The sequence below is a fragment of the Pseudophryne corroboree genome, chromosome 5 (assembly GCF_028390025.1).
Source record: "Pseudophryne corroboree isolate aPseCor3 chromosome 5, aPseCor3.hap2, whole genome shotgun sequence".
In the NCBI taxonomy this organism is placed as follows: Eukaryota; Metazoa; Chordata; class Amphibia; order Anura; family Myobatrachidae; genus Pseudophryne; species Pseudophryne corroboree.
Genome location: NC_086448.1, coordinates 676,714,014 through 677,002,371, shown reverse-complemented (window position 1 = coordinate 677,002,371; position 288,358 = coordinate 676,714,014). Strand labels below are relative to the sequence as shown.

Below are 288,358 nucleotides of genomic sequence, written 5' to 3'. Positions count from 1 at the left end.
ATGTACAGTAAGAGATTGTAGAGAAAGGAACACAGTGCTAATGTACTCCATCTATAGCAGATTACTAATGCTTTTCAATGTTCTTTTGGATTCAAATAAACTACAACTGTTACTTTTCCTATTTTAATTTTATTACCAATGTGTCAGCTTAATATTACAGTTACTATAGTCTCTATCTACATCAGTTTTACATTTCTATTATTTCTGGTTGCACTCTGGAGACATCTCTTTGTACCTTTCCCTCCCCTAGCTCCTCTTGCCCCCCAAACTAACTTTGCTTTTTTGTAGATACAAACATTTTCTTACCCATTTGTATTATAGGTTAGAAGTAGAGCAAATATTATGGACACTTTTACCTGCACTAAGTAGATTGTTGTCCTTTAGGACTGACACTCTTCATTTCTCAATGCCATTTTTTTCCCCAATATATATTTTATTGAGGTTTGCAAAGTACAGAAAAGAAAATAGCAAGAAATAGCATGGGGTCCAGTCAATATACCATAGATCAACCATAAGCAAAAATGGTGGAGCCCGAGGTAAAACCTCACATTTTCCATTTTCTAATACAACATACCAAAATTGGGGACAATGAGAACATAAAAATCATATAAGAATTACTGTGCAGCATAAACAGTCGCCCATCAAATATAAGAATAAAACAAAGTTACAAACAGTATAACATTCTAATGTGTCCTCCCCGTCGGGGAACACAAAAAAAACAACCTGAAAACTGTAAACAAACAGAAAAACTAAAATAAAATAAAATAAAATAGTACCTGCCCAGGCTAAGGGACCGCCGACCCATCCATGGAGACATCATCAGAGCCAGAGGAAATATGAGGTTGACGGAGAATCAGATAACAGGAGATGAGAAGAGGGGTACGGTGGGTAGCGGAGACCAGTGCGTGAAGGGGATAAGAAGAAGGGGGAAAGATGGGAGGGCAGAGGGAGCGAGGTGGCTATGGGAGAGAGATCAGGGGGTTATCAGTCAGGAGTTGTAGACCATACCATGCGGTGCAGCTGAAACTCTGCTGAATAGCTAATTTTGTTAGAGTAGGTAGCTTGTGTATGAATCGACCCCAGCATTGAAATAGTGCAGGAGTTAGTATTTCCTTATTGAGAGATGTTTCCAACCAGTCCATTGTGAACAGGAAAAGGAGTCTAGAGGTCACTTAAGGTAATGTGGGACGTGAGTCGTGGATCCATTGTTGAAGGATAGCCTTCCTGCCTACCGCTGAGAGAATCACTACCAGTTTCGCATCCTGGGAAGGGAGATCGGTCTGGTCACGAATGTGTCCAAAGAGAGTCCAAGAGGCAGTGCATTGAAAGCGCAAACCCAACTCGGAGGTACCATAGGCCCTCAGCTCAGCCCAGAAAGCTTGAATGTGAGGGCAGTGCCAAAAGCAATGCATCAGATCAGCTATCGGTGCAGAGCATTTTATGCATTTTGCCGAGTCAGATAAGCCCATCAGATGGCTCCTCTTTGGAGAGATATAGGCTCTGTGGAGGATTTTATAGGACATTTCCTGATACAAACTGGCCGGGATAATTTTTAGAGAGGCTGTGAAACTACCCATGACGTCATCAGGAGACATTGCAGGAATTTAGGAGGACCACTTCTGAACTTGAGTTAAGTCAGAAGTGGGTACATGTTCTGTACGTATGCGGGCGTAAATGGTTGAGATGGAGTACGTCCCGGAGCGTAGAAGCGTGTCTAGGGAGTTAGTAAAGTCTGACGGGTGTAAGTGCGAGAGAACCGATTGTATATAGTGCGAGGCTTGAAAGAAGAAGAATATGTGGTGAGGGTTGATGTTAAATTTAGTCAGTGCATCAGCGAAGGAGAGCAACTTCTTCCCTGAATCCAGTAGGTCGGCGATCCGCGCAATTCCAGCCGTGTGCCACGTGGTGAAGGGAAGAGAGGCTTTACCATTCTGAAACTGCAGATTGCCGACCAAGAATAAAAATAATGAGTAGGTGTATTGTAGCTGCAGAGATTTTCTAGACAGCCGCCATGCAATAATGGTAGAAGTCAAAAGTGGGTTGTCAATGTGCAGGGATAACAGTTCAGATTTAGTCGCATGGAGATGAAAGGGTAAGGATAGAGGGGCACAGAGTTTGGAGTCAATCAGCAAGTCGGTGAAAACTGGAGTACCTCTAAGCCAGTCCATGGCGAAACGTAAAAGGCATGCTCTATTGTACTGCTCTATATCCGGCAGATTCACCCCCCCCTTCTGTACCGTCTGGGACAATTTGAAAAAACTTATTCTGGGACGTTTATTGGCCCAGATAAATTTGGAGATAGATGAGTTAAGTGAAGATAAGTCAGACCTTGAAAGCATAATCGGAACCATCGGGAGGACATAGAGCAGTTTGGGAAAGCTAGCTATTTTAACTAGGTTGCAGCGACCCAGTAAATTGAGGGGTAACGTTTGCCATAGCGCCAGTTCAGTCTGAATTTTGACAAGGACAGGGCGTATATTGTCGGAGTAGAGACGGGTGGGGTCAGAAGAAAGAAGAATCCCTAGATATGTAATATGCGTGGGGGCCCAGCGAAATGGAAAAGGGGTGTCCCAGCCCGTGGTGACTTGGGGGAATATGGCTAAAGCCTCTGATTTGTCGTAATTGATGGAGAATCCTGCAAAGGAAGAGAAACAATCAATAGCATCCCGCAGTGCCGGAATGGAGTGTCTCGGATTGGAGGTGAGAAGGAGGACATCATCCGCAAATGCCATTAGTTTTATCTCTCTGTCGCCTATCTTAATACCCCTGAAGGTAGATAAGTCCTGAAAATATCGTAAAAAGGGTTCTGAAGCCAGGTTGAATAGAAGGGGGGGGGGAGAGAGGGCATCCCTGTCTAGTCCCCCTTTCAAGGATGATGGGAGGCGAAGGAACATTATTGACTACTACTTGCGCAGTGGGGTGACTATAAAGAGAGTCTATAAGGCCACGGAAATTTTCGCCAAATTGTTGATGGAGCAAGACCCTAGCCAAGTGGGACCAGGCAATCTTGTCGAAAGCCTTTTCCGCATCAAGGTTTATCAATATGTTCTCAGTGAGATTGTGAGTGCGTGAGTGGGTGATGGCTGCTAGGGCAGCTCTTATGCCCTGAACAGATTGTCTGTTTTTAATGAAGCCCATCTGTGCAGGTGACACTACACGAGAAAGGCAAGGCTGCAACCGGTTGGCCATAAGCTTTGTGAGAATTTTAAAGTCCTGGTTGAGCAGGGAAATCGGTCTGTATGAGCTGGGTAAGGAAGGATCCTTACCAGGTTTTGCTAGAACTATAATAGTGGGTTCGTTGAATCTAATAGGAGTTTGCCTAGAGGTAAGAATGTGGTTGTAGAGGGATGTAAGGGTGGGAGCCAGTTCATTGTGAAGCATTTTATAAAACTCTGCGCCAAAACCATCTGGGCCAGGGCTTTTGTTGTTTGGTAAGGTTTTAATAACATCAATCACTTCCTCAACCGTGACCGGGGATTCTAGGGAATCTCTCTCCTCCCGGGTCAATACCGGGAGGGAGGCTTTCTCTAGAAAGGAGTGATTCGCTTCTGGATCATCAGGGCCCTTGGCATAAAGAGATTGGTAAAAATTTCTAAATTCGGTGCAAATAGTTTCGGGGTCAGTAGTCAACGTGCCAGAGCTATGGACTGCGTTCACCCATGTGCGGGATTTAGGGCCCTTGATTAGATTGGCTAGCAATTTGCCCGACTTATTGCCCCATCTATGATATCTATTCCATTGATAATCGTAGGATAATTGGGCCCGTTCCGTGAGGAACGTATCGTAGATGATTTTGGCAGAGAGATAGGCCTCTATGTGTGCATGTGTATCATGCTCAGTATACCTCCGATACGCTGAGGTAAGGGTGGCACTCAGAGTCTGCAATTGGGAAGTAAACTTCTTCCGTTTGGAATGGGTATAGGACATTATGTGTCCTCGAAGGACAGCCTTAGCCGCTCCCCAGAATATTGTTGAGTCTGGGCATTGATCTCCATTATCTAGGTTGTAGTTAAGCCATGATTGTTTTAAATGTAAGAGGAAATCAGCGGAGTGGCATAAATAAGCAGGGAAGCGCCACCTAGGAATATTGCGTGGAGGCAGAGTTAATTGGATGTGGAGAGAGATCGGGGCATGGTCAGAAATAATGATATTTTCAATAGAGGTGTGGGTAACCTTGGGGAGAAGGCCAGAGGTGGTAAATAAGTAATCAATTCTAGAGTGGGAGGAGTGAGGATGGGAATAGAAAGTAAAGTCTTTCAGAGTGGGATGGAGGATGCGCCAGGGATCTAACAGGTCCAATTGTGTGCAAAAGGAGGAAAGTAGTAGAGTATGAGGTGAGTTAGAGGAGACACTTACCCCGGATCTATCCATGGATGGGTCGGCTACCAAATTGAAGTCCCCACCGATAATCAGGTTAGTGCCGCCCCAACTGAGGAGGGCCGTTAAGAGATCTGCAAAAAAGGAGTCAGGTGAAACATTGGGTGCATAGAGATTAAGAAGGGTATAAACAGTGTTATTGACAGTGATGTCTAACAGTAAAAATTTACCCCCAGGATCACAAGATTTTCTCAGTATAGAATATTGGAGATTAGTATGTAGTAATATCGCCACCCCCCTAGATTTGGAATGATACGGAGACGATATACAGTCCCCAATCAATGGAGCACGTAGGGTATGTCTAGGGTCATCCAACCAGTGCGTCTCCTGAAGGAAGACGATATGGGGGGACATGGGTTTCAGGTGGGAGACCACCTTCTTTCGTTTAACCGGGTGATTTAGACCCTCTACGTTCCAGGAGACGATTCGAAGTGATGCAGCATCCGAGTTTCCGTCTACATGAGATAGTGGGTGGGCATCAGAGGACATATCAACCCACCCCTACTGGACAAAACATTAACACGAAAAAGTGAGAGGTATAGTACGGTCCCACCCCATCCCAGCGAGCGGGGGAGGGATTCCCCAATGGAGGGTAGGGGCCCCGGCCTAGGCAGAGAAATCTAACAAAACTTAAAAACATAAATAGATATAACAAAGAATAACAAGAATAAAAAAACAAAACAAATCTTGAGTGTGTAATGGTTACACTCAAGGTAGTTCGTAAGTGAGACCCGAGGGCAGGCTCGGGTTGCAAAGGGTCACCAGCAGACACGATCAGGCATCATTCACGAGTTGGGAAGAGAAAAATGCCGCCCGGCCCCTCCAGGATCATCAAAGACCCGCGGCTTGCCATCCTAAAAGACCCTGAGGCGAGCCGGGTAGAGTAGGGAAAATCTGATCTTCGTCTCGAATAGGTGCTTGCAGATAGGAGCGAACTCTTTGCGTCTCGCCGCCACCAGCGCAGAAAAGTCCTGGAAAATGAGGAGGCGATCACCATTAATTGAGAGGCTTCCAGCCTTGCGGTAGTGGTCAAGAAGTCTCGATTTGTCCGCATAATTCAGGATCCTCATTATGACCGGGCGAGGGCGCCCAGAAGAATTCCTACGTTCAGGCCCCAATCTATGGGCTCTTTCAATGGCGAGGGGGAGCCCTTTTAGATCCATAGAGAGCTGCTCTGGAATGCCCGAGAAAAGGAGGTCTAGGAGCTCGTGACCTTTTATCGACTCAGGAATACCTATGACCCTTAAATTATAACGCATACCGCGATTTTCGAGGTCATCTAGCTTTTCTGAGAGGTCAGAGACCTCCAGTTGCTTGGCCTGTAGAGAACGTTGCGCCTCATCCAAGTTGTCTTCCAAGGTTGATATCCTCTGTTCCGCTTCGTCCAGGCGAGTGGAGTGTTGGCTGAGTAGGGTCGAGGAGGATTCTATAGCTTCCTTAATAACCGCCAACTTTCCGTCGAGAAGTGGCCCCAAGACCGCAAGCAGGTCTTTGGGTTTCATCTTAGGCTGTTTCACAAGTGGTCGTGATTTGCGAGAACGCTCAGATAGTGAACGTGTGGCCGAGCGGTCAGAATCAGATGAATCGCCACAGGGAGTATCCTCTCGGGAAAGCTGAGTGGTGCCTGTGGACATTACGGGCAGAGGTATCAGGAACTTTTCCATGCAGGGGTAGGTAATGAGGGCAGGTTTTGCGGTTCCTCAGCAGGTGAGAGAGGCGTGAGGGTCCCCCAGCCGGGAATTGAGGTGGTGCAAGGTATAGCACGGATCCACCTCAAGTCGCACGTTATGCAGGCGTGTGGGGGGAGGGATGGAGAGGGTGACCCCGTACAGTACAGTAGAAGGGCAAGGAGCGTCCACCTCCCGCAGGATTCGGGGGTCGTCTCCGGGCCCAGCGGGTAATGAGCTGATGAAAGGAGTCGTCTGTAATGGCGTAAGTACGGCAGGAGAAGTGGGGTGACAGCCAAGTTATTGCTGTATACGTTGCAGCAGCGTGATGTGGCCAGGCGCTGGGATAAGCACAGCCCCCACGTCCAGGGTCTGACCCGTGGCCCAGCAGGGCGGAGGTAGAGAAAAGATCCCAATCGCAGGGACGTTCCAGGCCTCCTCTATGGCGGTCCCTCGGTGCGCCACCACCGGGAGGTAGGTAGGGGAGAGGGTGCTGTGGATGTCTGTATGAGGGCTTCCAGGAGAGCCGTCAGAGGTGGGGAGCCCAGTGCCGCAAGATGGAGGCCGGCAGCCATTTGTTTGAAGGGCCAGCAGGTTCGCGGGGGTTGAGGGCCGCGGGCGGGAGAGCCTCCTGAGCAGCGGATACAGGGCACCCAACAGGCGGCGGGACTGCTCCCCGTAACAGAGAGGCGCAGCAGGTCCTTCCGCGATACAGCGGGCGAGAGTCAGCGCCACAGCTCCAACGATGAGGCGAGCGCCAGGCCGTCTCCCCGGCGGCTCCCGAGTCGAAGGTCAGGCGGCCACAGGGTGCGATGTGTTGCCCCGTGTGTTCGCCTCAGCTAGGCCGTCCAGCAGCGCCGCGAGGATGCAGGAGGATGCGGGCACAGCACGTCCGGGGCCGGCGGGTCCGCTGCAAAATCGAGGTCCCGGCTTCGGCGTGGAGACCAGGCCGCAATCCGCGGGAGCCTCCACTGCGCTCCCCGATTTCACGGCTCAGGTCAGTAAGGAGCTGGGGGGGTTGAGAAAGGGCATGGGAGAGCAGGACCGTGAAAAGGAGCGGGTCTGGGCGGTAAGGAGGGCTGAAAAGATGTTATAGGAGCAGAAGCCCTAAGAAGCTGCGACTGCTCTCCTCCATTGCCAGGCCACGCCTCCTCAATGCCATATTTAATAGTTTCTCCTGATTTCCCTTTGTCTCTCTACAGAATTTTAGCATTATGGTTCCACAAAGGACATATGATCAATATAGTCATCTGAAATTCAGACCAAATTATGTATAACTCAGAATCAGGCCATTCATTACCTTACCTGTTTTTGTTACCACACATAGAATGTGTGGTAACAAAAACAGCAGAATTCCCACTGTTCTTACAGTTAGTAAAGTACAGTAGATAGTGAATAAATGAAGAAAGTTTCTTAGTAGTTGGCGAGACCGCTCAGCTACTTTTACTTATGTTACGCATACCTCCCATTCCCAACAGTTCCAAATCCCAAACCTCAAAGAAGGCAAAGCTTTAGTGAATCTAATGCAGGGCTTATTTTCTCAGCAGTTCTGTATATTTCAATGTTGGGACTAATGATGCCTGCAGAGGAAGGAGGGAGAGCACACTGCCTCACCCCTTCCTCAGCAATGTGCAATCTCATGAACTACTTGTACCTAAGCAGAAAGTACAGTAAGTGGGGTGCAATAAGCTAGATCCATGGGCATATCTATAATTGGTGCACCAATTCAAAATACTTTCCTGTGTTAGCGCCACAGATATCACAGGAGATCTGCGCATGCACCTTACAGAAATCACCAGGAAAATGGGCTCTGTGCCATTTTCTCTGTGATTGGCACATGTGCTGTAGACTCATGCAGGTATCAGAGTCTAATGCGGGAAAAGCCAGTGAGAGAGAAGGAGGGGCATGCACAGACGCTGCACATGGGCCCTCCCCTGTCCTGATCCTCCCCTGCGTGTGGCCACAGGTAACACCCAGGGCCACCATCACGGGGGTGCTGGGGGCACATCTGTCCTGGGCCTAGCCTCTCTGACAGAGAGAGGAGGGCCTGGGATGCTCATGCAGCCACCTGCCCGCCCGCCGCGCCATTCCGCGGTCGTCCCCGCTGTTCTGCCACTATTTTCTGACCCTCCAGCAGCTGTATTGAAAACTTCCCTCCCAAAATGGCCACCGCCACAGAGGAGACAGTTTTTTAAGATACTAGAGGAACCCCCTAGTTTCTTGAATAACTGTCTCCTCTGAGGCAGTGGCCATTTTGGGAGGGACATTTTCAATACAGCTGCAGGAGAACGGAGGAAAGCAGCAGAACAGCAGAGATGGAGGCTGGCAGGCAGCAGCATCAGCATCCCGGGCCCTCCCGACACACACACACACACACACACACACACACACATTCATTCATTCATTAACTGGTGCAATTCTAAAGCTGACTCCTCCACAGTGGGGGGGCCTGCCTATTTTGTCAGTCCCGGGCCCCGCAAATTCTGATGGCAGCCCTGGTAACACCTACCTGTTTCCCAAAACTGCTCTTCAGGCAAAGTGCCTGCTTGTAGGGAAAGTATGTATGCAGTTTCAGAGGCATGGAGAGAAGAACAGGTATGTCATTCTGGTATATACTGGCGTACTTCAACCACTAGGTGTAAGGGAAAATCATTCTCACTATCACATTCATCTAGAAAGTATCTGATATAATGAATAACTTTACTTTTTATTGCCAATTTAAATTATGTGAAGTCACAGTTAATAATTCACAGTGCATTAAACATTTATTTTCTTAAAAAAACAATAAAATAAACACAATTCTGCAGCACCACGGTTCATTCCAAATGTCATGCCAAGATTATACTTTTGATCTAATTAATTTTAAACTAATATTTCAGACTCTAAATTACACTAGATGGTTGGAACTTTAAAATAATTTATAACAAACTCATTTTTAATGTCTGTTGGAACCGATAACATGCTACAAACCACAATGACTTTAGACAAGACTGTGAGCTACTGTACTAAGTAATACAATTTAAATATCTAAATTCCTTTTCATGTATTTGCTCTAAAAGAGCTTTGTCTGTGATCCATAAATTTACAGGCTGTACAATCTTTACAGATCTTTAGTTTGTAACTCAAAATGTTTATTTAGGCAGCATACGTTTTACAGGCACAAGAAGTTTACAAAACAATAGAAAGTCTGTTAAGGTAAAGTTAGGTCAATGACTCAGGGGCATATTTATTAACAACCTTTTCACATTATTTTAGTATCACTCAAATGTATTAAGGGGCATTTGGAGCAGTTTTCGTGAAAACCTGATCCAAACCGTTTAATTGTAATTTTTTTTAGTAATACACATCGCATTTCCCATACGTATAATGGGAAATGCGATGTGGCCGAATTTGCTAGACAAAAATGTAAAAAAACACTGCAGTGTGCCATGTGCTATTAACGCCAGCTCAGGCTGGCGAAATCACAGGGCAGCATTGCGATATGCAGCCTTTTGCACAGCTTTCTCTGCCCCCCAGCAGAGATAGCTGTGTGGGTCCCGGCCAGTGTGATTAGCTCTGTGTGTGTCCGATGGACAAACAAACTGATCACCTTAAAAAAAAATAAAAAAATCATATTATCAGTCCTAGAAGCCGGGGATCGGTGCTCCGGTGAGTGCTGCCGGCCACTGGGTCCTCCATGTGTAGTAAAGTGATGCTGCAAAGCGGCAGCTCACTTTACAGCACAGAAGCAGGACCAGCCTCCTGGAAGCAGTGGACATCAGCTCCTGGGACCGGTAAGTATAAATCGGGGGGGGGGGGGGGCTTCTTGAGGTGCGGGGATAGTAGTGATGGGGGCTATACCGGTGGCGGCAGCTTGCGCGCAAGCTCTGTCCCTGCATGCGCTAATTGATACATCCATGCAATGTACTTAATTATCGCATTGCGAGTTTGACCAATATTATCACACCACGTCCGCATCATAAGATGCGGATGGTGATAAATCGGCCCCTCGGATTTTTAGTTTAGTAAGCTTTATAAATGATAATACACACGCTGTAAAAATAATCCAATATTTTTCAGAAAATACTGTGAGCTGATAGGCAGATAACTTCTCTCCAGGTATTGCTTGTACTAAACCTTTGTTGTTTCATTTGATAATGTAAATTTACCTGTAATTCTTTTAATGTCCACCAGGAATATTTCATTTTAAAGGTGTTCTAATAGAAATGTTAATTGTTTTGAAATATACATTTGGGGACCATAGAAACTGTGACACGCAAAGTCTTTGCTAGAGAGGAATCATTTTGGATTTTATGGTCTTAAACAGTTTTTCAACAAGAAACATGAATCAATGAAAGGGTTATGAAGATAGGAAAGGAAATTATGAGTTGAAAGATTAATAGAAATAAAATAAAATATATAATACACATCGAGCAGTTTGTTTTTTGTTTTTCACATAATTGATAGGTTGATAACATACGATATTCTAACTCATTTAGTTATTGGAATGATATGATCAGGCAGCAGCAGATTTCCTTACTTCTATTTGCAAGTGAAATTTATCAGTCAGTGGCACACTTGGATTTTTCTGCAGCATTAAGCTGCTAGAAAAATGAAAAATGAGCAGCAGTAGCTCGTTACTTGTCTGGCTGGGGGGTCTGCAGCCCTCTCCTCCCTGATCTCCTGGTAATTGATGACTGATGTCATTGGGAAGCGGGCCTTAGGTCTGGCGGCAGCATAGGGGGGCTTAGGTTCTGGGACGGGGCTTCACTTCGGCTTTGCTAAACTGGCCTGCTTCTAGGGACTGCATCAGCTGCAGTCCATTGAAGCCAGATAGTTCTGACTTTGTGACAGGGGAGTGGCTTTCTTTGGGAAGCACTCACTCTGCTATCATATGTCAGTCTGGCAGTCCCAGGGGAAGAAAACACATCCCCCTTGGGTCTGCCTGACTGGCTTTGATTTGCACGGAGCGCTTCCTATGGGAAGTCACTGCCACTGCTAGACAGTCTGTGCAGGTGGCAGATTTTAATTGTGGGGCTGCAGTCCTACTTAAATGCCATTTTGTGCGTCTTGTTTCCAGAGACTTGCGCATGCACGTTAAACTCTGGCACAGTGTCAGAGTCTACTTACCTGTGCCACTGACCAGAGAGGAGGTGGCTCACACAGAGACGGCACTCAGGTGACCTCCTTGCTTAAAATTACCCTGACTTGCAGTATGGAGTGGTATGAAAAAGTGTATGGAGTGTCATAGTGTTACAACAAAAGAATAGGAGTTGAGTTAGTTTGGCATTCCTCAGTACACCTATCTACTTCTAGCACTGAAATAAGCCCCCTAAAATGCAAGACAGTTTTGTGAATGAATCTTTAACTGTTTTGCACTGTGCATGTTCCAGAGCTGAGCGTATGCAAGTATGGAGTAGAATGTAACGCAGTTACATATCCAAGTGAGGTGGACTGGGCATAACTGGGTGATCACAGGCACATGAACAAAGATCAGAGAGGGCATGTTGAAGGAATTATAGGCAATGCAGAGATGTGTATACATATAAGTACGCCTTTTGTCAGGCATATACTTCAAGTGCTGTTGAGGATAGAAACATAGAATTTGACGGCAGATAAGAACCACTTGACCCATCTAGTCTGCCCCCCTCCCCTTTTTTTTTCCCTCTAACCTTGTTTGATCCTTATTTCTTTGTAAGGATATCCTTATGTCTATCCAATGCATGTTTAAATTGCTCTACTGTCTTAGCCTCTACCACCTCTGATGGGAGGCTTTTCCACTTATCCACTACCCTTTCTGTGAAGTAATTTTTCCTTAAATTTCCCCTGAACCTCCCCCCCTCCAGTCCCAGTGCATGTCCTCGTGTCCTATTGCTTCTCTTCACTTGGAGAATGTTTCACTCCTGCACTTTGTTAAAACCCTTGATATATTTGAAAGTTTCTATCATGTCCCCCCTTTCCCTTCTCTGCTCCAAACTATACATATTGAGATTTCTTAGTCTTTCTGGGTATGTTTTGTGATGTAGGCCATGCACCATTTTAGTTGCCCTTCTTTGTACAGTTTCTAATGTATTAATATCCTTTTGAAGATATGGCCTCCAGAATTGAACACAGTATTCTAGATGAGGCCGTACCAATGACCTATACAGTGGCATTATTACTTCTTTCTTCCTGCTGCTGATTCCTCTCCCAATGCAGCCAAGCATCTGACTAGCCTTCCTCATTGCCTTGTTACATTGCTTACCTGCCTTTAAGTCATCTGAAATAGTGACTCCTAGATCCCTTGCCTCCTCAGTAGTTTCCAGTATAGTGCCATTAATACTATATTTAGCCTTTGGATTTTTGAGACCCAAGTGCATGATTTTGCATTTTTTGGCATTAAACTGTAATTGCCACACTCTCTTGACCATTCCTCTAGTCTACCTAGATCCTCAATCATTTGTTTTACCCCACCTGGCGTGTCTACCCTGTTGCATACCTTTGTGTCATCTGCAAAAAGGCATACTTTCCCTTTAATGCCATTTGCAATGTCACCAATGAAGATATTAAAAAGCACTGGTCCAAGTACAGATCCCTGGGGTACTCCACTGGTAACATTTCCCTCCTGTGAATGCACTCCATTTACCACAACTCTCTGTTTTCTATCCTTCAACCAAGATCTTATCCATTCAATAATCCTAATATCCAATCCCAAACTTTCAAGTTTATTTAGCAGTCTGCGATGTGGAACAGTGTCAAAAGCCTTACTAAAGTCTAGATTAGCTATATCCATGGCTCCACCTTTATCCATCACTTTAGTCACACAGTCAAAAAAGTCAATAAGATTTGTTTGACATGATCTCCCCCCAGTGAATCCATGCTGTTTGGGATCCAGTAAATTGCCGGATTTGAGATAATCTACAACTCTTCCTTTTAAGAGTGTTTCCATCAATTTCCCTACTACTGATGTAAGACTCACTGGTCTGTAGTTGTTTGCCTCTTCCTTGCTTCCACTTTTGTACAGTGGGATTACATTTGCTCTTTTCCAGTCCTCTGGAAATACTCCTGACTGGTTGAATAATTCTGTCAGTGAATAATTCCGTCAGTGGTGCTACCAGCACCTCTTTTAAGTTATTTTAGTATCCTTGGATGTATCCCATCTGGCCCCATAGATTTGTCTACTTTGAGCTTTGAGAGTTCTGTTAGGCCCTTCTCCTCTATAAATGTACTTGTTTCATTTTCCTGAATATCTTTGCAACTTAACTGTGGCCCCTTCCCCTCTCTTTCAGTAGTAAATACTGCACAAAAATAATTATTAAGATGATCTGCTATTACATTGTCTCCCTCAACAAGACTCCCAGTCTCTGTCTTTAGTTTTATTATTCTGCCTTTTGTTTTTCTCCTTTCGCTTATATACCTAAAAAAAAGTTTTGCCTCCTTTACCCACTGACTGGGCCATTTTCTCCTCAGCTTGTGCCTTTGCACATCTGATTACATTCTTAGTCTCCTTCTGTCTAACAAGATATATCTCTTTGTCTTAATTATTTTGTGTCTGCTTATATTTCCTAAAAGCCATCTTTTTTGCTTTCACAATATTTGCTACTTCTTTCGCAAACCACACTGGCTTCCTTTTCCTTGTGTTTTTCCTAACACTTTTGATACAAAGGTCTGTCTTTAATATTGCACATTTTAATGTTTCCCACCTCCTGCACTGCTTCCAAATTCCTCCACTCTGCCAAAGAATCGCTTACACATTTTCCCATCCCTACAAAATCAGCCTTCCTAAAATCCAACACCTTTATTTTTGCATGGGATGAGTCAGTCTCTGTCTTTATGCTGAACCATACTGCTTGATGATCACTGGATCCCAGGTTTTCAAATACTTTTACGGCCGACATTCTGTCTCCATTTGTAAGTATTAAGTCTAATATTGCGTCTTTCCGAGTGGGCTCCCTCACCAATTGATGGAGGGATGCTCCCTGAAGGGAATTTAAAATGTCCCTACTTCTAGTGGAACTAGCAACAGACACCTCCCAGTTTACATCAGGAAGATTAAAGTCTCCCATGATTATTACCTCTCCTTTTAATACCATTTTAGTTATGTCCTGCAATAGGTTCTTGTCGAATTCCTCTTCCTGACCTGGTGGCCTGTTTATCACGCCAATACGAATAATCCACTTCTCCCCTGTTTCTATGGTCACCCAAAGGGCCTCACTTTTTTCTTCAATACTTTGTATTAAGGTAGTATTTATGCTTTTTTTTATATACATTGCTACCCCCTCCTCCAATTTTTCCAATTCTGTCCTTCCTAAATAAAGTATATCCCGGTATAGCTATGTCCCAGTCATGATTTTCATTGCAGCACCACGGTTCATTCCAAATGTCATGCAAAGATTATACTTTTGATCTAATTAATTTTAAACTAATATTTCAGACTCTAAATTACACTAGATGGTTGGAACTTTAAAATAATTTATAACAAACTCATTTTTAATGTCTGTTGGAACCGATAACATGCTACAAACCACAATGACTTTAGACAAGACTGTGAGCTACTGTACTAAGTAATACAATTTAAATATCTAAATTCCTTTTCATGTATTTGCTCTAAAAGAGCTTTGTCTGTGATCCATAAATTTACAGGCTGTACAATCTTTACAGATCTTTAGTTTGTAACTCAAAATGTTTATTTAGGCAGCATACGTTTTACAGGCACAAGAAGTTTACAAAACAATAGAAAGTCTGTTAAGGTAAAGTTAGGTCAATGACTCAGGGGCATATTTATTAACAACCTTTTCACATTATTTTAGTATCACTCAAATGTATTAAGGGGCATTTGGAGCAGTTTTCGTGAAAACCTGATCCAAACCGTTTAATTGTAATTTTTTTTAGTAATACACATCGCATTTCCCATACGTATAATGGGAAATGCGATGTGGCCGAATTTACTAGACAAAAATGTAAAAAAAACACTGCAGTGTGCCATGTGCTATTAACGCCAGCTCAGGCTGGCGAAATCACAGGGCAGCATTGCGATATGCAGCCTTTTGCACAGCTTTCTCTGCCCCCCAGCAGAGATAGCTGTGTGGGACCCGACCAGTGTGATTAGCTCTGTGTGTGTCCGATGGACAAACAAACTGATCACCTTAAAAAAAAAAAAAAAAAAATCATATTATCAGTCCTAGAAGCCGGGGATCGGTGCTCCGGTGAGTGCTGCCGGCCACTGGGTCCTCCATGTGTAGTAAAGTGATGCTGCAAAGCGGCAGCTCACTTTACAGCACAGAAGCAGGACCAGCCTCCTGGAAGCAGTGGACATCAGCTCCTGGGACCGGTAAGTATAAATCGGGGGGGGGGGGGGGGCTTCTTGAGGTGCGGGGATAGTAGTGATGGGGGCTATACCGGTGGCGGCAGCTTGCGCGCAAGCTCTGTCCCTGCATGCGCTAATTGATACATCCATGCAATGTACTTAATTATCGCATTGCGAGTTTGACCAATATTATCACACCACGTCCGCATCATAAGATGCGGATGGTGATAAATCGGCCCCTTGGATTTTTAGTTTAGTAAGCTTTATAAATGATAATACACACGCTGTAAAAATAATCCAATATTTTTCAGAAAATACTGTGAGCTGATAGGCAGATAACTTCTCTCCAGGTATTGCTTGTACTAAACCTTTGTTGTTTCATTTGATAATGTAAATTTACCTGTAATTCTTTTAATGTCCACCAGGAATATTTCATTTTAAAGGTGTTCTAATAGAAATGTTAATTGTTTTGAAATATACATTTGGGGACCATAGAAACTGTGACACGCAAAGTCTTTGCTAGAGAGGAATCATTTTGGATTTTATGGTCTTAAACAGTTTTTCAACAAGAAACATGAATCAACGAAAGGGTTATGAAGATAGGAAAGGAAATTATGAGTTGAAAGATTAATAGAAATAAAATAAAATATATAATACACATCGAGCAGTTTGTTTTTTGTTTTTCACATAATTGATAGGTTGATAACATACGATATTCTAACTCATTTAGTTATTGGAATGATATGATCAGGCAGCAGCAGATTTCCTTACTTCTATTTGCAAGTGAAATTTATCAGTCAGTGGCACACTTGGATTTTTCTGCAGCATTAAGCTGCTAGAAAAATGAGCAGCAGTAGCTCGTTACTTGTCTGGCTGGGGGGTCTGCAGCCCTCTCCTCCCTGATCTCCTGGTAATTGATGACTGATGTCATGGGGAAGCGGGCCTTAGGTCTGGCGGCAGCATAGGGGGGCTTAGGTTCTGGGACGGGGCTTCACTTCGGCTTTGCTAAACTGGCCTGCTTCTAGGGACTGCATCAGCTGCAGTCCATTGAAGCCAGATAGTTCTGACTTTGTGACAGGGGAGTGGCTTTCTTTGGGAAGCACTCACTCTGCTATCATATGTCAGTCTGGCAGTCCCAGGGGAAGAAAACACATCCCCCTTGGGTCTGCCTGACTGGCTTTGATTTGCACGGAGCGCTTCCTATGGGAAGTCACTGCCACTGCTAGACAGTCTGTGCAGGTGGCAGATTTTAATTGTGGGGCTGCAGTCCTACTTAAATGCCATTTTGTGCGTCTTGTTTCCAGAGACTTGCGCATGCACGTTAAACTCTGGCACAGTGTCAGAGTCTACTTACCTGTGCCACTGACCAGAGAGGAGGTGGCTCACACAGAGACGGCACTCAGGTGACCTCCTTGCTTAAAATTACCCTGACTTGCAGTATGGAGTGGTATGAAAAAGTGTATGGAGTGTCATAGTGTTACAACAAAAGAATAGGAGTTGAGTTAGTTTGGCATTCCTCAGTACACCTATCTACTTCTAGCACTGAAATAAGCCCCCTAAAATGCAAGACAGTTTTGTGAATGAATCTTTAACTGTTTTGCACTGTGCATGTTCCAGAGCTGAGCGTATGCAAGTATGGAGTAGAATGTAACGCAGTTACATATCCAAGTGAGGTGGACTGGGCATAACTGGGTGATCACAGGCACATGAACAAAGATCAGAGAGGGCATGTTGAAGGAATTATAGGCAATGCAGAGATGTGTATACATATAAGTACGCCTTTTGTCAGGCATATACTTCAAGTGCTGTTGAGGATAGAAACATAGAATTTGACGGCAGATAAGAACCACTTGGCCCATCTAGTCTGCCCCCCTCCCCTTTTTTTCCCCTCTAACCTTGTTTGATCCTTATTTCTTTGTAAGGATATCCTTATGTCTATCCCATGCATGTTTAAATTGCTCTACTGTCTTAGCCTCTACCACCTCTGATGGGAGGCTTTTCCACTTATCCACTACCCTTTCTGTGAAGTAATTTTTCCTTAAATTTCCCCTGAACCTCCCCCCCTCCAGTCCCAGTGCATGTCCTCGTGTCCTATTGCTTCTCTTCACTTGGAGAATGTTTCACTCCTGTACTTTGTTAAAACCCTTGATATATTTGAAAGTTTCTATCATGTCCCCCCTTTCCCTTCTCTGCTCCAAACTATACATATTGAGATTTCTTAGTCTTTCTGGGTATGTTTTGTGATGTAGGCCATGCACCATTTTAGTTGCCCTTCTTTGTACAGTTTCTAATGTATTAATATCCTTTTGAAGATATGGCCTCCAGAATTGAACACAGTATTCTAGATGAGGCCGTACCAATGACCTATACAGTGGCATTATTACTTCTTTCTTCCTGCTGCTGATTCCTCTCCCAATGCAGCCAAGCATCTGACTAGCCTTCCTCATTGCCTTGTTACATTGCTTACCTGCCTTTAAGTCATCTGAAATAGTGACTCCTAGATCCCTTGCCTCCTCAGTAGTTTCCAGTATAGTGCCATTAATACTATATTTAGCCTTTGGATTTTTGAGACCCAAGTGCATGATTTTGCATTTTTTGGCATTAAACTGTAATTGCCACACTCTTGACCATTCCTCTAGTCTACCTAGATCATCAATCATTTGTTTTACCCCACCTGGCGTGTCTACCCTGTTGCATACCTTTGTGTCATCTGCAAAAAGGCATACTTTCCCTTTAATGCCATTTGCAATGTCACCAATGAAGATATTAAAAAGCACTGGTCCAAGTACAGATCCCTGGGGTACTCCACTGGTAACATTTCCCTCCTGTGAATGCACTCCATTTACCACAACTCTCTGTTTTCTATCCTTCAACCAAGATCTTATCCATTCAATAATCCTAATATCCAATCCCAAACTTTCAAGTTTATTTAGCAGTCTGCGATGTGGAACAGTGTCAAAAGCCTTACTAAAGTCTAGATTAGCTATATCCATGGCTCCACCTTTATCCATCACTTTAGTCACACAGTCAAAAAAGTCAATAAGATTTGTTTGACATGATCTCCCCCCAGTGAATCCATGCTGTTTGGGATCCAGTAAATTGCCAGATTTGAGATAATCTACAACTCTTCCTTTTAAGAGTGTTTCCATCAATTTCCCTACTACTGATGTAAGACTCACTGGTCTGTAGTTGTTTGCCTCTTCCTTGCTTCCACTTTTGTACAGTGGGATTACATTTGCTCTTTTCCAGTCCTCTGGAAATACTCCTGACTGGTTGAATAATTCTGTCAGTGAATAATTCCGTTAGTGGTGCTACCAGCACCTCTTTTAAGTTATTTTAGTATCCTTGGATGTATCCCATCTGGCCCCATAGATTTGTCCACTTTGAGCTTTGAGAGTTCTGTTAGGCCCTTCTCCTCTATAAATGTACTTGTTTCATTTTCCTGAATATCTTTGCAACTTAACTGTGGCCCCTTCCCCTCTCTTTCAGTAGTAAATACTGCACAAAAATAATTATTAAGATGATCTGCTATTACATTGTCTCCCTCAACAAGACTCCCAGTCTCTGTCTTTAGTTTTATTATTCTGCCTTTTGTTTTTCTCCTTTCGCTTATATACCTAAAAAAAAGTTTTGCCTTTTTTACCCACTGACTGGGCCATTTTCTCCTCAGCTTGTGCCTTTGCACATCTGATTACATTCTTAGTCTCCTTCTGTCTAACAAGATATATCTCTTTGTCTTAATTATTTTGTGTCTGCTTATATCTCCTAAAAGCCATCTTTTTTGCTTTCACAATATTTGCTACTTCTTTCGCAAACCACACTGGCTTCCTTTTCCTTGTGTTTTTCCTAACACTTTTGATACAAAGGTCTGTCTTTAATATTGCACATTTTAATGTTTCCCACCTCCTGCACTGCTTCCAAATTCCTCCACTCTGCCAAAGAATCGCTTACACATTTTCCCATCCCTACAAAATCAGCCTTCCTAAAATCCAACACCTTTGTTTTTGCATGGGATGAGTCAGTCTCTGTCTTTATGCTGAACCATACTGCTTGATGATCACTGGATCCCAGGTTTTCAAATACTTTTACGGCCGACATTCTGTCTCCATTTGTAAGTATTAAGTCTAATATTGCGTCTTTCCGAGTGGGCTCCCTCACCAATTGATGGAGGGATGCTCCCTGAAGGGAATTTAAAATGTCCCTACTTCTAGTGGAACTAGCAACAGACACCTCCCAGTTTACATCAGGAAGATTAAAGTCTCCCATGATTATTACCTCTCCTTTTAATACCATTTTAGTTATGTCCTGCAATAGGTTCTTGTCGAATTCCTCTTCCTGACCTGGTGGCCTGTTTATCATGCCAATACGAATAATCCACTTCTCCCCTGTTTCTATGGTCACCCAAAGGGCCTCACTTTTTTCTTCAATACTTTGTATTAAGGTAGTATTTATGCTTTTTTTAATATACATTGCTACCCCCTCCTCCAATTTTTCCAATTCTGTCCTTCCTAAATAAAGTATATCCCGGTATAGCTATGTCCCAGTCATGATTTTCATTGCAGCACCACGGTTCATTCCAAATGTCATGCCAAGATTATACTTTTGATCTAATTAATTTTAAACTAATATTTCAGACTCTAAATTACACTAGATGGTTGGAACTTTAAAATAATTTATAACAAACTCATTTTTAATGTCTGTTGGAACCGATAACATGCTACAAACCACAATGACTTTAGACAAGACTGTGAGCTACTGTACTAAGTAATACAATTTAAATATCTAAATTCCTTTTCATGTATTTGCTCTAAAAGAGCTTTGTCTGTGATCCATAAATTTACAGGCTGTACAATCTTTACAGATCTTTAGTTTGTAACTCAAAATGTTTATTTAGGCAGCATACGTTTTACAGGCACAAGAAGTTTACAAAACAATAGAAAGTCTGTTAAGGTAAAGTTAGGTCAATGACTCAGGGGCATATTTATTAACAACCTTTTCACATTATTTTAGTATCACTCAAATGTATTAAGGGGCATTTGGAGCAGTTTTCGTGAAAACCTGATCCAAACCGTTTAATTGTAATTTTTTTTAGTAATACACATCGCATTTCCCATACGTATAATGGGAAATGCGATGTGGCCGAATTTACTAGACAAAAATGTAAAAAAAACACAGCAGTGTGCCATGTGCTATTAACGCCAGCTCAGGCTGGCGAAATCACAGGGCAGCATTGCGATATGCAGCCTTTTGCACAGCTTTCTCTGCCCCCCAGCAGAGATAGCTGTGTGGGACCCGGCCAGTGTGATTAGCTCTGTGTGTGTCCGATGGACAAACAAACTGATCACCTTAAAAAAAAAAAAAAAAAATCATATTATCAGTCCTAGAAGCCGGGGATCGGTGCTCGGGTGAGTGCTGCCGGCCACTGGGTCCTCCATGTGTAGTAAAGTGATGCTGCAAAGCGGCAGCTCACTTTACAGCACAGAAGCAGGACCAGCCTCCTGGAAGCAGTGGACATCAGCTCCTGGGACCGGTAAGTATAAATCGGGGGGGGGGGGGGGGGGGGGCTTATTGAGGTGCGGGGATAGTAGTGATGGGGGCTATACCGGTGGCGGCAGCTTGCGCGCAAGCTCTGTCCCTGCATGCGCTAATTGATACATCCATGCAATGTACTTAATTATCGCATTGCGAGTTTGACCAATATTATCACATTACGTCCGCATCATAAGATGCGGATGGTGATAAATCGGCCCCTCGGATTTTTAGTTTAGTAAGCTTTATAAATGATAATACACACGCTGTAAAAATAATCCAATATTTTTCAGAAAATACTGTGAGCTGATAGGCAGATAACTTCTCTCCAGGTATTGCTTGTACTAAACCTTTGTTGTTTCATTTGATAATGTAAATTTACCTGTAATTCTTTTAATGTCCACCAGGAATATTTCATTTTAAAGGTGTTCTAATAGAAATGTTAATTGTTTTGAAATATACATTTGGGGACCATAGAAACTGTGACACGCAAAGTCTTTGCTAGAGAGGAATCATTTTGGATTTTATGGTCTTAAACAGTTTTTCAACAAGAAACATGAATCAATGAAAGGGTTATGAAGATAGGAAAGGAAATTATGAGTTGAAAGATTAATAGAAATAAAATAAAATATATAATACACATCGAGCAGTTTGTTTTTTGTTTTTCACATAATTGATAGGTTGATAACATACGATATTCTAACTCATTTAGTTATTGGAATGATATGATCAGGCAGCAGCAGATTTCCTTACTTCTATTTGCAAGTGAAATTTATCAGTCAGTGGCACACTTGGATTTTTCTGCAGCATTAAGCTGCTAGAAAAATGAAAAATGAGCAGCAGTAGCTCGTTACTTGTCTGGCTGGGGGGTCTGCAGCCCTCTCCTCCCTGATCTCCTGGTAATTGATGACTGATGTCATTGGGAAGCGGGCCTTAGGTCTGGCGGCAGCATAGGGGGGCTTAGGTTCTGGGACGGGGCTTCACTTCGGCTTTGCTAAACTGGCCTGCTTCTAGGGACTGCATCAGCTGCAGTCCATTGAAGCCAGATAGTTCTGACTTTGTGGCAGGGGAGTGGCTTTCTTTATGAAGCACTCACTCTGCTATCATATGTCAGTCTGGCAGTCCCAGGGGAAGAAAACACATCCCCCTTGGGTCTGCCTGACTGGCTTTGATTTGCACGGAGCGCTTCCTATGGGAAGTCACTGCCACTGCTAGACAGTCTGTGCAGGTGGCAGATTTTAATTGTGGGGCTGCAGTCCTACTTAAATGCCATTTTGTGCGTCTTGTTTCCAGAGACTTGCGCATGCACGTTAAACTCTGGCACAGTGTCAGAGTCTACTTACCTGTGCCACTGACCAGAGAGGAGGTGGCTCACACAGAGACGGCACTCAGGTGACCTCCTTGCTTAAAATTACCCTGACTTGCAGTATGGAGTGGTATGAAAAAGTGTATGGAGTGTCATAGTGTTACAACAAAAGAATAGGAGTTGAGTTAGTTTGGCATTCCTCAGTACACCTATCTACTTCTAGCACTGAAATAAGCCCCCTAAAATGCAAGACAGTTTTGTGAATGAATCTTTAACTGTTTTGCACTGTGCATGTTCCAGAGCTGAGCGTATGCAAGTATGGAGTAGAATGTAACGCAGTTACATATCCAAGTGAGGTGGACTGGGCATAACTGGGTGATCACAGGCACATGAACAAAGATCAGAGAGGGCATGTTGAAGGAATTATAGGCAATGCAGAGATGTGTATACATATAAGTACGCCTTTTGTCAGGCATATACTTCAAGTGCTGTTGAGGATAGAAACATAGAATTTGACGGCAGATAAGAACCACTTGGCCCATCTAGTCTGCCCCCCTCCCCTTTTTTTTCCCCTCTAACCTTGTTTGATCCTTATTTCTTTGTAAGGATATCCTTATGTCTATCCCATGCATGTTTAAATTGCTCTACTGTCTTAGCCTCTACCATCTCTGATGGGAGGCTTTTCCACTTATCCACTACCCTTTCTGTGAAGTAATTTTTCCTTAAATTTCCCCTGAACCTCCCCCCCTCCAGTCCCAGTGCATGTCCTCGTGTCCTATTGCTTCTCTTCACTTGGAGAATGTTTCACTCCTGTACTTTGTTAAAACCCTTGATATATTTGAAAGTTTCTATCATGTCCCCCCTTTCCCTTCTCTGCTCCAAACTATACATATTGAGATTTCTTAGTCTTTCTGGGTATGTTTTGTGATGTAGGCCATGCACCATTTTAGTTGCCCTTCTTTGTACAGTTTCTAATGTATTAATATCCTTTTGAAGATATGGCCTCCAGAATTGAACACAGTATTCTAGATGAGGCCGTACCAATGACCTATACAGTGGCATTATTACTTCTTTCTTCCTGCTGCTGATTCCTCTTCCAATGCAGCCAAGCATCTGACTAGCCTTCCTCATTGCCTTGTTACATTGCTTACCTGCCTTTAAGTCATCTGAAATAGTGACTCCTAGATCCCTTGCCTCCTCAGTAGTTTCCAGTATAGTGCCATTAATACTATATTTAGCCTTTGGATTTTTGAGACCCAAGTGCATGATTTTGCATTTTTTGGCATTAAACTGTAATTGCCACACTCTTGACCATTCCTCTAGTCTACCTAGATCATCAATCATTTGTTTTACCCCACCTGGCGTGTCTACCCTGTTGCATACCTTTGTGTCATCTGCAAAAAGGCATACTTTCCCTTTAATGCCATTTGCAATGTCACCAATGAAGATATTAAAAAGCACTGGTCCAAGTACAGATCCCTGGGGTACTCCACTGGTAACATTTCCCTCCTGTGAATGCACTCCATTTACCACAACTCTCTGTTTTCTATCCTTCAACCAAGATCTTATCCATTCAATAATCCTAATATCCAATCCCAAACTTTCAAGTTTATTTAGCAGTCTGCGATGTGGAACAGTGTCAAAAGCCTTACTAAAGTCTAGATTAGCTATATCCATGGCTCCACCTTTATCCATCACTTTAGTCACACAGTCAAAAAAGTCAATAAGATTTGTTTGACATGATCTCCCCCCAGTGAATCCATGCTGTTTGGGATCCAGTAAATTGCCGGATTTGAGATAATCTACAACTCTTCCTTTTAAGAGTGTTTCCATCAATTTCCCTACTACTGATGTAAGACTCACTGGTCTGTAGTTGTTTGCCTCTTCCTTGCTTCCACTTTTGTACAGTGGGATTACATTTGCTCTTTTCCAGTCCTCTGGAAATACTCCTGACTGGTTGAATAATTCTGTCAGTGAATAATTCCGTCAGTGGTGCTACCAGCACCTCTTTTAAGTTATTTTAGTATCCTTGGATGTATCCCATCTGGCCCCATAGATTTGTCCACTTTGAGCTTTGAGAGTTCTGTTAGGCCCTTCTCCTCTATAAATGTACTTGTTTCATTTTCCTGAATATCTTTGCAACTTAACTGTGGCCCCTTCCCCTCTCTTTCAGTAGTAAATACTGCACAAAAATAATTATTAAGATGATCTGCTATTACATTGTCTCCCTCAACAAGACTCCCAGTCTCTGTCTTTAGTTTTATTATTCTGCCTTTTGTTTTTCTCCTTTCGCTTATATACCTAAAAAAAAGTTTTGCCTCCTTTACCCACTGACTGGGCCATTTTCTCCTCAGCTTGTGCCTTTGCACATCTGATTACATTCTTAGTCTCCTTCTGTCTAACAAGATATATCTCTTTGTCTTAATTATTTTGTGTCTGCTTATATTTCCTAAAAGCCATCTTTTTTGCTTTCACAATATTTGCTACTTCTTTCGCAAACCACACTGGCTTCCTTTTCCTTGTGTTTTTCCTAACACTTTTGATACAAAGGTCTGTCTTTAATATTGCACATTTTAATGTTTCCCACCTCCTGCACTGCTTCCAAATTCCTCCACTCTGCCAAAGAATCGCTTACACATTTTCCCATCCCTACAAAATCAGCCTTCCTAAAATCCAACACCTTTGTTTTTGCATGGGATGAGTCAGTCTCTGTCTTTATGCTGAACCATACTGCTTGATGATCACTGGATCCCAGGTTTTCAAATACTTTTACGGCCGACATTCTATCTCCATTTGTAAGTATTAAGTCTAATATTGCGTCTTTCCGAGTGGGCTCCCTCACCAATTGATGGAGGGATGCTCCCTGAAGGGAATTTAAAATGTCCCTACTTCTAGTGGAACTAGCAACAGACACCTCCCAGTTTACATCAGGAAGATTAAAGTCTCCCATGATTATTACCTCTCCTTTTAATACCATTTTAGTTATGTCCTGCAATAGGTTCTTGTCGAATTCCTCTTCCTGACCTGGTGGCCTGTTTATCACGCCAATACGAATAATCCACTTCTCCCCTGTTTCTATGGTCACCCAAAGGGCCTCACTTTTTTCTTCAATACTTTGTATTAAGGTAGTATTTATGCTTTTTTTTATATACATTGCTACCCCCTCCTCCAATTTTTCCAATTCTGTCCTTCCTAAATAAAGTATATCCCGGTATAGCTATGTCCCAGTCATGATTTTTATTGTACCATGACTCTGTAATTGCCACAATGTCTAGATCATCCCTTGTCATTATTGCAATTAGTTCTTGGATTTTATTTCCTAAGCTCCTAGCATTTGCACACATAGCTTTTAGAGTTTTGTTTGTGCTTTTTCTGTTCCTAGCTATGTTCTTCTCTCTGTCTATGTTTTTTTGGTTTTGATCTGAATTATCTTCTGTTGCTGTGGCTATGCTTCCTATTCCCTTTGCCTGCAGAAACAATACCTCTGTGTTGGGGGAGCAGATTTCTTTATTCCTGTTTGGTTCCCTGCCCCCCTCTGTTTTATGACACCAATTGTACGAATGGAGGCGGTGTGATCCAGGGACACATTAAGAGAGGAGGAGGCCCATGTGCAGCCTCCATCTGGGCCCCCTCCTTTTTAGCCATCTGTGCTGTAGACTCTTGGCACTAGGGTCACTAGGGGCACTAGGGTCACTAGCTCTTTTTCAGAGTCTAGTGCACATGCGCAAGTCTCCGGGAAAAAGGCACACCAGCCATTTTCCAATGGATTTCCTTACTGCGCATGCGCAAAGCACGGGGAAAATTTTCCTGGTGTTTCTGCAGAACTGCTGCTGCCGACATGGGACTCCGGAGGATAAGTATTGAAGAAAAAAAGTGGGTGCAGTGTGTGCACCCGTTATAAATACGCCAGTGGTGTGAACAAACAGTTGTGTAAATATGGGAATGGTCACCTACCTTGAGAAAGGTGGAAGGTTGTAACATCTTTGTCATAAAGCTGACATCTGTGGGACCCACATTTATACGCCGCATGAAAAAGCATCATCACTTAATTGCACACCTGCTAGACCTAAATGGATTGGATACACTAAATATAGCTTAAAGCTACATGGAGCTATGTTGCAGCACTGAAGCTCTGTACTGTATATTGTAACATAAATATAAGTCATATAACATTATCTTATGGACACATATGTACAGTAGTTATTACATTACGATCTTTCGTAATTCCACTTGTGTTCTCTGTGTTAAATTGTGCCACTTATATCCCTGTGTATGGCTGCCACTTGATATAGCTTCACCTAATGAAAGTCAGTTGGGAAGGTAAATCCAGAACCAGCCAATTAGACGCAGCTGGACAGTGCTACTAGTAATCATCATCACCATTGCTCCATATCGCTGGACCTGCTGTGGCTTACTGACAGATCTGGTAGGCCCTGAGTGTAGCAATGCACCATGTGTTTCTTTTATATAGAGTATGCACCAAAGCTCTGCAGCAGTAAGCGCCATTGGAGATGGGGCCACTACATTTAAGGGGTGTGGTTACTCCTTCCAATCAGGCATGGGTACATTGTACTCTCCCGACCCAGTTCTCCAGCATCTGCAAGAGATTCAGCTCCTGCATCTACATGAGTCATAGTGACGTTAACATAGGTGTACACAGGCTCATGACAACAGGTGTGCAACAACGAACACCCCTAACATAGACTATCCTTCCCCCCAGTCCATAGACTACTCATCCAAGCAGCGGACACTGGTGTTTTCTCCTCCCCATATCTCAGGGAAGATGCAGCTTTGATAGGAGTCCAATAATGAAAAAAATAATAATCTGAACATCACTTCAGCTGCTTGTATCCCACACAAATACAGCTTCACCACAGCTAAAAATGAAAAACACACAGTAACCTTACTTATGAGACACTGGTGTCTCTAAACAGAAAGCTTAATAATATTCAATACTGCACCACTTTCCTTAAGAGTGTATTGTGGATCCTTCCATTTTATGTTGTATTTATCCCAGTTTCAACCTCAAAATAACTAAAAATAATACAATGCGGTGTTAATTATAAATATGTCCACAGTGTCCTTATGCAAATTACAGTGCATCCATATTTAGCTACCCACCCAAATCATAACACTTACCCACTGATCCAGCTGTATAAGTGGTGGTTGTTATGACAAATAACTAAAATTGCATTGGTAATAATATGTAACAATGAGTTAGGATTAGAGATGAGCGGGTTCGGTTCGTTGAGATCCGAACCCCCCCCCCCGAACTTCACCTATTTTATACGGGTCCGAGGCAGCCTCGGATCTTCCCGCCTTGCTCGGTTAACCCGAACGTCATCATCCCGCTGTCGGATTCTCGCGAGATTCGTATTCCATATAAAGAGCCGTGCGTCGCTGCCATTTTCACTTGTGCATTGGAGATTGAACAGAGAGGACGTGGCTGCGTTCTCTCCCTGAAAAGCTCCATATCTGTGCTTAGTGTGCTGAAAATATCTGTGCTCAGTGTGCTGCAAATATCTACGTTCTCTGCCTGAAAACGCTCCATATCTGTGCTCAGTGTGCTGCAAATATCTACGTTCTCTCCCTGAATAGCTCCATATCTGTGCTCAGTGTGCTGCAAATATCTGATCAGTGTGCTGCATTGTGGGGACCACCAGTATATAATTATAGTACAGTACAGTAGGCCATTGCTGTATCTTGCAGCTCCGTGTCAGACTCAGTTCTAGACAGTATCCTGATCATCAGTGCTCAATATATGCTGCATTGTTGTGTGAACAGTATATATATATTTATATATATAGTAGTACAGTGCAGCATTTTGGTGACCGTCAGTATAGTAGTACAGTAGTCCATTGCTGTATCTTGCAGCTCCGTGTCACTGCAAGTATCCATATCTGTGCTGCATTGTTGTGAGCAGTATATATAATAATACATTGCAGTATTTTGGTGACCAACAGTATATAGTTGTACAGTACAGTAGTCCATTGCTGTATCTTGCAGCTCCGTGTCACTGCAAGTATCCATCCATATCTGTGCTGCATTGTTGTGAGCAGTATATATAGTAGTACAGTGCAGCATTTTGGTAACCAACAGTATATAGTGGTACAGTACAGTAGTCCATTGCTGTATCTTGCAGCTCCGTGTCACTGCAAGTATCCATCCATACAGAGGCGGAACTTGCGGCAGTGCAAGCGGTGCAGTGCACTGGGGCCCAGCGCTGTAAAGGGGCCCATAGCCGGCAGCAGTATAATGAGTCAGACTGACTCCTAACTGAGGAAGCCTGTTTGCGGTCCCCGGCACCAGTGATGTGAGAAGGGTGATCACATCACCCTTCATCTCGGCTGCAGCTCTCAGCTTCCTGGACTGAGTCACTGCATACTGGACAGGGGGGGAGAGGGAGGGAGGGGGAGGGAGAGGGGAGTCACGGCAGCAGTGTGTGTATACAGAAGTGTGAGGACTGAGGAGACGTCACGTCAGTGCACTCAGCCCCTGCACAGTGAGGAGCCTTGCCGGAGCCAGAGCTAGCCTAGGAGGTGGAAAGTGTGCAACTTGTGGAAAATGTAAACATATGTAAAGTAAAGAGTTTGTGTTTTGCTGGCAATGTGTGTGTTTAGCTATGGGTGTGTGTGTGTTTCAGTGTATACTCTATATGTATTTTCCTATGTCTGTTTTGCTGTGTGCGTGTGTGTTTCTGTATATACTGTATATGTATTTTGCTATGTCTAGCTGTCTGTGTGTGTGTGTGTGTGTGTCTGTATATACTGTATGTGTATTTTGCTATGTCTGTTTAGCTGTGTGTGTGTGTGTTTAGCTATGGGTGTGTGTGTTTCTGTGTATATACTGTATATGTATTTTGCTATGTGTGTTTAGCTGTATTTATGTGTTGTGTGTGTGTGTGTGTGTGTGTTTAGCTATGGGTGTGTGTTTGTTTCAGTGTATACTCTATATGTATTTTGCTATGTCTGTGTAGCTGTGTGTGTGTGTGTGTTTAGCTATGGGTGTGTGTGTGTGTGTGTGTGTGTGTCTGTACATACTGTATGTGTATTTTGCTATGTCTGTTTAGCTGTGTATGTGTGTGTGTGTGTGTGTTGAGCTATGGGTGTGTGTGTTTCTGTGTATATACTGTATATGTATTTTGCTATGTGTGTTTAGCTGTATTTATGTGTTGTGTGTGTGTTTTCTGTGGATGTGTCTGTGTATATGTGTCTTGCTTTGCGTATGTTTTACTATGTGTGTGTGTGTGTGTGTGTGTGTGTATATCCATATCTATAGATGTAGCCACACTCATCCAACCCGCGATGAGTTCGCATCACGGCATGGATGGCGCGACTAGTGTGCCCATGTCTATGAAGCGCGTGTGTGTGTACGCATGCAAGCCATAGACATCTATGGAGTGAACGGAGGCAGCGACTAGCCACAGTACGGCTTTCACTGCAGCTTGCTGTGATGCGTACGCCAGTTCCAACACATCGCGGCAACGATAAGGCTGTCTTCATCTGTATCTGTCTCACATTCCTGGTTGTAAATGTTGACGTGTGCGTCGCTCTACTGTGTGGCGTACCATGTATAAGGCTCTCTACTGTGTGGCGTACAGTGTATAAGCCTCTCTACTGTGTGGCGTACCATGTATAAGGCTCTCTACTGTGTGGCGTACCGTGTATAAGCCTCTCTACTGTGTGGCGTACCGTGTATAAGCCTCTCTACTGTGTGGCGTACCATGTATAAGCCTCTCTACTGTGTGGCGTACCATGTATAAGCCTCTCTACTGTGTGGCGTACCATGTATAAGCCTCTCTACTGTGTGGCGTACCGTGTATAAGCCTCTCTACTGTGTGGCGTACCGTGTATAAGCCTCTCTACTGTGTGGCGTACCATGTATAAGGCTCTCTACTGTGTGGCGTACCGTGTAAAAGCCTCTCTACTGTGTGGTGTACCATGTATAAGCCTCTCTACTGTGTGGCGCAACGTGTATAAGCCTCTCTGCTGTGTGGTGTACCATGTATAAGCCTCTCTACTGTGTGGCGTACCGTGTATACGGCTCTCTACTGTGTGGTGTACCATGTATAAGGCTCTCTACTGTGTGGCGTACCGTGTATACGGCTCTTTACTGTGTGGCGTACCATATATAAGGCTCTCTACTGTGTGGCGTACCGTGTATAAGGCTCTCTACTGTGTGGCGCACCGTGTATAAGCCTCTCTACTGTGTGGCGCAACGTGTATAAGCCTCTCTACTGTGTAGCGTACCATGTATAAGCCTCTCTACTGTGTGGTGTACCATGTATAAGCCTCTCTACTGTGTGGTGTACCATGTATAAGCCTCTCTACTGTGTAGCGTACCATGTATAAGCCTCTCTACTGTGTGGCGCAACGTGTATAAGCCTCTCTACTGTGTAGCGTACCGTGTATAAGCCTCTCTACTGTGTGGTGTACCATGTATAAGCCTCTCTACTGTGTGGCGTACCATGTATAAGCCTCTCTACTGTGTGGCATAACGTGTATAAGCTTCTCTATTATGTGGGGTATTCAATTTCGGCTAGCCGATAAAACGGTATAATTCGACCATGGGTATTTAATTGCGGGTTTTTCGCCCATTTTTGAATCCCTTTTCGCCCACGACGTTTCACTTTTTTGTCGAATTGGCATGGGAGAAAACAGACCCAAAAAATGGGCGAAAATGCCTGCAAATTCATCAAAACACATGGCTCACCATGAAATTCACAGATCCACGTGTTTTTCGTTAGTGCTGGATTTTTTGACCAGTTGAAAAATCCTGCACATGCATTGAATAGGGGAAATGTCATTCGCCCTAAAAATGACCAATAATTGACGATTTTTAGACTGGATGAAAAATCCGGCAATAACTGAATACCCCCCTATGTGTTGTAACATGTATAAGCTTCTCTACTGTGTGGCGCACCCTGTATAAGGATCTCTACTGTTTGGCGCACCCTGTGTAAGGCTCTCTACTGTGTGGCGAACCCTGTATAAGGCTCTCTACTGTGTGACGTACCGTGTATAAGCTTCTTTACTGTGTGGCGCAATGTGTATAAGGCGCTCTACTGTGTGGCGCAACGTGTATAAGGCGATCTACTGTGTGGCGCAACGTGTATAAGGCTCTCTGCTGTGTGGTGTACTGTGTATAAGCTTCTCTACTGTGTGGCGTACTGTGTTTAAGGCTCTCTACTGTGAATTGGGAGTACTACTGTGTGGCGACACCCCTTGTTAGTGAGATAAAACACCGTATTTTGGGCGACGCCATTTCCCTGTTTTTAATATGGGAGGGGGCCCAATGCATATTGTTGCACCTGGGCCCACCATTCTCTAGTTCCGCCACTGCATCCATATCTGTGCTGCATTGTTGTGAGCAGTATATATAGTATTACAGTGTAGCATTTTGGTGACCAACAGTATATAGTTGTACAGTACAGTAGTCCATTGCTGTATCTTGCAGCTCCGTGTCACTGCAAGTATCCATCCATATCTGTGCTGCATTGTTGTGAGCAGTATAAATAGTAGTACAGTGCAGCATTTTGGTGACCAACAGTATATAGTTGTACAGTACAGTAGTCCATTGCTGTATCTTGCAGCTCCGTGTCACTGCAAGTATCCATCCATATCTGTGCTGCATTGTTGTGAGCAGTATATATAGTAGTACAGTGCAGCATTTTGGTGACCAACAGTATATAGTTGTACAGTACAGTAGGCCATTGCTATTGATATAATAATATTACTGGCATATAATTCCACACATTAAAAAATGGAGGACAAAAATGTGGAGGGTGAAATAGGGAAAGATCAAGATCCACTTCCACCTAGTGCTGAAGCTGCTGCTACTAGTTATGGCAGAGACGATTCAATGCCATCAACGTCGTCTGCCAAGGCCGATGCCCATTGTCATAGTAGAGAGCATGTAAAATCTAAAAAACTAAAGTTCAGTAAAATTACCCAAAAATCTAAATTAAAAGCGTCTGAGGAGAAGCGTAAACTTGCCAATATGCCATTTACGACACGGAGTGGCAAGGAACGGCTGAGGCCCTGGCCTACGTTCATGGCTAGTGGTTCAGCTTCACATGAGGCTGGAAGCACTCATCCTCCCGCTAGAAAACTAAAAAGAGTTACGATGGCAAAAGCACAGCAAAGAACTGTGCGTTCTTCTAAATCACAAATCCCCAAAGAGAGTCTAATTGTGTCGGCGGTTGCGATACCTGACCTTCCCAACACTGGACGGGAAGAGGTGGCTCCTTCCACCATTTGCACGCCCCCTGCAAGTGCTGGAGGGAGCACCCACAGTCCAGTTCCTGATAGTCAAATTGAAGATGTCACTGTTGAAGTACACCAGGATGAGGATATGGGTGTTGCTGGCGCTGAGGAGGAAATTGACAAGGAGGATTCTGATGGTGAGGTGGTTTGTTTAAGTCAGGCACCCGGGGAGACACCTGTTGTCCATGGGATGAATATGGCCATTGACATGCCTAGTCAAATTACAAAAAAAAAAAATCACCTCTTCGGTGTGGAATTATTTTAACAGAAATGCAGACAACTGGTGTCAAGCCGTGTGTTGCCTTTGTCAAGCTGTAATAAGTAGGGGTAAGGACGTTAACCACCTAGGAACATCCTCCCTTATACGTCACCTGGATCACATTCATCAGAAGTCACTTACAAGTACAAAAACTTTGGGTGCCAGCGGAAGCAGTCCACTGACAACTAAATCCCTTCCTCTTGTACCCAAGCGCCTGCAAACCACACCACCAACTCCCTCAGTGTCAATTTCCTCCTTAGACAGGAACGCCAATAGTCCTGCAGGCCATGTCACTGGCAAGTCTGATGAGTCCTCTCCTAACTGGGATTCCTCCGATGGATCCTTGAGTGTAACGCCAACTGCTGCTGGCGCTGCTGTTATTGCTGCTGGGAGTCGATCGTCATCCCAGAGGGGAAGTCGGAAGACCACTTGTACTACTTCCAGTAAGCAATTGACTGTCCAACAGTCCTTTGTGAGGAAGATGAAATATCACAGCAGTCATTCTGTTGCAAAGCGGATAACTCAGGCCTTGGCAGCTGTGTTGGTGTTAGACGTGTGTCCGGTATCCACCGTTAATTCACAGGGACTTAGAGAATTGCTTGAGGTAGTGTGTCCCCGGTACCAAATCCCATCTAGGTTCCACTTCTCTAGGCAGGTGATGCCGAGAATGTACACAGACGTCAGAAAGAGAGTCACCAGTGTCCTAAAAAATGCAGTTGTACCCAATGTCCACTTAACCACGGACATGTGGACAAGTGGAGCAGGGCAGACTCAGGACTTTGTGACTGTGACAGGCCACTGGGTAGATGTATTGCCTCCCGCAGCAAGAACAGCAGCAGCGGCACCAGTAGCAGCATCTCGCAAACGCCAACTCGTTCCTAGGCAGGCTATGCTTTGTATCACCGCTTTCCATTAGAGGCACACAGCTGACAACCTCTTACGGAAACTGAGGAATATCATCGCAGATTGGCTTACCCCAATTGGACTCTCCTGGGGATTTGTGACATCGGACTCACAACGCCACCAATATTGTGCAAGCGTTACATGTGGGCAAATTCCAGCACGTCCCATGTTCTGCACATACATTTAATTTGGTGGTGCAGAATTTTTTTTTAAATGACAGGGGCGTGCAAGAGAATTACGGGCCACTTTCGGCATTCAGCCACTGCGTGCCGAAGACTGGAGCACCAGCAAACACTCCTGAACCTGCCCCTCCATCAGCTGAAGCAAGAGGTGGTAACGAGGTGGAATTCAACCCTCTATATGCTTCAGAGGATGGAGGAGCAGCAAAAGGCCATTCAAGCCTATACATCTGCCTACGATGTAGGCAAAGGAGGGGGAATGCACCTGACTCCAGCACAGTGGAGAATGATTTCAACGTTGTGCAAGGTTCTGCAACCCTTTGAACTTGTCACACGTGAAGTCAGTTCAGACACTGCCAGCCTGAGTCAGGTCATTCCCCTCATCGGGTTTTTGCAGAAGCAGCTGGAGAGATTGAAGGAGGAGCTAAGACGGAGCGATTCCTCTAGGCATGTGGGACTTGTGGATGGAGCCCTTAATTCGCTTAACCAGGATTCACGGGTGGTCAATCTGTTGAAATCAGAGCACTACATTTTGGCCACCGTGCTCGATCCTAGGTTTAAAGCCTACGTTGTATCCCTCTTTCCGGCAGACACAAGTCTGCACATGTTCAAAGACCTGCTGGTGAGACACTTGTCAAGTCAAGCGGAACGTGACCCATCAACAGCTACTCCTTCACATTCTCCCGCAACTGGGGCTGCGAGGAAAAGGTTAAGAATTCCGAGCCCACCTGCTGGCGGTGATGCAGGGCAGTCTGGAGCAAGTGCTGACATCTGGTCCGGACTGAAGGACCTGGCAACGATTACTGACATGTCGTCTACTGTCACTGCATATGATTCTGTCACCATTGAAAGAATGGTGGAGGATTATATGAGTGACAGCATCCAAGTAGGCACGTCAGACAGTCCATACGTATACTGGCAGGAGAAAGAGGCAATTTGGAGGCCCTTGCACAAACTGTCTTTATTTTACCTAAGTTGCCCCCCCTCCAGTGTGTACTCCGAAAGAGTGTTTAGTGCAGCCGGTCACCTTGTCAGCGATCGGCGTACGAGGTTACTTCCACAAAATGTGGAGAAGATTATGTTAATCAAAATGAATTATAATCAATTCCTCGGTGGAGACATTCACCAGCAATTGCCTCCAGAAAGTACACAGGGACCTGAGATGGTGGATTCCAGTGGGGACGAATTAATACTCTGTGAGGAGGGGGATGTACACAGTGAAAGGGGTGAGAAATCGGAGGATGATGATGAGGTCGACATCTTCCCTCTGTAGAGCCAGTTTGAGCAAGGAGAGATTGATTGCTTCTTTTTTTGGTGGGGGCCCAAACCCAGGGCTGCCACCAGAAATTGTGGGGCCCGGGACTGACAAAATAGGCACCACCTTGGGTGAAAAAAAAGTTAAATAAAAATAAAATAAGAATTTACTTACCGATAATTCTATTTCTCATAGTCCGTAGTGGATGCTGGGGACTCCGTAAGGACCATGGGGAATAGCGGCTCCGCAGGAGACTGGGCACATCTAAAGAAAGCTTTAGGACTATCTGGTGTGCACTGGCTCCTCCCTCTATGACCCTCCTCCAAGCCTCAGTTAGGATACTGTGCCCTGATGAGCGTACACAATAAGGAAGGATTTTGAATCCCGGGTAAGACTCATACCAGCCACACCAATCACACCGTATAACCTGTGATCTGAACCCAGTTAACAGCATGATAACAGAGGAGCCTCTGAAAGATGGCTCACAACAATAATAACCCGATTTTTGTAACAATAACTATGTACAAGTATTGCAGACAATCCGCACTTGGGATGGGCGCCCAGCATCCACTACGGACTATGAGAAATAGAATTATCGGTAAGTAAATTCTTATTTTCTCTAACGTCCTAAGTGGATGCTGGGGACTCCGTAAGGACCATGGGGATTATACCAAAGCTCCCAAACGGGCGGGAGAGTGCGGATGACTCTGCAGCACCAAATGAGAGAACTCCAGGTCCTCCTCAGCCAGGATATCAATTTTGTAGAATTTTACAAACGTATTTGCTCCTGACCAAGTAGCTGCTCGGCAAAGTTGTAAAGCCGAGACCCCTCGGGCAGCCGCCCAAGATGAGCCCACCTTCCTTGTGGAGTGGGCATTTACAGATTTTTGGCTGTGGCAGGCCTGCCACAGAATGTGCAAGCTGAATTGTACTACAAATCCAACGAGCAATAGTCTGCTTAGAAGCAGGAGCACCCAGCTTGTTGGGTGCATACAGGATAAACAGTGAGTCAGATTTCCTGACTCCAGCCGTCCTGGAAACATATTTTCAGGGCACTGACAACGTCTAGCAACCTGGAGGCCTCCAAGTCCCTAGTAGCCGCAGGCACCACAAATAGGTTGGTTCAGGTGAAACGTTGAAACCACCTTGGGGAGAAACTGAGGACGAGTCCTCAATTCCGCCCTGTCCGAATGGAAAATCAGAAAAGGGCTTTTTCAGGATAAAGCCGCCAATTCTGACACGCGCCTGGCCCAGGCCAGGGCCAACAGCATGACCACTTTTCATGTGAGATATTTTAACTCCACAGATTTAAGTGGTTCAAACCAATGTGACTTTTGGAACCCAAAACTACATTGAGATCCCAAAGTGCCACTGGAGGCACAATAGGGATGACTTCATCCGGAATGCCTTTTTTCCTTCAGGATCCGGCGTTCAACCGCCATGCCGTCAAACGCAGCCGCGGTAAGTCTTGGAACAGACAGGGTCCTTGCTGGAGCAGGTCCCTTCTTAGAGGTAGAGGCCACGGATCCTCCGTGAGCATCTCTTGAAGTTCCGGTTACCAAGTCCTTCTTGGCCAATCCGGAACCACGAATATAGTGCTTACTCCTCTCCATCTTATCAATCTCAGTACCTTGGGTATGAGAGGCAGAGGAGGGAACACATACCCTGACTGGTACACCCACGGTGTTACCAGAGCGTCTACAGCTTATTGCCTGAGGGTCCCTGGACCTGGCGCAATACCTGTCGAGTTTTTAATCATGTGGAAGACTTCTGGGTGAAGTCCCCACTCTCCCGGGTGGAGGTCGTGCTGAGGAAGTCTGCTTCCCAGTTGTCCACTCCCGGAATGAATACTGCTGACAGTGCTATCACATGATTTTCCGCCCAGCGAAGAATCCTTGCAGCTTCTGCCATTGCCCTCCTGCTTCTTGTGCCACCCTGTCTGTTTACGTGGGTGACTGCCGTGATGTTGTCCGACTGGATCAACACCGGCTGACCTTGATTCAGAGGTCTTGCTAAGCTTAGAGCATTGTAAATGTCCCTTAGCTTCAGGATATTTATGTGAAGTGATGTCTCCAGGCTTGACCATAAGCCCTGGATATTCCTTCCCTGTGTGACTGCTCCCCAGCCTCGCAGGCTGGCATCCGTGGTCACCAGGACCCAGTCCTGAATGCCTAATCTGCGGCCCTCTAGAAGATGAGCACTCTGCAACCACCACAGGAGGGACACCCTTGTCCTTGGTGACAGGGTTATCCGCTGATGCATCTGAAGATGCGACCCGGACCATTTGTCCAGCAGGTCCCACTGGAAAGTTCTTGCGTGGAATCTGCCGAATGGGATTGCTTCGTAGGAAGCCACCATTTTACCCAGAACCCTTGTGCATTGATGCACTGAGACTTGGCTCGGTTTTAGGAGGTTCCTGACTAGCTCGGATAACTCCCTGGCTTTCTCCTCCGGGAGAAACACCTTTTTCTGGACTGTGTCCAGGATCATCCCTAGGAACAGAAGACACGTCGTCGGAACCAGGTGCGATTTTGGAATATTGAGAATCCAATCGTGCTGCCGCAACATTACCTGAGATAGTGCTACACCGACCTCCAACTGTTCCCTGGATCTTACCCTTATCAGGGAATTGTCCAAGTAAGAGATAACTAAAATTCACTTCCTTCGAAGGAATATCATCATTTCGGTCATTACCTTGGTAAAGACCCGGGGTGCCGTGGACCATCCATACGGCAGCGTCTGAACTGATAGTGACAGTTCTGTACCATAAACCTGAGGTACCCTTGGTGAGAAGGGTAAATTTTGACAAGAAGGTAAGCATCCTTGATGTCCCGAGACATCATGTAGTCCCCTTCTTCCAGGTTCGCAATCACTGCTCTGAGTGACTCAATCTTGAATTTGAACCTCTGTATGTAAGTGTTCAAAGATTTTAGATTTAGAATCGGTCTCACCGAGCCGTCCGGCTTCGGTACCACAACAGTGTGGAATAATAGCCCGTTCCCTGTTGCAGGAGGGGTATCTTGATTATCACCTGCTGGGAATACAGCTTGGGAATGGCTTCCAAAACTGTCTCCTTGTCAGAAGGAGACATCGGTAAAGCCGACTTTAGGAAACGGCGAGGGGGAGACGTCTCGAATTCTAATTTGTACCCCTGAGATATCACCTGAAGGATCCAGGGGTCTACTTGCGAGTGAGCCCACTGCGCGCTGAAATTCATTGAGACGGGCCCCCCACCGTGCTTGATTCTGCTTGTAAAGCCCCAGCATATACTGAGGGCTTGGCAGAGGCGGGAGAGGGTTTCTGTTCCTGGGAACTGGCTGATTTCTGCAGCCTTTTTCCTCTCCCTCTGTCACGGGGCAGAAATGAGGAACCTTTTGCCCGCTTGTCCACGAAAAGACTGCGCCTGATAATACGGCGTCTTCTCATGTTGAGAGGCGACCTGGGGTACAAACGTGGAATTCCCAGCTGTTGCCGTGGCCACCAGGTCTGAAAGACCGACCCCAAATAACTCCTCCCCTTAATAAAGCAATACTTCCAAATGCCGTTTGGAATACGCATCACCTGACCACTGACGTGTCCATAACCCTCTACTGGTAGAAATGGACAACGCGCTTAGACTTGATGCCAGTCGGCAAATATTCCGCTGTGCATCACGCATATATAGAAATGCATCTTTTAAATGCTCTATAGGCAAAAATATACTGTCCCTATCTAGGGTATCAATATTTTCAGTCAGGGAATCCGACCACGCCAACCCAGCACTGCACATCCAGGCTGAGGCGATTGCTGGTCGCAGTATAACACCAGTATGTGTGTAAATACCTTTTAGGATACCCTCCTGCTTTCTATCAGCAGGATCCTTAAGGGCGGCCATCTCAGGCGAATGTAGAGCCCTTACAAGCGTGTGAGCGCTTTATCCACCCTAGGGGGTGTTTCCCAACGCACCCTAACCTCTGGCGGGAAAGGATATAATGCCAATAACATTTTAGAAATTATCAGTTGTTATCGGGGGAAACCCACGCATCATCACACACCTCATTTAATTTCTCAGATTCAGGAAAACTACAGGTAGTTTTTCCTCACCGAACATAATACCCCTTTTTTGGTGGTACTCGTATTATCAGAAATGTGTAAAACATTTTTCATTGCCTCAATCATGTAACGTGTGGCCCTACTAGAAGTCACATTCGTCTCTTCACCATCGACACTGGAGTCAGTATCCGTGTCGGCGTCTATATCTGCCATCTGAGGTAACGGGCGCTTTAGAGCCCCTGACGGCCTATGAGACGTCTGGACAGGCACAAGCTGAGTAGCCGGCTGTCTCATGTCAACCACTGTCTTTTATACAGAGCTGACACTGTCACGTAATTCCTTCCAACAGTTCATCCACTCAGGTGTCGACCCCCTAGGGGGTGACATCACTATTACAGGCAATCTGCTCCGTCTCCACATCATTTTTCTCCTCATACATGTCGACACAAAAGTACCGACATACAGCACACACACAGGGAATGCTCTGATAGAGGACAGGACCCCACTAGCCCTTTGGGGAGACAGAGGGAGAGTTTGCCAGCACACACCAGAGCGCTATATATATACAGGGATAACCTTATATAAGTGTTTTTCCCCTTATAGCAGCTGTATAGTTAATACTGCGCCTAATTAGTGCCCCCCTCTCTTTTTTAACCCTTTCTGTAGTGTAGTGACTGCAGGGGAGAGCCAGGGAGCTTCCCTCCAACGGAGCTGTGAGGGAAAATGGCGCCAGTGTGCTGAGGAGATAGGCTCCGCCCCCTTATCGGCGGCCTTATCTCCCGTTTTTCTATGTATTCTGGCAGGGGTTAAATGCATCCATATAGCCCAGGAGCTATATGTGATGCATTTTTTGCCATCCAAGGTGTTTTTATTGCGTCTCAGGGCGCCCCCCCCCAGCGCCCTGCACCCTCAGTGCCCGAAGTGTGAAGTGTGCTGAGAGCAATGGCGCACAGCTGCAGTGCTGTGCGCTACCTTGTTGAAGACAGGACGTCTTCTGCCGCCGATTTTCCGGACCTCTTCTGCCTTCTGGCTCTGTAAGGGGGCCGGCGGCGCGGCTCTGGGACCCATCCAAGCTGGGCCTGTGATCGTCCCTCTGGAGCTAATGTCCAGTAGCCTAAGAAGCCCAATCCACTCTGCACGCAGGTGAGTTCGCTTCTTCTCCCCTTAGTCCCTCGATGCAGTGAGCCTGTTGCCAGCAGGTCTCACTGAAAATAAAAAACCTAAACTAAAACTTTCACTAAGAAGCTCAGGAGAGCCCCTAGTGTGCACCCTTCTCGTTCGGGCACAGAGATCTAACTGAGGCTTGGAGGAGGGTCATAGGGGGAGGAGCCAGTGCACACCAGATAGTCCTAAAGCTTTCTTTAGATGTGCCCAGTCTCCTGCGGAGCCGCTATTCCCCATGGTCCTTACGGAGTCCCCAGCATCCACTTAGGACGTTAGAGAAATATATATTAAAAAAAGAAAAAAAAATTTCTATGCAGACACGAAGCAACACCATTTTATACCTCTTGGACCATATTAAGTCCCCACAGTAATGCCCGTCACCATATTATGCCCCACACAGTAATGCCCCTGACACCATATTATGGTGAGCTGTGCACCTTTGGCTTTCTATAAAGTGAAAGCAATGTTTAGAAAATTGGGATCAGACATCAGTGGATGAGTTTGAGTATAGAGTATGTATGCCGGTGCATAATAGAGGCCCTGTGTATCCTTCTCCAGTCCTTTCCTTTGTATGACAGCCAGCCCCAGGCCCCCTTCTCAGACTCACAACTATCACACAAAGTCACAAACTCATACTGTACATTACATACTTACAAATCCGTCCTTCTGAGAGTCCTATCTCCTACTCTGTCTGTGTCTGCTGCTCCTGTCCTGAGCTGCAGCTCCTCTTCTCTTCACTGACTGGTGCGGCGTGACGGCCGCGCCGCATCCGGCTCCAACAAACTTTATCCAACAGCAAGCTGCAGCTTGCTTATTATAATCAGCGGCAGACGGCGCGGATCTGCGGCGGGCGGAGGGGAGCAGCCCGCCGCCCGCCTATGACAGCTTCAGCAGCTGCGGTCAGTCCCACCGGCGGCATCTGCTGCCGGGAATAGCGACGGCGGGATATTTGAGCAGCCCGAGCCCTCCACTCTGTCAGAGTGGCCGGGCCCGGGACAAGTGTACACAGGGCACCCCCATGATGGTGGCCCTGCCCAAACCAACCAGTCATTCAGTCACAGTCGTGTGGCAGACCCTGTCGCTGAAATTATGGGTTTGTTAAAGTGTGCATGTCCTGTTTATACAACATAAGGGTGGGTGGGAGGGCCCAAGGACAATTCCGTCTTGCACCTCTTTTTTATTTTTATTTATCTTTGCATTATGTGATGTTTGGGGCCAATTTTTATAAGTGCCATCCTGTCTGACACTGCAGTGCCACTCTTAGATGGGCCAGGTGTTTGTGCCGCCCTCTTGGGTCGCTTAGCTTAGTCATCCAGCAACCTCGGTGCAAATTTTAGGACTAAAAATAATATTGTGAGGTGTGAGGTGTTCAGAATAGACTGGAAATGAGTGGAAATTATGGTTATTGAGGTTAATAATGCTATAGGATCAAAATTACCCCCAAATTCTATGATTTAAGCTGTTTTTGAGGGTTTTTTTTAAGAAAAACACCCGAATCCAAAACACACCCGAATCTGACAAAAAAATTTCAGGGAGGTTTTGCCAAAACGCGTCCGAATCCAAAACACGCCTGCGGAACCGAATCCAAAACCAAAACCCGAAAAATTTCCGGTGCACATCTCTAGTTAGGAGGCCAGTGAGGGCAACTGAATACCATACGTTCCTGAAGCTTCTAATGGAGTCCATAAATAGGAATCATATGGGTCTATAAGCCACAGGTTCTCAAACTCGGTCCTCAGAACCCCACACAGTTCATGTTTTCCAGGTCACCTGTGGATTTTTTAAATGTGACAGTTAGGAGCTGGTTGGTTGGTACTTTATATCCATCCACTGTATCTCTCTCCAAGGCTTAGTACAGTGGGGGTCATTCTGAGTTGATTGTAGCTGTATTAAATTTAGTACAGCTACGATCAGGCACTCAGACAAGTGGGGGACACCCAGCACAGGGCTAGTCCGCCCCGCATGTCAATGCCCCCCCCCCCACAGAAGTGCAAAAGCATCGTACAGTGGCAATGCTTTTTCTTTTAAGGAGTACCTCCCGGCCAGCGCAGCTCCTGCGGCTGGCCGGGAGAACCTGTTCGCTGCCCGGGTCGCAGAGGCTGCGTGTGACGTCACACAGCCACCTCGGCCCGCCCCCCCCAGCGGGCCAGACACGCCTACGTTGTCCGGACCGCACCCCCTTAGCGGCGGCTTAACGTCGCCATCCAGCCCCCTCCCGCCCATCGACCATCTCTGCCGCGCCGGCTCAGTACTGACTGATCGCACTGCTGCCATAAACTGCAGCGTGCGATCGGGTCAGAATGACCCCCATAGATCCCAGTCTCCTTAAGGGTATCACCTGTCCAGCTATGAAGTATTCCCTACCTGGGGTTTTTACATACATGTGCAGTGCAGAAATTACTGGAAATAAGCTGTACAATTTTCCCCACACCTGGTCATTGCTTTTACACGAACCTTTCCTAGTTTAACTAGAGCGGCTGGGTAGCATAAAATGTTACTTGTTTACTTTGGCCATAGAATACACATACTGTAGTTTAATTTCAGTTTTTTGTTTTCCTTAAAATGTTAGTTCTGGCATCATAAAGTTGTGAAACAAAGCGAAAATTCTTTTGTTTAAAACTATCAGAAAATATCTGTCATTTTAGAACATAGTGCCAAGAATCATATTGGCTGTTTCCTTTGGAATTCTTTTGTCTCAGAAAGTTAGACGAAAAAAAGACATTAAGTATTAAGATAAAAATCAATTATTCTCATTAGACATACAGTGCACTTGCATCACTTCCAGTAATGGGAAGTATTTACATAGTCAATGTTGTATTGGAATGTTTATTACTATAACCATAGATAGCTTTGATGATTTGCAATACGTTTTATTACCAAGCTCTCTACATAATGTGCTATTTTAAGGTTACTTCCTGTTACTAGCTAAAGTTACTTGAAATGAATTTAAAATATACTGTAAGGAATTGGTTGTGTCTACCACAATAGACAAAGCAAATTCATGTGTATTATGGTTTACCTATTTTGACATATGTGTTATTGTCATGTACAGTCCACTTTTTCTTGAAAAACTGACATAATTATTAATACTGAATTTTTGGGACCTAGGGCACACAATAACCCTCTCATGGTTTCACAATGTAGAAAAATCTGGCACCTAATATACAGGTTGTAATGTATTATAGCCATAGGCATGCGCAGAACATTTTATTAGGGGGTGCACCATCGGAAGACTGTTTAGCACCACCTACTGGGCCTGTCCAAGACCAACTATTGGGCGTGTCTAGCACCGCCTATTGGGCGTGTCTAGCACTGCCTATTGGCACTCAATGCAATAAAAATCATATACCACAAGGGGTGTGGCCACTGAAAATGGCCAACTGTTTCTAATCACTCTGGAAGCATTCCTTTCCATTCTATATACACCTTACCTATATGGTGGTTTCTCACAACGGGGAACCTCTGAAGAAATGTCCTCCCTGGGGAGACAGCATCTTCAGTCGGTAATCACTATTCATGTAGGAAATTACATGGTCCAGAAGATGCCTGTTTGTGTAGGAATATAACCAAGATCATCATCATGCAACAGAGGTTTAATTTCCTGCCCCCTGTGTCGCTCAGCCACACCATCATCTCCCGCCTGCATCTCTCAACAACACCATCTCCCCTTCCTGCGCCATCTCTCACCCCCACCATCATCCCCTCCCTGTGACATCTCTCATCCACATCATCATCTCCCTGCCACGCATCTCTCACAATCCTCCTCACTTTTGGCCTAATTCAGATTTGATCGCAGCAGCAAATTTGTTAGCAGTTGGGCAAAACCTTGTGCACTGCAGGGGGGACAGATATAACATGTGCAGAGAGAGTTAGATTTGGGTGGGGTGTGTACAAACTAAAATCTAAATTGCAGTGTAAAAATAAAATAGCCAGTACAGAAACAATCTAGCTAACAAATTTGCTGCTGCGATCAAGTCTGAATTATCCCCTTTGTGACTCCGAGTCTCCCCGCTTCACTCTGTGTCTTTCACCATCCACCTCCCTTTTTTCTGTGTATAGTCCCACCTACAGTCAGTGCCCACAGTAGTAGTGCCCCTTACACAATGCTCACAGTGGTTTTGCCCCTTACACAATGTCCACACAGAGGTTTTGCCCCTAACACAATGCCCATAGTAGTTGTGCCCATTACACAATGCCCATAGTAGTAGTGTCACTTACACAATGCCTATAGTTGTGCCCCTTACACAATGCCCATTTGTAGTAGTGCCCCTAACACAATGCCCATCTGTAGTAGTGCCCTTTACACAATGCCCAGAGTTGTGCCCATTACACAATGTCCATAGTAGTAGTGTCACTTTCACAATGCCCATAGTTGTCTCCCTTGCACAATGCCCATAGTAGTGCACATTACACAATGCCCATTGGTAGTAGTGCCCCTTACACATGCCCATTTGTAGTAGTGCCCCCTTACAAATGCTAATTTGTAGTAGTGCCCCCATACAAATGCCTACTGGTAGTAGTGCCCCTTACACATGCCCATTGGTAGTGCCCCTTACACATGCCCATTGGTAGTAGTGCCCCTTACACATGCCCATTTGTAGTAGTGCCCCTTACATAATGGCCATTTGTAGTAGTGCCCGTTACATATGCTCATTTGTAGTAGTGCCCCTTACACATGCCCATTTGTAGTAGTGCCCCCTTACAAATGCCCACTGGTAGTAGTGCCCCTTACACTTGCCCATTGGTAGTAGTGTCCCTTACACATGCCCATTGGTAGTAGTGTCCCTTACACATGCCCATTTGTAGTAGTGCCCCCTTGCACAATGCCCATTTGTAGTAGTGCCCTCTTACCCATGCCCATTTCTAGTAGTGCCCCCTTACCCATCCCCATTTGTAGTAGTGCCCCTTACACAATGCCCATTGGTAGTAGTGCCATCTTACCCATCCCCATTTGTAGTAGTCCCCCTTACACAATGCCCATTTGTAGTAGTGTCCCTTTACACAATGCCCATTTGTAGTAGTGCCCCTTACACAATGCCCATTTGTAGTTGTGCCCCTTACACATGCCCATATGTAGTAGTGCCCCTTACACATGCCCATTGGTAGTAGTTCCCCTTGCACAATGCCCATTTGTAGTAGTGCCCCCTTACACAATACCCATTGGTAGTAGTACCCCTTGCACAATGCCCATTTGTAGTAGTGCCCCCTTACACAATGCCCATTTGTAGTAGTGCCCCCTTACACAATGCCCATTTGTAGTAGTGCTGCTTACACAATGCCCATTTGTAGTAGTGCCCCTAACACAATGCCCATTTGTAGTAGTGCCCTTTACACAATGCCCAGAGTTGTGCCCATTACTCAATGTCCATAGTAGTAGTGCCCATTACACAATGCCCATTGGTAGTAGTGCCCCCTTACCCATGCCCATTAGTAGTAGTGCCGCTTACACAATGCCCATTTGTAGTAGTGCCCCCTTACACAATGCCCATTTGTAGTAGTGCCCTTTATACAATGCCCATTTGTAGTAGTATCCCTTCACATAATGCCCATTTGTAGTAGTGCCCCTTACACAATGCCCATTTGTAGTAGTGCCCCTTACACATGTACTTATGTAGTAGTGCCCCTTACACATGTCCATTGGTAGTAGTTCCCCTTGCACAATGCCCATTTGTAGTAGTGCCCCCTTACACAATACCCATTGGTAGTAGTACCCCTTGCACAATGCTCATTTGTAGTAGTGCCCCTTACACAAAGCCCATATGTAGTAGTGCCCCTTACCCAATGCCCATTTGTAGTAGGGCCCCTTTACACAATTCCTAATTGTAGAAGTGCGCCTTAGACATGTCCATTGGTAGTAGTACCCATTGCACAATGCCAATTTGTAGTAGTTCCCCCTTACACAATACCCACTGGTGGTAGTACCCCTTGCTCAATGCCCTCTGGTAGTAGTGCCCCCATACACATGCTCACAGTCCCAAGTGTAGACAGAACAATACTTACTTATTCCCCACTCCAGCGCCGTCCGCCTTCCGAACTCTGAAGCTCCTCACGCTTGGTACGATGGGAGAGACGTCATGACGTCTCTCCATTCACACACTGTGGGAACCGGAAATCAGAAGGTGGAGCTGAGCTTCAGCCTCCTGCAACGGCTGCAGTGCACGGGGTGGCAGGGAGGAGCCGGAGGCAGGGAATCGATCGACACACTGCTGATCACTGCGTGTGTGACGGGGGTGCCGGACATTAGAGGGTGCCTGTTCACACCAGGCACCCCCCGTGCGCACGCTAATGATTATAGCAAAGCACAGTATACAGCACAAGGGCACTATTTGTTAGAATTCACGGAAAACTTTGACATCTGGATGATTTTAAAATGGTTGCAGAATTAATTATTGGAATTAATTTCTACTAATTCTAATCTTCTTGGTATATTGGTATAGATGTCAGGGTGCCATGGATCAATATTTTGCCAATGCACACATCCAGCAATTGATTAGTGATAGCGCACATACAGTACACAGAAGATTTATTCGGAAAGTGAGTGACAGGTAGTCAGTGCTTGGCGGAGGTAATTGGGGTTGTCAGGAAAAATGCAGGCATATTGGGTCCATTTTCTGGACATGCCCTAATTAGCCACTGCAAATTCATACACAGCAGTAGAGGCTGCGGTGCCTTTGGTGAGACGCTCATTCCGAGAGAGCACAGGGTCTCTCAGTGGTCCGATTGTGTGATCGATATGCGTACGATGTTACCGCATTTGTACGTAAGTGGCGGATGTGAGCTGTCAGCAGTGGGCGTCTCTTTTTACAAGGTGGCAGCAGTCACTAGCAGATTTTTGCCAGTCCGCTGCAAACGAAATCACAGCTGCTTATTATTTTTACTGGTATGGACCACTAGAAAAAGCAGATCAACCTTTACATATGTTCTTAGCTGTTCCTTGAAAATAGAGATCTTTGTTATTTTAATAAGAGTTCTTTTTGGGTGGCTTGCAGATAGTTCAGTTCCGAGAAACAGAAATAATAGTAATGGTACTCACTGTCACTCCAAGTGAACAAGCAATCTATGTATTAAGACAAGGGGGTAAATTTACTAAAACTTCTAAAACAGAAACTTGGTGATGTTGCCCATAGCAACCAATCAAATACTGTCTATCATTTCTCTAATGCCTTTTAGAAAATAATAGACCGCATTTGATTGGTTGCTATTGGCAACATCACCAATTCTCTGTTTTAGAAGTTTTTGTAAATTTCCCCTATGGAGAGAAATAGAGTGGACGAAGATAAACTACCAACCAACCAGCTCCTAATTGTCATTTTTCAAACACAACCTGTAACATGGCAGTTAGTAGCTGATTGGCTGGTACCAGGCCCGACGCTACCCACTCAGCAAAGGGATGCAGTGCAGGTAGGCGCCAGGGTGGAGAGGCGCTCTCCCTGCCCTGCATCCCTGTGCTGCACCACCTGTCCCCCCTGCTGCTGCTGCTGTGCCTGTCACACTGTGACAAGAAGCAGCATCGGCAGCTTTAAGTGTCCTCTGTGCAGAAACTCAAGACCCCAAAAAGGGGTGGAGCTACATGGAATGGAGGGGCGGCGCTACACAGGACCAGGCTGATCATGATGAGAAGGAACAGGAGGATGGACAGCTCTGGCTAGCCACACTTCCTTTGGTAAAGAGAGTGAGTGAGCTTGAGAAAGTGTGTGTGTGTGTGTGTGTGTGTGTATCCGTATGTGTGTGTGTGTACCTGTATGTATGTGTGTGTATCTGTGTATATATGTGTGTGTATCTGTTTGTGTATGTGTGTGTGTATATCTATTATCTATGTGTGTGTGTGTGTGTGTGTGTGTGAGACTGGGTGGGCAAAATGTAAGCGGCACTACCACAGTTGGAATTTAGTGTCAACGGCACTACTACGGGGGGATTTTGTGTAAGCGGCACTACTACTGGGGGATTTTGTGTAAGCGACACTACTACGGGGGGGATTTTGTGTAAGCGGCACTACTACGGGGGGATTTTGTGTAAGCGGCACTACTACAGGGGGGATTTCGTGTAAGCGGCACTACTACGGGGGGATTTTGTGTAAGCGGCACTACGGGGGGGATTTTGTGTATGCGGCACTACTACAGGGGGGATTTTGTGTAAGCGGAACTACTACTGGGGGATTTTGTGTAAGCGACACTACTACAGGGGGATTTTGTGTAAGCAGCACTACTACGGAGGGGATTTTGTGTAAGCAGCTCTACTACGGGGGGATTTTGTGTAAGCGGCACTACTACAGGGGGGATTTTGTGTAAGCGGCACTTTTACAGAGGGCATTTTGTGTAAGCGGCACTACTACTGGGGGATTTATGAGTATAAGCACACTACTACAGGGGGGATTTTGTGTATAAGAAGCACTACTAGGTGCGGTGTTATGTGAATAAGATTGTGCTACTGGCGCAATTTGAAATGGGGGTACTATTGTGTGGCCATGCCCCTTTTGTGTAAGACCACACCCATTTTTCCGGTGTGCACTGTTCCTTTGTAAAGTATGGGAGGGCGCAAATTTTTAGTTTGCAGGGGGGTGCCGAACACCCTAGCACCAGCCATGGCTGGTACTTTATCTCCATCCACTTTATGTCTCTCCAAGACTTAGTAAATAGCCCCTAAATCTGTGCCGACTCTGACTGAGATCTGCTTGGAATTTCATGAGATTATAATTTTTGCTTCAGCTGTTTGGTACAAGAAAATGCACTTATTGCACACTGTGCTACACCAGTTCTTCATTCTTGGCCATTAAACACATTATCATGAGCGGCGTAGAAATCATTCCACTCCTATATTTGAAGAGAACTTTTTTATAATGTATCATCTGAGACAGTGGTACACAGCCAGGGGTATAACTAATGGTCAGATAGTGGGAGGAGCTTTTCAATACTCAAGGCCCCGGTTCTACTCTGCTGAGAATGCATGAAGGCAGCTCAGGGCCGGATTAACAATGGGGCTGATGGAGCTGCAGCTCCAGGCCCACTATCAAAACAGGCCCAATCCTGTAGACAGGAAAAAATGATTTTCTGCTCACTACAGCATTCTTGCCAGCGGCGACCCGAGGCCCTGCCTACTTAAACCCCCGCAGCTGTTTAACTTCAAAGTTCAAACACCACCAGATACATGGCCTCAGAGCCGGCCCTAGCCATAGGCACTAGACGCTGAGAGGCCCTTCTTGTATCTATTACCGTGACGTCGAGCGCTGCTATCAGTTACTGCAGGAGGAGAAGGGCAGCTCCGGGCGAGCGAGGGGGTAGCGGCCTCTCGCTCCTCGGCTCTCAGGAGAGCAGGGAGCCGGCGGTGGCCTTGATCCCGGTGACGGACTGCACAGGAGGCACTGCTGGCAGGAGCCGGGACAGAGGAGAGCACACGGGGAAAGTACAGGCCGTGAGCAGAGCAAGGAGATTACGATGAGGAGTGTGAGGAGCTCACAGTCTCCCTTCCTGCCTGACACGGAGCATGTTCTGCCAGGCTGCTGCGGGCTCCATCTGTGTTAATTCCTTACAGGGGCGGATCCAGAAAAAAATTACAGGGGGGGGGGGGGGGCACCATAAGGGGCGTGGCTTCGTTGGAATGGGCGTGGCTTTGTTGGAATGGGCGTGGCATTGCAGGAAAAGACTACCTTATACCCCAGTTTTGCAACCTGCACGCCCAGACGTTGGCCACCACAGGAAAGAAAAATAATCCTGATTCATGCCCCTTACATTATTTGTCATTTTTCCTCCTTATAGTAATGCCCAGTATACATTATGCCACATACTGCAATGGCCCTTAGACATTATGCCACGCACAATAATGCACATGACACAGTATGCACACACCGTAATGCCCCCGACACATTATGCCACACACCGTAATGCCCCCGACACATTATGCCACACACTATAATGCCTGTGACACATTATGACAGGAATTGCAATGCCCGTTATACATTATGCTACACACTGCACTGCCCCTGATACATTATAGCACATACAATGTCTGTGACACATTATGACACACACTGCAATGTCCGTGATACATTATACCACACACTGCAATGCCCGATACATTATAGCACATACAATGCCTGTGACACATTATGCCACACACTGCAATAACCTTGAGACATTATACCACAATGCCCGTGATATAGTATACCATACACCGTAATGCCTGTGACACATACCGCAATGCCCGTTATACCCTATGCCACACACCGCAATGCCCGTTATATATTATGCCACACTGCAATGACCCTGAGACATTATACCACATACCACAATGCCCGTGATATAGTATACCACACACCGTAATGCCTGACACATTATGACACACACCGCAATGTCCGTGATACATTATGCCACACACTGCAATGACCCTGAGACATTATACCACATATCACAATGCCAGCGATATAGTATACCATACACCGTAATGCCTGTGACACATTATGACACACACCGCAATGTCCGTGATACATTATGCCACACACCGTAATGCCCATTACACATTAAGTCCTACAGTAAGGCTTCTAATTACTTTTCTCTGACGTCCTAGTGGATGCTGGGAACTCCGTAAGGACCATGGGGAATAGCGGCTCCGCAGGAGACTGGGCACAAAAGTAAAGCTTTAGGACTACCTGGTGTGCACTGGCTCCTCCCTCTATGACCCTCCTCCAAGCCTCAGTTAGATTTTTGTGCCCGGCCGAGAAGGGTGCACACTAGGGGCTCTCCTGAGCTTCTTAGTGAAAGTTTAGTTTTAGGTTTTTTATTTTCAGTGAGACCTGCTGGCAACAGGCTCACTGCATCGAGGGACTAAGGGGAGAAGAAGCGAACTCACCTGCGTGCAGAGTGGATTGGGCTTCTTAGGCTACTGGACACCATTAGCTCCAGAGGGACCGAACACAGGCCCAGCCTCGGAGTCCGGTCCCAGAGCCGCGCCGCCAGTCCCCTTACAGAGCCAGAAGCAAGAAGAGGTCCGGAAAATCGGCGGCAGAAGACATCCTGTCTTCACCAAGGTAGCGCACAGCACTGCAGCTGTGCGCCATTGCTCCTCAGCACACTTCACACTTCGGTCACTGAGGGTGCAGGGCGCTAGGGGGGGGCGCCCTGAGCAGCAATAAAAACACCTTGGCTGGCGAAAATACATCACATATAGCCCCCAGGGCTATATGGATGAATTTTAACCCCTGCCAGATTCCACAGAAAAACGGGAGAAAAGGCCGCCGAGAAGGGGGCAGAGCCTATCTCCTCAGCACACTGGCGCCATTTTCTCTCACAGCTCCGTTGGAGGGAAGCTCCCTGGCTCTCCCCTGCAGTTACTACACTACAGAAAGGGGTTAAAAAAGAGAGGGGGGCACTAATTAGGCGCAGTATAACAATACAGCAGCTATAAGGGGAAAAACACTTATATAAGGTTATCCCTGTATATATATATAGCGCTCTGGTGTGTGCTGGCATACTCTCCCTCTGTCTCCCCAAAGGGCTAGTGGGGTCCTGTCCTCTATCAGAGCATTCCCTGTGTGTGTGCTGTGTGTCGGTACGTTGTGTCGACATGTATGAGGAGGAAAATGATGTGGAGGCGGAGAAATTGCCTGTAACAGAGATGTCACCCCCTAGGGAGTCGACACCTGAGTGGATGAGCTTATGGAAGGAATATGTGACAGTGTCAGCTCTTTACAAAAGATTGATGACATGAGACAGCCGGCGACTCAGCCTGTGCCTGTCCAGGGGTCTCAAAAGCCATCAGGGGCTCTAAAACGCCCGTTACCGCAGATGGCAGATACAGACGCCGACACGGATACTGACTCCAGTGTCGACGATTAAGAGACGAATGTGACTTCCAGTAGGGCCACACGTTACATGATTGAGGCTATGGAAAATGTTTTTACACATTTCTGATAATACCAGTACCACTAAAAAGGGTATTATGTTGGGTGAAAAAAAACTACCTGTAGTTTTTCCTGCATCTGAGGAATTAAATGAAGTGTGTGATGATGCGTGGGTTTCCCCCGATAAAAACTGTTAATTCCTAAAAAGTTATTAGCATCATACCCCTTCCCGCCAGAGGATAGGGCACGTTGGGAAACACCCCCTAGGGTGAATAAAGCGCTCACACGCTTGTCTAAACAGGTGGCACTACCGTCCCCGGATACGGCCGCCCTTAAGGAACCTGCTGACAGAAAGCAGTAAAATGTATATACACTCACACGGGTGTGATACTGCGACCAGCAATCGCCTCAGCCTGGATGTGCAGAGCTGGGGTGGCTTGGTCGGATTCCCTGACTGACAATATTGATACCCTAGATAGGGACAGTATATTACTGACTATAGAGCATTTAAAAGATGCATTTCTATATATGCGTGATGCACAGAGGGATATTTGCCGACTGGCATCAAGAGTAAGTGCGCTGTCCATTTCTGCCAGAAGAGGGTTATGGACAAGACAGTGGTCAGGTGATGCTGATTCCAAAAGGCATATGGAAGTATCGCCTTATAAAAGGGGTAGGTCTAACAGACCTGGTGGCCACGGCAACGGCTGGGAAATACACATTTTTACCCCAGGTAGCCTCTCAACATAAGAAGACGCCGTATTATCAGGCGCAGTCCTTTGGGCCCCATAAGGGCAAGCGGGCAAAAGGCTCCTCATTTCTGCCCCGTGGCAGAGGGAGAGGAAAAAGGCTGCAGCAAACAGCCAGTTCCCAGGAACAGAAGCCCTCTCCCGTTTTCTGCCAAGTCCTCAGCATGACGCTGGGGCTTTACAAGCGGACTCAGGCACGGTGGGGGCCCGTCTCAAAAATTTCAGCGTGCAGTGGGCTCACTCACAGGTGGACCCCTGGATCCTTCAGGTGGTATCTCAGGGGTACAAATTGGAATTCGAGACGTCTCCCCTTCGCCGTTTCCTAAAGTCTGCTTTACCGACGTCTCCCTCCGACAGGGAGGCGGTATGGGAAGCCATTCACAAGCTGTATTCCTAGCAGGTGATAATCAAGGTACCCCGCCTACAACAGGGAAAGGGGTATTATTCCACGCTGTTTGTGGTACCGAAGCCGGACGGCTCGGTGAGACCTAATTTAAATCTGAAATCCTTGAACACTTACATACAAAGGTTCAAATTCAAGATGGAGTCACTCAGAGCGGTGATTGCAAACCTGGAAGAAGGGGATTATATGGTGTCTCTGGACATCAAGGATGCTTATCTCCATGTCCCAATTTACCCTTCTCACCAAGGGTACCTCAGGTTTGTGGTACAGAACTGTCACTATCAGTTTCAGACGCTGCCGTTTGGTTTGTCCACGGCACCCCGGGTATTTACCAAAGTAATGGCCGAAATGATGATACTCCTTCGAAGGAAGAGAGTTTTAGTTATCCCTTACTTGGACGATCTCCGGATAAGGGCAAAATCCAGGGAACAGTTGGTAGTCGGTGTAGCACTATCTCAAGTAGTGTTGCGGCAGCACGGTTGGATTCTTAATATTCCAAAATCGCAGCTGATCCCGACGACACGTCTTCTATTCCTAAGGATGATCCTGGACACAGTCCAGAAAAAGGTGTTTCTCCAGGAGGAGAAAGCCAGGGAGTTATCCGAACTAGTCAGAAACCTCCTAAAACCAGGCCAAGTGTCAGTGCATCAGTGCACAAGGGTCCTGGGAAAAATGGTGGCTTCCTACGAAGCAATTCCATTCGGCAGATTCCACGCAAGAACTTTCCAGTGGGACCTGCTGGAAAAATGGTCCGGATCGCATCTTCAGATGCATCAGCGGATAACCCTGTCACCAAAGACAGGGGTGTCTCTTCTGTGGTGGTTGCAGAGTGCTCATCTTCTAGAGGGCCGCAGATTCGGCATTCAGGACTGGGTCCTGGTGACCACGGATGCCAGCCTGCGAGGCTGGGGAGCAGTCACACAGGGAAGAAATTTCCAGGGCTTGTGGTCAAGCCTGGAGACATCACTTCACATAAATATCTTGGAGCTAAGGGCCATTTACAATGCCCTAAGCCAAGCAAGACCTCTGCTTTAAGGTCAGCCGGTGCTGATCCAGTCGGACAACATCACGGCAGTCGCCCACGTAGACAGACAGGGTGGCACAAGAAGCAGGAGGGCAATGGCAGAAGCTGCAAGGATTTTTCGCTGGGCGGAAAATCATGTGATAGCATTGTCAGCAGTGTTCATTCCGGGAGTGAACAACTGGGAAACAGACTTCCTCAGCAGAAGTCTTCCACATGATTGTAAACCGTTGGGAAAAACCAAAGGTGGACATGATGGCGTCCCGCCTAAACAAAAAATTGGACAGGTATTGCGCCAGGTCAAGGGACCCTCAGGCAATAGCTGTGGACGCTCTGGTAACACCGTGGGTGTACCAGTCAGTGTATGTGTTCCCTCCTCTTCCTCTCTTACCAAAAGTACTGAGAATTATCAGACGGAGGGGAGTAAGAACTATACTCGTGGCTCTGGATTGGCCAAGAAGGACTTGGTACCCGGAACTTCAAGAGATGCTCACGGAGGACCCGTGGCCTCTACCTCTAAGAAGGGACCTGCTCCAGCAAGGACCCTGTCTATTCCAAGACTTACCGCGGCTGCGTTTGACGGCAGGGCGGTTGAACGCCGGATCCTGAAGGAAAAAGGCATTCCGGATGAAGTCATCCCTACCCTGATCAAAGCCAGGAAGGATGTAACCGCAAAGCATTATCACCGCATTTGGCGAAAATATGTTGCGTGGTGCGAGGCCAGTGAGGCCCCGATGGAGGAATTTCAACTAGGTCGATTCCTGCATTTCCTGCAAACAGGAGTGTCTATGGGCCTAAAATTGGGGTCCATTAAGGTTCAAATTTCGGCCCTGTCGATTTTCTTCCAGAAAGAACTAGCTTCAGTTCCTGAAGTTCAGACGTTTGTAAAAGGGGTACTGCATATACAGCCTCCTTTTTGTGCCTCCAGTGGCACCTTGGGATCTCAATGTAGTTTTGGGGTTCCTAAAGTCACAATGGTTTGAACCACTTGAATCTGTGGAGTTAAAATATCTCACATGGAAAGTGGTCATGCTGTTGGCCCTGGCCTCGGCCAGGCGCGTGTCAGAATTGGCGGCTTTATCCTATAAAAGCCCTTATCTGATCTTCCATTCAGACAGGGCGGAATTGAGGACTTGTCCTCATTTTCTCCCTAAGGTGGTTTCAGCGTTTCATCTGAACCAACCTATTGTGGTACCTGCGGCTACTAGGGACTTGGAGGACTCCAAGTTGTTGGACATAGTCAGGGCCCTGAAAATATATGTTTCCAGGACGGCTGGAGTCAGAAAATCTGACTCGCTGTTTATCCTGTATGCACCCAACAAGTCGGGTGCTCCTGCTTCTAAGCAGACTATTGCTCGTTGGATTTGTAATACAATTCAGCTTGCACATTCTGTGGCAGGCCTGCCACAGCCAAAATCTGTAAAAGCCCATTCCACAAGGAAGGTGGGCTCATCTTGGGCGGCTGCCCGAGGGGTCTCGGCTTTACAACTTTGCCGAGCAGCTACTTGGTCAGGGGCAAACACGTTTGCAAAATTCTACAAATTTGATACCCTGGCTGAGGAGGACCTGGAGTTCTCTCATTCAGTGCTGCAGAGTCATCCGCACTCTCCCGCCCGTTTGGGAGCTTTGGTATAATCCCCATGGTCCTTACGGAGTTCCCAGCATCCACTAGGACGTCAGAGAAAATAAGAATTTACTTACCGATAATTCTATTTCTCGTAGTCCGTAGTGGATGCTGGGCGCCCATCCCAAGTGCGGATTGTCTGCAATACTTGTACATAGTTATTGTTAACTAAATCGGGTTATTGTTGTTGTGAGTCATCTATCCAGAGACTCCTCTGTTATCATGCTGTTAACTGGGTTCAGATCACAGGTTGTACGGTGTGATTGGTGTGGCTGGTATGAGTCTTACCCGGGATTCATAAATCCTTCCTTATTGTGTACGCTCGTCCGGGCACAGTATCCTAACTGAGGCTTGGAGGAGGGTCATAGGGGGAGGAGCCAGTGCACACCAGGTAGTCCTAAAGCTTTTTACCTTTGTGCCCAGTCTCCTGCGGAGCCGCTATTCCCCATGGTCCTTACGGAGTTCCCAGCATCCACTACGGACTACGAGAAATAGAATTATCGGTGTCACGATCCGGGTATCTGGACGCCATTTCTTACCCATCAGATGCCTCCTAAGGCTGGCTCAGCGCTCCAGGACCGGATCCCATCTGTTATCCTGATGTGTACATTCCTGTATCCTCTCCTGTCACTCTGGGACGCTGTCACAGTAAACGCCATATTACACCTGGCATGGCGTCTCCCGCGGCCTCCGCCGCCGTCCCTGAACTTCTGCATGCAGAGTGTCTGAGTGGCGATTATGTCAGCCGCGGCCTCCGCTGTGTCCGCGTGGTTGGATGTGCATCTGTCAGCCTGGCGCCTCCTGTCTCCGGTGGCCGGCGCCGCCATTACTGTTTTCATTACCACATGGATTACAAACCAAACTTCCCTCCAAGTGTCTGCATGGGCGGAGCCATCTTGGATTCGGTCAGCTGATCATTTTCCACCAATCTGTTGTCTGTATTAATTATTTGCATAATTGCCTAGCCAATCCCTTCCTTGCTGCAGGTATAAATACACTGTGCCTGAGCAAGGAAGGCGTCAGTGCTTTGGTTGTCAAACCTAGTTCCTGTTTGTCTCTCTCCTGTGATTGTCTTCCAGGTTCCAGCTCCTGTCTCAAGACTTCCACCATAGAGACCCGCACCAGCATTCCACCTGCGGTGTAGCCTGACTCTCCAATCCATTGTGGATTCATCTGTTTCCAGCTACAACATTACCTGCTTCCAGCCCAGCTTCCAGCAGAGTACAGCTTCTCTTAAAGGGCCGGTGTCCTTTCTACACTTTACCACTCTCCACCGGTATTATTATTTCTCCGCTCTCAAGTTCTACATTTCAGTTCATATTTCATCGCTCCCAAGTTCATTTATTATTTAACTGGTTCCAGCCAGTATCCACTCCGTGCTAACAACAGTCTGGTTCCAGCCAGTATCCACAGCAGCCGTTTTATCTTCAGCAACCCAGCTTTTCCTGGAACACCAGCTGGTACAATCCTGGGTTATCTCCATTGCTACAGTCGGGCCTGGTAAGGACTTTCCATCTAGAAGATTATAAGAACTATCTCACACTACCAGTGCCCTGTGGCTCCTGCCATCCTGTAGTACCCAGGAACTGTATTTATTCTTTGCTGACTTTTACGTTTTCTTTTACTGCTGCTGTGTTGTGGAGTTGTCATAATAAACATCATTGACTTTTATCTAAGTTGTCGTGGTCACGCCTTCGGGCAGTTATTATTCATGTTACTTACATGTCCAGGGGTCTGATACAACCTCCCAGGTTCCGGTACATCTCAGCCCCTACAACTGAGGCTGCCTCCCGTCAGCTCAGGCCCTCAGTTGTGACAGTAAGCACTGACCTAATGAATCCAGCCGGAGACCAGGATCAAGCGGCCAGGCCGATGCAAGAACTGGCAGCCCGACTAGAACATCAGGAGGCTGCACAGGGCCACATCATCCGCTGTCTCCAGGATCTCTCTACTCGGCTGGATGGGATTCAGACAACTCTCCGTGGATCAGGCGCGTCTGGTGCGTCAACCACAGTGACTCCAGCTATAACCCCACCCACCTTACCCATTTCTGCTCCACGTCTTCATCTTCCAACACCAGCAAAATTTGACGGATCTCCAAGATTCTGCAGGGGATTTCTCAACCAGTGTGAGATTCAGTTTGAGCTACAACCTGGCAATTTTCCCAGTGACCGTACAAAAATTGCCTACATTATTTCTCTTCTCAGTGGCTCAGCCCTTGATTGGGCATCACCGTTATGGGAAAGGTCAGATACCCTGCTATCTTCTTACACTGCATTCGTCTCAACATTCAGGTGCATCTTCGACGAGCCAGGCCGGGTAACCTCAGCTTCAACCGAGATTCTCCGTTTACGCCAGGGGTCATGTACTGTAGGACAATATCTGATACAGTTCCAGATCCTGGCATCCGAACTGGCATGGAACGACGAGGCCCTGTATGCTGCATTCTGGCATGGCTTATCTGAGCGTATTAAAGATGAGTTAGCTACCAGAGACTTACCCTCTAAGTTAGATGAGCTAATCTCACTCTGCACGAAAGTTGATTTACGTTTCAGAGAGAGAGCAACTGAGCGTGGAAGATCATCTGCTCCAAAATCTTCTGCTCCTCCTCCTCGCCAACTGTCACCAACTAAAGATGAGCCCATGCAAATTGGCCGTTCCCGTTTAACTCCTGCTGAGCGCCGAAGACGTCTCTCCGAGTCTCTCTGTCTTTATTGTGCAGCTCCGTCTCACACCATTAATGCCTGTCCCAAACGTCCGGGAAACTCCAAATCCTAGCTCGCCAAGGAGAGGGCCGGCTAGGAGTAATGATCTCCTCTCCATCTCCTCAAGATTGTAATCTCCCAGTCTCGCTTCAAGTTGCTCAACGTTATCGGAACGTCATTGCCCTCCTTGATTCCGGAGCAGCTGGGAACTTTATTACCGAAGCCTATGTTAAACGGTGGTCCCTACCCACCGAGAGACTTCCTTCGTCCATTTCTTTAACTGCCGTGGATGGCAGCAAAATTTTTGATGCAGTTATTTCTTTAAGGACTCTACCAGTTCGTCTGAGAGTGGGAGTTCTTCATTCCGAACTTATTTCTTTTTTAGTGATTCCAAGAGCCACACATCCTGTGGTCCTGGGCCTTCCATGGCTCCGTCTTCACAATCCTACAATTGATTGGACGACTACGCAAATCCTGGCATGGGGTTCCTCCTGTGCTGAGACATGTTTGTTTAAAGTATTGCCTGTCTGTTCTTCCTCCCCCAGGTCGTCTGATGTTCCACCTCCTCCATATCAAGATTTCACGGATGTGTTCAGTAAAGCTTCTGCTGATATCCTTCCTCCTCATAGAGAATGGGACTGCCCGATTGATCTCGTTCCAGGGAAGGTTCCACCTCGAGGCCGAACTTATCCGTTGTCTCTGCCTGAGACGCATTCTATGGAGGAATACATTAAAGAGAACCTAGCAAAGGGGTTCATTCGACCTTCTTCTTCTCCAGCCGGCGCAGGCTTCTTTTTTGTAAAAAAGAAAGATGGTGGTCTGCGGCCGTGCATCGACTACAGAGGTTTGAACGACATTACCATCAAGAACCGTTATCCTTTACCCCTGATTACTGAGCTCTTTGACAGAGTTAGCGGAGCTACCATCTTTACAAAGCTGGACTTGAGAGGTGCATACAATCTCATCCGGATCCGTGAGGGTGACGAGTGGAAGACCGCCTTTAACACCCGTGACGGACATTATGAGTACCTCGTCATGCCCTTCGGATTGAGCAATGCTCCAGCTGTCTTCCAGCATTTTGTCAATGAGATCTTCAGAGACATTCTATACCGTCATGTCGTGGTCTATCTAGACGATATCCTCATTTTTGCCAACGATTTAGAGGAACATCGTTTTTGGGTTAAAGAGGTTCTGTCCCGTCTCCGTGTCAATCATCTCTATTGCAAATTAGAGAAATGCGTCTTTGAAGTCAAGTCCATTCCGTTTCTAGGGTACATTGTGTCCGGTTCCGGACTAGAGATGGATCCTGAGAAACTACAAGCAATCCAAAATTGGCCGGTACCCTTAACCCTCAAAGGGGTCCAGAGGTTCTTAGGGTTCGCCAACTATTACCGAAAGTTTATACGAGACTTTTCCACCATTGTGGCGCCTATTACTGCTTTCACTAAGAAGGGTGCTAACCCGTCCAAGTGGTCTGAAGAAGCCATGCAAGCATTTCATCTTTTAAAACAAAGGTTCATCTCTGCGCCTGTTCTGAAACAGCCTGACATCGACTCTCCTTTCATCTTAGAGGTGGATGCCTCCTCCGTTGGAGTAGGAGCGGTGTTATCTCAGAGGGCTAAAGATGGCCATTTACACCCTTGCAGTTTCTTCTCCCGGAAGTTCTCCCCAGCTGAGCGCAACTATGCCATTGGCGACCAGGAGTTGCTAGCCATCAAGCTCGCTCTAGAAGAGTGGAGGTATCTGTTGGAGGGAGCTTCTCATTCAATCACCATACTTACAGACCACAAGAACCTTTTATATCTGAAAGGCGCACAATGTCTCAACCCTCGTCAGGCCAGATGGGCACTTTTCTTTTCCAGGTTCGACTTTAAACTCCAGTTCTGTCCGGGCTCTCAGAATCGCAAGGCCGATGCCCTTTCCCGCTCATGGGAGCAAGAAAATGAGTCAGAGTCTTCAGACAAGCATCCTATTATTAATCCGTTGGCATTCTCCACGGTAGGGATGGACTCTACGCCCCCATCAGGGAAAAGTTTTGTGAAACCGATGCTAAGGAAGAAGCTCATGCATTGGGCCCATGCTTCCCGTTTTGCCGGACATACAGGTATCCAAAAAACCCTGGAGTTTATCTCTAGGTCCTATTGGTGGCCAACTCTGAAAAAGGACGTCTTGGAGTTTATTGCATCTTGCCCAAAGTGTGCTCAACATAAGGTATCCCGCCAGTCGCCTGCGGGGCAACTGGTTCCACTATCTGTTCCCCGTCGACCTTGGACCCATTTGTCGATGGATTTTATTACAGATTTACCCATGTGCAACAAGTTCAATACCATCTGGGTGGTAGTTGACCGGTTCACCAAGATGGCACACTTCATTCCTCTCACCGGTCTTCCGTCAGCTTCCAAGTTGGCTCAAGTATTCATACAAGAGATCTTCCGACTCCACGGTCTTCCTGAAGAAATTATCTCAGATCGAGGAGTTCAATTCACAGCCAAATTCTAGCGAAGTTTATGTCAAGTCCTCCAAGTCAAGCTAAAGTTTTCCACGGCTTACCATCCTCAGACCAATGGTCAAACCGAGAGGGTGAATCAGGACTTGGAGGCCTTCCTCCGCATCTATGTGTCCTCCTCTCAAGATGATTGGGTTCAATTACTTCCCTGGGCCGAGTTCTGTCATAACAACCAGTATCATTCTTCATCTGCTTCAACACCATTCTTCACTAACTTTGGATTCCACCCTAAAGTCCCTGAGTTCCAACCGCTTCCAGCAACTTCTGTTCCCGCAGTGGATATCACCTTGCATCAGTTTGCCAATATCTGGAAGAGCGTACGATCAGCTCTGCTCAAGGCATCGTTCAGGTACAAGAAGTTTGCGGATAAGAAGCGTCGAGCAGTTCCTGCGGGTATGGTTATCCACGAAGAATTTGAGGTTAAGAGTTCCCAGTATGAAGTTTGCACCTCGCTATATCGGTCCTTTCAAGTCATCAATCCTGTTGCTTACAGACTCCAGTTGCCTCCCTTCTTAAAAATACCCAGGACATTCCATGTTTCCCTGTTGAAACCGCTGATCTTGAATCGGTTTCATTCCTCACTTCCTCCAACTCCGAAAGTCCAAACTCAACGAGGCGTTGAGTATGAAGTGGCCAAGATCCTGGACTCACGTCACCGTTACGGTCAACTACAATATCTTATTGACTGGAAGGGTTATGGTCCTGAGGAACGTTCATGGACCAATGCTTCTGATGTCCATGCTCCTGCCTTGGTTCGGAGATTCCATTCCAAGTTTCCTCAAAAGCCAAAGAAGTGTCCTGGGGCCACTCTTAAAGGGGGGGGTGCTGTCACGATCCGGGTATCTGGACGCCATTTCTTACCCATCAGATGCCTCCTAAGGCTGGCTCAGCGCTCCAGGACCGGATCCCATCTGTTATCCTGATGTGTACATTCCTGTATCCTCTCCTGTCACTCTGGGACGCTGTCACAGTAAACGCCATATTACACCTGGCATGGCGTCTCCCGCGGCCTCCGCCGCCGTCCCTGAACTTCTGCATGCAGAGTGTCTGAGTGGCGATTTCGTCAGCCGCGGCCTCCGCTGTGTCCGCGTGGTTGGATGTGCATCTGTCAGCCTGGCGCCTCCTGTCTCCGGTGGCCGGCGCCGCCATTACTGTTTTCATTACCACATGGATTACAAACCAAACTTCCCTCCAAGTGTCTGCATGGGCGCAGCCATCTTGGATTCGGTCAGCTGATCATTTTCCACCAATCTGTTGTCTGTATTAATTATTTGCATAATTGCCTAGCCAATCCCTTCCTTGCTGCAGGTATAAATACACTGTGCCTGAGCAAGGAAGGCATCAGTGCTTTGGTTGTCAAACCTAGTTCCTGTTTGTCTCTCTCCTGTGATTGTCTTCCAGGTTCCAGCTCCTGTCTCAAGACTTCCACCATAGAGACCCGCACCAGCATTCCACCTGCGGTGTAGCCTGACTCTCCAATCCATTGTGGATTCATCTGTTTCCAGCTACAACATTACCTGCTTCCAGCCCAGCTTCCAGCAGAGTACAGCTTCTCTTAAAGGGCCGGTGTCCTTTCTACACTTTACCACTCTCCACCGGTATTATTATTTCTCCGCTCTCAAGTTCTACATTTCAGTTCATATTTCATCGCTCCCAAGTTCATTTATTATTTAACTGGTTCCAGCCAGTATCCACTCTGTGCTAACAACAGTCTGGTTCCAGCCAGTATCCACAGCAGCCGTTTTATCTTCAGCAACCCAGCTTTTCCTGGAACACCAGCTGGTACAATCCTGGGTTATCTCCATTGCTACAGTCGGGCCTGGTAAGGACTTTCCATCTAGAAGATTATAAGAACTATCTCACACTACCAGTGCCCTGTGGCTCCTGCCATCCTGTAGTACCCAGGAACTGTATTTATTCTTTGCTGACTTTTACGTTTTCTTTTACTGCTGCTGTGTTGCGGAGTTGTCATAATAAACATCATTGACTTTTATCTAAGTTGTCGTGGTCACGCCTTCGGGCAGTTATTATTCATGTTACTTACATGTCCAGGGGTCTGATACAACCTCCCAGGTTCCGGTACATCTCAGCCCCTACAACTGAGGCTGCCTCCCGTCAGCTCAGGCCCTCAGTTGTGACAATCGGTAAGTAAATTCTTATTTTCAAATACCTGCTCGTTGTCAGGGGTTTCATGCACTGGGTGTCATGCTCGTTGCCAGGGGTTTCATGCTCTTGGTTCCATGCACGGTGCCAGGGGTTTTCATGCTCAGGGTGTCATGCTCGTTGCCAGGGGTTTCATGCACTGGGTGTCATGCTCGTTGCCAGGGGTTTCATGCACTGGGTGTCATGCTCGTTGCCAGGGGTTTCATGCACTGGGTGTCATGCTCGTTGCCAGGGGTTTGATGCACTGGGTGTCATGCTCGTTGCTAGGAGGTAGTCCTTGTTGCTAGGGCTGTGCTCCCAGTGCCACAAATGTCCCCAGTGCCAGATATTCCCCCACGGTGCCAGGTACTCACATGCCCCCAGTGCCAAATATAGCCCCCCCCCATGTGCCAGGTACACATATACCCCCCCAGTGCCACATATGCCCCCAGTGCCAGATATTCCCCGACAGTGCCACATATGCCCCCAGTGCCAGATATCCCCCCCAGTGCTATATATGCCCCCAGTGCCACATATGCCCCAGTGCCAGATATTCCCCCCCAGTGCCACATATGCCCCCAGTACCAGATATTCCCCCCCAGTGCCACATATGCCCCCAGTGCCAGATATTCCCCCCCCCCAGTGCCATATATGCCCCCAGTACCAGATATTCCCCCCAGTGCCATATATGTCCCCAGTGCCAGATATTCTCCCCCCGCCCTCCCTGCCAAATATGCCCCCAGTGCCAGATATTCCCCCCCAGTGCCAGATATGCCCCCTCAGTGCGCCCCCCCCCCCCCCGCTTCCTCCGCCGCCGCTCCCCCCGCTCCCCTGCTGTTAGGAGGGACACGGAGGACACAGCGCACGCCTCCCTGTGTCCCTCCTGGGTCTCCGGCGGCCGCGGGTCACTCTAATAAAGGAAGTGCTCACGAACGGCACTTCCTTTATGAGACCCGCGGCCGCCGGAGACCCAGGAGGGACACAGGGAGGCGTGCGCTGTGCCCTCCGTGTCCCTCCTAACAGCAGCGGAGGAAACGAGACCGCAGACTGACATGCGGACGCTCGTCCGCATGTCAGTCTACACTAAATCAGTGGCGCCCCCGCAGCCCCTCGCCCCCAAGCCACCGCGAGGGCTGCGGGGGCAGGAGTTACGCCACTGTAACATCCTTCAGGACCAGCAGCAGCAGCCTCATGTCGGGTGGGTGCGCCGCGGCGTCAGCAGCAGCCTCATGTCGGGTGGGTGCGCCGCGGCGTGCGCACAAAAGAAAAAAAAAAATACAAAAATCAACTAAAAATGACAGGGGGGGCACGTGCCTTGGTGCCCCCCCCCTAAATCCGCCACTGATTCCTTATGCCGGCGGTTGGTCTCCCGATGACCCCTGCAGACCAGTATCACCACCAGCCAGGAATCTGAGGACACCAGGGGCTGTCCGGTCATCTGTTGCTGCATCTAACTCGATGGTAAAGCGACGAAGGCTGATCACCGGAGGAAGGGGCTGGCGTTCCTGGATGAGCAGTTCCATGAGAGCAGAGGGTCCCGTTTCAGGTAGACCCCCAAAGTGGAGATTTACATTCTATAGCAGTCATATAGGATATATATATATATATATATATATATATATATTTATACACACACACACACATGCACACACACTCAAATAGAGTATATATATATATATATATATATATATATGTGTGTATATAGATATATAGATATATATATATACACACACACACACACACACACACACACACACACACACACACACACACAGGGCCTCTCAGGGACTAGTGGGGTACAACACAAGCCTAGGGCCGGCTGTATACAGGGCCCTTGTCAGCCTCACATACCCACTCCCCTGTACCTCATATACCCGACACCCCTCTGGGCCCTGTCCCTCCACTGTATATCCCAGAGGAGGTCCCACCCCTCTGCGCCCCGTCCCTCCACTGTATATCCCAGAGGAGGTACCTTCCCAGGTGCGGGGGTTAGGAGGGAGTTTATGAGGTGTGAATGTGGGAGGCAGTGGGAGTAGGATGTGTGGTGGGGTTAGAGAATTTGGGTGTATGTGGTGTGAACACGGGGACTAGGCTGTGTATGGGGTGTAGAAGATTATGGGGTGTATGTGGGGGAATAGGGTGTGTGGCAGAGGTAGAGGGTTCTGGGGTGTATTGCATGGAGGGACTGGAGTAGGGTATGTTGGGGGGTAGAACGCTATGGGATGTATGTGTGAAGAAATGGGTAGTAAGTTATCTAAGGGTAGAGGTATATGGGGTGTATGCGGGGGGACGGGGAGTAGGGTGTATGGGGGTGATTAGGGGTATGGAAATAGGGGTTGGGTAAGGGGAGATAGGGGGTGTTATGTGGGCTGTGGGGGATTACAGGGAGTAAGGTGTGTATGTGTAGGATAAGGGGTGTGTGGGGGGGCAGTTGTATGGTGTTATGGCGTAGTGTACTGGGTCAGAGGCAGAACTACCAGCGATGCATTGCACCAGGGCTCCTGCAATGAAGGTGATGGGATTATGTGCTAGGGGGCACATCCCCGCCTCACTGACAGCGGCACATCCCACCTCACTGACAGTGGCACATCCAAGCCTCACTGACAGCAGCACATCACTGCCTCACTGACAGCGGCACATCCCCTCCTCACTGACAGCAGCACATCCCCTCCTCACTGACAGCAGCACATCACTGCCTCACTGACAGCGGCACATCCCTGCCTCACTGACAGCAGCACATCTCCTCACTGACAGCAGCACATCTCCTCACTGACAGCAGCACATCCCCTCCTCACTTACAGCAGCACATCCCCTCCTCACTGACAGCGGCACATACCCACCTCAGTGACAGCGGCACATCCCAACCTCACTGACAGCGGCACATCCCTGCCTCACTGACAGCGACACATCCCCTCCTCACTGACAGCAGCACATCACTGCCTCATGGACAGCAGCACATCCACGCCTCACTAACAGCGGCACATCCCCTACTCACTGATAGCAGCCCATCCACGCCTCATGGACAGCAGCCCATCCCTGCCTCACTGATAGCGGCACATCCCCATCTCACTGACTGCGGCACATATCCGCCTCAGTGACAGCGGCACATCCCCGCCTCACTGACAGCAGCACATCCCCGCCTCACTGACAGCAGCACCCCCCCGCCTCACTGACAGCAGCATATCACTGCCTCACGGACAGCAGCACATCCCTGACTCACTGACAGCGGCACATCCCCTCCTCACTGACAGCGGCAAATCCCTACCTCACTGTCTAACTAATGAATAAAACATTTTCAGCACATCCCATACACAGACCAGACCCCCAATGCAGGCCAAACCCCCAAAATAGTAGTGCCCCCTGCCATGCTGGCCACACCCCCTGTGGCAGCACACAATAGGCCCTTCATAAGTTTCAGCTCCAGGCCCATGTGGACCTTAATCTGGCACTGCATATGAATGCTTCTGAAGGTCATGTGGGCGGTTCAGGAATTTGATAGGCTCGCCTGAAGAGGTGAGTTTTCAGGGAATGCTTGAAAGTTTGGTGGCTAGAGGAGAGTCTTATCGTGCATGGGAGACCATTCCATAGGTTAGGTTCTGCCCGAAGAAAGTCCTGCAATTGTGAATGGGAGCAAGTGATCTATGCAGATGAGAGATGCAAATCTTGTGCAGAGTGGACAGGTCAAGTTGGAAGATATTTTGAGATAAACGAAGAGATATATGTTGGTGTAGTTTGGTTAATAGTTTTATATGTGAGTAGAATTACTTTAAATTGAATACAGTAGAATATTGGCAACCAATAGAGGAGCCAGTGGCGGAAGTACCGGAGACAATGGAGTCGGTCGCCGCCGGGCGCCTGCTCTGAAGGGGCACGCTGACCTCTCCATTGCCTCCAGTGCACTGCCCAGCCACTCCATTCCATTGAGGACCAGCGCCCATTAGCTTAGTGAAAGGGTAGGAAGTGGGGCTTGCAGACAGTGACAGATAATGCACCCACCTCCTTACTGCCCTGCTGCCTGTCTCCCACGCAGACCCCCCTTCCCTCCCCCCTCACTGCCGCTCAAGTTATTTAGCAGTGCAGACTGCGGAGAGCCGGAGACTCGGGAGGAACAGGTACGATTGGGAGAGGGGACGGAGAAGAGCGCGGGGTTAGTGACAGAGTGCGTACAGGTGGGCACACACCGGGCTCAGGAATGGCACTTAGTTTAGTGTTTGGGGTAAAGGCTGTGCGTATATATGTTTCTGTGTGTGTATACTGTATGTGACAGTGTGTGCGTGTGTATGTGGCTGTGTGTGCGGCTGTGTGTTTATACTGTATGTCGCAATGTGTGTGTATATATGGCTGTATGTGTATATGTGGCTGTGTGTGTATGTGCATATGTGTGTGTATAAGGCAATGTGTGTGGCTGTGTGTGTTTACTGTATGTGGTAATGTGTGTGTGTATATATGTGGCTGTGTGTGTATGTGCATATGTGTGTGTCTATATATCGCAATGTGTGTGTGGCAGTGTATGTGTGTATATATGTGGCTGTGTCCGGCTGTGTGTTTATACTGTATGTGGCAATGTGTGTGTATATGTGGCTGTGTGTGTATAAGTGCCTGTATATGCATATGTGTGTGTGTGTGTGTGTGTGTGTGTGTGTGTGTGTGTGTCTATATATTGCAGTGTGTGTGTGGCTGTGTGTGTATGTGTGGCAGTGTATGTGTGTATATATGTGGCTGTGTGTATTGATATATCAACTCCTGGATCTTCAAGAAAATCTATGCACCCACAGCGGTGTGGTTATTGTCACCAATAAACATTTTCATATTGTACATATGGGGATATTTACCTTCGTTCTATAGGCCTATACCTATTAGTTGTATTTTTATTTTCATTTGCATTATGCTATTTTCTATGCATAGGGCAGAAGCTATAACCAGTGTTCATGAAGAGGCTGAGGGTAGGGGGGACATGCCTCAATAATTAGTACACACATACACGGTACTGGCCACACCTTTCCAAATTTTCACAATAGGCCCTTTATCCTCTTTAGCCCCAGATCCATGTGACCCTTAAATCGGCCCTGCCTGTTGGGGTGTTGCTGGTAAAGCAAGGAGCATACCCTTCAACTGTACCTTTTTGGCAGGTATAGTACCATTTTTTTATGGTCGGTACCGATTTTTGGCTCTCCAAACTTCCATTAAAAGGAAAAGGGAAATGGCCACGGCCCTTTACCAGCGGCCACACCCCCTTTTCAAATTTGTACCGCTTTCTATGTGTAAAATGTTGGAGGGTATGAAGGAGTGGGGGGGGAGGGGGCACTATTGTTATTATGCCTCCGGGCGCCTGGTATTAACTTATGCCCCTGGGAGGAGCTTATGGAGCTTCAAGCCAGCACAAAGAATCACTGTATTAATTGGAGTTGTAGTATACAAGGAGGTTATAAGCACATGATATCATTACTCTGTATGTATCCATAAATGCCATCTTTTTCCTGCTGCACAGTGTATCTAGCCTTTCTATTTCACACTAGATTATTGATTATTGTACGTCAAAAATACTACACTGCTTTTATTTGACTTAAGTATTCTTTTATATAATTTTTTTTTAGCAGCAAATTGTATGCTGATGTAGGGGTTTGCAGTCAACATGTCAACATTTTGATGTTGACCCCAGAATGTCGACATGCCAAATGTCAAAATTCAAAATATTTATAGTGACAAAATGTCGACTGAATGGCTACATTAACAATGTTGACAGCCAGAATGATGATAGAACATTTAAACATTAGGATTAGATTAGGTTTAGGCTGCTGTTAGGGTTAGACTTAGGTTTACATTCAAAGGGAATTTAAAATCATACTGTCGACATTCACAAAGTGGAAAATTTGTCATCAAAATGATGTCAACATTTGACAAGTCAACATTCTGTCCATGTGAACATTCATGTGTTGACCCAGTATAGGATGTAAGTAACTATTTCCAAATCAACTGTTTCCAGGGCGGAGAAGGAGCATTGCGGGGGTGGAGGCGGCCAAAAGGGGGGAGGTACGGCGCAAATGGGGGGTGGGGGCAGGGGCGTGATTGCGGTGGCTGCTTGACATCACACGCAGCCACCATGATAGGGAACATGGCAGCGGGCCTCCTGCTGGCGCAGCAATGTGCTCACAATTTCTGCTTGTTGAAGGGGAGGGGGGAGGGGGAGGCGGCGGTTATGATGCTGGATGGCCTTGCCCTGCGATGGGCGGCCCCCAGCATGCTAACAAAAGGATTGCAAATTCTGCTAATTAGCAGAATTTGCAATCCTTACTGAATCGGGCCCCAAAACCACAATATATAATTTCCAAACTATGATAGGACATGACATGCAATATAATTAGCTGGACAGGGGTAATCCATTATCTTATGAAGTTTAGTGATGTGCACCAGAAATTTTTCGCGTTTTGTGTTTTGGTTTTGGGTTCGGTTCCGCGGCCGTGTTTCGGATTCGGACGCATTTTGGCAAAACCTCACCGAAAAATTTTTGTCGGATTCGGGTGTGTTTTGGATTCGGGTGTTTTTTAAAAAAAACCCTAAAAAACAGCTTAAATCATAGAATTTGGGGGTCATTTTGATCCCATAGTATTATTAACCTCAATAACCATAATTTCCACTCATTTCTAGTCTATTCTGAACACCTCACAATATTATTTTTAGTCCTAAAATTTGCACCGAGGTCGCTGGATGGCTAAGCTAAGCGACACAAGTGGCCGACACAAACACCTGGCCCATCTAGGAGTGGCACTGCAGTGTCAGGCAGGATGGCCCTTCAAAAAAATAGTCCCCAAACAGCACATGATGCAAAGAAAAAAAGAGGCGCACCAAGGTGGCTGTGTGACTAAGCTAAGCGACACAAGTGGCCGACACAAACACCTGGCCCATCTAGGAGTGGCACTGCAGTGTCAGGCAGGATGGCCCTTCCAAAAAATTGTCCCCAAACAGCACATGATGCAAAGAAAAAAAGAGGCGCACCAAGGTGGCTGTGTGACTAAGCTAGGTGACACAAGTGGCCGACACAAACACCTGGCCCATCTAGGAGTGGCACTGCAGTGTCAGGCAGGATGGCCCTTCAAAAAATTACTCCCCAAACAGCACATGATGCAAAGAAAAAAAGAGGCGCACCAAGGTGCCTGTGTGACTAAGCTAAGCGACACAAGTGGCCGACACAAACACCTGGCCCATCTAGGAGTGGCATTGCAGTGTCAGGCAGGATGGCCCTTCCAAAAAATTGTCCCCAAACAGCACATGATGCAAAGAAAAAAAGAGGCGCACCAAGGTGGCTGTGTGACTAAGCTAAGCGACACAAGTGGCCGACACAAACACCTGGCCCATCTAGGAGTGGCATTGCAGTGTCAGGCAGGATGGCCCTTCCAAAAAATTGTCCCCAAACAGCACATGATGCAAAGAAAAAAAGAGGCGCACCAAGGTGGCTGTGTGACTAAGCTAAGCGACACAAGTGGCCGACACAAACACCTGGCCCATCTAGGAGTGGCACTGCAGTGTCAATCAAGACAGGATGGCCCTTCCAAAAAATTGTCCCCAAACAGCACATGATGCAAAGAAAAATGAAAGAAAAAAGAGGTGCAAGATGGAATTGTCCTTGGGCCCTCCCACCCACCCTTATGTGGTATAAACAGGACATGCACACTTTAACGAACCCATCATTTCAGTGACAGGGTCTGCCACACGACTGTGACTGAAATGACTGGTTGGTTTGTGCCCCCACCGAAAAAGAAGCAATCAATCTCTCCTTGCACAAACTGGCTCTACAGAGGCAAGATGTCCACCTCATCATCATCCTCCGATTCCTCACCCCTTTCACTGTGTACATCCCCTTCCTCACAGATTATTAATTCGTCCCCACTGGAATCCACCATCTCAGGTCCCCGTGTACTTTCTGGAGGCAATTGCTGCTGGTGAATGTCTCCACGGAGGAATTGATTATAATTCATTTTAACGAACATCATCTTCTCCACATTTTCTGGAAGTAACCTCGTACGCCGATTGCTGACAAGGTGAGCGGCTGCACTAAACACTCTTTCGGAGTACACACTGGAGGGAGGACAACTTAGGTAGAATAAAGCCAGTTTCTGCAAGGGCCTCCAAATTGCCTCTTTTTCCTGCCAGTATACGTACACGTCTGACGTGCCTACTTGGATGCGGTCACTCATATAATCCTCCACCATTCTTTCAATGGTGAGAGAATCATATGCAGTGACAGTAGACAACATGTCAGTAATCGTTGCCAGGTCCTTCAGTCTGGACCAGATGTCAGCACTCGCTCCAGACTGCCCTGCATCACCGCCAGAGGGTGGGCTCGGAATTCTTAGCCTTTTCATCACACCCCCAGTTGCGGGAGAATGTGAAGGAGGAGATGGTGACGGGTCACGTTCCGCTTGACTTGACAATTTTCTCACCAGCAGGTCTTTGAACCTCTGCAGACTTGTGTCTGCCGGAAAGAGAGATACAACGTAGGTTTTAAATCTAGGATCGAGCACGGTGGCCAAAATGTAGTGCTCTGATTTCAACAGATTGACCACCCGTGAATCCTGGTTAAGCGAATTAAGGGCTCCATCCACAAGTCCCACATGCCTAGCGGAATCGCTCTGTTTTAGCTCCTCCTTCAATGTCTCCAGCTTCTTCTGCAAAAGCCTGATGAGGGGAATGACCTGACTCAGGCTGGCAGTGTCTGAACTGACTTCACGTGTGGCAAGTTCAAAGGGTTGCAGAACCTTGCACAACGTTGAAATCATTCTCCACTGCGCTTGAGTCAGGTGCATTCCACCTCCTTTGCCTATATCGTGGCCAGATGTATAGGCTTGAATGGCCTTTTGCTGCTCCTCCATCCTCTGAAGCATATAGAGGGTTGAATTCCACCTCGTTACCACCTCTTGCTTCAGATGATGGCAGGGCAGGTTCAGGAATGTTTGGTGGTGCTCCAGTCTTCTGTACGCGGTGCCTGAATGCCGAAAGTGGCCCGCAATTCTTCGGGCCACCGACAGCATCTCTTGCACGCCCCTGTCGTTTTTTAAATAATTCTGCACCACCAAATTCAAGGTATGTGCAAAACATGGGACGTGATGGAATTTGCCCAGATGTAATGCACGCACAATGGGGGTCATTCCGAGTTGTTCGCTTGGTAAAAATCTTCGCATCGCAGCGATTTTCCACTTAATGCGCATGCGCAATGTCCGCACTGCGACTGCGCCAAGTAAATTTGCTATGCACTTAGGAATTTTACTCACGGCATTTTCATCGTTCTGGCGATCGTAATGTGATTGACAGGAAGTGGGTGTTTCTGGGCGGAAACAGGCCGTTTTATGGGCGTGTGGGAAAAAACGCTACCGTTTCCGGAAAAAACGCAGGAGTGTCTGGGCGAACGCTGGGTGTGTTTGTGACGTCAAACCAGGAACTACAAGCAGTGAAATGATCGCAGATGCCGAGTAAGTCTGAAGCTACTCAGAAACTGCTACGAGGTGTGTAATCGCAATATTGCGAATACATCGTTCGCAATTTTAAGATGCTAAGATTCACTCCCAGTAGGCGGCGGCTTAGCATGAGCAAATCTGCTAAAATTCACTTGCGAACGAACAACTCGGAATGACCCCCAATATTGCTGGCATTGTCCGATGTCACAAATCCCCAGGAGAGTCCAATTGGGGTAAACCATTCTGCGATGATCTTCCTCAGTTGCCGTAAGAGGTTTTCAGCTGTGTGCCTATTCTGGAAAGCGGTGATACAAAGCGTAGCCTGCCTAGGAACGAGTTGGCGTTTGCGAGATGCTGCTACTGGTGCCGCCGCTGCTGTTCTTGCTGCGGGAGGCAATACATCTACCCAGTGGGCTGTCACAGTCATATAGTCCTGAGTCTGCCCTGCTCCACTTGTCCACATGTCCGTGGTTAAGTGGACATTGGGTACAACTGCATTTTTTAGGACACTGGTGAGTCTTTTTCTGAGGTCTGTGTACATTTTCGGTATCGCCTGCCTAGAGAAATGGAACCTAGATGGTATTTGGTACCGGGGACACAGTACCTCAATCAAGTCTCTAGTTGGCTCTGAATTAACGATGGATACCGGAACCACGTTTCTCACCGCCCAGGCTGCCATGGCCTGAGTTATCCGCTTTGCAGCAGGATGACTGCTGTGATATTTCATCTTCCTCGCAAAGGACTGTTGGACAGTCAATTGCTTACTGGAAGTAGTACAAGTGGTCTTCCGACTTCCCCTCTGGGATGACGATCGACTCCCAGCAGCAACAACAGCAGCGCCAGCAGCAGTAGGCGTTACACTCAAGGATGCATCGGAGGAATCCCAGGCAGGAGAGGACTCGTCAGACTTGACAGCGACATGGCCTGCAGGACTATTGGCTTTCCTGGGTAAGGAGGAAATTGACACTGAGGGAGTTGGTGGTGTGGTTTGCAGGAGCTTGGTTACAAGAGGAATGGATTTAGTGGTCAGTGGACTGCTTCTGCTGTCACCCAAAGTTTTTGAACTTGTCACTGACTTATGATGAATGCGCTGCAGGTGACGTATAAGGGAGGATGTTCCGAGGTGGTTAACGTCCTTACCCCTACTTATTACAGCTTGACAAAGGCAACACACGGCTTGACACCTGTTGTCCGCATTTGTGTTGAAATAATTCCACACCGAAGAGCTGATTTTTTTTGTATTTTGACCAGGCATGTCAAGGGCCATATTCCTCCCACGGACAACAGGTGTCTCCCCGGGTGCCTGACTTAAACAAACCACCTCACCATCAGAATCCTCCTTGTCAATTTCCTCCCCAGCGCCAGCAACACCCATATCCTCATCCTGGTGTACTTCAACAGTGACATCTTCAATTTGACTATCAGGAACTGGACTGCGGGTGCTCCTTCCAGCACTTGCAGGGGGCGTGCAAATGGTGGAAGGCGCAAGCTCTTCCCGTCCAGTGTTGGGAAGGTCAGGCATCGCAACCGACACAATTGGACTCTCCTTGGGGATTTGTGATTTTGAAGAACACACAGTTCTTTGCTGTGCTTTTGCCAGCTTAAGTCTTTTCTTTTTTCTAGCGAGAGGATGAGTGCTTCCATCCTCATTTGAAGCTGAACCACTAGCCATGAACATAGGCCAGGGCCTCAGCCATTCCTTACCACTCCGTGTCGTAAATGGCATATTGGCAAGTTTACGCTTCTCCTCAGACGCTTTTAATTTTGATTTTTGGGTCATTTTACTGAACTTTTGTGTTTTGGATTTTACATGCTCTCTACTATGACATTGGGCATCGGCCTTGGCAGACGACGTTGATGGCATTTCATCGTCTCGGCCATGACTAGTGGCAGCAGCTTCAGCACGAGGTGGAAGTGGATCTTGATCTTTCCCTTTAACCTCCACATTTTTGTTCTCCATTTTTTAATGTGTGGAATTATATAGAATATATATATAGAATGTAGATGGATAGTATACTTAATGGATGACGAGTGACGACACAGAGGTAGGTACACAGCAGTGGCCTACCGTACTGCTATATATATAGTATACTGGTGGATACTGTCAGCAAACTGCAAAACTGTCTAAAATGCACCACAGGTATAGAATGTAGATGTATAGTATACTTAATGGATGACGAGTGACGACACAGAGGTAGTTACACAGCAGTGGCCTACCGTACTGCTATATATAGTATACTGGTGGACACTGTCAGCAAACTGCAAAACTGTCTAAAATGCACCACAGGTATAGAATGTATATGGATAGTATACTTAATGGATGACGAGTGACGACACAGAGGTAGGTACACAGCAGTGGCCTACCGTACTGCTATATATAGTATACTGGTGGACACTGTCAGCAAACTGCAAAACTGTCTAAAATGCACCACAGGTATAGAATGCAGATGGATAGTATACTTAATGGATGACGAGTGACGACACAGAGGTAGGTACACAGCAGTGGCCTACCGTACTGCTATATATAGTATACTGGTGGACACTGTCAGCAAACTGCAAAACTGTCTAAAATGCACCACAGGTATAGAATGTAGATGGATAGTATACTTAATGGATGACGAGTGACGACACAGAGGTAGGTACACAGCAGTGGCCTACCGTACTGCTATATATAGTATACTGGTGGACACTGTCAGCAAACTGCAAAACTGTCTAAAATGCACCACAGGTATACAATGCAGATGGATAGTATACTTAATGGATGACGAGTGACGACACAGAGGTAGGTACACAGCAGTGGCCTACCGTACTGCTATATATAGTATACTGGTGGACACTGTCAGCAAACTGCAAAACTGTCTAAAATGCACCACAGGTATAGAATGTAGATGGATAGTATACTTATTGGATGAATAGTGACGACACAGAGGTAGGTACACAGCAGTGGCCTACCGTACTGCTATATATAGTATACTGGTGGACACTGTCAGCAAACTGCAAAACTGTCTAAAATGCACCACAGGTATAGAATGTAGATAGATAGAGTACTTAATGGATGACGAGTGACGACACAGAGGTAGGTACACAGCAGTGGCCTACCGTACTGCTATATATAGTATACTGGTGGACACTGTCAGCAAACTGCAAAACTGTCTAAAATGCACCACAGGTATAGAATGTAGATGGATAGTATACTTAATGGATGACGAGTGACGCCACAGAGGTAGTTACACAGCAGTGGCCTACCGTACTGCTATATATAGTATACTGGTGGACACTGTCCGCAAACTGCAAAACTGTCTAAAATGCACCACAGGTATAGAATGTATATGGATAGTATACTTAATGGATGACGAGTGACGACACAGAGGTAGGTACACAGCAGTGGCCTACCGTACTGCTATATATAGTATACTGGTGGACACTGTCAGCAAACTGCAAAACTGTCTAAAATGCACCACAGGTATAGAATGTAGATGGATAGTATACTTAATGGATGACGAGTGACGACACAGAGGTAGGTACACAGCAGTGGCCTACCGTACTGCTATATATAGTATACTGGTGGACACTGTCAGCAAACTGCAAAACTGTCTAAAATGCACCACAGGTATAGAATGTAGATGGATAGTATACTTAATGGATGACGAGTGACGACACAGAGGTAGGTACACAGCAGTGGCCTACCGTACTGCTATATATAGTATACTGGTGGACACTGTCTGCAAACTGCAAAACTGTCTAAAATGCACCACAGGTATACAATGCAGATGGATAGTATACTTAATGGATGACGAGTGACAACACAGAGGTAGGTACAGCAGTGCACACTGCACTGTACTACTCCTATATAATATTAATTATACTGGTGGTCCCCAGTCCCCACAATAAAGCAGCACACTGTGAGCACAGATATGGAGTGTTTTTCAGGCAGACAACGTATACTGGTGGTCACTGTCAGCAAAACTCTGCACTGTACTCCTGCTATAGCTGCTCCCCAGTCCCCACAATTAAGCAGTGTGAGCACTCAGCACAGATATACCATGCAGCACACTGAGCACAGATATGGTATGGAGCATTTTTTTCAGGCAGAGAACGGATAAAAACTGGTGGTCACTTATCAGCAAAACTCTGCACTGTACTCCTCCTAACAGCTGCTCCCAGAGCCGGATTAACGGGGGGCTCCGGGGTTAAGTACCCCGGGCCCCCCTGTCAGAAAAGGGCCCCCCTCCACTCGCCGGAGATCAGAACTCTAATCCGATCTGATCAGCGGCACTGCACTGCGGGGCATTGCGCTCCCCTCCCCACTGCAGAGCTTACTGAGCGATGGCTCAGTGCAGCGCACGCAGGGGCCTGCCCGCCGATCCATCCTCACTGATGATTCTTTTGGGGAAGGAGAGGGACGAGACAGTGTGGAGCGCAGGCAGCTGTGTCAGTAACGTGCAGCTGCCTGCTCATCACACTGACAAAGAGGCTGGCTGTCTGACTGTAGGGGGAGCTGCAGCGTCAGCCCCTCCTAGGCAGTTCCGTGTGAGACCTGCTGACCCGGGGTTGCTGAGTTGTGTCTTCCGGAGCCACTCTGCCTTGGGGTTAATGTGTATGTGGTGTACTGTACTATGTATGCGTGTGTGCAATGCGTATGGTGAGAATATGTGTGTGGGGTGTGCTATGTATTTGTGTGCACTGTATGTGTGGTGTGCTGTGTGTGCAATGTGTATGGTGTACTATGTACGTGTATAGTGTGATATGTGTATGTGCATTGTGTAGGAGTATGGTGTGCTATGTTTGTTTGTGGTATGCAGTGGGCGGGATGTACAAAGGGAAAAATGCGGTAAAACCCCCTAGACCCAGCCGCCCACATATCGGTGCGGAGGGTATCGCCATCTTTTTATGGCGATACCCTATAGAAGCCTATGAGCTTCTTTCCGCAATCCACCGCCCTCGCCGCCAAACGCTGACCCCTCTCTCACCAGTGTCCTGCAGCCTGCTCCAGGATCCTCACCCGCCTCCAAGCTCCTGCAGCAGCTGGTGGGGGTCCTCCTATTCCTCCTCCCCGTCCTCCGGAAGCCGGTGCACTCCGTGCTTCCTGCAGCTGCCTGACACCCTGCCCCAGCCACACAGCTGCTTGTAGTGCCGAGGTTCCGGGTGCTGATGGTGGTAGCGACCGGACGCAGGAGCATATGACGGGAGATGGGCGGGTGCCGGCAGGGGGTATCAGACCGTACTCCATGCTGCAGGAGGTCAGGGTGCAGTGGGCGCTGAGCTGCAGGGCTTCCCCTCGGGACCAGTGCCGTAACTAGCCATTCCAGCGCTGTGTGCAAGAATCAGCATCAGCGCCCCCCATACACAAAACAAGGCAAGCGCGTAGTCGTACGCCAAAAATATAGTGGTGTGGCTTTATGGGGAAGGGGCGTGGCCACATAGCTCCTTATTACGGCAGGTAGAGTCCCCTTTTACACATTACGGCAGGTAGAGTCCCCTTTTTACACAGTACTGCGGCAGAGCTCCCTTTTACACATTAGGCGGCATAGTCCCCCTTTTTTACACAGTAGGCAGACAGTGAGCAGTGCACTCACCCGTCTGCGTCCTCTTCCTGGGAGTGCGGGCAATCATGGTAGGGGATGTCCCTGTGCGGGTGACGGCATACAGACCCGGCCCAGTTGCTGCTGCCAGTCTGTTCAGCTTCGTCCAACTGGCTCCCGGCCTCCCAGGTGCGGCTTCCTGCCGCTGACTTGTACTGCTGCTGGAGTCGAGGAGAGGAGGGAGCACACAAGTAACACAGACAGAGCTGCCGGCTATAATGTATTAGCAGCGATGCGTCTGGCATAGAAGGAGCTGGGCGCAATGCTGGTATTATATATTATAGCAGGGAGCGAGGCATTTGATGGCGGCCAGTGGTGGTGGATGTGGATGATGCGCCCACGGCACCATCTGCCCATACCTAGTTACGGCCCTGGGGTGTCAGGGAGAAATGGATGAGAGGGGAGAGAGAAGTGAGAGAGAGAGAGAGAGAGTGTCAGGAGAGAGAGAGAGAGTGTCAGGAGAGAGAGAGAGGGAGGAAGAGAGGGAGGAGCAAGATATAGAGAGAGTATTATGAAGAGAAAGAGAAAGGAAAGGTCAGTCAGAGAGAGAAGGAAAGGAAGGATGCCAGCATTAGATAGTTACGCTACTCACTACAACACAGCCAGAAGTCTCTCATGGGGTGGGCTCTTCACGGCATTAAGCCCCGCCCCCTTAATAACCGCGAATCGCGCCACTCCCCTTCTTCATACTCAGTGTCTGCCTGCAGCTGCAACAGGATAGTAGTTGGACCCCCCTCCCCTTACCCCGGCTTGTGTGTATAGAAAGAGGAGGGACAGGTCAGCCTCCAGCTGCACAGCGCTGCACATTTGGTAGGTTGGCAACTTTACAGGCAGCACAAAGTGTCCTATTGTACCCAGGGGTAGATGGGAAAGGGGATAGAAAAGTCCTCTCCTCCGGCGGACCGGACAGCTACTTCACCTCCTCCCTGATTGTGACGGCTAGTACGTCGCCTGCCAGTGTACTAAATGAGTCAGGCTGACTCATTAGTACTTGGCTGTCTTGTATAATGCAGCGGGCACTTAATTGTAGCTTGTTCTGCCCCTGCTGTCTCTGTTGCAGCACGATCGGAGCTGAGCTGAGAGCTCCAATCACAGCTAGCAGCCAGGGCAGAGCCGCCGTGCACCCGTCAGCCACACCACAAACCCACCATCTGCCCGCATCATCAATGAAAGAGGGATGGAGCCGGGACTCCGGCGCTCCTCTCCTCGGACAGCACTGTAGCTACAGTAAATGGCGGTGCTGGCTGGTGGGTGGTAGTTTAGCGTGGCCCGGCGGGTGCCTGCTGAGATTTTTCCGCCCCACAGCGCATTGCGCTGTGTGCAAAGCCCCTCTCGCCCATAGGTAGTTACAGCTCTGCTCGGGACTACCACTGACCGCAGGGCACCCCTGGCATCGCATTGCGATACTAATCGCATATGTTAGTACATATGCGATTAGCATCATTGCGATGACCGTCAATGACCCGCCATCAGTGATAGTACATCCCGCCCTGTGTGTGCAATATGTGTGTGTGTGTTTGTGTGTGGTGTGCTATGTATGTGTGTGCAGTGTTTATTTGTGTGGTGTGCTGTGTGTACAATGTGTATATATGTGGCGTACTACAAGTCAGTAAGTATGGTGTGCTTTGTATGCGTGTACAATGTGTGTGTGTGTGCAATATATGTGTCTGCAATGTGCATATGTGTGCAACATGGAAACCCCCCCAGTAAATCCTGCGTTTGCCCTTGCAGCCGCCCAATAGGAGGAAGTCAAGCTGCAGACTCAGGCTGAAAGGAGGAAGTTCCCTGGCAGCGTGTGGGGATTAGTGCTGGCGGGGTGCACTACAGAGAAGGAGAGGAACATTCAAGCTCCCACTCTCCTGTTATGTTTGTAAGTCAGGATTTTTTTTTTTTTAAGTTAGGCTTTATATTTAAAGTTAGGCTCTGAGTTCTATCTATCTATCTATCTATCTATCTATCTATCTATCTATCTATCTATCTATCTATCTATCTATCTATCTATCTAAAACTTCTAAATGACAGAGAACGGCACTCACAGGTCTCGCAGGACCTGTGAGTGGCATTACCTGTCCTTTAGAAGATATATGTTAGTATGTATATATATGTGTGTGTGTGTGTATATATATGTATGGGATCAGGTCAGGATCCTGGCAGTGCTAGGAACCCCGACCACTGGAAACCCGAACGAGTGTTTGCTGGGCCACCGGAGAAGTAATCCATGGTGGTGGGGGGAGGAGTTAGGGTCAGGCTTTGGAGAGGTGGCTAGGTTTAGGCTACAGGGAGAACGAGGCTGAAGTTAGCTTCTTATTCGGCCAGCTTCTTATTCACTTCTTATTCAAGCTCCAGCTTCTTATTCAGATCATTCAGTTTTGCAAGGGTTAATGAGTCTTGGGCAACACATTTGATGCCTGAAATTCACAGAGTAGGGTCCCTTTCATATGACCCACCTGTATTTTGGCTTGCCCAACGCTGGTTTGGGCATGAAATACGCTGGCAAAGTGGGCACATACACTATAATTCACCATTTTGAATAAGTAGCTGTAGTTTTGCAAGGGTTAACGAGTCTCGGGCAACAATTTTTACACCTGAAATCAACTGAGTCGGGTCACTTGCATATGACCCACATGGATTTTGCCTTGCCCAACACTGGTTTGGCCATGAAATACGCTGCCCAAGTGGGCACATACACAGTATTATGAATTACTAATTTGAATAAGTAGCTGTAGTTTTGCAAGGGTTAACGAGTCTCGGGCAACAATTTTGACACCTGAAATCAATAGAGTCGGGTCACTTGCATATGACCCACATGTATTTTGCCTTGCCCAACACTGGTTTGGGCATGAAATACGCTGCCCAAGTGGGCACCTTAACACTCTCAATTTCAATTATGAATAAGTAGCTGTAATTTTGCAATGGTTAACGAGTCTCGGGCAACAATTTTGACACCTGAAATCAACTGAGTCGGGTCACTTGCATATGACCCACATGTATTTTGCCTTGCCCAACACTGGTTTGGGCATGAAACACGTTGCCCAAGTGGGCACCTTAACACTCTCATTTTCTATTATGAATAAGTAGCTGTAGTTTTGCAAGGGTTAACGAGTCTCGGGCAACAATTTTGACACCTGAAATCAATAGCGTCGGGTCACTTGCATATGACCCACATGGATATTGCCTTGCCCAACACTGGTTTGGCCATGAAATACGCTGCCCAAGTGGGCACATTCACAGTATTATGAATTACTAATTTGAATAAGTAGCTGTAGTTTTGCAAGGGTTAACGAGTCTCGGGCAAGAATTTTGACACCTGAAATCAACTGAGTCAGGTCACTTGCATATAACCCACATGTATTTTGCCTTGCCCAACACTGGTTTGGGCATGAAATACATTGCCCAAGTGGGCACCTTAACACTATCATTTTCTATTATGAATAAGTAGCTGTAGTTTTGCAAGGGTTAACGAGTCTCGGGCAACAATTTTGACACCAGAAATCAATAAAGTCGGGTTACTTGCATATGATCCATATGGATTTTGCCTTGCCCAACACTGGTTTGGGCATGAAATACGTTGCCCAAGTGGGCACCTTAACACTATAATTTTCTATTATGAATAAGTAGCTGCAGTTTTGCAAGGGTTAACGAGTCTCGGGCAAGAATTTTGACACCTGAAATCAACTGAGTCGGGTCACTTGCATATGACCCACATGTATTTTGCCTTGCCCAACACTGGTTTGGGCATGAAATAAGTTGCCCAAGTGGGCACCTTAACACTCATTTTCTATTATGAATAAGTAGCTGTAGTTTTGCAAGGGTTAATGAGTCTCGGGCAAGAATTTTGACACCTGAAATCAACTGAATCAGGTCACTTGCATATGACCCACATGGATTTTGCCTTGCCCAACGCTGGTTTTGCCATGAAATACGCTGCCCAAGTGGGCACATTCACAGTATTATGAATTACTAATTTGAATAAGTAGCTGTAGTTTTGCAAGGGTTAACGAGTCTCGGGCAAGAATTTTGACACCTGAAATCAACTGAGTCGGGTCACTTGCATATGACCCACATGTATTTTGCCTTGCCCAACACTGGTTTGGGCATGAAATACGCTGCCCAAGTGGGCACCTTAACACTCTCAATTTCAATTATGAATAAGTAGCTGTAATTTTGCAATGGTTAACGAGTCTCGGGCAACAATTTTGACACCTGAAATCAATAGAGTCGGGTCACTTGCATATGACCCACATGTATTTTGCCTTGCCCAACACTGGTTTGGGCATGAAATACGCTGCCCAAGTGGGCACCTTAACATTCTCAATTTCAATTATGAATAAGTAGCTGTAATTTTGCAATGGTTAACGAGTCTCGGGCAACAATTTTGACACCTGAAATCAACTGAGTCGGGTCACTTGCATATGACCCACATGGATATTGCCTTGCCCAACACTGGTTTGGCCATGAAATACGCTGCCCAAGTGGGCACATTCACAGTATTATGAATTACTAATTTGAATAAGTAGCTGTAGTTTTGCAAGGGTTAACGAGTCTCGGGCAAGAATTTTGACACCTGAAATCAACTGAGTCAGGTCACTTGCATATAACCCACATGTATTTTGCCTTGCCCAACACTGGTTTGGGCATGAAATACATTGCCCAAGTGGGCACCTTAACACTATAATTTTCTATTATGAATAAGTAGCTGTAGTTTTGCAAGGGTTAACGAGTCTCGGGCAACAATTTTGACACCAGAAATCAATAAAGTCGGGTTACTTGCATATGATCCATATGGATTTTGCCTTGCCCAACACTGGTTTGGGCATGAAATACGTTGCCCAAGTTGGCACCTTAACACTATAATTTTCTATTATGAATAAGTAGCTGTAGTTTTGCAAGGGTTAACGAGTCTCGGGCAAGAATTTTGACACCTGAAATCAACTGAATCAGGTCACTTGCATATGACCCACATGGATTTTGCCTTGCCCAACGCTGGTTTTGCCATGAAATACGCTGCCCAAGTGGGCACATTCACAGTATTATGAATTACTAATTTGAATAAGTAGCTGTAGTTTTGCAAGGGTTAACGAGTCTCGGGCAAGAATTTTGACACCTGAAATCAACTGAGTCGGGTCACTTGCATATGACCCACATGTATTTTGCCTTGCCCAACACTGGTTTGGGCATGAAATAAGTTGCCCAAGTGGGCACCTTAACACTATCATTTTCTATTATGAATAAGTAGCTGTAGTTTTGCAAGGGTTAACGAGTCTCGGGCAAGAATTTTGACACCTGAAATCAACTGAATCAGGTCACTTGCATATAACCCACATGGATTTTGCCTTGCCCAACGCTGGTTTTGCCATGAAATACGCTGCCCAAGTGGGCACATTCACAGTATTATGAATTACTAATTTGAATAAGTAGCTGTAGTTTTGCAAGGGTTAACGAGTCTCGGGCAAGAATTTTTACACCTGAAATCAACTGAGTCATGTCACTTGCATATGACCCACATGTATTTTGCCTTGCCCAACACTGGTTTGGGCATGAAAAACGTTGCCCAAGTGGGCACCTTAACACTCTCATTTTCTATTATGAATAAGTAGCTGTAGTTTTGCAAGGGTTAACGAGTCTCGGGCAACAATTTTGACACCAGAAATCAATAGAGTCGGGTCACTTGCATATGACCCACATGGATTTTGCCTTGCCCAACACTGGTTTGGGCATGAAATACGCTGCCCTAGTGGGCACCTTAACACTATCATTTTCTATTATGAAAAAGTAGCTGTAGTTTTGCCAGGGTTAACTAGTCTCGGGCAAGAATTTTGACACCTGAAATCAACTGAATAGGGTCACTTGCATATGACCCACATGGATTTTGCCTTGCCCAACGCTGGTTTTGCCATGAAATATGCTGCCCAAGTGGGCACATTCACAGTATTATGAATTACTAATTTGAATAAGTAGCTGTAGTTTTGCAAGGGTTAACGAGTCTCGGGCAAGAATTTTGACACCTGAAATCAACTGAGTCGGGTCACTTGCATATGACCCACATGTATTTTGCCTTGCCCAACACTGGTTTGGGCATGAAATAAGTTGCCCAAGTGGGCACCTTAACACTATCATTTTCTATTATGAATAAGTAGCTGTAGTTTTGCAAGGGTTAACGAGTCTCGGGCAAGAATTTTGACACCTGAAATCAACTGAATCAGGTCACTTGCATATAACCCACATGGATTTTGCCTTGCCCAACGCTGGTTTTGCCATGAAATACGCTGCCCAAGTGGGCACATTCACAGTATTATGAATTACTAATTTGAATAAGTAGCTGTAGTTTTGCAAGGGTTAACGAGTCTCGGGCAACAATTTTGACACCTGAAATCAATAGAGTCGGGTCACTTGCATATGACCCACATGTATTTTGCCTTGCCCAACACTGGTTTGGGCATGAAATACGCTGCCCAAGTGGGCACCTTAACACTATCATTTTCTATTATGAATAAGTAGCTGTAGTTTTGCAAGGGTTAACTAGTCTCGGGCAAGAATTTTGAAACCTGAAATCAACTGAATCGGGTCACTTGCATATGACCCACATGGATTTTGCCTTGCCCAACGCTGGTTTTGCCATGAAATACGCTGCCCAAGTGGGCACATTCAAATTAGTAATTCATAATACTGTGAATGTGCCCACTTGGGCAGCGTATTTCATGGCCAAACCAGTGTTGGGCAAGGCAAAATCCATGTGGGTCATATGCAAGTGACCCGACTCTATTGATTTCTGGTGTCAAAATTGTTGCCCGAGACTCGTTAACCCTTGCAAAACTACAGCTACTTATTCATAATAGAAAATGATAGTGTTAAGGTGCCCACTTGGGCAACTTATTTCATGCCCAAACCAGTGTTGGGCAAGGCAAAATACATGTGGGTCATATGCAAGTGACCCGACTCAGTTGATTTCAGGTGTCAAAATTCTTGCCCGAGACTCGTTAACCCTTGCACAACTACAGCTACTTATTCAAATTAGTAATTCATAATACTGTGTATGTGCCCACTTGGGCAGCGTATTTCATGGCCAAACCAGTGTTGGGCAAGGCAAAATCCATGTGGGTCATATGCAAGTGACCCGACTCTATTGATTTCTGGTGTCAAAATTGTTGCCCGAGACTCGTTAACCCTTGCAAAACTACAGCTACTTATTCATAATAGAAAATGATAGTGTTAAGGTGCCCATCTGGGCAACTTATTTCATGCCCAAACCAGTGTTGGGCAAGGCAAAATACATGTGGGTCATATGCAAGTGACCCGACTCAGTTGATTTCAGGTGTCAAAATTCTTGCCCGAGACTCGTTAACCCTTGCACAACTACAGCTACTTATTCATAATAGAAAATGATAGTGTTGAGGTGCCCAATTGGGCAACGTATTTCATGCCCAAACCAGTGTTGGGCAAGGCAAAATCCATGTGGGTCATATGCAAGTGACCCGACTCTATTAATTTCAGGTGTCAAAATTGTTGCCCGAGACTCGTTAACTCTTGCAAAACTACAGCTACTTATTCATAATAGAAAATGATAGTGTTAAGGTGCCCACTTGGGCAGCGTATTTCATGCCCAAACCAGTGTTGGGCAAGACAAAATCCATGTTGGTCATATGCAAGTGACCCGACTCAGTTGATTTCAGGTGTCAAAATTCTTGCCCGAGACTCGTTAACCCTTGCACAACTACAGCTACTTATTCATAATAGAAAATGAGAGTGTTAAGGTGCCCACTTGGGCAGCGTATTTCATGCCCAAACCAGTGTTGGGCAAGGCAAAATCCACGTGGGTCATATGCAAGTGACACGACTCTATTGATTTCAGGTGTCAAAATTCTTGCCCGAGACTCGTTAACCCTTGCAAAACTACAGCTACTTATTCAATTTAGTAATTCATAATACTGTGAATGTGCCCACTTGGGCAGCGTTTTTCATGGCAAAACCAGCGTTGGGCAAGGCAAAATCCATGTGGGTCATATGCAAGTGACCGGACTCTATTGATTTCTGGTGTCAAAATTGTTGCCCGAGACTCGTTAACCCTTGCAAAACTACAGCTACTTATTCATAATAGAAAATGATAGTGTTAAGGTGCCCACTTGGGCAACGTATTTCATGCCCAAACCAGTGTTGGGCAAGGCAAAATACATGTGGGTCATATGCAAGTGACCAGATTCAGTTGATTTCAGGTGTCAAAATTCTTGCCCGAAAATCGTTAACCCTTGCACAACTACAGCTACTTATTCAAATTAGTAATTCATAATACTGTGTATGTGCCCACTTGGGCAACTTATTTCATGGCCAAACCAGTGTTGGGCAAGGCAAAATACATGTGGGTCATATGCAAGTGACCCGACTCAGTTGATTTCAGGTGTCAAAATTCTTGCCCGAGACTCGTTAACCCTTGCACAACTACAGCTACTTATTCAAATTAGTAATTCATAATACTGTGTATGTGCCCACTTGGGCAGCGTATTTCATGCCCAAACCAGTGTTGGGCAAGGCAAAATCCATGTGGGTCATATGCAAGTGACCCGACTCTATTGATTTCTGTTGTCAAAATTGTTGCCCGAGACTCGTTAACCCTTGCAAAACTACAGCTACTTATTCATAATAGAAAATGATAGTGTTAAGGTGCCCACTTGGGCAACTTATTTCATGCCCAAACCAGTGTTGGGCAAGGCAAAATACATGTGGGTCTTATGCAAGTGACCCGACTCTATTGATTTCTGGTGTCAAAATTGTTGCCCGAGACTCGTTAACCCTTGCAAAACTACAGCTACTTATTCATAATAGAAAATGATAGTGTTGAGGTGCCCACTTGGGCAACGTATTTCATGCCCAAACCAGTGTTGGGCAAGGCAAAATACATGTGGGTCATATGCAAGTGACCCGACTCAGTTGATTTCAGGTGTCAAAATTCTTGCCCGAGACTCGTTAACCCTTGCACAACTACAGCTACTTATTCAAATTAGTAATTCATAATACTGTGTATGTGCCCACTTGGGCAGCGTATTTCATGGCCAAACCAGTGTTGGGCAAGGCAAAATCCATGTGAGTCATATGCAAGTGACCCGACTCTATTGATTTCTGGTGTCAAAATTGTTGCCCGAGACTCGTTAACCCTTGCAAAACTACAGCTACTTATTCATAATAGAAAATGATAGTGTTAAGGTGCCCACTTGGGCAACTTATTTCATGGCCAAACCAGTGTTGGGCAAGGCAAAATACATGTGGGTCATATGCAAGTGACCCGACTCTATTGATTTCAGGTGTCAAAATTGTTGCCCGAGACTCGTTAACCCTTGCACAACTACAGCTACTTATTCAAATTAGTAATTCATAATACTGTGAATGTGCCCACTTGGGCAGCGTATTTCATGGCAAAACCAGCGTTGGGCAAGGCAAAATCCATGTGGGTCATATGCAAGTGACCCGACTCTATTGATTTCTGGTGTCAAAATTCTTGCCCGAGACTCGTTAACCCTTGCAAAACTACAGCTACTTATTCATAATAGAAAATGATAGTGTTAAGGTGCCCACTTGGGCAGCGTATTTCATGGCCAAACCAGTGTTGGGCAAGGCAATATCCATGTGGGTCATATGCAAGTGACCCGACTCTATTGATTTCAGGTGTCAAAATTGTTGCCCGAGACTCGTTAACCCCTGCAAAACTACAGCTACTTATTCAAAATGGTGAATTATAGTGTATGTGCCCACTTTGCCAGCGTATTTCATGCCCAAACCAGCGTTTGGCAAGCCAAAATACAGGTGGGTCATATGAAAGGGACCCTACTCTGTGAATTTCAGGCGTCAAATGTGTTGCCCAAGACACATTAACCCTTGCAAAACTGAATGATCTGAATAAGAAGCTGGAGCGTGAATAAGAAGCTGGAGCTTGAATAAGAAGTGAATAAGAAGCTGGCCGAATAAGAAGCTAACTTCAGCCTCGTACAGGGAGATTAGGTTTAGTTTAGGCATCCCCGGGGAGGGTTATGGTTAGGCTGCGGGTGGGGTGTGTGTGTGTGGGGGGGGGGTGTTTAGGTTCAGGCTGCGTGAAGGGAAGGTTAGGTTTAGGCACACCCGGGAAGGGTTATGGTTAGGCTGCAGAGGTGGGGGAGGGTTAGCGGGGCATTGTGGAAAGGTAAGTATACTTACCTTGCCCCTGTCAGGATTTTCATCATTGGGATACCGCCGGCATATCAGACCAACCCATATGTATGTATGCGTGTGTGTGTGTGTATGGGTATATATGTGTGTATGTATATATGAAATAGGTAATTAACCCAAACTACCCGATACTCCCCTTAGTTCAAATGATACAGAGTGTGTATATATATATATATATATATATATATATATATATATATATATATATATCTCTATCGTCCTAGTGGATGCTGGGGTTCCTGAAAGGACCATGGGGAATAGCGGCTCCGCAGGAGACAGGGCACAAAAAGTAAAGCTTTACGATCAGGTGGTGTGTACTGGCTCCTCCCCCTATGACCCTCCTCCAAGCCTCAGTTAGATTTTTGTGCCCGGCCGAGAAGGGTGCAATCTAGGTGGCTCTCCTAAAGAGCTGCTTAGAAAAGTTTAGCTTAGGTTTTTTATTTTACAGTGAGTCCTGCTGGCAACAGGATCACTGCAACGAGGGACTTAGGGGAGAAGAAGTGAACTCACCTGCGTGCAGGATGGATTGGCTTCTTGGCTACTGGACATCAGCTCCAGAGGGACGATCACAGGTACAGCCTGGATGGTCACCGGAGCCTTGCCGCCGGCCCCCTTGCAGATGCTGAAGTAAGAAGAGGTCCAGAATCGGCGGCAGAAGACTCCTCAGTCTTCTAAAGGTAGCGCACAGCACTGCAGCTGTGCGCCATTTTCCTCTCAGCACACTTCACACGGCAGTCACTGAGGGTGCAGGGCGCTGGGAGGGGGGCGCCCTGGGAGGCAAATGAAAACCTATTTTGGCTAAAAATACCTCACATATAGCCTCCGGAGGCTATATGGAGATATTTAACCCCTGCCAGAATCCGTTAAGAGCGGGAGACGAGGCCGCCGAAAAAGGGGCGGGGCCTATCTCCTCAGCACACAGCGCCATTTTCCCTCACAGAAAGGCTGGAGGGAAGGCTCCCAGGCTCTCCCCTGCACTGCACTACAGAAACAGGGTTAAAACAGAGAGGGGGGGCACTAATTTGGCGTTAGAAATATATAATAAAGATGCTATAAGGGAAAACACTTATATAAGGTTGTCCCTATATAATTATAGCGTTTTTGGTGTGTGCTGGCAAACTCTCCCTCTGTCTCTCCAAAGGGCTAGTGGGTCCTGTCCTCTATCAGAGCATTCCCTGTGTGTGTGCTGTGTGTCGGTACGTGTGTGTCGACATGTATGAGGACGATGTTGGTGAGGAGGCGGAGCAATTGCCTGTAATGGTGATGTCACTCTCTAGGGAGTCGACACCGGAATGGATGGCTTATTTAGGGAATTACGTGATAATGTCAACACGCTGCAAGGTCGGTTGACGACATGAGACGGCCGACAAACAATTAGTACCGGTCCAGACGTCTCAAAAACACCGTCAGGGGTTTTAAAACGCCCGTTTACTTTAGTCGGTCGACACAGACACAGACAGGGACACTGAATCCAGTGTCGACGGTGAATAAACAAACGTATTCCTTATTAGGGCCACACGTTAAAGGCAATGAAGGAGGTGTTACATATTTCTGATACTACAAGTACCACAAAGGAGGGTATTATGTGGGATGTGAAAAAACTACCGTAGTTTTTCCTGAATCAGATAAATTAAATAAAGTGTGTGATGATGCGTGGGTTCCCCCCGATAGAAAATTAGGGGCGGTATACCCTTTCCCGCCAGAAGTTAGGGCGCGTTGGGAAACACCCCTTAGGGTGGCTAAGGCGCTCACACGCTTATCAAAACAAGTGGCGGTACCGTCTATAGATAGGGCCGTCCTCAAGGACCAGCTGACAGGAGGCTGGAAAATATCATAAAAAGTATATACACACATACTGGTGTTATACTGCGACCAGCGATCGCCTCAGCCTGGATGTGCAGAGCTGGGGTGGCTTGGTCGGATTCCCTGACTAAAAATATTGATACCCTTGACAGGGACAGTATTTTATTGACTATAGAGCATTTAAAGGATGCATTTCTATATATGCGAGATGCACAGAGGGATATTTGCACTCTGGCATCAAGAGTAAATGCGATGTCCATATCTGCCAGAAGATGTTATGGACACGACAGTGGTCAGGTGATGCAGATTCCAAACGGCACAAAGGTGTATTGCCGTATAAAGGAAGAGGAGTTATTTGGGGTCGGTCCATCGGACCTGGTGGCCACGGCAACTGCTGGAAAATCCACCGTTTTTACCCTAAGTCACATCTCTGCAGAAAAAGACACCGTCTTTTGAGCCTCAGTCCTTTCGTCCCTATAAGATCATATCTGCCCAGGGATAGAGGAAAGGGAAGAAGACTGCAGCAGGCAGCCCATTCCCAGGAACAGAAGCGTTCCACCGCTTCTGACAAGTTCTCAGCATGGCGCTGAGACCGTACAGGACCCCTGGATCCTACAAGTAGTATCCCAGGGGTACAGATTGGAATGTCGAGACGTTTCCCCTTCGCAGGCTCCTGAAGTCTGCTTTACCAAGGTCTCCCTCCGACAAGGAGGCAGTATGGGAAAAAATTCACAAGCTGTATTCCCAGCAGGTGATAATTAAATTACCTCTCCTACTACAAGAAAAGGGGTATTATTCCACACTATATTGTGGTACTGAAGCCAGAAGGCTAGGTGAGACTTATTCTAAAAATTTTTTGAACACTTACAAAGGTTCAAATCAAGATGGAGTCACTCAGAGCAGTGATAACGAACCAGGAAGAAGGGGACTATATAGTGTCCCGGGACATCAGGGATGCTTACCTCTATGTCCCAAATTTGCCCTTCTCACTAAGGGTACCTCAGGTTCGTGGTGCAGAACTGTCACTATCAGTTTCAGACGCTGCCGTTTGGATTGTCCACGGCACCCCGGGTCTTTACCAAGGTAATGGCCGAAATGATGATTCTTCTTCGAAGAAAAGGCGTCTTAATTATCCCTTACTTGGACGATCTCCTGATAAGGGCATAGTCCAGGGAACAGTTGGAGGTCGGAGTAGCACTATCTCGGATACTGCTACAACAGCACGGGTGGATTCTAAATATTCCAAAATCGCAGCTGATCCCGACGACACGTCTGCTGTGCCTAGGGATGATTCTGGACACAGTCCAGAAAAAGGTGTTTCTCCCGGAAGAGAAAGCCAGGGAGTTATCCGAGCTAGTCAGGAACCTCCTAAAAACAGTGCATCATTGCACAAGGGTCCTGGTAAAACTGGTGGCTCCCTACGAAGCAATTCCATTCGGCAGATTTCACGCAAGAACTTTTCAGTGGGATCTGCTGGACAAATGGTCCGGATCGCATCTTCAGATGCATCAGCGGATAACCCTATATCCAAGGACAAGGGTGTCTCTCCTGTGGTGGTTATAGAGTGCTCATCTTCTAGAGGGCCGCAGATTCGGCATTCAGGATTGGATGCTGGTGACCACGGAGCCCAGCCCGAGAGGCTGGGGAGCAGTCACACAAGGAAAAAATTTCCAGGGAGTGTGATCAAGTCTGGAGACTTTTCTCCACATAAATATACTGGAGCTAAGGGTAAATTTATAATGCTCTAAGCTTAGCAAGACCTCTGCTTCAAGGTCAGCCGGTATTGATCCAGTGGGAAAAACATCACGGCAGTCGCCCACGTAAACAGACAGGGCGACACAAGAAGCAGGAGGGCAATGGCAAAAACTGCAAGGACTTTTCGCTGGGCGGAAAATCATGTGATAGCACTGTCAGCAGTGTTTCATCCCGGGAATGGAAACTGGGAAGCAGACTTCCTCAGCAGGCACGACCTCCACCCGGGAGAGTGGAAACTTCATCGGGAAGTTTTTTCCACATGATTGTAAACCGTTGGGAAATACCAAAGGTGGACATGATGGCGTCCCGTCTGAACAAAAAACGGGACAGGTATTGCGCCAGGTCAAGAGACCCTCAGGCAATAGCTGTGGACGTTCTGGTAACACCGTGGGTGTACCAGTCGGTGTATGTGTTCCCTCCTCTGCTTCTCATACCTAAGGTGCTGAGAATTATAAGACGTAGAGGAGTAAGAACTATACTCATGGCTCCGGATTGGCCAAGAAGGACTTGGTACCCGGAACTTCAAGAGATGCTTACAGAGGTCTTATGGCCTCTGCTGCTAAGAAGGGATTTGCTTCAGCAAGTACCATGTCTGTTCCAAGACTTACCGCAGCTGCGTTTGTCGGCATGGCGGTGGAACGCCGGATCCTAAGGGAAAAAGGCATTCCGGAAGAGGTCATTCCTACCCTGGTCAAAGCCAGAAAGGAGGTGACCGCACAACATTATCACCACATGTGGCGAAAATATGTTGCGTGGTGTGAGGCCAGGATGGCCCCACAAAGAAATTTCAACTCGGTCGTTTCCTGCATTTCCTGCAAACAGGAGTGTCTATGGGCCGCAAATTGGGGTCCATTAAGGTTCAAATTTCGGCCCTGTCGATTTTCTTCCAGAAAGAATTGGCTTCAGTTCCTGAAGTCCAGAAGTTTGTCAAGGGAGTATTGCATATACAACCCCCTTTTGTGCCTCCAGTGGCACTGTGGGATCTCAACGTAGTTCTGGGATTCCTCAAATCACATTGGTTTAAAACCAGTCAAATCTGTGGATTTGAAGCATCTCACATGAAAAGTGACCATGCTCTTGGCCCTGGCCTGGACCAGGCGAGTGTCAAATTGGTGGTTTTTTCTCAAAAAAGCCCATATCTGTTTGTCCATTCGGACAGGGCAGAGCTGCGGACTCGTCCCCAGTTCTCTCCCTAAGGTGGTGTCAGTGTTTCACCTGAACCAGCTTATTGTGGTGCCTTGCACCTACTAGGGACTTGGAGGACTCCAAGTTGCTAGATGTTGTCAGGGCCCTGAAAATATGTTCCAGGACGGCTGGAGTCAGGAAAACTGACTTGCTGTTATCCTGTATGCACCCAACAAACTGGGTGCTCTTGCTTCAAAGCAGACTATTGCTAGTTGGATGTGTAATACAATTCAGCTTGCACATTCTGTGGCAGGCCTGCCACAGCCAAAATATGTAAATGCCCATTCCACAAGGAAGGTGGGCTCATCTTGGGCGGCTGCCCGAGGGGTCTCGGCTTTACAACTTTGCCGAGCGGTTATTTAGTCAGGGGCAAACACGTTTGTAAAATCCTACAAATTTGATACCCTGGCTAAGGAGGACCTGGAGTTCTCTCATTCGGTGCTGCAGAGTCATCCGCACTCTCCCGCCCGTTTGGGAGCTTTGGTATTATCCCCATGGTCCTTTCAGGAACCCCAGCATCCACTAGGACGATAGAGAAAATAAGAATTTACTTACCGATAATTCTATTTCTCGGAGTCCGTAGTGGATGCTGGGCGCCCATCCCAAGTGCGGATTGTCTGCAATACTTGTACATAGTTACAAAAATCGGGTTATTATTGTTGTGAGCCATCTTTTCAGAGGCTCCGCTGTTATCATACTGTTAACTGGGTTCAGATCACAGGTTGTACAGTGTGATTGGTGTGGCTGGTATGAGTCTTACCCGGGATTCAAAATCCTTCCTTATTGTGTACGCTCGTCCGGGCACAGTACCTAACTGAGGCTTGGAGGAGGGTCATAGGGGGAGGAGCCAGTACACACCACCTGATCGTAAAGCTTTACTTTTTGTGCCCTGTCTCCTGCGGAGCCGCTATTCCCCATGGTCCTTTCAGGAACCCCAGCATCCACTACGGACTCCGAGAAATAGAATTATCGGTAAGTAAATTCTTATTATATATATATATATATTATAATTTTACATTTACACCTTAGGGCCCCCCTGTCTTTAGTACCCCGGGCCCCCTGATGCCTTAATCCAGCTCTGGCTGCTCCCCAATCCTCCCCACAAATAAGAAATAAAGTAAACCAATCAACTTCTACAATAAACGGAGAGGACGCCAGCCACGTCCTCTCCCTATCATCTCCAATGCACGAGTGAAAATGGCGGCGACGCGCGGCTGCTTATATAGAATCCAAATCTCGTGAGAATCCGACAGCGGGATGATGACGTTCGGGCACGCTCGGGTTAGCCGAGCAAGGCGGGCAGGTTCGAACCTGCCTCGGACCCGTGTGAAAAAGGTGAAGTTCGGGGGGTTCGGTTTCGGAGAAACCGAACCCGCTCATCACTAATGAAGTTCTGAATCAATCTTAACAGTTTTCTTCCCTAGCCCACACACAGGAAAAGTATACATATAAACTGTATTCTAAACTCTATACAAGTGTTGTGTTAAACATTATATGTACTAGTTCTATTTTAGTTTAGTATACAGTACCTGCAGTTGCATGCCAGAAGACTTTTAAAATAATTTCTACTGCTCATTTTTTATGATGTTGTGTGTGGTGGACTGTTTGGTTTTCCAATACGCTTCCCCATTACTAAACAGTAACACTAAAGACGTATTTTTACTTTTCTGCAATTTTCCACATCAAAAGCTCCTCTGATATATTGCTGTTATTAGTGGAATAAGTCATAGGAGCTTTCTCCTGTACTTGCAAATCATTTGTCAGTGATGGTGGTCTCCCGTTGTGCCAATGAAAATCTCAAATACATAAGTATGTGCCACATTTTTTCCCTTTTGGAACTCTCTGGACCCTAACACTGTATATCTGTGCCATGTATCTCCAGTAGATTGTTGAAGAGAGACAGTCACTTCAGGACATACTGTACAATAATGAAAACAAAGAAAACAGCAACACATAATGCATAAATAAAAAGTAAAAGCCACTTAAATAACATACTGTATATTATTATAAAGTAAGGAGATAATTACTTATGTCATTACAATGTGGTCTACATATATACTTACTAATTGACTCACTCTAATTGTCTAAAAGTATCTCCTATATACATGGTGGACTGAAATATGTATTATTTATATTTCAGTCATATATTCTCATAATCACTTACAATTCCACCGTGTGAGTAATTAGTGAGTTCTTGGTCCTGTAAGTGTGGACCGCCAAGTTAATCTAGTGATCATTAATATTGATGTACATAAGTGTCATAAAAATAATAAATATGATTTTAATGTGAATGTTATAATTTAAAATAAGGAGTAAAATCACATTTCCCTGAGGTCAGTCATGCAAAAGACAACAGCTGTGATGTCATAATGAGCCTCAAACCACAAACAACCAGTCCTGGCCTGTCTGGTGGGGTCTGTGAGGTCATGTTGTGATGTCATAATGGTGACTGCCTAGATCAGAGCTGTGCTGTTTTTGCTCACTCATTCACATCCAGGGCCCTAGCAATGCACAGCTCATCGGTAGAAGGAGATATGGGGGGTAATTGCAAGTTGATCCCAGCAGGATTTTTGTTAGCAGTTGGGCAAAACCATGTGCACTGCAGGGGAGGCAGATATAACATGTGCAGAGAGAGATAGATTTGGGTGTGGTGAGTTAAATCTGCAATCTAAATTGCAGTGTAAAAATAAAGCAGCCAGTATTTACCCTGCACAGAAACAAAATAACCCACCCAAATCTAACTCTATCTGCACATGTTATATTTGCCCCCCCTGCAGTGCACATGGTTTTGCCCAACTACTAAAAAATTTCCTGCTGCGATCAACTTGGAATTACCCCCATGGTACTCACATAAGGTTAGTGACAGGATATTGATAAGGGCAGATTTGCCCGATACAGCGGCAGACTTGGATCAAGTAATTGTGTCACAGCAACCTATTAACATAGGTATCCCTCACAGTGAGTAATACCATTCATTTTTTATTTATTAGTCACTCAAGTATGTCATGAAGATATAAGGAGTGAAATCTACACAGTGTGACAATAAGTATTAGATATTCCTTTATGTGGTTAAAACCACCACATAATCATAGATGGGTTCAATAGTTTAGCGAGTATATTGAGAAACAGCCGACCCTGACCAATTTGGTGCCCTAAGCAAGATTTTTTCTGGTGCCCCTTAGCAGATTATACCACCACCAATCTTAGGGGTCAATCCAATAACGTGCAAAGACATTGTTAGTGCGAGAAAATGCTGCTGTATGCCTCACATTGAAAAAAAACATTGGCTCACAGATTTTTGTTCACAGCCCAATAGGTACAGATAAAGCTATCAATATTGAAGGCGCTCCCCTGAGAGTAATTAAGAGTATAAAGTATAGATTTAGAGAAAAGTACTCTCTTTGTTGGGGCACTGTAGAGTACTTTTCTCTAAAGCTGACAAGAAGGGGTTGTAGCACACACACAGAGATGATCAGTCTTGTGGACATGATAAGGGAGTATCAGTGACAGTGGATGTGTACACAGACGCCTGACTGCTCACATAGGAGGCCGTACTCAGACGGAGACACTGCACCTGCCATAGGGCTCACATAGGAGCCTGTACTCAGACGGAGACACTGCACCTGTCATAGGGTCACATAGGGGCCATACTCAGACGGAGACACTGCACCTGCCATAGGGTCACACAGGAGGCCGTACTCGGACAGAGACACTGCACCTGCCATATGGATCACATAGAAGGCCGTACTCAAACGAAGACACTGCACCTACCATAGGGATCACACAGGAGGCCGTACTCAGAAGAAGACACTGCACCTGCCATAGGGTCACATAGGAGGCCGTACTCAGATGGTTCAACTGAAGGTGACATCTAAGGAAGCATTATTCAGTATCTCAGCTCCTACGGACGATGCAAGCGGGCGTCTCAGTCCTTGCAGATTCAAAAGCAGGGATATGCTCATGCCTCCCCCCTCCCAGATCTCTGTTGAGCTACAGGCTCACATGATCTCCCAGCGCCGCCCTCCCATACACTGTGAACGGGAGCTGTGTCGCCTCGACACGGCTCCCGTTCACACTACATAGCTAACCGGGTTGAACACGTGTTCAACCCGGCAAGCTACCCGAGTAGGATTCCCGGATCACTTGCCGGGGGACCCTTTTCCACTAGGAAAAAACACGGGTAATTGCGCGCCCCCGCACATTTAGCCGCGTTTTAAAAAGTTAGTGGAAAAGGGGTATAAATTAAACAACAAGAGGGACTAAGTATATGAGTTAAACCTCAGTCTCATACAAACATATCAAATATTCAAGTCAAATTGTATATTACTGTACAATGAACCAGACTTGTGCTACAACAATATAACATCAAATCACAATTGAAATGATCCCGACCATCAAGATTGTGACGGTGCAGGATGTAGGGGGAGGTAATGTGACCGGCGGTCTCCTGGTCGCCTGTCACATAACTACATCCCACATGGTGGACTGAAATATGTATTATTTATATTTTAGTCATATATTCTCATATTCACTTTTAATTCCACTGTGCGAATAATTAGTGAGTTCTTATCTTGGACCGCCAAGATAATCTAGTGATCATTAATAGTACATAAATGGCCACAGTGAACCAATGTCTAATTATTTAGCAACATATACATCCAAAGCTTTAGGTAATTATTAAGCTGTAATTACTCAAGTACAATGTAGTGTTAGCAATGTAGCTGTGTAGTATCATTAATGTCGAACAATGTTTATTATACATCTGAGACATGTCTAGAAAAACACCACAGCGCTCATAATCATGACGCCGCATAATGTCTATGCACATTTTGCTCAAAGCTTCATCAGGGCAATTCAATTTCAGGGTACAAAAGGATTAAATCGTAACAACTGACTAATCAGCAACAAAAGCGCTGTATGACAGCACTTACCACCAATGGGAGCTGCTTATCAGTATGGCCGGAAATAAATAACCCTTGAGCATAATTAGGCTGGCTAGTGTGGGAAGCTGTCAGGTGGAGGCAATTGTCCTGCCGTCCGAACGGAAGGCAGGGCAATCCTAATTGATTTTTATGTAGGCACATGACTGGACCGGTTAGTGAGGGGAGGCAGGAGGCTAGTGGCTATATACCTGCCATCCAAATGGAAGGCAGGGCAACCCTGCCTGCTTTTTTTTGTATGCATGGGACAAGGCCGGCTAGTGAGGGGAGGCTGGAGGAAAGAGGCGATTGCCCTGCTGTCCCACCTGGACAATAGGGCAATCCTGTTTGTTTTTTTGTAGGTGCGTAACTTGGCCAGCTAGTGAGAGGAGGCTGGAGGCAGGGTAATACTACGTGTTTTTTTTTCTGTAGGCACGTTGCTGTGCCGGCTAGTGAGGGGAGGCCAGAGGCGTTTGCCCTGCTGTACACATGGACGTCATGGAAATCCTGCCTGTTTTTTTTCTGTAGGTGTGTGACTGGGCCTGGCAGTGAGGGGAGGCCGGAGGCAATTGCCCTGCCATTTGCTTGGACAGCAGGGCAATCCTGCCTGTTTTTTTCTGTAGGTATGTGACTGGGCCTGCCAGTGAGGGGAGGCTGGAGGCCAGAAGCGATTGCCCTGCCATTCGCTTGGACAGCAGGGCAATCCTGCTGTTTTTATTCTCAAGGTCTGTGACTGGGCTGGCTAGGGAGGGATGGCTGGGGTCCTGATGCAATTGCTCTACTGTCCACCCAGATGGCAGGTCAATCCTGCCTCTTTTTACTGTAGGCGTGTGTCTAGGCCGGCTAGTGAGGGAAGGCTGCCTTGGTGCGCCTGTACGGCTGGGCATTCCAGTTTTTATTCTGTCAATGCATGACTGGGCTGGCTAATGAGGGGAGGCTGGAGCCAGTAGGCGATTGCCCTGCCTTCCACCTGGATGGCAGGGCAATCCTGTCTGTATTTTTGTAGGTGTGTGACTGGGCTGGCTAGTGATGGGAGGATGGAGGCCGGAGGCGATCGCCCTGCTGTCTGCTCTGACTTCAGGGTAATCCTGACAGATTTTTTTTCTGTATGTGTGTGACTGGGACGGCTAGTGAGGGGAGGATGGAATCTGGAGGCAATTGCCCTACCGTCTGCCCAGATGTCATGGCTATCCTGCCTGTTTTTTATGCAGACGCGTGTCTAGTCTGGCTAGTGAGGGCAGGCTGGATTCCGCAGGTGATTACACTGCTGTCTGCATTGATGGCAGGCCAATCTTACCTGTTTTTATTTTGAAGGCCTGTGACTGGGTTGGCTAGGGAGGGGAGGCCAAAGGCAATTGACTTGGTGTTCACCAGAATGGCCGGGCAATCCTGCCTGGTTTTGTTTTTTTCTCTCTTGGCGCGTAACTGGACCTGCTAGTGTTGTGGAGGCTATAGCCTGGAGGCGATTGCCCTGCCATGTGCCATGGACGGTAGGGCAATCCTGCCTGGTTTATTTGTAGGTGCGTGACTGGGCTGGCTAGCGAGGGGAGGCTGTAGGCTGGAGGCGATTGCCCTGCCATTCGCTGAGACAGCACGGGTAATCCTGCCTGTTTTTTTTCCGTAGGCAAGCGACCGGGTAGGCTAGTGAGGGGAGGCTGGAGGCCAGAGACGATTGTGTACAGTAGGGCAATGCTGTCTGGATTAAGTAATTGTGTCACAGCAACCTATTAACATAGGTATCCCTCACAGTGAGTAGTACCATTCATTTTGTATTTATTAGTCACTCAAGTCTGTCATGAAGATACAAGGTGTGAAATCTACATAGTGTGACAATATGTCTTAGATATTCCTTTATGTGGTTAAAACCACTATATGATCATAGACGGGATCAATAGTACAACAAGTATATTGACAGTATAGCAATGTAGTTAATAGTTTTACCACATCTTAACAATTTGTTATAGACAGTTGTCTGAATTCTTATTAACTATCAAGAATTACAGTGTTGTCAATTTACAATCTCAATTACTAAATAACCAGAGGGACTAAGTATATGAGTTAAACCACAGTCTCATACAAAAATATCAAATATTCAAGTCAAATTGTATATTACTGTAGAATGAACCAGACTTGTGCTGCCATCAATATAACATGAAATCACAATTGAAATGATCCTGACCTTCGGGATTGTGAGGGTGCAGGATGTAGGGGGAGGTAATGTGACTGGCACTCTCTTGGCTGTTGGTCACATAACTACATCCCAGATGGCGGACCTAAATATGTATTATTTATATTTCAGTCATATATTCTCATAATCACTTTTAATTCCACCATGCGAGTAATTAGTGAGTTCTTATCTTGGACCGCCAAGATAATCTAGTGATTATTAATATTTATGTACATAAATGGCCACAGTGAACCAATGTCTTATTAATCAGCAGCATATACATCAAAAGCTTTAGGTATATATTAATTACTCAAGTACAATGTAGTGTTAGCAATGTAGCTGTGTAGTAACATTAAGGTTGAATAGTGTTTATTATAGATCTGAGTCATGTCTAGAAAAACACCACATCGCTCATAATCATGGCGCCACACAATGTCTATGCACATTTTACTCATAGCTTCATCAGGGCAACCCAATTTCAGAGTACAAAAGGATTAAATCATAACAGCTAACTAATCAGCAACAAAAGTGCTGTATGACAGCACTCACCACCAGTGGGAGCTGCTTATTAGTATTGCCGAAAATAAATAATCCTTGAGTATAACTGGGCCGGCTATTGTGGGAAGGCTGGAGGCGGTTGTCCTGCAGTCCGAATGGAAGGCAGGTCAATCCTGCCTGTTTGTTTTTGTAGGCTTGGGACTAGGTCAGCTAGTGAGAGGAAGCTGGAGGCCAGAGGCGATTGCCCTGCTGTCCACCTGGATGGTATGGCAATCCTGCCTGTTTTGTAAGTGCGTGACTGGGCCGGCTAGTTAGAGGAGACTGGAGGCAAATGCCCTGCCTTCCACCGAGATGGTAGGTCAATCCTGCCTGTTTTTTGTAGGTATGTGTCTGGGCTGGCTAGTGAGGGGAGGCTGGAGGCCGTAGGCGATTACCCTACCATCCACCCAGACTTAATGGCAATCCTGCCTGTATTTTTTGTAGGTGCGTAACTGTGCCATCTAGTTAGTGGAGGCTGGAAGCCGGAGGCGATTGTACTGCCATCCGCAATGGACGGTAGGGCAATCCTGCCTGTTTTTTTGTAGGTGCGTAACTGACTGGCTAGTTAGGAGAGGCTGGAGGCCGGAGGTGATTGCTCTGCCATTCGCTCAGACATCAGGGCAATCCTGGCTGTTTTTATTCTGTAGGTCTGTGACTGGTCTGGCTAGTGAGTGGAGGCTGGAGGCCAGAGGCGATTGTCCTGCTGTCTGTTTTTTTCTGTAGGCCTGTGACTGGGCTGGCTAGGGAGAGGAGGCTTGGAGCTGGATGCAATTGCTCTACCGGCCACCTGGACAGCAGATAAATCCTGCCTTTTTTTTCTGTAGGCATGTGACTGGGATGGCTAGTGAGGGGAGGCTAGAGACCGGAGGCGATTGCCCTGCTGTCCTCCCGGATTGCAGGGCAATCCTGCATCTTTTTACTGTAGGTATGTGACTGGACCGACTAGTGAGGGGAGGCTGGAGACCAGAGGCAATTGCTCTGCTGTCTGCCCAGACAGGAGGGCAATCCTTCCTGTTTATTTATCTGTAGGTGTGTGACTGGGCAAGATAGTGAGGGGAGGCTGGAGGCCGGAGTTCATTGCCCTTCCATCTGCCTGGATGGTAGGGCTATCCTGCCTGTTTTATGCTTTTAGGCCTGTGACTGGGCTGGCTAGGGAGGGAAGGCTATTGCCCTGCCGTCCACCTCGATGGCAGAGTAATCCTGCCTATTTTTTTGTTGGTGTGTGACTGGGCCAGCTAGTGAGGGGATGCTGGAGGCGGGAAGCGATTGCCCTGTTGTCTGTTCGGAAATCATGGTAATCCTGCCTGTTTTTTTTCTGTAGGTATGTGACTGGACCTGCCAGTGAGGGGAGGCTGAATGCCGGAGGGAATTGCCCTGCCATTCGCTCGGACAGCAGGACAATCCTGCCTGTTTTTATTCTCTAGGCCTGTGACTGGGCTGGCTAGGGAGCTGAGGTTGTGGTCCGGATGCGATTGATGTGTCGTTCGCTCGGACAGCAGGGAAATCCTGCCTGTTTTTATTCTGTAGGCGCAAGACTGGTCCGGCTAGTGAGGTGAGACTGGGGGCCGGATGCAATTGCTCTACTGTCCGAACAGATGGCAGGGCAATCCTGCCTCTTTTTACTGTAGGCGCGTGTCTAGGTCAGCTAGTGAGGGAAGGCTGGAGATGATTGCCCTACCATGTGCCCGTATGGCTGGGCAATCCTGCCTGTTTTTTTTTTCCTGTTAATGCATTACTGGGCTGGCTAATGAGGGAAGGCTGGAGCCTGGAGGCGATTGCCCTGCCTTCCACCTGGAAGGCAGGGCAATCCTGTCTGATTTTTTTTGTAGGCATGTGACTGGGCTGGCTAGTGAGGGGAGGCTGGAGGCTAGAGGCAATTGCCCTGCTGTCTGATTGGACATCAGGGTAATCCTGCCAGCTTTTTTTCTGTAAGTTTGTGACTGGGATGGCTAGTGAGGGGAGGCTGGAGTCCAGAGGCGATTGCCCTACCATCCACCCAGATGGCATGGCAATTCTGCCTGTTTTCTCTATCGTCCTAGTGGATGCTGGGGTTCCTGAAAGGACCATGGCGATGCGGATTCAAAACGGCATATGGAAGTTTTGCCGTATAAAGGGGAGGAGTTATTTGGAGTCGGTCTATCAGATTTGGTGGCCACGGCTACAGCCGGGAAATCCACCTTTCTACCTCAAGTCACTCCCCAACAGAAAAAGGCACCGACTTTTCAACCGCAGCCCTTTCGTTCCTTTAAAAATAAGAGAGCAAAGGGCTATTCATATCTGCCACGAGGCAGAGGTCGAGGGAAGAGACAGCAACACGCAGCTCCTTCCCAGGAACAGAAGCCCTCCCCGGCTTCTACAAAAGCCTCAGCATGACGCTGGGGCTTCTCAAGCGGACTCGGGGACGGTGGGCGGTCGTCTCAAAAATTACAGCGCGCAGTGGGCTCACTCGCAGGTAGATCCCTGGATCCTGCAGATAATATCTCAAGGGTACAGGTTGGAATTAGAGACAGATCCACCTCGCCGTTTCCTGAAGTCTGCTTTACCAACGTCCCCCTCCGAAAGGGAGACGGTTTTGGAAGCCATTCACAAGCTGTACTCTCAGCAGGTGATAGTCAAGGTACCTCTTCTACAACAAGGGAAGGGGTATTATTCCACTCTTTTTGTGGTACCGAAGCCGGATGGCTCGGTAAGGCCTATTCTAAATCTGAAGTCCTTGAACCTGTACATAAAGAAGTTCAAGTTCAAGATGGAGTCACTCAGAGCAGTGATAGCGAACCTGGAAGAGGGGGACTTTATGGTATCCTTGGACATCAAGGATGCGTATCTCCACGTTCCAATTTACCCCTCACACCAGGTTCGTTGTACAAAACTGTCACTATCAGTTTCAGACGCTGCCGTTCGGATTGTCCACGGCACCTCGGATCTTTACAAAGGTAATGGCCGAGATGATGATTCTTCTTCGAAGAAAAGGCATATTAATTATCCCATACTTGGACGATCTCCTAATAAGGGCGAGGTCCAGAGAACAGCTAGAGATGGGATTAGCACTGTCTCAAGAAGTGCTAAAACAGCACGGGTGGATTCTGAATATTCCAAAATCCCAGTTAATGCCGACAACTCGTCTGCTGTTCCTAGGGATGATTCTGGACACGGTTCAGAAAAAGGTTTTTCTCCCGGAGGAAAAAGCCAAGGAGTTATCCGACCTTGTCAGGAACCTCCTAAAACCAGGAAAGGTGTCTGTACATCAATGCACAAGAGTCCTGGGAAAAATGGTGGCTTCTTACGAAGCAATTCCATTCGGCAGATTCCACGCAAGAATTTTCCAAAGGGATCTGTTGGACAAATGGTCAGGGTCGCATCTTCAGATGCACCTACGGATAACCCTGTCTCCAAGGACAAGGGTGTCTCTTCTGTGGTGGTTGCAGAGTCCTCATCTATTGGAGGGCCGCAGATTCGGCATACAGGATTGGATCCTGGTGACCACGGACGCCAGCCTGAGAGGCTGGGGAGCAGTCACACAAGGAAGAAACTTCCAGGGAGTATGGACGAGCCTGGAAACGTCTCTTCACATAAACATTCTGGAACTAAGAGCAATATACAATGCTCTAAGCCAGGCAGAACCTCTGCTTCAGGGAAAACCGGTATTGATCCAGTCGGACAACATCACGGCAGTCGCCCATGTGAACAGACAGGGCGGCACAAGAAGCAGGAGTGCAATGGCAGAAGCTGCAAGGATTCTTCGCTGGGCAGAGAATCATGTGATAGCACTGTCAGCAGTGTTCATCCCGGGAGTGGACAACTGGGAAGCAGACTTCCTCAGCAGACACGATCTTCACCCGGGAGAGTGGGGACTTCATCCAGAAGTCTTCCACATGCTGGTAACCCGTTGGGAAAGACCAATGGTGGACATGATGGCGTCTCGCCTCAACAAAAAACTGGACCGGTATTGCGCCAGGTCAAGAGATCCGCAGGCAATAGCTGTGGACGCGCTGGTAACGCCTTGGGTGTACCAGTCGGTGTATGTGTTTCCTCCTCTGCCTCTCATACCAAAAGTATTGAGAATTATACGGCAAAGAGGCGTAAGAACGATACTAGTGGTTCCGGATTGGCCAAGAAGGACTTGGTACCCGGAACTTCAAGAGATGATCACGGAAGATCCGTGGCCTCTACCTCTAAGGAGGGACTTGCTTCAGCAGGGTCCCTGTCTGTTTCAAGACTTACCGCGGCTGCGTTTGACGGCATGGCGGTTGAAAGGAAGGAAGTAACCGTGCAACATTATCACCGAATTTGGCGAAAATATGTTGCGTGGTGCGAAGATCGGAGTGCTCCGACGGAGGAATTTCAACTGGGTCGATTCCTACATTTCCTGCAATCAGGATTGTCTATGGGTCTCAAATTGGGATCTATTAAGGTTCAAATTTCGGCCCTGTCGATTTTCTTTCAAAAAGAATTGGCTTCAGTCCCTGAAGTCCAGACCTTTGTTAAGGGAGTGCTGCATATACAGCCTCCTGTGGTGCCTCCAGTGGCACCGTGGGATCTCAATGTGGTTTTGGACTTTCTAAAATCTCATTGGTTTGAACCACTAAATAAGGTGGATTTGAAATATCTCACTTGGAAAGTGACCATGCTTCTAGCCCTGGCTTCTGCCAGGAGAGTATCAGAATTGGCAGCTTTATCTTACAAAAGCCCATATCTGATTTTCCATTCGGACAGGGCAGAACTGCGGACTCGTCCGCATTTTCTCCCTAAGGTGGTGTCAGCATTTCATCTGAACCAGCCTATTGTAGTGCCTGCGGCTACAAGTGACTTGGAGGACTCCAAGTTACTGGACGTTGTCAGAGCATTAAAAATATATATTGCAAGGACAGCTGGAGTCAGAAAATCTGACTCGTTGTTTATATTGTATGCACCCAACAAGATGGGTGCTCCTGCGTCTAAGCAGACGATTGCTCGTTGGATCTGTAGCACAATCCAACTTGCACATTCTGTGGCAGGCCTGCCACAGCCTAAATCTGTAAAGGCCCACTCCACAAGGAAGGTGGACTCATCTTGGGCGGCTGCCCGAGGGGTCTCGGCATTACAACTTTGCCGAGCAGCTACGTGGTCAGGGGAGAACACGTTTGTAAAATTTTACAAATTTGATACTCTGGCTAAGGAGGACCTGGAGTTCTCTCATTCGGTGCTGCAGAGTCATCCGCACTCTCCCGCCCGTTTGGGAGCTTTGGTATAATCCCCATGGTCCTTTCAGGAACCCCAGCATCCACTAGGACGATAGAGAAAATAAGATTTTACTTACCGATAAATCTATTTCTCGGAGTCCGTAGTGGATGCTGGGCGCCCATCCCAAGTGCGGATTATCTGCATAAATTGTACATAGTTATTGTTAACTAATTCGGGTTATTGTTGAAGGAAGCCATCTTTCAGAGGCTCCGCTGTTATCATACTGTTAACTGGGTTTAGATCACAAGTTGTACGGTGTGATTGGTGTGGCTGGTATGAGTCTTACCCGGGATTCAAAATCCTCCCTTATTGTGTACGCTCGTCCCCCAGCATCCACTACGGACTCCGAGAAATAGATTTATCGGTAAGTAAAATCTTATTTTTTCTGTTGGCACATAACTGGGCCAGCTAGTGGTGGGGAGGCTGTAGCCTGGAGGCGATTGCCCTGCCATCTGCCATGGACGGTAGGGCAATCCTGTTTGTTTTTTTCGTAGGCATGTGACTGGGCTGGCTAGTGACGGATGGCTGGGGGCCGGATGCAATTGCTCTACCATCTGCACAGATCGCAGGGCAATCCTGCCTCTTTTTACTGTAGGTGTGTGTCTAGGCCAAGCAGTGAGGGAAGGCTGGAGGCTGGAAGCGATTGCATTTGTGCGCCCATACGGCTGGGCAATCCTGCCTGTTTATTTTTTTCTGTCAATGCATGACTGGGCCGGCTAGGGAGGGGAGGCTGGAGCCTGGAGGCGATTGCCCTGCCTTCCACCTGGATAGCAGCGCAATCCTGCCTGTTTTTTTTTTTTTGGCGTCTGACTGGGCTAACTAGTGAGGGGAGGCTGGAGGCCAGAGGTTATCTCTGTGCTGTCTGCTCAGATGTCAGGGTAATCCTGCTTGTTTTTCTCTGTAGGTGTGTGAATGGGACGGCTAGTGAGGGGAGACTGGAGTCCGGAGGCAATTGCCCTCCTGTCCTCCCAGATGGCATGGCAATCCTGCCTGTTTTTTTTCTGTTGGTGCATAACTGGGCTGGCTAGTGTTGGGAAGGCTGTAGGCCAGAGGTGACTGCCATGCCATTCGCTCGTATGGTAGGGCAATCCTGTCTGTTTTTTTCTGTAGGTACATGACTGGGTAGGCTAATGAGGGGAGGCTGGAGGCCGTAGACGATTGTGTATAGCAGGGCAATCCTGCCTGTATCAAGTAATTGTGTCACAGCAACCTATTCACATAGGTATCCCTCACAGTGAGTAGTACCACTAATTTAGTATTTATTAGTCACTCAAGTCTGTCATGAAGAAATAAGGTGTGAAATCTACATAGGGCAATATGTATTAGATATTCCTTTATGTGGTTAAAACCACTATATAATCATAGACGGGTTCAATAGTACAGCAAGTATATTGAGAAATACCATTTATCACTGAGAGCATAGCAATGTAGCTACTAGTGTTACAACATCTTAACAATTTGTTATAGACAGTTGTCTGAATTCTTATTGACTATCAAGAATTACAGTGTTGTCAATTTACAATCTCAATTACTAAATAACCAGAGGGACTAAGTGTATGAGTTAAACCACAGTCTCATACAAAAATATCAAATATTCAAGTCAAATTGTATATTACTGTAGAATGAACCAGACTTGTGCTGTCAACAATATAACATGAAATCACAATTGAAATGATCCTGACCTTCGGGATTGTGAGGGTGCAGGATGTAGGGGGAGGTAATGTGACTGGCACTCTCTTGGCTGTTGGTCACATAACTACATCCCAGATGGTGGACCTAAATATGTATTATTTATATTTCAGTCATATATTCTCATAATCACTTTTAATTCCACCATGCGAGTAATTAGTGAGTTCTTATCTTGGACCGCCAAGATAATGTAGTGATCATTAATATTTATGTACATAAATGGCCACAGTGAACCAATGTCTTATTAATCAGCAGCATATACATCAAAAGCTTTAGGTATATATTAATTACTCAAGTACAATGTAGTGTTAGCAATGAAGCTGTGTAGTAACATTAAGATCAAATAGTGTTTTTTATAGATGTGGGACGTGTCTAGAAAAACACCACATCGCTCATAATCATGGTGCCGTATAATGTCTATGCACATTTTGCTCATAGCTTCATCAGGGCAACCCAATTTCAGGGTACACAAGGATTAAATCATTACAGCTAACAAATCAGCAACAAAAGTGCTGTATGACAGCACTCACCACCAATGGGAGCTGCTTATCAGTATGGCCAAAAATAAATAATCCTTGACCATAACTCTGCCGGCTAATGTGGGGAGGCTGGCAGCTGGAGGCGATTGCCCTGCTCTCCGCTCAGACGTCAGGACATTCCTGCCTGGTTTTTTTTCTGTAGGTGTGTGACTGGGCTGCCTAGTGATGGTTGACTGCAGGCCGGATGTGATTGCTCTGCCATTTGCTTGGACGTCAGAGCAATCCTGCCTGATTTTATTCTGTAGGCGCGTGACTGGTCAGACTAGTGAGGGGAGGCTGGGGGCCAGATGCAATTGCTCTACCGTGCGCCCAGATGGCAAGGCAATTGCCTCTTTTTACTGTAGGCACGGGTCTAGGCCGGGTATTGAGGGAAGGCTGGAGGCGATTGCCTTGGTGCACCCATACGGCTGGGCAATCATGCCTGTTTTTTTTTCTGTCAATGCATGACTGGGTCGGTTAATGAGGGGAGGCTGGAGCCTGGAGGTGATTGCCCTTCTTTCCACCTGGACGGCAGGGCAATACTGCCTGTGTTTTTTGTAAGCGTGTGACTGGGCTGGCTAGTGAGGGGAGGCTGGAGGCCAGAGGCAATTGCCCTGCTGTCCGCTCGGATGTCAGGGCAATCCTGCCTGTTTTTTTCTGTAGTTGTGTGACTGGGATGGCTAGATAGGGGAGGCTGGAGTCCGGAGGCAATTGCCCTACCATCCACACAGATGGCATGGCAATCCTGCCTGTTTCTTCTGTAGGCACATGACTGGTCCGGCTAGTGAGGGGAGGCTGGAGTCCGGAGGTGATTGCCCTGCTGTCTGCCTTGATGGCATGGCAATCCTACCTGTTTTATTTTGTAGGCCTGTTACTGGGCTGGCTAGGGAGGTTAGGCCGGGAAGTGATTGCCCTGCTGTTCGCTCGAACGGCAGGGCAGTCCTGCCTGTTTTTTTTCTATAGGCACGTGACTGAGAAGGCTAGTGAGGGGAGGCTGGAGGCCAGAGACATTTGTGTACAGCAGGGCATTCCTGCCCAGATCAAGTAATTAGCATAGGTATCCCTCACAGTGAGTAGTACCATTAATTTTGTATTTATTAGTCACTCAAGTCTGTCATGAAGAAATAAGGAGTGAAATCTACATAGTGTGACAATATGTATTAGATATTCCTTTATGTGGTTAAAACCACTATATAATCATAGACGGGTTCAATAGTACAGCAAGTATATTGAGAAATAACATATACCACTGAGAGTATAGCAATGTAGCTACTAGTGTTACAACATCTTAACAATTTGTTATAGACAGTTGTCTGAATTCTTATTGACTGCCAAGAATTCCAGTGTTGTCAATTTACAATCTCAATTACTAAAATAAACAACCAGAGGGACTAAGTATATGAGTTAAACCACAGTCTCATACAAAAATATCAAATATTCAAGTCAAATTGTATATTACTGTAGAATGAACCAGACTTGTGCTGTCAACAATATAACATGAAATCACAATTGAAATGATCCTGACCTTCGGGATTGTGAGGGTGCAGGATGTAGGGGGAGGTAATGTGACTGGCGGGCTCCGGGTCACCTGTCACATAACTACATCCCACATGGTGGACTGAAATATGTATTATTTATATTTCAGTCATATATTCTCATCGCTATTAATTCCACCATGCGAGTAATTAGTGAGTTCTTATCTTGGACCGCCAAGATAATTTAGTGATCATTAATATTTATGTACATAAATGGCCACAGTGAACCAATGTTTAATTGATCAGCAGTATATATATCAAAAACTTTAGGTATATATTAATTACTCAAGTACAATGTAGTGTTAGCAATGAAGCTGTGTAGTAACATTAAGGTCGAACAGTGTTTATTATAGATCTGAGACGTGTCTAGAAAAACACCACAGCACTCATAATCATGGCGCCGCATAATGTCTATGCACATTTTGCTCAAAGCTTCAACAGGGCAATTCAATTTCAGGGTGCAAAAGGATTAAATCGTAACAACTGACTAATCAGCAACAAAAGCGCTGTATGACAGCACTTACCACCAATGGAAGCTGCTTATCAGTATGGCCGAAAATAAATAATCCTTGAGCATAACATGTCCAGCTAGTGTGGGGAGGCTGGAGGCCAGGGGCGATTGTCCTGCCATCCGAGTGGAAGGCAATCCTGCCTGTTTGTTTTTGTAGGCGTGGGACTAGGCTGACTAGTGAAGGGAGGCTGGAGGCCAGAGGCGATTGCCCTGCTGTCCACCCGGACGGTATTGCAATCCTGCCAGTTTTTTTGTAATTGCGTAACTTGGCCGGCTAGTGAGTGGAGGCTGGAGGCCAGAGGCGATTGCACTGCCTTCCTCCATGGATGATATGGCAATCCTGCCTGTTTTTTTTTGTAAGTGCGTGACTGGCTGGCTAGTAAGGGGAGGCTGGAGGCCGGAGACAGTTGCCAGTTTGCACGGACATCAGGACAATCCTGCCTGTTTTTATTCTCTAGGCCTGTGACTGGGCTGGCTAGGAGAGGAGGCTGGAGGCCAGATGTGATTGCTCTGCCATTCGCTCGGATGGCAGGGCAATCCTGCCTATATTTATTCTGTAGGTGCGAAACTGGTCCGGCTAGTGAGGGGAGGCTAGAGGTTGGAGGCGATTGCCTTCGTGTGCACCCTTACGGTCGGGCAATCCTGTCTGGGTTTTTTTCTGTTGGCACGTGACTGTGCTTGCTAATGATGGGAGGCGGGATCTTGGAGGCGTTTGCCTGCCGTCCTTCTGGAAGGCAGAGCAATCCTGCCTGGGTTTTTTTGTAGGCGTGTGACTGGGCCGGCTAGTGAGGGGAGGCTGGAGGCCGGAGGCAATCGCACTGCCATCCACCCAGATGGCAGTGAAATCCTACCTGTTTTTTTCTGTAGGTGTGTGACTAGGCCGGCTACTGAGGGGAGGCTAGAGGCCGGAGGCAATTGCCCTGCTGTTCGCTCGGACATCATGGCAATCCTGCTTGGTTTTTTTCTGCAGGTGTGTGTCTGGGATGGCTAGTGAGGGGAGGCTTGAGTTCGGTTGCGATTGCCCTACCACCTGCCCAGAAGGCATGGCAATCCTGCCTTGGAGGTCAGTGGTGACTCCACTGTTGTCCTGCTGACCACCCATATGGTAGGGCAGCCCTGCTTGTTTCATTTTGTAGGTGTGTGATTGTGCCGGCTAGTGAGGGGAGGCTGGAGGCGATTGACCTGCCTTCCACCTGGACGGCAGGGCAATCCTGCCTGTTTTGTTTGCAGGTGCGTGACTGGACCGGCTAGTAAGGGATGGCTTGAGGCCGGAGACGATTGCCCTGTCATCAGTATGTTTTTTTGTAGGCTCATGACTGGGTCGGCTAGTGAGGAGAGGCTGGAGGTGGTTGTCCTGCCTATTTTTTTTGTAGGTGCATGACTGTGCCGGCTAACGAGTGGAGGCTGGAGGCCAGAGGCGATTGCCCTGCCTATTAACATAAGGCAGGACAATCCTGCCTATTTTGTTTGTAGGTGCATAACTCAGCTGGCTAGTGAGGGGAGGCTGGAGATGATTGCCCAGCCTCCCTGCCCACCAACTCAATGCCAGGGAAATCATGCCTTTTTTTCGTAGGTGCGTGACTGGGCCGGCTAGTGTGGGGAGGCTGGAGGCCAGAGGAGATTGCCCTGCCTTCCGCCCAGACGGGACGGCAATCCTGCCTGTTTTTTGTAGGCGCGTGACTCAGCCGGCTATTGAGGGGAGGCTAGAGGCTGGAGGCGATTTCCCTGCCTGTTTTTTTTAGTAGGTGCATGACTGGGCCGGCTAGCGAGGGGAGGCTGGAGGCCGGAGGCGATTGCCCTGCCTACTAAACAGAAGGCAGTACAATCATGCCTATTTTTTGTGTAGGCGCGTGACTGGGCCTGCTAGTGAGGTGAGGCCGGAGGATATTGCCCTGCCATCTGAATGGAAGGTAGGGCAATCCTGCCTATTAATTTTGTAGGCAAATGACCAGGCTGGCTTGTGAGGGGAGGCTGGAGACCAGAGGTGATTGCCCTGGATGGCAGGGCAATTCTGCCTGGGTTTTTTTTGTATGTGTATGACTGGTCTGGGTATTGAGGGGAGGCTGTGGGCCAGAAGTGATTGCCCTGCAATTCACCCGGATGTCAGGACAATCCTGCCTAGATTTTATTTGTAGGTGCTTGACTACCATGGCTAGTGAGGGGAGGCTAGAGGCCGTAGTAGGCGATTGTTCTGTTGTCCACCCAGATGGCAGGGCAATCCTGACGTTTTTTTTTCTGTAGGTGTGTGACTGGGATGGCTAATGAGGGGAGGCTGGAGGCGATTGCCCTGTCATCTGAACGTAAGGTAGGGCAATCCTGCCCTTTTTTTGTTGTTGTAGGAGCGTGACTGGGCCGGCTAGTGAAGGGAGGCTAGAGGCCGGAGGTGATTGTCCTGCTGTCCACCCGGACGGCAGGGCAATCCTACAGTTTTTTTTTCTGTAGGTGCGTGACTGGGACGACTAATGAGGGGAGGCTGGAGGCAATTGCCCTGCTGTCCGAATGGAAGGCAGGGAAATCCTGCCTGGTTTTTTTTGGAGGGTGTGACTGAGCCTGCTAGTGAGAGGATGCTCGAAGCCGGAGGCACCTGACTGGGCCGACTAGTGAGGGGAGGCTGGAGGCCGGAGGCTATTGGCCTGCCGGCCAAATGGAATGTACAGATGGAGCCTTGCTCATCTGTACCATCTATGGTGCTTGTCCTGATTAAGATGTCGCCGTGTGCCTGGTCGCAAAGCAGCTAATTTTTTTACAGGGTGGAGCATAGAGCTTAGCGTTGCGTATGGCGTTAATAGTTAGTGTAATACCAGCGATCATCCATCAGATGTCACTTCTGAAAATCACCATTGCGCATGCATGAGGTGTCCAATAAAATACTATAGTGCAAGAATTACCATTGCGCATGCGTGAGGTCTCCATTGAAATACACTATAGCGCAAAAACTACTACTGTACAGTACAGTAAAGTACTGTGTGTTAAATAGACATGTTTCTTAGAATGTCATAAGTGATATAACGTCATGATAATGTATTACACTCTACGATATGTGCACTTCAATATATGCGTAATAATACGCAGTGATACTCTGCGGTTTTGTTATAAATTTTATGCTGGATAGAAAACTCTTACAGTATATTATGCTTCAATTGCCAGTCTCATGTTATTATACAATGTGACTTATGCGTTATAATATGCAGTGATCTCACACAATACTTAACATCCCTTAAAGATAAAAGCCGGGCCCCTCGGCCGTTTTGTAAAGTCATTAGCACCTCAACTAAGAATACCAACCCAAAAAAAGTACTGATTCTAATAAGCTATCTCTGCGTCAAAGACACATGCAAGAATTGACTCTGGAAAGCACGGTGCATAACCACTGGTAAAATGTGCATCAGTTCTGCCTTGAGATTGTTTTTTTTTCTTCCATATACTGTATACTGTTCTACATTACATACACTGACATAAATTGATCAGCAAACATTACACATTGGGGGTCATTCCGAGTTGATCGCTAGCTTAAAATGTTCGCTGCGCAGCGATGATTAAAAAAAAACAGCACTTCTGCGCATGCGTATGCGGCGCAATGCGCACGCGCGACGTACTATTGCAACGGCCGATGTAGTTTCACACAAGGTCTAGCGAAGCTTTTCAGTTGCACTGCTGGCCGCAGAGTGATTGACAGGAAGAGGGCGTTTCTGGGTGTCAACTGACTGTTTTCAGGGAGTGTTTGGAAAAGCACAGGCGTGCCAGGAAAAATGCAGGCGTGGCTGGGCGAACGCAGGGCGTGTTCGTGACGTCAAAACAGGAACTGAACAGTCTGAAGTCATCGCAAGCGCTGAGTAGGTCTGAAGCTACTCTGAAACTGCACAAAATTATTTTGTAGCCGCTCTGAGATCCTTTCGTTCGCACTTCTGCTAAGCTAAAATACACTCCCAGTGGGAGGCGGCATAGCGTTTGCACGGCTGCTAAAAACTGCTAGCGAGCGATCAACTCGGAATGACCCCCTTTGTCTGTGGCTATGTATGCCTAGTTGTATCGCCGATGGTTACCAGGCACTTCACCCTGGATTAGGCCCCCACAAGGGACGCAATGTGTTTTCACTTTTTCAAAACAGTTTTAATGGTCGTAATTGGACGCACGAGCAGCATTGCCTTTATACATGCAAAACCGATGCCGTCGCTCACTCCATAGATGTGAGCTACCATGATGCCCTAGTTCACGGTCAATGCCCATTTTGTTAACCCACATGGTGCTCAAATCTGGTCTTTTTTGCCCAGAGTTCACTTGGCCCCATAGCCCCTGTGTGTTTTACATACTTTTACATCCTTGTTTTAGTAACGCTAAACAGCCCTTGAAGTCGCACCGTGCCGCGGAGGGCTCGGTAGTGCTGATCATCTTATTTTACGTTTTTACGGGTTTGTTTGCATACATACAGTAGTCTACCGGCCGTGTAGTGCCGAATAAATGGCTCATGCGGTAATTTATTAAGCAGTATACTAAATCCGTGAAATCACAAGTCTCACAGAAGGAGGAATTAGGGGTGGGGAAAGCTGCTTATTTAAGCAATAGGGAGGCCCAGGAAGAAGTACAGTAAACTCTGTCTCATAAAGATAACACTCTCGTATTTTGAAAAGCCAAACTTTTATTGGATATTTGTGTAAAAAGTAGCATTATGGGGGTCATTCCGAGTTGATCGCTAGCTGCCGTTGTTCACAGCGTAGCGATCAGTGAAAAAAATGGCTAATCTGCGCATGCGTATGCACCGCAATGCGCACGCGCGTCGTACGGGTACAAGTCCTTTGTGGTTTTGCACTGGTTCTAGCGATTCCAATCGCACAGCCGAACGCAAGGAGATTGACAGGAAGTGGCAGTTTCTGGGTGGCAACTGACCGTTTTCTGGGAGTGTTTGGAAAAATGCAGGCGTGGCTTGGCGTTTGCTGGGCAGGTATTTGATGTCATTACTGTGTCACTCGTCGCAGCAATCATCGCACAGAATAAGTAACTACAGGGCTGGTCTTGTTCTGCACAAAATGTGTTTGGTGCTGCGCAGCTGCACAGGCGTTTGCACTTCTGCAAAATGAAAATACACTCCCCCGTGGGCGGTGACTATAAGTTTGCACGGCTGCTAAAAGTAGCTAGCGAGCGATCAACTTGGAATGACCCCCTATATCTGTGTAAAGTTTTTTTTTCTAATTTCCTCAAAACAAGTTCTATCATACTTTGTATGCAGACTCAGACATGTACACAAATATATAGTCAAAATTAGAAAAAATCTGTATGTGCTATTTATTACACAAATATATTTATTGTATACACAACATGGCCGGTAGACTACTGTATGTAATGAATGGCTCATGCTGGCTTTGGTTGGGAGAAGGGAACCCAGAAGCCACAGAAGGCACATTAATTTTTAAGGCATGTTAGCATTGTGCATACACCTAGAGATCCAGAGATGCCTGGCGTGAGTGAGCCGTCATTTGCCTGGCAGCTCTGCTAATGTCTGGTATCTTTTTTTTGCCCTAAATGCATCTTATATGCATCACTATGCAAATAAGAAGCACATGCAGCTTCTGCTCATTAAAATGATATGCCTATATTCAGTGTGAGACTGCAGATGTATCTGCTAACGAAATTTCATGTTACAGTGTTTTCCTGGAGATCACTGTAATGTAGCATTTTATATGCAGATACAAATGGACTCCCACACAGAATATAGGCATGTTGCATATCATTTTAATCAGCAAAAGCTGCTTGTGCATCCTATTACATTACATCTAAGACGCATTTTCGCAGAAACAAATTGAATAAAAAGATGATCGGCGCTACTACGTCCCGCCGCGGCATGGAGCGACTTCAAGGGCTGTTTAGCATGACTGCAGCAAGGATGTGAGAGGACACATCTGTAGATTGGCTCAGCGTCTCTAATGCACACAAAGAAAAGTATTGTTCAGAGTTCTACACAGCTCTTTACAAGAAGAAAATCATTACAATCAGCGATAGAGTTGGGACACACAGCATTATAAAAGAAAATTACAAAGAGCAACAGCACTATGTCACTGCAGGTATCAGTCACCTATCTCCATAGCTCTCTTGGTATAGTGGTATCTCTGATGTTTACCATGCCCGTGAACTAGGGTTTGATCCCCGCAAAGGACATGCTTGTATTGTATATCTGTGTGAAGATTAGCATCCACAGTTTTTTTCTAATTTTGCCAAAACATGGGGGTATATTTACTAAGGTCCCGATTTTGACCGATTTGGTGTTTTTTCTTCAAAGTGTCATCTCGGGAATTTACTAAGCATAAAACTCGGCAGTGATGAGGGCATTCGTATTTTTATTACGGCTGTGTAGTAAAAATACGAATGAATACACCATCGTTCAAACGCGGCTGTTTAGGTATAGAACTCGGTCATTTACTAAGCATTCGTATTTGAAATCTCTTCCGTGAAAATGCATGTGCGGCCGTGAAAAAATTAGAGATGAGCGCCGGAAATTTTTCGGGTTTTGTGTTTTGGTTTTGGGTTCGGTTCCGCGGCCGTGTTTTGGGTTCGACCGCGTTTTGGCAAAACCTCACCGAATTTTTTTTGTCGGATTCGGGTGTGTTTTGGATTCGGGTGTTTTTTTTAAAAAACACTAAAAAACAGCTTAAATCATAGAATTTGGGGGTCATTTTGATCCCAAAGTATTATTAACCTCAAAAACCATAATTTACACTCATTTTCAGTCTATTCTGAATACCTCACACCTCACAATATTATTTTTAGTCCTAAAATTTGCACCTAGGTCGCTGGATGACTAAGCTAAGCGACCCTAGTGGCCGACACAAACACCGGGCCCATCTAGGAGTGGCACTGCAGTGTCACGCAGGATGTCCCTTCCAAAAAACCCTCCCCAAACAGCACATGACGCAAAGAAAAAAAGAGGCGCAATGAGGTAGCTGTGTGAGTAAGATAAGCGACCCTAGTGACCGACACAAACACCGGGCCCATCTAGGAGTGGCACTGCAGTGTCACGCAGGATGTCCCTTCCAAAAAACCCTCCCCAAACAGCACATGACGCAAAGAAAAAAAGAGGCGCAATGAGGTAGCTGTGTGAGTAAGATAAGCGACCCTAGTGGCCGACACAAACACCGGGCCCATCTAGGAGTGGCACTGCAGTGTCACGCAGGATGTCCCTTCCAAAAAACCCTCCCCAAACAGCACATGACGCAAAGAAAAAAAGAGGCGCAATGAGGTAGCTGTGTGAGTAAGATAAGCGACCCTAGTGGCCGACACAAACACCGGGCCCATCTAGGAGTGGCACTGCAGTGTCACGCAGGATGGCCCTTCCAAAAAACATTCCACAAACAGCACATGACGCAAAGAAAAATTAAAGAAAAAAGAGGTGCAAGATGGAATTGTCCTTGGGCCCTCCCACCCACCCTTATGTTGTATAAACAGGACATGCACACTTTAACCAACCCGTCATTTCAGTGACAGGGTCTGCCACACGACTGTGACTGAAATGACGGGTTGGTTTGGACCCCCACCAAAAAAGAAGCAATTAATCTCTCCTTGCACAAACTGGCTCTACAGAGGCAAGATGTCCACCTCATCATCATCCTCCGATATATCACCGTGTACATCCCCCTCCTCACAGATTATCAATTCGTCCCCACTGGAATCCACCATCTCAGCTCCCTGTGTACTTTGTGGAGGCAATTGCTGCTGGTCAATGTCTCCACGGAGGAATTGATTATAATTCATTTTAATGAACATCATCTTCTCCACATTTTCTGGATGTAACCTCGTACGCCGATTGCTGACAAGGTGAGCGGCGGCACTAAACACTCTTTCGGAGTACACACTTGTGGGAGGACAACTTAGGTAGAATAAAGCCAGTTTGTGCAAGGGCCTCCAAATTGCCTCTTTTTCCTGCCAGTATAAGTACGGACTGTGTGACGTGCCTACTTGGATGCGGTCACTCATATAATCCTCCACCATTCTTTCAATGTTGAGAGAATCATATGCAGTGACAGTAGACGACATGTCCGTAATCGTTGTCAGGTCCTTCAGTCCGGACCAGATGTCAGCATCAGCAGTCGCTCCAGACTGCCCTGCATCACCGCCAGCGGGTGGGCTCGGAATTCTGAGCCTTTTCCTCGCACCCCCAGTTGCGGGAGAATGTGAAGGAGGAGATGTTGACAGGTCGCGTTCCGCTTGACTTGACAATTTTCTCACCAGCAGGTCTTTCAACCCCAGCAGACTTGTGTCTGCCGGAAAGAGAGATCCAAGGTAGGCTTTAAATCTAGGATCGAGCACGGTGGCCAAAATGTAGTGCTCTGATTTCAACAGATTGACCACCCGTGAATCCTTGTTAAGCGAATTAAGGGCTCCATCCACAAGTCCCACATGCCTAGCGGAATCGCTCCATGTTAGCTCCTCCTTTAATGTCTCCAGCTTCTTCTGCAAAAGCCTGATGAGGGGAATGACCTGACTCAGGCTGGCAGTGTCTGAACTGACTTCACGTGTGGCAAGTTCAAAGGGCATCAGAACCTTGCACAACGTTGAAATCATTCTCCACTGCGCTTGAGACAGGTGCATTCCACCTCCTATATCGTGCTCAATTGTATAGGCTTGAATGGCCTTTTGCTGCTCCTCCAACCTCTGAAGCATATAGAGGGTTGAATTCCACCTCGTTACCACTTCTTGCTTCAGATGATGGCAGGGCAGGTTCAGTAGTTTTTGGTGGTGCTCCAGTCTTCTGTACGTGGTGCCTGTACGCCGAAAGTGTCCCGCAATTCTTCTGGCCACCGACAGCATCTCTTGCACGCCCCTGTCGTTTTTTAAATAATTCTGCACCACCAAATTCAAGGTATGTGCAAAACATGGGACGTGCTGGAATTTGCCCATATTTAATGCACACACAATATTGCTGGCGTTGTCCGATGCCACAAATCCACAGGAGAGTCCAATTGGGGTAAGCCATTCCGCGATGATCTTACTCAGTTGCCGTAAGAGGTTTTCAGCTGTGTGCGTATTCTGGAAACCGGTGATACAAAGCGTAGCCTGCCTAGGAAAGAGTTGGCGTTTGCGAGATGCTGCTACTGGTGCCGCCGCTGCTGTTCTTGCGGCGGGAGTCCATACATCTACCCAGTGGGCTGTCACAGTCATATAGTCCTGACCCTGCCCTGCTCCACTTGTCCACATGTCCGTGGTTAAGTGGACATTGGGTACAGCTGCATTTTTTAGGACACTGGTGACTCTTTTTCTGAGGTCTGTGTACATTTTCGGTATCGCCTGCCTAGAGAAATGGAACCTAGATGGTATTTGGTACCGGGGACACAGTACCTCCAACAAGTCTGTAGTTGGCTCTGCAGTAATGATGGATACCGGAACCACGTTTCTCACCACCCAGGATGCCAAGGCCTCAGTTATCCGCTTTGCAGTAGGATGACTGCTGTGATATTTCATCTTCCTCGCAAAGGACTGTTGGACAGTCAATTGCTTGGTGGAAGTAGTAAAAGTGGTCTTACGACTTCCCCTCTGGGATGACCATCGACTCCCAGCAGCAACAACAGCAGCGCCAGCAGCAGTAGGCGTTACACGCAAGGACGCATCAGAGGAATCCCAGGCAGGAGAGGAATCGTCAGAATTGCCAGTGACATGGCCTGCAGGACTATATGCATTCCTGGGGAAGGAGGAAATTGACACTGAGGGAGTTGGTGGGGTGGTTTGCGTGAGCTTGGTTACAAGAGGAAGGGATTTACTGGTCAGTGGACTGCTTCCGCTGTCACCCAAAGTTTTTGAACTTGTCACTGACTTATTATGAATGCGCTGCAGGTGACGTATAAGGGAGGATATTCCGAGGTGGTTAACGTCCTTACCTCTACTTATTACAGCTTGACAAAGGCAACACACGGCTTGACACCTGTTGTCCGCATTTCTGTTGAAATACTTCCACACCGAAGAGCTGATTTTTTTGGTATTTTCACCAGGCATGTCAGTGGCCATATTCCTCCCACGGACAACAGGTGTCTCCCCGGGTGCCTGACTTAAACAAACCACCTCACCATCAGAATCCTCCTGGTCAATTTCCTCCCCAGCGCCAGCAACACCCATATCCTCCTCATCCTGGTGTACTTCAACACTGACATCTTCAATCTGACTATCAGGAACTGGACTGCGGGTGCTCCTTCCAGCACTTGCAGGGGGCGTGCAAATGGTGGAAGGCGCATGCTCTTCACGTCCAGTGTTGGGAAGGTCAGGCATCGCAACCGACACAATTGGAGTCGGACTCTCCTTGTGGATTTGGGATTTCGAAGAACGCACAGTTCTTTGCGGTGCTACTGCTTTTGCCAGCTTGAGTCTTTTCATTTTTCTAGCGAGAGGCTGAGTGCTTCCATCCTCATGTGAAGCTGAACCACTAGCCATGAACATAGGCCAGGGCCTCAGCCGTTCCTTGCCACTCCGTGTGGTAAATGGCATATTGGCAAGTTTACGCTTCTCCTCCGACAATTTTATTTTAGGTTTTGGAGTCCTTTTTTTACTGATATTTGGTGTTTTGGATTTGACATGCTCTGTACTATGACATTGGGCATCGGCCTTGGCAGACGACGTTGCTGGCATTTCATCGTCTCGGCCATGACTAGTGGCAGCAGCTTCAGCACGAGGTGGAAGTGGATCTTGATCTTTCCATAATTTTGGAACCTCAACAATTTTGTTCTCCATATTTTAATAGGCACAACTAAAAGGCACCTCAGGTAAACAATGGAGATGGATGGATACTAGTATACTTATGGATGGACTGCCGAGTGCCGACACAGAGGTAGCTACAGCCGTGGACTAACGTACTGTGTCTGCTGCTAATATAGACTGGATGATAATGATATGAAATCAATATATATATGTATGTATATATAATATCACTAGTACTGCAGCCGGACAGGTAGATAATATATTTATTAGGTAATGATGACTGATGACGGACCTGCTGGACACTGTCAGCTCAGCAGCACCGCAGACTGCTACAGTAAGCTACTATACTATAGTAGTATGTACAAAGAAGAAAGAAAAAAAAACCACGGGTAGGTGGTATACAATTATGGATGGACTGCCGAGTGCCGACACAGAGGTAGCTACAGCCGTGGACTAACGTACTGTGTCTGCTGCTAATATAGACTGGATGATAATGATATGAAATCAATATATATATGTATGTATATATAATATCACTAGTACTGCAGCCGGACAGGTAGATAATATATTTATTAGGTAATGATGACTGATGACGGACCTGCTGGACACTGTCAGCTCAGCAGCACCGCATACTGCTACAGTAAGCTACTATACTATAGTAGTATGTACAAAGAAGAAAGAAAAAAAAAAACCACGGGTAGGTGGTATACAATTATGGATGGACTGCCGAGTGCCGACACAGAGGTAGCTACAGCCGTGGACTAACGTACTGTGTCTGCTGCTAATATAGACTGGATGATTGATAATGAGATGAAATCAATATATATATGTATGTATATATAATATCACTAGTACTGCAGCCGGACAGGTAGATAATATATTTATTAGGTAATGATGCCTGATGACGGACCTGCTGGACACTGTCAGCTCAGCAGCACCGCAGACTGCTACAGTAAGCTACTATACTATAGTAGTATGTATAAAGAAGAAAGAAAAAAAAACCACGGGTAGGTGGTATACAATTATGGATGGACTGCCGAGTGCCGACACAGAGGTAGCTACAGCCGTGGACTAACGTACTGTGTCTGCTGCTAATATAGACTGGATGATAATGATATGAAATCAATATATATATGTATGTATATATAATATCACTAGTACTGCAGCCGGACAGGTAGATAATATATTTATTAGGTAATGATGACTGATGACGGACCTGCTGGACACTGTCAGCTCAGCAGCACCGCATACTGCTACAGTAAGCTACTATACTATAGTAGTATGTACAAAGAAGAAAGAAAAAAAAAAACCACGGGTAGGTGGTATACAATTATGGATGGACTGCCGAGTGCCGACACAGAGGTAGCTACAGCCGTGGACTAACGTACTGTGTCTGCTGCTAATATAGACTGGATGATTGATAATGAGATGAAATCAATATATATATGTATGTATATATAATATCACTAGTACTGCAGCCGGACAGGTAGATAATATATTTATTAGGTAATGATGACTGATGACGGACCTGCTGGACACTGTCAGCTCAGCAGCACCGCAGACTGCTACAGTAAGCTACTATACTCTATAGTAGTATGTACAAAGAAGAAAGAAAAGAAAAAAACCACGGGTAGGTGGTATACAATTATGGATGGACTGCCGAGTGCCGACACAGAGGTAGCTACAGCCGTGGACTACCGTACTGTGTCTGCTGCTAATATAGACTGGATGATAATGAGATGAAATCAATATATATATATGTATGTATATATAATATCACTAGTACTGCAGCCGGACAGGTAGATAATATATTTATTAGGTAATGATGACTGATGACGGACCTGCTGGACACTGTCAGCTCAGCAGCACCGCAGACTGCTACAGTAAGCTACTATACTATAGTAGTATGTACAAAGAAGAAAGAAAAAAAAAAAAACACGGGTAGGTGGTATACAATTATGGATGGACTGCCGAGTGCCGACACAGAGGTAGCTACAGCCGTGGACTAACGTACTGTGTCTGCTGCTAATATAGACTGGATGATTGATAATGAGATGAAATCAATATATATATATGTATGTATATATAATATCACTAGTACTGCAGCCGGACAGGTAGATAATATATTTATTAGGTAATGATGACTGATGACGGACCTGCTGGACACTGTCAGCTCAGCAGCACCGCAGACTGCTACAGTAAGCTACTATACTCTATAGTAGTATGTACAAAGAAGAAAGAAAAAAAAAAAACACGGGTAGGTGGTATACAATTATGGATGGACTGCCGAGTGCCGACACAGAGGTAGCTACAGCCGTGGACTAACGTACTGTGTCTGCTGCTAATATAGACTGGATGATTGATAATGAGATGAAATCAATATATATATGTATGTATATATAATATCACTAGTACTGCAGCCGGACAGGTAGATAATATATTTATTAGGTAATGATGACTGATGACGGACCTGCTGGACACTGTCAGCTCAGCAGCACCGCAGACTGCTACAGTAAGCTACTATACTCTATAGTAGTATGTACAAAGAAGAAAGAAAAAAAAAAAAACACGGGTAGGTGGTATACAATTATGGATGGACTGCCGAGTGCCGACACAGAGGTAGCTACAGCCGTGGACTAACGTACTGTGTCTGCTGCTAATATAGAGTCTAGACTGGATGATAAATTATTGATAATGAGATGAAATCAATATAATATCACTAGTACTGCAGCCGGACAGGTACTATATATATTTATTATGTAATGACTGATGACGGACCTGCTGGACACTGTCAGGTCAGCACAGCACCGCAGACTGCTACAGTAAGCTACTATAGTAGTATGTATAAAGAAGAATGAAAAAAAAAAAAACACGGGTAGGTGGTATACAATATTATATATATATATATATATATATATATATATATATTATATACAATTATATATATATATATATATATATATATATATATTAAACTGGTGGTGATTGATTATTAAACTGGTGGTCACTTCAGGTCACGTTGCAACTTGCAACTAGTACTCCGAGGCCTAAGCAGACAATCACAAAATATATTATTATACTGGTGGTCAGTGTGGTCACAACAATGGCAGTGTGGCACTGACTCTGGCAGCAAAAGTGTGCACTGTACGTTATATGTACTCCTGAGTCCTGCTCTCAGACTCTAACTGCTCCCCACTGTCAGTGTCTCCCCCACAAGTCAGATAATACACTTTCAGTCACACTATCTATTATCTAATCTAGTATAAATATCACTTCAGCAAGTAGTATAGTAGTATACAGTATAGTAGTACTCCTCCTAATAATGCTCCCCGAAAATACTGTGTCTCTCTCTTCTCTAAACGGAGAGGACGCCAGCCACGTCCTCTCCCTATGACTCTCAATGCACGTGTGAAAATGGCGGCGACGCGCGGCTCCTTATATAGAATCCGAGTCTCGCGATAGAATCCGAGCCTCGCGAGAATCCGACAGCGTGATGATGACGTTCGGGCGCGCTCGGGTTAGCCGAGCAAGGCGGGAAGATCCGAGCCTGCTCGGACCCGTGTAAAAAACCTGAAGTTCGGGCGGGTTCGGATTCAGAGGAACCGAACCCGCTCATCTCTAGAAAAAATACTAATCGTACAAAAAGCCTAAAAAAAATAGACCTGCTTTTGAGAAGCGTGTTTACATGTGTTGCCAATTCTACATTACTCACACCTGACTTTTTGGGCCTTTAAAAGGGGCCCAAACACATTTTTCTCCTCTCTCACTCTGAAATGGCTGCTACCGTGTGTAGTACTGCTGTCTTGTTTGCTGGGGGATATCTGACAGTGCTCCATGAGGCTACAATAAACCAAGTCCAGGAAAATGAACATGGTCAGCAAGTTGTACAGGTTCCGCGTAGGCTGGGCATGCCTGTTTTTTTTAGTGGTCGTTTAAACTTTAACAAATTGTCTGATGACCAGAAAAAGGAAAAAGAGAGCGCAAGCAGACTGGACAAATATTAAACAAATTTATTCATAAAATATGCTAGGTCACAATCAAGTTAAAAAGTTAAATTAATCATAACTAATTATATATTCAATAAACTCAATTCAACAAAGAATCCACACTTGGCATGGAATTTGATAGTCCCACAGTACTAGTGCACTAGTAGATGACACAGTGACCGGTATATGATCTTTAATAGAACCAGTGATCCTTCAGTCCTTTTATAAATGTTAACGGCTGATGATTTAATATAACACTTTAGTAATAGTTCCAAAGTGAATGATTTCCTTTGATCTATATAACAATTGTATTCTTACTGATAAATAAACTGTCTCAACGAAGGTATCATGCTGGAATTAAGGTGAAGTAAAGTGCATAAGCTCCATCTGTCACTCTCTCACTGTGACCGTAAGCCGGAGCGGAGTTGCTTACCGCTTCCACAGATGTCCCAGCGGCACTGACCATGAACCGGGCGCCGCTCGTTCTAGCGGCTCAACCTCCCGTTCTCCTGCCGGACCAGTGTGGCAGGATGACTCATTCACTGCCGCCTCCAAATAGATCGGTGGTGCTATTGATGGTTAAGCACTGTGGATTCCAGATAAATCGACTGAAAGCCACGGTCCCCATATGGCAAGCGGGACCAATGCAGGTGGCTTCAGATCTGGTAGGTCGATTACGGCAGAGATTGGAGGTGCAAATAAATGAAATCGTAGGACTGACGAGTGCCTGGATCCTTTGAGCCCTGACGCGTTTCTCGACCGACAAACACTGGTCGTTTCCTCAGAGGGTTGAAGTGATTATGCTCTTCCAGGTCTCCATATTTAAAGGGAAACCAAGTTCATCATTAGTATATACACCTGTAGAACACCTGTTGCGTTCATTCTCAGGAGTATGTGTGTATAAAATCACCAAAATTCCCTCTAATCAAGTGTAATAGCACATGCAATTATAAAACAAATATAAAACAAATATAAAAACACTAGTTCTCTGCAAATCTGTTTTTTTTTTTTTTTTTTTTAACATCTCTTTTAACCATAACCACATGTATTCATTATACTTTGTGGCTACACCAGATTTAACTTAAAACAAATTAATTAGTTTCATATCTATATATGTTCACAATGAAAAGGGACAGCAGTATAAAATAGTACATAGGTGTGTGGGCCATATACATATATATATACATGTGTATATTTTCTAGCGCACCACATGTGCACCCACAGAGGTCAAACTCCAAATTCATATATAGAATCAAATTAGATCAACCGGGGGATAACATAGAGATCTGCATTGTATTCACTTAAATCCCATTATAAATAGTACTCCACAGCAGGGACACATGAAGAAATTCAATCTCCACAAACGAAATAATAAGTATAGGTATCTTATTGAGCAAACAGAAGCATGGATCTTTTACTGAGGTCTTCATTATAATACTTAACAAAACATATAAAAATAAAATAAAAAAATAAATAAATTCTGAAGTAAATAAATAATTAATAATAACAATAAACCAAAATAATAAGTAATTGGCATTGATTGATCCGGTGGGCAGATGAGCATGTGTCCCAAAGGGCAGAGAGATATATTTAAACTCGATCTGCCCTGTTTTAAGTTAAATCTGGTGTAGCCACAAAGTATAATGAATATATGTGGTTATGGTTAAAAGAGATGTTAAAAACAAAAAAACAGATTTGCATCGAACAAGTGTTTTTATATTTGTTTTATAATTGCATGTGCTATTACACTTGATTAGAGAGAATTTTGGTGATTTTATACACACATACTCCTGAGAATGAACGCGACAGGTGTTCTACAGGTGTATATACTAATGATGAACTTGGTTTCCCTTTAAATATGGAGACTTGGAAGAGCATAATCACTTCAACCCTCTGAGGAAACGACCAGTGTTTGTCGGTCGAGAAACGCGTCAGGGCTCAAAAAATCCAGGCACTCGTCAGTCCTACGATTTCATTTATTTGCACCTCCAATCTCTGCCGTAATCGACCTACCAGATCTGAAGCCACCTGCATTGGTCCCGCTTGCCATACGGGGACCGTGGCTTTCAGTCGATTTATCTGGAATCCACAGTGCTTAACCATCAATAGCACCACCGATCTATTTGGAGGCGGCAGTGAATGAGTCATCCTGCCACGCTGGTCCGGCAGGAGAACGGGAGGTTGAGCCGCTAGAACGAGCGGCGCCCGGTTCATGGTCAGTGCCGCTGGGACATCTGTGGAAGCGGTAAGCAACTCCGCTCCGGCTTACGGTCACAGTGAGAGAGTGACAGATGGAGCTTATGCACTTTACTTCACCTTAATTGCAGCATGATACCTTCGTTGAGACGGTTTATTTATCAGTAAGAATACAATTGTTATATAGATCAAAGGAAATCATTCACTTTGGAACTATTACTAAAGTGTTATATTAAATCATCAGCCGTTAACATTTATAAAAGGACTGAAGGATCACTGGTTCTATTAAAGATCATATACCGGTCACTGTGTCATCTACTAGTGCACTAGTACTGTGGGACTATCAAATTCCATGCCGAGTGTGGATTCTTTGTTGAATTGAGTTTATTGAATATATCATTAGTTATGATTAATTTAACTTTTCTCTGACGTCCTAGTGGATGCTGGGTACTCCGTAAGGACCATGGGGAATAGACGGGCTCCGCAGGAGACTGGGCACTCTTTAAAGAAAGATTAGGTACTATATCTGGTGTGCACTGGCTCCTCCCTCTATGCCCCTCCTCCAGACCTCAGTTAGAATCTGTGCCTGGCCAGAGCTGGATGCACTTAGTGGGCTCTCCTGAGCTCACTAAAAAAGAAAGTATTTGTTAGGTTTTTTATTTTCAGTGAGATCTGCTGGCAACAGACTCACTGCTACGTGGGACTTAGGGGAGAGAAGCAAACCTACCTGCTTGCAGCTAGCTTGTGCTTCTAAGGCTACTGGACACCATTAGCTCCAGAGGGATCGAACACAGGGCCCGACCTCGATCGTCCGTTCCCGGAGCCGCGCCGCCGTCCCCCTTGCAGAGCCAGAAGACGGAAGATTCCAGAGAAAATCGGCGGCTGAAGACTCCGGTCTTCAATAAGGTAGCGCACAGCACTGCAGCTGTGCGCCATTGCTCCCACAGCACACCACACGCTCCGGTCACTGGTGGGTGCAGGGCGCTGGGGGGGGGGGCGCCCTGGGCTGCAATTTGTATACCTTACTTGGCAAAATGCACATAATACAGTTCTAAACTGTATATGTGCCTAATCCCCCGCCATAAATATTATAAAAAAAGCGGGAGAAGCCCGCCGCTGAAGGGGCGGGGCTATCTTCCTCAGCACAGCCAGCGCCATTTTTTCTTCACAGCTCCGCTGGAAGGACGCTCCCCAGGCTCTCCCCTGCAGTATACACTACGGAAAGGGTAAAAAAGAGAGGGGGGCACATTTAGGTGCAATTGTGATAATAAGCAGCTATTGGGGGGAAAATTCACTTTGTATTCGTGTAAATCCCTCTGTTATATAGCGCTCTGGTGTGTGCTGGCATACTCTCTCTCTGTCTCCCCAAAGGACTTTGTGGGGTCCTGTCCTCAGTCAGAGCATTCCCTGTGTGTGTGTGCGGTGTGTCGGTACGGCTGTGTCGACATGTTTGATGAGGACGCTTACATGGAGGCGGAGCAGGAGCCGATAAGTGTGATGTCGCCCCCTGCGGGGCTGACACCAGAGTGGATGGATATGTGGAAAGTATTAACCGACAGTGTCAACTCCTTGCATAAAAGGTTCGATGACGTAACAGCTTTGGGACAGCCGGCATCTCAGCCCGCGCCTGCCCAAGCATCTCAGAGGCCATCAGGGGCTCAAAAACGCCCGCTACCTCAGATGGCAGACACAGATGTCGACGCGGAGTCTGACTCCAGTGTCGACGAGGATGAGACAAATGTACAATCCACAAGGGCCATCCGATGCATGATTACGGCAATGAAAAATGTGTTGCACATTTCTGACATTAACCCGGTTACCACAAAAAAGGGTATTATGTTTGGGGAGAAAAAGCAGCCAGTGACTTTTCCCCCATCTGATGAGTTAAATGAATTGTGTGAAGAAGCGTGGGGTTCCCCAGATAAGATACTAGTGATTTCTATGCGGTTACTAATGACGTACCCTTTCCCGCCAATGGATAGGTTACGCTGGGAGACATCCCCTAGGGTGGACAAGGCGCTCACACGCTTATCAAAAAAGGTGGCACTGCCGTCTCAGGATACGGCCGCCTTAAAGGAGCCTGCAGATAGAAAGCAGGAGGCTATCCTGAAGTCTGTGTATACACACTCAGGTACTATACTGAGACCAGCAATTGCTTCAGCATGGATGTGTAGTGCTGCAGCTGCTTGGTCTGATACCCTGTCAGATAACATTGATTCCCTTGACAGGGATACTATTTTGCTAACCATAGAGCATATTAAAGACGTAGTATTATGGACTCGGCAGTGGACAGGTGATGCTGATTCTAAAAGGCACATGGAAGTTTTGCCTTATAAGGGTGAGGAATTGTTTGGGGACGGTCTGTCGGACCTCGTGTCCACAGCAACAGCTGGGAAGTCGACTTTTTTACCTCAGGTTCCCTCACAGCCTAAGAAAGCACCGTATTATCAAGTACAGTCCTTTCGGCCCCAGAAAGGCAAGCGGGTCAGAGGCGCGTCCTTTCTGCCCAGAGGCAGGGGTAGAGGGAAAAAGCTGCACCAGACAGCCAGTTCCCAGGAACAAAAATCCTCCCCTGCTTCCACTAAGTCCACCGCATGACGCTGGGGCTCCACGGGTGGAGCCAGGTGCGGTGGGGGCCCGTCTCCGGAACTTCAGCGACCAGTGGGTTCGCTCACAGGTGGATCTCTGGGTTCTACAAGTGGTATTTCAGGGATACAAGCTGGAGTTCGAGATGTCTCCCCCTCGCCGTTACCTCAAATCAGCCTTGCCAGCTACTCCCAAGGAAAGGGAGGTAGTACTGGCGGCAATTCACAAGCTGTACCTCCAGCAGGTGATAATAAAAGTCCCCCTCCTTCAACAGGGACGGGGTTACTATTCCACAATGTTTGTGGTACCGAAACCAGACGGTTCGGTGAGACCCATTCTAAATTTGAAATCCTTGAACACTTATATAAGGAAGTTCAAGTTCAAAATGGAATCGCTCAGGGCGGTTATTGCAAGCCTGGAAGAGGGGGATTTTATGGTATCACTGGACATTAAGGATGCTTAACTACATGTCCCCATTTACCCACCTCACCAGGAGTACCTCCGATTTGTGGTACAGGACTGCCATTACCAATTCCAGACATTGCCGTTTGGTCTGTCCACGGCACCGAGGGTATTTACCAAGGTAATGGCCGAAATGATGATACTCCTTCGAAAGAAGGGAGTTATAATTATCCCGTACTTGGACGATCTCCTTATAAAGGCGAGGTCCATGGAGCAGTTGTTGGTCGGAGTAGCACTAACTCAGGAAGTGCTACAACATCACGGCTGGATTCTGAATATCCCAAAGTCGCAGCTGGTTCCTACGACGCGAGTGCTGTTCTTGGGTATGATTCTGGACACAGAACCGAAGAAGGTGTTTCTCCCGGAGGAGAAGGCCAAGGAGTTGTCTTCTCTGGTCAGAGACCTCCTGAAACCAAAACAGATGTCGGTGCATCACTGCACGCGAGTCCTGGGAAAGATGGTAGCTTCTTACGAAGCAATTCCCTTCGGCAGGTTCCATGCAAGGATCTTTCAGTGGGATCTGTTAGAAAAGTGGTCCGGATCGCATCTTCAGATGCATCGGTTGATCACCCTGTCCCCGAGGGCCAGGGTGTCTCTGCTGTGGTGGCTGCAGAGTGCTCATCTTCTTGAGGGCCGCAGATTCGGCATTCAGGACTGGTTCCTGGTGACCACGGATGCAAGCCTCCGAGGTTGGGGGGCAGTCACTCAGGGAAGAAACTTCCAAGGACAATGGTCGAGTCAGGAGACTTCCCTACACATAAATATTCTGGAACTAAGGGCCATTTACAATGCCCTAAGTCAAGCAAAACCCCTGCTTCAAAACCAGCCGGTGCTGATTCAGTCAGACAACATCACGGCAGTCGCCCATGTAAACCGGCAGGGCGGCACAAGAAGCAGGATGGCAATAGCAGAAGCCACAAGGATTCTCCGATGGGCGGAGAATCACGTGATAGCACTGTCAGCAGTGTTCATTCCGGGAGTGGACAACTGGGAAGCAGACTTCCTCAGCAGGCACGACCTCCGCCCGGGAGAGTGGGGACTTCATCCAGAAGTCTTCCAGCTGATTGTAAATCGTTGGGAAAGGCCACAGGTGGACATGATGGCGTCCCGCCTCAACAAAAAGCTAAAAAGATATTGCGCCAGGTCAAGGGACCCTCAGGCGATAGCTGTGGACGCTCTAGTGACACCGTGGGTGTACCAGTCGGTATATGTGTTCCCTCCTCTTCCTCTCATACCAAAGGTACTGAGGATAATAAGAAAGAGAGGAGTAAGAACTATACTCATCGTTCCGGATTGGCCAAGAAGAACTTGGTACCCGGAACTACAAGAAATGATCTCAGAGGACCTTTGGCCTCTGCTGCTCCTACAGGACCTGCTACAGAAGGGGCCCTGTCTGTTCCAAGACTTACCGCGGCTGCGTTTGACGGCATGGCGGTTGAACGCCGGATCCTGATGGAAAAGGGCATTCCGGTTGAAGTCATTCCTACGCTGATAAAAGCTAGGAAGGATGTGACAGCAAAACATCACCGCATATGGCGAAAATATGTTGCTTGGTGTGAGGCTATGAAGGCCCCAACAGAGGAATTTCAGCTGGGTCGATTTCTGCACTTCCTACAGTCAGGAGTGACTATGGGCCTAAAATTGGGATCCATAAAAGTCCAGATTTCGGCCCTGTCTATTTTCTTTCAAAAAGAACTGGCTTCACTGCCTGAAGTTCAGACGTTTGTTAAGGGAGTGCTGCATATTCAGCCCCCTTTTGTGCCTCCAGTGGCACCTTGGGATCTCAACATAGTGTTGGATTTCCTAAAATCACATTGGTTTGAGCCACGTCAGACCGTGGAGTTGAAGTATCTCACGTGGAAAGTGGTCATGCTTTTGGCCTTGGCTTCGGCTAGGCGTGTGTCAGAATTGGCGGCTTTGTCATGTAAAAGTCCTTATCTGATCTTCCATATGGACAGGGCAGAATTGAGGACTCGTCCCCAATTTCTCCTTAAGGTGGTATCAGCGTTTCATTTGAACCAACCTATTGTGGTGCCTGCGGCTACTCGGGACTTGGAGGATTCCAAGTTGCTGGACGTAGTCCGGGCCCTGAAAATCTATGTTTCCAGGACGGATAGAGTCAGAAAAACTGACTCGCTGTTTATCCTGCATGCACCCAACAAGCTGGATGCTCCTGCTTCTAAGCAGACTATTGCTCGCTGGATCTGTAGCATGATTCAACTTGCACATTCTGCGGCTGGACTTCCGCATCCTAAATCAGTCAAAGCCCATTCCACGAGGAAGGTGGGCTCTTCTTGGGCGGCTGCCCGAGGGGTCTCGGCTTTACAACTTTGCCGAGCTGCTACCTGGTCGGGATCAAACACATTTGCAAAATTCTACAAGTTTGATACCCTGGCTGAGGAGGACCTTGAGTTTGCTCATTCAGTGCTGCAGAGTCATCCGCACTCTCCCGCCCGTTTGGGAGCTTTGGTATAATCCCCATGGTCCTTACGGAGTACCCAGCATCCACTAGGACGTCAGAGAAAATAAGAATTTACTCACCGGTAATTCTATTTCTCGTAGTCCGTAGTGGACGCTGGGAGCCCGTCCCAAGTGCGGACTTCTGCAATACTTGTATATAGTTATTGCTTAACTATAGGGTTTTTGTTCTGAGCCATCTGTTATATGAGGCTCAGCTGTTGTTCATACTGTTAACTGGGTATAGTTATCACAAGTTGTACGGTGTGATTGGTGTGGCTGGTATGAGTCTTACCCTGGATTCCAAATTCTTTCCTAGTAATGTCAGCTCTTCCGGGCACAGTTTCCCTAACTGAGGTCTGGAGGAGGGGCATAGAGGGAGGAGCCAGTACACACCAGATGTAGTACCTAATCTTTCTTTAAAGAGTGCCCAGTCTCCTGCGGAGCCCGTCTATTCCCCATGGTTCTTACGGAGTACCCAGCATCCACTACGGACTACGAGAAATAGAATTACCGGTGAGTAAATTCTTATTTTTAACTTGATTGTGACCTAGCATATTTTATGAATAAATTTGTTTAATATTTGTCCAGTCTGCTTGCGCTCTCTTTTTCCTTTTTCTTTCAATTGATCAGGGTGTGCTAATACCCTCTTCCCTTGAGAGCAGCAGGCAGCATTTCAACATAGGCTCAGTAGGGCGCTTTTTCTTTGGTCATTTTTATTATTGTCTGATGACCAGGTTATACAGATGGTCCGACTAAATGTAAATAACCTTTTCCGTCTGTATGACCTTGTCAAACTGAACCTAGACCCTGAGACAGCACGCTCTCGCTCTGGCTCAGGCCTGCACAAACTCCTGGCTGTGTTTCACTTTATGGCTACTGGCAGCTTCCAGTCTGTGACTGGCGATGTCATTATTATCTCACAGGCCACCTTTTATAAATATTTAATTCAGGTGATTTAAAATATACATACACGTCTATGTCTATGTTGTTTTTCTGTAATGTAATATAACACAGTATTGTATTTATTACAGGTCATGACACTCACCTTAAATTTAGGAATGTCCACTCAGGTTTTGGATGTCTTGGATGGCCACATAGATGCCTCTCTCTGCTTCCCTACCCAGAAGTCGCAGTGGCATGCAGTCAGGGTAGCTTTCTGTGAGCTTGCGGCCATGCCCAATGTGCTGGGTGCCATAGATTACACACACGTTGAGCTGAGGCCACCTAGGGGCAGGCAATATATTTATACCAATACACATCTGGGCCTAGACACTAATGTACAGGTGGTTTCTGTAGCTAATTAAACAAGACACATATTCCGTGTGAGCAATTTATTACCTACAACAAAGGCATTTTTGCCACAACAAATCAACATAATATAATTTTGGAAAAAATATTAGCTGCAGGCCAGATTCGTTTTTTTTTTGTGTGTGCTGGGTGCCGAGGATTGTGCTGGCTCGTTGCTCCTGGTTCTACTGGAGCGTCTAACTGGGGATTGAACTGGGGTCTGGTTTGGTGTAGTTGTGCCCGAGCTAGAGCTGACTTGGTGTGATGCCAAAACATTAAGGCTTTGGCTGAGTATATTGAGGCTGGCAGTGAGTTGCGTATTAGCTGCAGTGTGGCTTGCTATTATTCGGGACATGTCATTGATAAATGGTTGTGTTGGATGATCTGAATTAGGGATTGTTGTTGGCGCTGTTGTTCATCCATGATGCGTACGAGATTGGCTTGCATTTGGCAGTTGTCTGCCCTCATCTGTTCCATTGGCTATTCTTCCCACTTAAACGATAAGTCTACCTGAGTTTCGAACCAGTCTAGGCAGATGATGGGGCAGACTTGCCAGGTATTGGCTGTGGGTGTTAAGGCACGCATAGTTTTGTGCCTGTTGTTTGGCCCAACCGCTCCAAAACTCAGGGCTCATTGGTGTCTGGGCTGGTGTTGTGCTCAATTGGGGGCTGTGGGATGTTTGGGGTGGTTGGGGTATGTCCTGCGGCGTGGTTGTCTGGGTATCATCTATGGGTTGCAGGTGAAGAGTGTATGTATCCTGCTGGTCACTTTCCTGCTGGGCATCCTCGGGCATGATGGCTGGTTCTGTATGGGGTTGAAGACAGCCAGTATTTAGTAACTTTTTAGCATTGGTCTTACTATAGCTTTACGTCAACATGCATTACTTCTTAATATTCATGTTTGAATTGATAAATAGATTGTGGCATAAACTTAACTATGTTGTTCACCTTTTTGTATAAATATGTTGCTTGTAACCTTCACTACTCAGTTGTAAAAAGTTTGTTGGAATTGTTGGACTCTGAGCCATAATTAATGTGCGACCACGAAGAACTCGAACAAATACAAATTACTACATTTACATATTGGGTATGAAGCTTCATTTGGAACAACACACACAATACAATAAATGTGTTTACCAATACACTCATACATTGTTCAAGGCAGTCAGTGGTCTGCCCAAAACGTTATAAATTTTTTTTCTAGAAAATGTATACATTAACAATGGGTGAAAAAGTCTTAAGGTGGCCTAAGTTTGGACCTGGTGATGTTGGCCCTGCAAAAATATTGGATGAGACTTAACATTTATGTTGGTGTTTTTCCAAAATATTCAAAATATACATATTTGTTGCTATGGCCAACATGACATCTGACAATTAACCATGACAAGTGAACAGTCATCCTTGCAATAATCACCAACAGCAAGCACATGGTGGTAAGGTTTTTTTTTAAACCTTACCACCATGTGCTTGCTGTTGGTGATTATTACAAGGATGACTGTTCACTTGTTTTTTATTTTTGCTGTGCACAAACAGTGGTGCAGATGTATAAACCTGGAGAAGGCATAAGGAAGTGATAAACCAGTGATATGTGCAAGGTGATAAAGGCACAAGGCAAACAGCTCCAATATGTAAATTAACAGTTATGATGTTTTTGTGCTGCTGCCTTTATCACCTTGAACATCTCACTGGTTTTTCACTACCTTATGCCTTCTCCAGGTTAATACATCTACCTCACTGTTTTTATCCTTCCTTACAGGAAATTGTTATGTTTACTCACCAGACAACTGAGGGGATTGTGGATCCTCACTTTGTGGTCTGGCCAAAATAGCTAGTGGTGGCAGGGCCGACACTGCGGAGATGCGCCGTTGGGGTGGTGATGCTGGTACTGGGGATTCAGCCTGAAGACGGCGTCTTTTGCTTGGCCTCCTAGCCGCAGTAACTGAGCCCTGTGATGGGCGCCTTAGTGGAGGGGGGTTTGCAGAAGAAGAACCTATGTGATAAGATAAACATTAACATTTTGTTTTTCTATGTGTTTGCAGAATATGTGTTTACAGTAAAATCTTACCTGCATTGCCACCATCTGTATCTCTTGGCAGCGTGGGATGTGGCCTGGCTGTGCTGCTTCTCTTGCGTACTGTAGAAATATGAAGATTGTCCTTATGAACATACTTTGTTTAAGAATATGTTTATGCAAATTCATTATTGTGATGTAAACATATGTAGAACCTGATGAGAAGTAAACTAAACGATGCTTATGCATTTCTGCGTGACTTAATTGGGTGTGTATACTTTAAATAATAAACAATTTTACCAAACAATACATACACAAAGGGACATAATGCACAATATTATAATACTTAAAACCCAAACGTCGTAGCTTGACACAACCACAATATTGCACGCTAAGTGACCAATTTTTAATGCTAACAAGAAAACACTACCCACAAATATGTGGCCAAAATTGAAATCATCAAATCCAAATATGCATGCTAAATCACATCAACAACACAAATTTCAACCCAGAACAACACACAATAAACATAAGTCCATTGAAATAAAAAAAACAAAAAAACATTAATCACACTTCTTTAAAATACACCAACAAACATTTACTTTTGAAATAAGACACCAGAAAAAGGCCAAGGCAACCAGAAAATTTAACAATACAAAGGATTAAAACATACATAATTGAGATTAACACTACATCAGGCCTGGACAACCTGTGGCTCTCCAGATGTAGCGAAACTACACATCCCAGCATGCCCTGCCACAGTTTTAGCATTCTGTAATAGCAAAACTGTGGCAAGTCATGACGGGACTTGTAGTTTCACAACAGGTGGTGAGCCACAGGTTGGCCAGGCCTGCAATACATTACCAACACATTAGAAGAATGAACCAACTTACAATCACAATTAGCTAGAAGACATTTCAGACAACTAAGGACAAAGCACAGATGTTTAAATTAAAAAAAAAACAAACCTCACCATCCTGCCTTGGCCGATCCGAATCCCGGACATGAGTCGCACCAACCACTTCTGGCGGAATGAGAGTACGCACAGGCTCCTCCCAATCCCGATAAGACGCTCGGAAGGGTTGTCCACCCCCGGTTTGGCGGGGCTGATTTAGCCTCCTTGGCCATCTTCGCCTTGACACGGCGCTTTATGTCGTAGAAACGCTTACGACACATGTCCTCGGTCCGCCTCACCACACCCTCACTATTCACAGCCGCAACGACCTTCCCCCACAGAGCAGTCTTCCTGCGTGACGACACCTTTGCAGCATCATGGCCAAACAACTGTCGATGATGCCTCATCAGCTCCCGCACCAAAGCCATATTCTCAGCGTAGCTGAATTTAACATTGCGGCCCGTCTTTGTAGTGGTGCGTGGCTGCGGAGCCACAGCACCATCACTGTCACTATTACTGGAGGCCGCAGCAGCAACCTCCCCCTCCTCCTCACTAACCTCCTCCACCTCACTCACCTCCTCCACCTCACTCACCTCCTCCCTCTCACTCACCTCCTCCACCACACTCACCTCTGACTGGGACATAATCAGGATAAACAACAAATAACACTGAGAAAAAAAAAACAGTAAACACACTCCTCCACTACCACTACACACCACACACCAACACACACACACACACACACACACACACACACACACACACACACACACACACTCACTCACAAACAATGACAATAGACTTTAAAAAAAAACAATGACAAAAAACTAGACAGACTTTTAAATAACTACACAACAAGTATGACAAGACTACTTACACACACAGTACAGCACTCAACAATCAAAAATAACCTCCTCAAATCCTCCACAAACTCCAAACTACTCACCAACTCCTAACACACCTTCCTCTCACCTCTCCACTAGCTAAACCCACGAGGTGCGGACGGTTTGGGGCGTTTTTATAGTAATGAGCACAGACACTCCTCCATCACGAATCAAACCAATCACGGACGAGTGACAAAAACGAAACTTAGAAAAAAAACGCGTCCGGGAACGGATAAACACTGCCGTACCCGAAATGTGACGCAGTCGTAAAAAAAACCATAACACGGCCGCAAATCTGCAAAATCGTCCGCATTCTACCTTACAAAACCACGAATGACATCGACATCGGAAAACACGAAAAATACAAATACGACAGTTTAGTAAATTAGGCGTAACAAATTCAAAAAGTTGCAAATTCACACATTCGATGTCATTCGTGATGAATCTCCCTCCAAATCGGTACAAATACGAATTTTAGTAAATATACCCCATGTTCTGTGATACTTTGTATACAGTCTCAGACATGCACACAGATATACAGTCAAAGTTAGAATAAAAACTGTAGGTGCCACTTATTACGCAAATATGACTTTTCAGATTACGAGAGTCTTATCTTTATGAGATTGAGTTTCTGTACTTCTTCCTGGGCCTCCCTATTGCCTTAACAGGCAACCTCCCCCACCTCCTATCCCACCATCATGAGACTTGTGATTTCACGGTTTCACTATACTGCTTAGTAAATGACCGCATGAGCCATTTATTTATGGGGGTCATTCCGAGTTGATCGCTCGCTAGCTAGTTTTAGCAGCCGTGCAAACGCTATGCTGCCGCCCACTGGGTAGTGTATTTTATCTTAGCAGAAGTGCGAATGTATGTGCAGCCGAGCTCTGCTAAAACAGTTTGTGCAGTTTCAGAGTAGCTCTGAACCTACTCAGCGCTTGCGATCACTTCAGCCTATTCGTGTCCGGATTTGATGTCATACACTCGCCCAGCGAACGCACAGCCACGCCTGCGTTTTTGCAAACCCTCCCTGAAAATGGTCAGTTGACACCCAGAAAGGCCCCCTTCCTGTCAATCTTCTTGCGGCCGTCAGTGCGACTGAAAACTTTGCTAGAACCTGTGCACAACCACAATAGGCTTTGTACCCGTACGTCGCGCGTGCGCATTGCGGGGCATACGCATGCGCAGAAATGCAGTTTTTTAGATTGATCGCCGCGCTGCGAACAACGGCAGCAAGCGATCAACTTGGAATGACCCCCTATATACAGTAGTGTACCGGCTGTGTTGTGTTTGTCATTTACTAAGCAGTGCCCTTAGTCCATGAAATCATGAGTCCCACAGGAGGTGGGATTAGTGGTGGGGGAGGCTGCCTATTAAAGCAATGAGGAGGCCTGGGAAGAAGCACAGTAAACTCAGTGTCATAAAGACAACACTCATAATTTGGAAAGCCAAATTTGTATTGTATATTTGTGTAAAAGTAGCATTATATCTGTGTAAAGATTAACATCCACAGTTTTTTGTCTTACGTACTAGAGGATGTTGGGGATGCATCATAGACCATGGGGTATAGACGGGTCCTGTGGAGCCATGGGCACTATAAAATTTAAATAGTGTTGGTTGGCTCCTCCCTCTATGCCCCTCCTCCAGACTTCAGTTTAGAAAATGTGCCAGAGAGAGCCGGCAGCACTTCCTGTGAGCTCCTGAGAGGAGTGAAGGAAAGAAGATTTTTTTCTAATTTATTTTTCAGGGAAGCTGCTGGCAACAGCTTCCCTGCTTCGTGGGACTCAGAGGGGGGAGCAGAAACAGTAGCGGATCTTGCCACGGGCAAGCAGAACTTTTGCCCGGGGCGCCGCCTTCCGGAGGGCGCAGGGCGCCATCCGGAGGGCTCCGCACCAGGGCAAGACCCGCTGCTGCTGTGCCCCCCGCTGCCCGTTGCCCCCCGCTGCCGCTGTGAAGGGAAACTAGACGCGTACGCGTCTAGTTTCCCTTTGTGGAGAGGTACTTTACTGTGCGGTGCGCGATTACGTCATCGCGCACCACACATCATTTCAGTCTGTACAGAAGGCGTAAATGACCACGCACCCTGTATGAAGCCACGCCCCTATTGCTGCCCGGGGCGCACAGAGTGCCAGAACCGGCCCTGAGCAGAAACCAAGTACCTAAAGACTTCATGGCTTCTGCTCCCGCTGACAGGACACCATTAGCTCCTGTGGGTGTTGATCGCATAGCCCTTGATGGCGAACGCTCACTCCCGCAGCACCAGCCACCACTCCCTGAAACTGCCAGAAGTTGTCGAGTGGTGAGTACAAACCCCAGGTATCCATAAGGGATAACTGGGGTTCAATGGCGGCTGTAATGGTCGGTAGTAAACCTGCAACAACAGGTCCTCAGGATCAGAAATCTGCTTCTATTCCGGCCTCCACCCCACAATGATGCTGGGACTCCCCTGTGGGTGTCCGGTCAGGAGGGGTTTCCACATCGACTGCGACATTACCTCCTGTTTACAGGTGAAAGCCCCCTCCTGGCGTAATTGTCATAGACAATTACAGAAGATACAAATGGCAGTCGATAGACTTAGCAGGATTCTGCATCCAAAAAAGATTATTCCACAATCTACTTCTACAGTACCTTGTCCTGAAGGACCGGTCACTGACTTACTGTCAGCACATCCTGTGATGGTGCCTTGTATTGAAGTTACCTCAATTACTACAGGGACACAGGTACAAGAATCCGACCTGGATCCGTTTCCATTTCCTGATGGGCTTCCCAAGAAATAGTTTTTTCTCCTGCGATGGCAGACGCAATCCAGCCTGTGACTACATCTCCACTGGAGGTGTCCGGTGTCCACATTGGGTGTTTCACAGAATGGTAAGCGTCCTTTAACTAAATCTTCAAAACATCGTAAAACTCATTTGCCTAAGGACGATGGTTGGAATACTTTATTCCAATTGGATATTCCCACTCCTGGGGGGAGGGATATTGCGGCTAATTCTAGCATTGGGATCTCTGGAATGAAACCATCCAGATCCAGTGTCTGCGGTTCTCACAAACCTCATGGCCCTCATGGGCCTGCAAAGTCTTCTGAGTCTCATGCTAAGAAGAAGGTCACTTCTTTGTCTTCAAAGTCAAAGACCAGGGCCTCAAAGGCTCTAACTGCATCTAAGTTTGACGGTATGAAGGTCGAGCGAAAGCTCTTGGCCCAGAAAGGTATTCCGACTGAGGTCATTCCTACACTGATTCAGGCTAGAAAAGCCGTCACATCAAAACATTACCATAGAATATGGCGAAAGTATGTCTCTTGGTGTGAGTCCAAGAAGTTCCCTACAGAAGAATTCCAGTTGGGTAGATTTCTCCTTTTCCTGCAGTCAGGAGTGGCTGTAGGCCTCAAGTTAAGCTCTATCAAGGTTCAAATTTTGGCCTTGTCCATATTTCTCCAGAAACAATTGGCCACCCTTCCAGAGGTTCAGACTTTTATAAAAGGGGTTCTGCACATCCAACCTCCCTTTGTGCCTCCTACGGAGCCATGGGACCTTAATGTGGTGTTGCAGTTCCTGCAATCAGAGTGGTTTGAACCGCTATGGAAGGCTTTGGCATCCACAAGGCGGGTGTCTGAATTAGGGGCCTTGTCTCACAAGAGCCCTTACCTGATTTTTCATGAGTATCGGGCTGAGTTAAGAACACGTCAGCAGTTCCTTCCGAAAGTTGTATCATCTTTTCATATCAACCAACCTATTGTGGTGCCCGTAGCCACTGAGGCTTCTATTACGGGAAAGTCCTTGGACGTTGTCAGGGCTTTAAAGATATATGTCAAGAGGACTGCTCTTCTTCGTAAGTCAGATGCATTGTTCGTGCTTTATGATCCCAATAAAATTGGGTGTCCTGCTTCTAAGCAGACTATCAGTCGCTAGATCTGTTGTACTGTCCGGCACGCTTATTCTTCTGCAGGACTGCTGAAACCAACTTCGGTCAAGGCTCACTCTACTCGTAAAGTGGGCTCTTCCTGGGCGGCTGCCCGGGGTGTCTCGGCAGAGCTGCTACGTGGTCAGGATTGAACACATTTGCAAAGTTCTACAAGTTTGATACTTTGGCCTCTGATGACCTCCAGTTTGGTCAATCAGTGTTGCAGGGAACTTCAGCACGTTCCCTCCCCTAGTGGGAGCTTTGGTATTGACCCCATGGTCTATGATGCATCCCCAACATCCTCTAGGACTTAAGAGAAAATAGGATTTTAATATACCTACCGGTAAATCCTTTTCTCGTAGTCCATAGAGGATGTTGGTCGCCCGCCCAGTGCTTATGTTCCCTGCACGGTTATTACTCGTTAAGTAATGGCAGCTGTTGCTGCCACCTTTTTAGTTCATGTATATTGACATGTTTTCATTGAGTTACATGTGGTTACATGTTATAAGTTCAGTGTGAGTTGGTGTGATACATTTTAGTATCCTCTCTCGAGGTTGTCCGTCTCCTCGGGCACAGTTCCTAAGCTGAAGTCTGGAGGAGGGGCATACAGGGAGGAGCCATCCCACACTATTTAAATTTTATAGTGCCCAGGGCTCCACAGGACCCGTCTATACCCCATGGTCTATGATGCATCCCCAACATCATCTACGGACTACGAGAAAAGGATTTACCGTTAGGTATATTAAAATCCTATTTTTTCTAATTTTGCCAAAACAAGTTCTGTCATACTTTGTATACAGTCTCATACATGAACACAGATATACAGTCAAAATTAGAAAAAAAAACCTGTAGATGTTACTGTATTTCACAAATATACAATTGTGACTTTTCAAAATATGAGAGTCTTGTTTTTATGAGACTGAGTTTACTGTACTTCTTCCTGGGCCTCCCCAAATCATGGTATCCAGGTGTCTGTGACGCTCGCACATCACTGCTGAAATGACAGTAAAGATAAGTTCTGTGAATCTTATTGTAACTTCTCCCTTCAATTCATACTGTAGGCGGGCTAACCACTCCGCTGGTTAACCCCCGCTTCCCACTTCCCCCTCCCTTGGGAGACTGCTCATTTCACAGACAGGGCAGCCAACTTATAGTCAATAAATTGTCAAAACAGTATGTAAATGAAGGGCTCAAACTACAGTAGCTTTGACTGGGGGAAGGAACTAGAGAAGTCCCGAGCAACGTGTTTATTTTTTTATTTGTAACTTGCTTGCAAGACCCAGCCCAATGTACTGCAGATTTTGCGTTGCAAATACTCAGCCAGTTCGTAATGATAACTGATCTTTTCATGTGTTTATAATTCTATTGAATGTAAGGTTCTTAAATGTGTGAATGTTACAAATAATAATGAATAAAGTGTAAAGAAAAAAAAATTAGCATTCGCTCTTTCCTAGAAATCAAACTCAGGACCATGAGCATGGGGCCCGGTACACCTTATCGCTAGGCCACGACACCTGGTGATATAGACAAAACTTATGTGTAAAGATAAGCAGTCATCCCTTTCAATTGGTTTTGCTTATGCTTGTCTACGGGACTTGGACGCTCACATAACCCTCATGCCAATTAACCATTCCTTTAACAAGTAAGTTTGCATCTGTATACACCATATTTATTTATTTATTTTTTGGTCCTGGCAGAGAATTCATATTTTCGACAGCGCCCCTGAAGCCCAGCGTTCATTAATCATATTATCAAGGCGTCTGTGACACCCGCACATCACTGCCGAAATGACAGTCAAGGCATTGTGAGCCCACTACGTAAAAATATGCCTCCTTTATTTACAGTATGCTATACACTTCAAGTTCCTGATTGACTCTCTCCATCTGACCGTTGGTCTGTGTGTATAACATTACAGTTGTCACTGGCCATTTGCCAGAGCTTGATAAGAGTACAATATTACAGTACGATTACTGTACTGTACTGTATATCCATCTGCCGCTATTCGCTCTACAGTACTGGATTATTGCAGCATTAGCCACCCAGTGGTGAAGATGTGTATTGCATGCTGTGTATGTTGTTGCACCTTAACACGCCATTCCGTGCAACACCTCAACAACCTGAGCTATAGCTAAGGTGCGACAAATACTCCGTTTAGGCAGAAAAATATTATTTATTCTAAAATGGAGGTATTATGTGCATATAACATCTCATAGGCTTATGTAAATTTCAGTTTTCAAAGTATGATACATTTCACAGATCACTGGCCTCTTCTACAGATAAGGAAACGTGCTGCTGATGAGAGTGACAGAGCTTGTTGTGTGTCAAAATTAGGTAGTCAGCAGTTTTCTGTGCCAACACTAGTATTGGGATCTGTGCTAATAACAAAAGTATTTTCTGCAGTGAAACAGCATGTATCCTCTCTCATGATACTGTGACGACATTGGGTAATTAGCTCAGTAGAGGGATGAATTTGTGCAGTGTCTAGGTGCTTAAACAGGATTCAACACAGCTTTTTAGGTAAATGAATGGAATGGTGCTTTACTTTCAGCATAAATGGTACAAGTGAACAGAAAATAACAATTGCCTAGCCCCCATTCAGTGCACTGACTCACTTCTTCACCCCTGATTATCATTGGACAGCTAATCTGCAAGCATAAAGTCTCTTAAATGAAAAGTCTCAGTCCTGTCTTTAACAAGTACCATGCACAGTCTCAGTCCTGCTTCCTGCAGGCATAACATAGGCTCTGGTCTACTCACACTCAAGGTTCCTGGGTTCTTCCCAATAAGTGTACCTCAGTCCCAGAGTTTCATGGTCTTCTCTGTCTCCTACAGGTTTAGGCTGGGGCCTCCTGGCCCCCAATGGCTCAACAGCACAAAGAGCTCTGTCTGGCTTTGTCTCAACAGGGCAGCTTACCAAGACCATAGCCTGGCCTGACTGCAGAGTCTTCCAGTCTGACTCTCCACTGCAGCAATAAGGTGTGCTCACACCTGCCTTATCTTCCCTGTGTGCACAGATCCCTCCTGCTCCACATAGTATACGTGTCTGTATTGTAATTTACCCTCATACTGCCACAATACCCACATTGTAAGGGATGCGGTTATGTGACTGGCGGTCAGGAACTACTCCCACTAGTAGAGTGGAAATTGACTCTGCGGTGAGCGCTCGTTCCCCCCCTCCCCTCTCTTGGCCAGCCATCTAACAGCCGGGATCCCAGCATCAGTGTTGTGACTGGCAGTCTCTTGACTGACAGTCACAAATACCCAACAGTATTGTACCCAATAGTATTGTAAGTACTGTAGATTGAAAGCCCATCTGGGCAGTGCCAGTGGGCATGAGCCAATCTACCTATTACTCTATGTTAATTTTGACCCTATAATCACTGCAAGCCCTTTGGGGACCCCTAGGTGAGACAAATTGCACCCCTCTAATAGGTAGCGGCACCCCCACTCCCATTGCTTCATACATTCGGAGGTGAGGTGATGGAAGCATGTGGAGTGTGGAGCCGTAAAGCAGAATTATTGTATTGTCTATAACCAGCATGTGCTGTTTTTGTTTACCTTTCAGTTGGTCTCCATACCCTCTTCCTAGCAGATAGTAATAAAGGGCCTCTGTTGCTCAATTTAGTATATTTTTGCTCTATGTGAAGTAATTTACGGCTCAGGAACAATACTGAAATTTGACCCCATATCTAATTTATGACAACACAACCCCAATTTAATAATTTAGTGCTGTAGACAAGAAGAGTGCAGGCTGAAGATCTGAAAATGCAGCTCCCATGGTATCAGATCAAAATAACCAATATTTTTTTAACATCTCAGTTAATGGCACCTCCCTATTGTTCAACTAACACTATTACTGGGTTTTCTTTATGCCAAGGTTTAAGGAGATTAACATGATAGACATGGTCATCTTTCCTTATCCCCAGTCTTATAAAGGTTTAAGGAGATTAACATGATAGACATGCTCATCTTTCCTTCTCCCTTATAATTTACTGGACCTATGGTATTATTATAATAAAACGTACTTGCAAAAAAACAAACAAAAAGCATGCTCTTTCTGTGTGAGCTATAACAATCACTTGTCTTCTGGTTGAAATGACCGAACTAATGCTGTCCTATCATAGTTTTGACGTTGCCTTTCTTGGGCTTCCCCTAGGTGTTGCTATGCTAAAGGTGCTATCTTTTCTAACCTCTCTTGCATTCCAGATTTGGTCACCTTGAAGGTTGTTTCTATCACCCATCTGGCAACATGTTTATTGCTCTCAATGCTCTCTCCTACAGAGTTATTCAAAAGGGTTAAATAGAGCAGATGCTTGAGGTACAGCTCAGACTGTAAACATTAAATAGATGATAAATATTCCTCTGCATATGTTTCAAAGTTCTGTTAAAGTGTTCTACTGGGCCATCAGTTTGGGGATGATAGACCAAAAACATAAAGGACACAGTGCTTGTATTTCTAAGCATTCCTTCTCAGCTAGTTACTGTAGTCACTTTATTTCTCTTAACCTGGTCATGTGTCCTAGACCTTACTGTGTCTTGCTGTATATAGTAGGGCCTTACACTTGACCCTCTGCTCAGCTTCTCATTAACTCTCGAATAACTTGGAAAAAGCCTCTGGTTCTATTTAGTTTTCTCTAGATTTAAGGTAGATGTATGGTCATTGAAATCTTTTTCTATTGTCTTGACTTTAAACATAAAAATAGACTAATGTATTTTTGGAATGGAGGAAAAATCTATGGATTTGGCATAGTACACGGAACGCATGAAGGAGCACATATTGAGGAAGTACAGACGGAGGTGTAACTTTCTAAAATGACAGAACTTGACCGGAAGTCCCAGTAACTTGACCCGCCAGGTGGAACGCGCGATGGAGCGCATACCGCAGAAGTGGAAGTGCACACTGCGGCGCAACTTTCAAATGTGGACGATTATCCTCAGCTAAAAAAACAACAACAATAAGGCTGCGCTTACAGAGATGAATTGTCTGAATATCAAATAAGATTTATTATACTTAAAACTATCAATAAAACAATTAAAATTGAATTTACACTGTAATGGATAGCCTCTAATCACCATTTATACAGCACATATGCTTGTTCCAAATTTACCATGGGACCCTGAGTACTCAGAACCAAATGAATCCTGGGGCTATAGCATAGTCCCTTGGCCGGAGAAGTGTGTTCCAATGCTGGAGGATTAGCAGTTCCAATATTAAATCATAAATTAGGAAAGTCCTCACCAGTTGTGCATGTTGAGAACAAAAGTCCAGTCCTTGGTTACGGATATGGTTCAGTGTTGGCAGTTTTGTGGGGTCCACGGTGGTCCAAGCAGAGGTGATTAGATTGTGGTTGGATGATAAAAAGGCTCACACCTGACGCGTTTCACAGCTACTGCTGCTTTATCAAAGGTGACTTCAACTCATAACTAACAGTGAATTTATACCATAGTTAATTACCTCATTCATAACACCTGCATAGACAATTCATCTCTTTATAAGTACACAAACTTTAAAAATAAACCTTTTTCCTTAAATATGATTAGACTCAGAGGCATATACAATTGAAAATTAATTATATTTACTTTTTACATGATTTAAAATTGTAATGTGTTACAGCCGCGGGTGTTAGAACGCACGCGGACCCTCATACTTCCGGCCTGTGGACCGCATCTGTTGCTATGGTGACGGAGCCTACCTTCTCACCAATCTCACAGCGCCAGTGTGATCACATGACTGGTCTTTTTTGACGTGCATGGCGTAATGTCCGTGTGTTGAGCCGCATACGGACTCCCACACTTCCGGTCTATGAGCCACATCTGTTCCTATGGTGATGAAGTGTCATTTCAATCCACTCCCACAGCTCAGCGCGGTCACATGATCGGTCTTCCAAGACATATACAATATGCTTTGGACATAAATTTAACTTTAACTAATTTAGCAGGTCACTCTCTATCAATTGATGGCTTATAGGACAAAACCTGACTTTTAAAATTAGATTTAAACTAAATCGCATAGGTCAATGAAAGTCGTACATTGTTTTTTAGCTCTGCTTAATTGTAATCTCTTACTATCCAGTAGTTGATCCCTTCTATATGCGGGCATAGTAACAACAATTATATTTATATTGATAATCATATATAGAAGACATTACAACCTTTAGATCGATTTTGCACCCGAACTTATTTTGAACATCTTAATGTATAGGTTCTTATACAGATGATCTCTGTGTTGCTTAAAAAGTAACAAAGTAAGGTGACTTTCTCGTAAATGGTTTAACTTAGAAACATTTTCTTCAGCAGTAGTATAAAGATACAGTATTTTCTAGAAATGAAACAAAGTAGCTACACATAGAACTGTCTGTTTTCTACTTCTTAAATTCCTGTATAATAATGGTTTAGACAACTCTCCTCTTTATAGCTACCTTGAAGGAAGATATATTTATACCAGGCTTGATGTCTATATATTCTTATTCTGGAGGAAGGGTTTTAGAATATCCTTAAAACTTTCTGATTAAGTAGGGTGCTTAGATTAAATAACACAATTGAGTTCTACTGCTTCATTAAGACCTGCAGGGAATATACTATTCATTTTCAACATCCAATAAACTTCCTGTCTACATAGAGTTTTATAACGGTCTCCACCACGTAAAGTTTATGTATGAATTCTAGGCCTAATACCTTAAGGCATTTAGGGTTGCCATGATGGCTGTCGGCATAGTGTTTTGACACACTATGTGTGGAAATCTTCTTAATAATATTCCTGCGATGCTCAAGGAACCTCGTTTTTAATGGGCAGGTGGTTCTGCCAATGTACTTCAGACCACAACCACATGTTAACATGTAAATTATAAGAAGTATTACAGTTCATATATGTTTTTAGCTCATAAGGGTTCTCCCCCCCATCTGTATTGATCCTCAGCGTATGATCAGCTGTATATTTGCAAGTCAGACATCTATTACCTCCACATTTAAAAAATCCCTTTATTTTCATATTATGTTGTGATAACCAATTGATGTTTACAGATCTGTCGTTTTCCTTAATTTCTTTCAGGTAACTTGGTGCTAATATATTCTTAAGAGACCTATTTTTACGAAAAATAAAGTTGGGTTCTTTGGGGAGGAGATTTATTAATGTATTGTTTTGTTTTAGAATATCATAATTCTTAGTTATAATTTTCTTAATATCTATGTGACAGCTATTATAGGTGGAGATAAATGACATATCAGTCTTCATATCTCCACCCCTCTTGATTTGTTAATCAGAAAGTTTTAAGGATATTCTAAAACCCTTCCTCCAGAATAAGAATATATAGACATCAAGCCTGGTATAAATATATCTTCCTTCATGGTAGCTATAAAGAGGAGAGTTGTCTAAACCATTATTATACAGGAATTTAAGAAGTAGAAAACAGACAGTTCTATGTGTAGCTACTTTGTTTCATTTCTAGAAAATACTGTATCTTTATACTTCTGCTGAAGAAAATGTTTCTAAGTTGAACCATTTACGAGAAAGTCACCTTACTTTGTTACTTTTTAAGCAACACAGAGATCATCTGTATAAGAACCTATACATTAAGATGTTAAAAATAAGTTCGGGTGCAAAATCGATCTAAAGGTTGTAATGTCTTCTATATATGATTATCAATCTAAATATAATTGTTGTTACTATGCCCGCATATAGAAGGGATCAACTATTGGATAGTAAGAGATTACAATTAAGCAGAGCTAAAAAAACGATGTACGACTTTCACTGACCTATGCGATTTAGTTTAAATCTAATTTTAAAAGTCAGGTTTTGTCCTATAAGCCATCAATTGATAGAGAGTGACCTGCTAAATTAGTTAAAGTTAAATTTATGTCCAAAGCATATTGTATATGTCTTGGAAGACCGATCATGTGACCGCACTGAGCTGTGGGAGTGGATTGAAATGACACTTCATCACCATAGGAACAGATGCGGCTCATAGACCGGAAGTGTGGGAGTCCGTATGCGGCTCAACACACGGACATTACGCCATGCACGTCAAAAAAGACCAGTCATGTGATCACACTGGCGCTGTGAGATTGGAGAGAAGGTAGGCTCCGTCACCATAGCAACAGATGCGGTCCACAGGCCGGAAGTATGAGGGTCTGTGTGCGTTCCAACACCCGCGGCTGTAACACATTACAATTTTAAATCATGTAAAAAGTAAATATAATTAATTTTCAATTGTCTATGCCTCTGAGTCTAATCATATTTAAGGAAAAAGGTTTATTTTTAAAGTTTGTGTACTTGTAAAGAGATGAATTGTCTATGCAGGTGTTATGAATGAGGTAATTAACTATGGTATAAATTCACTGTTAGTTATGAGTTGAAGTCACCTTTGATAAAGCAGCAGTAGCTGTGAAACGCGTCAGGTGTGAGCCTTTTTATCATCCAACCACAATCTAATCACCTCTGCTTGGACCACCGTGGACCCCACAAAACTGCCAACACTGAACCATATCCGTAACCAAGGACTGGACTTTTGTTCTAAACATGCACAACTGGTGAGGATTTTCCTAATTTATGATTCAATATTGGAACTGCTAATCCTCCAGCGTTGGAACACACTTCTCCGGCACAGGGACTATGCTATAGCCCCAGGATTCATTTGGTTCTGAGTACTCAGGGTCCCATGGTAAATTTGGAACAAGCATATGTGCTGTATAAATGGTGATTAGAGGCTATCCATTACAGTGTAAATTCAATTTTAATTGTTTTATTGATAGTTTTAAGTATAATAAATCTTATTTGATATTCAGACAATTCATCTCTGTAAGCGCAGCCTTATTGTTGTTGTTTTTTTAGTTTGTATCCATTATATAGGTGTAACTGACCTATCCAGGCAGCCGCTGTACACTCTAAATTGGAACAAAACCTATAGCGCCCTTTCCAACCTAGGTTGGTTTGTCCGATTATCCTCAGCTGTTTGTATTTGTGACTAATAGGAGGGGGTATAAGTATCTGGAGTTTTCTGTTTGCCACAATACACTTCTGAAGAAGAATCGTGAGTGATTCGAAATGTGTTAAGCATTGTGGTATTGGTACTAAAGGGCCATATACATGGGAGAGATGTGTGCTGAACGAACCGCTCAGCACACATCTCTCCTGTCGCTCAGCACAGCGCAATGTGTGCTGAGCGATGCGGGGAGGACAGGGGGCCGCTCATTTCACCCAGCGGGTGAAATGAGCGACGTGCTAGATTAAGCCTGCATTCAGGCCAATTGAGACTTTCCTTACTGGTATTGCGCATGACTACATTAGTCTATATTTATGTTTAATTTGCCTGCAGAGAGTTTTGTGAACCTCTTATTTAATGCATTGTGCTGCATGACAGTTACTAGTTGATAGTGCAAAACTACAAAATATTTTTTGCATATTTTCTTGACTTTGTCCTAGATATCATGTGTCCTTATTTAATGCGGAAATTCCACTTTCCACTTTGCAGTGTCCCCACAAATATTGTCTAAAGGGGCTTGGTATGAAGCCCAGCAGTCTGGACAGTCAGAAGACCGTCAGTGGAGTCCTGATGGACAGAATCATGACAGATCTCATTAAGTATTTTAGCCCTACCCTTATCCCTAACCCTAGCGCACCCCTCCCACAGACTAACCCTAACCTCTACTATCCCTGCAGCCTATCTCTAAGCCTCCCCCTAGTGCCAAACCCTAACCCCACTATTTACCGGCAGGATCTGTGAGGATTCTGTCCATCAGGATTCTGCTGTCTCGATTCTGTTGTCAGTTTTCTGAATGTCAGGATTCCAACTGCCAGGATGCTGAACACATTCCATCTAATGTACATAACACAACTTAAGTAGACAAGTTGAATTCAGTTTTGAAAGCTGTTTTTTCCTTTATTGGGACCTAAATGGAAATATGGGGTGGATTTTATTGCATTAGCAAACATTAGGTCACATAGGTGATAATGTTTTCAATTTAAATATTATGAGAGTGCAAAATAAAGGCCATTTCTAAATGACAAAACAGATAGATCAGTGACTTCTTTTGTGCAAATCCACTAGGTGCATACCTACTTCATCATCTTTATAACACACCTCAACCAACCATTCCCTTTATTAATTTAAACTTTTCAATTTCTAATCTAAAATACTGATAAATGTTATCTTCAGCTATGTCTTAAATACTGTAAGTCATGAGAGTGAAGAGATATTAAAATTGCTCTTACCTTATGTATGAACCCCAGGTGGAGTTACACAAGCGGTCACAAAGTAGTAATATTCTCACAATGGTATTTATTTTGGGAAAGGGTATACAAACTGAACTGATGCAGGATACACTTATACCCCTTTCACACCGCACATATAACCCGGTATTAACCCGTCATATTGCCGGGTCGACACAGGTCAGTGTGCGGTGTGAAAGCGCCGCCTCCACCTCTGCCCCCGCCACTATGGCAACTGACCCGGCATGTTACCGGGTCTGGAAGCCAGCGAAAGGGGTAGGAGAGTCTCCAATGCCGGATCCCACCCAGTCAGGATCCGTTTCCAATTCCCAGGTGGGATCCAGCATTGGAGATGTGAAAGGGGTATTAGTAATGCAGACACAAGGAAAATACTATGAGACCTGAAAATACACTGGTATGCTGATACAAGGGAAACACTAGGGGGTATATATACCAAAGGTTGATTTAGAGCGATTTCTAATCAATAAAAATCAATCAAAATATTGACCTTTAGTAAATATACCCATAGGTGTACAAAATATGCACAACAGAGGTAACTGCAGCAAATACTGTAACTCTGTGTTCAGAATGGTAGCAAATGGCAGAAACAAATAAAGTCCTGGATTAATACATAATAAAGCAGGCAGTAACTCAGAGTTCAGAGTGGTAATAATGACAGACACAAGTAAAGTTCTGGATCAATAAATAAAATGAAGGATGGTAAACCGGTGAGTAGCAGAAGTTTATCTGTTTGCATGCAAAAATATACATGAAATCATAGTATACACAGGGACAAGTTTCCAGAAATTTTGGCAAGCCAGAACACACAAGCTCACTAGAACACAGGTCCAGCACATGAAACTTTTATGACCCAGCAAATAATGCTGGGACCAGCAGACTAAAATAGACAGGTGTCAGATGAAAACCATACTGGTGATTAGTAGCAAACTACCTGACTCCTGGCTGCAGAACAGACGTGGAAGAGCAGCACCTGCAGCTCACATAACCAGGGGTCTGGCAACCACTGGTGGCAGGGAACAGTTCTAACACCTTATTGCATACAGTATATCATTATTGTGCTTTTACTGCAAGTCCAAAGTGTGCCTGAAAATAATGAGAGGAGGTATGGGTTTAATTTTTCTTTTAGATATTTTTATAACTGAAAAGGAAAATCTGTTCTGTAAAACAAAATCATTTAAATTCATATTTACTGTATTACATAGGAATTAAAACAAAAGAAATTCTTAATCACTAGTAATATGCATTATACTAGATATGTTCTAAAAGTCTTGATAGCCTCACTAAAGCAAATTAAATGTGTTCCAACCTAATTGAGATTATGTTTATAATATTTTCTTCCTATGTTTTTAGTTTGCATAAACAGACTGTAGTGTAAACTGTAAAAAGGAAACATACCAACCATAACACATTAATTGTTTCAGGCAGCCTTTTTTCTCTTTTGCTTTAACAAGGTCTATTATAACAGTTAGTCATCAATAAGAAATATATACATTTCAGCCACAACCATGTGGAAACTGTTTCACCAGCCACAGGCCCATGTATTTATTGCAATGTTGAACTTTACTTCTAAGGGTCTCTGGATTGTTAAAGATTGTTAAAGAGATGCAAATACCTTTCATGAAAGAAAATAAACCTCTGCGCTGTGACGTATTGTTTCATTGGAGATGTACTGATGTCAGTTTTACATTCTATTGTCCGGCAGGATTAGTTAAAGAAGCAGCAACAAGTGATGAAGAATCCATATTATTTGAAGCATACAGAACCTTAACTTAGCAGTGATGTTTATTTTATATACAGTAATTTGCTAGTATAATACTACTGTATGCTCTGTCTTTTTTTAAAATAGGACTCTTGGGGCCTGATTCAGAATTGCATACTATGCCGATATTAACGCAAACAGGTAATGGCTTCTGTGCATACGTCTGAGTCGCACCCATATTTTTTGTACAGTCACAGGTCAAAGTAAGATGCACTGTAACATGGTCAGTGAATGGGAGGTAACGGGGTGGCTAAAAAGATTGCTTCTTATGGGAGAGTTAAAGGAGGGTCACTGGAAGCGGTTATATAAAAAAGGCGCTGAACTGCGCACATAGGAGGCCATAGTTAGATGGAGAAACTGCACCTGCAATAGGTCCACTGCAAGTTTCCATGGTGCAACCAATGTGGTATGTCAACATCTATGGATGCTGACAGTGGGAGTATCTGCCCTTACACATTCATTTGTGCTACTGCTGCAAAAGATGTGGTCGTCAGCATGCTGATTTGTGGATGGCTAGCAGGCATTGTCTGTATGTAATGGAGGCATGCTGTATGGAATACAGCATGCAGGCATACTGTATGGAATGGAGGCATGTCTAGAGACAGTGCGGAACCACAGGAGTGGCATGTTATGATTTTTTTTACATTTTTTTCCCATGAATGGGTGGTTAGGGGCCCCTGTGCATTGTTTTGACCAGGGCCTACAATGCTGTTAAGACAGCCCTGAGCCATCCCCAAATATAAAATAATGGAGTCAGGAAGCAATGTATAGTACAGTGCATACAGCAGGGATGTGCAGTGAGCTAAAAGGCTAAGGTGTACCAGCTAGCACCAGAGCCAGATTTACACACAAAATATGAGCCAAAGGGTACATCTGGGCATTATACACAGGTGCAGCAGTATAAACTCCTGGAAATTTGGTGAGGTTTGATCAGAGATGTGCAGAAAAGATAAGCGCCTCACCTGCCATAGACTTTTTACTCCAGAGTTTTGGCTATAAAAATGATTAGAATAATGCAAAGAAGATATTTCAAACATATTCTTTGTATTTATCATATACTTTATACAGTCAAAACTCTGGTACAAATGTAAGTATGACAGGAAAGGCTCAGCCTCACCTGCCTCACCCCACCGCACGTCACTGGCAGGGCCGGTTCTCTGCCTTTTTGCGACCCGGGCGGGTAGTATGGGCGTGGCTTCATACAGGGGGCGTGGTCAGTTACGCCCCCTGTACAGTAGTAGCGCCGCTGAAATGCTGTGCGGTGCGCGATGACGTCATCGCGCACCGCACAGCAAAGGTCCTCTCCACGAAGGGAAACTAGACGCTATGCGGGACACAGCGGGGGGCACAGCACTGCAGCAGCGGATCTTGCCATGGTGCGGAGCCCTTCGGATGGCGCCGGCGCCCTCCGGAAGGCGTCGCCCCGAGCAAAAGTCCTGTTTGCCTGTGGCAAGATCCGCTACTGGTCACTGGCATACAGAGGTAAAAGTAATGCTGTACATTGGGTCTCATTCAGACCTGGACGCAGACACACGGTCAGTCGCGGTGGGCGCATCCAGGTGTTCTGCACACGCGCTTCAGCCGTTGTGCGCATGCACGACATTATACATTGCAACTGCATCCATGAAGGATGCAGCAGCAATGTGATTGACAGGTGGGGCAGAGTTATGGCATTGCAGGGGCGTTGCCGGGAAAATAGGGGCAGGCCGGCACCATTATTGGGGTGGCTGCGTGACGTCATACGCAGCCGCAATGAAACAAAAATGCCCGCTGACCACCTGACAGTGCAGCGTATGTTGCAATCTGTGTTCATCTCTGAATAACCCCCATAGTGCACAGATTCTACAGAACAATGACGCTGGGTCATGTGAGCAGGCCCGGCGACAGGGGGGGACAAAGGGGACATCCATACCGGACCCCAAGGGTCAGATGGGCCCCCAAGATTTGTGTCACCAAAAATGCTGCAGAGCACTAATAATACTTTTTAAACTGCTCGGCCGCCTGACAATTAACTAAAAAAGCACATTAACAGGCGGGCTGCACCAACTTCCTCCCCCATTAGGAGAAGGAAAGATTAGCATGTCTATCATGTTAATCTCCTTGAACCTTGGCATAAAGAAGACCCAGTAACAGTGATAGTTGAACTGCGGAAGATGACATTGCTTAGTAGGTTGCTGCAAAAGATTTATAAACCATTTTGCCAATAGGGAGGTGCCATTAACTGAGATATTAAAAAATATTGATTAGTTTGATCTGATACCATGAAAGCTGCATTTTCAGATCTTCAGCCTGCACTCTTCTTGTCTCCAGCCCTACAAGCACCAAATTGGGGCTGTGTTGTCAAAACTTAGATATGGGGTCGAAATTCCAGTGTTGTACATTGTACTTGAGCCGTAAATTACTTCCCATAGAGCAAAAGTATACTAAATTGAGCCACAAAGGCCCTTTATTACTATCTGCTAGGAAGAGGGTATGGTGACCAACTGAAAGGTAAACAAAAACGGCACATGCTGGTTATAGATAATACAATAATTCTGCTTTACGGCTCCACACTCCGCATGTTGCCATCACCTCACCTCTGAAGGCATGAAGCAATGGGAGTGAGGGTGCCGCTACCTATTAGAGGGGTGCAATTTGTCCCACCTAGGGGTCCCCCAAGTGCTTGCAATGACTATATTATCATAATTAACATACAGTAATAGGTAGATTGGCTCATGCCCACTGACATTGCCCAGATGAGCTTGAAATCTACAGTACTTACAATGGGGTTGGGTATTTGTGACCAGCGGTCAGGAGACTGCCGGTCACAATACTGATGCTGGGATACCGACTGTTAGATGGCCGGGGGGGGGGGGGGCGAACACAACAAAGCCCCTTGCTGGCTCGCTGCGCTCACCATGCAGCCGGCTCAGTGGCTCGCTGCACTCGCCACAGATTAATTTCCACTCTATGGGTGTCGTGTACACCCACGAGTGGCAATAGTCCCTGCTGGTCGGCATGCCGACGCGGTTTGGGATCTTGTCGTCGGTATTGTGACTGGTGGTCTCCTGACTGCCAGTCACATAACCACATCCCCTGTGGGTATTGTGGCAGTATGAGGGTAAATTACAATACAGACACAGGTATTCTATGTGTAGCAGGAGGGATCTGTTAGGTGCCGCGGTCCGCATCGCCGCTCGGTCTGCTTCCGAGCGACGCTCACGGCCGCTGCACCTCCCTCCCTGCCCGCCCGGCGCCTAGCAACGCCAGGACGCCGTGCGTACTGTAGCCGCCGGGTCCCTGGCAACGCTAGGACGCCGGGCGTTCACAGCCGCTGGGTCCATGGCAACGGGGACGCCATTGGCGGACCGCGTTCCCCGTTGCCAGATAAAATTGATTAGTTGTTCGTGCAGCAGGGTAGCTGCACGGCAACTAGTAATTAGGGTCTGGGGGCTGGTCTTGCTGGCCCTCCTGTCATTGGCCAGCAGGGCCTTTTTATGCTCCCTGTGCTCCTGAGTCCTGGAGTTCAGAAGCCGGTCCTGGGAATCCTTCCAGTCCAAGTGAACCTGTTGCAGTCATCTGGGGGTTCTCGCTTATTGGGGTTCTCTCCCGGTTTCATGAGTAGCGGCTTCTGCCGAGTTTTGCGGCCTAGGCCGCTTAGTCCTTACGTTTATTTTGTACTGGTGGTTTTGCGGAGGTTTCCGCTTTTCACTGTCCTCCCCGGTACACGACGGTGCCGTGTGGGGGTGTGGACAGTGGTATCTTTTGTTGTTCTTTTCCTTTGGCGGCGTGCCACGCATATATTTAGTTTTAGGGTTGTTAGTAGCCCCTAGTCTTCTGTTTGCTTTAGTTAGAGGTCCCCTTGTTATTATCCTGTCTCGGTTCACGCCTTGTCTCACTCTAAGACCTGGGGGCATCAGAGTTGGGCAGACCTAATTCGCCCTTCAAACGCAGCTGCCGTGGGCCCAAGAAACCATAGTCACTCAGGCATGAACTGACCACACGGGTGAGACAATGGAGGTAGGGTGCTAGGGGCTATTTCCGTTCCACACCTTATTTCAGCGTCACGTCCTGGTGCTCTGGACTCACTACGCAACATCTCTCTAGTTCTGAGCACCAGGAACGTAACATTATCACCGGCCACAAAAAAAGAAAAAAATATAAAGAGTTATTTGTATTTGGTGGGCCTTGAAATTCGGCCTCATGAATCCGGCAGTATTAGGACCGAATCCCAGCCAGCTTTTGGCCAACCAGATTCAGGAACTAACTCAGATGGTTCAGGATCTTACTCTTCGGGTGAGATCGCAGGAAGATATTTTGCGAGCCTCCCCGAGTATGATTCCAGAACCAAAGATGCATCTTCCTGACCGTTTTTCGGGTAACCGAAAGGATTTTTTTAATTTCAAGGAAGCTTGTAAGCTTTATTTTCATTTAAGGCCCCAATCCTCTGGTACTGAGTCTCAACAGGTCGGCATTGTGATGTCATTACTACAAGGCGATCCGCAAACCTGGGCTTTTGGGCTAAAAGCCGATGATGTTGCCTTGCTATCAGTAGATGTCTTTTTTAAGTCCTTAGGCCTTTTGTATGATGACCCTGATAGAGAAGCGTCGGCTGAGAGCCACCTGCGTGCACTTAAGCAAGGGAAAAATCCAGCAGAGGCGTATTGTACCAAGTTTCGCCGTTGGTCGAACGACTGTGGCTGGAATGACCCGGCCCTGCGCAGTCAGTTTCGCCTCGGTTTGTATGAAGTTATTAAAGACAGTCTCCTTCAGTACCCCGCTCCAGAGACTTTAGACAAACTCATGGAGCTTGCTATTAAAATTGATCGTCGTCTCTGGGAGCGGAGGGCTGAAAGAGGAGCTAGTTTCGGGCATAGTCCATGTGTGTATACTTTCCCTGAGGACGTCGAGGAGCCCATGCGAATGGGTCTCTCCCGGCTGTCCCCAGAGGAAAGAACCAGAAGGCTAAATTCAGGTCTCTGCTTGTATTGTGGTGGCAAGGGACATATTGCGCGTAATTGCCCGAATAAGCAGGGAAACGCTCTGACCAAGTGAATTGTGAGGGGGTTCACTTGGGTCTGCAATTGATCTCCTCTAATGATTCCTTATTAGTGCCTGTAAAAATTTTCTTTGGTAGTCTCAGTTCGTTGGTATCGGCCTTTGTCAACAGTGGAGCTGCGGGAAATTTCATGGATCTTGGTTGGGCTCAGGCTTTGGGCGTTCCACAGATACCTTTGGATAAACGTATCACCATGCACGGCTTGTAAGGTGGTCCGCTTTCTAATGGGGTAATCACTCACCGCACACCTCCAGTACAACTGACAGTGGGGGCCCTACATTCGGAGAAAATCGAGTTTTACCTTACCCATTGTCCGGTAGTCCCTGTAGTTTTGGGTCACCCCTGGCTTGCCTTTCATAATCCCACCATAGATTGGCGGTCTGGGGAGATTTCCCGATGGGGTCCCTTTTGTGTTAAGGAATGTATTTCCCGTCCAGTCCGGGTTGCGGCTGTCACCCCAGAACTTATTCCTTTGAAATATCAGGACTTTGCCGATGTTTTCTCCAAGGGTAATGCAGATATTCTGCCCCCTCATCGGTCCTATGACTGCGCCATTGACTTAGTTCCCGGTGCCTCTTTGCCTAAAGGGAGACTATATGCCCTGTCTGGGCCGGAAACTACGGCAATGCATGAGTATGTACAGGAGAGCCTGAAGAAGGGCTTCATTAGGCCCTCAAAATCTCCATTGAGTGCAGGGTTCTTTTTTGTTGAGAAAAAAGATGGGTCGCTCAGACCATGTATTGATTATCGGGCTCTGAATAAGATTTCTGTTAAAAACACCTACCCCTTGCCACTGATTTCGGTACTATTTGATCAGCTCCGTACTGCCGTTATCTTTTCCAAAATCGATCTTAGAGGGGCTTACAATCTCATCCGAATAAAATCTGGGGATGAGTGGAAGACGGCTTTCAGCACACAGTCGGGACATTATGAATACCTGGTGATGCCGTTTGGGCTGTCTAATGCTCCTGCTGTATTTCAAGATCTCATTAACGACGTCCTTCGCGACTTTCTAGGAAAGTTCGTTGTTGTTTATTTAGACGACATTTTGATTTACTCTGAGTCCTTTGAACAACATATTACCCATGTGCGACTGGTCCTTCAGAGGTTACGGGAAAATCATTTGTACGCCAAACTGGAGAAATGTGATTTCCACATCACAGAAGTGTCCTTCCTGGGGTATATAATTTCTCCAAAGGGGTTTTTCATGGAACCAAAAAAACTCCAGGCAATCCTAAATTGGGCACAACCCACGAACTTAAAAGCAATCCAGCGCTTTTTAGGGTTTGCAAATTATTATAGGCGTTTTATTCATACCTTCTCAGATTTGGTTGCTCCTATTGTGGCATTGACTAAAAAAGGAGCGGACCCTTCCAATTGGTCGCCTAAAGCCTAGTCTGCCTTCCTGGCCTTGAAACAGGCCTTTATCTCAGCTCCAGTACTCAGACACCCTAACCCGGATCTCCCCTTTATTGTCGAGGTAGATACCTCTGAGGTTGGAGTGGGGGCTATCCTTTCTCAGGAAGACCCAGAGTCTCGGGAATTACACCCATGTGCCTTCATGTCCAGAAAATTCTCCTCCGCAGAATCCAACTATGATGTTGGTAATCGAGAATTGTTGGCAGTTAAATAGGCTTTCGAGGAGTGGAGGCACTGGCTGGAAGGAGCAAAGGCATACCATTACTGTGTTTACTGACCACAAGAACCTGCAGTATATTGAGTCAGCTAAACGGCTTAATGTTCGACAGGCACGTTGGGCGCTGTTTTTTACTCGTTTCAGGTTTCTCATCACCTTCAGGCCCGGTTCCAAGAATACGAAAGCCGATGCCCTGTCACGTTGTTTTCTTCCGGTTCACAATAACCACCCGGCTACTACCCCCATAGTCCCATCGTCTGTCATCCGGGCTGGCCTCACACAGGATTTATTTACACAGCTAGTCCAGCTTCAGCAGCAGGCTCCCAATGTCACTCCTGCAGATCGTCTCTTCGTCCCTGAATTTCTGAGAGGCACTGTTCTAGCTGAGTTTCATGATAATAAGGTTTCTGGTCATCCAGTTATCACTAAGACCTTGGAGTTAATCTCTCGCTCAGTGTGGTGGCCTAATCTTTCTAAAGATGTAAGGGAATTTGTCCGTTCCTGTCAGGATTGTGCTCAGTACAAGGTATCTCGATCGTTGCCGGTCGGGCAACTCATGCCTCTAGCCGTTCCTCTCAGGCCATGGTCACATATATCCATGGATTTCGTGGTGGACCTTCCTCTTTCAGCTGGGTTCCGAGTCATTTGGGTGGTAGTAGACCGTTTTAGTAAGATGGGCCACTTCATTGCTCTTCCCCGATTTACCCTCCGCTCAAGGGTTGGCAGTTTTGTTTCTCCGCCATGTTTTCAGGCTCCATGGTTTACCCATGGATATTGTCTCTGATCGGGGACCACAATTCATTGCCCATTTCTGGAAACGTTTTTGTGCCTCATTAAATATGAAACTCTCTTTAACATCTGGGTACCATCCACAGTCTAACGAACAAACTGAACGTGTTAATCAGTCGTTAAAACAGTATTTACGGCTATATTCGGCCAAACTTCAGAATGATTGGTCTGAATTTCTTCCTTTGGCCGAGTTTGCCTATAATAACTCTTGTCATTCTTCCACCAAGGAGTCCCCATTCTTTTCGGTCTTGGGCTTTCATCCAAGAGCCAATTCTTTTTACCCTCATTTTCCAGTCTCTTCGTTGACCTTAACTTCCTGTCTCAGAATGATTAAAAAAAGGTGCACCTTGCCCTTATGAAGGCTGCCTTCAGAGAAAAACATTTTTCTGATAGGTTCCGACACCCATGCACTTTTAAGGTGGGAGATAAGGTGTGGTTGTCAACCCGCAACATCAAGCTCCGACAACCCTCGGCTAGATTGGGACCCAAATTTATTGGACCGTTCCTTATCATTAAGAAGGTCAATCCAGTTGCTTTTCGGCTACGCTTGCCTAAATCACTCAAAATTGGCAATACTTTTCACTGTTCCCTTCTGAAGCAATATATTTCTTCCAGGAGATTCCCTCGGAAGACTTCCCAGGGTAGACCTCCGGAGGATGTTCAGGGGCAACAAGAGTTCCTGGTGGAGAAGGTTTTAGATTTCAAAGTTTCTCGGGGCCGGCTTTATTTTTTGGTTCACTGGAAAGGCTATGGCCCGGAAGAAAGGTCTTGGGTCCTGGATAACAATTTACATGCCCCTAAACTTAAGAGAGTATTCTTTCAGGAATTTCCTCAGAAACCCGGCTTTAGGGGTTCTTTAACCCCTCCTCAAGGGGGGTACTGTTAGGTGCCACGGTCCGCGGCGCCGCTCGGTCTGCTTCCGAGCGACGCTCACGGCCGCCGCACTTCCCTCCCTGCCCGCCCGGCGCCTAGCAATGCCAGGACGCCGTGCGTACTGTAGCCGCCGGGTCCCTGGCAACGCTAGGACGCCGGGCGTTCACAGCCGCTGGGTCCATGGCAACGGGGACGCCATTGGCGGACCGCGTTCCCCGTTGCCAGATAAAATTGATTAGTTGTTCGTGCAGCAGGGCAGCTGCATGGCAACTAGTAATTAGGGTCTGGGGGCTGGTCTTGCTGGCCCTCCTGTCAATGGCCAGCAGGGCCTTTTTATGGGAGCCAGCACACTGCAGCCTCGCCGGTGATAGCTTCCTGTATGCTGTTCCTGCCTTGCTACGTTTGTTTCTGGTCAGCTGTATCTGGTCGATCCTGCTCCCTGTGCTCCTGAGTCCTGGAGTTCAGAAGCCGGTCCTGGGAATCCTTCCAGTCCAAGTGAACCTGTTGCAGTCATCTGGGGGTTCTCGCTTATTAGGGTTCTCTCCCGGTTTCGTGAGTAGCGGCTTCTGCCGCGTGTTGCGGCCTAGGCCGCTTAGTCCTTGCGTTTATTTTGTACTGGTGGTTTTGCGGAGGTTTCCGCTTTCCACTGTCCTCCCCTGTACACAACGGTGCCGTGTGGGGGTGTGGACAGTGGTATCTTTTGTTGTTTTTTATTTTCCTTTGGCGGCGTGCCACGCATATATTTAGTTTTAGGGTTGTTAGTAGCCCCTAGCCTTCTGTTTGCTTTAGTTAGAGGTTCCCTTGTTATTATCCTGTCTCGGTTCACGCCTTGTCTCACTCTAAGACCTGGGGGCATCGGAGTTGGGCAGACCTAATCCGCCCTTCAAACGCGGCTGCCGTGGGCTCAAGAAACCATAGTCACTCAGGCGTGAACTGACCACACGGGTGAGACAATGCTGGGGGCTATTTCCGTACCACACCTTATTTCGGCGTCACGTCCTGGTGCTCTGGACTCCCTACGCAACATCTCTCTAGTTCTGAGCACCAGGAACGTAACAGGATCTGCGCACACAGAGTAGATAAGGCAGCAGTGGAGAGTCAGACTGGAAGACTCTGCAGTCAGGCCAGGCTATGGTCTGAGTAAGCTGCCCTGTTGAGACAAAGTCAGACAGAGCTCTTTGTGCTGTTGAGCCATTGGGGGCCAGGAGGCCTCAGCCTAAACCTGTAGGAGACAGAGAAGACCATGAAACTCTGGGACTGAGGTACACTTACTGGGAAGAAGCCAGATGGGGAACCTTGAGTGTGAGTTAGGATTATAGTGAGTGTGGACACTCTCGTATGTATGTATATTAAGGGGGGCCCCAGAGATATCAGTGTAACGGGCCCCAAGATTTCTGTTTCTGGCCCAACATGTAAGTTGCTATCTTTGTTTTTCATCATACTATTACCAGCCTGCTAACAGTACAACTCTTATTTGGCTTTACTAAACAGAGTTTTTTTTTGTTTTTGTTTTAAACACCATATCTTTTGAGCATGGATGTCAACTTTTACAGGAAAAAAACTATTTATTTTATTGTAAAATCAGTGTTTGTTTTAAAAGTTACATATCTCACACAACACTGATTTAATTTGAATGATTTACACCTAAAGTGGAGAAATGCTGTGCAATAACAGGCATGCACCCCAGGAATTAATGCAAATGCTGGGGAAAGATTAAAGGAGCAACATTACACAACATTTTTCTATTACCTCCTTGCATCTGTATATGTGCGAACTGGAATCCAGTGAAAAAAGAAAAACAAGAAAAATAAGAAAACAAATGTAAAAAAGGTTAAAACAAAATAAACAAAAATGGTTTCAATAAACCTTTAACTTTGTTTTTTATGTTCACTTGTTGCAAGGAACGCAACATTGACAAATTGTTTTACAATACTACCAAATAAAATAATATGTGTGGCCAAATCTACCATCTTATTTTTGATATACTTTTATTAATACATTCTAGTCTTGTGTAGATTACATACTGTACATATGTAAAAATAGAGGCATGTCACCGCCGTTTAAAGGGAGGATAGAAGTCAGGGATCTCCCTCGTTGGACGGAGATTTTGTGGCCTCTGTGATAGGCGACTTGGATGCCGTAAGCCGATGGTGACTGAGGAACTCAACGCTGCATCCTAGGACGCAGGTCGGATCACTACTGCAGCAGAAGGCATCTGCTTGTAGTAGGTGCCTCGTGCTGCATCACCATACAGTCAAGGGCGTTTTAACAGAGGAGGGGGGCTCCTGTGCAGACTCCGGGTGGGACCCGTCCTCTGCATGGTGCAGTAGTCTCTGGCATTGTGCTGGAGTCTACTGCGCATGCGCAGGTCTCCGGAAACATGGTGTCCGCCATACTCCAAATTTCCTACTGTGCATCCGTGGTGGCCATTTTGAAGGAGATTTTTACCACTGCTACCGTGCCCAGTGCTAAACTCCGGAGAGGTAACTATTAAAATATGGGTGCAATGTGTGCGGTGTGGGGCCTTTCTGGACCCTGGGGCCCATGTGCACCATACACGTTGCACCCATTATAGAAACGCCAATGCATACAGTGCTATCACTGCTGCTTACAAGGAAGCACCAGCGACAGCAACGCCAACCACATCTGAATTAGGCCCAGGGTGCAGTGCTTTTAGCTCACTAGTGATTCAGCAACAAAATCTTAGAACGGTTTCCATCTTTAAAATGACAGGCTGCTGAACTGAGTGAACTGTCTGTAAATGTAAGCTCTGAGATAGCGGCATCACCGGGTGTGGTGACACCCGGTGCGCACCCCTCATTTCCCGGCGCGCTCGCAGCAAAAAGGGTGTGTGGCCTTCTATGCAGGGGGCGTGGCCTCGCAGGGATCCAGAAATCGTCACTCTGGGGGGTGTGCCCAGCATCTCCAGAGATGCTGGGCTGCGCCTGGAGACAGTCTCCGTACGCTGTTGGCCCCTCTTCTATGACAGGAACCAGGTGCTGTAAGAGACTTTCACACTGCAGCACCTGGCTCCTGTCACTTTGCAGAAGCTGACATTTGGTGTCACGCCCTTCCAGGTGTCACACCCAGGTGTGGGCTGCAGCCCCCGCACCCGCCTTGTGACGCCACTGCTCTGAGACCCCCATTGATTGGCCATTAGGAGTTCAGAACTCTGTGGGTTCACAGGTGTAAAGAGATGCTTAAGAGAAATCGTCTGTTGCCAGTGGGACTTAACTCTTTTATTAGAGACTCAGGCTACCATTCCCTATAGGTACACCTAATATAAGGGGCAAAATGTAAAAGCATGCAAGATGCAGGCTATTCTGGAATTCCTGCGAGCCTGCCCATATTTTTTAAGTGGCAATCATTTACAAGGCAAAACTGACCTGGCTTTGCCTTGTAAATGATTGCCACTTTAAAAATACGGTCAGACTTGCAGGAATTTCTAAACAACCTGCATCTTGCAGGCTATTAAATTTTCCCCAGGCATCACATCCCTAAATTCTTAACATAGTCATTCATACTTGGTGTGCTTGTCAGCTGTATTTGCTTTGATATGTATTCCTCTATTTGCCTTACTAAACATATTTGATGACCTTTCCTGATCCAATCCATGTTCTTCTCTTTTCATGCAGTAGTTTGCATTTACAGTATATTCCATTCAGTGTTCTTTCCCATCCTCTATTCTCTTTCCCTATTTCATTTATCTGTTGGTATTCCATTCTCATGAAGCTGAATACTCCGTTCTCTCCAGTGTTATCAGAAAATCTGCATTTTCAACATGCCTTTAGCGCTATCTATTATTTAACATTTGTGCATAAGTAGCCATATCAGCATCACATGACCTGTGTCAGCTATTAGGTGGTATATCCTGATTCCAGTAATGAAAAAAAACAAAAATCCAAAAGTACAGCGTACCTTCTATAAAAATAATAATCTGAGATTCAAACATAATCATGTAAGCATTTCATCTGCTTATTAGAAATTTATTTAGGGTTGTGTCAATCAGGGATGAAAATATTTTCCATTAATAATAATAATTAAACTATTGCTTGAATGATAACTGTATATATGAATGGGTTTTTGTAAATGTAAGGTCATTGAGGGAATGTAATCTGAATGCCTTTTGTTAGGTTTTCTTATATTCTTTTGATGTACTGTTAAAATTTCTGCCCATACAGATCAGTAAGAGTTTTAGTTACACTCAGGAAGCCTAAGGTGGGCTTGTAAAATTTAATATAAATGTACATCCCTTTTGATAGCCTGTGAGTAGGATAAAGTTATTACCTGAACAGGACATTGGTAAGTAAAGCCTTTCATCTATATCTGCATACAAATGACCTGAGAATGCATACATACATACATACATACATACATACATGGCTACTAACACAGCAGGAGGTAAACAACCGCCTGACTAAAAGGGTATTCAGACTATAAGCACAGATCAAAAGCCTTACCATATTTTATTAGATTTTTTACTAGAAATTGATATTTCGACCACAGCTACTGGTTCTCAAAATCATATAAATATACTTGTAGTCAATTAGCTTGTCTGATGCAATTTGAGAGTCACTAGGATATATGGTTTGAGAGAAATAAGGTATCTAACCAATCACACATCTCAGAGCAGTCTTGTTTACACTCATTGTATAGTCTACATCATAGAGATTAATGTGAACACACAATATTTAATGTAGGTGGAAATTATATACAGTTATTTGTACTTATGCTAAAACGTATGTAGGCAGTCTTGGTATGGATCCTGGGTTAATTAACAAGGCAGACAGTCACCAGGGACTTGGTAGTGACCTCACAAAGGAGTAGGAGAACTTTGATAAAAGGTATGGGAGCTTCTTGTTTTATGTCAAGCTTGGGGGATCAATTCTAAGCCTGGAATGGAACTTGTATCAAGCCAGAAAGGGAGCCTGAAAGTATGGCAGGAGCCACAGCAGCTGCATGACTAGTACCCCCTTTGGTGTTTATCTCTCAGTATCATGAGCTACAGGCTGCAGAAATTGCTGTAAAAAGCAGCCAGATAAAAGAGAGAGCAGCCAGCGTGATTGCCTGGGCAGCATTAGCAGCATAACTCACCTCTGTCTTACAAGCCCTTCACTGGCTCTCCTTCCCCTTCAGAATCCATATCAAGCTTCTCACACTCAGTTACAAAGCACTCACCCACTCCTCTCCCAGTTACATCTATGACCTTATCTCCCTTTACACTCCCATCTGTCCTCTTTACTGTGCTAATGCACGCCGCCTCTCCTGCCTACTGATTACCTCCTCCCACTCGTACCGCCAAGATTTTGCACGTGCTGCTCCCTTTCTCTAGAATTGTCTATCTCTCCCCCTCAGACTCTCCACCTATCTACAAAACTTCAAATGGGCTCTCAAGACACACTTCATCACCAAACCCAGCTGTCTCTCATCCTAACCCTCTGTGGCCCATGCTCACTTTCTACCAAATCTGTGCCACCCCTGTCTGTGTGCCCCTCCACTTTGGAATGTAAGCTTTCACGAGCAGGGCACTCTTCCCTCATGTGCTTTTAAGTCTCTTACTTAACCTATCTTCTTTTCAATACTCCCTTTGATGGCACCAAATCCCCTCGATTTTCTGCTGCCCTGATACTGATGCAGCTATGTTACCCTGTACTTATCCTATATTGTATTGAATTGTAAGTCACCGTCTTCTAGTTTTGCTTATTTGCTCTGTAATTGGGCGCTGCGGATCCCATGAGGTGCCATATAAAGGATGATGATAATAATAATAACAACAACCCTGCACTGAAAACCAGCATTGGCCAGAGGAGGAGTGCTTACCCATGCATATTAGCTAGCTGCTGAAAGAGTCACTCTGTTCCAGTGTGGAGTCACCTGGCAGCTGCAGCAGAGGGGGCTCTGGCTCCATGGTGCAGCATATCAGTCAAGAGGCTGTCATCCAATCATAAGAGCTGGGGAGTGGCAGTCATTTATAGCGTGACAGCTGATAGTGGAGTTGCAGGAGCTCATGTATCTTATGTGTAGCCGGGAGATGAGCAGCTTTACTAAGGGGTGTGAACTGTATTCATAGCACAGCATCACACACATATAACACATTTGTAAAGACACTTGATGCTGTCGCGACGTTAGCTGGAACCCTGGAGGTACTTTCACATTAATTCATGTTTAAAGACTGGTAATCCCCAATTTCATTATAACCCGAGTGATAGTTTATAGACACAGCTTAACCACTTGTCTGGCATGGTCACATCAGATGTGACCACACCAGGCTGTGCTTTCCCTGACATGTTTGCATCTGATGCAACCAGTCATAAGCTCACTTTGCAGCTCTCCCAGCAGTTGCCGCTTTCAGAGGGACCTCCAGTTCTCTGCTTCCTGCTCTCCCTTCCCCCCTCCCCAGTGCCTGCCATGCTGCTGATCACTGCTGATCCGTCAGCCCGGCAGCACCTGCAACCAGTGGTTGCAAACATTAGCAGCCATTGGAAAAATGTAAAAAAAACAGCCTTCACCTTCCCTGAGGAGCCTCCAGAGGCTGCAGAGAGGATCACATGCCGGCAGACTGAAGTCAGGGTGGTCAACATGTTTTGATTATCAATGATCGCAATGTTTCAACCATCAATGTTTGTACCGATTGTTTTTATTTATTTTTATTTTTTTACATTTTTTATAAATTGTATTGGATATACATTAAATAAATGTTTTTAACCTAATTCAATCATAAAAAAAGGACAATTTCTGCCACTTTTTTTGAGAAAATATTAGTCAAATAAATGGTTAAGGACAGTGGCAAAGCAACCCTCACTAGGGAAGAGTTAGGGAAACACCAACCAGCAGCAACTTGTAACGGGGAGTCTTGAAAATCCTCAAATAGGCAGAGCATGAAGTTGAGGGAGTGGTCATATGCCTATTGACTGAATGCTGCAGGATGGTCTGTAAAGCTGCCCATCACAGCACAGGCAGACACCCTCCCCTTTGTTGCTAATGGGTCTATTTACTAAGCCTTGGATGGAGATAATGTAGACGGATATAAAGTCCCAGCTAACCAGCTCCTAACTGTCGTTTTTCAAACCCAGCCTGTGACATGGCAGTTAGGAGCTGATTGGCTGGTACTTTATCTCCATCCAAGTATTAGTATAAAGACCCCTAAGTGTGATAGGCAGGAGATATATAGACTGCAGCTGGAGCACTATCAGGCATATTCACTGAGACTGTTAAGAGAGGTACACTGTAGCTCAGGGATATGCGGTGAAGCAAATGGCTAAGGAGGCACTTGCTAATACCAAAGTCAGATTTACACACTTATTGAGCCAAGTACTCCAACATAAATGTAATCTACCAGGAGCACTACTCAGTGAGATATTGAAATTTGTAGACCTGGCTTAGGACACTAAGATAGATTTGAGAAGTAAAGGGTCCATATCGATTCACCGCCTTCAGGATAAAGGAGAGGATGTTAACTCAATGTTAAATACCACACAACCTCTTCCAATGGTTTTAAATGACTAATGTCAATTTAAAGGTTATAATACGGTGTCTAGCTACATGATATATATGCATATATTTAAAAGGACTAAAGTGCTGATAAGAAACAATCTGTGCACAGAGATATTTTTAAATGTATTGTTTTAATTACAGTTATTATACAGTATAGTACACTCATAAATATACAAAGTGAGGTAGTATATTACCGTCTGGCTGTGTGATGACCTTAGGGTGAAGTTATAATTAACCTTAGGGCGCTTAAGTAAAAAGTTCCTTAGTTTTCCTTTAGATCCTAGGACCTTGGATATGCCGGAACCTCTTAAAATAGGATTCTGCAATCTTGCTGATATATTTATGATAAATTATAAATGTAAGCCAACTGTTCATTTTATTCCAAATCGTAAACAAATGACATTTATTTACAAGTGTTTTAATGTAACAGTAGGGATTGTTTACATTTAAAGAGCTGTAATAAAACCAATTATAATTTTTGAAGAACAGAATCTTGGACTAGTATAAGATGTTGACTGTGTCATCCAAGGCACATATGGTATAGGGTTAATATATTATTACATAAGGGTGTTGGGGTTTTCCCAAGTAGGCCCGTTCTGTTGTATATTCATACAGTTAAACATGGGTGGAGGCACTGATAGGTGAAAGTACCCCTTAACGGGAGGTTAAGGGTGGGTACCTTTGAGACAACATGGTAATTGGTAACCTAGAGCCCCTTTAAATGGTAAAGGGGGTAGGGGTGGGGGATTACATATAGAGAAGGAAAAACACTCAGTAGAGGAGAAAAGGTGACTATGTCTCAAAAACTACAATAGTAATGAATAAAAGAAAAATGGTATTCCCAGTCTATATAATATAATAAAGAGATAAGAGAAATAGATGAGGGGGAGAGTGCAATGGAGAAAGAAAGGGATAACGAGGAAGATAAAGAGTGGGGATGCAATGAAGAGAGAGAGAGAGAGACAGAAAAAAAATCCTAGACAGTGGTGGCGACAACATCTAATGTCAATGCAAATAATATATCAAGATCTGATAAAGTATTAAAACATACTGCATATATTTATGTGTAGATATTATTATTAGGTTTTTCTAAATAAGCTTTAGCAGTCCTTTACTTAGTATACTGTAGGTCATCCCAATATCATAAATTATGCAGATATCAGAGCATCTTATGCAGAAATATATACTGCAGGGTGCAGGACCAACACCTCAACATCCTCATTTGTTTCACAGGGAAATAGAATTTATGACATTCATTTTATTTTAATTAAATATCTAGGTGACACTGAAACAAACTTTAAGCTTCACCTGTTAAATTCTTTCTACATAGTCACATATTGTCAGTGACATTTTTATTAACAGGAGTCGAATAATACTCTTGACACACTAACTGCAAATTCCCACTTGAGGAAATGACCTGCCACACTGCATAAAATATGATAAGTAAATTAAACTCACAGCAGAAAAAGCAAAGACTTTGTCTAATACAAGATATATTAGAAATGTGTCACCGTGCCTTATGGGCAGTTTAACTTTGATCTGCTGTAAAGATATGTAGTGAATTTATTGACTTCAAAAGCCATTTTCTTGTGTAAGTTTATATCAGGTGATAAAATAACATGATTTTAAAAATAAAAATCTTATTTTCTTTCATCATTTTACTTTAGCAAAAAAGAAAAATGAAAATGAAAATTATGCTAGAAATGCTCAAACTCGAGGGCGGCATCATACTGGCACTGGCTGCAGGAGTTGTTTCCAGTGGCGGCTCCATAGTTAAACCTGCAGCGCAGTTCAAAATTCAAATAGGGGAGCCACACCAACTGCCAGTGAGTCCCGGCCAGCGATGTTTGGCAGTGTTTGGGATGACAGTTGGTGTGACTCTCCTATTTAAATTTTGGAATGTGCTGTAGCCCCACCTCTGGAGCCATCACTGGTTGTTTATTATTGTTGTCCTTGTACAATGTATGAAGCACATTAGCTCAGTTCTGTGCATTAAAGGGCACAACTGTATCCACAGAACTACAAGCCTCCCAACATTGAGATCCCCAAAAGTGGTACAACAGGGGCATGACACATTGTTTTTTTTATTTTGTAAAACTTTTTATTGAAGTATCACAACATATACAAAAATTCTATTTCAATTCTGAACAATAAATAAGGAAACAACATCGCTTTTACAACAGCAATATCACATGTCACAATTACTCATGGTGGAATCAACTCAGTATTTAAACCAAATATCCTTTTCAACAAGGATACAAGGAGGCCAGAGTTCAAAGAGGCTGCCATATCCCAGAAAATATTAAGTGTCAGGCACTATAGGAGGATCTCCCAATAACAAGCTATTCTCATACTATTTTGTATTTTTAAGGAGTTTCTGATCCTTATCTGGAAAACTGTTGGCAGAGCAACAAAATAATTTTCCCACGAATCAAAAATGTTTTTCACCAGTTTCATGGTGGTCTCTAGACAATCCATTTGAAATATACGATGCAATTTCCCTTTGAAAAGAGTGAGGGAGCTGCTGCGCTAATAGCCCAAACCAGCTTCTTACATCCCTTAGTGAACCTATGGATACTTGGAGTTATCCCTAAAATTGCCACTCCGTGGTGAAGGGCAAGTAATTTACTAAATATTCCATTGCATAATTCCTAACCTGTAACCAAAAACCTTGGATCAATGAGCATGACCAGAAGCAAGGAAACAGGCCTGCATCTGGCGTACAATAATGACGACACTTACCAAATATGGACATACGTACCCGCCAAGTATTGTCTGTAAGGTGAATAATGTGCTCTGTGGGTTACATTTAAAAACATTTCCTGATATTGTGCTGATGGTAATAGACGCCATGAATTTACAGTATCAGGTTTCTAAGTAAACACTGACATGTAAGTATCGGGAAGTCATATATCCAATGTTTCATGCCCTTCTGAGCAGTGGAATGATTCATAGGGGATCTTAGCAGATTATATTGTAAAGATATGCTTTCCTAGTGACCGGCGAAGATCTCAGCACACCATACAAATCATTATACCAATCTATTTCTGAATACGCATCTAGCACAGAGCTAACATAATGCTGCATTTGAAAATATGCTAATGGGTATCACTGAAGTATTGGGAAGCTTTGCTTAGCTTGCACAAATGTCAGAGGTTTTTTTGCTGTAATATCTACAACACAACCAATATCCGTAAGTCCTTCCCTCAAAACATGCCGTAAAAGGAAAAACTGCCTCCCCATGCTGGAAATTACTCTTACCTAAGAATGGGGGTAATTCAGAGTTGATCGCAGCAGCAAATTTGTTAGCAGTTGGGCAAAACCATGTGCACTGCAGGTGGGGCAGATATAACATGTGAAGAGAGAGTTAGATTTGGGAGGGTTATATTGTTTCTGTGCAAGGTAAATATTGGCTACTTTATTTTTACACTGCAATTTAGATTTTAGTTTGAACACACCACACCCAAATCTAACTCTCTCTGCACATGTTATATCTGCCATCCCTGCAGTGCACATGGGGGGTCATTCCGAGTTGATCGTAGCTGTGCTAAATTTAGCACAGCTACTATCATGAACTAAGACATGCGGGGATATGCCCCCAGAACAGGGCTAGTCCGCCCCGCATGTTAGTGCCACCCCCTTCCCCCGCGGCGATGCCTTTGCACTTCAAGAGTAGCTTCCGACCAGTGCAGCTTTAGCGTGCTGGCCGGGAGCTACTCTTCGCTCCCCGGCCCGCAGTGGCTGCAGCTGCTGCGGGCCACTCCCCGCACGGTCCGGCCACGCCTGCGTTGGCCGGACCGTGCCCACGAAACGGCGGCCAAACGCCACCGTTTCGCCCCCTCCTGCCCATCTACCGCCTCTGCCTGTCAATCAGGCAGAGGCGATCGTAGCACAGCGACAGGCGGCCATGCGCTGGTGCACTGCGGCGCCGGCGCATGCGCAGTTCTGACCCGATCGCTACGCTGCGAAAAACTGCAGCGTGCGATCGGGTCAGAATGACCCCCATGGTTTTGCCCAACTGCTAACACATTTGCTGCTGCGATCAACTCTGAATTAGGCCCAATGTTAAAAACAAAGATTTACAGTACAATGTGGAGTAATATGAGCTGGAGGTTGCAGTGTAGAGAGCAATGCTGGGCCCATATACTGCAAGGGGCATGGCCTATCAGAGGAATGTGGCCACACCCCAACAAAAATATATATAATGAAAAAGTAATTGTGGGGCCTCTTGCACTATGCAGATCTGGGTGGATGGTGCGCATCACCATCTTATCTTGCTTGCACCGCAAAGAGAGTTCCTCCTCCTCATATCAGTGATATTTGGGAAGATGGCACATGCGCACTAGAGAGCGAACCCGGGTCTTGGCAATTAGTACTTTCTTTCCCCCCTCTCAGCACCAGTGACTAGAGGCACTGTTACATGTAGGAAATGATGCATGCAAGAAAGCATATTTACTTAACATATGTTCATTTGTATATTCAGTTGTGTTTCGTTGACAATTCATGTATGTGGACTTGTTAATGGCAATAAAGTTGATTTTTGAACTCAAGGTGCCTCCAGCTGTGTAACACTAATATTAGTGCCAGGTGTACATCAGGAGAAACATGTGTATACTTACACCCCACAAGATCATAGAGAAATTATAGAAATGTGGCTTTGACAGTGTTAATACTAAATGAAAAGGTCACATTACCCTATTGGTACACAGTTAATGTTTGAAGTGCAGTGCACGTAAGAGTGAATATTGTCTATGCATCATTATTAATAATTGCTATAGTATGATCCCCGATAGATATGGCAGCTTTTAGATATGGCAGCTTTTAGTCCTGCTGTGTCCCTGTGGGGGTGGAGGTCTCCGTCTCTACTCCATATTTTTCTTCCCTGCTTTCCTCATGCAAAAGATAAGGTGGAAAATTTCTCTTCCTGTATCATATTAGCCACCATCTGATTGGCATCCCTTTATCGTTTTGGGATCCAGTTAGGATCCCGGCGGTCGGGATCCAAGGCAGGTCAGAATATCTACGCCAGAATCCCAATACTATTCGGAATGCCGACAATGGCATCCCGATTAGGGTCTCCAGCCCCAGGAACCCCAACAGCCAGGAACCACGAGGAGTGGGGGGTGTAGGTTTAGCCTGTGGGGGGAGCAGGATGGTTAGGCTTAGGCTGCAGGAGGGGAGAGTGTTAGGATCCGGCTGCGGGAAGGGGGAGTTAGGTTTAGGCGCCACCAGGGAAGGTTAGGAATAGGCTGCTGGGGTGTAACACTAATATTAGTGCCAGGTGTACATCAAGAGAAACATGTGTATACTTACACCCCACAAGATCACAGAGAAATTATAGAAATGTGGCTTTGACAGTGTTAATACTAAATGAAAAGGTCACATTACCCTATTGGTACACAGTTAATGTTTGAAGTGCAGTGCACGTAAGAGTGAATATTGTCTATGCATCATTATTAATAATTGCTATAGTATGATCTCCGATAGATATGGCAGCTTTTAGATATGGCAGCTTTTAGTCCTGCTGTGTCCCTGTGGGGGTGGAGGTCTCCGTCTCTACTCCATATTTTTCTTCCCTGCTTTCCTCATGCAAAAGATAAGGTGGAAAATTTCTCTTCCTGTATCATATTAGCCACCATCTGATTGGCATCCCTTTATCGTTTTGGGATCCAGTTAGGATCCCGGCGGTCGGGATCCAAGGCAGGTCAGAATATCTACGCCAGAATCCCAATACTATTCGGAATGCCGACAATGGCATCCCGATTAGGGTCTCCAGCCCCAGGAACCCCAACAGCCAGGAACCACCAGGAGTGGGGGGTGTAGGTTTAGCCTGTGGGGGGGAGCAGGATGGTTAGACTTAGGCTGCAGGAGGGGAGAGTGTTAGGATCCGGCTGCGGGAAGGGGGAGTTAGGTTTAGGCGCCACCAGGGAAGGTTAGGAATAGGCTGCTGGGGGGGGGGGTTAGAGGTTTAGGTTTAGGCTACAGAAAGGGAACATTAGGGTTAGGGGGCCAGGGGAGGGTGGTAGGGGATTATAATCATCGGGATGCCTCACTTGGCATTCTGACCGTTGGCAAATCATAGCTGTCAAGGCCTCAGTTATCCGCTTTGCAACAGGATGACTGCTGTCAAATTTAATCTTCCTCCCAAAGGACTGTTGGACAGTCAATTGCTTACTGGAAGTAGTACAAGTGGTCTTCCGACTTCCCCTCTGGGATGACGATCGACTCCCAGCAGCAACAACAGCAGCGGCAGCAACAGCAGGCGTACCACTCAAAGATCCTACGGAGGAATCCCGGTTAGGAGAGGACTCCTCAGTCTTGACAGTGACATGGACTGCAGGACTATGGACGTTCCTGACTGAGGAGGAAGTTGATGTTGAGGGAGTTGGTGGTGTGGCTTGCAGGAGCTTGGGTACAGGAGGAAGAATGGATTTAGGTGTCAGTGGGCTGCTTACGTTCTTACCCAAAGTTTCACAACTTGACACTGACTTCTGATGAATGCGCAGCAGGTGACTTATAAGGAAGGATGTTCCTAGGTGGTTAACATCCTTACCCCTACTTATTACAGATTGACAGAGGCAACAGATGGCTCGACACCTGCTGTCCGGATTTGTGGAGAAATAATTCCACACCGAAGAGGTGGCTTTTTTGGTAGTTTGCCCATGCATCTGTTAGGTTCCTGGTGCTCAGAACAAGGGAGATGTTATAAAGAGAGTCCAGAGCACCAGGATGTAATGCTGGGAAAGGGAAACGGAATGGGAATAGCCCCTGGCACCCTACCTCCGTTGTTTTACCCGTGCTGTCAATTCACTCCTGCGAGACTATGGTTTCTTGGGCCCATGGCAGCCGCGTTTGAAGGGCGGATTAAGTCTGCCCAACTCCGATGCCCCCTCAGGTCTTAAGGAGAGACAAAGAGTGAACTGAGACAGGGTAATAACAAGGGGTCCTCTAACTGAAGCAACCAAAGCCAGGGGCTACTGACTAGCCTAAAACTAAATGTATGTGCGGCTTGCCGCCAAAGGAAAAGAACAACAAAGGAAATGCTGTCCACATGCCGACACAATACTTTTGTGTATCGGCGGTGACAGCATAAGCAGAACCCTCTGCAAAACACCAGTGACAGATATAACCAAGGAATACAGCGGCCTAGGCCGACGGACGCGGCAGAGCCGCTACTCACGGAGTCGGTACAAATACTGGCAAACGGACAGGAACCCCCAACGCTGCCGACACAGACTCTCAGAACTGGAGGACAGGCAGAATCCCAAACGACAGACCGGTGGACACCAAGAAGCCAGAAACACGACCAGGCATAGGCAAAGCCACAGGACTTCTGGACAGGAACGCTTCACGGCAGGACACGGGATCAGACACAGGAATCGACACAGGGACTGACACAGGAATTGACACAGGTAGCAGCTAGACAGACACTGCTAGACAGGAGCTCAGGAACTGGCAGGACCAAGCTCAGAACTCAAGCAGACTGGAAACCTAGAAATATCACCAGCGTCTGTGAATTGCACTCAGCCAGCATTTAACAGAGAGGCCTAATTAATTATGTCATACAGCTGCCCTGTTGCATGACTCCAAACTGACAAGATGCAATTAGCAGCCAGGTGAGGCTGAACACATGGGAACAAGCTGCAATTACACAGACTCACCACCGGCAGCAAACAAGAGTATTCTAAAACAGAGCAACGGGAAATCCTGGCCTGCAAGACAACTTATAAACATAAAATAGGAATGAACCACTACCTGTGGTTCATAACAGTATCCTCTCCTTAAGGGTGAGATCCGAGCACCCCATGACACCCACGGGGAACATAAACAGAAGTATAACATAAAATACATAACCAAAATGCAAAATGGAAATGAGCCACAGCACCTCTCCAGGACCCTGGGCAACGGGCACCACTCTAGGACCCTGGGCAACGGGCACCACTCTAGGACACTGGGCAATGGGCACCACTCCAGGACCCTGGGCAACGGGCACCACTCCAGGACCCTGGGCAACAGGCACCACTCCAGGAACCTGGGCATCGAGCACCACTCCAGGAACCTGGGCATCGGGCACCACTCCAGGGGCTTGCAACTCTGCTTCAACAGGAACCTCAAGAGAGGAGAGAAACATTCTCTTTTGATTCCTGAATCTATAATGGGGCTCCCTTGCCCAAGGACCCCAATTATAGGACAGAGAGCTTTTTAGTGTGGGTTGTGTGACATGTACCTCTGCCACAGTAGAGACAGGAGTAGGTCTTGTATCCTGACTCAACTTGGCCAGAGGGCAAGACTTGTCACCACACTTTGGCTTGAGCAACTCACAGGTCTGGCCTAAACCCCCACAATATAGGCATAAGTTTAAGTTTCTGCGACGCAGACGCTCCACTTCTGAGAGCCTGGGCCGCAGAAAACTTTTAAACCTTTTCTCTTCAATTAAACCAGAGGATTCTCTTGTCACCATACTGTGAACAAGAGTCTCTTTAGAGATAGATGTACTCTCAACGACTTCTGGCAAGATGAGCAAGATTTTAGTCAGAAGGTTTTGCATTTGCTTTAAGGATTGCTGCAAAACTTCTAGTCGCTCAGGTTTCAAAGCACTGAAAGCAGAGTTCAGGGCTGAGAGAGATGCCTGCAGGGCTTGCATAGTAGACATAGGAGGATTTAAAACTAGACAAGACTAGACAAGGCAAGACTAGACAAGGCAAGACTAGACAAGGCAAGACTGAATTTTTAAACTAGACAAAACAAGACTGGATTTTTTTTTTTTAAATACCGGACTGGATTTTTAAACACCGGACTGGATTCTAAACACCGGACTGGATTCTAAACACCGGACTGGATTCTGCACACTGAATTCTAGACAGGACTGGATTCTAAACACCGGACTGGATTCTAGACTAGACACTGGACTGGGCCTAAAAAGAAAAAAGTTTTATTTCTTTTTTTGTGGTATGGCTGGTGATAATGTTAGGTTCCTGGTGCTCAGAACAAGGGAGATGTTATAAAGAGAGTCCAGAGCACCAGGACGTAATGCTGGGAAAGGGAAACGGAATGGGAATAGCCCCTGGCACCCTACCTCCGTTGTTTTACCCGTGCTGTCAATTCACTCCTGCGAGACTATGGTTTCTTGGGCCCATGGCAGCCGCGTTTGAAGGGCGGATTAAGTTTGCCCAACTCCGATGCCCCCTCAGGTCTTAAGGAGAGACAAAGAGTGAACTGAGACAGGGTAATAACAAGGGGCCCTCTAACTGAAGCAACCAAAGCCAGGGGCTACTGACTAGCCTAAAACTAAATGTATGTGCGGCTTGCCGCCAAAGGAAAAGAACAACAAAGGAAATGCTGTCCACACGCCGACACAATACTTTTGTGTATCGGCGGTGACAGCATAAGCAGAACCCTCTGCAAAACACCAGTGACAGATATAACCAAGGAATACAGCGGCCTAGGCCGACGGACGCGGCAGAGCCGCTACTCACGGTACCGGTACAAATACTGGCAAATGGACAGGAACCCCCAACGCTGCCGACACAGACTCTCAGAACTGGAGGACAGGCAGAATCCCAAACGACAGACCGGTGGACACCAAGAAGCCAGAAACACGACCAGGCATAGGCAAAGCCACAGGACTTCTGGACAGGAACGCTTCACGGCAGGACACGGGATCAGACACAGGAATCGACACAGGGACTGACACAGGAATCGACATAGGAAGCAGCTAGACAGACACTGCTAGACAGGAGCTCAGGAACTGGCAGGAACAAGCTCAGAACTCAAGCAGACTGGAAACCTAGAAATATCACCAGCGTCTGTGAATGAATTGCACTCAGCCAGCATTTAACAGAGAGGCCTAATTAAGGGTGGTCTTCTGTATGCCGGCGGTCGGGCTCCCGGCGCTCAGTATACCGGCGCCGGGAGCCTGACAGCCGGCATACCGACACTTATTTTCCCTCGTGGGGGTCCATGACCCCAATAGAGGGAGAATAAAATAGTGTGGCGCGCCACCGTGCGCGTAGCGTGGCGAGCGCAGCGAGCCCGCAAGGGGCTCATTTGCGCTCGCCACGCTGTCGGTAAGCCGGCGGTCGGGCTCCCGGCGCCGGGATGCTGGTCGCCGGGAGCCCGACCGCCGGCCAGCCGTAGTGAACCCCTAATTAATTATGTCATACAGCTGCCCTGTTGCATGACTCCAAACTGACAAGATGCAATTAGCAGCCAGGTGAGGCTGAACACATGGGAACAAGCTGCAATTACACAGACTCACCACCAGCAGCAAACAAGAGTATTCTAAAACAGAGCAACGGGAAATCCTGGCCTGCAAGACAACTTATAAACATAAAATAGGAATGAACCACTACCTGTGGTTCATAACAGTATCCTCTCCTTAAGGGTGAGATCCGAGCACCCCATGACACCCACGGGGAACATAAACAGAAGTATAACATAAAATACATAACCAAAATGCAAAATGGAAATGAGCCACAGCCGTGGCTCATAACAGCATCACAATGGGTGTCTCCCCCGGTGCCTGACTTAAACAAACCACATCAGAATCCTCATCGTCAACTTCCTCCTCAGCGTCAGCAACACCCATATCCTCATCCTGGTGTACTTCAGCAGTGACATCTTCAATTTGACCCACCAACAGCTCCTCCTTCATTTTCTACCGCCACTGGAGCTGCCAGGAAAAGAATAACATTTCCAAAATCACCCGCTGGCGGTGATGCAGGGCAGTCTGGAGCGATAGCTGATATCTGGTCCGGACTGGAGGACCTGCCAATGATTACTGACATGTCGTCTACTGTCACTGCATTTGATTCTGTCACCATTGAAAGAATGGTGGAGGATTATATGAGTGACAGCATCCAAGTAGGCATGTCAGACAGTCCGTACGTATACTGGCAGGAAAAAGAGGCAAATTGGAGGCCCTTGCACAAACTGGCTTTATTTTACCTAAGTTGCCCCCCCTCCAGTGTGTACTCCGAAAGAGTGTTTAGTGCAGCCGGTAACCTTGTCAGCAATCGGCGTACGAGGTTACTTCCAGAAAATGTGGAGAAGATGATGTTCATCAAAATGAATTATAATAAATTCCTCCATGGAGACATTTACCAGCAATTGCCTCCAGAAAGTACACAGGGACCTGTGATGGTGGATTCCAGTGGGGACAAATTAATACTCTGTGGGGGGATGTACACAGTGAAAGGGGTGAGGAATCGGAGGATGATGATGAGGTGGACATCTTGCCTCTGTAGACACAGTTTGTGCAAGGAGAGATTGATTGCTTCTTTTTTGGTGATGGCCCAAACCAACCAGTCCTTTCAGCCACAATCGTGTGGCAGACCCTGTCGCTGAAATGATGGGTTTGTTAAAGTGTGCATGTCCTGTTTATACAACATAAGGGTGGGTGGGAGGGCCCAAGGACAATTCCATCTTGCACCTCTTTTTTATTTTATTTATCTTTGCATCATGTGCCGTTTGGGGACTATTTTTTAAGTGCCATCCTGTCTGACACTGCAGTGCCACTCCTAGATGGGCCAGGTGTTTGTGCCACCCACTTGGGTCGCTTAGCTTAGTCATCCAGCGACCTCGGTGCAAATTTTAGGACTAAAAATAATATTGTGAGGTGTTCAGAATAGATTGGAAATGAGTGGAAATTATGGTCATTGAGGTTAATAAAACTATAGGATCAAAATTACCCCCAAATGTGATGATTTAAGCTGTTTTTGAGTGATTTTTGGAAAAAAAACACCCGATACCAAATCACACCCGAATCCGACAAAAATTCTTAAAGGAGGTTTTGCCAAAACACGACAGTGGAACCGAATCCAAAACCAAAACACAAAACCCGAAAAATGTCTGGTGCACATCCCTAAACAGAAGTATTGCTGCTCCTCCGTTGTGGCCACTCAGCGTTGTGTATACTGCGCTTGGCTCTCCATAGATACCCTCCTGCGCATGCGCACCGCTGAGGACACTCAGAGATTAGTGTGTACATCACGGGATCCTAAGATATGCGCATGCACAGGACAGTATCTATGTAGAGCCGAGCTTAGCATACACAACGCTGAGTGGCCGCAACGGAGGAGCAGCGATACTTCTGTTAGTTCATATTGGCGATTGCCGGTAGAGAAAACAACGGGACAGAATGGCAGCACTGGGAGGGGAGGAGAAATGTTAAAATGGAGATGTCAACAGAGCGGCGAGTAGGCAATTAGCGCAGTGGTAGAGCTTAGTACATCCAACCCAAAGAGTGAGAGTGTTAGGGAGAGAAGGAGAGAGAAGCTAGAGTGTTAGAGAAGAGCGAGAGTGTTAGGGAGAGAGGAGCGAGAGTGTTAGGGAGAGAGAGGAGCGAGAGTGTTAGGGAGAGAGAGAGAGGAGAGAGTGTTAGGGTGACAGAGAGAGGAGAGAAAGTATTAGGGAGAGAGAGGAGAGAGAGTGTTAGATGGAGAGAGAGAAAAGAGTGTTAGGGAGAGAGGGGGGAGAGAGAGAGAGGAGAGAGAATGTTAGGGAGAGAGAGGAGCGAGAGTGTTAGGGAGAGAGGAGAGAGTGTTAGGGAGAGAGAGAGGAGAGAGTGTTAGGAAGAGAGAGTGGAACAGGGAGAGAGATGGAGTGAGACAGACAGGAACAGGAAGAATCTCCATGTGACTGCGATGTGAGCCCACCAAGAAGATCTGAAAGGAACCCAGATGAGGAGAAGAGATATAATTGGATGTCAGACAGAAAAAGAAAGAACCTACGTGACCCAGAAAATGGTAACAAGTATATAAGAGAACAACCATATAAGATGTACCAAAATGGAATTTGGAAAATGTATGAAGAAAATTGTGAGAGGCCCGAGAGGCCATGAAAAAGAACAGATTTCTATGTTAAGGATGAATGGTGTAGTAGTCAAGAAGAAAGGGGGCATCCATATAGAAGAAGTAAAAACAGATTCGGGGCGTTTAATGACAAGGATTTTTTAGGTTCGAGCAGGAGGAGATTCAAAAGATTTTAGTCTTCAGATGCTCAATGAAAAAAGGGGGAAAAGAGGTAAAGGGTTAAAAGAAAAAGCTATTCAAAATATTGAGAAACCAAATTCCCCATTAGGAAATACAATTTTTTTTAAATTTGAGTAAGCACATCCTGACAAAAGATGAAACAAAGGTTCTCGAGAAAGGCCTAAAATTCGCGTCAGACAATAAACTTAACAAATTTGAAACCTATTAAGATGTCCAAAAGTTTGTACGGAAAGTGTCTCTAAAGAAATATTTTTTTAAATCAGAAAGGTGAGACTACCATGGAGAGGGAACCATTTAAAATGAAATCTTCATTCAACCCCACCTTTGCTCGAGGATGTTATTCAACAAAACGGTAACATCGGATCTGGAAAAAATTCAACCAGGTTGGAAGAAAGAGCAGAATATCACAAAGAAAGAAAGAGAGGCTATCCAAATGTTGAGTGACAATAAGGAAATAATTATAAAACCTGCGGACAAAGGAGGAGGAATAGTGGTTCTAGATGCACAGAAATATGAAGAGGAAGTCAAGAGACAACTAGAGGATAAAGTTTTTAAGAGGAAATCCGAGTGAAAGAATTGAAAAGAAATTAAGAAGTCTAGTAGCCAAATATACGAATAAAGGCATTTTAAAAGAAACTGAGGAAAAGTACATTAATATAAAGGATCCTAGCCTCCCGGTGTGCTATATTCTACCAAAAATACACAAGAATATTGACAACCCACCGGGAAGACCGATAGTGGCGGGTACAGACTTGACCACATCTAAACTCTCGCACTTCGTAGACCACCATATTCAACCCGAAGTCCTAACAATTAGTTCTTATATAAGAGATACGTCAGATATTTTACAGAAATTAGGTGAGTTCCAATGACAGCAAAATTGTATTTATTTATATGTGGGTCTATATACTGTTATAGAACATACAAAAGGAAAACAGGCAGTAGAATATCATCTTCAGAAGGGAAATTTTGAGACAGAAAAAATACAGTTTATTTTAGATAGTATTAAATTTATTCTAAATAATAACTTTCTGGCACAATGGCAAATTTTATCAACAAAAAGTGGGCACAGCAATGGGAACACGATTTGCCCCGGCATATGCCAATTTGTTTTTGAGCCTGTGGAAGGGTCACTATGTGTGGAGAGAAGCAAACCCTTTTTTAATTATGGTACCGCTTTATTGACGACATTATTTTGAAATGGGAAGAAATGGATGAAGATTTGGATTTGTTTTACAATTTTTTAAATACTAATGATTTTAACATATTGCTGTTTAATTCAAGTAAAACAGAAATATTTTTTTTAAACCTACTGATAGCAACTCGTACATCCCTGTCAACAGTAATCACCATCCAAATTGGATAAATAATGTACCAAAGGCACAAATAAGAAGAATGCAGTGGAATTGCACAGATGTGGAGGTCTTTAAAACGCAATCCGAGGACCTGAAAAGCAAGTTCGTTTCAAGAGGCTATGATCAGATAAACCACTATATTGAGGAAATTCAGCAATTGAATAGGGTTGATCTTTTCAAATCAAAAGCAAGAGAAGAAAATAAAGATATAGTCTTACCTTTAATTACGACATATAATGGTCAACATAAAGAGGTGTAGAAAATTATAAGAAAACATTAGCACTTATTAAGAGATCTTGTTTTAGAAACCTGTATATCACAGAATCCTAAATTTATCTATAGAAAAGCCCCTAACCTAAGGCAGAATTTAGTAAAAAGTGCTACTTCTCCCCAAAAAATCAGGACAAATAAAAACTAAAGGATTTCATAGGTGCGGTCTATGTCAGATGTGCAGAACACACACCAATCAATCCAGTAAAACTGTAGATTTTAATCAATGACAATAGGGACAGTCTATAGTATTAATGATTTTATAACCTGCAACACCAAAAACTGTGTTTATTTAATGGAATGTAGTTGCGGTTTACAGTACATTGGGCGTACGTCAAGACCCTTGAAAGAACGTTGGTCATAACATATTCATAATATTAAAAAGGTATACGAAAATCATTCAGTCTCCAAGCACTTTAGTGAAGAACACAAAAATAATCCCCTTGATTTAAACAAAGTAATTGGTATAAAATTGGGTCAAAGCCATTGGCGTAAACGTAACATAGAGGAAAATTTGGTGCAAACAGAAATGAAATGGATCTTTGATATGGGAACCTTGGCACCTAAAGGACTTATTCTAGATTTTGAATTTAAATGGTTTCTTTACAGAACGAAGTGATGCATATATAAAGTGCATTAGGGTGCATATATTAGTGAGCTCGAGTGGCAGTTTTGAAAAATATAAGACAAAAAGGATTAATTAGGGTCCGAACAGTCTGGACCAATGATATCACACCTTAGGGTTTAAATACCCAGGGATTATTCAGTCCACCATACACCTTGAAAAAGGCTCTCAAGAGCAGAAATGCGTTGGTGGTATCTGGGACAGACTGTAGCAGACCAACTATGGATTGGAAAAGAAGGTGCCTGGTCAGAGGTGAAAGGGTGCAGATATCCCGGAAGGTACCTGAGTAACGTTACACAAACGCAATTGGGTGGGCATCTTATGACACACTTGACCTAGAATTTTGGTGGATTTGTATTTGGAGCTGTTTTTATTGAAGCTGTTTTTTACTACTACAATAAACTGTACTTCACTATTATCCCCCTACTTCTGTTTTGTTTGAGGAATATGGACATGGGGAGATAAGATCCTAGAGAAGAGCTCTATTGGGTCTGAAATTGTATGACTTTTGAAGATTCCCAGTGGTTATACACCCTGAGTTATTACAGAAGGAGCGCGCATCTGCAAACTGTGAACTTGCCCTGCATATATGTGTCTGGGAAAAGTTTCTTACTAAGTTAATCTGACCCCAAAGTCTTAGTGGCCAGTTAGCACCTGTTCCTCCCTACTTCTACGGAATTTATTTAAGAGCTTTATATATTATTATTGATTTATATAGCTCATGCGTATTTTGCAGCACTTATGCAAGGGACTAGCTGAGACCTGGGAGCTTTAGAGAAGTTCTGCCTCAAACAAGCATAAACAGTCATGCCTCCCATTGTTTTTTATAATAAGTAGTAAAACAGCATGTATTTAGAATAGCACTGCAGATTGCTTGAAGTCGATGAAGAAATTCCAGGCATCACTGCGGATAAATACCATTAGAGTTGAAATCATCTTTCCTTACCAGTAATGGAACATCCCCACCCCCTGCCTTCAGAAAGTATGCTCTATAATGTCTGTTTCGCACATGCCATAAGGAAATAGATGTGCACTTTAGGAAGCTCAAGTGAACTAAGATAAATATTGACTAAACATTATAAAGTGGATATTAAAGTCAGGCATCTCAATAGGAATTGATGTTCAGCAGCTCATTAACAATGTGATTTTGCAGCAATGTAAATGAGTAAGAATAAACTTTTTTAATCACCTACTTAGAGAACTGAAAAATCAATCCACATTAATTACAAACTTCTAACTGCATCATACAAATAAAGGAACATTATTCTTTATTGTGGATTACAGAGCAGCAGCTTACTGCACCTTATGAAAAACAATTCCTGAAAGGCTATAACACTCTGCAGATGAGGGGGGTAACATCATTTTAAGGCTTGCTTTAGTAAATTTGCTTATTAAAACCAGCTTGGATAATGTGTCATTAAGTTAATATATTTAAATATTAATTAAAGCATGTGGACCAGAGGTCCTCTGTAAATAACGAGTTTTACTGTAGCTATTTAAATATTGTTGCGTATGATAAATGGTGCTCCAGCTAATCAGCTCCCAACTGTATTTTTCCAAAAACATGACAGTTACTGCATCTGCTACGTCCCCAGTATATCTGGATATCCTGCATCTGCCAGCTTTCAGTGAACTTCATTATCTCTGTGTAACATCCAGGATCAGATTTACCACAAGGCTACCAAAGCAGCTGCTTAGGGCCCTGTGGGTCCCAGGGGGCCTGCTGACAAGGCTGTATAAAAGGCATTTCCGACAGATTGTGAGCTCCGCCAAAATTGTCAGAGAGCTGGGTTGGCTAAATACTCTTGGCAGGCTGTCAGTGATTAGACAGCTGTTGAGTGCCAGCTCCAGTGAACACCTATGTCTCCAGTCCTGCAGTATTGTACATGTGACCCGTCATGATACACGTGTGTATAACATCAGACACAGAGAGAAGGGAGCCAGGACGCACACAGAGAAAAACATGAGGTCTTCCAGTGTGCTTTATTATAGTATTTCTTCAATTTTGTATAACAGTCACCTACTGTATTTTAAATTCCAATCAGGTGGGGGGAGGGGGGTTGAACAATATTATTTTAAGTGCAGTGTATAATATCTGCTTGCTACAATCATGGCTGAGTGGGAGGCACACACTGGTTATATATCAATATGCTATTATACTCTATTTTTAGTACTACTGTGTATAAGAGATGCCTGCTACAATCAGTGGGGCACTGATATATAATCAGTACAGTCATACTAACTGAATGGCGTAATAATGGGTATTACATGCTATATACAATGCAGTCAACCCTAATGTGATTGGGTGTAATAATAAGTATTATAAGGTATGGGTGACTGTATTATTACAGTATGTCAGTCCCCCCCCCCCCCCCGATTGTTTCACGTCCACAATCCCTTATAATACTCATTGCACCCCTCAGTCAGTGACTATTAATTATATATCAGTGCCTTTAGTGTGAATCCATTGAGTGAGGGGGCTTGCTACAATCAGTAAGCCCGGGTCACTCATATATAATGCAGTCAGTGAGTGAGGGTGTAATAATGGGGCATGGGGACCTGCTACACTCACTGTGGGGAACACTGATCTAAAATGCAGTAATTGAGTGGTGTAATGATGGAAATTAGAGGTGAGGGGACCTGGTGCAATCAGTGAAGAGGAAAGTAATATACTGTAATAGAATATAATGAGGAAAAACAACAAATAATATAAGGGGCATACATTAGGAATTAAAATATATTCCTACGGATTGTTTAAGGTAGAGGGGCCCTAAATCAGCAACTTGCTTAGGGCCCCATGAGGTCTAAATCCACCTCTGGTAACATCTATCAGTGCCCTTACATGCTGCACACAGACTTGCTTCCAACACTACATCTCCAGTCCGGCTGGTGCACTCTGCATTCATGTACCAGATACTTTCAATGACTGTGTTTGCAAGTATTACCTACAGTATACTCTGTGGTTCACTCGGGTTATGGCATTTTCTAACTGACTATTATTGGTTTCCCAGTACTGTGTGCTGGTGTCTTGGGCTGGCAGGTTAGTGTACAGGTTCCAGGGATGGAGTACATGGGTTAGGTTACAGTCTATGCTTTCCGGTGTCTAGTATGGTTTTATCTGGATTGTTCCTCTGTTTTGAGTTCCTCATCCAGATTCCGGGGTCAGGTCTTGCATCAAAGCAGTACCAGGAATATAGCTTTCTCAAGCTCTTTCCTGGTTACATAAGACTCTGGTTCCTGATTTGGATTCCTGTTTTATGCCGTCAGCACTATGCTGTTTTGAGTTCAAGGGTTCGCCTTGTTTCTGGAGTGGATCTCTGACCTGACTGATCACTGTGATCATTAGGTGAGAGGTCGCCCGGTGACCTGGTGGCTTCTGGTTCCATTTCAGTATCCTTGCATATCACCAGTCCATGGTTCCTATGTGCCATTAGTGTGTCTAAACTCCTGTAAAACCTATTAGTCAAGTAACATCAAGCCTCATTCTATCACTCCATGAGTATGCCCATATTACATCCTCATGTCACTCATACACCTATATCATACTGAACCAGTCAGCAGAGCCCAAGGGTCCTGATATGGATCACAGACTTGCTCATTCCGTGACAGAGCAATGGTTCTGCCTACTTTTAACTTTTTACTAAATACTCACTTGTTCTTGACTGATTTGCATTAACTCGGCCTGTGTTGTCCATGTATCATTGTCATCCAATGATGCCATTTCTTTAGCTATTTCTGACTTCCATTCCTTCCTGTCGTTAATTGACTTGGATATTTTTTGGTTCACAGAAAACAATATTTAAAACTATTCATAATATCTTCTAGCATAGTTTCCTATATTGCTTTTCACAGAATTCCTGCTCTGTGATTGGATGTCCACACTGGCAGTCTCTAATTAAGACACACTTCCAGCTGTCATTATACCCAGTGTAGCAAACTTGTTCCAGCTTCCCACTAGAGGGCACTGTTTTATGGAACACCACATCTCGGGATTTTATTTTATTTCTTTTATTTTTTTTATTTTTTTATGTGATGTACTACAGTCTGTATCCTTTGGCAGGATTAAGAATGAGTTGGACTCCGCACTAGATTTTTCTTCCAAAGCCAGTCAATCAAAAGGAGATTGAAGGTAATGGGAGGTGTTACAAAACTGTCAAACAACTATCTGAAATATAATCACTACCAACCAATAGAAAGATAATTACTGAGTTGGTGATGCTCCATCGAGTCAGATATAACTATCTCTAAGGGAGGAAAAAAGAAAACTCTTGGTTAGGAGCCCTCTTGTGTACTTTGGGCCTAATTCAGCAAGGATCGCAAATCAGCAAAAAAAAAAAAAGCGTAAAAATGCTAATTCTGCAACTTAAATAGCAAAAACTGAGAAAAAATTTTTTCTGAGACTTAGCAAAAACTGCGTATGCACTACGAAAAATAGACGTGTAGGGGGCGTACTAAGGGGCTGGACTCGCAAAAACTACGATCAGTGGCGTTTTGCGGAGCGTGTTGTGGGCGTATGCTGATGGTCGGTGGGCGGTGCATTCGCAATTTTTACAACAGATCGCACATTTCTGATGTGCAGTTTCTGAGTGATTACAGGTCTACCTTAAAAATTGCACAAGCTGACCTCAGTCAATCATTGCTTCATTACACCCAGCTGAAGAAGCCCACACCTCAGACCACAAATCACTTCATTCAGCTGTATTGGAACTTAGAAACATGTAAGGTCTTGTTTAACTCTGTAACACATGTTGATTGTGAAAATATATGTTACTAACCGATTTGCGTTTACACTTACTAACAATCGAGGTTTGACAACCACACTATTTGATAGAAGCAAATGTAAAATAACCTTTACAAGCATTTCGCTTAGTAGTATCTGCTGAATGACATTTAGCTTCCTAACATTTTTTTTAAACAACAAACATTTTTTTGTTAAACAAAACATACCCACATACATTTTTTTTTTTTTTAATTTTATTTGTGCGCTACACACATAAACATATGTTGAAGAACAGCAATACCATCTTTTTACTTTCAAGTTTTGCAAATTCTGCTCCATTTGTATACTTATTGAAACAAATATTTACACATAATTCCTTAAAGTAAGGTATGTAAATAAAAGCAAAGAAACAATAATATGTAATGTTTGACCACTTCACAATCAAAAAAACACTATTTTTCTTTTTTATAAAAATGTTACTATTTCCGAATTAAAATATTTTGACTCCAAAAAAAGTGTGTTTGTTAAAACATAGACCAATAATTGTTGTTGTGTAGGGTTTAGAGGCTAGAATTCACACACTCTCTAGTTGAATATATTTGAACACAGTTATGGGCATTAGTCAATGTTTGAAGAAAAACACTATGGTGTCTTTAAGATAATAATTGCTAAATTACCACAAGATCATTTGACCAATTAAGTGATGATTGAATTGATTTAAAATTGTTCAGTAGTTTCTTTAATTTGGGTGCAGGAAAGTAGGTTGTGCAATTTTTAAGGGAAAAACACTGTTGTTAGCAAACAGTCCAACATCAGAAACATGTACGTAAAAATTGCGTACATTTGTAATATGTATGCAAAAATTGCGATTATTAGGATGGTTTTCGCAATATTTGCACATTTCACAAGGCCACCTTCTTTTTGTTGAATTAAATTAGTGTTGCAGTTTTTCCATTTGGGCGTGCTTTTGCAATTTTGCTAACTTGTAATTTTTGCAATCCTTACTGAATTTGCCCCTATATGTGTATTTGAAAATAATATAAAACTTAACTCTTATTATGTATTATTAAAATATTGTGAAAAACAACCAGATTATTACAATTATTTTTATTTATAGATAATTATGATTCACACATCTAAAAATAAAAAGTATTTGAATCAATGTTCCTTGTTCTGAAGTAATCTTTTGCGTGTCTGGTGAGTTCTTGGTATTCAAAAGTTCTGAAGGTAAATAACCTACTTGAAACTCATAAAGATATTATGGGGTCTATCCAATTCGTGCTGGTATTTCCAACAGTTGTAAATACCGGCACTTTCCAACAGGAATAGGTCGAATTTGCATTCGACCTATTCAATGCAAGTGCCGTTTTTCCAACTGTCAGAAAAACCGTCACTTATCGAAAACCACGTGGATCGGCGAGTTACTCGCTGATCCACGTGTTTCTGTCGGAAGCATGGTGCTTCTGACAGTTTAAGGGTAATGCAGAGTCCACTTGTTAACAAGTCGAATCTGCATTGTCGGAATGCTGGCCGTTTGCATCCAGCATTAAATACTGAACTGTCGGATCCTCTCTGTCTGAGAGGATCCGACATGAATTGAGTATACCCCTATATTGGTAACAGATCAAATATTCCAATTCAGAAGTGAACCTCCACACACTATGTCCAGTTACTGTAGAGATACTCTTGGTCTATTTAAATTAATATTTTCCCTTTAGGTTCCTCTCATAGATTAATCGAGGAACATTTCCTTGAAAGATAACTACACGGTTCAATTTAGTCTGCTGTCCTCTATTTTGTGCAATACAGTATATCAGCAATATATTATTCTCTGCCTGTAACCAGGACGTGCGGTGAGGTGAATGGCTCAGGAGGCACTGGCTTGTATCAGAGCCAGATTTACACACAATATTTGAGTCAAAGGGTTCATGTGGGCATCATACACAGGTGTAGCAGTATAAACTCCTGCATATTTGGTGAGTGTTGATCAGAGATATGCAGGAAAGATAGGCAGGGAAGGCACTGCCTCACCTGTTATAGACTTTTTACTCCAGAGTTTTGACTATAAAAATGAATATAATAAAACAAAGAAGTTGCTTCTAACATATTATTTGTATTTTTCATATACTTTATACAGTCAAAACCTGCCTCACCCCACCGCACTTCACTGCCTGTAACCCATATACCAAACTCACTTCTAGGTGGAAGTGTATCACCCAACCATGGGTGGCTAAATTTGTTATTTGTCTAATTTAGACAAGGCGTACAGTAGGTCTGATCCAACAAACTCAGAGATGTGCCTTTCACCCATAAGCCATAGTTCATTCTAGTTGCAGGTATACCAACCCACCAGGTGGCCAAACTTGGTTGTCTGTGTAATTCAGACAAGACGTAAAGGTCCATACACACTTAACGATATAATGAGCGACGTCGCTCATTTTCCCCCTCCTTGAGCGACGTCGCTCATTTTATCGTTGTGTGTATGCCGCCAGCGACGACCGATGCGCGGCCCCGCGGGTCGGCAACGATCGTCGCTGTCGGTAGGGCATGCATGAAGGATGTGGACTGTCGTCCACGACCTTCATGCAGGGCTGGCGGGGGCGTGACGTCACTGAGCGATATGAGCCGTCATATCGCTCAGTGCATACAGGCGGCCGCCGACCGGCCGGCCCGGGAGGGGGAAACGTTAGACGATGTCGCTCACAGAGCGACATCGTCTAATGTGTATGGGCCTTTACTCACATACAGTAAGCACAGAGATGTATGCAGGTACTGCAGAGTTATTAGACCTTTTGCTTTTCATAACCCAGTGCTGAGTCAATTTTTGCATTTTGCACTGGTCACATTCCAACATCCTTATCAGTCATTTTCGATGCAGTACCCACAAAAATGTAACCTTTGTTTTTTTTATTTTTCAGAATACATTGAAATTTCAGAAAATACCCTTTATGTTTTATAGCTCCTTATGCGGTAAATAATATCTAACCAAAATGGCCACAAATGTTTGAGGTTTTTAATTGAAATTAAATGAAAATATATTTTGTAGTTCTTGCTTTGGCATTAATGTTTCTTTGTAGGTTTTCATAATGAAATTGGTGCTTGAAAATTAGAATGTATTTAATTTTTTTAATATTTTTGCTAGATTTCGCCATCTTAAATTAAACACAAATAATGTGTAGAAAAAAACATTTTGAAATTGAGAAATATTAAATAGTTCTGGACCAGGGAACAGACATCTGCAACAAACACTCCCCCTGGTAAGTGTGACCAGACTCTCCCAGTCACAATTATGTGAACATGACCGTACTGTACTAGGCCTGTGCTTGCTCATCCTTTTACACCCCAATCTGCCTGAGGGGCTGGGGTTCCTTGAAATCTTGCGGTCTGGTACCAGTATCACCTTGTACCCTCTTATCACTGGGATTGTTCATAAAGTTAACACCAGAATGTTTAATTTTTATGATATCAATATGGTTAAAATGTCAACACTCTGATATCTATATATACACCAAACTTGGAACACATATGACTTACAATCTGGAAAAAACATACTGTGGGGGTAAGGCACCCCTAGAACCCCCAGGGGTGGGGGTGGGAAGGGGGTGACATGTAAAAATCCATAGTTTTCAGGGTCGCGAAGATGAATAGTGACACTCCCGATGCCTTTTAAGTCCAAGTTCAGCCACCATCAGCATGGGGGGTTAGAAGGGGTGAAAAATAAAATGTCCAAAATGACCGACATTAGTGTCAAATCCATAGGCGGCCTGACAAAGATTGGCAGCGGTGGGTGGAGCATGTCTTGTTGTAAGTCTAATTACTTTACCAGGGAGTCCTTCAAAATAAAAATTATATGCACGGAAATACTTGAAATTCCGTAGCGGATCACGGGTATTCAGCTAGCATGTAATTAGAATAACAATTCTGATATGCTTCTGACCAGATCAGGAAGCGTGCTTTATCTGTGTCTGTGTGAACCACGTATTATGTAAAAACTGAAATATATTTTTTCGGAAGTTTTGTGTAAACAAGTGAAGTGTGTCCTCACCAGAACCATATGCCACATACACAGTGTGTTCTCCATGTTCCACAACATTAAAGCCTGCTACACAAGGTTAACCTTCTCTAAATAAGGTGACTCATTTCGCTTCATCACAAAGGACAGACTAGTTTATTTTTTGTTGTTTTTTTAACTCCAGGTTATATCCGTGAAGCCAGAGCCAAGAACTATTTTCTGAAATAAAACACAGGAGAGGTTCAAAACGTCTTTTAATGCCTACAGGAAGCCCATAAAACGTTCACAAAGGAATGGAAATAACACTGTTTGTTTTGAAATTTTATTATTTTCTTTAAAAAAAAGAGAATGCTTTGAGTGCTATACTGTATATTAGTTGAACACACAATTGTACTGAATAAACAGTATTTAGATTGCTTACTAACTGAATAAATAACTAACTAACTAACTAACTAACTAATAGAATGCATCCATAAATATGATGATAAACTTAATATTTGGCAATGTTGTTTTAATGCATTAATAAGTAAGGCACCCACGAGTTCAGGATTTTCCCTATTGTCATCCTGGTATTTACTTACTCAGGCTCATTTTCTAAATAAAGAATATGCTGACACAAATTCAGAAGGGTATTTGACAAGACTATGTATAATTATTATTATTATCCTTTATTTATATGGCACCACAAGGGTTCCGCAGCGTCCAATTACAGAGTACATATGCACATAATCAAAACAGGAAAATGGTGACTTAGGGTGTGTACACACGGTGAGATCCTTGCTATGTCCTATTTTTACTTGCGATTTCCCTTGAACTGCCCGGAGGCCAGATAGGACAGATTTTGACTAACTTTTCTTGAGATATGGACTATGTGTGCTTACGATTTTGGCTTATGTGAGATGTCATTGACATGTGAGATGAACTAGAGAGTACACCGATCTAGCAAGGATTGACTTGCCTGCACAGTCTATCTTTTCTTGCGATGCCGACCTGGCGGGACCGCGCATCGGGATCGCAAGGTGACTTTTACCTTGCGATCTGCACTAACTTTTCTTACGATTTTGACTATATAGTCAAAATCTTAAGAAAAAATCTCACCGTGTGTACACACCCTTACAGTTGAAGACAATATAGGACAAGTACAGGGTAACTAAGCATAACTACACCAGTAAACGACATAGAGATACAGTAGGTAACAAGGTGGGCAAAAAACTGCTGGATTTGGGTAGTTGAGGATTATTAAAGTAAGAAAAGGATAAGCACATTAGGGAAGGGAGCCCTGCTTGTGAGAGCTTACATTCTAAGAGGAGGGGTAGACAGACAGGGGTGACACCTTGAACTGCAGATACTAATAAAGGTCTATTGGTGTTAAAATGGACCACGTGCATGCAGAATTCTTTTGCTTACTAGTTTCAGAAATGTTGCAAGAAGCCATGCCTTCAATATTACGCTCCAACAAGTTGTGCAGCACTTCTACAGAGGATGTCTAATGATTCACACTAGTCCCTGCATGAGCAGAGATTACAGTCTACTCTAAGGGGTATTCTATTGCTGGCAGTAATTTACCACATGGCAAATATGGACTAATATCGCAATGGTATTAATGGGCTACCCGATTATAGCCTGTTTTTACTGTGCAGTAAATTACCCATTCTCAGGTGGGGTGGCACTTGATATGCCGGTTTTCGGTATCCCGGCGCTCAGCATACCGGCGCTGAAATCCCGACAGTCAGCATACCGACAGCTATTTTCCCTCTTGGGGTATCCCTGGAGGGAGAATAACATGGCGAGCGCAGCGAGCCCGCAAGGGGTCGGGATCCCAGCGGTCGGGATCCCAGCACCAGTATGCTGGGCGCCGGGATCCTGAGCGCCGGAATACCGTAGTACACCCCTCAGGTGATAGCACATGAGATCCGCGATAAGATCCCGGACCCATGTGTTATCGCAGAAAAACTGCGCTGATAGGGCTAGTTGCCAGGGATTCTGCCCAGAGGCGTCGGAACTGGGGGGGGGGGCAAGGGGGCAACTCGCCCCCCCCCCAAACATAGAGAGGCGCCGATCATTTACAGGAGGAGCGGAGGAGTGATGTACGGTCAGGTGGAAGACCGCACCTTACATCCTCCGCTCCGTGCAGTGAACGTTCTATCAGGCCAAGCGCTACCCGCCCCACAAGGTCTGCAAAGCAGGGAGGCGCTGTCCCTGCTCTGCTACCTTGCTGATATGCAGTGTTGCTGCTGGAGCTGCACCTGTCACACTGACAGGCAGCGCGCCAGCAGCATGAGCAGAAGCTCTTCACACTCTGGTCTCCCACCCCTGCACGCTCCTCCCCGCTGCACTAGTCAAAACAGGCAGCAGTGTCGACCTCCTGTCCTCCCTCCCCTCCCCACTGAAGACACAGCAGTCTTCAGCATCACTCACCCCTCCCCTGCTATCAGCGGTGGATTCACGTACGGGACACCAATGCACAGACAGGAAGTCATGTGATGTACACCTGACTGTGCACTGACTAGAGGAGCCAGCAGCCACAGGAAGAGGAGCAGCCCTGTTAGTGCAGCAGGGTAGCGTCTAGATTCTCTTCGTGCAGAGGACCTTTCCCATAACCCCCTGGGTCCATGTCACAATGTATTTGGAATAGAAAAGTGTGGCGAGCGAAGCGGAGCGGAGTGAGACACCGTGCCCGATGCGTGGCGAGCGAAGCGAGCCCGCAAGGGTCCAATGCTGCATAGAAGAAAAAAAAATACCCCAAACGGATGGAGAACGAAGAAAACATTTAGGAGCTGTAAGGGCGGAAGTTCTCTCCTGCCCACTCGTTTTGTCACGTCCAGGTCCTTTGCACGAAGGCAACATAGACATAACCAGTGCAGCAGTAGCAGCCAGCCACACAGAGGGACGAAGACTCTGCTGCAGAGGCTCAGGTACTGTAGTGCTGCCTCATATAATTAAAGGGAGATGGGGGAGGAGAGAAACTATCACATTAATGTGTGCTGGGGGAGGGGGTGTCATAATAATGTGTGCTGGGGGGAGGGGTGTCATAATGTGTGCTGGGGGGGAGGGGGTGTCATAATAATGTGTGCTGGGGGGATGTCATAATAATGTGTGCTGGGGGGGTCATAATAATGTGTGCTGGGGAGGGGGGGTTATAATAATGTGTGCTGATCTTAGGGTCTCCTGCTCTGTGCTGCCACGTCGTCATGGCAACCGGGAGACAAGTGCTAGCGGAGTAACCTGAGCGTAGCTGATACTCCGGTTCGGGTCTTTTGCTGTGCAGTGGTTACAGGCTCTGTGCACGGCAGGGGATCCGGTGCTGGTTTTTGTGCTCACAGTCTGTGAGGTCTGAGTGGGGCGTGGACAGCACCTGCTATATAAACCCTCTTCTCAGGTTAGGCAGATGCTGCTGAATCTTTGTTGGTTAGTCAGTTCCTGAAAGCTAGCTAGTACTGTGTAAACTTTGTATTTGTTTGTTGCTTACTGCAAATAGGCCTTGGGATTTGGTATTACACTCTGCCAATCCAGACCTAGCAGTAAGACTGGAGTCAGTCGTTTAACCTGCTGGGGTTCTTTTGCTACTCTGTGAACCTAGCAAGTTTGCGGCTGTATTCTCAGACTTGCCTGCCAAAATCCTTTCTCACTGTGCAAGGTGTTCAGGTGTCAGTTTAGTGGCAGTAAGCTGAACCAGTGCACTGCAAGTGAGGACTAGGATTGTGGAGACTCTCCTTGTGTCTATTATTCCATCTCTGACCAAGGAGTTTACTGCCACACCCGTTGGTAACCCTTTAGGGTTTTGCTGTTGCCCTTAGCAACAGCATTTCGGGTTCTCTACGTATTAAATCACAACATCTCGCTTCTTTTCATCTGAGCATTCCTAATACTAGGGAGACACCCAGTTTCTTAGCCTTTGGGCTTCTCTGTTCACTTTGTGTTTATTTTGTTACCCTATCACCTTCTATGTATGCAATGTCATATTCCCCAGTCTGTCTGTGAGTTCATTTGTTTTGCATCCCTCTCCGTTCAGACACCAGTACATCCCTGCTGGCACTGGTGTGCATAACATATTCAGCAGCCTAATACTCCTGTTGAAATTTTGTGGGAATATGGAGCATACCCCTCAAAATACTTGCAGGTCCTGACTCGACAATTTAATGATTTGTCCATTAAAATGCACACCTCGCAGGCCGCTGGCGGAGCTCCCGCAGTAGCAGTGCCTTCAGGGGTTAAGGAGCCGAAAGTAAATCTCCCGGATCGTTTTTCTGGAGATCGCTCGCAGTTCTTTTGTTTCAAGGAGAGCTGCAAGCTATATTTCCAGCTTAGGCCTCAGTCTTCTGGGTCGGAGATTCAGCGGGTGGGCATAGTGATTTCCTTGCTACAAGGAGACCCACAGGTCTGGGCATATGGGTTGCAGCCTGACTGTCCGTCGCTTAAAAGTGTTGATGCTTTTTTTTACGGCACTGGGCATGTTGTATGATGACCCTGACAAGACGGCCTCAGCCGAGGCTCAGATTTCGATCCTTAAGCAAGGGCGAAGGCCAGTTGAGGTTTATTGTACGGAGTTTCGGAGGTTGGCCCATGATACCCAGTGGAATGGCCCAGCCCTGAGACACCAGTACCGAAGAGGTCTTTCTAACCAGTTAAAAGACCAACTGGTACAATATCCCTTGCCTGATAGCTTGGATCAGCTCATGCAGTTATCCATTCGGGTGGATAGACGGCTGAGAGAGCGCAGGCTTGAAAGGGAGACCGAGGTTTCCTTCTTTCCCAAGGGAACCTCAGACTCTGAGGAATTTTCCGAGGAGCCTGTGCAGATTGGGGCTACCCGCCTCTCCTCGCGTGAGAAGACGCGGAGGAGACAGCAGGGGTTATGTTTGTACTGTGGGAATAAAGGTCGGAAAACTTCAGGGCCTGAGGGTGATGGGAAATATCCTGTCAGGTCAGAATTTCCCAAGAAGACTTTTATCATTCCGGTGACCTTGAAGATCCTCGGTCAAACTGTCAAGACTGAGGCCTTTGTGGACAGTGGGGCCGACGGGGTTTTTATGGACTGCCAATTCGCCCTGAAACACTCTGTTCCCTTAGTACCCTTGGCATCGGAAATTGAGATTTGTGGGTTAAACGGGGAACCATTATCCCAGGGTAAAATTACCTCTTGCACTAGCCAGATTTCTTTGTTTATTGGAGCCACACACTCTGAAAAATTGTCCTTTTATGTGACTGTCTGTACTTTTGTCCCATTGGTGTTGGGGTTACCCTGGTTAAGGGCCCACAATCCTCAATTTGACTGGGTCTCTGTGGAGATTCTTAGTTGGGGTACTGATTGTTTCAGGAGTTGCTTGAGCCTTCCAGTCAGGCTTTCGCAGCTAAGTTTGCCAGGATTGCCAGGATGTTATGCAGATTTTGCGGACGTGTTCTCCAAAAGAGTTGCAGAGGTACTACCTCCCCATCGCCCCTAGACTGTGCCATTGATTTGTTGCCGAATGCTAAGCTTCCCAAGAGCAGGTTGTACTCCCTGTCACGTCCTGAGACTCAGGCTATGGCAGAGTACATTCAGGAGCACTTGGCTAAGGGATTTATCAGACCTTCACAGTCTCCAGTTGGGTCGGGGTTCTTCTTCGTGGGTAAAAAGGACGGTTCGTTGCGACCCTGCATCGACTTCAGGGAATTGAACCGTATCACGATTAAAAACTCATACCCACTGCCTCTCATTTCGGTCTTGTTTGACCAGCTTCGTACTGCCACCATTTTTTCTAAGATTGACCTACGCGGTGCGTACAATCTAATCCGAATAAGAGAGGGGGATGAATGGAAGACTGCCTTTAATACCCACTCAGGGCATTATGAATATTTGGTGATGCCTTTTGGGCTCTGTAATGCCCCGGCAGTCTTCCAGGACTTCATGAACGATGTGCTCAGGGAATATTTGGATAGATTCTTAGTTGTATACTTAGATGACATCCTAATCTTCTCCCATTCCCTGGAGGAACATTGGAAGCATGTACGCTTAGTCCTCCAGAAACTCAGAGACCACCGGCTTGGGGCGAAGCTGGAGAAGTGCGAATTTGAAGTTCAGCAAATCGCATTTCTAGGATATATTATCTCCCCAGAAGGTTTCCAAATGGAGGGTTCCAAGGTACAGGCAGTCCTGGATTGGGTGCAGCCCACTAGTTTGAAGGCGCTTCAGCGTTTTCTGGGCTTTGCAAATTTTTATAGACGATTTATCGCTGGATTTTCGTCTATAGTGGCGCCCTTGGTGGCACTCACTAAGAAAGGGGCGGATGTTGCTCACTGGTCTTGTGAGGCCAAAGCGGCTTTTGCCCGTCTCAAAAGGGCATTTGTCTCGGCCAAGGTGCTGCGACACCCAGATCCAGAGCGTCCTTATGTGGTGGAGGTGGATGCCTCTGAGATGGGTATTGGGGCAGTGCTCTCTCAGATGGGGGTGTCTGATAATCGCCTTCATCCCTGTGCTTACTTTTCCCGTAAATTTTCACCTGCCGAGATGAATTATGATGTGGGTAACCGGGAATTGTTGGCTATTAAGGATGCACTCGAGGAGTGGAGACACTGGTTTGAGGGGGCTAAGTTTGTGGTCTCAATTCTCACCGACCATAAGAATTTGGCATATTTAGAGTCAGCGAAGCGCCTCAATGCCAGGCAGGCATGATGGGCTTTGTTTTTTGCTCGCTTTAATTTTTTGATAACATATCGCCCTGGGTCAAAAAACATCAAGGCTGATGCGCTCTCGCAGAGTTTTGCTCCAATCCAGGAGACCACCGAGGAGCCATTGCCCATTGTGTCCCCATCATGTATTAAAGTGGGCATTACCCAGGACCTCTTGTCATTAGTCCTTAGAGCACAGGAGCAGGCTCCTCCAGACCTTCCGGTAGGTCTTTTGTTTGTGCCTCCTAGGTTAAGACAGCGAGTGTTCCTAGAATTCCATGCCAAGAAGTCGGCAGGTCACCCGGGTATTGCCAGAACTCGGGAGTTGCTATCTAGGGCGGTGTGGTGGCCCTCGGTGGCTAGGGATGTGGATCAGTGGGTTCGGGCATGTGACATCTGTGCCCGAAATAAGACTCCTAGAGGGGTTCCTGTTGGCCCATTACATCCACTCTCTATTCCATATAAGCCATGGACCCACATTTCAATGGATTTTGTGGTGGACTTGCCCAAATCCTCGGGGATGACAGCCATCTGGGTTGTCGTTGACAGGTTTTCGAAGATGGCGCACTTCGTTCCATTGGTTGGGCTGCCATCGGCCAGACGCCTGTCTGAATTATTTATGCTGCATGTTATGCGCCTCCACGGGTTGCACTTGATGTGGTCTCTGACCGTGGATCCCAGTTTGTGGCCAAATTCTGGAGGGCATTTTGTTCCGATCTCCAGATTTCTGACAGCTTGTCGTCAGGCTACCATCCGCAGTCTAATGGGCAGACTGAAAGGGTGAACCAGTCCTTGGAGCAGTTCCTCAGGTGTTATGTCTCCAAGTGTCAGACTGACTGGGTTGCTCATCTGTCCATGGCGGAGTTTGCCTATAACAACGCGGCTCACTCTGCTACAGGGATCTCTCCCTTCCTTTGTGTGTATGGGCATCATCCTAAGGCCAATTCTTTTGACCCCCAGGACTCCACGCCTGGTGGTTCCTCTGTGGTTTCGGTCCTTAGAGGTATTTGGAGGAAAGTGAAGAAAGCCCTTGTGTCTGTGTCATTAGTGACCAAAAGGGTTTTTCATAAGCGGAAAAGACCCTGCAGCTTCAAATTAGGAGACTTCGTCTGGTTGTCTACCAAGAATTTGAAGTTGAGACAGCCATCTCATAAGTTAGGCCCCCGGTTCATCGGTCCTTATAAGATCACTAGGGTTATCAATCCGGTGGCATTTCAGTTAGATCTACCCCGTTCTTTGGGTATCAATAAAACATTTCATTGTTCCCTTTTAAAACGGGCGTTTAGTAATCCTTCTTCCAGTGGAAGACCTTCCCCTCTTCTGATACGTGGCCAGAGGGAGTTTGTTGTTGAAAGGATTCTTGACTCCAAGATGGTTCGGGGTCGGCTGTCATTTTTGGTGCACTGGACGGGGTATGGCCCGGAGGAGCGGTCGTGGGTGCGCAGTTGTGATCTTCATGCCCCCAGACTGTTACGCTCTTTCTTCTCGCAGTTCCCCGATAAACCCGGTGGTAGGGGTTCTTTGACCCCTCGTCAGAGGGGGGGTACTGTTAGGGTCTCCTGCTCTGTGCTGCCACGTCGTCATGGCAACCGGGAGACAAGTGCTAGCGGAGTAACCTGAGCGTAGCTGATACTCCGGTTCGGGTCTTTTGCTGTGCAGTGGTTACAGGCTCTGTGCACGGCAGGGGATCCGGTGCTGGTTTTTGTGCTCACAGTCTGTGAGGTCTGAGTGGGGCGTGGACAGCACCTGCTATATAAACCCTCTTCTCAGGTTAGGCAGATGCTGCTGAATCTTTGTTGGTTAGTCAGTTCCTGAAAGCTAGCTAGTACTGTGTAAACTTTGTATTTGTTTGTTGCTTACTGCAAATAGGCCTTGGGATTTGGTATTACACTCTGCCAATCCAGACCTAGCAGTAAGACTGGAGTCAGTCGTTTAACCTGCTGGGGTTCTTTTGCTACTCTGTGAACCTAGCAAGTTTGCAGCTGTATTCTCAGACTTGCCTGCCAAAATCCTCTCACTGTGCAAGGTGTTCAGGTGTCAGTTTAGTGGCAGTAAGCTGAACCAGTGCACTGCAAGTGAGGACTAGGATTGTGGAGACTCTCCTTGTGTCTATTATTCCATCTCTGACCAAGGAGTTTACTGCCACACCCGTTGGTAACCCTTTAGGGTTTTGCTGTTGCCCTTAGCAACAGCATTTCGGGTTCTCTACGTATTAAATCACAACATCTCGCTTCTTTCCATCTGAGCATTCCTAATACTAGGGAGACACCCAGTTTCTTAACCTTTGGGCTTCTCTGTTCACTTTGTGTTTATTTTGTTACCCTATCACCTTCTATGTATGTAATGTCATATTCCCCAGTCTGTCTGTGAGTTCATTTGTTTTGCATCCCTCTCCGTTCAGACACCAGTACATCCCTGCTGGCACTGGTGTGCATAACAGCTGAGGAGGGGGGTGTCATAATGTGTACTGGGGAGGGGGGGGGGGTCATAATGATGTGTGCTGGGGAGGGGGGGTGTCATAATAATGTGTGCTGGGGAGGGCGATTCATAATGATGTGTGCTGGGGAGGGGGGGTCATAATAATGTATGCTGGGGAAAAGGGGTGTCATAATAATGTGTGCTGGGGAGGGGGATGTTTTAATAATGCGTGCTGGGGAGGGGGGGGTCATAATGATGTGTGCTGAGGAGGGGGGTCATAATGTGTGCTGGGGAGGGGGGGTCATAATGATGTGTGCTGGGGAGGGGGGTCATAATGTGTGCTGGGGAGGGGCGTCATAATGTGTGCTGGGGAGGGGGGGTCATAATGATGTGTGCTGGGGAGGGGGGTAGTGTCATATTAATGCACCAAAGAAAAGGTGCCTAAATAGAACCTATGTTGAGATGCTACTTGCTGCTCTCAAAATAGGGTATTAGCGACCCTATAAAATAGTGAACAAACAAAAAAAGAAGAGAGCGCAAATAGACTTAAATTCAAATTAATCCATATTTAATGTAGCTAAAATATGCAAATAAACCATACCTTAATCTATACCAATTGGCCAATGGATTTAAAACAAAATTAAAACATTAAAAATATATTTCATAGGATCCTTAACACTCAAGTCCACATGTAATTCCAATTGAATGGTACACTGGTAAATACGAGAATAGATGTTACAAGTATCCTTGGTAAAGTCAGTATTTTTATAGAAAGTGTCTAGGAATAGCAAAAGACACGTACTTATATCCACCAGATGCATTCTGTGTGATACTTCATGTATCTATACCATGATTATAGTTACTGTTTCTTTTAAGAATGAAGTTGAAACTGTTATATTATGTAGCAAGTGCACTGTTACTTCAAGTGGTTGTGATTCAATTTAATAGACAACAGGCTTTAGCTTGTATCACAGCACACCAGGAGCGTCTCCGTCTGCCACTCTCTACCTTAATCACTTAGTAGTGTTCAGGGCGGTGATAGCTTACTGCTTCCTCGGGTATTTTGATCTGCGGCGCTGAGGTTAGACTCGCCGCCTGGCGTGTCCCAAAGTAGTTGAAGCCGCGGCGCCTGTGTTCACCGCTCAATACCCGACTGGACCACTTGCTCCAGGCTCGTAGTCGGCGGCCACGGTCCCCGCATTGCAAAGGGGACCAATGCAAGTGGCTCCAGACCCACGGACCAAACTGTTCAGTGAAGCAACCCTCCACCCTTCTAGGATCCAAGCACTCTCCACAGATTCGTCAGCCACCGATTCTCATTACCATCTACTTCACTGAACAGTTTGATCCGTGGGTCTGGAGCCACTTGCATTGGTCCCCTTTGCAAAGCGGGGACCGTGGCCGCCGACTACGTGCCTGGAGCAAGTAGTCCAGTCGGGTATTGAGCGGTGAACACAGGCGCCGCGGCTTCAACTACTTTGGGACACGCCAGGCGGCGAGTCTAACCTCAGCGCCGCAGTTCAAAATACCCGAGGAAGCTCTAAGCTATCACCGCCCTGAACACTACTAAGTGATTAAGGTAGAGAGTGGCAGACGGAGACGCTCCTGGTGTTCTGTGATACGAGCTAAAGCCTGTTGTCTATTAAATTGAATCACAGCCACTTGAAGTAACAGTGCACTTGCTACATAATATAACAGTTTCAACTTCATTCTTAAAAGAAACAGTAACTATAATCATATTAATGCATGCTGGGAAAGGAGGTGTCATATTGATGTGTGCTGGGAAGGGGGGGGGGGGTATCATAATAATGTGTGCTGGGGAGGGGAGAGGGTGTCATAATAATGTGCCGGGAAGGGGGGTAGTGTGATATTAATGCGTGCTGAGGAGGGGGGTAGTGTCATATTAATGCGTGCTGGGAAGGGAGGGGGTAGTGTCATATTAATTCGTGCTGGGGAGGGAGGGAGGGGGTAGTGTCATATTAATGCGTGCTGGGGAGGGAGGGGTAGTGGGATATTAATGCGTGCTGGGGAGGGGGGTAGTGTCATATTAATGTGTGCTAGGGAGGGGGGATTGTGTCATATTAATGTGTGCTAGGGAGGGGGGTTGTGTCATATTAATGCATGTTGGGGAGGGGGGGGGGTCATAGTAAGGATTGCTAATGATCAAAAGAAACTGGGTCACTGCACATATGTAACAGAAACCTAATGCAGCATCTTTCTATTCCACGGAACCTTCACCTTGGTTCCAACAACAATAAACCAATAGAAAAAAAGGAGTAATAGAAAACTGCGCACTGATCTCTTACCACACGTTCTCACTTATTAAAATGCATAGAAAAAACATGTAATCACCCTTGTAAATATGTTGTAATTTCCTCATATTGTCTGTAAGTTCATATGATATTGTTACTATAGGGGGTCATTCCGACCTGATCGCACACTGCAGTTTTTCGCAGCGCAGCGTTCAGGTCACTACTGCACATGCGTATGCACCGCAATGCGCAGGTGCTTTGTACGGGTACAAAGCGGATCGTTGCCGTGCGATCGAGTCGGAACTGCGCAGCGACTCCTCCAACGAAGAAAGCTGTCGCATCGGTGATCGCAAGAAGATTGACAGGAGGAAGGCGGATCCTTCAACTCACCGTTTTCGGGGTGTGGAGATCCGAACGCAGGTGTGTTGAGGTATTTGGAGGGCGGATGTCTGACGTCAATTACGGGACTTGCAACGCTGAAGTGATCGCACAGGGTAAGTAAGTCTTACCCTAGTCTAGTTCTGCACAAAACTTTTTTTGCATAGCAGGGCTGCTCAAGCAGGCGGTGTCTACCTGATTGCACGGGCAGCAAAAAGTTGCAGCGTGCGATCAGGTCAGACGTTCCGCTAGACATTCACGGTGCGCTGTGAGGAAGTCTACCGGCAGACATCACCATCTTCCCAAGAGAAGGATGATCACCATCAAGGGACATCCGGGCATTCGGAACGCACCACGGAGGAGGTAAGGAATCCTCACCTCACGCTATATGGACCAGCTATACTGGTAATATACCCACACATCATACCAATTGCCACACGGGACTTTTGCCTAATTAAGGACGCGGTTTATACATGGGCTAATCCCACACATTGGGTAATCTAGGGACATCACCTAAACGGTTCAGTAAAGCTTTACCTATTACAACGGCAGATGAGAGTAAGACGCAGCATAGCGCTTCACACTGCCATTCACATAGGTTGTTTGTATATGTTTGTGTTCTGTCTTTGTCTCTGACAATATATGTTTGTTTGTCAAGTGTACCGGTACTAGGATTGTACACTATAATTCTTATTCCCTATATACTTATATAGGAACCACCCATTCATATATCACTTCCATAGCCCCCCATGGCCATTCCAGTAGAACGGGCACATGCTATAGCTGTTTTTAAGTAATATTTGTCAAGTAATAAACCTCTTTGAATTTACCAAAACTGAGTACTTTATATTTTATTCCTGTTGGGTAGTGCGCAGGGAGCAACCACCAATTTTTTCCTCCCTCTAACTCCCCTGTCAGCGTTCCTGGCCTCACCCAACCTGTAGCTCCCCTGCCAGCATCCCTGCCCTCACCGTCCCTCTATCTCCACCCTCAGTGCCCCTACCCTCACCCTACCTGTAACTCCCCCCCAGTGCCCCTTCCCTCACCCTCCCTGTAACTCCCCCCTCAGTGCTCCTCACACTCCTTCTAGCTCCCTTTCAGCATCCCTGCCCTCATCCTCCCTGTAACTCCCCCTCAGCATCCCTGCCCTCACCCTCCCTGTAACTCCCCCTCAACATCCCTGCCCTGCCCTCCCTGTAACTCCCCCTCAGCATCCATGCCCTCACTCTCCCTGTAACTCCCCCTCAGCATCCCTGCCCTCACCCTCCTTGTAACTCCCCCCTCAGTGCTCCTCACACTCCATCTAGCTCCCTGTTAGCATCCATGCCCTCACCCTCCCTGTAACTCCCCCTCAGCATCCATGCTCTCACTCTCCCTGTAACTCCCCCTCAACATCCCTGCCCTCGCCCTCCCTGTAACTCCCCCCTCAGTGCTCCTCACACTCCATCTAGCTCCCTGTTAGCATCCATGCCCTCACCCTCCCTGTAACTCCCCCTCAGCATCCATGCTCTCACTCTCCCTGTAACTCCCCCTCAACATCCCTGCCCTCGCCCTCCCTGTAACTCCCCCCTCAGTGCTCCTCACACTCCATCTAGCTCCCTGTTAGCATCCATGCCCTCACCCTCCCTGTAACTCCCCCTCAGCATCCCTGCCCTCGCCCTCCCTGTACCTCCCCCTCAGCATCCCTGCCCTCACTTTCCCTGTAACTCCCCCTCAGCATCCCTGCCCTCACCCTCCCTGTAACTCCCCCTCAGCATCCATGCCCTCACTCTCCCTGTAACTCCCCCTCAGCATCCATGCCCTCACTTTCCCTGTAACTCCCCCTCAGCATCCCTGCCCTCACCCTCCCTGTAACTCCCCCTCAGCATCCATGCCCTCACCCTCCCTGTAACTCCCCCTCAGCATCCATGCCCTCACTCTCCCTGTAACTCCCCCTCAGCATCCATGCCCTCACTCTCCCTGTAACTCCCCCTCAGCATCCCTGCCCTCGCCCTCCCTGTAACTCCCACGGCCACTACAATCAGTCACCTCGGCGCCAGCACTGCACTGGTCACTGCTAGTACTTGATCTACTCTCCCTGCTACATGGGGCACATGGTGGAAAACTAGAGGGACATGGGAGAGCTGAAGTGACATCATACAATCAGACATTCTGGTCTCTAATTACAGATGTTGCCAAGATGCATATGCATGGGCATATGCATCGCGGCAAGCAGCAGCGTACGCCGTGCTGCAACTAGTCACAGCTGGTGATTGCACCATTGAAGTCTATGGCGTGCATGCCATAGATGCGGTAGCACTAGCCACGCCATCCATGTCGTGATGATAAGCATGGTTACATCTGTACATGAGGCAGCCAAAAAAATTGTATGCTTTTCTGGGTGTGGGAATTTAGTGTGGATCTGGCCTTCTCAATGTCTTTTTATGTGTATCTGGCCTTTAGCGATTCAGCAATTTAGGGGCGCCAAAATTAGATTATATCTTGCCCCCCCCCAACCTAAAAACGTTCTGACGCCCCTGATTCTGTCCGATAATTGCCGGTGGTCAGGGCTACTTGGATAGCCCCCGGCGTGATCCATTAGCCGTGGGAATTTATCTTGGCTAATAGGATAAACCCTAAGGGACCTATTGTCAAGCCCTTTTTAACTGAACACAAGGCAGGTTTCGGCATGATTTAAGTAACAGCTATTTAAGAATAGTCTACCGCAAGTGACAACTTTTACATAGATGCAAAAAAACGTGTTTTCACACTTATATATCTACAGTAGCATATAGATGTGTCCTATTGGAATAAATACATCCATCATCATCAACATGTAAACTTGCACCAAACTTTTGGTTTGTATAAATATGCCTTCTCAAAAGCTTAAATCTGAGTGTAAGTAAAATGTACACGTTTTGTATGAAGACCCCCTGAATACCTGCAAGTGCAAGAAACATGTGGTTCAAAATACGAGCTCAAGTTTGTGCAGGTGTGATACAACAAATGTCCTGCAAGCCCCATTTTGACATGGAGCAAACGGACTTGCTGCAAACTGTAAATGAGGCCCAGATGTTTTACCATACAATCTAGAGATGTAACCTATGTGTTATTCTCACTGGGTGCTAGACTTTAACATTTTAACACTATTCAGCCAAAATAGGGCTCTCATCAGCATTAACATGTGTCTTTTGTGCCTGGTTCAATACAGTATTTAGCTGAGTCATTTTATGTTTAATGTCTTTCATTAATTATTTTAACAGTGCTGTTTGTTCTCTTAATAGGTGTTTAACATTCCCCTTACCGCCTTTAAAATGCTGCCTAGTCTGCTGTCCTTGATGACATTCCATATTCACAAGTATTAAGGTATCTTTTCAGTCTTCTCTGCACAGCTGCAGTATTAATGGGTTCTGTCTTGCATATTCAGTATATTAGTTATTCCCAGTTTTCCAAGAGTATTAGCAAATTACAGACAAGCAGGCATATGTCAAGGAAAATATAGGTGCTAAATAGTACCTATAGGCAATAAACAAAAGGAAATCATCAGCTCCCACATGCAAGTCCTTGTAAGTGGCTCAGTGGTAGGAATCTAGTGGGTTCTGGATCTTCTAGAGGAGCATTAGTTTGGACATCAGTACTCGTTCATTCAGTTTTAAAGTATCTAGAAATGAGAACAGTCAACTGGATAGCAAGATTATGCATCTTGGTGGCTTTTATGGTGCTACATGAGTGTCCCAGTATTGCATTACAAAATTGTGAATGCTACATTAATACCAATTAAACATGCTTAGTAAGTTCTGCATGGATTCAGTATGATTTCCTGACGGTCGGGATCCCGGAAGTCAGGAGACCGACGCCGGAATCTCGACAGTCAGAATTCTGACAGTGGCGCATTGAGTCCCCTTGCAGACTCGCTGTGTTTGCCATGATTCAAGCCCGGTGGTTAGTTTCGCTCGGCACATTACTATATATTCCCCCTCGGTTGGTGGCATGGACCCACCAACTGAGAGGGAATACCAAGCGTTTGTCAGAATTCCGACCGTCGTATTTCCTTGGTTGTCAGGAATCTGGCATCAGTCTGCTGACCGCCAAGATCCTGACCACCAGGAAATTAACTGTATCCCCTTTGTATATCAATTTAACATATTTATTATACATGAATTAAAAGGGTTTCAAAAAGAACAATAATTATTTTGCAGATACTGTGCAGCAATCAAACGTTAACAATGTATATAAATAGGAAGTCATATACTGCTCTAATTACAAAAGATACATTCCGGCATGTGTTTTCCAGATATTACGGATATACAATAAAGAAATGACTTCCTTATATAACCTGGGATTAATCTCTGTGTTGAACAAACAGCTTCCTTCACTGAATTAGTGCACAGCCTATTTTTTGAAAGCAAAGAGGAATTACAGTACCATTGACTACTGCAGGAATCTGTCTTACCATCATACAATGCAAACCACTGCCTTCAATGTACTATAGGCAGATAAATACAGTAGGTGTGCTATTTATTTATTAAAAAATTACCTGAAGGGCATATTTCCACTACTATACTATGTACATACAGTACTGTATATTGTAATATTCAATTTTTATTTTACGCTAAGCAGCTTTCTCTGTGGGAATAAACATTGACAACTGCAGTGATCAAGTCAGATTAAACCAGTACAGATGACCGTACTGTAATCTAGAAACACCAATAATTCTGTATTAATACACAAAAATCAGTTCAGTAACAAAAATGAAAGTAAGTTCTAAATAACAACACGTGCAACCTCATATAAACTATTAAAAACACATATGAAAAACATTTTGGTATATATTATAAATAATATATAAGGCTTAAGGGACTCAGAAGGAGCTGGTCTTTATGCACTATAAAGCGCTACAGCAGTCCCATCTGAGGACAGATGGCACTGGGCACCTGCTCTCGATAACTGGTGGACAGATGGACCAACCCTTTGTTGGGGCCCTTGTGTTTGGGGCCCTCAGGGCAACTGCCCCTGTCGTGTCTCCATTAATTCGGCCCTGTACATGGGGTGAAGTATGGGAGAAATGTGCACAGTACAGCTGGGTACACAATGGCCAAATTATCTGGCGTTTAAGCGACTGGCCAATATATCTCGAGCCCATCTGCGGGTATGTTCTCCTGATATGTCTGTGAACAACGTTGTTCACAGACATATCGCATTGGCTGTGCAGCACCACAGATGGCAGATATATGATAGATATATCTGCAGGTATATAAGGCCATCTGGCTGTGTGTATGGGAGGTGTGCTGACCTCCTATGCACTTGCTGTGGAGGGCTGACACCACAGTTGGGCGGGAAAATTCATATGCCCGCCCAGTTGGGAATCCTGACCGAAATGTGGAGCATCTGCTCGGTAAGTGTGTACACTTACCTTGATCGGCCAGTCACTCGTCGCGACGGCGAGTCCGCCGATATATCAGTGAGGTGTCTACCCACCTTAAGAGACACAATGGGTTAACAGTGAAAAAGTGTTATAACATGGTAGCATAAAGTAATAGCACACTTCTGAAATATGCATTGATGCAAAACAAGTGAATTAGATAAATCCGTGCACTGAAATAAGTAAAAATTAGAGATGTGCAATGGAAATTTTTCGGGTTTTGTGTTTTGGTTTTGCATTCGGTTCTGCGGCCATGTTTTGGATTCGGACGCGTTTTGGCAAAACCTCCCTGAAAATTTTTTGTCGGATTCGGGTGTGTTTTGGATTCGGGTGTTTTTTTTCAAAAACCCCTCAAAAACAGCTTAAATCATAGAATTTGGGGGTAATTTTGATCCTATAGTATTATTAATGTCAATAACCACAATTTCCACTAATTTCCAGTCTATTCTGAACACCTCACACCTCACAATACTATTTTCACTCCTAAAATTTGCACTGAGGTCGCTGGATAACTAAGCAAAGCGACCCAAGAGGGCGGCACAAACACCTGGCCCATCTAGGAGTGGCACTGCAGTGTCAAACAGGATGGCACTTCAAAAAATTGGCCCCAAACAGCACATGATGCAAAGAAAAGAGAAAAAGAGGTGCACTGTGGTCGCCGGACGGCTAAGCTAAGCCACACAAACACCTCAATATCACAGGAATTATTCGTTCTAATCAATGGTATTATTGGTCCAAATCACTGGAAGAAAATGACAAAATAACTGGAATTATTAGTTCTAATCAATGGTATTATTGGTCCAAATCACTGGAAGAAAATGACAAAATCACTGGAATTATTTGTTTTAATCAATGGTATTATTGGTCCAAATCACTGGAAGAAAATGGAATGGATGGATACTTGCAGTGACACAGAGCTGCAAGATACAGCAATGGCCTACTGTACAACTATATATACTGTTAGTCACCAAAATGCTGCACTGTAATACTAGAAGCTATAGAATAGTATATATATATATTATTGTATATATCAGTACAGAGCAGTGTAACTGTGACACATGTGTCCTAACAAGCAGTATAGAAGCTATAGAAAAGTATATATATTATTGTATATATCAGTACAGAGCAGTGTAACTGTGACCCATGTGTCCTGACAAGCAGTATACAAGCTATAGAAAAGTATATATATTATTGTAAATATCAGTACAGAGCGGTGTAAGTGTGACACATGTGTCCTGACAAGCATTATAGAAGCTATAGAAAAGTATATATAATATTACTGTATATCAGTACAGAGCGGTGTAACTGTGATACATGTTTCCTGACAAGCAGTATAGAAGCTATAGAAAAGTATATATATTACTATATATATCAGTACAGAGCGGTGTAACTGTGACACATGTGTCCTGACAAGCAGTATAGAAGCTGTAGAACACTATATATATTACTGTATATCAGTAGTAGTACAGAGCGGTGTAACTGTGACACATGTGTGTCCTGACAAGCAGTATAGAAGCTATAGAAAAGTATATATAATATTACTGTATATCAGTACAGAGCGGTGTAACTGTGACACATGTGTGTCCTGACAAGCAGTATAGAAGCTATAGAAAAGTATATATAATATTACTGTATATCAGTACAGAGCGGTGTAACTGTGACACATGTGTGTCCTGACAAGCAGTATAGAAGCTATAGAAAAGTATATATAATATTACTGTATATCAGTACAGAGCAGTGTAACTGTGACCATGTCCTGACAAGCAGTATAGAGGCTATAGAAAAGTATATATATTGTTGTATATCAGTACAGAGCAGTGTAACTGTGACCCATGTGTCCTGACAAGCAGTATAGAAGCTATAGAAAAGTATATATAATATTACTGTATATCAGTACAGAGCGGTGTAACTGTGACACATGTGTCCTGACAAGCAGTATAGAAGCTATAGAAAAGTATATATAATATTACTGTATATCAGTACAGAGCAGTGTAACTGTGACACATGTGTCCTGACAAGCAGTATAGAAGCTATAGAAAAGTATATATATTACTGTATATCAGTACAGAGCGGTGTAACTGTGACACATGTGTCCTGACAAGCAGTATAGAAGCTATAGAAAAGTATATATAATATTACTGTATATCAGTACAGAGCGGTGTAACTGTGACACATGTGTCCTGACAAGCAGTATAGAAGCTATAGAAAAGTATATATATTACTAGAGATGAGCGGGTTCGGTTTCTCTGAATCCAAACCCGCCAGAACTTCATGTTTTTTTTCACGGGTCCGAGCGACTCGGATCTTCCCGCCTTGCTCGGTTAACCCGAGCGCGCCCGAACGTCATCATGACGCTGTCGGATTCTCGCGAGGCTCGGATTCTATCGCGAGACTCGGATTCTATATAAGGAGCCGCGCGTCGCCGCCATTTTCACACGTGCATTGAGATTGATAGGGAGAGGACGTGGCTGGCGTCCTCTCCGTTTAGAATAGATTAGAGAGACACTTGATTTACTAATTTTGGGGAGCATTAGGAGTACTCAGTACAGTGCAGAGTTTTGCTGATAGTGACCACCAGTTTTATTTATAATCCGTTCTCTGCCTGAAAAAAGCGATACACAGCACACAGTGACTCAGTCACATACCATATCTGTGTGCACTGCTCAGGCTCAGGCCAGTGTGCTGCATCATCTATTATCTATATATAATATTATATATATCTGTCTGACTGCTCAGCTCACACAGTTTATAATTGTGGGGGAGACTGGGGAGCACTACTGCAGTGCCAGTTATAGGTTATAGCAGGAGCCAGGAGTACATAATATATTATATAGTGAGTGACCACCAGACACACAGTGCAGTTTATTTAATATATCCGTTCTCTGCCTGAAAAAAGCGATACACACAGTGACTCAGTCAGTCACATACCATATCTGTGTGCACTGCTCAGGCTCAGGCCAGTGTGCTGCATCATCTATATATATTATATATCTGTCTGACTGCTCAGCTCACACAGCTTATAATTGTGGGGGAGACTGGGGAGCACTACTGCAGTGCCAGTTATAGGTTATAGCAGGAGCCAGGAGTACATAATATTATATTAAAATTAAACAGTGCACACTTTTGCTGCAGGAGTGCCACTGCCAGTGTGACTAGTGACCAGTGACCTGACCACCAGTATATATAATATTAGTAGTATACTATCTCTTTATCAACCAGTCTATATTAGCAGCAGACACAGTACAGTGCGGTAGTTCACGGCTGTGGCTACCTCTGTGTCGGCACTCGGCAGCCCGTCCATAATTGTATATACCACCTAACCGTGGTTTTTTTTTCTTTCTTTATACATACATACTAGTTACGAGTATACTATCTCTTTATCAACCAGTCTATATATTAGCAGCAGACACAGTACAGTGCGGTAGTTCACGGCTGTGGCTACCTCTGTGTCGGCACTCGGCAGCCCATCCATAATTGTATATACCACCTAACCGTGGTTTTTTTTTCTTTCTTTATACATACATACTAGTTACGAGTATACTATCTCTTTATCAACCAGTCTATATATTAGCAGCAGACACAGTACAGTGCGGTAGTTCACGGCTGTGGCTACCTCTGTGTCGGCACTCGGCAGCCCGTCCATAATTGTATATACCACCTAACCGTGGTTTTTTTTTCTTTCTTTATACATACATACTAGTTACGAGTATACTATCTCTTTATCAACCAGTCTATATTAGCAGCAGACACAGTACAGTGCGGTAGTTCACGGCTGTGGCTACCTCTGTGTCGGCACTCGGCAGCCCGTCCATAATTGTATATACCACCTAACCGTGGTTTTTTTTTCTTTCTTTATACATACATACTAGTTACGAGTATACTATCTCTTTATCAACCAGTCTATATATTAGCAGCAGACACAGTACAGTGCGGTAGTTCACGGCTGTGGCTACCTCTGTGTCGGCACTCGGCAGCCCGTCCATAATTGTATATACCACCTAACCGTGGTTTTTTTTTCTTTCTTTATACATACATACTAGTTACGAGTATACTATCTCTTTATCAACCAGTCTATATATTAGCAGCAGACACAGTACAGTGCGGTAGTTCACGGCTGTGGCTACCTCTGTGTCGGCACTCGGCAGCCCGTCCATAATTGTATACTAGTATCCAATCCATCCATCTCCATTGTTTACCTGAGGTGCCTTTTAGTTGTGCCTATTAAAATATGGAGAACAAAAATGTTGAGGTTCCAAAATTAGGGAAAGATCAAGATCCACTTCCACCTCGTGCTGAAGCTGCTGCCACTAGTCATGGCCGAGACGATGAAATGCCAGCAACGTCGTCTGCCAAGGCCGATGCCCAATGTCATAGTACAGAGCATGTCAAATCCAAAACACCAAATATCAGTAAAAAAAGGACTCCAAAACCTAAAATAAAATTGTCGGAGGAGAAGCGTAAACTTGCCAATATGCCATTTACCACACGGAGTGGCAAGGAACGGCTGAGGCCCTGGCCTATGTTCATGGCTAGTGGTTCAGCTTCACATGAGGATGGAAGCACTCAGCCTCTCGCTAGAAAAATGAAAAGACTCAAGCTGGCAAAAGCAGCACAGCAAAGAACTGTGCATTCTTCGAAATCCCAAATTCACAAGGAGAGTCCAATTGTGTCGGTTGCGATGCCTGACCTTCCCAACACTGGACGTGAAGAGCATGCGCCTTCCACCATTTGCACGCCCCCTGCAAGTGCTGGAAGGAGCACCCGCAGTCCAGTTCCTGATAGTCAGATTGAAGATGTCAGTGTTGAAGTACACCAGGATGAGGAGGATATGGGTGTTGCTGGCGCTGGGGAGGAAATTGACCAGGAGGATTCTGATGGTGAGGTGGTTTGTTTAAGTCAGGCACCCGGGGAGACACCTGTTGTCCGTGGGAGGAATATGGCCGTTGACATGCCAGGTGAAAATACCAAAAAAATCAGCTCTTCGGTGTGGAGGTATTTCACCAGAAATGCGGACAACAGGTGTCAAGCCGTGTGTTCCCTTTGTCAAGCTGTAATAAGTAGGGGTAAGGACGTTAACCAACTCGGAACATCCTCCCTTATACGTCACCTGCAGCGCATTCATAATAAGTCAGTGACAAGTTCAAAAACTTTGGGTGACAGCGGAAGCAGTCCACTGACCAGTAAATCCCTTCCTCTTGTAACCAAGCTCACGCAAACCACCCCACCAACTCCCTCAGTGTCAATTTCCTCCTTCCCCAGGAATGCCAATAGTCCTGCAGGCCATGTCACTGGCAATTCTGACGAGTCCTCTCCTGCCTGGGATTCCTCCGATGCATCCTTGCGTGTAACGCCTACTGCTGCTGGCGCTGCTGTTGTTGCCGCTGGGAGTCGATGGTCATCCCAGAGGGGAAGTCGTAAGCCCACTTGTACTACTTCCAGTAAGCAATTGACTGTTCAACAGTCCTTTGCGAGGAAGATGAAATATCACAGCAGTCATCCTACTGCAAAGCGGATAACTGAGTCCTTGACAACTATGTTGGTGTTAGACGTGCGTCCGGTATCCGCCGTTAGTTCACAGGGAACTAGACAATTTATTGAGGCAGTGTGCCCCCGTTACCAAATACCATCTAGGTTCCACTTCTCTAGGCAGGCGATACCGAGAATGTACACGGACGTCAGAAAAAGACTCACCAGTGTCCTAAAAAATGCAGTTGTACCCAATGTCCACTTAACCACGGACATGTGGACAAGTGGAGCAGGGCAGGGTCAGGACTATATGACTGTGACAGCCCACTGGGTAGATGTATGGACTCCCGCCGCAAGAACAGCAGCGGCGGCACCAGTAGCAGCATCTCGCAAACGCCAACTCTTTCCTAGGCAGGCTACGCTTTGTATCACCGCTTTCCAGAATACGCACACAGCTGAAAACCTCTTACGGCAACTGAGGAAGATCATCGCGGAATGGCTTACCCCAATTGGACTCTCCTGTGGATTTGTGGCATCGGACAACGCCAGCAATATTGTGTGTGCATTAAATATGGGCAAATTCCAGCACGTCCCATGTTTTGCACATACCTTGAATTTGGTGGTGCAGAATTTTTTAAAAAACGACAGGGGCGTGCAAGAGATGCTGTCGGTGGCCAGAAAAATTGCGGGACACTTTCGGCGTACAGGCACCACGTACAGAAGACTGGAGCACCACCAAAAACTACTGAACCTGCCCTGCCATCATCTGAAGCAAGAAGTGGTAACGAGGTGGAATTCAACCCTCTATATGCTTCAGAGGTTGGAGGAGCAGCAAAAGGCCATTCAAGCCTATACAATTGAGCACGATATAGTAGGTGGAATGCACCTGTCTCAAGTGCAGTGGAGAATGATTTCAACATTGTGCAAGGTTCTGATGCCCTTTGAACTTGCCACACGTGAAGTCAGTTCAGACACTGCCAGCCTGAGTCAGGTCATTCCCCTCATCAGGCTTTTGCAGAAGAAGCTGGAGGCATTGAAGAAGGAGCTAACACGGAGCGATTCCGCTAGGCATGTGGGACTTGTGGATGCAGCCCTTAATTCGCTTAACAAGGATTCACGGGTGGTCAATCTGTTGAAATCAGAGCACTACATTTTGGCCACCGTGCTCGATCCTAGATTTAAAGCCTACCTTGGATCTCTCTTTCCGGCAGACACAGGTCTGCTGGGGTTGAAAGACCTGCTGGTGACAAAATTGTCAAGTCAAGCGGAACGCGACCTGTCAACATCTCCTCCTTCACATTCTCCCGCAACTGGGGGTGCGAGGAAAAGGCTCAGAATTCCGAGCCCACCCGCTGGCGGTGATGCAGGGCAGTCTGGAGCGACTGCTGATGCTGACATCTGGTCCGGACTGAAGGACCTGACAACGATTACGGACATGTCGTCTACTGTCACTGCATATGATTCTCTCAACATTGATAGAATGGTGGAGGATTATATGAGTGACCGCATCCAAGTAGGCACGTCACACAGTCCGTACTTATACTGGCAGGAAAAAGAGGCAATTTGGAGGCCCTTGCACAAACTGGCTTTATTCTACCTAAGTTGCCCTCCCACAAGTGTGTACTCCGAAAGAGTGTTTAGTGCCGCCGCTCACCTTGTCAGCAATCGGCGTACGAGGTTACATCCAGAAAATGTGGAGAAGATGATGTTCATTAAAATGAATTATAATCAATTCCTCCGCGGAGACATTGACCAGCAGCAATTGCCTCCACAAAGTACACAGGGAGCTGAGATGGTGGATTCCAGTGGGGACGAATTGATAATCTGTGAGGAGGGGGATGTACACGGTGATATATCGGAGGGTGAAGATGAGGTGGACATCTTGCCTCTGTAGAGCCAGTTTGTGCAAGGAGAGATTAATTGCTTCTTTTTTGGGGGGGGTCCAAACCAACCCGTCATATCAGTCACAGTCGTGTGGCAGACCCTGTCACTGAAATGATGGGTTGGTTAAAGTGTGCATGTCCTGTTTTGTTTATACAACATAAGGGTGGGTGGGAGGGCCCAAGGACAATTCCATCTTGCACCTCTTTTTTCTTTTCTTTTTCTTTGCATCATGTGCTGATTGGGGAGGGTTTTTTGGAAGGGACATCCTGCGTGACACTGCAGTGCCACTCCTAGATGGGCCCGGTGTTTGTGTCGGCCACTAGGGTCGCTAATCTTACTCACACAGTCAGCTACCTCATTGCGCCTCTTTTTTTCTTTGCGTCATGTGCTGTTTGGGGAGGGTTTTTTGGAAGGGACATCCTGCGTGACACTGCAGTGCCACTCCAAGATGGGCCCGGTGTTTGTGTCGGCCACTAGGGTCGCTAATCTTACTCACACAGCTACCTCATTGCGCCTCTTTTTTTCTTTGCGTCATGTGCTGTTTGGGGAGGGTTTTTTGGAAGGGACATCCTGCGTGACACTGCAGTGCCACTCCTAGATGGGCCCGGTGTTTGTGTCGGCCACTAGGGTCGCTTATCTTACTCACACAGCGACCTCGGTGCAAATTTTAGGACTAAAAATAGTATTGTGAGGTGTGAGGTATTCAGAATAGACTGAAAATGAGTGTAAATTATGGTTTTTGAGGTTAATAATACTTTGGGATCAAAATGACCCCCAAATTCTATGATTTAAGCTGTTTTTTAGTGTTTTTTGAAAAAAACACCCGAATCCAAAACACACCCGAATCCGACAAAAAAAATTCGGTGAGGTTTTGCCAAAACGCGTTCGAACCCAAAACACGGCCGCGGAACCGAACCCAAAACCAAAACACAAAACCCGAAAAATTTCAGGCGCTCATCTCTATATATTACTGTATATCAGTACAGAGCGGTGTAACTGTGACACATGTGTCCTGACAAGCAGTATAGAAGCTATAGAAAAGTATATATATTACTGTATATATCAGTACATAGCAGTGTAACTGTGACCCATGTGTCCTGACAAGCAATATAGAGGCTATAGAAAAGTATATATATTATTGTATATATCAGTACAGAGCGGTGTAACTGTGACCATGTGTCCTGACAAGCAGTATAGAAGCTATAGAAAAGTATATATTATATACTGGTGGTCCCCATTCCCCACAATGCAGCACACTGATCAGATATTTGCAGCACCTTGAGCACAGATATGGAGTGTTTTCAGGCAGAGAACGTAGATAATTTCAGCACACTGAGCACAGATTATTTGCAGCACACTGAGCACAGATATTTTCAGCACATTGAGCACAGATTACGGATCTTTTCAGGGAGAGAACGCAGCCACATCCTCTCCATTCAATCTCCAAAGCACGAGTGAAAATGGCAGCGACGCACGGCTCCTTATACAGAATATGAATCTCGCGAGAATCCGACAGCGGGGTAATGACGTTCGGGCCAGGGCCGGATTAACAATGGGGCGGATGGAGCTGCAGCTCCAGGCCCCCCATTGAAAATAGGCCCACAGATCCCCTGCAGTGGAGACAGGAAAAAAAAATCCTGTCGTCACTAGCAGCTCAGTCACCACACGGCTGCTGAGTTACCTTGAGCCCGAACTGGCTGGCCGAAGTCCCGAGACTCCCGACCACTCCAGGGCCTGACCAAAACTGGCTGCCCCGGCATGATGAATCTGCTCGAGGCTCTGCCCCCAGACCCGCTCGAGGCTCCGCCCCCATACAGCCAAAGCTCCACCCCTATCATCCAAGGAGTCACACTGGCAGCACGATAAGCCTTGCTTGCACCATTTACCCTGGCTGTTGTGGGGCTGCACATGAGAAATCTAACAGGACAGCAAAAGAGCAAGGTGGGTGGTGGGGTGGTGTAATAACTTCACTACATATACAGTATATTATGCAAGAGAACAGGAGGCAAAAGTCAATTCATTAATTATATTATAAAAGGGAATACATGATGCTCAAGTTGTTTAAATAGATAAAGGGGATATAGTGGGGGATAAGTTAAATAAACATGTAAGGAGAAACAAGGCCACAAGTTTAATATAAAGAATGTCAGGAGGCACAACTTAAATATAAAAGGAGGGGATCTTGGTACAATGCAAATAAATATATATAATGGGGCAAGTGACAATATAATTAAATATGTAATGGAGCATGTAGAATAAATTAATAAAAGTAATGTATACATTAATATATTATTTAAGATTATATAGCGGCATGAGTTATATATATATAAGGGCAGGCGGGCGGGCACAAGTTAAATTAATATGTAAGGGGGACAGGAGGCACAACTTAAATATAAATGAGTGGGGGTGCAGGTGGCAGAGCAATATATTCTAAGGTAGGGACAGGGGCATAAGTTAACTATATAAGGGAGAATTGGAAGCACAAGATAATAAATAAAGGGTGGACACAGGGGACACATTTGAAATATAAGGGGAGACCGGGGGTACAGCTTAAATATACAGTATATAAATATGTAATCGGAGGGCAGGTGACATAAATAAAGTACACATTAATTACACATAAAAGGGGACAGGTTGCACAAATTAATTAGATATTATATAAGGAGCGAAGGCAGGAGGCATATAAGAATTCAATACTGTATAAATATTTATTTACAGGGAAATTACACAAAAATTAAATTGGTTCAGTTGTTTAACCCCAGGTATTGGCACAGTTTTAGTATGCCCTGGCGGTCTATGGGGCTAACTGCATGGTCAGACATTATAGGCCGGATTTAAATGTTCCCCCCTGCGATTCTGCTTAGTTATTCTAATGTTGCTACGGACGGGCGCGTCAAGTTTATTTCAGCTTGCTACCCCCAGCAGTAGCGATCTGAAATGCGCATAAAGAGACCCGTTTGGGTGCCCAAATGGGTCTTTTCACGATCGCGCCCATTAGTTTAGTCGGGTTTAGGTGCTTTGCGCGCCTAAGCCCAACTGCTCTGGGCGCGATAGGGGCGATAATGGGGGCCATTTGAATATCGCCCTTTAGACGGGAGATAGGGGGTGCGTTAATATTTTAATTCTTCACTACGTGTTTCTTACTCAAGTTTTATGGTGATTTTCTTTAAACCAGGCTGTTGTTGCTGTTGGTTAATGTACAGTAGGGTGTGCTTGATATTGCTTTCATATCATAGAAAGAAACTCATGTGGCTAATCTGTGTATTACAGAGAGATGAAGTTTTCTCCAATTAAAGGTAATTTTTGTGTCATAAAGTTATAGATGTGTCCATTTATTCACACCACTGAGGTTGTGGGTTTGATTTCCACCCTGGGCCTAATTGTGTGGAGTTTGTATATTCTCCCCGTACTTGTGTGGGTTCCCTCCAGATGCTCCACTTTCCTCCCACAGGTCAACTGGCTCCCAACATAAATTAACTCTATTGTGTAAGCGTGTGCGTGTACATGTGGTAGGAAACGGGCCTAATTCAGTAAAGGTTGCATTTGCAAAGCTGCTCGGAGCAGCTTTGCAAATGCAAGCCTTAGCAATGCAATGCAGGAGGAGGTGCATAGCACCTCCTGCCTCCATACCACCTCCTCCCTGCACAGCACTTCCTTCCTGCATTTGCGATCTCTAAACTGCGATGCAATCGCAGTTCTGTGACTGCAGACTGAGTAAGCCTCAGCTTACTCAGACTAGCAGTCGCTGTGCGGCTTGCGAGGCCAAGGAAACTGAGTCTGGGACGCAGTCCTTGGCCTCGCCACTTTCCATGAATGCCGGGTGTCCACTCCCCTCCCTCCAAATGCCTCTGTTTGCTCTTAGCAATAACAGTAAGGTGAGTGTGACATATCTTAATAATGCAATGTAGAACCATTGTTATTGTTGAAGGTCAGTGATAGGTAGCAATAGCCCCACTTTAACTAACGCTGCTGCTTGTCACATTTTCTTCACCATATGGTATTGGCCTCCTCCCTGCCAGGCCTAAAGCACCATAGTATGGAGGGCACAGCCCTGTGCCCCCAGCCGTGGGCTGAACATCTGTTCTGGGCTGTGCTGGACTCATCTTCTAGCTGGGGGGGCAGCCTGGGATTCCCCCAGACACTCCTCCCACTCTCCCATCTCCTCCTTCTCTGCATTGAGCAGGAAACTACACCACAGTGCGATGAGTGTGTGCTGTGTATGATGGCGGGGAGCACAGGATATGGATTGATAGCTACCCCCCCACAAACACTCTTGTAGCTTAAATAGTCATAAACTGCTCACCTGTACGGTGCCTGGGCGTAGACAAAAGTGAATTACCAGAGAGAGGCCAATGTTAATGTATTTACAGTACTTAATTTGTGTTTCCAGAGTGGGCTTATTTAATAACCAGTATTAGCATTCCGGCAGACTTTGAAAGAATAGTTTTCAAGGAGCATCATTTTCTTATTTCCCTTATGTCTCACACTGGCTGCGCAGCCTGCAGGGGTAGAGGGGGCAGGCATGGAAACATGCAAGGAGCGGCTGCAATACTGCAGACCTGCTCTCTCTGACATTTACTGAGCACTGCAGCTGTAAAGTAAGGCGGGTAATGGAAGAGAGGATGGGCCAGAATGTGAGGGATGGAGCAGAGTGATAGTGGAGAGGAGGGGATCAGAGTGGGGGGGAAGGTGCTTGTGATGGAGGAGAGATGGGGCCAGAGTGTGAGGGATGGAGCAGAGTGATGGAGGAGAGGAGGCGCTGGAGTGTGAGGGATGGAGCAGAGTGATGGAGGAGAGGAGGCGCTGGAGTGTGAGGGATGGAGCAGAGTGATGGAGGACAGGAGGGGCCAGAGTGTGAGGGATGGAGAAGAGTGATGGAGGAGAGGAGGCGCCGGAGTGTGAGGGATGGAGCAGAGTGATGAAGGAGAGGAGGCGCCGGAGTGTGAGGGATGGAGGAGAGGAGGCGCCGGAGTGTGAGGGATGGAGGAGAGGAGGCGCCGGAGTGTGAGGGATGGAGCAGAGTGATGGAGGAGAGGAGGCGCCGGAGTGTGAGGGATGGAGCAGAGTGATGGAGGAGAGGAGGCGCCAGAGTGTGAGGGATGGAGCAGAGTGATGGAGGAGAGGAGGGGCCAGAGTGTGAGGGATGGAGCAGAGTGATGGAGGAGAGGAGGCGCCGGAGTGTGAGGGATGGAGCAGAGTGATGGAGGAGAAGAGGCGCCGGAGTGTGAGGGATGGAGCAGAGTGATGGAGGAGAGGAGGGGCCAAAGTGTGAGGGATGGAGCAGAGTGATGGAGGAGAGGAGGCGCCGCAGTGTGAGGGATGGAGCAGAGTGATGGAGGAGAGGAGGGGCCAGAGTGTGAGGGATGGAGCAGAGTGATGGAGGAGAGGAGGCGCCGGAGTGTGAGGGATGGAGCAGAGTGATGAAGGAGAGGAGGCGCCGGAGTTTGAGGGATGGAGGAGAGGAGGCGCCGGAGTGTGAGGGATGGAGCAGAGTGATGGAGGAGAGGAGGCGCCGGAGTGTGAGGGATGGAGGAGAGGAGGCGCCGGAGTGTGAGGGATGGAGCAGAGTGATGGAGGAGAGGAGGCGCCGGAGTGTGAGGGATGGAGGAGAGGAGGCGCCGGAGTGTGAGGGATGGAGCAGAGTGATGGAGGAGAGGAGGCGCCAGAGTGTGAGGGATGGAGCAGAGTGATGGAGGAGAGGAGGGGCCAGAGTGTGAGGGATGGAGCATAGTGATGGAGGAGAGGAGGCGCCGGAGTGTGAGGGATGGAGCAGAGTGATGGAGGAGAAGAGGCGCCGGAGTGTGAGGGATGGAGCAGAGTGATGGAGGAGAGGAGGGGCCAGAGTGTGAGGGATGGAGCAGAGTGATGAAGGAGAGGAGGGGCTGGAGCATGAGGGATGGAGGAGAGGGGGGCAGAATATGAGGGATGGAGCAGAGTGATGAAAGAGAGGACAGGCCGGAGTGTGAGGGATGGAGCAGAGTGGGGTGGTATGTGGGTAACAAGTCTCCTCTCCAATATTTATTCATTAAGTGGTGTCTGTCTCAGTAACTGGTATCTGTATTAGTAAGTGGTGTCTGTTGTGTGTGTCAGTAAGGGGTATCTCTGACAGTAAGGGGTATCTGTGTCAATAAGTGTGACTGTCAGTATGATTGTCAGTAAGTGGAATCTGTGTCAAGTAATGGGTGTCTGTGTTAGTAAGCGGTATCTGTAAGGGTTGTCTGTGTCAATAAATGTGTCTGTCAGTAAGTGGTATCTGTCATTAAGGGCTGTTTGTGTCAGTAAATGTGGTTGTGTCAGTAAGTGTGTTTGTGTCAGTAAGGAGTGTCAGTAAGTGTGTATGTGCTAGTAAGTGTGTCTGTATCAGTGCTTTTGTGTCAGTAAGTGGAATTTTTTTTAGTAAGGAGTGTCTGAGTCAGTAAGGGGTATCTGTCAGTAAGGTGTGTTTGTGTCAGTAAGTTGTATCTGTGTCAGTAAGGGGTGTCTGTCATTAAGTATGTATGTGCCAATAAGTGATGTCTGTGTCTGTAATGGGTATCTGTCAGTAAGTGGTGTCTGTGTCAATAAATGTGTTTATCAGTAAGGTGTGTCTGTATGTGTCAGTGGTGTGTGTCAGTAAGTGGAATCTGTGTCAGTAGGGGGGGTATGTATCGTAAGTGGTGCCTGTGTCAGTAAGTGTGTCCCAGGAGCCTTCAGTGCCCTGTCTGCTCTATATTGCCCCCATATTTTCTAATCTCTCCACATCTGCTCTGTTTTGCCTCATCATTGCTCATCATCTCTGTATTATATGGTGGTCAATGCGATGCTCCCTGCATGATATGGCTGTTACTGATGCTCTATATTATATGGTGGTCACAAACTTTTTCTTGTTATAGTTAACTATTAATTGGTTGAAGGTAGGCCCTAGCTATGATCTTCATGGAGATAGCCACACTCATAGCACAGGCCACACCCCCTATTTAGACCATACCACACATATCACATGTAGTCATACCACCGCAGCGCTTCTCACACCTCTTTCCGGGGCACACAATAGGCCCTTTATAAATTTCAGCTCCAGGCCCATGTGAACCTTAATCTGGCACTGGTTCGGGCGCGTTCTGGTTAACCGAGCAAGGCGGGAAGATCCGAGGCTGCCTCGGAACCGTGTAAAATAGGTGAAGTTCGGGGGGGTTCGGATCCTGAGGAACCGAACCCGCTCATCTCTAGTAAAAATGCATACCTCCCAACCATACCGGTTTCAGCATGACAGTCCCATTTTTCAGGCGCTGTCCTGCTGTTCCAGCCACAGGCCGCAGTGTCCCACAGGCGGGTGGTAGACCGGGAGACACTTTGTCACACCACTGCTCTAGCTGTAGCCAGTGCAGAGCAGCGGTGAATTATTTTAGCTAAGACAACTCATACCTTTGACTGGTTCCAGGCAAGAACATTACCTTAAATCTTCATTATACTATTTTAAATGGCCCCAATCAGCAGGATCCATATGAGGTATGTAATATAAACAGAGCCAGATTAAGGTCCACATGGGCCTGGAGCTGAAATGTAGGAAGGGCCTATTGTGTACTACCGTAGGGGGTGTGACCAGCACTGTGGGGGGTATACACAGGGGGTGTGGTTAGTACTGCACGATGGAGGACATAGCTACCGCCTACCGTCAACCACCTCCCAAAAATAATAATAATAATAATAATATATATATATATATATATATATATATATATATAGCAATGAACCAGTCAGCGGCACTCACTCAGGACTTGTGAGTAATAAACAATAGAGAGAAACGCTACTGTTAACGTTTCAGGTTAAATAACAATGTTATTCTGACGAAAGTTATTTAAACTGAAACGTTAACAGCAGCGTGTGTCTCTACTGCTTATTACTCACAAGTCCCGAGTGAGTGCCGCCGACTGGTTCATTGCTACTTATACCGTGAGGCATCACATCAAGAGGTATTGAGTGCTGGGATACAAAATTAAATAAATAAATATATATATATATATATATATACATATGCATACGTACATAACGAACACACTCACACGTCTGTCTATCTATCTATCTATCTATCTATCTATCTATCTATCTATCTATCTATCTATCTATCTATCTATCTATCTATCTTTTTTTCTATCTTCATGGTTTCAGTGTCCCATCATAATGTAAAACAGTTGGAGACAAATAATGAGACACTAGTGTAATCCAGTGTTTCCCAAACTTTCTTGGGTCATGGCACCCTTAGGGTCTCAAACTTTTTTGTGGCACCCCTAGGTGCCAGCAGTACTACACTCTGAAAAGCTATGCATTTCGGGGTTTGATATATAATGGTCAGACCGCAGTCCTCATCTCCTGCAGCTAATTTGCCTTCTGCAGGAGAATTTTGTGAAAGTTTCTGCTTTAGGGTATTAGCACATAGCAACAATTCATAACATATGCGGTAATTCCAACTCTCTCTGCAAATGTTATATCTGCCTCCCCTGCAGTGCACATGGTTTTGCCCAACTGCTAAAAAAAATTCTGCTGCGATCAACTTTGAATTACCCCCATAATGCATACTTGTACTTACCTGCAATCCTCCGGTTTCTCCGTATCACTTCTGACCGCTTGCCAGTAGGACTTCATTGCCTTCAGCAAAAGATAAAGAGGAAGGTACAGATGGAGCCGCACTAATTGTGGTTCTGTCTTCGACCCAGTGTGCCCGGCGAGACGCGCTTCCGGGAATGAATGAGACGCACATGCGACGTAGACACGTATGCGCCCCAGTCAAAGTAAATGGGAACATCTCTATACGCTCACTGGTGAGGACAGGCGCACGCACACTTAGGCACGCCGCGCGCCCCCTGTCTGCGATGCAGCCACGCTTTAATGGGGATAATTCAGACGTGATTGCTAGGCTGCGTTTACGTACAGCGGGCGACCAGGTCTAAACTGCACATGCGTATGCACCGCAATGCGCAGTCGCTTCGCACTGGTACAAAGCAGATCGCCGCTCAGCGATGGGTTTGTGCGAAGGATCCGTTCGCATGGGCGTTCGAAAGGAGATTGACAGGAAGAAGGCGTTTGTGGGTGTCAACTGACCGTTTTCTGGGAGTTTTTGGAAAAATACAGGCGTGTCCATGCGTTTGCAGGGAGGGTTCCTGGCGTTAATTCCGGTCCCGGACAGGCTGAAGTGTTCGCAGAGGCTGAGTAAATCCTGGGCTACTCAGAGACTGCACAGAATCTGTTTGTACAGCTCTGCTACACATGCGATCGCACATTTGCAAAGCGAAAATACACTCTCCTATGGGCGGCGACTATGCGAACGCAGGACTGCAAAAAAACACCTAGCGAGCGATCAGGTCTGAATTAGCCCCAATGAGCGTGGCTCCATCTGTAAGTGGTATACAAGGCAGAAGCGGAAGAAAAGGCGTGGCAGGAATAATGTATGGCAGGAGAAATAGTGGTTTGTGAAGGGCACAGGGGAAAGGTGAGTAGTGAGAAAAAATGGTAAAAGGTGAGGGGTCAGATATAAAAGGAGTAATGGGCAGAAAAAGAAGGATGATGAGAGACACACATGGGCCTGGGTGACATGGATACATATATCGGGACTGGATGGGTCTGGTGATATACATACTAATGGGGGGGACAGGACACATAAACACTGGGGTTAGAGGAGGGGGACATGGTGACACACATACACGGGCATGGGAGGGACATGGTGGCACAGGGGCCTGGGGGGTAGGACATTGTCACACACACTGGTTCTGGGGGAGGGGGGGGGACACACAGAGGGAATAGGGATATCCTTACACTGGGTTACTAGGGTTGTGGGGGACATGATGGCATACACACATGGAGATAACACATACTTTAGCCGTATTAGGAAAGGAAGACAGCTGTACAGTGACAGACCCTCCAACATGACCCGCCCCACTAGGTACAAAATGCTCTGTTTCTGGACTTCCCTCTTAATTTATGATTTCCATCACCTGTGTTGAACTAGTTAAATAATAAGAAAGCTGTTTCTTCACAGGTGATGGCAATAATAAATTAAGAGGGAAGTACAGAAACAGAGCATTTTGTACCTAGTGGGGCGGGTCATGTTGGAGGGTATGCAGTGATATAGGAAGCTGGGGCAAAGCAGCACTGCAGAGCCTGTAACAGGCACTGTAGAAGGAGATCATGACAGGGAGGGCAGCATGTGTAGGGAGGAGCTGCACCCTCTATGGAAATGAAGGCTAAGAAGATGCAGCTCGAACACTCAAGCTGTTGTATGCAGCCATGACCAGCTTGGTGATTGGTGGAGGCGTGCTCTGGCAGTGCTGGATTGCCCTGCCCCCTCCCCCCCACCATTTTACCCAGCAGTGGAACAACTAAAAAAAAATGTAGGAGGAGGAGGGGCGACAATGGAGCGCGCTCGTAGGGCTGTAGTGCGATCCTGGTGCCGAGCCCGGCATTACACATCGTGGATTTATTATAAAATGTATGCTGTGTCATTGTTTCTTTTATCCTGATGACAATATGTTTAAATGTTGAAACGTTGAAAGCATATCTGCTGCCGTGAATTCTTGTTATTTGTTCCTGGAGTGCCGCACCTACTGTACACTGTCTCCCGTGGCCAGACACAGACGGACGGTCTCCCCATTCTTTCTGCAGCCAGACACAGACGGATGGTCTCCCCAGTGTTACTTAAGGTAAGCCTCTTCTCACACATGTTTTAGCTTCTGACCAGGGCCTGTTCTTGCCCTTTTGGCGCCCCAGGTGGGAAATATGGGCATGGCTTCATACAGGGGGCGTGGTCAGTTACGACCCCTGTACAGTAGAGTAGCGCCGCTGTAAAAGAATAAAAAATGAATACTTACTATCCCCGCTCCCGACCGCTGCAGACCTCCGCCGGCGCCGCTCCTCTCCTCAGATCTGGCATAGACAGACACTAGAGGTCAATTATGACCCCTAGCGTCTGTGTCAGTCCCACAATGCTGTGCGGTGCGCGATGACATCATCGCGCACCGTACAGCAAAGGTCCTCTCCACGAAGGGAAACTAGATGCGTAGCGTCTAGTTCCCTTCACAGCGGGGGACCAGCGGGGCGGCGGGGGACACAGCGGGGGGCACAGCAGTAGCGGATCTTGCCATGGTGCGGCGCCCTCCAGACGGCGGCGCCCCGGGCAAAAATCCTGCTTGCCCGTGGCAAGATCTGCTACTGCTTCTGGCTCAGAGCACCTTGATAAAAAGACCAGCCGAAGTCTTGAAAAGTTTGAACTATGGGCCTAATTCAGACCTGATCATAGTCCTGCAAAATTTTGCAGGGCTACGATCAGGCACACTGAGATGCGGGGGGGACTCCCAGCACAGGTCTAGTCCGCCCCGCTCCCCCCCCCCCACAGAAGTACGAAAGCATTGCACAGCGGCGATGCTTTTGCACTTCAGGAGTGGCTCCTGGCCCTGCGCAGCTTTTGCGTGCTGGCCGGGAGCTACTCGTCACTGCCCACCCCTGCACGGTCCGGCCACGACTGCATTGGCCGGACCGTGCCCACAAAACAGCGGCCAAATGCCGCCGTGCTGCCCCCTCCCACCCAGTGACCGCTTCTGCCTGTCAATCAGGCAGAGGTGATCGCTAGGCAATGACCATGTGCCGACGCTGTGATGAACAGCAGCATGCGATCAGGTCAGAATGACCCCCAATGTGCTGTAATACTTGTTTTACCGATGCACTAATATAAGTGTTTGAACTTTAAGTCCAGTGAGTGCCGCCTGTGTTCTTTATTTCAACACAAGAGAACGCCATCGTTTATATATAATATATACTATACTTTCTTATGCTGCTTGTATACCTGGCTTGTACAGAAGGCACTGATCAACAGCAGCAGCAGTCTGCAGAAGGACACAGCCAGCAGCCTTGATCAACAGGCAGCAGCACAGAGTATCAGTCAGCTACAGCCACCTAGCCGACCGGCCAGTGCAATCTTCACAGAGCTCATCTTGTGTTTGGCTGCTTCTGGGTGAGGTGGTGGGGGTGTCACCTAGGTGACATAAGGTGCGGAGGAGGCACCAACGCATAAGACATGCGGGCGTGATGTGGCGCAGTGAGGGCTAGTAAAGCCTTCCACTGCAGCAGCGTGAAATGTCTGGTGTGCGCACAGATTTTCAACTGCAGCCGGGGGAAGGGGTTAGGGTTGGACATCGGAACACGATGGTTTGAAACCATCGATGTTTTGCTTCAGATGTTAGTGTCTTCACCATTCGATGGCGGCTTTCCGATGATAGCCGCCATCAAATGGTGTGGATGCGATGACCAACTGATGTTAAAATATAGCTGAATTCGGCTGTTGAACATTGGGAACGGCAACAAATTACTTTTGCACATGCGCAAACAGGATTTTGTTTGCGCATGCGCAAGTCACTGGTGTTTCTATAATAGGTGCAGTGTGTGCGGTGCACATGGGACCCAGAGTCCAGAGGTGGCCCCCACCGCACACGCTGCACCCATTTTTAAAATACTCACCCCTCCGGAGTCCAGCACCAACAGCAGCAGCGCTGTTAAAACACCCTGAAAATGGCTCAGCGGACATTTTCACAGAGTTCTGCACATGCGCAATAGAGAAATCTCAGTGAAAATAGCCGCTGCGCCATTTTCCTGGAGATCTGCTCAGACTCTCAGATCTGCCGGCAGAGAGGAGGGGGCCCGGACGGAGGAGGCTGAACATGGACAGGCCCCCTCTGTTAAAACGCCCCTGGCACAAATCATATGAATGTTTTTTTCATCTAATACTTTTGATGTTATGGGTAGTTACCATTTCATCGAAAGTTTCGATGGTGGAAGGAAGCCCAGTCATCATTTGATGCTGGGCTTTCGATGTCCATCCCTAGAAGGAGTGTTGTAGTCATACTTGCCTACTTTTGAAAACTAGTTTCAGGGAGATTCCAGGTGGCAGCATAACACGCAGCGCTTTCTGTTGGGGGGGGCTTGGTGTCATGCTCCGCCCAAAGGGTGTGTCTAGGTCCACCTATAAGGGGATTTATTGCCACTCAGGGGTGTGCCCTGATGAAAACTTTAGTACTAAAACCAGCCAAAAACAAAAAGAGTAATAATATAGGTACACTAGAGTAATAATAGGTGCACTACATATTACGGTAGTGTGTACTGTACACTGGTGAGAAGAGACGGACGAACAGAAAACCTAAAGTACATACTCTGGTGTGCGATTGTGTGATATATATATATATATATATATATATAGCACCATAATGCATTACATTATATACACAGCCAGAGCAGTAAGTAGACATTTTGGTGCCCTGTGCCAGAAATAGAAATGGTGCCCCCCACCATAAAATAGGGCCTGCGCACCGAAGGCGCGCCCCCCAAAAAATAAGGGCATGGTTTCATGGGAAAGTGGTATGACCACATAATTCACATTACATACCCTATACAGTAGTGTACATTTGTCACATTACATCACACAGCAGTACCCCTTATACACATTACGTGTGACAGCCCCTTATATACACCATACGCCAGGTAGCCTCTTACGCACATCATGCCAGGTAGCCTCTTACACACATTACCCCAGGTAGAGTCCCTTATACACACTACGCCAGGTGGAGCCCCTATTCCTGAGAGAGAGAGAGAGACTGTGTGTGTGTGTGTGTGTGTGTCACACCATGATAGACAGCAGCGCTTCAGCAAGACCGACAGCTCCATGTCTCACCCGCCTCTGCGAGCAGCTCTGGGACCCGCTGCTCCATGTCCCCTCATATTACCACAGTAACACATTACATTACATTTTACACAGCCCCCTCGCCCCCCATATTACACACACATTACATTACACACACCCATATTACATGCAGTAGCACATTACACTACACCCTCCCATATTACACACAGTAGCACATTACATTACACCCCCCCATATTACACGCAGTAGCACATTACACTACACCCCCCCATATTACACACAGTAGCACATTACATTACACCCCCCATATTACACACAGTAGCACATTACATTACACCCCCCCATATTACACGCAGTAGCACATTACATTACATAGATTGTAAGCTTGCAAGCAGGGCCTTCCTACCTCTATGACTGTTATCACCCAGTTTGTTATTGTTATTTCAAATTGTAAAGCGCAACGGAATTTGCTGCGCTATATAAGAAACTGTTAATAAATAAATAAATAATACACTCCCCCATATTACACACAGTAGCACATTACATTACACCCCCCCATATTACACGCAGTAGCACATTACATTACACTCCCCCATATTACACGCAGTAGCACATTACATTACACCCCCCCATATTACACGCAGTAGCACATTACATTACACCCCCCCATATTACACGCAGTAGCACATTACATGACACCCCCCCATATTACATGCAGTAGCACATTACTTGGCACCCCCCCATATTACACGCAGTAGCACATTACATTACATTACACTCCCCCATATTACACGCAGTAGCACATTACATTACACCCCCCCATATTACACGCAGTAGCACATTACATTACATTACACCCCCCATATTACACGCAGTAGCTCATTACATTACACCCCCCCATATTACACGCAGTAGCACATTACATTACATTACACCCCTCCATATTACACACAGTGGCACATTACACTACACCCCCCCATATTACACACAGCAGCACATTACACTATACCCACCCATATTACACACAGCAGCATTTCACTACACCCCCCATCATATTACACTCAGTGGCACATTACATTACACACCCCCATATTACAGCAGTAGCACATTACATCACCCCCCCCCCATGTTACACACAGCAGCACATTACATTACTACCCCCCCCAATAACCCCCAGCAGACACACCTGGTTTGTTGCTCCCTGAGTCCCTCCTGTGAAGAGCAGGGAGTGTGTGATGGGGGGGGGGGGGGGGGTAGCACAGGGCAGACACAAACAACCAGGAGCAGGAAGGCTGGGCTGTGTCATGCTGCCTACTGTACTGGTAGCGTCTGTACTGTTAGTGTGGTGGGCGGGGCCAGCCACCGAGATGCAGAGGTCATGTGCTCCCGTGTAAACTACGGGTGGCTGCTGTGCACAGTCTTCACATCCTGCTGCAGCACAGAGCTCTCACAGGACACAGTCTGCCTCTCCCCTGCTGGCCCCGCCCCCCGCATTTCTGGACTTAAGCATGCGCAGTCCGAATTTACGGGACGGAGACTTGAAAATCGGGAGGGCTGACAAGGTATGCGGGGCAGCGGGAGGCTCCCGCTGAATGCAGGAGGGTAGGCAAGCCTGGTTGTAGTGAGCAGCGGCCGCTGGGATTTCAACATTTTCCTGTCTACACCAGCAGAGCTGCAGCTCCACCCGCCCCATTGTTAATCCGGCTCTAAGCGGAGGATCTATTCCCTCTCATCTAACTGTTCAGGTTATCCTCACTGGAAGTAAGGAGAGGTTTATAACGGCACTCATCAATTCTTCAGGTTAGTGGGTTACATGACCAGTCTCTGGGACATCCCCCTTATAAGAGGAACTTTAAGTAACACATTATACCTATGAGTTGTATTCTAATTTATATATATATATATCCCAATAAGATACAGTTTCAGTTTACATGTGGGGTGACATCATTCAATGAAAGACACTACTTGTCAACTTCTGTCTTGTAGGGAATCTCTATGTGACATTTGTCTATTGATCCCTATTATGTACATTGCTTTGTTGTTGTTTTTTTCATTAAATAAAATGACTGTTGTTGATATTAGCTACAACATTGGTGGTAATTCCAAGTTGATCGCAGCAGGATTTTTTTTAGCAGTTGGGCAAAACCATGGCCCTCATTCCGAGTTGATCGCTAAGATTCATCGCATCGCAAATGTACGAAAACTAAGTGTCTGCGCATGCGCAAAAGCGTAAATACGCATGCGCGAGTACATACGTACGACATTAGTGCAAAACTGCCAAATTTAAACCAACACGTAACTGGCAAACGAAAACGAGGAGTGGCGGAGGCGTGGCGGAGGCGAGACTTCGCAATGCTCCGACATGGGCGTGAAAGTGGGCGTACAGTGTGGGAGTATGCAACTCGCAATGGGCGTGTTTTTCGCAATTATACCTTGTCGCTGTTAAATCTAACATAGGAAACCGTAGCAACCTTCACGCAGCAGCCGAGTAGGTCTGCAGTTACTCTACATTTGCGAAGTACTGTTACCAAGTGTGTATGCAGTAATTAGCTGTTAATTGGAGAGCACATTCATCTGATGGCCAATTACTAGCTAATTACTGCGCAGATGAAAGTTAGCAAATAGCAATTGTCTGAACCCACATTACATGTTTATTCTACTCACATATAAATCACACACACTGCCAAATAAGGTTGTTTGTAGTGTTATTGTTGGTGTGTAAACATTTTTAATTTTTTTAAAATGTTTGTAAGAATAACAAATACAAACAAGTGAAATAAAAATTTAAATGTAAAGCTGCAACATTTTTGCTAAAGAAACCGACAACCAAATAATGCAGCATACCCTTTCATTTTGTCAGAAATGTAACATTAATTTTGGTTTATAATATTTGACAATGTTTTAAATGATGTCCTGTTGATCAATACATAAATCTAAAAAGTGTTGTGTCAGTTTACTTAATATGGACATTAAAGTGTGGTGCAAAGCATACCTGTATTTGTTGGATGATGCAATTTTGTTGGAGAAATTGCAGATTGGTCCACAAGTGTCTATATGCTGACCTAATTTTTCGGGAACTAACATTTACCTAATGCATTACCTTGAATAAATAGCACAATTTTTAATTATTTTTTTTTTATTAATGTAGTAAGATTTCACAACATGAAAACAACATGGCTACACGTGAGTCTCACAGGCAGAGATGGACCAAGCAGCAAGCATATGGCACTGACACAAATGATAGAGCAGAACTTAGTACTCTGCAAAAATCAGCTTCTGACTAAATTATAATTTGTAATCATAAATAATACATATTACACACCCTGCCACACAAACATTTTGACACAACTGAGAAAGAATTAGGATCCACCACACAAACACAACAATACATAGCACACTAGTAAGAGGAAGATGGCTCAGGTGTTTATACCCAAAAACTCACAGGCTACAATACCTCCAAACATAAATAATACATTTCACTAAGAGGGAGTTATCCATTCTGGCCACACAAGCCAACTCCAAAATAACATAGAGGCAACATCAAAAACATGGGTGCTGGCCATCTGGAGAGACATCACTTTCTTTTTTTTCTCCCCGCCTGAGGCTGTTCTTCTTGGCTTGGTCTGCGGAGCGACCTTCGTTGGGCCTGCCCAGTGGCCTGTTCTTCCTGGGCAGGGGCAGGGGAGGGAGCCGATGTGGGTGGCTCTCTGCCACTGTGGGCAAGGGAGACAGCGATGGCCTGGAGCCCTTGCAAGATGTTATTTGCAAGGCTTTGGAATGAGGAGGCAAGTTGTTCTTGGCCCTGCCTGATCTCTGCCAGACCTTGGCAGAGTTGAGCAACACCTTGCTCAACACTGGTTCGGTGCTCAGTGAGCCGGACAGCTATCTGGCTTACCTCCCGGAGGATCCCGTCTTGAAACGCATTTAGGCTCTCACCATACCTAGCGATTTCAAGCAGGATCTCCGGGATAGCAGAGGGTTGGGTGGGGGGGCCAGTAGGAACCTGCAGAGGTGGGATTTGTGTCCCCACACTGCCAGACCCACTAGGTCCCTCCACCTCAGCCTCAGCCACATAACCCTCCTGTGACTCAAACTGATCATCCCCCTGTGCTGTGTTTAGTGGCAAGCAAATAGAAGAATGTGTGGGAAAAGAGTACAATAAAAAATTAGATTTAAGTTTATAAATACTGTTTAAATTGCAGACAAATACATGTGTAAACTTACCTGGCAAGTCATGTCCCGTCAGGATCTCAGGCAGGTCCGTGTCCATATTAGACACCCCTTGGCCCTCCTCATAACTGACACAGGCCATCGCCATCTCCTCCAAGTCTGTAAACTCCACAGCGACAGATGGTCCTCCCCCTGTAGCCCTTGAGGCATTCCACTCCGCAGACCTCTTTGCCTTCAGGCGGGATTTGAAGTCGGCCCACCTACATATGTATTGTGAAAGAGGGGCAAAGTAGAGTATTATTATTTGTGTATGTAAATATCTAGGACACATGTTCTGCTTCTGTTTGCTATACATAACATCACATGTCACTACATTTTTAAGACAACTTAGCACCGAAAAAGGACTGGCAAGATGCACTTACCGTCGTCTAACTTCCTGCGAGGTTCTGACGACAGAGCCAACTTCATTCACAGAATGTGTGATGTCCCTCCAGATGCGATCTTTTGTAGCAGCACCCATGTTTTTGGGGCCTCTATGTACTTTGGACATGGCTTGCGTGACCAAGACACGCAACTCCCTCTTAGTGAATGCTGGCTGTCTTTTCTTACGTCTGGAGGTAGCCTGTGAGGTTTCTTCCTGCTGCTCCTCACCATCTTCCTCCTCACTAGCAGCTTCTGTCTGTTGTGTTTGTGTGGCTAATGCTGATTCCTCCTCAGTTTGTCCAGTATGTGTGTGTGGCAGGGTATCCCCACTCAATTGTTGGGGCTCAGAAGCAGACATTTGCAGAGTACTAGGTCCTGCCTCTTCACAATCCGCAGAGGCGTATTCCAACATCCGTTTCTGGCACTCTAGGCGTTTTTTCGCCAATGCCATCTGCTGCTCTGCAATGCGGGCCATCTCTGCTGCTATTTCCTCACGAGAAGCCATGTTTGCGATGACGTGTGTACGCCGAGGTGTGTGCTTATTTATACCTACGGGCGGGGCGTTCATTCACGCAGGTGTACAGTGTTAATCTTGGTAATGATTGCACTGCTTATTTAAGGGCCTACTTTGCACGCTGTGAGTGTTGGTAGTTTGGAGTTTGTATTTGTCAGTTTGGAGTTTGTTGTGCTGTGCGTTAAGGTGCTATTGTGCTTTTCAGAGTGAGTAATTGTCAAGCATACATTTGTCCGTTTGTTCGCGTTTAGAATATAGACGGTATAGCATTATTTTTGCGAAAATCCGTTTGTGAGTATTCGTGCATTCGTCTTGTTCCTAATGTTTTTTACAAATTATATTTTTGAAGATTATTTGTAATTATTTTTTACACATATATATTTGGTTTCTCCATTTTTTAAACTAAACCTGTGCTTCAGTGTTGCTGTTGTGTGGACTAATGTTACTATGTTGATCTTACTGTAATTGTTGTTCTCTTGTAGGTGTATTTTTCTGGGTGAAGTAACCCCTTTTTGTTGTTTTCAAGGAGTGTGATTTAGAACTCAAATTTGACTGTTGTTTTCTTTGGAGCAGGTAAGTGCCCTTGGCCTGTGTTGGTGCCTGTTTGTGTTAATGGTCTCTATGTTGTTTTTAATGTCATTTTTGTTCTCTTGTAGGTGTATTTTTCTGGGTGAAGTAACCCCTTTTTGTTGTTTTCAAGGAGTGTGATTTAGAACTCAAATTTGACTGTTGTTTTCTTTGGAGCAGGTAAGTGCCCTTGGCCTGTGTTGGTGCCTGTTTGTGTTAATGGTCTCTATGTTGTTTTTAATGTCATTTTTGTTCTCTTGTAGGTGTATTTTTCTGGGTGAAGTAACCCCTTTTTGTTGTTTTCAAGGAGTGTGATTTAGAACTCAAATTTGACTGTTGTTTTCTTTGGTGCAGGTAAGTGCCCTTGGCCTGTGTTGGTGCCTGTTTGTGTTTGTTCAAAGTGTTTTGCTTATGTTTGTCTGCCATCTTGATAAGAAATGTTAAATTTATTTCAAGGATTGTTGTGCAAAGTAGTGCTGTTCTTGCCTGTACTAGCTACTAAAGGGATAACTTTGGTTGTTGTGTTGTAATGTTTTTTTTGCCTATTTTGCTTAATTTTTTTGAAGGTGTTTGTGATGTGTTTGATGCTCTGAGTATATTGTTTTTTTATATTTATATTAAAATGTTTTTAAAATATGTAGCTTTCTAACTTTTAAATTTTTTATACCCTTTTTGGTAACATTTTCATTTTGATCCGGAATTGAACACAGAAAATATGTCTTATGCTCCTGCAGTAAGTTGACACACCCTTTTTTTAAAAATGTTTTGTTGTATATTTTTTGATGTTTGCTTTTGTCTTATTCAACATATCTGTTATATTTTTTTAAAGTGTGTGATGTCAGTGTTTATCGCAGCAGAAGCCCTACCTCCCCAACCCACGGCAGCACTCCCACCCCAACCGCCAGCCCCACAACCACAACCGGCTCCTCATCAACCAAGGCAACGGAGGCGTGCTAGGCCACCAATTTTCCAACCCCGTGTCCTACTTTTTGGGTTGCCAGATGATGTTGTTGTGCGTAGATACAGGCTGCCACCACATCTAATCCTAGACACTCTCTCCATAATAGAGAGTGATCTGGAGTCTTCAATTCGGTATCCTACAGCAATACCACCATTGACACAATTCCTTGCTGTGTTACATTTTTTGGCTACAGGCTCTTATCAGCATGTGGTTGGAGACCTGGCTGGCATGTCGCAGGGCCAGTTCAGTAAGGTCCTGCGGCGTGTCTGCCAGGCTTTCCTAAAGCGTGTGAAGCAATTTATTGCTATGCCTTTGGATGTTGGTGCCCTAGATGTGGTGAAGCGGCAATTTGAGGAAGGTGGTAGTCGCTTCCCACATGTTATTGGGGTTGTGGATGGCACACATGTAGCTATTCAGCCACCAAGACATAATGAAGAAATTTTTAGAAACAGGAAACTGTTTCATTCTCTGAATGTAATGGTTGTTTGTGGGCCATCCCTCCAGATCCTTTCCCTGAATGCAAAGTTTCCCGGAAACTCCCATGATGCGTATGTCATTAGACAATCAGGGATATGGCACAGATTAAGATCAAGTCAACGAGCAGACATGTGGTTATTGGGTGAGTTGGCCCACTATTTTTGGCCTGAAATTACTAATTTATAAAAAATATACTCTTTCTAATTTGTTATTCTCATCAAACAGGAGACCGTGGATATCCTTGCACCCCCTGGCTCATGACTCCTTACCGTAATCCCAGGCCAGGACCACAGACGGCATTTAACTCCGCGCTTACTGCCACTAGGCAGCTGGTGGAGCGCACAATTGGGGTCCTTAAAGGCCGGTTTCGTGTGCTCCACCGCACTGGTGGCGACATCATGTATTCGCCGGAGATGGCAAGTAAACTAGTGGTCCTGTGCGCTATACTACACAACATCGCGGTAAGGAGTAGCGTAGAGCTTCCTCAGACAGAGGAATTGCCTGATGAGGAGCCAGGGGTTGTCCGACACTTCGGTGGGGGGAGTGTTACACGGAGGGGGAGCGAAGTCAGGGCAAGCATTGTTGCAGAATATTTCAGGTATAGTTTTTTTTTATTATTTTTTTATTCTAGCACAAAAAACACAGTATGCTTATGTTCATTTTTTAATGTTGTATTTTTTTAAGCTATTGTAAGGTCATTGTGTAATTATTTTGGTGTGTGTGTTTTTTTTTTTTTTTTATAAAAAAATATCCGTAAACAGGTTAAGCTTACAATGTGTTATTTGCAAATATAATAATGTTATGTTGCTAAATAGTGTCCTTATTTGTTTTCTTACCTAAAAACATGTTTTTTAAAACAAACACACAAACAAATGAAAATGAATGTTGACCACTTTGTGACTGTCCAGCTGAATGATCACACAAACTGTGGTGAGTACACAGATCTTTTTTGAAATTTAAACTAAACTGTGTGTGTGTCTGTGTCTGTGTTTGTGTTGGTGTTGTCTTTTTTTTTTTTTTTTTTATTCCTTCTGCGACTGCGTATTTCCGCTCGTGCGATTTAACACTCTGCTCTTCCCAGCATTGCAAAGATCAATAAAGTTATTAGAAATGACAGCATAGATTTTGGACCAATCACATGCTAACAGACACTATAAATATATGCCCAAATAAGGAAAACGCCATTGCCATGATGCGTGCGGCACCTTTCACCAGGCGGGAGCTCCGCGTCCTGGTTGCGGTGATGGACCGCCGCGTAGGCCGCGTTGGGCGCTTCATCCCAAATCGGGTTAAGCGCGAGGCCTACACGGAGGTCCGCCACCTACTGCGGTCTCGCGTCCGCAGCAGGCGGACAATAATCCAGCTAGAGAGGAGATGGAGTGATCTCCGCAGGAGGACTCCAGAACTGTTGGCGGAGATCCGCCAGCAAATCAGGGAAATGCATGCACGCAGTAAGTTACATTACATAAGATTATTAGCATAAAATTTGCAAATTTACACTAAGTGGTAGGCTAATAGCAACACTGAGTGAACAAATTTAAAAAATAGGACAGTGTGTGTGGTTAGGGCAAACAGTACTGACTGTGTCAAAGTGTTACCAAACAAGTGCATGTTGTACAGAATGAATACCCAGGCAGGAAACTGTACACAAAAACTTGATCAGTGGTGTCTATATAATAAGGTGGCTTGAATAGTGATCTGGTGATGTTGCCTAGACCAATCAATATGACTCAATGGAATAGATTAAGGAATGAGCGTCCAAATATTTTTGTAGAAACATTTTGGTTGGTGGGGCCAACATGAAGAGGATTGTAAAATGTGTTGTTTAAATAAAAAAAAAATGCATTTTTTACATGGAACAGAACAGTGTAATTTACAAATGTTTAGTATGTTATTTAACATGCAAATAAAATTTACCAACAAATATCATTATAGGACGACCACAACGGCAAAGACAGCCAGTGAGCCCACATCAGGCAGCTTCTCAGCCCCCTTCCCCTTCTCACTCCACCTCCACTTCCCAGTCCCCCTCCCCTTCTCACTCCCCCTCCACTTCCCAGTCCCCCTCCCCTTCTCACTCCCCCTCCACTTCCCAGTCCCCCTCCCCTTCTCACTCCCCCTCCACTTCCCAATCCCCCTCAGCTTCCCACTCCCCCTCAGCTTCCCACTCCCCCTCAGCTTCCCAGGCACCCTCAGCTTCCCAGGCACCCTCAGCTTCCCAGGCCCACTCCCCTTTCCACTCCCCTTCTCAGCCCACCTCTCATTCTCTTTCTGTGACCCCTTCTCCTCCTTCCCAGTCCCCTTCTCCTTCTACTTCCAACTCCCCTTCTCAGCCCCCCTCACCCTCTATTGGCCTAACATTCTCTCCGCCCCCCTCTCCCTCTCAATCAGACCCACCCTCAGAAATTAGTTTCCCAAACCCTCCTCCTTACCCCATCTCTCCTCCTTCCCCAAACCCTCCTCCTTCACCCATCCAGCCTCCTTCCCCCATCCCTCCTCCTTCACCAATCCCTCCTCCTTCCCCCATCCAGCTGCCTTCACCACCCACAGAATGGGCAGAAGAAGCCCCTGATGGGGTCAGTGATGACACTAATGTTGCTGAGGAAAGTAAGTGTTTTTACATTTCAGTTCAAAATATGACCTACTTACACTTACAATGTACAAACATGCACTGTTGTACTGTTTTAAATCAGCTAGCAAGGTACACATTTTCATTAATTATTGATGGTGTGCATGTTGCATTGATATTTTTTAGAGTATCATTATATGTAGTGTTTATGTGTGCAATGTGTTGTGTGTCCACTCTAGGTCGACACTAATTAGTTTGACAGGGTTGCCAGGACTACATAGTTTAATATGTGTTTATTTTTAACAAAAACATTTATAGCTGAGTGCAGTTTAGTATGTTGTTAGTCTTTAACACTTGTGCCTCTCTATTCATAATGTTTGCACTTTCAAAACACATGCTTCACTTTGTTAGCAAGCAGAACAACACAATGATTTGTGGTGTTAAAGTTACACTCACAAAATGCTAATTTGTAACAATTAAACCTGTTTTTCCTTATTTTGGAAACTGGATTTACATGGATTGTGGGCATGCTAGGATATGTAGTCCTTCTGAAGATGTTGATATGCAGTGTGATCATGCAGGACCAAACCTCCTTAAATTTAATTCACTTCAGTCCAGATGTGAATGAATGGCAACATGGTGTTACATTTACTAAGATGGTAGTTATCTTTAACATGGGATGTTGACCATAGCAAGCAATAATATTATAAATTAAATTGTTATGCCCACTTTTACAAGATAACATGTTTAATTTGTTTGTTTGCTACGGTCTACTTCCCATCTTAAATTGAACTCCCGTAGTAGAAAATGGACAACATGGTGTGGTTCACTTTCTAGTTTAAAAAAAAAAACATTGCTGAGCAGGATTGTGTATTATGCTACTGATTTATCCTTAAAGCAGCCATGATGTAGTCACTTAGGCATTAAAGCAGGCCTGTCCAAACTGCGGCCCTCATGCTGGAGAAAAAATACACATCCCAGCATGCCCTGACACAGATTTTGCATTATATGACCACAAAACTGGGAAAAGGCATGCTGGGAGATGTAGTTTCACAACAGCTGGAGGCCAGCAGTTTTGACATGCCTGCATTTAAGTGTGCTTTGTGCCTTTCTTGGATAATAAGTAATGTAATTCAGTTATTAATGTTTCTGTTGCTTCTTAATTTCAGATGTTGCAGTTGGAGATCCTACAAGTTTAGGAGGCATTATTGCCAGAATGCGACAACACCTGCATGGTGTTGTCATGTGTCTGGATGAATTGCAAAAATTTGCTTGATTTTGTTTGTTTTTAAAAAAAAATAATGTTTTTAAAAATAAAATAAATAAAAAATAAATGATTCAAGTTAACCGGGTGTTGTGCTTATTAATGCAAAAAAGGATCAGCAGAATGGCAGGCAGAAATAGTTTACATTAAACATTACTCACATGTCACGTAAGTTTAGAATTAAAAAATGAGTTAGGAGATTATTGTGTTAATAAACATGTAAACACCTTCATTCACAAACAACATCTTTTAAAAAAGATATACAAATTTATAAAATATAATAGTTTTTTAAAAAAAACACTTTTACATGTTGATGGACAATTATGGCAACAAAGTGTTAATCTGGTTTTTTGGCCTGACTTAATTGTTTCGGAACATTATCAATCATTACACTAATTGGATTCGTAATTGACAAGGGCTTGTGTACTTTAAAATGAAAGGGGTAATTTCACTTAATCGCAAAAACAAAAAAAAAAGGCGTTTTACCTTAAAAGTGTGTAATTTGTAGGAAAAATGAGTAAATCTACTAAAAGTTAGTATTTTTACAATGAAATATGTGTTTTTGCGAAGGCTTCGCAATGCTGCGATGGTTTCGCATTACTGCGATGTCATTTGGCGTACGCCCACTTTGTGTAATACTGCGTACGAATGTGCAAAAATACGTTGGGGGCGGATGTTCGCAAATTTACTACACTAACGCAACTTTGCGAATATGTTGTGCGACCGAAAAAATGAGCGATCAACTCGGAATGAGGGCCCATGTGCACTGCAGGGGAGGCAGATATAACATGTGCAAATAGAGTTAGATTTGGGTGGGTTATTTTGTTTCTGTGCAGGAGAAATACTGGCTGCTTTATATTTACACTGCAATTTAGATTGCAGATTGAACACACCACACCCAAATCTAACTCTCTCTGCACATGTTATATCTGCCTTCCCTGCAGTGCACATGGGCCCTCATTCCGAGTTGTTCGCTCGCAAGCTGCTTTTAGCAGCTTTGCACACGCTAAGCCGCCGCCTACTGGGAGTGAATCTTAGCTTATCAAAATTGCGAACGAAAGATTCGCAATATTGCGAAAAGACTTCTCTGTGCAGTTTCTGAGTAGCTCGAGACTTACTCTGCCAGTGCGATCAGTTCAGTGCTTGTCGTTCCTGGTTTGACGTCACAAACACACCCAGCGTTCGCCCAGACACTCCTCCGTTTCTCCAGTCACTCCTGCGTTTTTCCCAGAAACGGTAGCGTTTTTTCACACACTCCCATAAAACGGCCAGTTTCCGCCCAGAAACACCCACTTCCTGTCAATCACATTACGATCACCAGAACGAAGAAAAAACCTTGTAATGCCGTGAGTAAAATACCTAACTGCATAGCAAATTTACTTGGCGCAGTCGCACTGCGGACATTGCGCATGCGCATTAGCGACTAATCGCTCCGTTGCGAGAAAATAATAACGAGCGAACAACTCGTAATGACCCCCATGGTTTTGCCCAACTGCTAAAAAAAATCCTGCTGCGATCAACTCAGAATTACCCCCATTGTTCTAGTCACATAACTCTTATCATGGCTCATTACTGTTGTGCTCTTAAAAGTGAATCCTATTTGAATATTGAATGTATGAAGGAATCAGAACCTGTAGTTGGTTAGCTCTATGTTACCTCTGTGTAACTTTTTCAATCACTTTTGATCTATTTTTGTGTATGAATTAAATATTTTTTAATGGAGAGAGTGGGAACATAATAATATAATGTAATATGCCCTGTGTATATACTACCATATATAAGTAACAGCCTTTAAAGCATCTGCCACATTCACATACAAGTCATGTAGCAGGTTATAATCCATGTTTCGCTGAGTTTTCTATAATACATAATGACACTTATAGTTACTGAAACATATTCTGTGATTGTCAGTACAAATGTTGCATTGTAATTTACAGGACTATTTCTGCTGTGGATGCAGTGAGTGGTTAGATTATAACAGTGCAAATTGTGTTTCATGCAAGGCAGCACAACATGACAGCTCCCACAATAATGGTCTGTACTACAAGACTTTATTATATAATAGAAAAAAAAAATATATATATATACAGGTTGAGTATCCCATATCCAAATATTCCAAAATACGGAATATTCCGAAAATACGGAATTTTTTGAGTGAGACTGAGATAGTGAAACCTTTGTTTTCTTATGGCTCAATGTACTGAAACCTTGTTTAATACACAAAATAATTAAAAATATTGTATTAAATGACCTTCAGGCTGTGTGTATAAGGTGTATATGAAACATAAATGAATTGTGTGAATGTACACACACTTTGTTTAATGCACAAAGTTATTAAAAATATTGGCTAAAATTACCTTCAAGCTGTCTGTATAAGGTATATATGTAACATAAACGCATTCTGTGCTTAGATTTAGGTCCCATCACCATGATATCCCATTGTGGTATGCAATTATTCCAAAATACGAAATAATCCGATATCCAAAATACCTCTGGTCCCAAGCATTTTGGATATGGGATACTCAACCTGTATATATATATATATATATATATATATATATATTCCAGAAATAAAAGTAAGGAGAAGGTGCGCTCATAGTGCAAATCAATACTTTAATGGATAAAACACAGATATGTACCATCCAGGACAGGTAATACAAAGACTCGTACCCTGATTACCCACGCTGTGGGCTGGTTACCACATGATATAAAAGTGTTTCCACAAGGCTGTAGCTGTGATCGCCTACCGCAGTCCGGGACAAAGCACCGTATCCGGCCGTGAATAAGCCAGGACCCGTCAAGCCACCGTGCCGAGGAATCGAGCGGATCATCCAGTACACTTGCAGAAGAGAGACGTCTGACAGACCACGATCCAACGCGTTTCGTATATCACTTCGTCAGCCTCCTGACGAAGTGATATACGAAACGCGTTGGGGCGTGGTCTGTCAGACGTCTCTCTTCTGCAAGTGTACTGGATGATCCGCTCGATTCCTCGGCACGGTGGCTTGACGGGTCCTGGCTTATTCACGGCCGGATACGGTGCTTTGTCCCGGACTGCGGTAGGCGATCACAGCTACAGCCTTGTGGAAACACTTTTATATCATGTGGTAACCAGCCCACAGCGTGGGTAATCAGGGTACGAGTCTTTGTATTACCTGTCCTGGATGGTACATATCGGTGTTTTATCCATTAAAGTATTGATTTGCACTATGAGCGCACCTTCTCCTTACTTTTATTTCTAGAAAACTTATCTCCTGGAGTTCGGAGTGATTATAGGAGAAACGTGCTGCGGTAATTAAACTTACCTGTGCTCCAAGCCCGGACTGTTGATCTGTGGATTGCTTATCATAGAGTCACCAGCGCACCTGTACATGCTTTTCCAAACATATATATATATATATATATACATACATAAATATAAATAACTGGTAATAATATATATATATATATATATAAAGATAGAAGAGCATTTCCCATGGATGTGTCACGTGGGTGAGAGGCAGGAAGGATTCCGTCCATCAGTGCAGACAAGGGGGTATATTTACTAAGGTCCCGATTTTGACCGAGATGGTGTTTTTTCTTCAAAGTGTCATCTCGGGAATTTACTAAACTCAAATCACGGCAGTGATGAGGGCATTCGTATTTTTTTGGAAGTCCAAGAAAAATTACGAATGAATACACCATCGGTCAAATACGCCTGTAATTTGGTAGAACTCGGTCATTTACTAAAAAGTGTAATTCACAAACACTGCCGACAATAGCCAAACACTGCCGTGAAAAAATACAAATCGTAAAAAAGTGCTAAAATAAAACAGACCTGCTTTTTTTTACCGTGTTCTGATAGGCATGCACGGATCCATGAGATCCGTGCATGTTTATCTGTGGGAAGGGGTGGGAAAGTGTTAAATTTGTAAAAAAAAATTGCGTAGGGTCCCCCCTCCTAAGCAAAACCAGCCTTGGGCTCATTGAGCCGGTCCTGGTTGAAAAAATACGGGGGAAAAAGTGACCGGGGTTCCCCCATATTTAATCAACCAGCACCGGGCTCTGCGCCTGGTCCTGGTTCCAAAAATACGGGGGACAAAAAGCGTAGGGGTCCACCGTATTTCTGAAACCAGCACCGGGCTCCACTAGCCAGATACATAATGCCACAGCCGGGGGACACTTTTATATTGGTCCCTGCGGCCCTGGCATTACATACCCAACTAGTCACCACTGGCCGGGGTACCCTGGAGGAGTGGGGACCCCTTCAATCAAGGGGTCCCCCCCCTCCAGCCACCCAAGGGCCAGGGGTGAAGCCCGAGGCTGTCCCCCCCATCCAAGGGTGGCGGATGGGGGGCTGATAGCCTTTTTGACAAAGTGTGAATATTGTTTTTAGTAGCAGTACTACAAGTCCCAGCAAGCCTCCCCCGCAAGCTGGTACTTGGAGAACCACAAGTACCAGCATGCAGAGGAAAACCGGGCCCGCTGGTACCTGGTGCTACTACTAAATAAATACCCCAATAAAAACAGGAGACACACACCTTGAAAGTAAAAGTTTATTACATACATCCACACCTCCAAACATACATACTTACCTATGTTCACACAAGGGTCGGTCCTCTTCTCCATGTAGAATCCATGGGGTACCTGTTGGAACAATTATACTCACATAATCCAGTGTAGCTCGGTCCTCTTCTGTTGTATTTGTAATCCACGTACTTTGCAAAATCAAAAACGAACACCCGACCACGCACTGAAAGGGGCCCCATGTTTTCACATGGGACCCCTTTCCCCGACTGCCAGGAACCCCCCCTGACTTCAGTCTAACTTTGTGGTCAGCGGGACTGCACACATATGTAAAAACCAGCCAACGGTGAGTGAGGTGTGAACGGATTTGCAGCTGTCCGCTGATTGAGGTTTTTTTTAGCAGCTCGGCATACACATGCAATCGCACACTTGCACAGTAAATATACACTCCCCTTGGTCGACGACTATCTGATAACAGAGCTACAATTTTAGCAGCCTAGCGATCAGATCTGAATCACCCCCCATAGAACACATAGATACTGTATAAACACACATAGAACACCTAATCATACATATACACACATACATACATACCATAGAACATACATATACATATACATGTATAAATACATATACAGGCAAACACACCTAGGTCAAATACACATAAACACTTCGTTTTAAAGCCTGGATTGGTGGATGAAGTTATTGCAGGATGTCATTGATGCCAAAATGACGTAATTCATCTGTCTCTGCTGCCTCTCACCCTGCCAAGCAACCCCACTTGGCTTCGCTGCCTCAAACCCTACCCATCCACCCCACATGCCCCACCGCCTCTTACCCTGCTCAGCCACCACACCTGTCCCTGTTGCCTTTCACCCTGCCTAGCCACTCCACCTGTCCCTGTCACCTCAAACCCTGCCCAGCCACCTCTGTCACTGGTGCCTCAAACCCTGCCCAGCAACTGCACAACCACCCCAACTATCCCTGCCAACTCAAACTCTGCCCACCAGCCCACCTCACCTCTCCCAGCAACCTCTCATGCTGCCACCTCCCCTGTCCCTGAAAGCTGAAAAACCTGCCCAGCCACCCCTGTCCCCGACACCTAAAAACCCTGCCCAGCCTCCCCTGTCCATGCTGCCTCTCACCCTGCCCAGTCAACCTACCTGGCCTCGCCGCCTCAAACCCTGCCCAGCCATCCCACTTGTCCCTGCTGCCTCTCACCCTGCCCATCCACCCCACCTATCCCCACCACTCACCCTGCCCAGCCACCCCACCTGTCCCTGTCGCCTCAAACCCTGCCCAGCCACCTCTGTCACTGGTGCCTCAAACCCTGCCCAGCAGCTGCACGTGTCCCCGCCACTTCTTACCCTTCCCAGCCACCCCACCTGTCCCCTCCGCCTCAAGCCCTGCCCAACCACTCCTGTCCCCGCTGCCTCAAACCCTGCCCAGCCATCCCACCAGGCCCCGCCGCCCCAAACCCTGACCAGCCACCCCTCTTCTCCCCGCTGCCTCTTACCCTGCTCAGCCTCACCACCTGTCACTGCCGCCTCTCACCCTGCGCAGCCCCCAGTCCTGTGCCCATTGCCTCAAACACTGCCCAGCCACCCCACCTGTCCTCGCTGCCTCTCACCCTGCACAACCACCCCAACTATCCCTGCCAACTCAAACTCTGCCCACCAACCCACCTCACCTCTCCCAGCAACCTCTCACGCTGCCACCTCCCCTGTCCCTGAAAGCTGAAAAACCTGCCCAGCCACCCCTGTCCCCGACACCTAAAACCCTGCCCAGCCACCCCTGTCCATGCTGCCTCTCACTCTGCCCAGCCAACCTACCTGGCCTCACCGCCTCAAACCCTGCCCAGCCATCCCACTTGTCCCTGCTGACTCTCACCCTGCCCATCCACCCCACCTATCCCCACCACCTCACCCTGCCCATCCACCCCACCTGTTCCCGCTGCCTCTCGCCCTGCCCATCCACCTCACCTGTCCACACTGCCTCAAACCCTGCCCAGGCACCCCATCTGATTCCACCTCCTCAGATCCTGGTGACTTTTTTCAGTTTATCCCTTTTCTTAAGGTGGCAGGATGTCTCCTGTCTCGCGTGATTCACCTGTCTCTGCTGCCTCAAACCCTGCTCAGCCACCCCACCTGACCCCGCCAGCTCTCACCCTGCCCAGTAACTACATCTGTCCCCGCTGCCTCAAACCCTGCTCATCCACCCCTGTCCCTGCCACCTCAAACCCTGCCCAGCCATCCCACCTGTCACCATCGTCACTCACCCTGCCCTGCCACCTCACCTGTCCCCGCCACCAGTCACCATACCTAGCCTCCCTGACACCTCTCACACTGCCCAGCCACCCCACCTGTCCCCGCCTCTAACCTTGCCCAGCCATCCCACCTGTCCTTGTCACCTCTCACCCTGCACAACAACCCCAACTATCCCTGCCACCTCAAACTCTGCTCACCAACCCACCTCACCTCTCTATGCAACCTCTCACCCTACCACCTCCCCTGTCCCTGATACCTGATAAACCTGCCAAGCCACCCCTGTTCCCAACGCCTCACACCCTACCCAGTCACCCCAGTCCCTGCCACCACTCACCCTGCCCAGCCACCCTACCTGGCCTTGACGCCTCAAACCCTGCCCAGCCATCCCACTTGTCCCCATCGCCTCAAACCCTGCCCAACCACCCCACCTCCCCACGCTGCCTCTCACCCTGCACAACCACCCCACTGGTATCCGCCGCCTCACACTGCCCAGTCACTCCACCTGTCCCCGCCGCCTCACCCTGCACAGCCACCCCACCTGTCCCCACCGCCTCTCACCCTGCCCAGTAACCCAACCTGTCCCCGCCGCTTCAAACCCTGCCCAGCCACCCAACCTGTCCCAGCTGCCTCTCACCCTGCCCATCCACAATGCCTCAAAACCCTGCCAAGACCCCTACCTGTCCGCCTGTTCCCGCATCCTTAATTCCTGCCCAAACACCCCACCGGTCCGCACCACCCAGGGCCAGATTTACACGAAGGTCAAATCGGCACCCACCCAGACTCCACATAATCCATTCCTAGAGGAGCACTGTGTGTGCAGTGGATGTCATTCTGTCTTCGGCTCTCTCTCTGGTGACTTCTTTCCAACGGTCAGTGTATCCCTTTTCTTCTGGTGGTCGGATGTCTCCCGTTTCATGTGATTCACCTGTCTCTGCCGCATCTCACCCTACACAGCCACCCCACCTGTACCCGCTGCCTCTCACCCTGCCCAGTAACCCCACCTGTCCCCACCGCCTCAAACCCTGCCCAGCCACCCCACTTGTTCCCGACACCTCTTACCCTTCCCAGCCACCCACCTGTCCCCGCCGCCTCAAATCCTGCCCAGCCACCTCACTTGTCCCCGTCACCTATTACCCAGCCCAGCTATCCCACCTGTCCCCAACGCCTCACCATGCACAGCCACCCCACCTGTCCCCACCGCCTCTCACCCTGCCCAGCAACCCCAACTGTCCACGCCACCTCAAACCCTGCCCAGCCACCCCGCCTGTCCACGCCGCGTCACACCCTGCCCAGTAACCCCACCTGTCCCCACCGCCACCCACCCTGTCCAGCAAACCCACCTGTCCATGCTGCCTCAAACTTTGCCCAGCCACCCCACCTGTCCACGCCACCTCACCCTGCACAGTAACCCCACCAGTCCCCGCTGCCTCAAACCCTGCCGTCACCTCTGTCCCCACCACCTTCCACCTTGCCCAGCCTCCTACCTGTCCCCGCATACTCGATTCCTGCCCAAACATTTCACCGGTCCACACCACCCAGGGCCAGATTTACCTCAATGTCAACTGGGATCCCACCCAGACTCCACAAAAACTATTCCAATATGAGCACTGTGTGTGCAGTGGATTTCATTCTTTCTTCAGCTCTCTCTCTGGTGACTACTTTCCAACGGTCAGTGTATCCCTTTTCTTCTGGTGGCCGGATGTCTCCCATCTCATGTGATTCACCTATCTCTGCTGCCTCAAACCCAGCCCAGCCACCCCACCTGGCACCGCCGCCACAAACCCTGACCAGCCACCTCACTTGTCCCTGCTGCCTCTTGCCATGCTCAGCCACCCCACCTGTCCCTGCCGCCTCTCACCCTGCACAGCCACCCCACCTGTACCCGCTGCCTATCACCCTGCCCAGTAACCCCACCTGTCCCCACTGCTTCAAACCCTGCCCAGACACCCCTGTCCCCACCACCTCAAACCCTGCCCAGCCACCCCACCTGTTCCCGCCACCTCTTACCCTGCCCAGCCACCTCACTTGTCCCCGTCGCCTATTACCCTGCCCAGCCACCCACCTGTCCCTGCCGCCTCTTGCCATGCTCAGCCACCCCACCTGTCCCTGCCGCCTCTCACCCTGCTCAGCCAACCCACCTGTCCACGCCACCTCTCACCCTGCCCAGTAACCCCACCTGTCCCCATCGCTTCAAACTCTGCCCATACACCTTTGTCCCCGCCGACTCAAACCCTGCCCAGCCACCCCACTTGTTGCCACCACCTCTTACCCTGCCCAGCCACCACACCTGTCCCCGCTGCCTCAAACCATGCCCAGCCACCTCACTTGTCCCTGTCACCTATTACCCTGCCCAGCCACCCCACTTGTCCCCGCTGCCTCACCATGCACAGCCACCCCAGCTGTCCCTGACGCCTCTCACACTGCCCAGCAACCCCAACTGTCCACGCCGCCTCAAACCCTTCCCAGCCACACCTGTCCACGCCACCTTTCACCCTGCCCAGTAATGCCGCCTGCACCCGCCGCCTCCCACCCTGTCCAGAAACCCCACCTGTCCATGCCGCCTCAAACTCTGACCAGCCACCCCTGTTCCTGCCACCTCAAACCCTGCCCAGCGACCCCTGTCCCCACCACCTCTCACCCTGCCCAGCCACCCCAGCTCTCCACGCTGCCTCTCACCCTGCCCTGTATATTAAATTGAATATATATTTTAATACAACTTAACCTACCATCCTTTTTATTGGATATAAACCTTATTTTATATATTCTACTAAGTTGGGGAATCACCCTTATTAGCAACAGAGCGCAGGTGCTTTTTGTTTTTCTCTGTATTTGTACTCCTTTGGGGATATACCACCCCCAGCACCAGCGGCTATTGACAGCGCCCTCCATCAAATTCTTTCTGTACCCATTCCTAGTGGAGCATTGTGTGTGCAGTGGATGTCATTCTGTCTTTGGCTCTCTCTCTGGTGACTTCTTTCCATCGGTCAGTGTATCCCTTTTCTTCCAGTGGACGGATGTCTCCCGTCTCATATAATTCACCTGTCTCTGCTGCCTCAAACCTTGCCCAGCCACCCCACCTGGCCCCGCCGCCTCAAACCCTGACCAGCCACCCCACTTGTCCCTGCTGCCTCTTACCCTGCACAGCCACCCCACCTGTACCCGCCGCCTCTCACCCTGCCCAGTAACCCCACCTGTCCCCATTGCTTCAAACCCTGCCCAGCCACCCCACATGTTCCCGCAACCTCTTACCCTGCACAGTCACCCCACCTGTCCCCACCGCCTCAAACCCTGCCCAGCCACCTCACTTGTCCCCATCGTCTATTAACCTGCCCAGCCACCCCACCTGTCCCCACCGCCTCTCACCCTGCCCAGCAACACCAACTGTCCACACTGCCTCAAACCCTGCCCAGCCACCCCACCTGTCCACGCTACCTTTCACCCTGCCCAGTAACCCCACCTGTACCCGCCGCCTCCCACCCTGTCCAGCAACCCCACCTGTTCATGCCTCCTCAAACTCTGACCAGCTACCCCTGTCCCCGCTGCCTCAAACCCTACCCAGCGACCCCTGTCCCCACCACCTCTCACCCTGCCCAGCCACCCCACTTGTCCATGCCGCCTCTCACCCTGCCCAGTAAACCCACCTGTACCCGCCGCCTCTCACCCTGTCCTGCAACCCCACCTGTCTATGCTGCCTCAATCTCTGACCAGCCACCCCTCTCCCCGCCGCCTCAAACCCTGCCCAGCGACCCCTGTCCCTGCCAACTCTCACCCTGCCCAGCCACCCCACCTGTCCACGCCACCTCTCACCCTGCCCAGTAACCCCACCTATCCCCGCCGCCTCCCACCCTCTCCAGCAACCTCACCTGTCCATGCCACCTCAAACTCTGACCAGCCACCCCACCTGTCCATGCCACCTCACCATGCCCAGTAACCCCACCTATAAACGCTGCCTCAAACCCTGCCCAGCCACCCCACCTGTCCACGCTACCTTTCACCCTGCCCAGTAACCCCACCTGTACCCGCCGCCTCCCACCCTGTCCAGCAACCCCACCTGTTCATGCCTCCTCAAACTCTGACTAGCCACCCCTGTCCCCGCTGCCTCAAACCCTACCCAGCGACCCCTGTCCCCACCACCTCTCACCCTGCCCAGCCACCTCACTTGTCCCCATCGTCTATTAACCTGCCCAGCCACCCCACCTGTCCCCACCGCCTCTCACCCTGCCCAGCAACCCCAACTGTCCACACTGCCTCAAACCCTGCCCAGCCACCCCACCTGTCCACGCTACCTTTCACCCTGCCCAGTAACCCCACCTGTACCCGCCGCCTCCCCCCCTGTCCAGCAACCCCACCTGTTCATGCCTCCTCAAACTCTGACCCGCTACCCCTGTCCCCGCTGCCTCAAACCCTACCCAGCGACCCCTGTCCCCACCACCTCTCACCCTGCCCAGCCACCCCACCTGTCCATGCCGCCTCTCACCCTGCCCAGTAACCCCACCTGTACCCGCCGCCTCTCACCCTGTCCTGCAACCCCACCTGTCTATGCTGCCTCAATCTCTGACCAGCCACCCCTCTCCCCGCCGCCTCAAACCATGCCCAGCGACCCCTGTCCCTGCCAACTCTCACCCTGCCCAGCCACCCCACCTGTCCACGCCACCTCTCACCCTGCCCAGTAACCCCACCTATCCCCGCCGCCTCCCACTCTCTCCAGCAACCTCACCTGTCCATGCCACCTCAAACTCTGACCAGCCACCCCACCTGTCCATGCCACCTCACCATGCCCAGTAACCCCACCTATAAACGCTGCCTCAAACCTTGCCCAGTAACCCCTATCCTCACCACCTCTCACCCTGCCCAGCCCCCCAGCTGTCCTTGCATCCTCAATTCCTACCCAAACACCCCACCAGTCTGCACCACCCAGGGCTAGAGTTACCGCAATGTCAACTGGGTACCCACCCAGACTCCACAAAATCTATTCTTGGGGGAGCACTGTGTGTGCAGTGGATGTTATTCTGTCTTCGGCTCTCTCTCTCTCTGGTGACTTCTTTCCAACAGTCATTGTATCCTTTTTCTTCCGGTGGCTGGATGTCTCCCGTCTGACGTGATTCACCTGTCTCTGCTGCCTCAAACTCTGACCAGCCACCCCACTTGTCCCTGCTGCCTCTTACTCTCCTCAGCCACCCCACCTGTCGCTGCTGCCTCTCAGCCTACACAGCCACCCCACCTGTACCCACCGCCTCTCACCCTGCCCAGTAACCCCACCCGTCCCCATTGCTTCAAACTCTGCCCAGACACCCGTCCCCGCCGCCTCAAACCCTGTCCAGCCACCTCACTTGTCCCTGTTGCCTATTACCCTGCCCAGTCACCCCACCTGTCCCTTCTGCCTCTCACCCTGCACAGCCACCCCACCTGTACCCGCCGCCTCTCACCCTGCCCAGTAACACCACCTGTCCCCACTGCTTCAAACCCTGCCCAGACACCCCTGTCCCCGCTGCCTCAAACTCTGCCCAGCCACCCCACCAGTCTCCGCGGCCTCGCACAATACCCAATCACCCCACCTGTTCCTTCTGCCTCTCACCCTGCACAGCCACATCACCTGTCCACGCCACCTCTCACCCTGCCCAGTAACCCCACCTGTCCCCACAGCTTCAAACCCTGCCCAGAAACCCTTGTCCCCGCCGCCTCAAACCCTGCCCAGCCACCCCACTTGTTGCCACCACCTCTTACCCTGCCAAGCCACCACACCTGTCCCTGCCACCTCAAACCATGCCCAGCCACCTCACTTGTCCCTGTCAACTATTACGCTGCCCAGCCACCCCACCTGTCCCCACTGCCTCACCATGCACAGCCACCCCAGCTGTCCCCGACACCTCTCACACTGCCCAGCAACCCCAACTGTCCACGCTGCCTCAAACTCTGCCCAGCCACCACACCTGTCCACGCCACTTTTCACCCTGCCCAGTAATGCCACCTGCACCCGGTGCCTCCCACCCTGTCCAGAAACCCCACATGTCCATGCCGCCTCAAACTCTGACCGGCCACCCCTGTCCCCGCTGCCTCAAACCCTGCCCAGCGACCCCTGTCCCCGCCACCTCCCACCCTGCCCATCCACCTCAGCTGTCAACACTGCCTCTCACCCTGCCCAGTCACCCCACCTGTCCACGCCACCTCTCACCCTGTCCAGCCACCCCACCTAGCCTTGAAGCCTCAAGTTCTGCCCAGCCATCCAACTTGTCCCCGCCTCCGCTTATCCTGCCCAGCCACCCCACCTCTTGACGCCACCTCTCACCCTGCACAACCACCCCACCGGTCTCCACTGCCTCTCACACTGCCCAGTCACCCCACCTGACCCCGCAGCCTCACCCTGCACAGTAACCCATCCTGTCCCCGCCGCTTCAAACCCTGCCCCTCCACCCCACCTTTCCCCGCTGCCCTCACCCTGCCCATCCTCCTCACCTGTCCCCACTGCCTCATACCCTGCCCAGCACTCCACCTGTCCCTGCCTGTCCCCGCATCCTCAATTCCTGCCCAAACACCCCACCGGTCCGCACCACCCAGGGCCAGATTTACCGCAAGATCAACTGGGCACCCACCCAGACTCCACAAAATCCATTCCTAGAGGAGCACCGTGTGTGCAGTGGATGTCATTCTGTCTTCGGCTCTCTCTGGTGACTTCTTTCCAACGCTCAGTGTATCCCTTTTCTTCCAGATGCCGGATGTATACAGTCTCATGTGATTCACCTGTCTCTGCTGCCTCAAGCCTGCCCAGCCACCCCACCTGGCCCCGCCACCTCAAACCCTGACCAGCCCCCACTTGTCCCTGCTGCCTCTTACCCTGTTCAGCTACCCCACCTGACCCTGCTGCCTCTCACCCTGCACAGCCACCCCACCTGTATCTGCCGCCTCTCACCCTGCCCAGTAACCCTACCTGTCCCCACCACTTCAAACCCTGCCCAGACACCCCTGTCCCCGCCGTTTCAAACCCTGCCCAGCCACCCCACCTATTCCCGCCACCTCTTACCCTACCCAGCCATCCCACCTGTCCCTGCTGCCTCAAACCCTGCCCAGCCACCTCATTTGTCCCCATCGCCTATTACCCTGCCCAGCCACCCCACCTGTCCCCACCGCCTCACCATGCACAGCCACCTAATTTGTCCCCATCGCCTATTGCCCTGCCCAGCCACCCCACCTGTCCCCACCGCCTCACCATGCACAGCCACCCCACCTGTCCCTGCAGCCTCTCGCCCTGCCCATCAGCCACAACTGTCCATAGCACATCAAACCCTGCCCAGCCACCCCACCTGTCCACGGTGCCTCTCATCCTGCCAAGTAACCCCACCTGTCCCCGCTGCCTCTCACCCTGGGCAGCAACCCAACCTGTCCATGCTTTCAAACTCTGCCCAGCCACCCCACCTCACCCTGCCAAGTAACCCCCCCGTCTCCGCCACCTCAAACTCTGCCGAGTCACCCCTGTCCCCGTCGCCTCTTACCCTGCCCAGCCACACTACTTGGCCTCGCCGCGTCAAACCCTGCCAGCCATCCCACTTGTCCCTGCCACCTCTTACCCTACCTAGCCACCCCACCTGTCCCCGCCACCTCAAACCCTGCCAAGCCACCTCACTTGTCCCCGTGGCCTATAACCCTATTCAGCTACCTCACCTGTTTCCATCGCCTCACCCTTCACAGCCACCCCACCTGTCCCCACCGCCTCTCACCCTGCCCAACTGTCCACGTCGCCTCAAACCCTGCCCAGCCACCCCAACTGTCCTTGCCGCTTCACCCTGCACAGCCACCCCACCTAACCCCGCCACCTCTCACCCTGCCCAGTAACCCCACCTGTCCCTGCCACCTCAAACTCTGCCCAGTCACCACACCTGTCACCATCATCGCTCACCCTGCCCAGCCACCCACACTGTTCATGCCTCCTCAAGCCCTGCACTCCCATTCCATCTGTCCCCGCCGCCTCTCACCATGCCTAGCCTCCCTGCCACCTCTCACACTGCCTAGCCACCTCACCTGTCCCCACCGCATCTCACCATGCCCAGCCATCCCGACTGTCCCTGCCACCTCAAACTCTGCTCACCAACCCACCCCACCTCTCCCTGCAGCCTCTCATCCTGCCACCTCCCCTGTCCATGATACCTGAAAAACCTGCCCAGCCATCCCTGTCCCCGCCGCCTTAAATTCTGCCCAGCCACCCCTGTCCCCAACACCTCAAACCCTGCCCAGCTGCCCCACCTGTCCCTGCATCCTCACCTTTCACAGCCACCCCACCTTTCTCCGCTGCCTCTCACCCTGCACAACCACCCCACCTGTCTCCACCGCCTCTCACCCAGCCCAATCTCCCCTCCTGTCCTGCCACATCAAACACTGCCCAGTCACCCCACCTGTCCCCGCCGCCTCCCACCTTGCCCAGCCACCCACCTATCCATGATGCCTGAAAACCCTGCTCAGCCCCCCTCCTATCCCCACCGCATCATACCCTCCCCAGTCACCACACCTGTCACCGTCGTTGCTCACCTTGCCCAGCCACCCACACTGTCTTTGCTACCTCAAGCCCTGCCCAGCCATCCCACCTGTCCCTGCCACCTCTCACCATGCCTAGCCTCGCTTCCACCTCCCATACTGCCCAGCCACCCCACCTGTCCCCACCGCCTCTCACCTTGCCCAGCCACCCCACCTGTCCTCGCCGCCTCTCACCCTGCACAACCACCCCAACTGTCCCTGCAACCTCTCACCCTGCCACCTCCCCTTTCCCTGATAACTTAAAAACCTGCCCAGCCACCCCTGTCCCCGTTGCCTCAAACCCTGCCTAGCCAACCTTGTTGTCGCTACCTCAAACCCTGACCAGCCACCCCACCTATCCCTGCCGCCTTTTACCCTGCCCAGTAACCCAACCCGTCCCTGCCGCCTCAAACCCTGACCAGCCACCCCTGTCCCGCCTGCCTCACACCCTGCCCAGCCACCTCACCTGCCCCTACCTCCTCTTACCCTGCCAAGCCACCCCTCCTGTCCCTGCCACCTCTCACCCTGCACAACCAGCCCACCTGTTTCCGCCACCTCTCACCCTGCCCAGTCACCCCACCTGTCCCCACTCCCTCAAACCCTGTCCAGCTACACCGTCTGTCCCCACTGCCTCCCACCTTGACCAGCCACTCCAACTGTTCCCGCTGCCTCAATTCCTGCCCAGCCACCCTACCTGTCCCTGCCGCCTTTCACACTGCCCAGCCACCCCACCTGTCACCGCCGCCTCAAACCCTGTCCAGCCACCTCACCTGTCACTACTGCCTCTCATCCTTCCCAGGCACCCCACCTGTCCCGTCGCCTCTTACGCTGCCCAGCCACCCTACCTGTCCCCATTGCCTCTCATCATTCCTAGAGCAGCACTGTGTGCGCAGTGGATGTCATTCTGTCTTCGGCTCTCTCTCTGGTGAGTTCTTTCCAACGGTGAGTGTGTCTCCTTTCTTCCGGTGGCCGGGTGTCTCCTGTCTGCAACACGAGATCCTGTCTATCTATATTGCCCACGCGCTGCCTGCTAAAGCCTCCTTCAGGGTCCAGTGCCACTAATGCAAAATAAATATAGGTGGCTGCTTATACTTATGTATTTACAGTATATAACACAATAAGCATTATAAGTCATACAATATTTGTTAATAGACTGTATTAAATATATTTATATGTGGCACCACTAAAAGGGTCACACACAATCCCAAAAGATCATGTTTCATGCCTTCATAGATTAAAACATTTAGATGGATTTGGTATGGGATCCTGATGGTCAGGAGACCGACACCATGATCCCAGCAGCGAATGCTGCGGGTCCCCTCGCTTGGTCGCTAGTCTCGCCATGCTTCAAGCACGGTGGCAAATTTAGCTCACCCCACTATTTTATTCCCCTGTGGGTGGTGGCATGGACCATCACCCAAGAGATGTCGGGATTCCATTCACAGGCATTTCCCTGGCTGTTGGGATTCCAGCATCAGTATCCTGACCGCTAGGATCTTGACAGCCGGTAAATTAATCACATCCTGTTTAGATACCAGCTACATATCTCCCTATTCAAGAACTTAAGCACGGCTCAGGACAAACATATGTCTGATAAAACTAACTTGTGTCGCAATTGCTTTTTCAAGTGGAATAATAAACCAAGTAGGTAGAGGCTTTAGGAACTCAGAGAGCTGCTGCCTATGGGTCTGATTCAGAGTTGTACACAGGGCCACCCAGCATGTATGGCGCTGCCCAGCATTGTGATCACATTTACATTCGATTGCATCGCAGGAGCTCAAATAGAGGACAACGCTCTGCATACGCAGCAGAGTGCATATGCAGGTGCACCAGCACCATGTTTCTGATTGCTGGAAATGCCGGCTACGTATTCAGTCCACCCCAAAAATGGCTATGACACACCTGCATTTATTGCTCCACTCTCCCCCAATGCCGCATCGCCACTCCCGAACGCCCATCGCCTGTCAATCAAATTGCATTCGCATCCTTCACGCGCCGATGGCCAAAATCAGGCTAACCTCCAACTCTAAATAAGGCCCAATAGCATTTTGCGACTGTATCTGAATTAAGCCCAATGAGGGTAATTCCAAGTTGATCGCAGCAGGAAATTTTTTAGCAGTTGGGAAAAACCATGTGCACTGCAGGGGGGGGGGGCAGATATAACATTTGCAGAGAGTTAGATTTGGGTGGGTTATTTTGTTTCTGTGCAGGGTAAATACTGGCTGCTTTATTTTTACACTGCAATTTAGATTGCAGATTGAACTCACCACACCCAAATCTAACTCTCTCTGCACATGTTATATCTGCCCCCCCTGCAGTGCACATGGTTTTGCCCAACTGCTAAAAAATTTCCTGCTGCGATCAACTTGGAATTACCCCCAATGTGTTGTGTATAAAGTGAGCAGTTTCCTAAAGGACAAACCACTAGGGTTAACTCTCCATCCCAATTTGGGAGGCATAGAAACCGTTCCCTGTATTGGGCAGTGATTTGCTAACCTACGCGGCAACCAGGCACAAACTAGTGTAAAGAACCATGAGCCTCCAACAGGCCAAATAGTTCAAACCACATGAATTGCAGAGCCTGGACATCAGGTTGCAAACTTAAATATTTTGGCCAAAATATAAAGTATTGCCCCATGTGCTCACCTTGCTATAGTCACGCAGACCTGCAGGGGTAAGGACAAGTGCTGACCATTGTCTTCTGCCTCTCTGAATTGAAATAATGAAGAAAAATTTGTCCTTCCCTTCCATTTTCTATAAGCCCAAAGTCACTCGGTCTCAGGCAAAGTCAATTGAAAAAATGAAAAGGCCAACGCACCTAGGATGACCTGACCAATGAGCAGCAAAGAAAGCATCAAATAGAATAATAGGTCCTTTTTCTTTAAAGGGGGCATATTTTTAGGATTTGTTCAAAGAGAGACAATACTTGTAGTACCTCCGGAGCAGACACTATAGTGTGACATTATTATACTGGTACCCACTAACCATCCATGCACACCAGGAGAATTGGTGAATGCTAAATTGACGTTCCACTGTATTTAAGAATGAATATATATATATATATATATATATATATATATATACGGTATGTAAAATTGCATCCATAGAGTAATTTGTGTCATATTGCAGAACTAAGAAAATCTACCTGATGATGGGCCAAATATAAAAGCCCCAGAGGTTCCGAAAATACAGATGCTTTGGCTATTTAGCCACAAGGTTTAAAGGGACAATTTAATTTATAGACAAAACCAAGTTGGTTTTGCTTTTAAAATAATTGCTACTTTAAATATTGAAGCTTAATTATGATTCATTTGTTTCTTTCTGCAGGGTGGGACTATTACTTTTGGCATGATATAAAGATATAGTGAGATCGCAGCCAATCAGAATAAAGATAAGTAGCACCAGAATGTGGAGATTGGGTACTTACAGCTACAAGCAACGGTCTCAGAAATTCAAAAGTATGCACTTTCCAAGAGGTCACTGTCTCGCTGGCAACTGTCTCGATGCTTAGCTAGGAGTGTGCATGCAGTTACAGTATCCTCAGCTAGCAGCCATCCAGGAGGGCAAAGACTCCTTTATAACATCACAAGGCCATGACATCACAGAGTTATACAGCAAAAGTAACTCATTATAAGTAATGGTTAATGCAGCTCACTAACTATATGGCCCTGGTGCCGAAGCAGAGGATTTTTTTAGTTGAATCCTTGCCAGTATTTTTAGTTGGATAATGAAGGGTATGTGTAACTGCCAATAATTTCTATTTTACTCTTACTCTCGTTAATCGCGCTCCAAGTCTGCCACCGCCGCATTACACTAAGCTGCCCTTATATTTGGCCAGTCACTAACCTTATGTGAATAGCTTTTCCGGTGATGTCACCTACTGCTGGTGAGCTGTGTGTTTGCCAGAGCTCTGCAGGACTATGAGACAGGGCAGCAGCAGCAAAGTCCTGGTATAGGCACTTGTTACCATTATGACATCACAGCATGACCTCACAGGCAGAGAGGACAGACAGACACACAAACAGACCAATGCAGTTTCTATATGCAATTTTGTGGTTGGGGCCCTGGATTTTTTCACGTGAATCCCAGCCAGTATTACATCTGCCCCATTATCATATAAAAAATATATGGCAGCATTCATGTCAGTGACTATATTCTGATGTATTATATGGCTGAAATAAAGACCTCATGTAACTCAGTTCTGGTGCTAGGGTTTCAGGTAAAGTCCAATTTTGGACCCCCCTCTATTTCAACTGCTCTGTATTACCATCTATATATCTGTATGGGAGAGAGCGTAGCGGGTGGAGCCTTCATTTGTTGTAAGGACACAGACAAATCAGCTTCCCAGGGATCACAGATTAATTTAAATGAGGGGACATAAAAAGAGATTTCAAGACAGTGTAACGTCGGAGAATCTTAAATTGACATTTCACTATATTTAAGAACGAATATATACTATATATATATATATATATATATATATATAAAGTGGTAGGACCCAGCGCCTTCAGTGATTTAGATTTTCCTAGTGTGAAAGGTAAATTAATATGCGTACCGGAAACCAATAGGATTTCGGCTCAAAAGTAATGCCTCTTTAGATTGCAGTCGTCCTCGTTACTCGGTCTTCCCAAATTCTCCAAATATTCCAGTGACCTACCCCTTGATGAAGTCCTACCAAAAAACGTAGAGGACGAAATGCGTTGGGTACATTTTCCACTCCTCCCCAAGGATAAGCAGATAAGCTTTTATTACTTTTATATATTGTACGGGTCCACCTATCTTTTATTGTGTTTATTGTCTGTGTTATATTAAAAACCTTTTTTATATAAATACTACACTATGGGCGTTATTCCCATTTGTTGGTAGAACTATTTTTAAGGTGTCCCCAGTAATCCAGGAGAAGACCTCCGCAGAGAACTCAGTACATGCGAGAAATATAAATACTGATGGTATTATTATATATTATTTATTCCTCCTGGATAAGGACACTATGGGGTATATGCAATTGCGGTCGAATTTCCGAAATTGGCGAAAAACGGGACTTTTTCGCCCCCCCCAAAAAAAATCGTCAATGCAATTCAGTACTTTCCGTCAAAAAAACGGACTTTCAAAATTCGACTTTTTGAAATTCGACTTTTGTCAAATTCGACTTTTCTGCAATGATACAAGTGCTGCAATTCGACCAAAGTATATTCAATTGAAGTTTGCAAATTCGACAACAGTGCTTTTAGACAGTAAATTCGTCATTTTCAATCCGCCACACTTTGGTGGGTGAAACTAATAAAAAAAAATTAAAACATGTTTTTTTTGGTGTTTTTTTAATTGGTAATAGCATATCTATTTATATTAGAAGGGATTAGGTACTTGGTTTGTCTTTTTTGGAGGCACAAGTATTATTTATATATTTTTAAAAATATATATATTTTTTTTAAGGTGGAATGGTAAAATCCCGAAAAAAAATGACGTGGGGTCCCCCCTCCAAAGCATAACCAGCCTCGGGCTCTTCGAGCTAGTCCTGGTTCTAAAAATCCGAGGGAAAAATTGACAGGGGATCCCCCGTATTTTTAAAACCAGCACCGGGATCTGCGCCTGGTGCTGGTGCAAAAAATACGGGGGACAAAAAGAGTAGGGGTCCCCCGTATTTTATACACCAGCATCGGGCTCCACTAGCTGGACAGATAATGCCACAGCCGGGGGTCACTTTTATACAGTGCCCTGCGGTCGTGGCATTAAATATCCAACTAGTCACCCCTGGCCGGGGTACCCTGGGGGAGTGGGGACCCCTTCAATCAAGGCCCCCCCCCCCAGCCACCCAAGGGCCAGGGGTGAAGCCCGAGGCTGTCCCCCCCATCCAAGGGCTGCGGATGGGAGGCTGATAGCCTTGAGAAATGTGAAAGAATATTGTTTTTTCCAGTAGTACTACAAATCCCAGCAAGCCTCCCCTGCAAGCTGGTACTTGGAGAACCACAAGTACCAGCATGCGGGAGAAAAACGGGCCCGCTGGTACCTGTAGTTCTACTGGAAAAAAAATATCCAAATAAAAACAGGAGACACACACCGTGACAGTAAAACTTTATTTCACACATGTCGACACACATACATACTTACCTATGTTGACCCGCCGACTGGCACGTCTCGTCTCTGACAATCCGGGGTACCTGTGAAAAAAATTAGACTCACCTGATCCAGGGTCCAGAGTATAATGCACGTACTTGGCAAAAAAAGAAAACGACAAACCCGGACCAGCGGACTGAAAGGGGTCCCATGTTGACACATGGGACCCCTTTCCCCGAATGCAGAGAGACCCCTTCGTGACTGCTGTCACTGAAAGGTCTCTAAAGCCAATCAGCGAGCGCAGCGTCCTTGCACTCTGCTGATTGGCTGCGCTTCTGAGCTGTCAGACAGCGCATCGCAAAGCCTCTCCATTATATTCAATGGTGGGAACTTTGCGGTTAGTGGTGGGGTCACCCGCGGTCAGCGGCTGACCGCGGGTAACCTCACCGCTGACGGCAAAGTTCCCACCATTGAAAGTAATGGAGGGAGCTGTGCGATGCGCTGTCTGACCTCAGACGCGCACAGCCAATTAGGTGAGCGCCACGAAGTAGCGCTTCCTGATTGGCTGAAGGGACCTCAGTGACAGGAGTCACGTGGGGTCCCGGCACATTCGGGGAAAGGGGTCCCATGTGTCAACATGGGACCCCTTTCAGTCCGCTGGCACGGGTTTGTCGTTTTCTTTTTTTGCCAAGTACGTGGATTATCTCCAGGACCCTGGATCAGGTGAGTCTAATTTTTTTCACAGGTACGTGCCGGTCGACGGGTCAACATAGGTAAGTATGTATGTGTGTCGACATGTGTGAAATAAAGTTTTACTGTCACGGTGTGTGTCTCCTGTTTTTATTTGGATATTTTTTTTCCAGTAGAACTACATGTACCAGCGGGCCCGTTTTTCTCCCGCATGCTGGTACTTGTGGTTCTCCAAGTACCAGCTTGCGGGGAGGCTTGCTGGGACTTGTAGTACTACTGGGAAAAACAATATTCTTTCACATTTCTCAAGGCTATCAGCCTCCCATCCGCAGCCCTTGGATGGGGGGGACAGCCTCGGGCTTCACCCCTGGCTCTTGGGTGGCTGGGGGGGGGACCCCTTGATTGAACGGGTCCCCACTCCCCCAGGGTACCCCGGCCAGGGGTGACTAGTTGGATATTTAATGCCACGGCCGCAGGGCACTGTATAAAAGTGACCCCCGGCTGTGGCATTATCTGTCCAGCTAGTGGAGCCCGATGCTGGTGTATAAAATACGGGGGACCCCTACTCCTTTTGTCCCCCGTATTTTTTGCACCAGCACCAGGCGCAGATCCCGGTGCTGGTTTTAAAAATACGGGGGATCCCCTGTCAATTTCCCCCCCGGATTTTTAGAACCAGGACCAGCTCGAAGAGCCCGAGGCTGGTTATGCTTTGGAGGGGGACCCCACGCCATTTTTTTTCGGGTTTTTCCCGTTTTTAAAAAACCGGATCAAAAGCCGTCAAATCGGCCTTTTTTCGGCCGCGGGATTGTGGAATCCGTTTTTGATTGAATATGGTCAATTTCGGCACCCACTTGCCGAAATTGGACGGTCGAATTGTGTCGAATTAAAAAACGGCCGATAATTTGCCGCTAATTGCATATACCCCTTTAACTTGGCACTCACTATCTGCACAAGGTGTATCCACACTATTTGATGCATGCTTTTAAATAGCATTTACCGCACTAATCATCAGCACTATCACTCCACATAGTGGAAATACTACAGTATTATTATCAGTACATTTGTTTTCCATATCCTGGTTGGTGCACCGGAATATTTGGAGAATTTGGGAAGACCAAGTAACTAGGACGGCTGCAATCTAAAGAGGCATTACATTTGAGCCGAAATCTTATTGGTTTCCGGTACGCATATTAATTTACCTTTCACACTAGGAAAATCTGATTCACTGAAGGCGCTGGGTCCTACCACTTTTTTCATTCTTGCACTTGGACTTTGAAATAGGGTCCATATTTAGAGGACTTTGGTCAGCAGCCATCCAAAACTGGAGAAGTGACTTTGATACATTTACTATTATTTATTATTTATTGTTTACTGTTAATTTACACTAGTCTTGTATGATAGGTAGCAGCGCTGAATACATCACTATATATATAAATGTATTCCTACAGTTTTTTATATCTTATTCCAGAACTATGAAAATGAGAAGGTATACCAGATGATGGGCCAAATATAATAGTCACTGAGGTTCCGAAAGTGCAGATATTTTGGATATTTAGCCACAAGGTTTAAAGTGACAATTAAATTTAAAGGCAAAACCAAGTTGGATTTGCCTTTAAAATAATTGCTACTTTACATTTCAAAGCTGAATTATGAAACATGTGTCTCTTTCTGCTGGGCGGAGGTTATTACATTTGTCATGATATAAAGATATGGTGAGATCACAGCCAATCAGAATAAAGATAAGTAGCACCAGAATGTGGAGATTGGGTACTTACAAAGAGATGGTCTTAAAAATTCAAAAGTATGCACTTTCCAAGAGGTCACTGTCTTGCTGGCAACTGTCTCGATGCATAGCTAGGAGTGGGCATGCAGTCACAGGATTCTCAGCTATCATCCAGGAGGGCAAACACTGCTTTATGACATCACAAGGCCATGACATGACATCACAGAATTATACAGCAGAAGTAACTCATTAAAAGCAAGGGTTAATGCAGCTCACTAATGAAATCTACTCATCTATTATCACGTATTCTATACAGCACTGTATAACAGCTAGTATGGGAGAGAAATTGTTACTTTTTGGCCAGTTGTTGAAGTCGCTGCATTTATTACAGTAAAGTCACCATTTTCAATCAACACTCCTCAAACAAACATAAGGAGCACCCGTCTCAAATTCCCCAAAATAGAGGCGGTTGTGATGACTTGAATTGGTGCAATGGTGCTTGTCATCCGGTAAAAATTAAAATAAGAAATAGAACCTCGCCCTGCACATCCTTTCTCAATGATCAATGGTTCTGGTCCTATGGGGGGAAGGAGGTGGTGGGCTGGGGGCGCATACATTCATCCCTGCAAACTCAGGTATGTCTGAGTCCAATGCTAAGTAACATAGGGGTCTATGTATTTAGGTTTGGAGAGAGATAAAGTGGACGTAGATAAAGTACCAACTAACCATCTCATAACTGTCATTTTTTAAACAAAGTCTGTAACATGGCTGTTAGGAGCTGGTTGGCTGGAACGTTATCTCTGTCCACTTTATCTCTCTATCCAGTGCCAGAATAAGTTCCTCATGGGCCTGGAGCTGAAATTTAGGAAAGGCCTAATGTGCACCATCGCAGGGGGTGTGACCAGTGCTGAGAGGGTGTGGTCTGTGCCATGGGGTGTGGCTAACTCCATCGGGGGCATGTAAATATTAGGAGGGCTTTACTTATACCCCTTTCAGACCGCCAGCTTGTAACCAGGGTTATTGCACATGAGCATGCAGTAAACTCGGGTTGCTGTGCTGTCTGAAAGGTCTCAGGGGAAATTTCCCAGGTCAAGCAACCCGTATTTTAACCCTGTTAGCGACCAGTGCTGAATATGGCTTCAACACAGGGCATTGTGAGGAGTGAACGGGTTGTCTGGTTGCTGCAGTCCGTTTCCTGGTCACATTGTATGCACGGGCGGCACTTGGGGATCATCCGATCTACAAGCACTGCCTCAGCATGCGTAACCACTGATGTAAAAAACCTGGCAATACACCGGGATGGGGATATCTGAATGAAAGGGGCTCAGGCGGGTCTCACGCAGAAAGCACCCATGTACATCTCCCGGGTGTGACCCGCCATTTGCGGTCTGAAAGGTGTATTAGAAAGGCCTCCTGATATTTCCACACCTCCCACTTCACAGCACAGCTCCCCACACCGCACTACACAACGTCTCAGCTCTCCACACTACACCACAGCTCTGCACAGTTTCCCTCACCATGCGACAGCACAGCTCCCCTCTCCGCATTGCACCACAGCTCCGCTCACAGCACAGCTCCCCTCTCAGCACTACACCACAGCTCCCGGCACAGCACTACATCACAGCTTCGTTCACCACAGTGAAGCACAGCTCACCTATCATGTCACCATTTGCAGCATCCTCCCTAGTGTAGCGGATGGGCCGCCCTGCTCCTCGCCATGAGACAAATACGCCTCCCAGACAAGCCACTGATCAGGAGAGTCCGCTGGCTGCCAGTCCGAGAGCCATGATTGGCTTGTGGCCAGAGCCAAATTCAAAATGTTGCCAGCTTCCCATCATTCGCTCTCAGTCCGCAAGCCATAATTGGCTCATAACTGGTGCTAAAATTAAACGCAGCAGTCACATATGACCAGCATTGGGAGCAGTCATACTGTCACTGTCCCATCGCTGGTCATCCAAATGTAGTGCTGGTATGACATACAGGTTCATACTGGCACACTTCGAGCACTGTGTTTGTTTGTGTGTGTATATGTATGTATATGTACAGTATACTATATTTGCATGTGTGAGGGCACTCAATAAAATCAAAGTATAATGCTGGGGTGCCTTCCCAGAATTTTGATAGAACAGTGTTACCCCTGCTTCACAAGAATAAGGCGGCACTCCACGGACTTCATATGTGTTCAAAACATTTTTTTACTGCAATATCAACGTTTCCAGACATCTTCAGTCTTTTTATCAGGCTATATATAGATGTAGCCACACTCATAGTGGCTGTGATGCGGCCACACATGCACTCACGGCGTGCCTAGTCACACCTGCACCGAGCCGCGGCAATTGCCACTCAATGCAAAGTTAATGGGCGCCACTAGGACACCTGTGCATGCCGGAATGCACATGCATTGCGGCATGCGAGGTGCACACGCGCCTAGTCGCAGCCACAATGAGTATGCAGTCCATGGGGTGCCGCCTTATTCTTGCAAAGCAGGGGTTACAATGCTTATCTATATATATATATACAGTTGTGCTCATAAGTTTACATACCCTAGCAGAATTTGTGATTTTCTGGCCATTTGTCAGAGAATATGAATGATAACTTTTCTTTCACTCATGGTTAGTGGTTGGGTGAAGCCATTTATTGTCAAACTGTGTTTACTCTTTTTAAATCATAATGACAACAGTAACTACCCAAATGACCCTGATCAAAAGTTTACATACCCTGGAGATTTTGGCCTGATAACACGCACACAAGTTGACACAAACGGGTTTGAATGGCTACTAAAGGTAACCATCCTCACCTGTGATCTGTTTGCTTGTAATCAGTGTGTGTGTATAAAAGGTCAGTGAGTTTCTGGACTCCTGAAAGACCCTTGCATCTTTCATCCAGTGCTGCACTGACGTGTCTGGATTCTGAGTCATGGGGAAAGCAAAAGAATTGTCAAAGGATCTGTGGGAAAAGGTAATTGAACCGTATAAAACAGGAAAGGGATATAAAAAGATATCCAAACATTTGAGAATGCCAATCAGCAGTGTTCAAACTCTACTTAAGAAGTGGAAAATGAGGGATTCTGTGGAAGCCAAATCACGGTCAGGTAGACCAACAAAAACTTCAGCCACAACTGCCAGAAAATTGTTCGGGATGCAAAAAAAAAATCCACAAATAACTTCAGCTGAAATACAGGACTCTCTGAAAAAAAGTGGTGTGGTTGTTTCAAGATGCACAATAAGGAGGCATTTGAAGAAAAATGGGCTGCATGGTCGAGTCGCCAGAAGAAAGCCATTACTATGCAAATGCCACAAATCATCCCGCTTACAATACTCCAAACAGCACAGAGACAAGCCTCAAAGCTTCTGGAACAAAGTCATTTGGAGTGATACCAAAATTTAACTTTTTGGCCATAACCATAAACGTTACATTTGGAGAGGAGTCAACAAGGCCTAAGATGAAAGGTACACCATTCCTACTGTGAAACACGGAGGTGGATCGCTGATGTTTTGGGGATGTGTGAGCTACAAAGGCACTGGAAACTTGGTAAAAATTGATGGCAAGATGAATGCAGCATGTTATCAGAAAATACTGGAGGGAAATTTGCACTCATCAGCCCGGAAGCTGTGCATGGGACGTACTTGGACGTTCCAACATGACAATGATCCAAAACACAAGGCCAAGTCGACCGGTCATTGGCTACAGCAGAATAAGTGAAGGTTCTGGAGTGGCCATCTCAGTCTCCTGACCTCAATATCATTGAGCCACTCTGGGGAGATCTCAAACGTGCAGTTCATGCAAGACAGCCCAAGAATTTACAGGAACTGGAGGCTTTTTGCCAAGAGGAATGGGCAGCTTTACCATCTGAGAAAATAAAGAGCCTCATCCACAACTACTACAAAAGACTTCAAGCTGTCATTGATGTTAAAGGGAGCAATACACATTATTAAGAACTGAGGTATGTAAACTTTTGATCAGGGTCATTTGGGTAGTTTCTGTTGTCATTATGATTTAAAAAGAGTAAGCACAGTTGTTTGACAATAAATGGCTTCACCCAACAACTAACCATGAGTGAAAGAAAAGTTTGTGAGTTATCATTTATATTCTCTGACAAATGGCCAGAAAATCACAAATTCTGCTAGGGTATGTAAACTTATGAGCACAACTGTATATTGTGACAAGGATCACCCACACGGGAACTCAGATGAACACTTTCGGTGATTATTTGGAACAGCAGGTCACCACATAGCAAGTTACATCCATATGCAGTCGGTATTACAGGCAGTAGCATAGGCACTTTCAGCATAGCAGACTCTTGATAGGCTCCAGTGGTCCCTAGTCTAACCCACACACCCCAGCTTATCACTTGGGCTGCTATTCCACTGTCAAGAGCAAGGTGACTCTGCCCTGGAAACCCTTATATCAGGAAATCCCAGGTGCTGCTGATCACACACCTGGGATTCTGTTACTGCTTCCAAAACCTGGTCTGGATCCTCCACATTACTTTCACATGGAATCATGCTGTCTCTGCCACAATATATATATATATATATATATATATATACATAAACATATATAGTACATATAGATAAATGCTTATTTATTTATTATCAATATCATGGTTTCACTAAAAAAATATTGTATATAGTTCTCTAATTACCAGAGCATCTGCCTGCTGTGATGCCCAGCATGCCATATGCAGTAACTGTATTAGAGGCTAGAGCAGTGGCCAGGCATCCATCATGTCTGACACATCACCGCAGTCAGACACCCTGCTGACGCCGCCGGGCAGCCTTCACGGAGCTACTGCTTTGAGTCACTGCACTGGGCTGTGTTGGAGACTGGGTGCGGTGGTGGCAGGACGGTACTTGTGTGATGGCGCACACTGTGACATCATGCAGACAGACGAGGCACTGACTCACAGTGTGTATGCGGCGCAGGGAGGGCTGGGAAAGGCTTCCACTGCGCTGCCATAATAGGTAACAGATCTATACCGGCAGTGGCATTTGACTCACCGGGCACAGTGGTTGAAAGGGGGTTGGTGGTCTCTGGTGGAGAGGCCGTAGGGGGCAGAGCCTGGAGCGCTGCAGTAGAAGTTTTTTTTTTTTTCAAAGTGCACAGCTTCTTTATTTTATTTTTTTGCAAAGCTTCATACAAAACCATACAGAATATGTAATAGAAATCCAGTAGCAATGTAAGACATAACCTGAGCAACAAAATAAGCAATGCCGTTTTAACATATAGTAAAAATATTACAAAATAAAGCGCCCAGTAGAAGGATTTTTTTATCCCATCTACAGCAGCAAAGAGATCTGTGGGCCTGTTTTGCAATGTGGGCCTGTAGCGGCAGCTCCATCAGCCCCATTGTTAATCCGGCCCTTAATATAATTAAGGACTGCAGGTCTAGAGGAAAGGAAATAGATGTACAGTAGATAAACATACCTCCCAACATGACCCTCTCCAGGAGGGACAGATTGCTCTGCTTCTGGACTTTTCACTTAATGTATGACTGCCATCACCTGTGTTGAACAGGCTAATGGATAAGAAAGGTGTTTCAGCACAGTTGATGGCAATCATAAATTAAGAGGGAAGTCCAGGAGTAGAGCATTCTGTCCCTCCTGGAGAGGGTCATGTTGGGAGGTATGGATAAAGCTGGCAGTGGCTGCTAAAAGGCCTTCGGCCCTGGATAAGACTCTTTCATCCCCACTTCCACTTCATGGTTCCAGTAACTCCCTACAGTATATAACATAACCAAAGGCTCATATGTTATACAACTGATATGTCCTGATCTCATTACTCACATGTATACATTTCACATAATACTTTATATCTTTGCACAGCAGATACAAAAGAATATTTTTTTGCCAGAGGTATTATTCAGCTCTGTGTTAGGAATGCTTTCTAATATTACTGTGCCCAAGGCGAGATTACGAATGTGCTCCCACACTCCCTTTATATGGTATGAGGAAAATCTATCTTCCATAAATGACTGCATAATGTGTTTGCTAGAATGAACAAGAAAAAATGTCTTTATGTTGCTAATGGTGCTGTCCTGCTAAACTTTAAGATTTAATGAAACTTTTCCAATGACATACTAGTTTGTATTAACATGACCAAAAATCATAAAATTATATCATTAAAAAAATTATAACATTATAAAATCACTTTGGTTAAGATGATTGTCATTGATGCATGAAACAAGTCTCATGTCTTTCAAGGGTATGTGGGGTTTGTATAGACCCTCTATTTATTTATTTATTTATTTATTTATTACCAGTAGAGATGAGCGGGTTCGGTTCATTGAGATCCGAACCCCCCCGAACTTCACCTATTTTACACGGGTCCGAGGCAGCCTCGGATCTTCCCTCCTTGCTCGGTTAACCCGAACGCGGCCGAACGTCATCATTCCGCTGTCGGATTCTCGGGAGATTCGTATTCGATATAAAGAGCCGCGCGTCGCCGCCATTTTCACTCGTGCATTGGAGATTGAACGGAGAGGACGTGGCTACGTTCTCTGCCTAAAAAGCTCCATATCTGTGCTCAGTGTGCTGCAAATATCTGTGCTCAGTGTGCTGCAAATATCTGTGCTCAGTTTGCTGCAAATATCTACGTTCTCTGCCTGAAAAGCTCCATATCTGTGCTCAGTGTGCTGCAAATATCTGTGCTCAGTGTGCTGCATTTTGGTGACCAACAGTATATAGTTGTACAGTACAGTAGGCCATTGCTGTATCTTGCAGCTCTGTGTCACTGCAAGTATCCATTCCATATCTGTGCTGCATTTTTGTGAGCAGTATATATAGTAGTACAGTGCAGCATTTTGGTGACCAACAGTATATAGTTGTACAGTACAGTAGGCCATTTCTGTATCTTGCAGCTCCGTGTCACTGCAAGTATCCATTCCATATCCGTGCTGCATTTTTGTGAGCAGTATATATAGTAGTACAGTGCAGAATTTTGGTGACCAACAGTATATAGTTGTACAGTACAGTAGGCAATTGCTGTATCTTGCAGCTCCGTGTCACTGCAAGTATCCATTCCATATCTGTGCTGCATTTTTGTGAGCAGTATATATAGTAGTACAGTGCAGCATTTTGGTGACCAACAGTATATAGTTGTACAGTACAGTAGGCCATTGCTGTATCTTGCAGCTCTGTGTCACTGCAAGTATCCATTCCATATCTGTGCTGCATTTTTGTGAGCAGTATATATAGTAGTACAGTGCAGAATTTTGCTGACCAACAGTATATAGTTGTACAGTACAGTAGGCCATTGCTGTATCTTGCAGCTCCGTGTCACTGCAAGTATCCATTCCATATCTGTGCTGCATTTTTGTGAGCAGTATATATAGTAGTACAGTGCAGCATTTTGGTGACCAACAGTATATAGTTGTACAGTACAGTAGGCCATTGCTGTATCTTACAGCTCTGTGTCACTGCAAGTATCCATTCCATATCTGTGCTCATTTTTGTGAGCAGTATATATAGTAGTACAGTGCAGCATTTTGATGACCAACAGTATATAGTTGTACAGTACAGTACAGTATTGATATAATAATATTACTGGCATATAATTCCACACATTAAAAAATGGAGAACAAAAATGTGGAGGGTGAAATAGGGAAAGATCAAGATCCACTTCCACCTAGTGCTGAAGCTGCTGCCACTTGTCATGGCAGAGACGATTCAAAGCCATCAACGTCGTCTGCCAAGGCCGATGCCCAATGTCATAGTAGAGAGCATGTAAAATCCAAAACACAAAAGTTCAGTAAAAGGACCCAAAAATCTAAATTAAAAGCGTCTGAGGAGAAGCGTAAACTTGCCAATATGCCATTTACGACACGGAGTGGCAAGGAACGGCTGAGGCCCTGGCCTATGTTCATGGCTAGTGGTTCAGCTTCACATGAGGATGGAAGCACTCATCCTCTCACTAGAAAAATTAAAAGACTTAAGCTGGCAAAAGCACAGCAAAGAACTGTGCATTCTTCTAAATCACATATCCCCAAGGAGAGTCCAATTGTGTCAGTTGCGATGCCTGACCTTCCCAACACTGGACGGGGAGAGGTGGCTCCTTCCACCATTTGCACGCCCCCTGTAAGTGCTGGAAGGAGCACCCATGGTCCAGTTCCTGATAATCAAATTGAAGATGTCACTGTTGAAGTACACCAAGATGAGGATATGGGTGTTGCAGGCGCTGAGGAAGAAATTGACAAGGAGGATTCTGATGGTGAGGTGGTTTGTTTAAGTCAGGCACCCGGGGAGACAACTGTTGTACGTGGGATGAATATGGCCATTGACATGCCTGGTCAAATTACAAAAAAAAATCACCTCTTCGGTGTGGAATTATTTTAACAGAAATGCGGACAACAGATGTCAAGCCGTGTGTTGCCTTTGTCAAGCTGTAATAAGTAGGGGTAAGGATGTTAACCACCTAGGAACATCCTCCCTTATACGTCACCTGGAGCGCCTTCATCAGAAGTCATTGACAAGTTCAAAAACTTTGGGTGAATGCGGAAGCAGTCCACTGACAACTAAATCCCTTCCTCTTGTACCCAAGCTCCTGCAAGCCACCCCAACAACTCCATCAGTGTCAATTTCCTCCTTAGACAGGAAAGCCAATAGTCCTGCAGGCCATGTCACTGGCAAGTCTGATAAGTCCTCTCCTGACTGGGATTCCTCTGATGGATTCTTGAGTGTAACGTCTACTGCTGTTGTTGCTGCTGGGAGTCGATCATCATCCCAGGGGGGAAGTCGGAAGACCACTTGTACTACTTCCAGTAAGCAGTTGATTGTCCAACAGTCCTTTGCAAGGAAGATGAAATATCACAGCAGTCATCCTGTTGCAAAGCGGATAACTCAAGCCTTGGCAGCTGTGTTGGTGTTAGACGTGCGCCCGGTATCCGGCGTTAGTTCACAGGGACTTAGAGAATTTCTTGAGGTAGTGTGTCCCCAGTACCAAATACCATCTAGGTTCCATTTCTCTAGGCAGGCGATACCGAGAATGTACATAGACGTCAGAAAAAGACTCACCAGTGTCCTAAAAAATGCAGTTGTACCCAATGTCCACTTAACCACGGACATGTGGACAAGTGGAGCAGGGCAGACTCAGGACTATATGACTGTGACAGCCCACTGGGTAGATGTATTGCCTCCCGCAGCAAGAACAGCAGCGGCGGCACCAATAGCAGCATCTCGCAAACGCCAACTCGTTCCTAGGCAGGCTACACTTTGTATCACCGCTTTCCATAAGAGGCACACAGCTGACAACCTCTTACGGAAACTGAGGAACAACATCGCAGAATGGCTTACCCCAATTGGACTCTCCTGGGGATTTGTGACATCGAACAATGCCACCAATATTGTGCGTGCATTACATGTGGGCAAATTCCAGCACGTCCCATGTTTTGCACATACATTGAATTTGGTGGTGCAGAATTATTTAAAAAACGACAGGGGCGTGCAAGAGATGCTGACGGTGGCCCGAAGAATTGTGGGCAACTTTCGGCATTCAGCCACCGCGTGCCAAAGACTGGAGCACCAGCAAACACTCCTGAACCTGCCCCGCTATCATCTGAAGCAAGAGGTGGTAATGAGGTGGAATTCAACCCTCTATATGCTTCAGAGGATGGAGGAGCAGCAAAAGGCCATTCTAGCCTGTAAATCTGCCTACAATATAGGCAAAGGAGGGGGAATGCACCTGACTCAAGCGCAGTGGAGAATGATTTCAACGTTGTGCAAGGTTCTGCAACCCTTTGAACATGCCACACGTGAAGTCAGTTCAGACACTGCCAGCCTGAGTCAGGTCATTCCCCTCATCAGGCTTTTACAGAAGCAGCTGGAGAGATAGAAGGAGGAGTTAAAATGGAGCGATTCCGCTAGGCATGTGGGACTTGTGGATGGAGCCCTTAATTCGCTTAACCAGGATTCACGGGTGGTCAATCTGTTGAAATCAGAGCACTAAATTTTGGCCACCATGCTCGATCCTAGGTTTAAAGCCTACGTTGTATCTGTCTTTCCGGCAGACACAAGTCTGCAGAGGTTCAAAGACCTGCTGGTGAGAAAATTGTCAAGTCAAGCGGAACGTGACCCATCAACAGCTCCTCCTTCACATTCTCCCGCAACTGAGGCTACGAGGAAAAGGCTAAGAATTCCGAGCCCACCAGCTTGCGGTGATACAGGGCAGTCTGGAGCGAGTGCTGACATCTGATCCGGACTAAAGGACCTGCCAACGATTACTGACATGTCGTCCACTGTCACTGCATATGATTCTGTCACCATTGAAAGAATGGTGTTAGGCGCGGCGGTCTTCGGCCGTGCCCTGACTGAGCAGCGGTCACGGCCGCCGCGCCTCTCTCCTTCCCTGTCCCCCGCAAGGCGCCTAGCAACGCCAGGACGCCGTGCGCATGATAGCCGCCGGGTCCCTGGCAGCGCAGGACGCCGTGCGTGCAGGGCCGCCGGGTGCATAGCAACGGGGACGCCACAGGTGGAAATAGTTAATTAGGTTGCTCGTGCCGCAGGGCAGCTGCACGGCAACTAGTAATTAGGGTCTGGGGGGCTGGTCCTGCTGGCCCTCCTGTTATTGGCCAGCAGGGCCTTTTTATGTGAGCCAGCACACTGCAGCCCCGCCGGTGATAGCTTCTTGTATGCTGTTCCTGCCTTGCAGAACTCTGTTCCTGTCAGCCGTGTTTGGTGGATCTTGCTCCCTGCCCTCTGGTACTTTGGAGGTCCGAAGCCGGTCCTGGGAATCCTTCTAGTCCTTGTGAACCTGTTTCTGTCATCAGGGGTTCTCGCCCGGTTTCGTGTGTAGCGGCTTCTGCCGCGTGTTGCGGCCTATGCCGCTCAGTGTTTACTTTTCTGTGAATTGGTGCATTTGCGGAGGTTTCCACTTTCACTGTCCTCCCCGGAACTCGGCGGTGCCGTGTGGGGGAGTGGACAGTGGTTTCTTTGTAGTTCTTTTCCTTTGGCGGCGTGCCGCACATACGTTTAGTTTTTAGGTAGTTTATAGCCCCTAGCGTGGTTGTTTCAGTTAGAGGTCCCCTTGTTATTACCCTGTCTCAGTTCACGCCTTGTCTCTCTTTAAGACCTGAGGGGGCATCGGAGTTGGGCAGACCTAATCCGCCCTTCAAACGCGGCTGCCATGGGCCCAAGACACCATAGTCGTTCAGGCGTGAATTGATAACACGGGTAAGACAACGGAGGTAGGGTGCTAGGGGCTATTTCCTTCCCATTTCCCAATCCCAGCATTCCGTCTTGGTGCTCAGGACTCACTACATAAGATCTCCCCTGTCCTGAGCATCAGGATCATAACAAATGGTGGAGGATTATATGAGTGACAGCATCCAAGTAGGCACGTCACTCAGTCCGTACGTATACTGGCAGAAAAAAGAGGCAACTTGGAGGCTCTTGCACAAACTGGCTTTATTCTACCTAAGTTGCCCTCCCTCCAGTGTGTACTCCGAAAGAGTGTTTAGTGCCGCCGCTCACCTTGTCAGCAATCGGCGTACGAGGTTACTTCCAGAAAATGTGGAGAAGATGATGTTCATTAAAATGAATTATAATCAATTCCTCCATGGAGACATTCACCAGCAATTGCCTCCAGAATGTACACAGGGACCTGGGATGGTGGATTCCAGTGGGGGTGAATTAATTTTCTGTGAGGAGGGGGATGTACACAGTGAAAGGGGTGAGGAATCGTAGGATGATGATGAGGTCGACATCTTGCCTCTGTAGAGCCAATTTGAGCTAGGAGAGATTGATTGCTTCTTTTTTTGGTGGGGGCCCAAACCAACCAGTCATTTCAGCCACAGTCGTGTGGCAGACCCTGTTGCTGAAATGATGGATTTGTTAAAGTGTGCATGTCCTGTTTATACAACATAAGGGTGGGTGGGAGGGTCCAAGGACAATTCCATCTTGCACCTCTTTTTTTATTTATCTTTGCATCATGTGATGTTTGGGGCCAATTTTTATAAGTGCCATCCTGTCTGACACTGCAGTGCCACTCCTAGATGGGCCAGGTGTTTGTGCCGGCCACTTGGGTCGCTTAGCTTAGTCATCCAGCGACCTCGGTGCAAATTTTAGGACTAAAAATAATATTGTGAGGTGTGAGGTGTTCAGAATAGACTGGAAATGAGTGGAAATTATGGTTATTGAGGTTAATAATACTATAGGATCAAAATTACCCCCAAATTCTATGATTTAAGCTGTTTTTGAGGGGTTTTTGAAAAAAAACACCTGAATCCAAAACACACCCGAATCCGACAAAAAATTTTCAGGGAGGTTTTGCCAAAATGCGTCCGAATCCAAAACACGGCCGCAGAACCGAATCCAAAACCAAAACACAAAACCCGAAAACTTTCCGGTGCACATCTCTAATTACCAGTTATTTATATAGTGCACACATATTCCACAGCGCTTTACAAAGAATATTTGGCCATTCACATCAGTCCCTGCCCCAGTGGAGCTTACAATCTATATTTCCTATCACATGTACACACAGACACATTCACACTAGGGTCAATTTTTGTTGGAAGCCAATTAAACTACCAGTATATTTTTTGGATTGTGGGAGATAACCGGAGTACCCGGAGGAAACACACCAAGTACGGGGTCACTACTCTCTACTAATTCTTCTTGGTCTCTCTGCTGCTTTTGACACTGTGGACCACCCTCTCCTACTGCAAATCCTTCACTCCATTGGTCTGCGTGATACTGCCCTCTCTTGGCTTTCTTCCTACCTCTCTGACCATTCATTCTCTGTCTCCTCTCATGACTCCACCTTCCCCTCACTTCCACTAACTGTAGGTGTACCCCAAGGCTCTGTCCTTGGTCCTCTTCTTTTCTCCTTCTATATATCCTCACTAGGTAAGCTCATTAGCTCTTTTGATTTTCAATATCATCTCTATGCTGATGACACTCAAATCTATCTTTCCTCTCCAGACCTCTCCCCTGCTCTCCTCACTCGAATCTCCAACTGTCTCTCTGCTATCTCTGTTTGGATGTCCCAGCGCTTTCTTAAACTTAACATGTCTAAGATTGAGCTGATCATCTTCCCTCCCTCCCGCATAACCTCACCTCTCACAATCTCATTATCTATTGATGGCACCACTATCTCCTCTAGCCCCCAAGTGCGCTGTCTTGGAGTAATCCTTGACTACTCCCTCTCCTTCAAACCACACATTCAACACCTCTCACAAACCTGCCGTTTTCATCTATAAAATATTTCCAGGATCAAACCCTTTCTGATCCAGGATGCTACTAAGACCCTGATCCACTCACTGGTCATCTCTGGACTACTGTAATCTCCTCCTGACTGGCATTCCTGACAAATACCTCTCTCCGCTCCAATCTATCCTCAATGCTGCTGCCTGGCTCATTTTCCTCACCAAATGCACTACGTCCACCTCTCCTCTCCTACTAGACCTTCACTGGCTTTCCTTCCCTTTCAGAATCCATTTCAAGCTTCTCACTCACGCTTGCAAAGCCCTCACCCACTCCTCTCCCATTTACATCTCTGGCCTTATCTCCCCTTACACTCCCCTTACACTCCCACCCGTCCTCTTCGCTCTGCTAATGCACGCCGACTCTCCTGCCTACTGATCACTTCTTCCCACTGCTACCTCCAAGATTTGTCACGTGCTGCTCAAATTCTAAGGAATTCCCTACCTCTCCCCCTCAGACTCTCCACCTCTCTACAAAACTTCAAACGGGCTCTCAAGACCCACTTCTTCACCAAACCCAACCAAATCTCATCCTAACCCTCTGTTCCACGCTCTCTATGTACCCCGTCTGTGTCACCCCTGTCTGTCTACCCCTCCCCTTTAGAATGTAAGCTCTCACGAGTAGGGCCCTCTTCACTCATGTGCTTATCCTTTCTCTTTAATAATCTTCAACTGCATCAACTCCAGCAATCTTCTGCCACCTGATGCTTATTCCAGTGTCATTTGCTGATGTAGCTATGTTTATTTACCCTGTATTGTGCTATATTGTCTTCAACTGTAAGTTGCTATTTTCCTGTTTTGATTATTTGTTTATGTACTCTGTAATTTGGCGCTGTGGAACCCTTGTGGCGCCATATAAATAAAGGATAATAATAATAATATACAAACTCCACACAGAGCCATGGTGGGAATCAAACCATGACCTCTGTGCTGTCAGGCAGTAATGCTAACAATTACACCATCCATACTGCCCTACAGTCTTACCCTCACATGCTCTATTCATATATTGACTAGAGGTAGATCCTTCTCATTATGGAGCCAGAGCAAAAGTTCTTTCAGTGAAACAGCCCTGCTATGTGGGTAAGAGGCTGAGAAAATACTAGTGCCTACTCATGTTTTATAATAAACTGACTTTTAATTTTTTAAAGTTGTAGATTAACTCACTCTGGACTGTCAGACCGGGCTGCGATTAGCAAAGAGCTGGCTTCCTGTAGAAAGTAATTCCCTGCCTTCCACGCAGCCCAATCCAGGTTCTATGGGCTGCAGTCCCACCGCTGCTCATCACTAAAACTATTGTAGGTAACTAACCATACTCTAGGTTTCTATCACAGCACTGTACTTTACCATCCCTATGGAAACATATCAGAAAAGTTCAATTTGGTTGAGTAGAAGCCAATGGGTATTCAACTTGACAAACAACACTTTCTTTTCCTAAATTGCTGATAGGTAGATCTTTGATGGACAGATTCAATTACGCATGCATTTTGGCCAGTTATAATACCCTGCCTGACTCATCTTACTGCACACAGAATCACGCTTCCAAGACATAACAAGCAAAATTGCTGGAAGACCCTTAATTAAATCTGCCCCTATCAATGTTCTAGTACTTGTTTGCTACAGTCACTGATCAATATGGCTAATCATTAGAAAGGGTGAGAGATGTCAGGTATGCTGTCATACAAAAATGGACAAAAGCAGTACAGAATCAGCAGGTGAAATATAACGGTCAGGGCAGGTAACATGCAATAATGATCAAAAACAAAATGAATGTTAGCAATATTTATTAACAGTTTCTTGTATAGCGCAGCATATTCCGTTGCGCTTTTTTGATTTACCCAGATGGCATCTGGGAAACAAATTATATAATGAGCATTTGAGTGTTCCAGGTCTGGTCTAATATAGGTACTGTCACTTTAAGGCACGCAACCTTAAGAAGTCTGGAATTTGCCTTTTACTCTGCAAAGAAGATTCCAGAGATATAATTAGCTAACAACTGGCTAATTGTGACATTGATGCAGCTTGATCTGTATTAATTCTGTGAGCAGTCTTAATTTTTAATGCATCCAGTGCATCCAGAAAGTATTCAAAGCGCTTCACTTTTTCCACATTTTGTTATGTTACAGCCTTATTCTAAACTGGAATAAATAATTTTTCTCTCTCAAAATTCTACACACAATACCCAATAATGACAACGCGAAAAAGTATTTTTGAGATTTTTGCTAATTTATTAAAAATAAAAAACTAAGAAATCACATGTACATAAGTGTTCACAGACTTTGCCATGAAGCTCAAAATTGAGCTCAGGTGCATCCTGTTTCCACTGATTATCCTTGAGATGTTCCTACAGCTTAATTGGAGTCCACCTGTGGTAAATTCAGTTGATTGGACATGATTTGGAAAGGCACACACCTGTCTACTCTATATAAGGTCCCACACTTGACAGTGCATGTCTGAGCACAAACCAAGCATGAAGTCAAATGAATGGTCTGTAGACCTCCAAGACAGGATTGATTCAAGGCACAAATCTGGGGAATGGTACAGAAAAATATCTGCAGCTTTGAAGGTCCCAATGAGCACAGTGGCCAACATCATCCATAAATGGAAGAAATTCGGTACCACCAGGACTCCTAGAGCTGGCCGGCCGTCTAAACTGAGTGATCGGGGGAGAAGGGCCCTAGTCAGGAAGGTGACCAAGAACCCAATGGTCACTCTGTCAGAGCTACAGCATTCCTCTGTGGAGAGAGGAGAACCTTCCACAAGGACAACCATCTCTGCAGCAATCCACCAATCAGGCCTGTATGGTAGAGTGGCCAGACGGAAGCCACTCCTTAGTAAAAAACACATGGCAGCCCACCTGGAGTTTGCCAAAATGCACCTGAAGGACTCTCAGACCATGATGAGACAAAGATTGAACTCTTTGGTGTTAATGCCAGGCATCATGTTTGGAGGAAACCAGGCACCGCTCATCACCAGGCCAATACCATCTTACAGTGAAGCATTGTGGTGGCAGCATCACGCTGTGTGGATGTTTTTAGCGGCAGGAACTGGGACACTAGTCAGGATAGAGGGAAAGATGAATGCAGCAATGTACAGAGACATCCTGGATGAAAATCTGCTCCGGAGTACTCTTGACCTCAGACTGGGGCGACAGTTCATCTTTCAGCAGGACAACGACCCTAAGCACACAGTCAAGATATCAAAGGAGTGGCTTCAAGACAACTCTGTGAATGTCCTTGAATGGCACAGCCAGAGCCCAGACTTGAATCCAATTGAACATGTCTGGAGAGATCTGAAAATGGCTGTGCACTTACGCTTCCCTTCCAACCTGATGGCGCTTGAGAGGTGCTGCAAAGAGGAATGGGCAAAACTGCCCAAAGATACGTGTGCCAAGCTTGTGGCATCGTATTCAAAAAGATTTGAGGCTGTAATTGCTGCCAAATGTGCATCAACAAAGTATTGAGCAAAGTCTGTGAATACTTATGTACATCTAATTTCTTAGTCTTTTATATTTAATAAATTTGCAAAAATCTCAAAAAAACTTTTTTCACATTGTCATGATGAGGTATTGTGGGTAGGATTTTGAGGAAAAAAATTATTTTTCCATTGTGAAGTAAGGCTGCAACATAACAAAATGTGGAAAAGTGAAGTGCTGTGAATACTTTCCGGATGCACTGTAGTTGATTAACTATTTCAGGATAGGCTGGTTGGTAAAATTTTCTTCATGACGTGGCCAATTTTCAGGTTTCTGACATGTGATACTCTAGTTTGATTTACAATTCCTTTTTTTTTTTTTTTCTTTTTTGACGTTTTTAAAGTTTAACCAGCTGGATTTGATATCATTCTTTCCCTAGCATGTATTATTGAATATGATTTTTAATTTTTTTTATTTTATAACAGAAATAACTAAAAAAAGTTACAAACATTTTTTATTCCACCTATAAAATCACGAAATAGCTAGTGCATCAGTATGGCCCAAAATGAATGTTGTGTATCTTGATTACAGTTAGATGGTCTTTTTATACAGTATGCACACTATTAACAGTGGCTTGTTTTTATTTTCATACACATTAATTTCCTAGAAAAACAGTAAAAAAATAAAAAAATATTGTAAAAGTTAACCATGCACTCTGTGTAATCATTTAGAATATCTGACATTTTGTGTAGTAGGTAATTTTACTACTATTGGTGAAATGTTTTATGAGTGTGAGGATACGGACTCTCTGATCACTCAGGTAAACAGTTTAGTAAAATGGGCGGCAAATGCCCTTTATTGTAAATATACACACACAGTATACAATAACATTAACAATTGCAAGCCAGGATGGTATCTTACTTACTAAGTACCCCATTCACATTGCTATTGCCGGGTCACACCCGGGAATTGGATACGGGTACTTCCCGGGTGTGACCCGGCATTGGACCTGTGCACAGTGTGAACTGGGTGGCTTCCCGACCCGGCAATATTCCAGGTCAGGTTGCCATCTGGGGGTGAGGCCAGAGGCGGTATCAGGGGCCACCTCTCCCTATGCTGTGAATGGGTGCTGGGTTGCATCGACCCGGGTAACCACTTTACACTGCGCCTGACCCAGTAATAACCTGGGAATAACCATTCTTTATTCCCTGATTGAATTTCCGGATCAAGCAACCTGGGAATTTAGCAGTGACCCTTTCGCACTGCACAGCGACCCATGTCGAGCCGGCAAAATACCGGGTTGATACCGGGTTTTTTGTGCAGTGTGAACGGGGTTTATGTCCTCACAGTAGTATAGGATTACAAATGCCTGCCGTCTCCTGATGTTACATGCCGGCAGTAATCCTGTGTCCCCTGGCCTGGGATATCAGCCCACACAGCGCCCTTCACCACTGATTCTCTCCACTGGCGGCACCGCAATGCCTAGCCAGTTCCTGGACTTCAGAAGTACATCCACTCTCTGACCTTCTGTGCAGATCTCACCCCCGCCAGTAGAGCTCACTGCTCTTCTTATACCCTACCCCAGTGGTTCCCAAACCTTTTTGATTCACGACGCCCTAGAGTATCAGAATTTTTTTCACAGCACCCATAGGCCAAAAGTTTATTATTAACAGATTTCGAATAAATATTAAATGAAATAAAGTGTGTTTAAAATAAATGTCATCCTTAGATTCAATTGTGTGGTGTGGGACAGGAATTGCTTATGTTTGTTCACATATTTTATGATTGGCAGCCACCAGCACTGGTTTTGCCTATTACATGTATCATAAATAATTGAAATTGGTCCTGGATCACCAATCCAAGGCACCCCTGCAAGTGCCCTGTGGCACCCCAGGGTGCCTAGGCACACAGTTTGGGAACCACTGCCCTACCCTGTCTATTCATAACACAAGCAGGTCAGTCAGGGTGTCACAGAGTAGTAGAGAGAGGTGTCTGGGCTCCTGTACACAATGGGATCAGATTACCTGCAGCTCCATACATAAACTGTTTACTAGTTACCTACTTCTCCTAATCACATCTGATTGTACAGCTAGGGGATTTAGATTACAATAAATTGTTTTATCTATGTTAAATAACACTCTGGCCTCGACTTATACCTGTTAACAATTACCCACACTGAACACAGTATAACCAAATAAAGTACATATTCCAAATACAGTATAACAGATAAAATATAACTGTACAATATAATAATAACAACAACATAGTATAATACAATATTGCCTATCATATAACAAATAACATATCGGCAATTAGTGGAGTCCATGGGTAGGACCAGGGCTAGGAAAGTATCTGCTTGTCTACTACCACTGTGCGACACGACCTGCAGGCTGTGTCATCACAATCAGAAAAAAACATTTTTTTCGCCATATACTGTAGTATATATTTTAATTATACATTTCAGCAGTGCATTTTCTGTAGGGGAGTAGGCTTTCAGAAATGTTCCTTACAGAGTCTTAAGGCCCATACACACTGGGCGATTTTGAGCTGAAAGCAGATCACTTTTGGTGTGTTGAGTTGCTTTCAGCTCAAAGCCGCCCAGTATGTATGCCCCGGTAATGAGCGATGAGCACTGATGCGCGCTCCCGCTTCATCGCTGGTGGCCGCCGTTCATCTACTGATATTAGCAGAAGATGAAGGGCGGGGTGAATGGCTTTCCATAGTGTCCTGCTATGGAAAGCCGTTCACCCTCGCTGACATCATTGGGCAGGGGGGAAAAGCGCTCAGTGTGTATACACTGAGCACTTTTCAGCCCAGCGATGTCAGCGATCATTGCTGTGCATACACACTGGGCAAAGACGCTCAGTGTATATGCACCTTAAGGATTGCTGTAGCCCTAAGGACGTAGTAACATCATCTTTATGTTAAATTAGTGAATTAATTGAAACTTTTTGTTACTGTAGGAAGCAATGGTAGGTTAAGATTACCATTCTCAAACCTCTAACTAGCTTTATCTCTAGGGAGGGGCCTTAGACTGCACACCTATAGCTGCCAGTAATGTGAGGTGCTACCTACTGAGACTTGTAGTTCTACGGAAAAAAGGGGGTTGTTGTAGGTGCACTGTCTCTAGCATTACTGATATCATACAGTTTAGCATATAATAAAAAGTGGAGTTTAGTTATGTATTGTTCAATGCATGTAGCTGCAGCTCCACGGCAAGGGACTCCACTTTGCTGCAGTACCTAACACTATAGAGGTTCAAACCTAGGGCACGGGACCCCCCAAAAACACCACAGCAAAGCGACCCCAGGGCATCACAGGGAATGATTATGTGTAGTGAGAAGGATTAAGGAATAGGTGAGAAAAAAGGTGTTATGGGGTGAATTAATATAAGTGAAAAAGGTGTGACATGTATAATAAACAAACAGTGAAAGTGCCAAATTAAATGTAATGCTGCGATGCCCTGTTGTCACCCGGCCACGACAGTACAGGAGGCCCTGCACCCCAGGAGCCATCCCTTTGCTGACCTATTGTACAGAATAATTGGACTTACCTAGAATTGTGCCATATTCACAAGTGCAGTCATGCTACAAACCTCCCAACTGTCCCGATTTTCGCGGGACAGTCACGTTTTTTGGGGACTGTCCCGCTGTCCCACCCGCGGGCCGCAGTGTCCCACGGTGGGGGGGGGGCAGTTGGGAGGCTCTGTCTCTCGCTGCCCTGCTTAGCAGAGCAGAGTCTATTCATTGGAGACAGAGGGAGAGGGGGCATGCCAGCAGCTCACAGAGCGCTGGGCATGCCCCTTCAGTGATGAAAACGGGGCGTGGCTCGCGATCGCGGGTCCTCCCACGAAGCCACGCCCCCTTTTCGGGAGCGCGCGCGGCTTCGCGGCGCGTGTGTCCCTCTTTACAGAAGGGAAAAGTTGGGAGGTATGATGCTAGGTACCCTAGTTAAAATAAATGAGGGTCAGGTGTGGGCAGGTGCAAGTCTAAGAATAAAGGTGTCTCACTCCTTCAGGTGTGTCTTTATAAAACACTTTTTACAGGATGCTAAGGACGAAAAACACGGCGGTGATCCTCAAAAGGTGCATGATGGAAGTCATGCCTCTGTGGAGAGCCTCTGTGTTTACTGTTGCTGAGCATGCCAGTGGCTGTTGGGCGGCAGTAAACAGAAGCAGCGCAGAATCAGCCTCTAAGAGACAGCACTGGCATGGCGACTGTGTGGCTATGGCTATGTACTAGGCCACATTACCCCATGGCAATATAACTGCCAGCCAATCCCTTGAGCCGCACCTGCAATATTCTCTTAAATACTAAAAACATTTAAAATATTTAATGGACTAACACCACATTAAAGAGTCTCCTGTTTTAATATATAAAACTACCTTGTGCCTGACAGCTAACTTAGCAATTTATAACCATTCACTATCCTACGTCTAACTAAAACACTTATTAATAATGCCTTAAAATACCAACAAATAGTCAAAAAAAACTAACAGGCGTTATAAAAAACGTTAATATAGATTGAAAGCTTGTGAGCAAAACCTTCCTACCTGTACTGTATGGGTGTCACTCCGACCTGGTCGCATGCTAGGTTTTTTCGCTGCGCAGGGTTCAGGTCAGAACTGCGCATGCGTATGCACCGCAATGTGCAGGCTCATCGTATGGGTCTAAAGCGGATCGGTGCTGGGCGATGGATTTAACAAAGAATCCATTTGTACAGCCGATCGCAAGAAGATTGACAGGAAGAAGGCGTTTGTGGGTGTCAACTGACCATTTTCTGGGAGTGTTTGGAAAAACGCAGGCATGTCGAAGCGTTTGCAGGGCAGGTGTCTGACGTCAATTCCGGGCAAGAACAGCTTGAAGCGATCGCAGCAGCTGAGTAAGTTCTGAGCTACTCAGAAACTGTACAAAACTTTTTTGTACTGCTCGGCTGCACATACGATTGCACACTTGCAAAGCAAACATACACACCCTTATAGGCGGCGACTATCTGTTCGCAGTGCTGCAAAAAATAGCTAGTGAGCGATCAATTCGGAATGACCCCCTATGTCTGTCTGTTATTACCCAGCTTTGTTCTATTACTGTTGTTCCAATTGTAAAGTGCAACGGAATATACTGCGCTATGGCCCTCATTCCGAGTTGTTCGCTCGCTAGCTGCTTTTCGCAGCTTTGCACACGCTAAGCCGCCGCCTACTGGGAGTGAATCTTAGCTTTGCAGAATTGCGAACGAAAGATTCGCATAATTGCGAATAGAAATTTCTTTGCAGTTTCTGAGTAGCTCGGGACTTACTCTGCCACTGCGATCAGTTCAGTCAGTTTCGTTCCTGGTTTGACGTCACAAACACACCCAGCGTTCGCCCAGACACTCCCCCGTTTCTCCAGCCACTCCCACGTTTTTCCCATAAAACGGCCAGTTTCCGGCCAGAAACACCCACTTCCTGTCAATCACACTCCGATCACCAGAACAAAGAAATTTCTTCGTTAAGCCGTGAGTAAAATACCTAACTTTTTGGCAAATTTACTTGGCGCAGACGCACTGCGAACATTGCGCATGCGCAGTTTGCAACAAATCGCTCCGTTGCGAA

General features: G+C 46.2%; 1 protein-coding gene and 1 long non-coding RNA gene across 3 annotated transcripts; both read left to right on the top strand.

Annotated features, from left to right (window-relative positions):
* The first annotated feature begins 78,900 nt into the window (after positions 1-78,900).
* LOC134928247 (uncharacterized) lies at positions 78,901-193,980 on the top strand. Its single transcript, XR_010177869.1, has 4 exons — positions 78,901-79,025; positions 79,947-80,085; positions 192,501-192,615; positions 193,555-193,980. It is a non-coding gene; the product is annotated as an uncharacterized LOC134928247 (long non-coding RNA).
* A 45,448-nt stretch (positions 193,981-239,428) lies between these two features.
* On the top strand, positions 239,429-242,407 carry LOC134929316 (uncharacterized). 2 transcript variants are annotated; one of them, XR_010178463.1, is made up of 3 exons: positions 239,429-239,516; positions 240,522-241,193; positions 242,325-242,407. XR_010178463.1 is itself a non-coding variant. In XM_063925005.1 (2 exons), exons 1-2 carry the CDS (start codon positions 239,459-239,461, stop codon positions 241,403-241,405), a joined length of 942 nt encoding a protein of 313 aa, XP_063781075.1. In that variant the 5' UTR covers positions 239,429-239,458; the 3' UTR covers positions 241,406-241,418. The 2 variants fall into 2 exon arrangements, 1 of the variants encoding a protein (XP_063781075.1); XM_063925005.1 differs by lacking the exon at positions 242,325-242,407 and having other exon boundaries at positions 240,522-241,418.
* The last annotated feature ends 45,951 nt before the right edge of the window (positions 242,408-288,358 follow it).

Excerpts from the sequence above, each read along its gene's own strand:
- LOC134929316 (XM_063925005.1), top strand. The coding sequence starts at position 239,459 with ATGAAAATGAATGTTGACCACTTTGTGACTGTCCAGCTGAATGATCAC. Across the intron at positions 239,517-240,521 it reads GAATGATCACACAAACTGTG|GACGACCACAACGGCAAAGA; the intron begins GTGAGTACACAG and ends ATATCATTATAG.